The 288,358-nt window shown below is 40.6% G+C and overlaps 2 protein-coding genes and 1 long non-coding RNA gene across 5 annotated transcripts; 2 read left to right on the top strand and 1 right to left on the bottom strand.

Moving 5' to 3' along the window:
* Positions 1 to 86,752: 86,752 nt before the first annotated feature.
* RRP15 (ribosomal RNA processing 15 homolog) lies at positions 86,753 to 126,885 on the top strand. Its single transcript, XM_025892250.2, has 5 exons — positions 86,753 to 86,927; positions 98,585 to 98,859; positions 101,326 to 101,423; positions 104,013 to 104,214; positions 125,408 to 126,885. Exons 1-5 carry the CDS (start codon positions 86,786 to 86,788, stop codon positions 125,558 to 125,560), a joined length of 870 nt encoding a protein of 289 aa, XP_025748035.1. The 5' UTR covers positions 86,753 to 86,785; the 3' UTR covers positions 125,561 to 126,885.
* A 3,642-nt stretch (positions 126,886 to 130,527) lies between these two features.
* Positions 130,528 to 136,495, bottom strand: LOC141371052 (uncharacterized). The gene is made up of 2 exons (XR_012375668.1): positions 136,430 to 136,495; positions 130,528 to 130,923 (listed from the first exon to the last, which is right to left on the bottom strand). It is a non-coding gene; the product is annotated as an uncharacterized lncRNA (long non-coding RNA).
* A 3,143-nt stretch (positions 136,496 to 139,638) lies between these two features.
* On the top strand, positions 139,639 to 221,055 carry TGFB2 (transforming growth factor beta 2). 3 transcript variants are annotated; one of them, XM_073884114.1, is made up of 8 exons: positions 139,639 to 141,402; positions 154,938 to 155,021; positions 190,888 to 191,051; positions 211,824 to 211,956; positions 212,079 to 212,189; positions 213,829 to 213,891; positions 215,085 to 215,238; positions 218,239 to 221,055. In XM_073884114.1, exons 1-8 carry the CDS (start codon positions 141,057 to 141,059, stop codon positions 218,261 to 218,263), a joined length of 1,080 nt encoding a protein of 359 aa, XP_073740215.1. In that variant the 5' UTR covers positions 139,639 to 141,056; the 3' UTR covers positions 218,264 to 221,055. The 3 variants fall into 3 exon arrangements, with proteins under 3 accessions (XP_073740215.1, XP_025748058.1, XP_025748059.1); XM_025892273.2 differs by having other exon boundaries at positions 139,640 to 141,402; positions 213,714 to 213,891; XM_025892274.2 differs by lacking the exon at positions 154,938 to 155,021 and having other exon boundaries at positions 139,642 to 141,402; positions 213,714 to 213,891.
* The last annotated feature ends 67,303 nt before the right edge of the window (positions 221,056 to 288,358 follow it).

Raw genomic sequence — 288,358 nt, 5'->3', positions numbered from 1 at the left:
GACACAAACATTCAGTCCTTAGCAGACATCAAAAGAATATCAAGTCAATAATTATTTCTGTTATTCATTCTTTCTTCCTCATATGCCTTTGTTCTGAGTTAAATTTCTGCTCTTCACTTAACAGTCCAATGTTCAGATGTGTGAATTTATCCATGCTTTTGTAAAAATATTACCAATTGCATACAGTAACCTATGCACCCATGTTAATCTCCTCCTGAGTATGATTAATACATTAATTGAACCTGTAGGTGCCAGATACCATACCATGATTGCCTGCTTGCCTAAGACTGTACCCGAACTTTAGTCTGTGATCGACACATATAAAATGTCTCAGTATAACTTCAAAATCTTTTTTAAAAATGTGCTTGTGTACAACAGAAGATGGCTTAGGAGGACAGATATCTGGGCATCTTGAAAATGATCTCTTCTCCACTTATTGCCTGAGACTCTGGACTCATTAGCATGCCAACTGACTCATTAATGGTTTGGCTGCTCTTACCACAAGGTAGTGATACCATCACTTCGTTTACTTCCATGCAACCACCATCTTTAACAAGGTCCATTTGGGGGACCGCAGTAAAAGTTTATGAATAACTGGGAAAATATTGTAGATCGCGCCTGCTGGAGGTAAGGACATACCTATTTGGAGGCTTGAACTCAAAGCTCTTAGAACCCTGAAAAATGAGAAAAGAAACTACACCAGGTTCTAGGTGAGCATGTTCTTACACCCTCCACCCCGTGTTTCAGACTCCTCTAACTTGTGGCTCACAAAGACAAAAATACTGATTTGAGAGCCTGGTGAGTACTTTCTTCCCATGTTAGGTGGCTGGATTGCTGGGACTATCCAGTGAGCATCCTGATGTGGGGAAGGGCAATAAACACTAATATTCAAGTCCCTCAATGTCTTTCCTAAATCTCCTAACATCAGAAGAATCAGTTTACAGGTTTTGTATTTAAAACTTGGACACTCAGATGTGTCTGGTATCTTGCTCTTCCCTTAATAATCCCTCCTCATTGGTTGCATGAGCAGAGGCTGGACCATTACCTGCCCCTCCTCCTCCCCCCAAATTCCTTTCCTGTGTGGCTCGCAGATTCAACTTTTGTGATTAAAGAGAGTCAAACCAAATAACAGAAGCAAAGGGTTCAGCCTAGAGGGTTGAGTTAGCCATTTAAATGATCTGTCTGTGATAGAGCAGGCAATGGAAAGGAAAAAGCTCCACATTCTGAAGGCGGTTTTAATAAATATTTTATATGCTTCCATTGAAATATAGTAGGGTTTCACAGAGACATATATGCTCAAGTTTATCCATTTTATCTTGAAAAAGAAATTTTCATTTTTACCCAAAGTAAAACAGCAGATAGAAACAGAAACGTAACAGCAATCATTATAAATGTTTATAGACATAACTAAAGCCTTATCTAAAGTTCATCTTGTTTAAGGACATGTTTTATGTTGTACAATTCCTCTTAGAATATCAATCTAATAAGCACCAAGTGAGGCTGAAGACAATGCTGTTATAAAAAATGGAGAAAAATGATTAAAATATGATAATTATACTGACAGCTTATATGCTCAATCTAATCAACCAAGCTTCCAATTTGTCATAATGTACACTCACTCATACATTATTGCTTAATTATAGCAACACTTCTATTTGGAAAGGTTGTCAATCATGTGAATACCCATCATTTTTCTTTCTTTTTTTTTTCCTAAGAAGGGGCATATTTTAAGCAAGGATTTAAAGCCACTGTGCTGTTAATTTAACCCTTGGAGTACTTTTTATGCAAAAACCATAAGTCCTATTCAGTGTTTTTCTTTGGACACAGATTAATATAAATCTATATTATGTGATATTATTCTTTTAAGTAAGAATTGATATACCATATTCTAAAATAAAATTATATATTGGCAGAATTTGGTGATTTTAGGGTCATTAATATATCTATGGGTTTGCACTAAAAGAAGATGTAGGTTATTTTTTTTTAAGAAAGAGAAAATTTGACTTGAGTGTTTCCCAATATGCCTGTGATCCATATTGATCAAGAAGTGAAATGCTTGAGGGTGAAATCTAGATAGTTCTTTAAAAAGGACATGAATGCTTATGGCAACAGACTTTACCCATAGCAAATAAAGGTTTCTCTCACCCTTCACTCCATCCGCTATAGGGCTCCATTATTTTCCTTCCAATTGGTAAAGATGATGAACACATTACTGAAACAATCATGTGAGTGCATCTGCTAGGGACACCTGAGAGTTTAGCAACTTGACTGTATAACCAAGTCCACTCTAGCAAAATGAAGCAAAGTTAAAACAACTCTTCATAATATTTAAAAGACTGAAACTTTGTCTCAATCAATTATTTTGAATATAGTATTGACTTTATGAGACATATATGTATATAGACCCTATAGATAGATAAAGATTGTCTACATATATGTAGATACTACTTACATAGTGTATTCTCAATTTTTTTACTTTACTTAATGGACCATTTTGTCAAGATGGTCAGGTCAGATTATTAGCTAAGAATTTTTAAAATATTCTTATTGAGTGTGGGCATCTTGGGTCTTTGGGTATAACTGGATAATTGTTTCTATGAGTCCATTCAGCCACTAAGGTGGAAAAGTCCATGGGGCATACTTTTTATAGCTAGAAACAGGGAGGGAGAGAAAGAGGAGAAAGACTTTATTTCTCCTTCATTCCTCTAAATATTCTCTTCTGTAAGCATAAAATAAAGAAACAGATGTTCACATTTGCAAGCCTCCATTATTCCTTAAAAGCTAGTTTTGTGATGATGAGATATACCCATATATACAATTGCAAATGTGACATCTGAGCCCATATGTCAGTGAGACCACTTTCATGAATTACTAACTCTTAAGCAATTACGTCAAGTGTTTTATTCTTTAAGGCCTTAGATATAATATAAGCTGCATCCAAGGACTTAAGGACATTTAGCACACACCTCAGTGCTTTCAAGGAATTTATTTAAAAATTCATTACAAGTGTGAAAATATAAAAACCTAAAAGCACAATTAAAAGTGAGTCATAGCTTCCTATCACTTGGAACTTTAATACTGTTTGCAAACCTCAGCCAAGTTCTTGATGCTGGAATGTAACAGAGGTTTGCATCAAGGTCATTGCTTCATAACCAGCTGGTTCTATTTCTTAATTTTTTTTTTTTGTTGAAGTATCAATGTTATTTATTTATTTTGCTTAAACATACATAATAGTTTATAATAAACATTTATTTGCCAACTTTTGCTGTAGGTTGAAGGGGCAAGGCCATTTAATTGCATACATGTTTACTGACTGATCTTTCTGGTATTAAGCCACCATCTTTTTTTCAAGAGCTATAGTAATGAGTTTTCTTTTTTTAATTGTTATGTTAATCACCATACATTACATCATTAGTTTTTGATGTAGTGTTCCATGATTCATTGTTTGTGCATAACACCCAGTGCTCCACGCAGAACGTGCCCTCTTTAGTACCCATCACCAGGCTAACCCATCCCCCCACCCCCCTCCCCTCTAGAACCCTCAGTTTGTTTTTCAGAGTCCATCGTCTCTCATGGTTCGTCTCCCCCTCTGACTTACTCCCCTTCATTCTTCCCCTCCTGCTATCTTCTTCTTCTTTTTTTTTTCTTAACATATATTGCATTATTTGTTTCAGAAGTACAGATCTATGATTCAACAGTCTTGCACAATTCACAGCGCTCACCATAGCACATACCCTTCCCAATGTCTATCACCCAGCCACCCCATCCCTCCCACCATTTCTTAATTTTTAACATTTTTTTTTACTATTATCCTTCCTAAACTAGAAATTCTTAACTAATAATTACAGATCATTGGAAATTGAAACAAGTGACTGTATCAGATCGATGTGGATATTACCATTAACTTGAACTAAAAAATGATGGTGTAACTTCTTAATGTAAATTATTTTTTGATGCTCTGTCAGATACAAAGAGAACATGGGTATTGTATTCGAAAACTGGAAGGGATAATGTTTCACCTTGAAAGGTATCAGCCAGCAAAATCTGAAACCTCCTTTGGGTTGCAGTCAGTTCTGGAAATAATGTTTTTATAGTTTGCTCCTGCACTGAGACGTGCATTTAAAATAAGTCCAAGAATCAGGTCATGATCTCAGGTTCCTGGGATCGAGCCCCCCATCACATTTGGCTCCTTGCTTGGTGAGATTGCTCCCTCTCTCTGCTCCTCTCCACCGCTCGTGCGATCTCTCAAATAAATAAAATCTTTAAAAAAATTTTTTTAAAGAATTTCTTAAAATTTTTTTAATTAGGGGCACCTAGGTGGCTCAGTTGGTTAAGCAACTGCCTTCGGCTCAGGTCATGGTCCTGGAATCCCAGGATCAAGTCCCACATTGGGGGGGGGGGTCCCTGCTCAGCAGGGAGTCTGCTTCTCCCTCTGACCCTCCCCCCTCTCATGCTCTCTCTCTCTCTATTTCATTCTCTCTCTCAAGTAAATAAATAAAATCTTTAAAAAAATTTTTTTAATTAAAAAAATAAAATAAAATAAGCCCAAGAAGGCAACATGTATCAACATTAACAACTTACTTTGAAATGCATCTAAAGAAAAAGGTAAGTATGGTAAAATATTACTTGTAGAAGGTAAGAAGTAGGTACGTGTATCTAACTACCTATTTTTTACTATATAATTCTTTAAACTTATCTGTATGTTTGAATATGTGCAAATTATGCTTGTAATAATATTTTGAAAAAATAAAGTCAAGAATATGTCATTGATTTCTTTCTTTCCTAAGTAGCAAAAAGCAATGTTGGAAAATAGCTAAATGTTGGTATTGGACCTGTTTTCTCTATAAAAACTGTAAGAGTGCAGCCCTCAAGTAATAAGTTCAGGCAATTCAAGACACCAAACATATTAGGGTAACAGGCCATTTGAAATCACAGGACAAACTCTGATGGTACCAATGATGTCATGAAGAAAACTTTTTCTCTGTTACTATATCGCAAAGTGTCCATAGGCCCTTCCCCTACAGAGTCCACATATATTTATATGGAAAAGGTGAGATGTTTTCTTCCCTTCTACTCATTTGGTGACTGCAATCTAACTATAGTTTCAGTTTGCACTATTTTGTTCACTTTAAATTAAGATCAAGGGATATATTGTTTCCTTCTATCTCTGTTCTTTGTAAATAAAATGGCGGGTAGATTCGTGTGAAATTACCACTTCCCTCATATTCCCCGCATTGCCCTTTCATGTTCACAGAAGTTTTAAAAAGTGGCCACTGGTTCATTAACAGCTTTCCCTTCCAGAGCTGAGGTCTAATTTCCCACTTCTTGAATCTGGGCTGAACTTGGAACTTCCTCGTAACCAATGCAAAGTGTGGATGTGAAACCATACGATTCTGAAGGCTACATCAGAAGGGCTAGGCAGTTTGTCCTGGTTCTCTCGGGACACTTGCCCTGGGAGAATCCAATTGTCTTGTCTTGTCTCACTACCTCGGACTGTCATGCTATGGACGCCACGTGGGGTACTCTGGTTGATAGTCACCCAGCTGTGCCAGTCTCCCAACCACCCCACCAAGGCACCAGGTATGGGAACGAAGCTGGGTGGACCCTCCAGGTGAGCCCATCTCCCAGCTCAGTTTCATTACATGATCTTTGTCAATAAGATAAGGACCAGAAGAACTTCCCAGCTGAAACTTGCCTAAATTCCTTTTTTTTTTAAAGATTTTATTTATTTATCAGAGAGAGAGAGACAGAGGCAGGCAGAGGGAGAAGCAGGCTCCCCACTGAGCAAGGAGCCCAATGCGGGACTCCATCCCAGGACCCCGGGATCATGACCTGAGCCGAAGGCAGACACTTAACTGACTGAGCCACCCAGGCATCCCTGAAACTTGCCTAAATTCCTAACCTATGCTGCATGGATTGAATGGCTGATGTTAGAAGCCTCTAAGTTCTGGGATAGGTCGTAATGCAGCAATAGTAACCAAAACACTAGAGAGAAGATGTGTTAGCTCTGAGGCCAACTCACCTTTTTCTAGGAAACGTGACAGCTCACAAATAACCAACGAAAGGCAAAAATCTCCAATAGGAGCTTTCACTAATAATCACAGAAAAAAAAATCTCTTTTCAGCCATTCTGTACATCATATGTGCCAAGAACTGATGGGCTCTGCTTGTGAGGAGTTTTATTCAACCATAAACTGAAATATCTGACAGCATTAATGAATACTAGCAAAGTGTGGCATTGATATTAAGTGATCTTTAACAGCTTAATTTGATAAAGGAATTTTTACCAAAGAATTCATTCAGGTTTCTCTCTGAATGTATTTATCACTAACACTGTGGCTGGCTTTACAGAATTATCTGGAAAAGTTCAATTTATTTACCAGAGAAATATTGGACTTGTTTTTTGGGGGGATGGGGGGATGGGGTGGAAAATTGTTATAACTTTTCATTTCTTTCCTACAACAACACAGCTGAAGCAATCTTTGTTTACTATGAAAGAAAGCAGGAAAGGGAGCCTTGGCCTTCGGTGCGTGTCCAACAGCGACCAAAAAATACAAGGATCTTTTAGTAGTCAAGAAGAGTATTATAAGGAATGTAGGTTAGCTAAGGAAGAACTACCTGACATGGAGACTATTCCAACATGACGCTAGAATCCCTAATAAATTTAGATCAAATTTCAGCCAATTAGATTAAGAAGAAAAAAATCCAACCAGGCTATTGATGGAGTGGTATTAGATCTAGAAAGCCTATTAATGATTTCCTGAATTCTTTATTGACCTGATTAAATTTACCACACAGTTTGATATCAACATGGGTGTCATTAGGTACTAAAGAGAATCTATAATCTCATTCCATTGAAATGTTGAAACACCTCCTTCTTGTCTCAAAGAAAGAGGCTAACTCTTTCAAAAGAGAAAAGAATAAACAAGTTTATGCATTCAAATTTTTTCTAGATCTTCTAATCAGTAACTAAACACATATGTAAAAACTGTAACTATATGTGTATATATATTTTTTCCAGGTTCACAGAAGCAGATATATTAAACTCTTTTCTCCTTAACTAGTATAATGATTAAAAAATTCAACACACATTTACTGTAAGCCTACTGTGTGCCTGGTATTGTAAATAGTGACGTCTATGTTCTCTATCTTATCTAACACTGTTATGAAATATTCATTTTCATTTTCCTTGTAAAAAATAAAATCTAGTCCCTCTGTAGCCTGAGGGAAAGCACTTAACCTTTATTCTTCAATTTGATTTAAAATTAAGATGATAATATTTACCTCCCAAGGTACTGTGAATACTAATTAATGTTGGCAAAAGATCTTGATCAAAAAATATGGAAGTCCTAAACCTAATATTATTATGTTTTTCTTCTTCACAGTGCTCTCAATATTACTTTTCTTTTTTATTCCCTTTTCAATCAGTCAGTTAAAATTTAACTTGAGGGCGCCTGGGTGGCTCAGTTGGTTAAGCGACTGCCTTCGGCTCAGGTCATGATCCTGGAGTCCCGGAATCGAGTCCCACATCGGGCTCCCTGCTCAGCAGGGAGTCTGCTTCTCCCACTGACCCTCTTCCCTCTTGTGCTCTCTATCTCTCATTCTCTCTCTCTCAAATAAATAAATAAAATCTTTAAAAAAAAATTTAACTTGAAACAATTTGAGTTGACTCCATCTGCCAATTGTTATCAAGTTCACTAGGCTAGAGATGATATTTATGCTCATGTTTATATATACATCCCAAAATATATGTACTTGTTTATAAAACATAGGCATATTTAAGCAAAAATGATATATGGTGAAATTCTTATAATATTTAGGATAGCCCCATATCACTGCATATGTTTTGGAAAAGTCAGAATAGTATTCTTACTTTTTTTGAGATTTACCTCATAATAATTAAGCAACAATGTTATATTCTTAATCCAAGAGCAAAGCTCTTTAAAAAGTATAATTGAATTGCATTCTTATTAAACTTTTCTGAAAATTATTTCTGAAAATATTAAAGTTTTCAAATCCAGCTTATTTTATATGGAATTCATTTGAGTCATGCTACTGTTTATGTCCTAATACCTGTAGCAATGAAAGGATCTCAAAAATCCTGAAATACAAAGAATGCATTTGTAAGTAAGCAGAATGGACGTATCCATGAACTTTTCATGTGTTTTTCCTTAGGCATTGTTATATGTTATATTTTAAAAGAAAAAGAGGGGCTCCTAGGTGGCTCGGTCAGTTAAGCGTCTGCCTTTAAGTCAGGTCATGATCTCAGCATCCTGGGATGGAGTTCCACATCGGGCTCCATGCTCAATGGAGAACCTGCTTGTCGCTCTCCCTCTGCCCCTCCCCCTGGCTTGAGCTCGCTCACTCTCTCTCTCTCAAATAAATAAATAAAATCTAGGGCGCCTGGGTGGCTCAGTTGGTTAAGCGACTGCCTTCGGCTCAGGTCATGATCCTAGAGTCCCAGGATCGAGTCCCACATCGGGTTCCCTGCTCAGCAGGGAGTCTACTTCTCCCTCTGACCCTCTTCCCTCTCGTGCTCTCTATCTCTCATTCTCTCTCTCTCAAATAAATAAATAAAATCTTTTAAAAAAATAAATAAAATCTAAAAGAGAAAAAAGAAAAGAAAGGAAAAAAAGGCGCACCTGGGTGGCTCAAGTGGTTGAGCCCTGACTCTTGATTTTGGCTCAGGTTATGATTAAGGGATGAGATGGAGCCTCATATCAGCTCACACTAGGTATGGGGCCTGCTTAAGATTCTCTCTCCCCCTCCTCCTCACCCCTTCCCCCCGTCTGCGCAAGTGCACTCTCTCTCTCTCTCTCTCAAAAACAAATAAAAAAGAAAAAAACTCTCCTTCAATTTCAATGTCAATGTCAATTTCAGTCTCTTCCCTTCCCTTTGTTTTCTATTTCCCAGCCTAAATTTAGATCTATGAACTGTGAAGCGATTCTGAAAAAGCAGTATCTTTTTTAATATAAAGCAACACATATGCCTTGATTTCTTCCACATTCTGAGATTTAAATAATTAATTTGGAAAAATTTTTGTAATCAATAAATGATTCATTTAGGGCTTGCCTTATCATACTCAAAGTAATTCTTTCACTACTTTTAATATCACACAATATTGTAAAAATCCTTATAACTTGTCCAAGATACAATATAAAACTAACACAACAGACAAAAATCTGTGAGGAGCTTGGAATCTATATTAAAGCTATATGGAATACATAGAAATTAAATACTATTAGGACAAAAATACGTTGATGTATTAAAGCATAAGATTAAAATTAGGACAAAACAGGGATATTTATATGACCTTGGACAGTTGATTAAGCCATCTTAAATCAAGGCAGTGATACTATATTAGAACTAGAAAATGAAACAACAGAAGTGAAATTGTTTTAAACTTCTACACAAATGGCAGATGTTATTGTAATTATATAAATCAACATGAACACAGTTTAAGATAGTTTAACACATACGTTAAACTACTCCATGTTTCAAAAGGATGGGATATGGAGAAATGATACAACTCTCTATTCCAGATGGAAAAGTTTTCGTAGAGTGACATTACAATGCTTGAGACCTAGCAATATTGCATACTTAATGTCCGTGCTTAACGTGCAGGCGTAGGAATATCTTATGCTTTCAGGGCAACGTCCCCAGAATGGGAATAGAAGGACCTACCACAGAGGAAGCTCTTGGGATCTTGTGACTGTAGGAAGCCACATTTATGAATGAGAGTGGTGATTTGTAACCCAAGGGTTTGCTGCCTTATCCCTCCAATGTTGGGGACCACCCTGGTCTATGCCTTTAGAACAAACATTTCCGCACAATGATATTTAGTCAATTAAGAAATGTGGAATCTAAAATAGTCAAACTCATAGAAGCTGAGAGTAAAATGGTGGCTGCCAGGGGCATAGAGGAGGGAGAAATAAGGAGGTGATGGTCAGAGGGTACAAAGTTTCAGTTATGCGAGGTAAGTAAGTTTCAGAGCTCTACTATATAGCATAGTACATATGGCTAACAATACTGTATTGTATATTTAAAATTTGCTAAGAGGGTAGATCTTGGGGTAAGTGTTCTTACCACACACACGCACATGAATGATAATAATAATAAAGAGGGTAGGAGGAAACTTTAGGAAGTGATGGATATGTTTATAGCCTTGATAGTAGTGATGGTTTCAGGGGAAAATTACACTATCAGGTTGTATACATATATGTCAGTCATACCTCTATAAAGTGATTTCTTTAAATTTTATTTTACCATGTTATGTTAATCACCATACATTACATCATTAGTTTTTGATGTAGTGTTCCATGATTCATTGCTTGCGTATAACACCCAGTGCTCCATTCAATATGTGCCCCCTTTAATACCCATCACCAGGCAAAAGAAATGTATACTTGCATAGGGTTGTCTGGAATGATGATCACTTAATATAATATTATCATATCTGAATGGTGAGATATTTTTAGCAACAATTATTTTTATCTTTGTAATGGGATTTCTTATAATAGGCATGTATATTATATAAAAAATACTAATTTTGCAAAACAATTTGGGAAACTAAGCACATAGTAAAATAAAAACTTCACCAATAATAAAATGAGTGAAAACTTTCAAAATGGGCTGTCATTCCTCACTTCCATAATTTAAAAATAGTAAAATCTGATAATATTATTAAATACTAGAAGGGTTCAATGAGACAGGGATCTTCATACACTGCCAGGAAGAGTGCACTCTTTTTGAGAGAGAGAGAGAAAAAGAGAGTGTGTAGGGGGGGGCCAGGGGGAAGGGGCAGAGTGAGAAAGAGAATCCCAAGCAGGCTCCACACTCAACACAGAGCCTGCCACGGGCTCCATCTCATGACCCCCACATCATGACCCCAGCCGAAATCAAGAGTCAGCCTCTTAACGGACTGAGCCACCCAGGCACCCCAGGAACAGTGTATTTTGATATGCCTGATCTGGAAAGCAAATAGGCAATATGAATTTGTATAAGGGCACAGCCTTAAACCCAGTCAAATGGCTTCTGGAACTCTATCCTAAAGAGAAAGAATCAGAGATATTTTATAACAACAGCAAAATTTGGGAAACAGCCTAAAATTCAGCAACAAGGAGATGACTAATGAATAATAGTATGTCCACTAAAAATCATACTTAGAAATTAATAACCTAAGAAAATTCTTATTACTCAGTGTGAAATTTAAAGAAAAGCAGAACTCGAATCTGTATATACAACAAGGTTTCAATTTAAAAAAATCATATATTGAGTGTGTGTGTGTGTGTATGTGTGTGTGTGTGTGTATGCATAGGAAAAAAATCATTGGAGAAAACATTTCAGTGATTATTTTTTTTATTTTGTAAGATTGTGCATAATTATTATTTTCATCTTCATGAGCCTGCTTCTCCCACTCCACCTCCCTCCTCCACTCATGTTCTCACTCACTCTGCTCTCTCTCTCTCAAATTAAAAAAAAAATCTAAAAAATTAAAAAATTTAAAAAAATCATTTATAACAACACCTCATATATGTTAACACGATGAGATACAGAGTCGATATTTTGTGAGATAATTTTATTCTATGGATAGGTTCTCATTTAAGTTATCAAATGATTAGCCTTCACAATAAATGTATATGTATGTACTAACCATCTTTCTCTGCTGTAGAGTTCAGGGTCTCTTGAATAAGCAAAGCTATCATCTTATTGAAAGGAGACTTTATCTAACACTTGGCTTTACTTCTTCACTTGAGATAATGAAATTGTTTTGAAATTGTTCCATTGGTTGGAGTGGCAGGGAAAGAGAAAAAAAATAAAAGACAGCAACACATACCATGGGAATTTTCCTAAATGGAGTAAACAAAAAGTCCACGGGATGAGTGAGTTTTGCTAGTAAGTCTTTGGATCATGTCCTTTTTACCAGTATCATATACATTCTCCGTTTCACATCACTATTGCCAAAAAAAAAAAAAAAATGGGAGAAGGAAATAAGAGACCACGAGAGTGACAAATTGAAGATGAAATATACATTATATATGATCTCATTGGATGAAATATATATAAATAGTTGGAAACGTCATTTTAATTACTACCTTGTGAATACGAAAGTATTTGACTCAACACTAATGATCTTGATACTGGCACTGAACCATAACTAATGTCAAAAATTTGCAAAATTTCAAAGGAGAATATCACCTATAATATCAATGTGTCCTAACATCAAGGTCATTCCCTAATGATGAGGATTTTATCCACTTGCATAATTTATGTGTAAATGAAGAATATGGATGTTTTATGTTTCTGCAGGAAACAAACACTTCTACCAGTTCCAAGTTTCTGATCCCAGGCAGTGCTCCCATGAATAGAATTCCAAATGATATCACATTTCCAAAAACATCTCTTGGGAGTGACTTAAGAGCTGCACCACTCTCTCTAAGAATTACCAAGTACTGTCTTTTGCACTTCCTCCTGAGCTGGATAAAAATTATCCATCTCCAATTTATCAGCAGATACATTAGAGTTCTGTGGCCGAGAGCAAAAGAAGCTTTTCCTTAAATCGCTAGCTCAGGAGACTGGCCTTTTCTACCGGTTAGAAAATGTAACCCCCATCACCTTTGCCTTCACCGGTTTGAAGACTTTATCTGAGGAAGCAGTCTATCCACTGTCCTCTTTACCTTGGCTCATAGGGTCAGTTTCCCGTTTCTGGTCCAGGGAAAATTCGAGTCCTTCCAACCCATGTCAAGATGCACAAATGGAATCATGGGAGAGTGTAAACGGGATTTGCCCAGATTGGTGCCACAGAGCGTCAGAAGCCTGTTGAGTGAGGATTACTGTAAACTTTACAGCTGACTTCCAGACTCATGAATTGAGTGAGCAAGTCTACTCATCTTCTGCTTTTATTCTATCTGGTGTTTTTCTAGGATCCCCTGCAAAGTTGTCCGAGCCCTAACAGCTAATTGACAATAACAGCAAGTGCAAGGCAGCAGAGCCCACTTGTTAATTTACCCAGGTAAAGGCAGCATAAGTTCCATGTGCTGAGGTGCCTATGATATGGTAGGTACAAATTAAGCTCAGAGAGGTTGAACAGCTAACCCCAGGTCACAAAGTTTCCAAATGGCAGAGACAGGATTAAAACCCTAGTCGGTTTGTTACCAGGGTCCTTGCTTTTTTAATCACGTACCTTAAGAAGGAATGATATTCCAGCATGTGAAATTGTATGTTCTCACTGGGAGGTTAGAGAATAAAGAAATCACTGAACCCCTGAATTCAAAAGCTCAAACAGGGTCATTATTCTGAAGAGCGAAGGAAGTTATATCCTGCAATGAACAGTTCTGTGCATTGTGGTTTTCTAAATGGGAGGCACACAGGCAGAGCCGAGGTGAAATACGGGGCGTGGGGGGGGCGGTGGGGGAGAGGCTGTTGGAAATAAAGATCAGAGTCCAAAAGAAGCAGAAGATAAGTAATACAGTAACACGGCGGAGGAAGGACAGCTTAGAATGTACTATAAACAGATAAATGCAGACAAGCTCAGAACGGTGCTTTCAGCCCCTGTGTAAGGCAGCTGGTTTCAGGCTGCAGGGAGTAATAGCCAAGTTTTCACCTTCACATTTACACCCAGCTCTTCCCCCAGAAGATCATTCTTTGAGCTGAAAGAAATAGGAGTCAGGAGCTGTGCAGTGGTGCATGCCTGCTCAGCTTATTAAAACATGGGAAGAAGGCAATATTTCACCCCCCAGAAATAAAAAAAGATAGACAAGTGAGAGCAGCTAATCCATCGGAAGAAATTAGCAGGCAGAGTATGTAGCTGTTTGAAATGATGAACGAGGCTGAAATAGCTACACAGGCTAACATCCAGTGGGATAATTACTCCAAGCTCTCAGGCTAAAATCTGTCTTGGAGGAACTGGGAGGCTTTGATGACTCAATTTCAATGGGCATGCTTATGAAATACATAGTAAAACCTATTAAAATTGAAATTGTTCTTGGTAGGTATTCTGTGACTAGGCTGCTGACCCTGTCAGGCGGCTTTTAATAAGGTACACACTATTTTTATTCCCAAAAGTGGCAGGTACTTTAGCTGCCCACATACTCAGTTTTAACCCTGTAGTAACTTGCTCTCTGGTTTTTTTGCACCTATGTGTGTAGAGCATAATTGTATTCTTCTTATAGAAAACAGTGACTTTCCCAGTGGATGCAGACATTGTTGGCTCCTGCTGTAACAAAAGCTGCTCCTTTATTTGTCTCTCAACCAGTTTTCCAGCTTTGGGGACAAGGATTTGTTAACTGGACTGATCATACTTCATATCCATGGAGCAAATGTTTCCGTAATACGTACCTGCTGATTTAAAACAACTTCGTTTTCCCATTAGTGTTTATTATATGATGCTGTGACCATCATTAGGCAATTCATGTGGAATATACCCAACTATAATCCAAAATAATCCCCACATTCTAAAATAAATTGAAATGAGTAGATCCCACAACCTACATGCTTAATTGTTTTAAGAAAATCCTCCAAGGTAAGAAAGAAGCTAGAAGCTAGAGAATTGTTAGGGCCACACTACTAGAAGTGTGATCTCCAGCGTAGAAAGGTGGACATCTGGGCGCTTGATAGAAATGCAGAGTCTCAGGCTCCACCTCAGATCAACTAAATTGGGAATCTGCATTTTAACAGGATTCCTCAGGTCATATGCATATACGTTAAAGTTTGAGAAGCGCTATTCTCCTGCACAATTGGTCTTAGATTTTTATCACCTTTCATCAGCGAAGCAACTCTGTACTCAGCCACACCTTTCTCAAATAAGTTCTATTTGGAGGGGAAACAACTACAAAGAATCAGAGGAAATCCACTCTCGCTCCCTGTATTTACGAAAGCTTCCTCCTTTCGCAAATATATGAAAAGACGGTCAAAACCTCTGTGTGATTGGAGAAAAATCAAAGGACATGGACAGATGCTGGAGAAAATATGCAATTTAGGGGATGGAAGAGAAGGCTTACGAATTTCCAATTAGTATCTTCAGAGAGATCCGAGGCAATATTGCAATTCATAAAGGAACAAAGGACAAGTGAAAGAAAATGAATGCGCTCTTGTGAATGAAAAATAGGATTACTGAAATCAGAATACAATTAAAAATGGAAGTTAAGGCTAAAAAAAAAAATTTCCAGAATGTGAGCATAAAGACAAGGGACAGAAACATGCACTTATTCACTCCTTCACTGAACAAGTATTTATTCTGTGACTAGTCTGAGTCAGGCAAGGGCTGGAGGTATTGCAGTGAACACAAATATCTCTGTGTTCTTGGAGCTGATGGGGTGAAAGTGAAAGTGATGTAGATAAAAGTTAAGAGCTATGGAGCTATGGAGAAGCAACGAAGGAAGTCTGATACTCATTCAAAATGAATTTCAAGAAAGAAAACAGAAAACAGGACAGATAGAAAAAGCTACACAACAAACAAAAATGAATAAGTAAAATTTTCCAGCTAAAGGAGCTAAAGGAAAGCATGATTTTCACATTGAAAGAGCTCATTAAATTCCCAACAGGAGATATATAGGTATATTGATAGATCTACCTATATCTAAAACTATCTATATAGTTACATGCCCATATGAAATGTCCTAATACTTACCAAAAAGTGGTCTATCTACAAAGGAACAAGATTAAGATAGCAAAGGAGTTTTTATTAGCAATATTGTATTCAGATAGAAAATACTTTTTAAAAAAGACATCAAATTCCAAGGGAAAATCATTTTGAATCTAGAGTTCTATTCCCAGCCCAAATTGGTCAAGGGTAAGGACAAAACAGATTTTAAAGCACACGTCTGTAAAATAAACTTTGGCAATGTGAAATCAGGTCATAGCTGAGAGATGCTGGGAGCTGGGAAGCGGACAACATGAGGGGTAGCTTGGGAGCAGGGCTTTCATCACCTTCTCTTGTGGGAATTCAAAAGATACTGCCTAAATGAAGGAAGTCAGTCATGGAAAGACAAATACCACAGGATCTCATTCATATGTGGAATTTAAAAAACAAATCAACAGAGCAAAAAAGAGATAAACCAAAAAAGTAGACTCTTAACTACGTAAAACAAGCCGGTGGTTGCCTGAGGGGAGGGGAGGGGAGTGGGGGGTCGGGTGAAAGAGATAAAAAGGGGATTAAGAGTCCACTTTTCTTGATGAGCATGGAATGGTTGAATCATTATATCGTACACCTGAAGCTAATAGAACACTGTTTGTTAATTAAACTTCAATAATTAAAAAAAAAAAAAAAGAGGAGCGCCTGGGTGGCTTCAGTCCATTAAGCCTCCGACTCTTGATTTCGGCTCAGGTCATGATCTCAGGGTTTTGGGATTGAGCCCCGCGTCAGTCTCCACACTTGGTGAGGAGTCCGCTTGAGATTCTTTGTCTCCCTCTCCTCAGCCCCTCCCCTCCCTTTTGTCTCCCTCTCTAAATAATAATGATAATAATAAATTTTTTAAAAAGATACTGCCTGAAGTCAGCAGAATAAAAAATAGAAGTTTAAGTAGATCATTTTTAAAGCGGTAAGATAACACTGTATGTCAATTATACTTCGATAATAAAAAACAAATAAAAAATAAAGTGGTAAGAATCACTCATAGAAATATCAAAAACAATAACTGTCTGAAATCAGAGGAAGGGAGGAAAGATGAAAGTTATCAGAAAATTAAATTCCTTATCTGCGATGATGGGGCATTTTAACCAGTTGTTAAAAATGAAGGCATGAAGAACTCACACAGAAACTGGTAAAAACGGTTGCCTTTGGAGAATCAGGGGGTGGGTAAGGCAAGGGAAGAATTTATATTCAAAGGATTATTACGGAGTTCACAACCGAAGCTGGCTGATCCAGCTCTCTCCTTCCTCCTCACTCCCTGTTCTTGGCCCCTCCTTCCTTCCAGAATCTGCTGCCCTCCCCCCTCCGCCAGCAGTGATATTTCAGCTTCCCCAAGGTCTTGCTCTTCTGTCTCTCACCTAGCTTGGAGTTTACATTCTGAACCATAAACTTATTGAGGACACTGACTTGTTCCTACCGGTGTATCAGCAAACAGGATCTTTTTACTCAAAAGTAAAGACAAAATCATTAGATGAAGAACCTTGAGTCGTTGCTGACAAAGGAAGTTTGCTATGGCTACCTGAGAAACATCCATACTTTGGGTTAGCGAGACGTGGGGTCACATCAGGTCACAATGCGAAGGTAATCTATTACACACTATTAACACTAATCTATTATATACTATTAACACATGCAACACGAAGGTAATCTATTCCAACTCAAACCCTCCCTTGAAGTGCAGTTCCGGCCAGGACGTGGCAGTTCTAGGTCATTTGGGTTTGCGCTGATCCCTATGAGGGACAAAAGACAGTTAGGGACCCTCCGCCCGAAAAATGCACATAGACAAATTTGCATACAACTTCATGGGATCCTAGAGCTCTTCTATGAACCCCAGGTTAAGAAGCTCTAGATGAGAGAATTACAGAGAGAACTAACCTACCGTTAGAGATGCTAGTCCTGGCCTAATGGAAAACCCGCAGCCAGCATTTTGCAGCAGAGCATCCCCTCACATTCTACGCCATTAAAAAGCCCAAGAGCTAAAACCCTGAAAAAGATGAGCCACGGTCTCAGTTTAAACAACACTGCACAAAGAGAACAAGAATTCCTGATGCCTTTGGTGAAATTCCTGATACGAGAAAGCAGATGTCCAAGCACAGGGCACCAAGGAGAAAGACCAATAGGAAATACAGAATCAAGATGATGAGGGGGAGGGGGGAAGAAGGAGGAGGAACTGGAGAAGAGGAAGAGGAAGAAAAAGAAGATTCATGTAAGGTCAGACCAGACACGTTTTCCCTCATTCACTTCTAGGTTAGGATTACACCAGTTTAGTAATGTAAGGGCACTAGGAGTTATTTGTTGGTCTATTATTTACATTGTGCTTGTCATTCTGGGGGTGAGGCACAGATCCAGTCATATTTAGTGCTGCTTGCTATCACTGTTATGAAGCCCATGGTCATAGAATCCCTTCGGGTACCCTTAAGGATATAGGGTTGCCTATCCTACTTTGATCTTCTGTCATCCTGTATATTTCACACTAAAACTGATCATCCCTCCACCTACCTCCACGTCACTCGCCCCTCACTCTACAGACTGGTTCTTCTATCACTACCTCTAATCGTCAATGCCCTTCACCCAGCCCCCTCTTTAACTATAAATCCCTATGGTCACACCATGGAGCTGTTTTTTGGTTTTGTCTTGTTTTTCTTCCAGTAGGTCCAGAATCCTGGAAGTCTTAAATGGCCTGACCATAACCATGCAGAGTGCCGGCCCTCCCCCTGCCTCCCACTCTACCCCACAGAGACCTCCAAAGCAGCAAGTCCTTCCTGGTCTCTCTTCCTGTTGAACCCAACTTGGACTCTGATGTTAATCACACGAACTTCTATTCCTTTCCTATTTGCCTCTCCTGCATCCACCACCCAACCCCATTACTGGATCCAGGTACCTGCCATAATGTTAGAGAAAAATCAAGCCATCATGAAACTCTTGCACATGTATCATTTCAGATCTCTGCTGACTTTCAATACCACCTTTATCCAGTCCTTTCCTTGTCCTTTGTCAACCAACTCTCACGGCCCTTAACATAGTGCCAAACCTTCATCATTATCCTCAAATGCTCTTTTCAACCCCTGCCTCCTCCCAGTCTTCAAGACATCATTAAGCCTCCTATTTCATACATAGAAATAAGGCATTATCTCTCAGCTGCTCCTGCTGGTTTAATGGTTTCTTTCCATTCATGCTCATTCCTAACTTCCTTCCTTTTTTTTTTTTTTTAAGATTTTATTTATTTATTTGAGAGAGAGAGAGAGACCAGAGAGGGAAAAGCAGACTCCTCGCCGAGCAGAGAGCCCAACACAAGGTTCAATCCTAGGACCCTGAGATCATGTCCTGAGCAGGAGGCAGAAGCTCAACGCACCGAGCCACCCAGGCACCTAGGTTCCTTTCTCTCAGTCTTAGAGAAAAGGCGATCTGTGTGGACTCAAACCTGGTCTGTGTCCTTAATTCTTCTTCCTGCCAACACCGTGACTTTGTTCCTCGATCATCTCCTCTCTTGGTCCCTGTTGAATCCTCAATGCCTCTGCCTCTCCTCTCTGTGCTAGTTCATTGTCCCCAACTTGTAAGCGGAGTCAAGCCTCTCCCAGACAAAAAAGAAAGAAATGGCTTTCACCTCAAAGCTCTCTGAGAGCTTTAGGCCCGTTCTTCTGTATCGACATCTGTCAAAAGTGTAGTTTTATTTAATTTCATGTTCTCAATGCACATCGACCCACTGCATATCGGACTTCTATTCCCTGGCTGTACTTGTTAAAATGCCAGTCCCCTTCTGATTGCCGAATCCAAATTGACACTTTAACATTTTTCTCTATGGTATTTGATACCTAATTCTATCTTTTTAGCATCCAAACTCTCCATTCTGCTGGCCATCCCCCCATCTCTGGCAATTTCTTCACTCTTACTCATGAACTCCTCTGCTTTCTCCTGCCTTTAAATGTTGGCATTTCTACGTTTACCCCAAGACTTCACTGACTTGTTAGAGATTTTTTCATGAGAGGTTAGATGGAACACTTAGGGTTTCAGCAACTATTTGTATGCAGATGACTAACAGATTCATAACTTTAGATCGTACCTCTCTTCAGGTTCAGGCTCATCTAGTCAAACCCTCTGTTGGATATCTCAGTCTAGATTTTACTCAAGCACCTAAAACTCAATATGTCCAATGTGGACCCATCCTTCCCCCAACCTGCTCCTTTTCTCGTATTCCTAGTCTTTGTGGTAACACCATCTACAAAGACCCCAAAGTTAGAGCTTACCCTTGATTCCTCCCCCCAACAACTGATTATAAAGGCCCAGTGATAGAAACTTCCTAAACACTTCTGGGCTCTAATTCTTATTTGCTCTGCCTATTAGTTCAGGCCTTTATTTTGTCTCACGAGGATTATTACACAACCTCCTGCTTCTAGTATTGACCTCTCAAATTCAACTACCACACAGGCAGCGGAGGTCTACCTTCATTTATTCATTTCACAAATATTTATTGACCTCAAATTACGTATTTACAGTATAGAGGGAAAAACTATTATTTTAATGACTAGATAAGGATGGTAGCAATATAAAATTAGATGCTATATGGCAGGGGTCAGCCACCTGTTTTTGTATGGTCCATGAGCTAGGAATGAGTTTTACATTTTTATGTGGTTGGAAAAAGAAAACCAAAGGAATATTTCATGGCACATGAAAATTGCATGAAATTCAAACTTCATATGCCAAAATAAAGTTTTATTGGAACACAGCCTTGCTCATTAATTTACATTTTTTCTATGGCTGCTTTTATGCTACAAAAGCAGGGTTGAGTAGTTATGATAGAGACTGTCCAGACCATATAAAAATTTGGACATCTGAAAATATTTACTATCTGGTCCCTCATAGAAAAAAATTTCCAACACCTGCAATATGGTATTTTAAAAATTTAATCACACATTACCAAAAAATTTACAGGGAAAATGGGTTAGAGGTGCTTATATTTTATAGACTCTAAAAAGCTTATCTAATCTTATACATCTTCAAACAACATTAATTTAATAGACATTAAATATAAAAACTATCCCTCTGGTTAGTTTATTAAATAGTTGTTAAGTACCTATGGGTCAAGCATTTTTCTAGACACTGAACATACAAAGACAATAAAAACAGTCCACTGAATAAAAAAAAATAAATTATTTCCATTGCTTCTCGGCCTTTTGGCTAAGATCAAGTGTGAAAAAAATAGATATCTCCATAAAATTAATCAGAACTGTGAAAAGGTTTACAAAGGGTTATAGGTTATGAAAGACAGAGGAAGGGCCATCAGCCAAGCAGGAATGTTCAGGAAAGTCTTTCTGGTAGGAAGCACCACTCAGCTAGAACTAGAAATGGTATTTTTTTTTTTTTAAGATTTTACTTATTTTTTTGACAGAGAGAGAGGGAACACACGCAGGGGGGTGGTCGAGGGAGAAGCAGGCTTCCCGCTGAGCAAGGAGCCCGATGTGGGGCTCCATGTGGGGCTCCATGTGGGGCTCGATCCCAGGACCCTGGGATCACGACCTGAGCCAAAGGCCTACGCTTAATGACTGAGCCACCCAGGTGCCCCCAAATGGTATGTTCTTAACCCAACCTAGTTCCCTGATAAAAGTAATTCGTCTGTTACATTCATTTATTCCTATAAGAATAAGAATTATTCTGTTTTTTAATTTAAGCATTATTTATTTATTTTTAAAATTTTTATTATTGAAGTATCATGACACACCACATGTATTTTTTAAAGTAACAATATTTTAAATTCTCCATTACTATTTTGAAACCAGATGTATCAGGAACCTTTCATTAGCACAAGACTGCTTGCACACCAATATCTTCTCCAGTTAAATGGCCATTGCCTTTTGAGCCTGCAATCATAATGAACGTGGAAAATAGCATAAATCTGATGGATGGCGCACAATGCAAATATTTTATACTTGTTAGCTGTGTATGTGTGTCAGATAATTGTACATTTACTACTCTTGGATCTCAATTAATTCATTCAGGATGATTGGATATTAGTGAAAATAAAAAAATGCAAACACCATAATAATGTTACCTGAAAGGGTATTTCATTACCTGTAGAATGTAGGAGACATTTCTCTCATTAGCATCTTCTACTAAATTAGGGTTTTATGCTGTTAGAGTATTTGTGGCTTAGTCAAAACTCATAAAATAGACAGTAGCCAATAATGGAAAGGAATGATTTACTGGCAAAGAGCCAAGTCTCTAAGTCCCCCCCCCCTTTTTTTTTTTACATTTGTGTAGTCAGAAATTACTTAGACTCATCTTTTCACATTTCCTTCAGGAAAAAATAGAGAATAAATATATTTTTTAACATCACTGATTTTTTAAAAAGAATAGATATACATTTAAAGACATTTAACCTTTTATACCGCACACTAAAATTTCATTTGTACAATTCCAAGGACCAACTGGTGATACATATGTAACATGAATTTTCAAAAAAATCATTTTTCATTTGTTCCTCCTGCTACATCTTCCAATCTACCATCTAGATAAGGAAATAATTTAAGATGGGCTGCACTATTGACTTGGGTGTATGTAAGCAAACAAGATCAGAAACAGGAGTTAATTTTAATGAATCATCCAGGATATTGTGCTATTACCCACCTATTATCACAGACAATAGCTGCACACACGTCTGAGAATTGAGGTATTTCTCAAGGTTTCATTGACTTTCAGCTCATCAACCTCTAACACTGCAGATCTGCGTACGCAATACAGACATTCTGGACAAATGGACAGAGTGACTAGCCGAGAAACCAATATAATTTGAGTTTCGAATAGATATAAAGGTTGAGAAGGAAGTGACCAAGAATGACTGATGATTTGATTTCTTATAGTATAGTTTCAGAGGATTTGTCTAAAGCCAAAATATCTTAGGGTTGCATAGCTCTTTTTCCTGGGGCTTTCTATATTTTTACAGACTAGTTTATTTACATTTCATCACAAAATTATAGTCTTATTTTAAGTACAAGGTAGGATACAATGAGGTTTAAAGCATTCTCATTCAAAAATACGTTTTAAAGCACTTTCCTGTCTTAGAAATAATATTAAGTAGCATATGCTTTAGCCATAATCGTAGTTAGCATACGTTTCATTTAGTAAAAAATCTTAAAATGCTATGACATTTATAACAAACTATTTCTAATTACATATTTTTAATGTACATGGACAATTTTGGCCTCAACTCGTGTAATTTAATTCGAAAACTAGTTTTTTAATTTTAAAATGTTGGGGATCTTGCAAGTATTCAAAGGAAGTATCATGCTTTGAATCAAAAATATTTATTCAGTGGTTATTATACATAAAACACTGTAACGAGTAATTGATATAAGAAGCGTCCTTAAGGGGCGCCTGGGTGGCTCAGTTGGTTAAGCATCTGCCTTTGGCTCAGGTCATGATCCCAGGATCCTGGGACTGAGCCCCGCATGGGGCTCCCTGCTCAGCTCCCCGCTTTTCCCTCTCCCTCTGCTCCTCCCCCTTGCTTGTGCGTGCTCTCTTGTTCTCTCTCTGTCAAATAATTAAATAAATATTTAAAAAAAAAAAAGAAGCGTCCTCAAGCTATATATCATCAATGATGGAAACAACAAAACAAGTAGGATATATCAGACTAAATAAAACAATGAGCTAGGATTTTTTCTCTGCTGGAATAACAGAACTTATTGTATGATTACTTAATCATGCATTGTCTTAAAAATTAATTTCTTATGTAATACATTATCAAACATATTTTTAACCTGACAAATACTCTTTCACTTCACATAAGAATGCGCTATGTTGATATTCTATGATGTTACAGTTTCAAAGGTTTAGGAAATATAAAAACCCAGAACATACCTTTCTAAATAAAATTTAGTTACTACAGCTGTTTTAATTCACAAGTGTGTTTTTATGCTTTAATGACAAGATGACTTTCTGATAGCATCAATATCAGAAATCCTTTCTGACATCTTCTTCAGTTTTTAATCTATTTCTTTAGTTTGCCTTTCATTGCTTCATAGCAGGTTTGGTATTCAAGATCTTTCCTGCTTTTGCCTTTTTTCGCATAGTGAAAATTTACTCAGTTCTTTGGAACCTCTTAGCAGAAATAAAATAGCCCCTCTCCTTATATGTATATAAATAAAAATTGCATGGCTCATCCACTTGTGTATACAATCCCAAATCTTAAAATTTTAGCACTTAGATATTCAGTGGATGCTTCACTGATATCTTTCTAGTCAAAGCCTAGGAGGATAAACATTATTTGTATTTTCTTAATGTTCAGTCATAATTTAGCTTAACAAAATTCCGAAGTAAAAAACAGTTTTCCAAAGAGAACTGTCACAAAGTCCAATTTAATTTGCTAGCAAAGTAATACTTAGATCGAATGTATTGATAATATAGAAATAGGATGTTCAATTTTTTTCTTAGCTAATGAAAATGTTATATTTTCAGTTTAAATGAATTTTCTCCTCTACTTACAAATGTTGTTTTTCAAACTGCTTGTGGAACAAGCTTAATATTCCTGCCATTCACCTGTTTCCTCGATCAGTATTATTTCTTTACACAAATAAGCAGTGCCATTAAAAGAATCCTGTTTTCAGATTTCAAAGCAATCAGATTTGACAGGTAGTGTGGCTCCTGACAGTCCATAGCTAACCCTATAATAGCAGGTGGTAATGAGTACCATTTAGTGGACTTTTAATTTCCCTGTAATTTAGGGAGTTAAAAGGAGCAAAACATGGTGGATAGGTATTCCAGAATTTAGAAAAAAAGTGCATTATTAAGTGTGAAACATTCAATTATAAGAAAGAGCGGAATTACATTTTCTACTGAGTATGTTAAATATAAATTTTCTCATTTCAATACTTTAATATAAATTCCTGAAGATTTTGTGGAATACGGTATTTTTTGTTTTTTATTTTTTTAACCTGTATACATTGGAGGAATTTTACTACATTTTTAAGCAATAATCCACAGACATTGGAGCAATTTTACTACATTTTTAAGCAATAATCCACAGTATCATATCAGTTCAATGGTTCTTAGGAAGTTCTAGTGCAAAATGCAGTTATTAGTCAGATCTCCTCCACCAAAAAGCTATTAGATATAACAAGATAATTCAGAAAGGTGACCAGTTGCAGAATAAATATCCAAATCTGTAACATTTCCATAGAAAAGCACTAATCAAAAAAACAATGGAAAAATTATTATTCCATTCACATTAACAACAAATACACGTAAAAGAGTAAGAAATAAACACAACAAGCAAGATACAGGCTTTTGCAAAGCAAATCACAATTGTTCCTATGGGATATGGAAGAAGACTTGAAACCAACTGAGTTATTTCTAGCTGGAAAGATCTAATAGCCAGGTTCTCCTGAATTAATTTGTGAGTTAATATAAATTCTATCAAAATTCAATGGGATTTTATGGTTTGCCTTTACAAAATGATTCTATGTTGACCATAAAGAACTATAAGCTAGCAAAACCTCTGTATATGCATATAGGTGCATGCATGTGTGTGTATACGTTTGGCCCTTGAACCGTATGGGAGTGAAGGATGCTCCCCCCCTTGCAATCAAAAATCGTGTATAACTATGGACTCCCCCAAAACTTAACTACTAATAGCCTACTGTTGACCAGGAGCCTCACCAATAACATAGTTGATGAACACCTATTCTGTATATGTATTATATACATATATTCTTACAGTACAGTAAACTAGAGAAAAGAAAATGTTATTAAGAAAACCATAAGGAGGAGAAAATACATTTATAGTACCGTACTGTAAAATTTTCATGAATAAGTGTACCCATGCAGTTCAGAGTTAGTTGTTCAAAGATCAGCTGTATAGAGAGGATAATGAGAGGAGAGTTGAATTTTTATATATTTCCGGTTATGTTTCATAAAGCTAAGACACTTAACAAAGTATCATGTCAGTTCAATGGTAAAGAGACAAAACAATGAATACGTTAGAAAGTCCCAAATCTATCCACTTCATGTTAGAATTTAATATATGATAAAGGTGGTATTTTGAATCAGTGAAGAAATGGCAAACTATTCATTAAATTGTTCTGGCACTCCTGAGGCAAATTATCACTATCCTCATTTTACCAGTGAGGAACTGGAGCACAGAGAGGTTCGGTAACTTGCCCATAGTCACACAGCTAGTAGGCAATAGATCAAGGACTAAACTCAAGCAGGTTTACTCCAGAGTCTGAGCCTTTATCATTACACTGTCTCTTCCTCATACTTAATATTTACAACAATCTTATTTTACAAATAAAAAAACTGAACAGCAGAACAACTTCCTAAGTTTACATATCAAGTAATTCAGGCCCTCAGAGTAGTTATCTGATTTTTCAAAAATATTGTTTGCTCCTTAAATCTAAATATACAAAAATCTAGATCTTTTGAAGTGGTCAGATTATTTTTATAAAATAGTCTCATCAATTCTTATTAACTAACTAATATGGTGTTATTTCTAGTATTTGGCTAAACTGTGAGAAACAGAAGATGTCTAACAGCATCAGCTATGATCCTCCAATTTAGTAAAAACATGGATAAAAATTATTTTTATATTGCATAAAATTCTCCAAAATAGGCCTGGTTCAGATTTCATCCCCTTTGAGAATATTTTGGGGACTTTATTTCATTTTCATCTCCAACCTAATGATAAAATAAATTGTTCCCTCTTCATTATGCTGTTTTTCTTTCTTTCTTTTTTTCTTCTATCTCTAGTTGAGCACCGACCCCACTGGATTGTAGTTATCTACAAAAATGTTTTTGTGTCAAGCAAGAATTATTTGTATTTTCAGGGCATATTACAGAGCCTGTCGTATAGTAGAAGTTCAATAAATAGTTTGCATTGTCCTGAAACTGGTCATCTATATTAACAGAATATCTTTCTATATGGTACAAAACTGGAGGCTAGGGCGCCTGGGTGGCTCAGTTGGTTAAGCGACTGCCTTCGGCTCAGGTCATGATCCTGGAGTCCCGGGATCGAGTCCTGCATCGGGCTCCCTGCTCAGCAGGGAGTCTGCTTCTCCCTCTGACCCTCCCCCCCCATGTGCTTTCTCTCTCTCTTATTCTGTCTCTCTCAAATAAATAAATAAAATCTTAAAAAAAAAACAAAAAACTGGAGGCTTTGGAAATAGACAAGAACATTTGTCATAATCTCCCATGATCTCCAGAAGTCAGGAGCTAATAAAGCATCAGAAATAAAAATTTTTAAATCTGGTTTCAAATCCTGGGTCTACAACTATTTATTGATAACCAAGCTTCATTTCTCTTTTCATAATATGGGATGATCCCAGGGGTTTTGTGAGCAATAAATGAGAAAAATTTAGTAGAAACACCAATTATAATGCCTACTATGTATTCCAGTCAACGTCGTTCATCCTTTTAGCATTAATATAGCCATTTATTAAGCTACTATAACACGTCATCTCCTCTGCCAACCATTTTATCTACTATGTCATCTAATCTTCATGACAACACTTCAATTCAGCTCATGATACCCTCACTTTACAGGTAAGGAAACTGGAATTCAGAAGGGGTCAAATGGGTTGCCAAGGTCACACAGCTAGAAATTAAGAAAGTTGGCATTCCAACCCAGAAGTGCCTGATTACAATTGCTGATCTTAGCTACTATAATTTTTTCTATAAAACAGTATCTTTAAAAATTGCAAATCTCTATATTCTAAGAAAGCTATGTTCTTTTTTTTTTTAAGATTTTATTTATTTATTTGAGAGAGAGAGAAACAGCATGAGAGGGGAGAAGGTCAGAGGGAGACACTGAGCCGGGAGCCTGATGTGGGACTCGATCCCAGGACTCTGGGATCATGACCTGAGCCGAAGGCAGTCGCTTAACCAGCTGAGCCACCCAGGCACCCAGAAAGCTATGTTCTAAAACCTAGAAAACTAAGAGAAACAGATTTGGGGAAGGGGGCAATAAAAAAAAAATAAGACTTCTTAGATGACTTAAGTTTCACAGAACATTCTGGAGCTGAAAAAGAGCCCGTACTACCAGAGTCAGGGTTCAGAGAATGCCCAATGACTCCCAATTTCTTTCTCTATTCCAAATTGTGTTTCTAATCTATAAACTACTGAATATTTTCACTTGAATATCTCAGAGATTCCTCAAACTCAACAGATATGTGCTTTTTGTCTTTGGAGTTCTTTCTGACTGGATTGAACCACCCCACCCACCCCCCAGCTCACTCCTCCCTCATCTACCTGACCTGAATAAAATAATATTTACTGTTTGTTTCCAGACTAAGAAGATTGTGAATAAACTGAGAGCAGAAAATTTGTCTTCTTCAAATTCTATGCTATACTTTGTAGGACCTAGCCTGGTGCCTGGCTCCTAATAAAAAAATACAATTTCTGTGTATGCACATATGTACCGACCCACCTATCTAATTGGTCAATTGTACACAAAACTAACATCTAACCAATTTACAGACAGTTAATTATTTGACCCTGGGTAAAGTGTTCTATTTTTCATCATCTATTAGCTCACCTCAAAGAAATACCCCAAACCTTCTACCTAACTGCTGATTAATTTTTATACTGAATCACATTTTAATACAAATGTAATCTTTAGGCAAATTGTATTCTTCTCATCTCAGTCCCTCCCCTATTTAAAAGTAACATTTGTTTCTAAAACACTATAGAAATTTGGTGTAACCACATGGGGAAAAAAATTCTGTTGTTTATCCTTTTGTTTTTGCCTTCTCCAAAGAAGTAAATTCCTTGAATTCAAATTCTCAGCCCAGAAGTTAATTTTTATTTTTTTAAGAAGTTAATTTTTTAAAAAGCTAACTATATGTATTTATTACTTACCTAACAACGATTTTGAAAACCTATTATAGGTAAAGCACTTTGCTAGGTCCTAAGGATAGATTTATAAAACAAGATCTATGATCTCTAGAAGCCCACAGCATATGGAGGCTGATAATGTTCACATTCAGGGAGGCAACATATGAGAGTGTGTAGTTCAGGGTGTGCTACATAGAAAGTACTCAATCAATTTGTTAAAAGAAATAATCAGAATATATAAAGTAATTACTACCTCATCGGTTTATACAGAAATCACATTCAGCATCATCTTTGCAGCTGAAATTATTTTACAGAACACAAAATTCCAGTAGATTAACTGAAGATGTCTTGATTTAAAAAAAAAAGTTTACATGCATCTGACATACATATCAATTTTAACAAAGCAGAACACATTTGGAGGGGGAAACAATTAAATAATGCCAAATTAAATAAAAGGTAACTGGTTGATAGAAGCAAATTCACAACCTGAGCAACTGCAATTATTTTAGGTACTTCATTTTTATCCAATGCTAACGTCCCTGAATTGTTTTAAATGGCTTTAAAGTAGCGAGGTGATTGTTTTGCCACAGATTAGGGAAATCATGGTTTATTGGCCAAATCACTGACCTTCCTAGATCCTGAGCGAAAATCCCGTTAGCACAAGTTGTCTTAATGTGAACTTGATACAGAAACTCAGAGCCTGAGAAAGGAGATCTGAAAGGCACCTTTCTAAAAAACAATTGATTTGCTTCATTTCATTGAAATGGCTGATGCTTTGATGGTTCATATTTACAAGGGCTTGTCCTGCTCTTCAGTGAAGTTGATATGTTGGAGTCTTTAACACCATAAACTTGATCAGAACTTCCTCAGTAATAAACAGACTGGATTTAAGGGGTGTGCCCCTCCTCATCAGGCCTCTGGAGCCCATTTGCTTACCAATTTGTAGCTAAAGACATCGAGAATGGTGTTCTTCATGCTCAACTGCTCCGGGTGGTTGAAAATAGTTCTGGGAAGCTCAATATGCAAACTGGTTTGGGAGCCTGAAAGACTTCAAAGAAAATTTGACCTTCCTTAGCGAAAGGCTGTTGCTCAGTTAAATTCACTTTTAAGTATGGAATTTCCATAGCATTCATAAAACACACAAAGGATGTCTATATTCCTTGTAAGTGACTCCCTAAATGACTTAGAAAATTAAAAGCTGTGATTCTAGTTTGTACATTTTTTTGCTAAATGCCAAAGATATTTCAAATTTTTACAGTGATTCATGTTGAATCCCATGGTTGAAACACGTGGCCTGTTAAGGAGCAAGGTACATGCTGCTGTCCTCCACATTGATGCACATAATGCTGAGGCTGAAACTTCGCAGCTACTAAAGGGCCAGGGGTCCAGAGGTTTGTTTTTCCTTTTCAACTTCACTCCTTCGGAGGTGTTCTGGTATATTTTCTTTCTTTACCTTTGAACAGCAGATCCAGTTTAATCATGAGCAGGTTAAAACCAAGCACAAAATGCCGATTCTTTCTGCCCCCCACCTTTTTCTTTTTTTAATGTTGGAAGGTCTTCACTGAACAAGTATGTTCTATAACAAGGTGCAGAATCTCACCCAGGTTACTTGCCTATCAGTTTGCTAAGTGACTTGGCCATAGTGGCACTTGGGGCTGCTATGGTGAGTTCAGTGTTAACCTAATAGTCACCAACTAAAATTCTAAAAGATAAAAGAAAACCCATGGGGGGGGGTCACACCTCAGTAATCAGGAAAAGAAAATTATCCTCTGCAGCCCTGTTGAAAATCCTTGACAACTAATACCATCCCAACCTCTCTATACATGTATCCTGCCTACAAAAAGAATTCCATGAATTCCTTATGGAGAAATCGCAGGCCAAAAATTAAAGGATCTCTTAGTGGACTCTAACTCAGCTTCTTACCCAGATTTCAATACAATCCCCCCATAATTCCCAGCCCTAGTTTTAGTGTACGTCTCTTGCACTTAACCCATTTCTCTTCATGGTAAAAAAAATACCTGGCTCATAGGTTCTTCATGAATATGATGGCAATCATGGTAACAGCATGATTACTAGTAAAAGTCATTTGTGCAGGAAACAAAAGACAAGATCAAATGATTTTATGTCAGGATTTCTCAACTAACTTTAATCTGAATAAAAAATAAGCAGTTTGGGAATTAAGTCCTCTCTGAAAACAAATCCAAACCTGAAAGATGGATCAGAAAGTTTTTGGGTGAAGGTGTTCATTAGCAAGGGAACATTACCAAAGGAGGGCTGTGCCAATTAAAAAGCAAAATCACATTTTAAATCAAATTAAAACACAAAATTGTAAATTTGTTTTATTATTTTTAATGTATATTGGGTATGTATACATGTGTATGTATGTGTGAGAGTAGCATAAGCTACTTTTATTTTTTAAGATTTTATTTATTTATTTATTTGATAGAGAGAGAGCACAAGCAGGGGGAGCTGCAGAGGGGAGGGAGAAACGGGCTCCCCACCTAGTGGGGGATCCCAGGACCCAGGGATCATGATCTGAGCCAAAGGCAGACACTTAACAAACTGAGCCACCCAGGTGCTCCCCCCTTTTTTTTATATGCTGCCTTCTTATGTTTTAGTTATCTAAATTACCCAGCAATTGATAAAATCAAAAAATTAAAAATCCCTTTATTTCCAAATATTTTAATATTTATTGTTATAATAATAAAACATGCAAATCATTTTTTCTCAGTTTTTTTTCTTTTGGAGCTTAGTGGCCAGTTGAATGGACGAGTATCTACATAAAGTGAAAATTAGGAGGATGATTAATTAAGCTAAAGTATCCATACTGATTTAATAATCTGAGTATTTCAGGCTCTATATTACACAAATATTATCAACAAAGATGAAAAATTAACTTAATGTCTCCAAATGTTTATATATGTATGCATATGTGCTTTTATCTATTTATAGAGTATTTCAATTCAATCAATCAATAATGGTCCGGCAAAAAAAAAAAAAAAACAGGAAACCCTTTTGCATTTCAACAATGGTTCCTAATCTCAGCAAAATTACTCAAGAAAATTTTAAATTCCCTCCTATCTCCCTGGATTGCTAGTTTACATTTCAGAAGTCACTTATCTTTCCAGTGTCTGTCTCAGCTACAAAACTGGGCTAAAATCTTTCCTTTCCTGTAGATCATTTATATAAACTGCTCAAAGTAAAAATCATATATCAGGCACAAAACAATGTTGTCAATTCCCATATTCCTTGGAAGAAGACTCAACGTGAACTACAATTTGCACAGTTACAAATGAAAGATGGAAGTTAAAAGAAAGCAATAATCGATAGCTGTGAAATCCTAAAAGCTCTCGAATCCAATCAGACGAGGGAAGAGTTAAAATATGAGAACTCCCAAAAGCTTAGATGACTTTGGAAACACAGATCAAAAACAAAGAGACGGAAAGTATAATTAACTCCATTACTGCTCAGTCAAATGAAAACAGCCATGACATCCTTTCTTATTTATGACACCAGCAAATAGCTCAATTCCACTCCTGGATATTGCTGTAGGACAGCACTGGTTCCAAAGCAGGTGAAACAGAAACAAGCTGCTAAAATTTATGTCACTAGATCACATTAGAGATGTAAGATTTATGCAGAAGTCCCATAAAAAATAAGTAGCTTTTATATCTTATAACAATTTTTGTTCTCTAGTGAACAGAAGTCTGGATGTGGGAATATCCATAGAGACCTAGAATTTTCTGAAGTACACTTAGAATAATTAAAAGTGTATTTACTTAAATATATATTTTATCTCAGGTATTGGAATTTACCAATAACCATAAAAACATTTAAGCAACCAAGATGTTTATTACCATTTATAAAATATTTTTATTTATGAGTTGTCCTTAGGAATGGGAAAATTCATCAATGTGGTACATATTCACCATTGTATAGAAGGTATAAAAGAAATAGCAAAGGGACTATTTAGGTCACATAGGATATTTTCTAATTATTTTCCACCTCTGTTCTCATCTTTCTGGTCAAATCTTGCTTTCTTAGCCACTTTGGTAGTCTCACTTCCTAGAACATTACTTAACATGTAGTAGTTACTCAGTTAATGTATTTATCTGTAAAGAATTCCATTGTGCATATATATTCTATTGTTCCAGCTCAGATGGCAGAGACTCCCTTATATTTCTTTCAATCTATTATCAATGCCTAGAACAGGTACCTTATTTACTATAAATGCTCAATAAATATTAGTTGTTTGCCTGATTTTCTGAGTTACAGAAATAGTTTTACAATGATATAAAATCTCTTCTTCATTGCAGGTGGAAGTATGAATTGGTACACCATTTGAATGGCAATCTGTTTTTCACACTTATGGTCAAGAATGTTCATAGCAACATAGTTTCTAAGAACAAAAAGAGAAGAATGGATAAATAGTGGTATACTCTTATAAAGCAATGTTGCAGAATAGTGAAAAAGTATCAACTCTCCCTACACAGGTTATCACGAATGATTCTCCCAAATAAGATGCTGAGAAAACACCAAATTGCACATCATTTATAGAAAGTTTTTGAAGCATGAAAGCAATACTATATTATATACTACATGTTATGACTATTTTACATGCATGGAAGTAAAAAGCACTACATTCAGCAGAGTGGTTGCTTTGGGACATGGAAGGATATTGCAGTCATGGAGAACATACAGGAACCCAGCTCACTGGGGAGCACAACTGTATTTGTAACGTTTTACTTTTTAAGCTGGGTTGTGAGAAAATGAGATTTTTAATTATTATTATTCCCTTTCTGCAACTCTGTAAGAGTTTTTACTTTTTTAAAGATTTTATTTATTCATTTGAGAGAAAGAGCAAGAATGGGGGAGGGAGGGGCAGAGAGAGAAGCAGACTCTGCACTGAGCAGGGAGCCCAACCCTGAGATCATGACGTGAGCTGAAGGCAGACGCTTAACTGACTGAGCCACCCAGGCGGCACTCTGTAAGGTTTTTTTTTTTAAGTATTTTTTTTTAAAGACTCTATTTATTTGAGAGAGAGAATGAGATAGAGAGAGAGAGAGCACGAGGCGGGGGAGTCAGAGGGAGGAGCAGACTCCCTGCTGAGCAGGGAGCCCGATGTGGGACTTGATCCCGGGACTCCAGGATCATGACCTGAGCCGAAGGCAGTTGCTTAACCAACTGAGCCACCCAGACTCCCTCTGTAAGGGTTTTTAAAGGAATAAGAACATAATATTAACATTAACAAGGAATAATAAAATAGCTAATCTTCCATGGGATAAATATTCTAATTCCATTCTTCCTACAATCTCAAAATTATTAAGGATAATTCTACCTTGAATAGAATGGGGTGCTGGCGTGAGGGGCACCCTTTAGCTCAAGCATGGCAAAGAGACTCAAACCCCAAATATGGAACCCAGGAGAAGAGAGATGAAACCTCAGAAAGCAAAAGAAACTGCTCTTTAGTCAGGCCATAATAATATGAATAGAGACCAAGATGGCCAAGAAGCCATGAGATGCCTCCTCAACCAGCGATCTCAGTCTTGCTCACATTCTCTCTATAAATTGGGCGAACATGTAACATCATCCAGATAACATAGTTCTGAGAGTAACAAGGGGCACTATTAAAAAATACCCTGGGATGGGGCGCCTGGGTGGCTCAGTCAGTTAAGCGACTGCTTTCGGCTCAGGTCATGATCCCGGGGTCCTGGGATTGAGCCCCGCATCGGGCTCCTTGCTCTGCAGGGAGCCTGCTTCTCCCTCTCCTCCCCACTTGTGCTGTCTCTCACTATCTCTGTCTCTCTCTCTCTCTCTCTCTCTCTCTCTCTCAAGTAAATAAATAAAATCTAAAAAGAAAAAAAAATTAAAAAAAAAATACCCTGGGACAAAAAATGTAGACCAGAACTGCCCCAGGCAACCGGGCTGAAGAAGCACACCATGACCATAACCACAATCGCAAGAAGCCCCATGGCAGAAACAAGTATACCCACCCACATTAGTGAATTCTACGGAGGCCAACATGCAAAAAGAGTGAGTGTTGTTAGCCGAGGTTGCTAGCAACAGAGACACTTGATTTGAAGTGCTATTTTTAGATGAGCTGGAAAATAAAGGAAAAAATCTGTGGACCTAGGGAGAAGGGAAGAGAAATTGCTCTCTTTCATGGCGGCCTGGCTGGAGACTTTGTCTAAAATTGACATTTGGGAACAGCACGTGAAGACATTTAATTTAGAGTTACAGTGACAGTTTTAAAAGTCTAAGTGGTAATCTCCGGGGAGTGGAAGAGCAGACAAAGGAGGACTAGTCATGTCACTATCCCTCTGACATAGTTTGAGACTTTCCTTACCATACATGTGCATTATTTTTATACTAAAAATATTAAAAATTTAGAAAAATGATAATACCCAGTACTGACAAGTGGATGGCGTAAATAATAATAATACCTAATATTTACTGAGCATTTAATAAATGCCATGTGGTTCCATGCTTAATATAGGTTATGTCAGTCAATCTTCACACCAAGCTCATAAATTATCATGCCTACATTCTAGATGAGGTAACAGACATTGGGAGGTAACGTAACTTGTCCAAAGTCACACAGCTCACGAGTGCTGGATCTGAGATTTGTCAGGCAACCAAACTCCAAAGCTCACCCTCCGAAATTATACTTCTATTCTGCCTCACGGTTGAACTTGATGCTGCAGAGAGTATATATGGGTACAAACTTCCATATGGTATTTTGAAACATGTACCAAAATGCTTAGCATACTCTTTCACTTAGAAATTACATTTCTATATATTTATGCTAAGGAAGAATGGTAAACATGCTCCATGGGATATATCAAAGGAAGTCCAGTTCAGCAATGCATATGAAAGAAAAAAAGTCAAATCCATCAATAGGAGATTGAGTTTTTTTAAATTATGATATATTCATACAATACAATATTCTCAATCTGTATTTATTTACCTGGAAGATTTACACTAACAGGCAAGTTGCAAAACAATGTGCATCTATATTTTTGCAAAAAATAAAAATGTCCAAACGTAAACATGCAAAAACAGTTTGGAAGGCTCTCCTTTGCAATGCTGCTTCTTGAGAAGGACTGTCTCTAAGAGCCTGACCTAAGGAGTACCTCTCCTGTTGATTTTCCATCATGATTCTCTGTTCTCAGCCTTTATAAAAGTGTAATATATACTCATGTGTTTGCTTTCTTGTTTATTATTCGTGTCTTTTACCAATCTTATGCTAACCAAGTGCAAGAACTACATCTGTATTGCTCACCACTATTCACCCAGACCCGAGTGGTACAGAATATGTGCTCCAAAAATCATGCCCAACAAATTCATTTCCAGGTGATTTTCACGTTCTACTCTATGCCTTTATCCATTGCTTCAGCTCTTACAAGGAGAATGGTGAGTACTGCTTTTATAATTGGAGGGGGGAATAGTAAAGCTATTTTTAGTGTGGTTAACCAATCAATAAATTAATCAATTAGCAATGCAGAGGCAGTGAAAACCCCCACCAGATTTGCAGGCACAAGACTTTTTCCTGCAGCCTTTCTTCCTGCTCTGGCCCTTTCTAGGTAGGACCAACATCTCCCCACGTGTTCTTTTCTGTAAACCTTTTCCCTTTTTTTTTTTTTAAGTTTTAAAGCAGAGGTCTGTTATTCTCATTGAAAAATGTATGTCGATATTCATTTGTAGGGCAAAAAGCAGCTACCTGCCCCTCGGGGAAGCAAGAGAATCTTCCAATCCTCATGGCCCTAGGTGGACCAGAGAGAGCCAGGGGGCAAAGGTTACTGAGACAGGACTACTGTGGGTTTGTGTTGGGGTGTTGTTTGTTGTTGTTGTTCTTGTGTTTTGCTTTAGGAGTGCCATCAGGAGGTGGGAGCCCAGGCTGAAAAGGTTGCTTTCCTTTTCATCTCCGGAGAGAATAGGCTGACCTTGCCCCAGCCCCCCACTGTCAAAGGAATAGTCATTCCATAAATATTTGTTGCAAAAAAAGAATGAAATAGTGATCATGTAAGACATTCTTTTCATTGGGCTTGCTGTGGCAGTAAAAACCATAAAAACCATAACTGAAAAATGTAAGATTTGATAAATATTGAGTTTGGGGAAGGAAAAAATGTATTTATAAATTAATTTGTTTCCAATATAAGACCTTGTATGTAAGGTTCCAACACAGTGAATTTTTACAGTGAAGCTATAAACTCTAAAATGGGGATTATGAGTGTGGACAATATAATTTATAATACTTGCATAGCTTTCAATTATTCAGGTGCTCAAAGCCCAACAAATTGAATAATGAACAGGGGTAATGAATTGAACCCTGAGAAGGTGATAACAGAAAACACGGGGTAGTCACCATGAGGAATTCACATACAGAAGTAGCCCAGAAAGAAATAAACTTGTTTGAAGGACACATTTTCTCTTTCAAGCCAAAACATTTACAGAACCGTGATGCAAGTAGGAATTGCTTTTAAGAAATACCTGCAAAAGGCATAAAGCTGCTAAAATAGTATATTTCAGGTGACCAAACAGAGAATTAGAATCATAAATTGGCTTGTTACATTCTCTGAGAACGTCGGTCCACTATTTCATTATTTTTAACAACGCCGGGGCGGGGGGCGGGGTGGGGGGGGGATGTGGTTATATAAATTCTTAAGCACCATCACTTTAGATTTAGCCTTGGAAGTATGTTGCTATTCCACAGATACTAAAGCACAGAGTTCCTAACAGTATTTCATACAACACTGCAAATCAGAAATTTAAATAATGAAATGGCTTCTGAACTAGCTGTTCAGACCTGGGTTGGATGATACATATTCGTGTCTGCCAGTGAAGGTTCTGAAGGAAGGGTGCAGCATAAACCTCGCACCAACTCTTCTGCTTCCAGTGATACTGCAGGCCCCCAAAATGTGCCTTCGGCAAAAATCCTGGAAACATTCAAATTAAATACAATTAGCTAAAGTCAGTAAAAATTGATGATTCCCCTCACCCCCAACCCCACCGCCATTACACACACCACTTAAACTGCACCCATATCAGCTTCCTACATAAAGTATATTTCTCAAAGCCAGTTAAAAATAATCTGTCTTCAGGAATATTGCAAGCCAGAAGGCAATACTGTATAGCAATTAATGTATTGCCCATGAGGTCAAATTAACTGGTTTCAAATCTCAGCTATACTGTTTTCTAGATGTGTCCTAGGCACACCTTCTAATCTTCAGTTTCTTTATCTGAATAATGGAGATAATAACAATACCTACCCCACAAGATTATTGGGAGTATTAAATGAGATGATATATGCAAGATATTTAGGGTGGTTCCTGGTCCATAGGTGGCATTCAGACAGTTTGAGCTATTATCACTGGGCCAAAGCTGCATTGGCCAAGGTTGTTTAAAAGTATTTGAAACGGGACACCTGGGTGGCTCAGTCGGTTAAGTGTCTGGGATCAAGTCCCACATTGGGCTGAGATCAAGTCCCACATTGGGCTCCCTGCTCAGTGAGAAGCCTGCTTCTCCCTCTGCCAGCCGCTCCCCCTGCTTGTGCGCTCCTGCTCTCTCTCTCTGACAAATAAATAAAATCGTTTTTAAAAAAGTATTTGAGACGCTGGTGGTATCTGGCACCTGTAAATATGAGTTCTAGCATTCACAAGAACTATTTAAATGCTTACTGTTGGCTTGAGGCTATCAGAGGTGACTAATGATGCCGTGCCCTTAGAAACAATTTTGTGGCAGCAAACACAGAACAGTTCATATGGACACTGAGTGCTTATTTACCTTTGACAATCATGTCGAGGGGCAGACAAAAGGGACTCACCAGTTTGGTAAGAATCGTCAGATGTGTGTTACATCTGTTAAACTGTTATGCCTGTGTAACTTGAGTCTGATGGCTCTGATCCTAAAATATGGTTCTGTGGACTTCATGATAATTCACCCAAATCTGTCCTGGAAAGACAAGGTCGACCGTGCACGGCTCCAAAAGCAGTTATCCCAGTGGGAGAATTTCATAGAAAATTCTCAGTGATGTCACCACTCAGACAATAATTTAAAACGATTGACGTGCATCAGGACTTTCCTCAGATCAACAGGTAAATCTGCTAGAACATCTGGAGTGTTTTGCATTTTGCTTTTGGTCACTCATTAAGCAAGGAAGCATAGAAGGTGAAAATTTGTACGGACCTTAAAGATCATCTGATCTGACCACTTTATATTAAAGACAAGGGAACCGGGATCAAGAGAGGAAGCTGGGCTTCAAAGAGCTGAGATTCAAATGGATTTTGTTCGTGGGTCATAAGAATATTCTCAATAATGTGAATGGCCACTGAAATGTCTAGAAAACTTCAGTGGTATATGTAGAGACGATAGATCATAAGGTATAAATTCTTATTTAGCTCTTTTACTTCACAATACTTAATAAGTTAATGGCCCTCTGTATATTAATACAGATCCATGGCTGTCAATTTCTTCAAGATAAAGCTTAAGACACCTGCTCAATAGAATTCTCTTTACATACAGCATTTACATACATACTTCAGGCATTTCATTTCTCCTGTTGATGCTGATATTTCTTCAATCCCCAATTAAGTTTAAGATATTTAAGTGTGGGAACCTTTTTTAAACCACCTACAATATGTGGACACATTCATTGTTAGGTTCCCATTCTATCCTGGCAAATAAATGAGTCCTAAAGGGAAGCATTTCAAACTATTATAACTGATGGGCTATGAACTCTGAACTCTTAGAAACCTCGAAAAAACATTTTGTTTAAGGGTGACCTGGAACAACAAAAGGACAATAATTCACAACATGACCTTGGATAAGTCAATTAACCTCTTTGGACCTGGGGTTTTTCACCTGGAAAGTGAAGGGGTTGGCCAGGATGATGCTTAAGGAACCTCCCGCGTCTACCACCCGACGATTCAGCGTTACTTCATTACCATGGCTTCTCAGTACAGTGTTAGTTTATACCCGTCACCCCTTTTAATAGCTATTCAATCTTACTTCTAAAAGCCAGGTCCCCCTGGTGTCAGGAGGGTTTACTTCTTGTTTTTAGTGCACGGTGGAGAATTCAGTGGTGGGGAACAGATGAGGATCGATGCCCCTGTTATGCCACAGCTGGGAAGCAATTTCAACCTGCACAACCCTGTGCAGGGGGGCACTTTGCTCCCGGGCTGGGAGCGTTTGAGATTGGAAGGGAATGACCACTGGTAGGACAATCTCAACACAAGAGCTTTGTGTTTGGGGATGTTTTTGCCGGGATGTCACTCTCCTCTAATGAGTATGTGACCTGAAGAAAAAAAAATGTGTATCTCCTGATCTGCTAGTATTTGGAGGCTTCCTTCCTGTTCAGCAAAGTACAGAAATGGGTCCTATAAAATCATGAAAAAGTAGAAAATCTCCCCTTTGCACTCTATCCCTAGCTTTTCACTCAAACTGAGATTCATGGGCAGCATCTGGAGTCTTTGCCCCTCCCCCCAGAGCCCCTCAGAGTGTACAGAAATTTATAAAGAACTAAAACCCCTCCCCAAATCATACAGAGGGGAAGTAAAAAGAAGGAAAGAAAATTGGTTTGGGTAAGAGTACTGTGAATATTCTACTCGAATAAATCTTATTAGATAAGAATGTAGCAAAAGAGACAGCTGGAGGCAAGAAAAATAGGACAACTTTATAGCAATATTAAAGGATTGAAATGTTGCTCGTGTTTTCAGTTGAAGATAAGTCTGAAGGTTTTAATGCAACAGGTTTCATTGACAAAGTAGGGTTTCAAATAGCTGTTGCCTCCTTGGACAAAGCTGTGACTCATCCAAAAGTCTAGAGAAAGAAGAACACACAGGATATTCCCTGAAGTGACCATGCCCTCCTCACCACCACAAATCCCTCTGATACGTTGTTTCCTAAATTGCCCAAAGGGTCCCCATTAATACCTTGTTGAGAAATGAGCTGCAAGAATAAGCAAGCCCTTAGAAAAGTCAGCCTATTTGAGAGAGAAGGATGGAACGCAATCTCTTAGTGAAAGCGATTTCAAAACTGAACACTTCCAAATTGTACCATTCATTCCCTCAATAAAAACTTGAGGAGATGGGGCACCTGGGTGGCTCAGGTGGTTAAGCGTCTGACTTTTGGTTTCGGCTCAGGTCATGATCTCAGGGTGGTGAGATGGAGCCCCCTGAGTCAGGCTCCACGTTCAGCGTGGAGTCTGTTTGTCTTTCTCCCTCTCCCCGCTTGCTCTCTCTCTTCTTTCTCTCAAATAAATAAATAAATAAAATCTTTAAAAAAAAACAAAAAAAACTTGAGGAGACAACAATAATAATGAATGTAAAATTCCCATCTTTAACTAGATTTTCAAGTCTATGTCTGACTGAGGGAACAGAAAGCTGGAATCCTGGCTTTTCTTACAAGCTGACTGTGGCCAAGGACATTCACCTCTCCAAATCTCAGTATCCTCCGCTGTAAAATGAAAATAGTAGCATATTTTTAATAGGCTGATGTAGGGCTGAAGCTAGATACTATACATAAATTCCTGGTACAGTGAGAATTATTATCATCATTACCATCATTATTTCCCTGGCACACCCTATGTCCTGTTAGCTACCTCCCAATTGTGTACAGATAGTTCTACTTTGATGCAGATTTCAAGTACACGGGTAACTCAAGAGTAAATCCTCTTCTTTTCTTATCGGTTTCAACACTGCAAAAATCATAGGAACAGGAACTGCCATATTTAGGCCAAACTATAGCCCATCCATTCAAGTAGTCCATCACCAACATAGACACTATTAGTAACAAATTGTTAGTAACAACGGTAATTGTTACCATTTATTGAGCCCTTAGCATATGCAAGGCTTGCTAAGGACTATTTATGGATTGTTTCATTTAATTCTTACCAAAATCCCTATGAAGCTGGTTATTTTTATCCACATTTTCCAGATGAAGGATGGGGATACAGTGAGAAGTTGTTTGAGAAAAATGCATTATCTTGCCCAAATTTTACACAAGCAGTACCTCTTATGAGAAAGTTTTATGCTTTAAAAAAATATTGAAGGTTTAGTTCTCTTCTGAAAAATCATAGCACTTTAGAAATTTAGGGAAGGGTGGAATTTGGGGGTTAGTACAAAATTTGAGGAAGTAGGGACCTGACGTGTTCCATCCACTTAAAGAGTAAAATCTCTGGTTTTGGAGCCCCAGATATACAGGCTTCAAAGTTCCTCAAAATGATTTTGATGATTTTTGGAAACCATCACTTATCCTAAATCCTATTTATAGTCCTAACATACATGAATTTTTTACATTCTTTCTTGAACAATTTGTATTTCATTCCAGGGCTTCTTCATAGAATCCTGAATCCCCCAAATTAATTATTAGACAACTGAAGTTATAAATAATTTTAAAAATTTGTTTGAAATTTATTTAGACTTAGCTTCAAATGGTAGCTTCTCTTTACAGTATTTCTGGCTTTATAAAGATGCTCAGATTTATTTACCCACATTATTGTCTTCATGTTCCTTTTCAGAGTTGAAATTTTAACAATCTTATTACACATAATTTTCTCCCATCTCATGTCCTCAACCATTTTAGTTACTTTTCTCTGACACTTCCTTAGTTTTGTAGATTGTATACTAATGACCCCCCCAAGGAATCGCACCTCCCAATATCCAGGACTGTGTTAGTTTCTTCCTATGTTGCCTCTGGATGTGGCCATGACTGGCTTTGGCCAATAGGACATCAGCAAACATGAAGACAGAGCAGTGTAGCAGAGGAAGCTTGGGCTTTGGGGTCAGCAAGACCCAGGTTTAGTTCATAGATCTGCAACATGTTAGCTGAGACAGTGAAAAAATGATTTGATTCCTCTGGTCCTCATTTGGAGAAATAAGTTGCAGTGGTAGAATGAGACCGAGGTTTGAGTCCTTGTTCTGTTATTGTGGACTTGTGCAAGTCCTTTAATTTCTCTGAATTCAGGTTCCTTATCAGTAAAATGGACATAATAATACTTATCCTGTAAAGGTTAATATTACACAATTAGCACCTCACAAGCACTAGGCACTCAGAAAATTCCAATACTTGTTGAATGATTCATTCATACTAATTTTTGTTCTATTTTTTGAAGAAAACAAAATGTTCACAAATAAATATAATCAACTAAAATTGTCAATGGTTCGCTACAGTATTCATTGTATTTGTGTAGTATAGCTTGATTCAACATGTATTTCATAAATCATAGACATGTTACTCTCACTGCATAAGAAGGAGAACAGTTTTAAAAACACACAAAATAAAAATTTCCCATTTCCTGCTATCTTAAATTAATAATCATTAATACTTTGTTGCCTAGATATTCAGATGGTTTTCTGAAAACTTGAAAGTGTACTGTTTTGTAATTTGCCTTTTTTCAGTTAAGAACATAGGGTGAACAACTTTACATTTCTATAAATACATTCCCAAGACTGCCTCATCAATGGCTGTAGCATATTCCATTGTATGGATATATTATCATTTATTTAACCAATCCTGATGTTCACATTAAAAAGTAGCCGCCTTTTGTTTATTTGCCATATACAAATCCAGTCAATCATCAGACTTCAACAGAAAAAGGTTTCATATTGACTTTAATAAACCTTTTTAGTTTATAGATGCCATACTGGAAACTAAAATTATGGACCCAGTCATTAAATATACATTTGGCTTGTATCTTACCAGGAGCCACGTCCCTGGCTGGGAATGTTTGTTGACTAGAGGAGTATATCAATGCACTTGCCCTAATAGCCCTCCTATTGCTCTGGAAAACAAATAACCTAGCTTTATCTCACAGAGAGGCACTGCTGCGACTGTGAAGAAACTAAGTCTATTTTTTCCCCTTCCTATGGACCTGTAGAAAAACATATTTTCCAAAGCCAGTTTATAGCTTGGAGGCAAGTAGAGCTGGATGGAAAGGGAGAGATGCTCGTATACTGAAGCAACTTGATCCAAGCCAAGGGAAAGTTGGAGGAAATGCTGCTTGGCCTTCTGGACAACCCCTGCCTTGAGAAAAAAGCAAGTGACCTGCAGAGCCAACCTGATGAGGAGCATCTGTTTTTATAATAAACCACTTCTTCAAGGCTGACTAAATCATGAGGGCTCCTTAACAATTCTTTAGAGAGAAAACCAAAAAAGAAGGGGACAGTATAACACAATAAAGAGCTCTCAGAAGTATATAGAACTGAGACTGAGAGCCACAGCACCAACAACACGCCAGACACTCACTTACTTGCTGTGGGTCAGGCACGATGCTTACTGTTTCACCCACATCTATCTCTATGTTGGTTCTCACAACAACCTAGGAAGTAAGGACTAATATTATTATTATTTTTTGAAGAAGAAACTGAAGCTCAAAAAGGTTAGTGGCTTGCCTTAGGTGTCATAGGGGAGAGAGCTAGAAGTCTGGTGCCTGAATCAATGTGCATACTCTCTACTGTCCTGACTCTCCAAAGCATGAACCATTCTTCTCCAAGATATGGCTTCCATTTCACTGCACCTTGGTGCCTGGTTTGGATTACTATGTATTTCAGCCTCACCCTTTCCTAGAGACATGGTGAATGTTGTCCAAGATTGCCTATGTATGCTAAACAAATACCAGATGCCTATTTGTTCTAGCATATCCCAAAATTGGTTCAAATTGTTCCCCCAGGGAGATCTCTGGTTCCTGAAGATCAGTATCTTTATTTGAAGGAAGATTTAATGATAATAATGTGATGGCAAATCCTGGCAAAGGTGATGGCAAATCCTGTCCTGCATAATGAGCATGTATTCATCCATTCATTCATTTAGAAGATATTTATTGCAGTATAGTTTAGTGATCAAGAGTGCAGGCTCCAAACCACACTGCTCGTGTTGCAATATTGGTGTTACCATTCTCTAATTGGATGATCTTATATAGTTGGCAGTGTCTACACACACAAGGGGACAATTATATGAAGGCCTCAAGTCAATTGCCTAATCTGAATTATTCAATCATTTATCTATCAGTGGTTGTTATTTGTTCTTTTTGCAGAAGGTTTTATACCTTAATGCTCTACTGCGTTCTGAAGTTACAGACCATACCTCCACAAATTCCATGTGTCTAGTTGCCTCACTTCATGTCTCTAGTTGCCTCAGGGTAGCCTGAGTTCTTTACTTGAAGTCACTCCTGTCTTTTGTGTTGAGACTGCATGAGGATAAATGTGAAGTTATGAGTATGTGAAATGATGATCATCAAGATTGGAAACAGAGAGAATCTAGAACAGAATGCTATTCACTTTATCCATTTACCTTGTGAAAACTGGTGTCACCAGCCCTTTCAACAATTCAGAACTTCTGCAGGGAGAGTAATGTTACTAGGAAGAATTGGTCTGCCATGCGTAGAGCCCAGATGCTCCAGGCAGGTATGAGATTTCTCCTCGCGGGATTTCCTAGCTTATCAGACACCAAGTTGAAGGGACCTTTATAGACCTACTGGAATCCCCATCCATTAATCATGGTTTCCATAACCACGAAAACATAATTTACATGTAGAGACACTTGTTTTATATTTTCTGTATCAGGGAACTATACATGTAGATGAACTCTGTCCAACAGAAATAAAATGGGAGCCACATATGGTGATTTAAAATTTTCTAATAACCATGTCAAAAAAAAGTAAGAAGAAACAGGTAAAAGTCACTTTAATTCACTTTAATATTATGGTTTATTTAACTCCATATATCCCCAATATTATCATTTCATTATGTAATCAATATAAAAATTACTAATGTAGCATTTTACATTTTTTTATAAAAAGTCTCAATTCTGACTAGCCATCTTTCAGGTGGCTAGCCACATGTGGCTAATGGCTACCTTGTTGGGCGGTACAACTCTGGATCTTCAGAATGGGGGTGAAAGTTATTAAGAGTAAAGTTAAAATAAAGTGCTTTCTGAAGACAGACCAATTTCATTTGACTCAAAATTGATGTTTCTACTGAAAGATCTTAACTCTACACTTACACTAAAGATAAAAGTCCCATGTAAACAAAAATCTACCCTCAGTTGATGGAGCCAAACTATAATGACATTTTTTTCACAAGGTCAAAGGTCAAGGATATTTCTATAGATCACAAAACTACTCAAGATTTTTGTACTGTAATTAACAAATGCTCCATAAAAGGTTAAAAGTGAGTAACAAGGATTGGTGGTAGAATAGTTATGTTCAAGTCTGTTTGCTCCTTTTATAAAAATAATTTGCCAAGCAAAAACCTTTATTATGAATATCTATTAATTGTACAATTCTATTTATAGAAACTTATCCCAAGGGAAAAATTTAAGATGTATAAAATTATTTGTCTACATGGAAGTTTACTTCATCACTGTGTATAAGAAAATAAAGTTATAAACAACACAAATGTCCAACAGTTTGAGATTGGTTATGTAAACTATGATATAATAGGGTATTATTCAAATTTTTAAAATTATTTTGTAAGTAATATTGACTACAGAGATATTTTTATATTTTGGTAATAAAATAGGTTATTTTGTAAATAATTACTATTTTTAAAAAGTATATATATGTATATATATGCATAAAAAACTGAAAGAATATTCACTGTGATATTAATGGCTGTGTATGGCAGAATTACAACTAGTTTTTTTGCATATTTGCATTTTCTAATTTTTCTGCAACAAATACCTATTCTCTGATAAAACAAAATCATAATTTTTAAACACAAAAATGTACATTTATTTATTGAATATCTTTATAAAAACTTGATCTTCCTTGCCCTGAGAAACCCAAATGTACAATTTATCAAGAGGGAAACTAGCACAGAATTTAGAGGAAATAACTACAAAATACTACCAAGTCAGTCATTTGAAGTACTCTCCTTAGATTCAAGGATGTCGGGAATCTACATCCACAAGTCAGAGGAAGTTTACAATAACAAATCTAGTATGGGGGAAAAATCTTTTCATGGGACCTCACTTAATTTCAATCAACTACACCGAAGAAGTTACAGGAAGATGGAGATTTTCATAATTTTAGCCAGCTGTCTTGGATTATAAGGCAAGAAGAAACAAGATTTTCTAATGTTATTTGGTAACTTATTGCTGACTACAGATCCTAATGGCCAAAATTATTGCCGTCTACAACATATATGTTTCCTTAATGTACAAAGTTACAGGGGCCTCTTCTAAAATACTCATCTTAATTTGATTGACAGTTTGTGTGTTTGTGAGTTTTCCCCTTATTTTCTCTAACAAACCAAATCCCAAAGAACAAGATCCACATTTACCTAATTGTGAAATAAAAGCAATAATCTGTTGATATTGATAATCTATCAAATCACCAAAAAGAGAAGTTCTACATCTACAGACAAAAGAAAATCACCATTGAGATTCTAAACACCCTTGCATCATTCATTGCACTGGATATTATTCACTGAATACTTTTATCTTTCCAAGATAAAAGAAGTGGTTGCAAGCTTATTGACAACTACATCAAAAGTGAAGGAAGGTATTGACAATTTCTCCTCCAGTTAAACATGCAAGTAATATAATGACCCAATGATGCCACTCTTAGATATTTACTCAATAGTAGTAAGAGCATATATTCAAAAAAGAATTATAAAAGAACATTTATAGCTTTAGTAATAGTAGTAACTAACTAGAAACAACCCAAACCTCCATCAACAGGTGAATGGATATTCACACAATGAAATACTACAGCAGTAAAAAGCAACAAACTGTCAATATGCACAAAAACTTGAATAAATCTCAAAAATAATGTGATAAGCAAGAGAAGCTATATGGTTACATCTACATAATGTTGTAAAACAAGCAAAACTAAGTTATGGAGAGAGAATTCAAAATTGTTCAGCAGCAGTGAGAAGTGGATTAGAAAGAATGCCTGGGGAAGTCTTCTGGAAAATTGCTTGATTGAGATGGTGGTGATATGGGTGTACACTTTTGCCAAAGCTCACTGAAGTGAGCACAAAAAGCCACGGCATATACAGAAAATAAAATGCATAGACAAAAAATAAAATTCAAAATTAAATAAAAACTTTTATTTTTTTTAAAGATTTTATTTATTTATTTGAGAGAGAGAATGAGAGAGAGAGAGAGCACGAGAGGGAAGAGGGTCAGAGGGAGAAGAAGACTCCCCACTGAGCAGGGAGCCCGATGTGGGACTCGATCCCGGGACTCCAGGATCATGACCTGAGCCAAAGGCAGTCGCTTAACCAACTGAGCCACTCAGGCGCCCAAATAAAAACTTTTAAAAAGAGTAAAGCTAAAGTGCTCACTTCTATTCAGGCTGGAGTTACTCCATGTTCTTGTGTGACAGCATTCTGTCTCTTTAATCTATTTTACAGATATTTTAACTACCCCCCTCACCCAAGGCATGCTGAGGACGAACAAGGAATGGTCTCTTGATGACTGCTTTCACTAAACAGCTAGTATTAACTGAAAATCTGGATGAGGATTTGCAGTCCACTCACACTTCTCCGTCATTTCTACAATAGTTTTTTTTTTTTGCAGGTATTCAATGATGACAAATGATTTTTCAAAGGGTAAACAATTAGTATATAAGATTCAGCACATTAAGCAGACTTCATGGCCTCTTTATTCATCTCAAACTGGACAATTTCTGAAAATTTTGAATCAATGAGTTTTTGGTTACTTTCCAATGACATTTAACAGTTAGACTTAAAAATACAGAAGAAAACATTATAAGTTTTATCCAAAATGATTATGGCCATCATTTGAATAAAATACAGATTTTGCAAGCTGTAAAGCATATCATTACTACACACTGGTCTATGTAAGGTTTGGTTCACAAACTACAGAGCTCGAACCAAGTCATTAAATCTATCTAAAAGGGCCTCATTTGAGAAGCAATAAAATTTTTAATCATTTTATTATTAAAAGAGTGTTTAATATGTAGCTAATTAAATGCCAAAGGCAGGTTATCTGAGTTTAACCTTCAAAAAGAAAATGATGTATCAAAGTCTGCCTCTGGCATCATGGGATAGAAATGTCATCCTCATAATCATTGCGTGACAACTAGCTGGTGGCCTTTTCTAGAGCTATAGTTAAATTACCTGATTAAATTAATAGCCATTTAGATGTTTTAGGAACTGCACAGACCTATACTAAATGAAAATTAGGTCCATTACATTTTCTGAGTGGGCTAGATAGACCCTAAAATAAAACACGTATGCCATTGCCCACATTACTTAGATTAAGCAATTAAAAGCTCTTTCTAAAAAGCGACTAATTCCCTGTAATGTACAGACAACCGGATTTACACTAATGATCAGAGGTAAGTTTTTTTCTTCTTGTTTCTCCCTATCCTTGGACCTGGACCAATTCTCTGTGTTTGTTTATCCTAAAATAAAAGATTAAAACTTCAACATATCACCTAAATATGTACCTAGATAAAACTATTTGCTGTTCTATTTCTAGAAGACAATGAACAGTGATTCTAGGAAAGTTAAATAGTAAATCAGAAGGTAGAGTAGAAAATCATCCTAATTGGGAATTCACTAGACCATCACTGGAATCTTCCTAGGAAACGCCTTTGAAACTAATCAGTCTCAACTATTTGGAATGAATACAAAAAGGAACTCATGCACTCTTCCTTTCATATGAAATCCAGATGATCACGTAAATGTATTAGAAAAATGCAAACAGTATATTATAGTATTAACTTATTTAGAATGCAAACTACTATTTGGTTCATATTTCTCCAGGGGCAGATGAATATAGATTTAGTGTAAGTTTTAAGAACAGAAGGTTTGGTCACTGCTATGTCCCAAGTACCTAGAAGAGTGTCTAATACATAGTAAGTATTCAACAAATATTTGTTGAATTGAAGACAAGCCTGAAATTTTTTCTGAGCTTTAATTAATAACATTTATTTAAAAACCATATTGAAATGTCAAAATCCTGCGTTTTTACAGCATGTTATAAAATTCAATATTTGGCAAGGAATTTTTAGCCCAGTGCCATTTTGTATATAACTATGTAATAAAGGAACTGCCTGCTATCAGTGTGGAGGCTTCCTTCATTGATAATTAAGATTCTGCTTAACTTCGTTTCATCTTTCATTTCATACTTAACAAGGATATAAAGTTGTATCGTATTCATGAACATTCAGGGGTTCAAGATAAATACACACTCTTAAGAATACTTATTCTCAGAATCCTCCCTGTGGCCCCAAAACTTAGATCTACTCTAAGATCTGGTACTATTTACAGATTAAATTCCATCTATGACATGTCCATGATGTTTCTAATAGTAAACAGAAAGAACCAAGGCAGCATTGATAAGAATGTGTAAACAAACCACTCTTTGGAAATCCACAATACTTATGACATACCCTGGTTGAATGTGTGTCGATCTTTATTCATTGAATCAACATTTACTGGGAGTTTGCGGTATGTCTGCATTGCACTAGACTCTTTGTAAAAATACAAAGATGAATAAAACAATCACTGTCTTCACTCTAGTACAAATAAATAACCAACATTAATTATGAGAGAATATACATGAGCAATATTAGAAATGTGTACAAAACACAGTGGCTACGGTGAGGCAGAAATGATGAATTGAACTGTCTTATGGAGGCAAGTTGGGGAGGAAGTTATAAAAGAGAAGATTTTCAGAATTGTCATAGGACAAAATAATCAAGAAGTAAGGTTTTACATGAAGATCTCAAATCTAAAAAACACCATAAAAAATGATGAGTAAGAAACGAGATGAAATTTAATACAGATCCTTCTTAGAACATGTCAGAATCTGATTTAATGGATTGAGTTTTTTAAAAAGTTGTTTACTGGCACATCAAAAAATATTCCAATTGTAATGCGTTCCAAGCACTTTGTGATTTTTCAAAGTTACCATGGAAAAAATTCCTGCAGAGGAACATCATGAGACAATTTCACAACAGAGAAGACAGAGGAATGTTATTATGTTTATAGGAATGCACAAAAATAAAAATTTAAGACTTTCACAAGCCCATGGGCTTCAGAATACATTTTATTGACAGCGTGCAATGCCCCACTGACCCCAAAGCCGAAGTGTCCTGGGAAAGAAGCTGTAATAAAGGAGGAGACTCAAAGTTTGTGAGGATCTCAGTTCGTGGTAATATAAAGAGGAAAAAGGGAATGAAATATCCAAGTAACCATAACAGAGCTCCAAAACAGAACATATTGGAAAGTCAACCTCAGCAAAATATTTTAAATTTTATTTTCAGTTTATGCCTTTCTTGTCCCAGTTGTCTCGCACATCAAGAGGTTTTCTGTTTGACATACAACAATATTGACGGAAAATTCCTTTATGCATTCTCAGAGGTCTGTTTCAGCCTAAAACCATTTTGAATGTCACTGGAGCAACTGAGAATAGTCTTTAAGATGTGTCATTGATTATGTACATCTCTAAGGAAATCTTGGAGTTAATTCATTATAAGGGCTAGAGAAATATTTAGTCTTTCACCCCCCCACACACACATTGTTCCTGTTTTACATAAGATCTAGTATTGAAACATTGCAGGTAATAGTAATAACCATTACTTCCTTTCCACCTGCTATGTGCTCTGCACACCCTCCACACCGTCGAAACACTGTTAGGCTAGATAATTGTTTTATGCATAATAGGATGTCTAGCAGCATCCTTGACCTGTACTCACTCGATACTACTAACACCTCTCCTCTAGTTGTATAAACCAAAAATGGCACTAACCTTGCCAAATGTCGCTTCGTGGAAGGGGGTTCAAAACCTATATATTCTCATAATAATCCTGCATGGTAGGCATTGTTATGCCTATTTTAAAAATGAGAAGACTAAGATTTATAGAAGGATATATTCCTGGGTCTTTTAACCACATTTATTCTGCTCCCTAGACTATTTATCTCCACTTTTAAAGACTTTGTTCTCTGAATTTTCTAAAAGATTTAACATTCATTCCAGAAGGATCCTTGTGATATAACTCTAGAATTGTAGTAGATCATACAACCACATTGAGTATGTGACGGACAGTGGGTCAAGATTTTCTTCTGGAGTTGCTCTGCCCTACTGAGCCTGCTCCTAATCTACTGTTCTATTCTGGTCCAGCCTCATGATTATATTTGGATGGCAAGGAAAGACATCAAAATTTTGGGGTGTCTTTGATTGTTGGCCGATTTTTAGGAGAAAGAGTGTTTTGGGTGTGTTATATGAGGGAGAGAGGAGAAATTCAAATAAATCTTTATAATTTATAAAAACACTGGTTTATGTTCAGACTGAAGAATAAGCTTATAATTGTGAATGAGTTTGCATATTTGTGAATCTGTCAAAAGATTTAGGGATTCTCAATAATTTAACAAATGGATTGACATGGGAAATCATGAAAGAATTGTGTTATCTCTTTTTCCTTTCATGGTCTGCTTCAGGAATTACTTCATATCATGCTCTAAATTGCCTTTGGAAAGTCCTGGCTGCCTGCCTAATAGAAGAGTTTCTTCCCTCAATTCACCAAAGGCAACTGTTTGGTTTTAAATCATGCACTTTTTTACCTGATTTCCTAGCACAGGAATTGAGGCCCAAAAATGTCTGTTGAATAAATGAATAAATAAGAAAATAGAACTCATGTCAGATGAATAAGTAATTGGCATATTCTTAAATTCTGGCTACATATAAAAGATGTTTCACTGAATTTAGTTGCAATGATTCATCTGCAGAATGGAATAGAGTATTAAAGATGGTTATTTCTTCAGTTTCTAAAACTACAGCTCCCTCCTCCCCCAACACTTCCAATTTATGTGGGGGAAGTGGGGGAGGAAGAAGATAGTATCAATTCTTTTTATTTTTATTTAATTTTTTAAAAGATTATTTATTTATTTATTTGACAGAGAGAGCGCAAGCACAAGCAGGGGGAGTTGTTTACTGGCATGTCAAAATTATCAAAATGAATACAAATTAACAGAATGAGTAGTAAATTAAATAGAAAAAATCAGTTATTTGATATGATTTTACAATCATGCTATTTGCAAAATAAATAAAACTTCACTTTGCAACTGGTTGCGTTGACCAAGAATTTTGAATTTTTTATAATTATGAAAAGTTACCATTAGTGTTAGAATTTAACTTACTGGCATTCTTCTTCTTCTTTCTATAAGTATATTATGATTTTAAAATTATGGAATGCCATATTTTGGGAACTGAAAGTAATCCAGTATTATCCATTCCAAACCATATCCCCTCTTAAAAAAAAAAAAAAAAAGCAGTTGAAGAAACAAGCAATGAAACCAAGTGAAACAGTTAGGTTATACCTGGCCCTGCCTTCCTTTTTCAACTAAATAGAAACTTAATTGAAATTTTAAAGTTTTAATTTGTGAAATGCTTTTTATTCTGATGCTTGGGATCCAGGGAGCACTCCTAACAAAGAACTGCTAGCAAAATTCTTCCTCTAAATGTGTTGTTTAGATGACATAAGTTGAGATTTCTGCCAATTAAGGCAGGAGGCCTTAGGTTAGCTTCTTAGCCATCCTTTGCCTCAGTTTACTCTCCTAGCAAATAAGTGCTTCAGCTATGATCCTCTGAAATTCTTTCTAGTATGACTTCTCTAATTCCAGATCCTATTAGTTTTTCCTTCTACAAACAGCTGGCTTCTTTCTTTAACCTCAAGATGAGTAAGGGTTAAAATGTGTTTTAAGTCTTTATGTTGGGAGGGGATTTTTTGTCCATTGAACTGCTATTTGATTTTCTGAAAGTTTCTATGAATACCTCTCTTTAAAAATAACTTTTGAGGTGGGAAGTTCGAATCCATAATGAACAACAGGAATAAAAGAACTTCACAGCCTAAAAGGAGCGGGTCACGACCATCATAAGAGACACACTGGTAATAAATTTCCCAGGGAAGACATCACCAACAGCAAATATTGATTGGGCACCCACTCTGCGGCCAGTTCTTGTTTCCTTTTACTTGACCTCTTTAGTGATCACATCTGCATCTGGACTTTGAATTACCATGTGTAATCATTATTTCATCACACAAAATCTCTCTTCCAAGACCTAGAGCTACACCAACAATTGTGTTTTGGAAATTATTTCCACACGCTTGTCCTACTGGCACCTCAAATACAGAAAGTCCCAGACTCTGCTTTCTGTCCACCTTCTAACTGCAATCTCTTCCAACACTTCCCACCCATGTGGAGAGCGCCTTCAGTCTTCTCATTTGATACACCTGCAAGACCCTGAGGGCAGATGAAGGACAACGGGATTCAAAAAGAAGAGATGAACACAGAAGATGGAGAAACAGAAGGTAAGAAAACAAGCAAAAGATTGTTATAATGGGCCAGGCATGAGAGAAATGGGAAATGGGCATGACCATGCTGTGAATGAATGAATGAATAAATAAATGTGTGTGTGTGTATGTGTGTGTGTAATTTGTGTGTGGGGTTTATCAAGAAAAATAACAGGGCAAAGAAGAGACATTGAAAGGAATAACATTGACCCAGTAGCTCTTAACTCATTTAAAACACATAGTATCATTTTTTTTATTTTTTGTTAACAAGCTCGTAGAAAGAGCATGCTCACTTTTGTTAAAAGCATGGAGGGAATGCAAAATCTGAAAACTGCAACCATTTTCAAACAAAGTGTAACTTGGCTCAATGTGGTTTGGACCAAGGAAAGACAATGAGACATCTGCTGTTTCAGTGTGGACTCCGCTCTGAGCCTTGCTTTGGAAAAGTTTAGCAAACTTATTCTTCACTTTGTGGCTCATGAGAATGTCATTTAAAGGCTTGGCCCATCATACTCAGTTCCTTTTCCTATATCAAAACATGTGGTGACACGTCCAAAGAGGGAATGTCAACACATTGATAATTTTCTAGAGAATTAAATATATTTCTGTGCTAGTCGATCAGCATACATGAATTTTAAATTGAATTTTATACTTAGCTATCAAAATATGTCAGAAATATAAATTCCCTTTTGAAACTGGGCTCCTATTGCTTTGAAAATAAAATTTTAAGATGTTAATGCAGAAGAAAGATAAGGTTCTCAGAAGAGTGTCTTGTTCAGGATCATAATAACATAGTTAAGAAACAACTGTCACAATGCCTTAAATCTTCCTATGTGATAAATAAATTCTGAGATCTTTCAACATAATCTCCCAAATATCGTATTCCACAAAAACTCAGCAGTGGTGGGACTCAACTTCAGTACTCCTGACCCAACTTTTCTCCATCTTTTCGGCTTCCCAAATGAGGTTTCCCAGACCTGGTAAAATCACCGAAAGGTGTCCTGCCCTGGTGCCTACCATGTAAAATAACTGTTCAGATTAAGAAGAGTTCTGTGTCTACAGCAATCTCAGAGATTGCTTATCAGTTTTATCCCATCAGGAAAAACAATAGAAGAAATACAGTACACTAATCTGATTTTAGTTCCTTTGTTTTACTTTTAGAGGAAAAAATGAGTATAGAAATATATGTTCTTTCTGTGATTTTTCTCCCAGGCATTTCCCTTTGTATTTCTCAGGCAAAGTTGGCTGCCTTCTGAATGGGAGGATGAACCTCCATGGCCTTTTTCACTCACCCGTTATGCAGAGTCAGATTGCCACGATTTAGAATTTAGTGCATCTTTGGTGAAGCCTGACAGGTACACGGAGGGTCGGTGCAGGAGGCTGGAGGAGGGTAAGAAGGCTCAGAAAGCAGCTGCATAATTTACAATCTTCATGCCATTAACAGCACAGCAAGCCGGTGAGGTCGAGCGTTCTGTCACCGGGGCACCAGCCAGGCCTCCAAAAGTGACAGGATCTCATTTCATTATCCCATGACCTGCATGGCCGCGCCCAAACATCCCACTCTAGGACCCTAGTTCATCTACTGTGACAGAACGGGAAAACAACAGCACAGCTCTGCAGTTTCCCTTCCCAATCACCGGGGGGCCAAATGCAAACCACAGAGCTAGCATTGCCTGGTGGCCAACATTCTTTTGGAAAACAGCCATGACGAGTTAGAATATCCAGAACTTAGGACCAGATTCTGGTTCTGGGACCTCACAGCTGTGACCTCAGTGCTGCATCACCATCAAGGGCATGGGCTCTGGGTTCAAATGCTGCCCTCTGTGAGCTGCATAACCTTGACTTCACATGTCTAATTTTAGCTTCCTTAACTACAAAATGGTGATTGGAATAGAGCCAAACACTTTGGGATGTTAAGAGAAATGAAAAACTCATCCATGAAAAATGCATCATACAGGGTGTGGCTATAAGAAGCAGGCACTAAATACTGACCTTTAGGATTATGATAGATGCTTTGCCATTGTGCTTTTGATATGTCCACTTAATTTCTTTAGGTCAAGCTATATCTTTTTTTTTTTTTTTTGGTTGTTCATCTCCTCAATTCTTCAAAGAGATTCTCCTAAATTTCTAGAGATCAGCCTGATCAACCGGGCAAGTCACAATTAAATCTCACATCTTGACCACACCATCGCAATTATGAGAATAATTGAGAAGATAGTTACAAGTGTGTTCTGAAAAGGGGAGATTCACAAAATGTTCCTAGCATGTTCCACACAGGCTGCCATCATTGCTTATAATCAGTTCTTACCCCGCTCACCTCGGGACAGCATAAAATCCCAATAAAGATACAACTAGAGGAAAATAACCTCATGTGCCATTTTGCCACCTATAAAACACAATATCACAGCAGATCACAAATAGTATCTCACAGTAAGGAGTTCCATTAACAATAACGAATGCTGTCCACAGATGCTGAACGCAACTCTTCACTCAGCCTGGGCTTTGTATCAGTGATTCCTTTCGTTACCGGACAGGGAAATAAAGAAGGTAGCCGTCAAGGTTCACTTTTTACTGTTTAGATTTGAAAAGAAAATGATCCACAGGGATATTTTTGATCTACAGTGAAATGTAATACTCTTTTCAGAAGATGACATAAGTATCACTATCTTGGGGGGGGGCAGGTGGGGACAGAGGGGACCCTGCAATATTTTTTCCTTGTTTCCTCTCTCATCAACTGGCAACATGACAGTGTTAGCAACAAACCTTCTATCCGGTGTATAAAAACCCAGCACTTAGGCATTTTTGAGTGATAATTCAATAGGATTAAATTACTCTCATGTGACAGCTCAACCTCACTAATGAGGTACTTTTCAGTAAACTGTTGACAGAACTGTCTGGAAGGTTTCTTTAATTTACCAACATGTAAGAACATGGGAAAAGCATTAGTCAAGTAGATGAAGATGAATAAGTAGTGAGGTCTAGGGGTATTTTACATTAATATCTGACAACCTGAAAGGGTTTTTGTCACCTGCTCTATTTAGCCCAAGGCAAGCAGAAAATAACTGGTACCTGTTAGCGTGAACGACTTACCAAAGCAATGAAAGGAATTATCTTAAAGAAGCCTGAGTGGAAAATATGTCAGAGAAATTTCTTCTCCTTCTAGTTAACAGGAAATGTGCTCCTTGCAAAGTAGGTGATAGTTGCAATAAAGTTAAAAGAATGTTTCAAATCTTTTCAGACAGCTACACCTACACTTTCATTTTTCAAATTCTTCAAGTTTGTCCTTACAGATGAAGCCATCTGTATATATTTCTAGCTAGGTATTGATTGGGAATAATGTAAGGTTATTCTTGCCCAACTAAGTAACTTATCCCAAGCCAAGGAAAGAAAGAAAATATAGGAAACATAGAAGAATAAGAATGAGACAAGGAAATCTGCTCATCAAGGCCTCAAATGCTTGTAGAAAAGCTTTTCTAGCTCAGATTACACTGGCCCATAAGAAGAGGGCCATGTAATCATTTGCATCCTGTGAAAAATATTCTGAAACTATTGGTTCTTTAGTGTTTGGCAAGCAATATGGCAGAAGAGAAAAAAGCAGATTAACCTTAACTACATGGATGAACATAGTAACCGGTAGGGGGCGCTACAGAATCCAAACTAGATATTTGGGCTCCAAGATCTGTCTGTTAGAATAGTTATTCAAGGGTTAATAATCATACTAAAAAATCTTAATTTACAGATGTGTTCTCAGGAGAAGGTGCAGCCACAAAGGAAAGGTGGGCACAAAGATGGAAATACTATCTGACTGCATCTATTAGTCAGAACTCTCTCTAAACAATTGGAGCATTTTAGGATTAAGAGAAAAAAATTAAGTCAGTAGTGACACCTTGAACTCTCGAGTATCACACCTATTAGAGGAGATCATGAGTTTAATCCAAGCCATCAGCCAATCCAGAAAGCACACCTATTTCGCTTTGAAAGCAGAATAAACTTTGTAGCATTTCCTCGTAGCAAGTTATGTATCTCATTTCACCTTGATATGGCTATTGTTCTAAGGATTTAGCATTCCCAGAATACACAGTGAGATGTTGGAGGTCCCTAGGAGACAGGCTAAGAGAGACAAGATGGAAAGATTTAAAGATTAGAAACCAAACTTCTACAGTTTTAGCTCTGCCAGCTTGAGAGGTAACAAAGGTAAGGGAATCAGTGTTATCGTCAACGTGCACACACGTTAAGTTTCAAACTGGACCTTGGAGTAAGAGAGAAATTCTGCTGACAGAAAAGCTCTAGGAGGTCTGAAAACACTGATAAGCTGTTTGCCAAACAGAAGGCAAGTATCACAGAAGGGATAGTGCACCAATGGATAAGACTTCTTTTGCTGGTCTCAGACACTATCTCTGACTCTGAGCATTATTTTCAGTATCAATAATGATTATAATGACAATAATTACTAACATTTGCCCCATCCTCTGTTATTCACCAAGACCTTTCATCTCCTCATCTGTTGCTGGGGGGTAAGTAGGGTTAGTTTTTTGTTTTATTTTGGTTTTTGTTTTTAGATTTATTTATTTATTTGAGAGAGAGAGGAAGGAGGGGCAGAGGGATAGAGAGAGAGAGACCATCAAGCAGACTCCCCGCTGAGCATAGAGCCTGACATGGGTCTCAATCTCACAACCTTGAAATCATGACCTGAGCTGAAATCAAGAGTCAGACGCCTAACTGACTGAGCCACCCAGGTGCCCCATGGTCAGTTTTTTTATATAACACTTGACTGATGAAGAAGTTGACTTCAGCGATTATCCATTTGGTACAAAAGCTGCCAAGTAAGACAGAAATTCAGGTCCTCTGACTCCAAATCCAAGTACTTTTTTCACTGTGCTAAACAATCCCAAAATATCAATGGTGGACCATCCAGAGGCAAATTTGCAGGCTCTGATGATGGCTGATACAACCCAAATGGAAATCAAATATCCTGGAACAGTTCTCATAGAGCAGTCCTCATAGAGAATTCTAGAGAAAGGATTTTAGCTCTCTACACCCAGGCAACTTGATTCTATCTTTCTTTTATTTTTCCCCGACTATATAAAAAAATGGAGAAAGTGTGATTTCCAATGTAACAAAGGCCATTCTTTTTGAGTTCTTTCATTTTACAGCACAATATGAAATTAAAATAAAGACAGACTAGCAACAGAGAAAGAAAATAATTTAGAATTCAAACCTATAAAATATTATAGTAAAAGGTTTTAGTTGAAAACACTGACTTAAATAATAATACTTTTCTCACCCAAAAATGTGTACATAGTAGTTGCTAAATCTTGGGCCATATCTACTTATACTATGGTTCTAAATAGTTTTAGGCTAAAAAGGCTATTCTGGCTGTTACTCTGACCAAGTGAGACTCTACTGTCAAATAATAGTTTAATGTAAATAGTTTTAAAATTAAAAGTAAACAACCAAATTTCATGCAGCATTGACTTAGCTATCTAATCAATTATTTTGGAAAGTTTCAATAACACTAATAGCTGATCATAGCTGAGATTTTTTGACTACTTACTATGAGCTAAAAATTGTGATGTAATTTCATCCTCCCAAATGGTCAGTGTTGTTATCAGCCCCACAGAGAAGATGCAAAGTGCAGACTGAAAGCCTAGGTACATTGTCCACATTGCACAGCTAGAAATCAGGAGAACCACCACTTGAATCCACGTCTGATTACTCCTGAGTCCAGACCCTTCACTATGCTGGCTTGACTTTACTTTGGCCAGGTCCTGTTTCTCAATTAACTTCATAATATTTTGCTCTATTACTAATTCTGGTTATCTAACCCAAAGATAGCTTAGTTTGGAAAGATGGAATGAAGTTGAATCAACTGGGAGCAAAATGGAATATCTATTAATTAAAAAAGTCTACTTTCTTATCAATGGGGAAGGTTGGTGCCAAGCTGAGTAACCAGTGCAGAGCCAAGAATAGCACCAGAAGTGGTCCTCTTCAAATAAATTAATCCTCTAGATATACTTGAATTTGTACACCAAGATATATTACAAAGATTTTATTTTTTATTTTTTTATTTTTTTTAAGATTTTATTTATTTACTTGAGAGAGAGAATGAGATAGAGAGAGAGAGCATGAGGGGGGGAGGGTCAGAGGGAGAAGCAGGCTCCCCGCTGAGCAGGGAGCCCGATGCAGGACTTGATCCCGGGACTCCAGTATCATGACCTGAGCCAAAGGCAGGCCAACTGAGCCACCCAGGTGCCCCACAAAGATTTTAATATTGTAATTATTATTAAATATTAAATAAAATTAAATATTAAAGATATTTAATATTTAAAATTATAATAGCAAAAGAAAAAATAGATGGAACCAAAGGAATAAATAAATTCTGACAAACACATAAAATAGAGTATATACAACCATTAAAATAAATTAAATAGATTCATATGTGTTAATACAGATCAATTACTAACATGTATTGTTAAGTAAAAAATCAAGGTGTTGACTTGTAATGTCTGGTATGTTACCAAATATTTTTTTAAAGACAGATGTACAAATTTACACATAATATAATATCACTAGAAGGATCTACAAGATTCTGACATTAATTGTCTCTGGAGGGGGTAACTGATTCAGAGAAAAGAGAAAGCCTATTTTTTACTGTATAATTATTTGTATTGTTCCAATTATTTTTTATAGTGTGCACGAATCACTTAAAAATATTTTAGCATTAATAAAAAATAGCAGGTGCTCAATCAATGTTTATTGACCTGAAAAATGATTAGAACACATGGGCCAGTTAATCCAGAAACACTGGCCTTGAAAACAGACAAAAATTTTAAATTTGGCTGTGTCATAAACTGGCAAGGCAGAGGTTCTTTGTACCTTTGTAAGTACCTTTGTAAAGGTCCTTAACCTCTTAGCCACAATTTCATTTATGAGAAATTGGTATAACAGTATCTACTCTATATCTATAGTTTCATGAGGATCAGAGGAGATAATACACAGTACAGCATTCTCCAAAGTATAAAAATGTCATTATTATGGTTGTTGCTGCCATTGTGGTTATGTGCTGGTTATATGCAGGCTCTGGTCCCTGTTAGGAAGCCATGCAGTCAGAAAGATGAGACCTACCATGGGTAGTTTGACTTGCTACATCGAGGAATCAACCAAAGACTTGCCCAAATACCCACTTCTCTTAGTAACATATTCCTATTGTTTTGCAACCAGATATAAAAATATTTATGATTTCCCTTTAGACAGAGGAAAGTATTTGTTTGGAGAAATAGTTGAATGATTCTTCGGAGTAGGAGCAAACCTGAGAGGGACCTTGGTGAGACAGAGAGAAACAGTCTTGCTCCTTTCAAGAAGAAGTTGAAGAGGAGAGAGAGAGAGGGCTGAAGGCTGAGACTAACAAACGGTCAGCTCGGCAATGTGACACCACACCCCATGGAGTGTCACTGAAACCACAGAATGGCGAAGGTGAGCAGAGTTTGGGGGAAGCCAGTAAAAAGGCTATGTACAACATTCACAGGTACTCTCGAGACAACAGAGACAGGGAGAATTAGAGAAAGATTCAGAGGGAGAAGCACAAGGAAGTAAAAACCCCAGGCCTCTCATGGACAGATCCAGCCCAGGTTCATCTTAGAAGACAAAGGGGCGGGGACCCCAGCCGACTTCAGGCTGACATGCTATTTCCCCAAATATGTACTTGGCGAGTAAGGTGCAATACATCCCAATGTTAGACTGAATTTACAGAACACAGCTCCAAGAGAGTCAGCCCAGAGGACTGATTATCCACAATCAGCAGCAACCTTCCTAGGTGAAGTGCAAATTGCTTTCCCTGGTGCTTGACCCTTCCAAACCATAATGATAATTGCTGCTATGTTGCAAGCCGGGCTTATGAAAACTCAGGGGTGAGTGCCCTCCCCTCAGGAAGGCTACCAAGTTGTAGGGACCGCACACATCTGATTGGGACAAATTGCTAGTTTACCTGCTAATCAGTGCGTGGTAGTAGGTATTTTGTAATATCACCAAAGCGGGAAACACCACACCTCTCACCTCAATAAAATAAAAAATAAATAAATAAAATAAAATCGACTGCTTCTATCTATTTCTGGTAAGAAATGAAATAGGCTCAATTTTAATCACACAAGTAGTAAATCAAATATCAAATTTAAAACAATGAACTACAAAGAGCCTCCTCAAAGTCACTTAGCATTGATAAATTAGTAATGTATTATTAAATTATTCATATCTTTTTTTTCCTTTGGACTGTAATGATATACTGTACACAGCACTGATAATTTACTTAGGCTCAGTCCATTCATTTAATTATGCTGCTAAACTTGGTAGGCCAATTGGTCATCATGAGAGTTTCCAGGCAAGCTAATCACAAATATATAGAACATGTCCCTTATTGTCCCCAGCGGCTAAGTGCTAAAATGCTATTTAGTGCTCAGAAGGTTAATGTCCTGCTTATGTAAATTGTCCAATTTAACATTCAGCAGCAGTATCATAAATTCTGGCTGCAGGATTTCATTAAACGTATGTTCAAACTAGTTGACCTTAAAGGTTAACAAGCACAAGTTAAACAGGACAATTATTTAACTCACTTCTTATCAAGAGACTGAAGCGTACTCGCTGTTTAATAGCTCTGCATACTTCACAATTAGAATTCTTATAAGGTCTCTGATAAAACTGCAGGTCATGAATTTTCATAAGGATGTCAGATAATAACTATTTATCTGCACTTGTTTTTCTTTCTTATAAACTTAAACTTTGATCTTAACATTCAATTAGAAATGATTCCACAGAGAAGGACTAGGTGACTCGAGCAGCTAGTATTCGCTTTCAGTCCGGTCTGCTCAGATTTAAAACACTGTATCTGCATTGTCATTCATGGAAATGGATGGAAAAGTCAGAGCCTCCCTGCGAAGTGTGCAGAGCTCAAACGAGGCATTTGGCCCAACATGGAGTTACAATATCGCCTACTGTTTTGAGACATCAGACTGAACGTTATTCTTTTCTTAAAAGACCCTCAAATGCCTATTAATCTACTGGAGAAATTGCATTGTCCTTTGCATTTATATTATGATGGGTCTTAATATGATAGAACAAGAAGTTAGATCATTCGAGGCATCCTTTTTCTTGAGTCTTGTTTTCTCTCCTTGCTCTCCTTGGGCATTTTGAAATAGGAGCAAAGCTATGGGACACTGCTGCCTCTGGCCATGGGCTGACACTTCCGTGCGCGTCTCTCTGTGGCAGGATGAGACGATGACTTCAGGGACACATTACGCTGGTAAACACATGCCAGTATTCTCAACAGCCGACAGCCACCATACCAGGAAAGGCACAGGAAACACTCTCTCCTTGCAGGTTCAACTCTTCCTACTACACACTATTTGGGAGATAAAGCAGCAGATAAGAGCAAACGGGATTTATTTTTTTTTTTAAGATTTTATTTATTTATTTGAGAGAGAGAGAATGAGAGAGAGAGCACATCAGAGGGGATAGGGTCAGAGGGAGAAGCAGACTCCCTGCCAAGCAGGGAGCCCGATGCGGGACTCGATCCCGGGACTCCAGGATCATGACCTGAGCCGAAGGCAGTCGCTTAACCAACTGAGCCACCCAGGCGCCCCGCAAACGGGATTTTTATTAATAAATCACACGCGGAATCTCTGTTAGGAGCTGAAACGGAGCAAAATATGCCAAAATTGCCTATGGGTACATTTACTGGGGGCATAATAAATAATTTTTTTTCATTTGGTAATGTTCGTAAAAATATAATTAAATGTAATGCTAGGAAAGGGCCTGATGGGTGGGTAAGTGGATAGATATTAAATAATACCTATGCTTGGCCCAGTTCTTCTCTTTGCACTTCTTATTCTCAGAGGTTACTTATTGTGAAGAGTATTTAAAGAAATAATATAAGGAAGAAATATTTTCTAGCATGAAAAAATGTGACAGTGTTTTATACCCTCTTGTGTTGCTCTTCATCCAAACTTCATCTTGTGAATATTGGCTTCAAATCCTGCCTGAAAGGGGACATAAATAAAGTGAAATGGCTAATGGACTAAAAACACTTATGATCAGGTTTTCATAACTAACATTATTGATAGCTTCTTTGGCACATGCACTCACACATAGCGCAATATCCATTCCTAAAGTAAGATTTAGAGCCCTATTTGCAATAAAAAGGCTAGCACATGCAAATAAAGAATGCGAAAGTGAGGCCTGCAGATGGCATTCCCCCAGAGAGGGAGATAAGGCTTCCTCCCAAAGCAGAGCTGACCACAGGGAAACAGAACATTTTTCCAGATTTCAGATGTGCCTGGGCTCTTCTGCGTCCCGGAATGGTCTTCAGGCGCAGAGAGTGGTTTAGTGCTCACTTTGGAAATGACCACTCCTTTCTACTTAATGGCCTTAGTATTTGAACTTGGTCAGGTAAATAGGTGTTTGTGTCTGTATGTTAAAACAGGAACAAGATTGTCGTGCGGGAAATGTCACACAGTACAGATAAGGAAGCTGGACTTATTTTCACAGAATCTGGTGTTTTCCATGTCAATGGTAAGGTGGTCTTTCTGGATTTTTTTTCCTCATTTAAGTTCTCCATTTTAGCAAAAAGAGTTGATGAACGAATTTTCCAATGCCTAGAAATTCACTTTGTATTAAAAAATGTCTTACCGATAACTTTGAAAATATTGTAGCTATAGTTACAATGAGAAGGTGCTAACAAAGCTGAAAGGATTTTATCTGCTTCTTGCTATTTAGATACAGTTTGGGGGTATAATTTTTTGCTATTTTAGTTCACATTATTCCTATGTCAACAGAAAAAAAAGTTTCCTAAAAATATGGACTTTATTATTCTATTAAAAATGAAGTCTAGATTACATAGTAAACCGTAAACTATGGCTTTATTAAATTAAATCAGTTAGAAAGAGCATTTGATTTAAGGGACTGGTATAGTTACTCATGTGTACAGTTTCTATTACAGTAGAGTCCCCTCCTTCAATTATATTGAAAATATGAAAACACCGGAATCTTGGTGTACTGTCCCCCTTGGCAGGAACTGTGCATTAATATTGAAGTTTGTCAAATATAAGGTACAGCATCGGGAATGGAGTTAACATTTTGTGTCAACCACACTTTTATATATATGCATATATATATAAATACATATAAATAGAAATATCTATATTTGAGGGACGCCTGGGTGGCTCAGTCAGTTAAGCATCTGCCTTCAGCTCAGGTCATGATCCTGGGGTCCTGGGTCGAGTCCCACATCGGGCTCCTTGCTCAGCGGGGAGCCTGCTTCTCCCTCTGCCTGCCACTCCCCCTGCTTGTGCTCTCTCTCTCTCTCTGACAAATACATAAATAAAATCTTAACAAATATATAAATATCTATATTTGAATTCATCATCTCTGTACTCTAAAGAATAGTGTTAAGTTCAATGTTAGATAGCAATCAAGACCAAAACCTTTCTCCCTTCTTTCAGAACTCCATGGTCCCCAAATGATTATTACTGAGAGGGAAAAAAAAATGTTTTATACAGGGAATTGCAACAGGGACTTCAAGCAGGATGGTATCTGTGTTTAGTTGCAAGTACTTAGTTTTGTTCTTTCTTTTGTCTGAATGTGAGTGTGATAGAGAACAAAGAAAGATGTGTAAACGGGGGTGCAATATGACTCCAGATTTTTCAGAAATGGCAGAGTCATTACTCAGAGCCACGCTCAGGCCTCACTGCTGGTAGCAGACACAGCACAGATGTCATCAGCGATGTCGGTGAGGAAGCTGGGAATCCTTACACCAGTGGGGCCCTGCAGCCACGTCCCCTCATTCCATCCACTCTCCCCTCCCGCACGAAGAAAGGGCTGGCAGTCCAAATCACAAATCCAACCTGCTGCAGGCTAGCATCGATCCGCCCAGTGTCCACTACAGGAGAGACAGGTCAGATGTATGCCGAGTCATGCAACATCTAGGCTTGTGAGCCCCGGTTGACACCAGGAATGGCTGCCAGCTGGTAGAGAAAGATGGAAGACACACTGGCACAAGAGAGGGGAGGAGGTCGTTGGGAGTTGACTTGTCTCTCCCAGACATGTAATGTTGAAATCTTCATCTCTGGTACCTGTGAATGTGATCTTACTTGGAAATAGGGTCTTTTTGCAGATGTAAACACGTTAACATGAGGACACACTAGAATAGAGTGGGCCCTAACGCCAATAACTGGTGTCCTTATATAAAGAAAGATAGATTCTGGGACACAGAGAGACTGTCATGTATGATGGAGGCAGAGACTGGAGTGATGTATCTACAAGCCAAAGATTGCTGGCACCTGCCAGAACCTAGCAGAGAGCCATAGACCACGTGTCTCCCTCAGAATGTCGTAAGGAACAAATTCTGCTGACACCTTGATTTTAGAAACTTCGCGTCTCCACTATGATGAAAGAATAAACTCCTTGATTGGAAGAATGAGTGTGAATTTTGAAGACAGAGAGTCATAGCTCATCACTTTATAAGCTATGACCTTGGGGAAGGAAATTTGCTCATTCATTCCACAAATATATATTGACCACCCACCCCATGTTGGATATTGGAGTTACAAGTCAGACATAGAAATAACCCTCAAGAACTTTCATCGTCCTTCTCCAAAGCTCAGTTTCCTCCTCTGTTAATTTGCGGCTAATTCATGGGGCAGAGTATAAGGAATGGGTGAGAGAATACATGTGAAGGAACGACAAAGCCCAGTATATTAGCTATTATTTCCACTGGATTGGAAATTCCGTAAGAATAATAACAGTTTGCAATTTACCTTTGTATAGGGATAAAAAGGTATCTTGCACAATGCTTGGCACTTAGCAGATACTTAATAAATATTTATTGTATGATTATGAACACCAATACAGATCAAATTAGTCACATCTTGGCCTGTTCTTCTTCATTCAATTGGTATAGTACTTTGAACATTAAACCGTAAAATGGGAGAGTGTATCATAGAATCTTTGTATTCCTCTGCCCCTTACCTGACATGATCCCTGGAACATAGACCGTACTTCGTATTTATTTGAGTAAAAAGTCTGTCAGTTAATAATCATTCCAAACAGGAAACTTACGGTAGGAAGAACAGCACTTAGACATGTCTGCTTTGACCCTTCCAGAGCTCACGTCCATCCCATTGGCTAGCTGCCAACACTGATGATTTTAAATTTGTAGACTCTGTTCTGCACAGGTTTTGAAATAATTCTAACCATGCTTGCTAGAAGAGGCTGGATGAACATCAAGCAAGATTTCCATGAAAAAGGGATTTTCCCAGGAACATTTGGACAATGAGTAGGAGTTATAAGGTAAGGGAGAGTATACAAAGGGCTAGAAATGGGTGATAAGACAGCATATTTGTAAAACTAGTAGAAATCAAGCATGCCTGAAGCATAATAAGTGAGAGGAAGCGTAGTCCAAGATGAGGATGAGAGGTAGGCATGGGCTAAGGCCAAGATTTTCAACCAGAGCACTATTGACATTTGGCGCCAGATAATTTTTTGTTGTGGAGGTCTGTCCTGTGTCTTGCAGGATGTTTAGCAGCATAATCACTAGATGCCAATAGTATACCTCAGTGTAACAACCGAAAACGTCTCCAGGTACTGCCAAAAGGCCCCTTAGGGAACATACTCCCTGGGATTGAGAACCATGGGCCACTAGGACATTGCAGGGCCTTATGGGCCACATAAGCAAATAGAGGAGATCATTATGATTGACTTGCACTTTGAAAAAAAAAAATTACTCTGCTTAGTGTGTGCAGGGAGACCAACTGGGAGGCCATTATGAGAAGTCCACAAGAAGGATAATAGAGGTTTTGACCAGATTGCGGCAGTAGGATGGAAAGAAGCTGATAGATTCAAGAGGAGTTAGGCAGTAGAATGCGAGTAGTATTGATAATCTTGCCATGCATTTTTTTTAATGACCATCACACCGTTTTATTTGACCCTGTTCAAGGCCTATGGAAGAACCAGCAGAGCAGTTTCCTGTTGTCCATCTGGTTTCAATTGGTTACATCCCTTTTCAGATTCAGGATACTTTTTTGCCTATTACTTACTGTTTGTCACTATAATTTCTAACTCTACACTATCTTTATCAAGGTTGATCTTCGACCTGGCTGTGATCTGAAGAACACTTTTGATTTCCTCTGGAAGAGAAACACATGCCCTTTTTGATTATCTATCTGTTTGTCCTGGAAGTAGGATTACTAGAAGCTTATCAAAGTAGTTTCCATCCTTACATTGATCTCCATTTTACAAGGAGAACTCAGGAAGAATCTCATGTTTAAAGGAAAAATATAATTGTTAAGTCTACCATGGTCTGAACACCTGCTGAAGGCCACAGAATAATCTTCTAGCTATCTCGCAGAAAAATCAACAGTTGTCAGAATATATTTATTACCCCATTTAGTAGATTTCATTAACAATCTCATTATGCCCACCCTCACACAGTACAAGCCTTTTTCCATCAGTAAAAGAAGGAACAAAAGGTCATAGCTTTCCTGCAACTTCTATACACTAATTAGAGAGACCCTTTACAAGGTAAGGCTGAACATAATTGGGTTATTACTGAATCCCCCTATAAAATAAAAAATATACAATTTTATTCTTGGTTTTCCTGTGAGACACAGACCATCAGTGGATAGTCAAAGGGTAGTGAGAGTATTATTGATGGGCTTTCCAAATGTGAGATTCCAGCTCCAGGGGTTCCATTAATATTCTTCATATTAAAGAACCTATTGGACAGGTGGCCATTTGGGACCTGCTCCTGATCCAAAACAATTCTAATATCTACTTTAACAGTCGTGAACCTTATTCAATGGCAAGTTCAGGATATAATATTGATGCTCAGAGGAAAACTCTTCCGTTCAGAAAGTCATCAAAGTGTTGTTAAAGCCAGCAAGCAATGTTCCATGAACAACTTAATAAGACCCTTTCAAAAAAGTCTGTGTGAAAATAAAAAACAAAACCAGTGGTACCAATTCAACCTAGAGCTATATGTGAATGTTTGGATTAAGACACCTGAGTGTGGTCTCAAGTCACTGAGAGAACCACTTGCTTCATGGAGACACTTCCACTCTGGAGGTAAAGCTAGGTGCTAAGTTCTATTACAGATCTTAACATTTTTCACCCATTTATCTTTTCTCCTGTGCAATGACAAGGCACTAGTGCAATGAGTTTGGTGAAGTGAAAGCCCAATATTGTCTAGTTTCCTTCTTAAGAAAATTAAATTTCATGTTTTCCACATTGATATGAGTAAGTCCATTTGAAATGACAGAATGAAAAAAGCTTGAAAGAAAATTTAGAAAAGCAAGTAGGCAATATGCTGTAGCTTACTTCGAAAAGTATTTGTTATAATAATGGCCATTTTTTCATTTCTGGTGATAATGACTATAACTGGGTTTGATCAAACACATGACCATACCCATTTTTTTAAAAGAAAAGTTCTATCAATACCACAACAACTCCCCAAGGTAGTGGAGTACAAGGAACTGGAAAGTTAACATTTAGAGACTGAAAAAGGCAACCTTGTTAGCCATGGGGAAGCAACAGGGCACAGAAGGAAAAACACAGAGCTAGAAGTCAGTCAAGCACATGAGTGCTGGACAGTTCCTCCTCCTGAGTGGCCTTGGGAGTATCTCAACCAACATGAGTCTCTTTTATCGAAGGCCTTGTCAAGCATTAAAATTCTATGACTGTGGTGAGCGCTGTGAACTGTGTAAGACTGTTGAATCACAGACCTGTACCTCTGAAACAAATAATACGTTATATGTTAAAAAAAAAAAAAAGAAGATAATAGGAACGGAAAAATGAAGGGGGTGATCAGAGGGAGAGACGAACCATGAGAGACTATGGACTCTGAGAAACAAACTGAGGGTTCTAGAGGGGAGGGGGGTGGGGGGATGGGTTAGCCTGGTGATGGGTATTAAAGAGGGCACATATTGAATGGAGCACTGGGTGTTATACGCAAACAATGAATCATGGAACACTACATCAAAAACTAATGATGTAAAGTACGGTGATTCACATAACATAATAAAATTAAAAAAAGAAAAAAATTCTATGATTAAAAAGAAATAGAATCCCAAGATTGTCTGTGGTTTTTTTAATCCCCTATGACTTCATATGGTTGTGAGAGGCAACAAAAAAATAAACTCTTTTGCCACGAATGATCCATTTGTCTTCTGATTGATTTGTTCCTTAATCTCTTTCTCAGCTTGGGAGCTCCCTCACCTGACTCACTACATATGGTGATCATTTCTTTTCTTTCTTTATTTTTTTTAAGATTTTTATTTTTTGACAGAGAGAGACACAGCAAGAAGAAGGAACACAAGCAGGGGGAGTGGGAGAGGGAGAAGCAGGCTTCCCACTGAACGAGGAGCCCGATGCGGGGCTCAGTCCCAGGACCCTGGGATCATGACCTGAGCCGAAGGCAGACACTTAACTACTGAGCCACCCAGGTGCCCCTAGTGATCATTTTCTATCCAGATCCAGGATCATTCTGAAAATGGAAATGTTTTTCTCACACCACTAGGCACCAAGTATTCAGACCAAGGCTAGACAAATCTCTCCACTGTCTAAACTTCAAGCTTCCTGTTATTACCCATCTGTGAAGCAGAGATTCAGAAAACAGAATCTCTGTTTTCTTAGACAAAGAAGCCTGAGGGTGGAACGGTGCATTGGGCTGCATGCTGAGCCCATGTTTTGATCCCAGCAAGCATAAACAATACCCGTAAATTCAATAAGAAATAAATCACTGAAAACTCTGTAGGGTAACAGCTTTGGTGTTCAGTGCTTAGCATCCCCAGGTGCTGAGGGGAAAGAAGGTTTCAGTGCTAGCGGAGTGCAGTGAAACGGCAGAAAATCTCATGACCAAAATCCTCATGTCATGATGTTTAGTAGAGAAGAGTACACACAGCTATGATCCAAATTATATTTAAATACAAATAAATGTATATTTTTTAAAGATTTTATTTATTTAAGAAAGAGAGAGCATGAGCATGGGCGGGGGTGCAGAGGGAGAGGGAGAAGCAGGCTCCCCGCTGAGCAGGGAGCCTGATGCAGGACTCAATTCCAGGACCCAGAGATCCTGACCTGAGCTGAAGACAGAGGCTTAACTGATTGAGTCACCCAGGAACCTCTGTATTTTTTCTTTAAATGTATCTTTTTCAAAATTCTTACAGTGAAAATTTATTAATTCATTGAAAAGAATACAACAAATTTGATTCTGAAAAACAGAAATATTTAGCAAATCTGGATAAGTTGAGAAGTGATTCTTAAGTTTTAATTTGTATTTTTATTTTATTTATTTATTTATTTTAACATTTTATCCATATATTGATGACTTTATCTTGTTGTGCCAAAAATTTACATACTTTAAGCACAGAAGAAGAGATGGGTATTATTGTATTCAAATGCTCTCTCTCTTCATTTTGGTCGGAGAGAGGGATTTTGTGACACAATAGGGCTAATTAGAAGCAAGAACCTCAGTATCCCTACCATCAGTTTCATAGTACTTAGCATTATTTGAGCGTTCATCTACAGTGCTTTATTGTGCAATTAACAAAAATGGGGGCGTGGCTTTGAAATAACTAGTTTACAAACATTATGTCTTTGCAGATAAAGCTGAACATGGTTATCATTCCTGAATCAATGGGATGGTGTTAATGACATGACAACTACAGAGTCAATAAAAACAGAACAAATATAAAAGTCTATGTACAGTACAATTCTATTGATAAGAAATTCTAGAAAAGGCAACACTCTGTGTCAGTGTATCAGTTGTTGCCCGGGGCTGGTGGTGGGCTGAGGGAGTCTAATACAAAGGGACACAAAGGAGCTTTAGGGTGAGGAGATTATTCTATATCCTGATGATTGTGGTGGTAACACAGGTTTATAAAATTACAAGCATTCAAAAACTAGAATGGGTGCATCTAGAATTGGTCATAGTTTAGTGTATGTAAATAATACCTTAATAAACATAAAAGAGGGAGAGAATGGGCAAGACTTGCCTAGACCTATTCATTTGAGGCAAGACCTTAGTAAGGTTCTAGAAAGAAGGCAAATGGCAGCATTTACTATACATGGTAAGAGTTCCATAAGAGGACACCTAAGAGGATCATTACCTGACATTTTTCTGGTTTATTTCTTGGTTGGTCAATAGGATTTTTTGTCTATCCATTCCCACAAAAATATAATCTCTATAAGAAGAATGCCTTCATTTGTCTTGTTCTTAGTTGTATCTTAAATATCTTAAATATATAGAATACTGTCTGGCATAAAAAAGGTAGCCCAAAGTATTTTCTGACTGAATAAAATAAATGAATATATAAGATAATTTCAGGTCCCAGTTGGGCTATGGAGATTCTTTATGATAACTACGGTTTTCAGTTAACATTTGTCTGAACTAAGTATTTCTTGTAAGGTGAGTATGGAGAATAATTTTGAGACATTAATTTGTGTTTTGCTCTCTACTCCCTCCTTCTTTTCCAGTTGCAGGCAGACAAATAGGCTTTTGTATTTATATTCACCCTGGGACTCTTGCAGGATGGTAAACAAGATGTTTAAAATCTGTCGCTTCTCAAGTCTTTGTAAAATCATGCGTTTATTCTAAGAGATTGTGTGTCCCAAGGCTGTTGGGAAAAGTTGGGAATACTTTTAAGAATAACAAAGGAGGGAAGAGGAGTATCCTGGGAACTGGGAGCAGGGGAGGTGGGTTACTCCAAGGCGGCAGCACAGGAAGGCCATACCGTGTGGAAAACAGTCACCATCAGACCATCAGACCAAATTTCCCAGGTGGGATCATCCCTCCTCGACTGCCATGGGATGTCATACTTGTACAGTGACCTCAGATCTACCAAAACAGTCTTTGTACAGATACAACTTTGGGTTGTATCTGACTTTTGCTCACCTTCCATAACTGATGATCAGATGAATTCCATCATTATTCATCTCCTTGTTTCCCTCAGTTAACACCTCCAGATCATCCATTTTTACCCAGACACTTGTCCAGTGCTTCTTGGAAGACCCCTTAACTGATCCAGTCTCTCTATTCCTTGTCCTTTCAAACCCTTTTACTCTGCTCTATATCAACCAGAAGCTGTCATCAGCAAACTCTCTACATCTTTAACTTCTCTCAGGATTCTTTCCACATCGTTGTTTAACTGGAACTTGGCTGACCTTAGAATTTTCTCAGGAATGCTGCTTTTTCTTTCTCCATCTATACCTAAAGTAGCCCAAGAGTTCTTCACATTCCTCTTTGCCACTCTTGCTACTCCTGTTTTAAAAATACATCTTCCTGAAATGTCTGCTCCCTACTCACCTTACTGTGTCAACCCCAATCCCCAATATTAGCACCTTATTGGTTACTTTAGCCTCCACATCAAACTGTGGCTCTCACTCTCACTGTGCATCAGAATCAGTGGGGGCAGGGGGGGCACATTGGGCTTTTAAAAAATACCAGTGCTGACACCCTATCCCCAGAGATTTGGATGTAGTTACTCTGTAATAGGATTTGACTCTTAGTAGCAAGTAGATCTTCCATCTCAGTCCACTCCTATCCACCCCACAGAAGGAGGCAAAAGTGCTCCAGCTCCCCTGCCCAAAGAGATGGAAAACAGATTTAACTCTAGACCTGAGGTTTAATGAAATCATGAGGGTTGCCAAAAAGGAACTGGAACATTAGATGGTGTGTTTATTTGGAGACATTGGGGGAGACTGGAGTCATTCATTTATTCACTTAATAAGTAGTTATGAAGCATCTAAAAAAAAACTTATGCAATTATTTTTAGATGCTCCATACTGGGAGACATTTATCTGCACATATGGTCTGCCATACTGCTGGAAACTGGAGTCTTTGTTTATTTGCTAGCCCTTCCTCTGCCAGGGCTTTTTTCCTAGTCATTCCACTGACCTCTTGACAAATTCCCTCGTAATCACCTCTTTGAAAATATCTAATGGACACATTCCTGACCTCACCTAGCTTGACCTCACAACAATATCTAACAAAGATGACGCTTGCTTTCTTTTTGAAATACTTTCTTCTCTTACTTTCCTAATTTCCTAATTCTTTCTACTTTCTGGCTATTCATTTTCGTGCATTCCCTACTTACCTCTAAATACTAGAGTTTCTGCCAAGTGGAGTGGGCCTCCTTTTTCTCCTCTTCCTGAAAAACCTTATTCATTCCTGAGCATTAAAAACCACCAAGATGATGCTGTCAAATTTTATTTCCCCAAATCTCGAGCCCTGGCTTCTCTTGAGATCCAGCTATTTAGTCAACATTTTTACCTTGATGTCAAGATCTTAAACCTAACAAGTCCAAATAGAAACCATCTTTCCCACAAAGCTGGTCTTCCCCAGCCTTCCCCATATCAGCAAATGGCATCATCATCCACCTAGCTGTTAAATAAAAAAATCTAGGCATAATATTTTATTCCCTTACTTCATGTGTTCATCCAATCCATCAACAACTGTTTGTTTCCACATCTAAAATATACTCTTAATATGTCCATTTAAATTTATCTCCACCCCATTCTAAGCCACCATGATCTCTCACACAGAATTTACAGTAACCTCCTAACTGGTCTGAGCATTTATACTCTGACCCTGACAGTTTCCAACAGAACTAAAACGGTTATTGAGAAATGAGCTCTGATCCTGTTATCACAGTGTCAAAATGGTACCCTGATGGGGCACCTTGATGGCTCCATTGGTTAAGTGTCTGCCTTTGGCTTAGGTCATTATCTCAGGGTCCTGGGATTGAGCCCCATGTGGGGCTCCCTGCTTACTGGGAAGTCTGCTTATCCCTCTGCCTTTGCCATTCCCCCTGCTCCTGCTCTCTCTCTCTCTCAAATAAATAAATAAAATCTTTTAAAAAATGGTACCACAGAGATGTATCTTGAAAGAAGTTGCTGTGGCCAATGTCAAAGATGTTACTGCCTGTGTTCTCCTCTAGGATTTTAATGGATTCCTGTCTCACATTGAAGTCTTTCATCCATTTTGAGTTTATCTTTGTGTATGGTGTTAGAGAATGGTCAAGTTTCATTCTTCTGCATGTGGCTGTCCAATTTTCCCAGCACCATCTATTGAAGAGACTGTCTTTTTTTCATTGCATATTTTTTCCTGCTTTGTCGAAGACTATTTGACCATAGAGTTGAGGGTCCGTATCTGGGCTCTCTATTCTGTTCCATTGGTCTATATGTCTGTTTTTGCATCAGTACCATGCTGTCTTGGTGATCACTGCTTTGCAATATAGCTTGAAACCGGGCAACGTGATGCCCCCAGCTTTGTTTTTCCTTTTCAACATTTCCTTGGTGATTCAGGGTCTTTTCTGATTCCATACAAATTTTAGGATTGTTTGTTCCAGCACTTTGAAACATGTCATTGGAATTTTGATCAAGATGGCATTGAAGGTGTAGATTGCTCTGGGTAGCATAGACATTTTAACAATGTTTATTCTTCTGATCCATGAGCATGGAATGTTTTCCCATCTTTTTGTGTCTCCAAAGGCTAGTGAAACAAAAGCAAAACTGAACTTTTGGGACTTCATCAAGATAAAAAGCTTTTGCACAGCAAAGGAAATAGTCAACAAAACAAAGAGGCAACCCACAGAATGGGAGAACATATTTGCAAATGACACTACAGATAAAGGGCTGGTATCCAAGATCTGTAAAGAACTTCTCAAACTCAACACCCAAAAAAACAAATAATCAAGTCAAAAAATGGGCAGAAGACATGAAAAGATACTTCTCCAAAGAATACATACAAATGGCTAACAGACACATGAAAAAATGTTCATCATCATTAGCCATCAGGGAAATTCAAATCAAAACCACACTGAGGTACCACCTTACACCAGTTAGAATGGCAAAAATTGACAAGGCAAGAAACAACAAATGTTGGAGAGGTTGTGGAGAAAGGGAACCTTCTTACACTGTTGGTGGGAATGCAAGTTGGTACAGCCACTTTGGAAAACAGTGTGGAGGTGCCTCAGAAAATTAAAAATAAAGCTACCCTATGACCCAGCAATTGCACTCCTGGGTATTTACCCCAAAGCCACAGATGTAAAGGCCCATATGCACCCCAATGTTCATACCAGCAATGTCCGCAATAGCCAAACTGTGGAAAGAGCCGAGATGCCCTTCAACAGAGGAATGGATAAAGAAGATGTGGTCCGTATATGCAATGGAATATTACCCAGCCATCAGAAAGGATGAATACCCAACTTTTACATCAACATGGATGGGACTGGAAGAGACTCTGCTAAGTGAAGTAAGTCACGCAGAGAAAGTCAATTATCAGATGGTTTCACTTATTTGTAGAACATAAGGAATAGCATGGAAGACATTAGGAGAAGGAAGGGAAACATGAAGGGGGGGAATCGGAGGGGGAGACGAACCATGAGAGACGATGGACTCTGAGAAACAAACTGAGGGTTCTAGAGGGAAGGGAGTGGGGGGATGGGTTAGCCAGGTGATGGGTATTAAGGAGGGCACATACTGCATGGAGCACTGGGTGTTATAAGAAAACAATGAATTGTGGAACACTACATCAAAAGCTAATGATATTGTATGGTGACTAACATAACATAATAAAATAAAATTTTAAAAAATGCTACCATGGCTCCTCGTTTCTCTTGGGATAAAGTTGAATGTTTGCCATCACCTACATGGATATGCTTGATCTGGCCCCTTCTTACCGCTGTTACGTTAGTATATGCTACACCGCTCTGGTTCACTATGCTTTACTCCTGCTGGCTTTGTTTCTCAAAGGAGCTTGTTGCCTTCTTCTGAAAATATTTCCCCCAGATTGTCACCATCTCAATCACAGCATTCATATCCCAGCTCAAATGTCATCTTCTGAGAGTTTCTCTGACCTCTCTCCAAAGTACCTCACTTTAGCCATCCCCTTATTCCAAACCATTCTCTATTACCACATTTTATTATCTTCCTGATACGTATCAATAGCTGCAGCTATTTGTTTTATTTTTCATTTACCTGTTACTTATGTTTCATTTACACAGAAGGTAAGCATCATAAGAACAAGGATCTTGTCCATCTCATTAGGAATCCCTAGTGCCTAATGCAGAACATGGCACATAGTAAGTCCTCATTAAATATTTGGTGAATAAATAATATGTCTAGGAAGCCTTAACCCTAGGACTTTACCATTGCACAAATAATCACCTATCTTGGATGAAAGAAAAAGGCCCAGCTTTTAAGGCCTCCTTCAGCTGTGTCACTGGTATACTAGGGACACAGGCCAAGTTCAACCATCATAATGGGAAAGAAGTTCCTTGTATACAATTAGGATGCACTTTCTTAGCAGAAATGAGAATCCAAAAGTCTGGAAAGATCAAAGTAGTCCACTTTTCACTTCTGTTTGCTTGATCATTCAGAAATGCTGGGCAGATCTTGTCACTGTTGATGAATACTGCCGAAGAGACTGTTAACTCCCATAGTGAGGTGAATTTTTAATGGAAAGGTTTTATGCAAGGTGGAATATGTCTCCTTGATGCATGATAGTACCTGTCTCACTAATGCAGGCTCTGAGACCAAGAGTCCAAGAGCAATTTGTTCAAATGAAATAAAGCGTATTACTCTTGCCAGTACTCACCTGTTCTGTTGTTTAACACCAACCACATGATGTAATCTGTCCCTTTCTTGTTTACAGGGATGTTTCTAAAAAGGCAATCAAACATTGCCTCAGTCTGGTTAGAAATAAAAAGGTTACTGCCTGGGTCTTAATTATATCATAAGCAGAGGTTCAGTGCTAGAGGAGAGTAAAGATAAAGAGGAAAGCTGTCCTCCTTTGAAGGATGTTCCAAAGAATTCAAAAACATGTATCCTTAAAAATATAGATTATGAGATTCAGAAGCAGCTATAGGAACAAAAGGAGTCTAGAATACTTGAACTTTGGAGGTAGTTCCACATTTCCTTAAGAGAGCAAAATTCCCTGGTCTGTGAGAATATGGAGTTCTAGTTACTTACTCTCTAATGAATTTCAAAAGTCTTAAGACACACATGAAAGATTATTACTAGTAATTTCTTCTGTCCTGAGGGTCAATTTCTAGAGGAGACGCAGATGCCATGCACTCACAAGCATCTAAAATCTCTGAGTCCTCATTTCCCACAAAGGAAGGTTATCAACCTTGCTGTGTTCATAACCTGTCGACACATAAAAATTTATGTTCATCTTTATATTCTCCCCACTCTGTTACTACTTTAAAAAAATAGCAGAGTTAAGAAAAAAAAACACATGATATTATTAGCATTAGTATTATTAATTTTAGATTATTAATGCTATCAGATAGCTTTGCATTTTAATCTTGAATCATGGATTTCAGATCAAGGGGGTAATGATTTGGAAAAACAAAGTCTACTTGGAAATTGATTCCACAATAGCCTAGAAATGTAGGCTGAAAAGATTTTTTAAGTTTATTTAGTCCAGCCCCCTCACCTTTAAGTATGAGAAAACGGAAACACCTTTACCTTTTTAAAAGTAAAGCAAGTTGGCAAAAGTCACATAATGTATTGTGTGCAAAGATTTTTGGATGCAAGGAAAGAAAACCTGACTTATTACAAACTGACCGAAATGACGATCTAAGTTATGTTACTAATAGTGATAGGAAGGGCAGATATAGGATGGGAGTACTAGTTTTCTAAGTCTGTCATGACACAATTCCACAGATTGGGTGGCTTAGACAACATAAATTTATGTTCTCACCGTTCTGGAGGCTGCAAGGTGCCAGCAGGGTGAGTTTCTCCTGAGGCTTCTCTTTGGCTCATGGATGGCCACCTTCTCATGTGTCCTCATGGGGTCTTTTCTCCATGTACTTGCCTCTCTGGTGTCTCTTCCTCTTCTTTTAAAAACACCAGTCCTATTGGATTGAGACCCACCCATAAGATCTCATTTAACTTTAAATATCTCTTTTAAGGCCCTATCTCCAAATGGAGTCACATTGCAGTTAGGGCTTCAACATAAGAACTTAGAGGAGCACAATTCAGTCCATAACATGGTTTTTAGCCTCTGGTTATTTGGCAGCTCAATGATATTATTAAAGTTTAAGAAACTGCCAACTTGTTGGGGGCATCTGGGTGGCTCAGTTGGTTAAGCGTCTGCCTTCGGCTCAGGTCATGATCCCAGGGTCCTGGGATCGAGCCCCACATCGAGCCCCATGTTGAGCCCTGCATCTAGCTCCCTGCTCAGCGGGAAGCCTGCTTCTCCTTCTCCCACTCCCCCTGCTTGTGTTTGCTCTGTCGCTGTGTCTCTCTCTGTCAAATAAATAAATAAAATCTTAAAAAGAAAAAAGTTTAAGAAATTGCCAAGTGGTTTGATCATTTTACATTCTCCTAAGCACTGTATGAGAGTTCCAGTTGCTCCACATTTTCACCAATATTTGGTATGGTCAGTCTTCTTAATGTTTTCTCTGAAAGGTGTGTGCTCATTGGGGCTTTAATTTATATTTCTTTAGTGACTAATGATGCTGAACACCTCATGTGTTTATTTGTTATTGGTATATCTTCTTTGATGAAGTGTCAGTTTAAATCTTATCTCATTTTAAAAATTGGTGGTGGTTGTTTTTTAAGATGGAGTTTTGAGAATTCTTTATATATTCTGGGCACAATCCTTTATCAGATATATGCTTTTTAAATATTTTCTCCAAGTGGCTTGCCTCTTCCTCCCTTCCTTCCTTTCATCCTCCCCCATTTCTTTCTTTTCTTTCTTTTTTCTTCTCTTCCCTTTTCTTTTCTTTCTTTCTTTCTTTCTTTCTTTCTTTCTTTCTTTCTTTCTTTCTTTCTTTCTTTCTCTTTCTTTCTTTCTTCCTTTCTTCCTTCCTTCCTTCCTTCCTTCCTTCCTTCCTTCCTTCCTTCCTTCCTTCCTTCCTTCCTTCCTTTCCTATCAAATTAACTTTATTTTTAGAGCAGTTCTGGGTTCACAGCAAACCTGAGGAGAAGGTACAGAGAGTCCCCTTTCCCACACATGTATAGCCTCCCCTATCATCAACTAGCTGGCAACAGAGTGCTACATTTGTTGCAATTGATGAACTACATTGACACATCAAAATCACCCAAAGGCCATAGTTCATATTATGGTTCTTCATTTTTGGTGTTATACAGTGTATGGATTTGGATACATGTATAATGACATGTATACATCTTTACCGCATCAGACAGAGTATTCACACTACCCTAAAAATCTCCCCTGTGTTCTATTCATCTTCCTCTACCATGCCCATCCCCCAAACCCTGGCGACCACTGTCTTCATAGTCTTGCCTTTTCCAGAAAATCATTAAGTTAGAATCATACAGTATGTAGCTTTTTCACAATGGTTTGCTCTTCTGCTTTCTGATAGAAACTTTATGGTTGTATGTTCTATGTTTAGGTCTATTTCATTTTAAGTCTGTTTTTATATACGGTGTGAGGTATGAACTGAATTACAGTTTTTTGCATATGGATATCCAATTGATCTAAAAACATTGGCTGGAAATACTATTCTTTCTCTGCCGAATTGACTTTGTATCTTTGTTGAAAATCAGTTTTCCATATATGTGTGAGTCTATTTCTTGACTTTCTGTCCTGTTCATTTCTTCTATTTGTCTACCTTGACGGCAATACTATACTGTTTTGATTATTATAGGCTTATGGTAATAAGTTTTGAAATCAGATAGTGCTAGTCCTTCAACTTTGCTCTGCTTTTCATAGTTTTTTATTTTCCTATTCTAGGTACTTTGAATTTTCATATGAATTTTAAGATCAACTTGTCGATTTCTACGTAAGAGCTCACTAGAATTTTGATTGGGATTGCACTGAATCTGTATACCAATTTGGGAAGAATTGATAACAATATTGAGTCTTCTGACCCATGAATGTGGTATAAGTTTCCAATTTGGGGGTCTTCTTTAAATTTCTCGGCAATGCTCAGTAGTCTTCAGCACACAGGTCTTCCACATCTTTTACCCCTAAATATTTAATATTTCTTGATGTCATTGCAAATAGCTTAAGTTCCTCTCCTGTAAGGCAGCCCGCTGTATGTGCAAGTGTCCTGTAGTCTTCTTTGAGTCACCGTGTGGGACCTGGGGCTCAGAGAATTGTCAGGAAAAATAGCAGATACTCTTGCTACTGTGATTGTTCTGGATAATCAATACACTGTCCTTCCTCTTGTACTCAGGAGTCTTGTGTCTTTCACCAGCATTCATGAAACTTTGGCAGGCTACTTGTTAGCTTGCAAATAAAATAAAATCTCATATCCACAGATTTTGGCATGTACTGCAACAAACGCTCTGTGAACCATGAGGTTTTTCGAATCTGGTTGGTGGAAATATGCACTATTTCTGTCCTTTGTGTGCACAGGTAACTGTTGCCTCCACTACTTTGGGGTGGTTCTTCCCCTGGTTGTGGGTAGTTTATCACATGCATGCATTGATCAGTAGTCACCCGTATTCTTGAGGGAGGCTCTTCTCAGATCTCCTGAGTTCTCTCTTCTTTCTGGTACCCTGCCCTGCCAACTTCAGTTGCCTTGACTCCCTGACTCTTAGCTACATCTTTTCAACTTGGAAAGTCTTCCAGGCTGAGCTTAAATTTTCCCTCCTGGTGGCGTGGTTTGGGAACTTTCTCAAAGCAGTATGCTGGGGTCATCATGGGGCTCACTTAAGTTGTTTCCCATCTCTCGGTGATCATTACCTTTCATTATCCGATGTCTAGTTCTTGCAAACCATTGCTCTCTTTATTTTGTCTCTTGTTTGGTTGTTTCAAATGGGAGGATAAATTTGATTCCTGTTACTCCATCTTCACCAGACGCAGAAAGCATATGAATTCTTTTATGTAATCGCCTTAAAATTGATTTTCTCTCTCATTCACGTTCTATTTACTTTTAAATTTTGGCTATTTGTTAAGATATATAGTTTTTGGTTTTTATGTATTAGATCTTTTGTTTTTGTTTTCAGAACTCATCCTCACTGATTTTTAAATTTGGACAGTTGTTTCTACAATCCCAATAAATCAGATATTTTTCTCTTTTTTTTACATTTTGTTTCATATTTAATTATGGAATTAATTTTAGTGTAAGATCTGAGCCTCTTATTTTTCTCTGCAAATTGTTAATTTTGCTGAAATAGTGTTGCATTATACCCCTTTTTTATTCTTGATACTTCCTGTATAATATTTTGCATTTTTATATATTCTAGAATTTGTTTCATTTATACTTACTTTTTCTTTTGATTTGTAAATTTTAATTACTGTAACTTTATAATATATTCTAATATCTGAACAGGGAAACTTTGCCTCAAGATTTCTCTTTTTAAAAAAATATTCTCATTTACTTATTCTGAACCTTAGAATTATTTTATCTGGGGCACCTGGGTGGCTCAGTTGGTTAAGCGTCCAACTCTTGGTTTCTGCTCAGGTGGTGATCTCAGGGTCATGGGATTGAGCACGCCCCCACCTGCCCCAGGGCTCTGTGCTCAGTGGGAAGTCTGCTTGAGATTTTCTCCCTCTGCCCCTCCCCCACTCTCTCTCGCTCTCAAATAAATAAATAAATCTTTAAAAACAGAATTATTTTATCTAGATTTCACTCTCTGCCTCTCCTCTCCCAAAGTTAATTCCAATGGGATTTTGGTTGGCATAAATAAATAACTTCAGAATACTTGATTGCTCTTTTAGGAGTATGGTCTATCATTTCAGTTTTTAAAGTTTTCCTTTATATCTCTCATTAAAGTGACACATCAATTAAATGTTTGTGATTTCTTTTCCTCTGAGACCACAACAGAATTTGACATCGGTGACACTCTCATCTTTGGGGAAATTTATCCCACCACTGCTCTTCTCATAACTCTATCCTGATCCCTCTTTTTTTTTAAAGATTTTATTTATTTTTTTTTGATAGAGAGAGAGCACAAGTAGGCAGAGAGGCAGGCAGAGGTTGAGAGAGAGAGAGAGAGAGAGCGAGAGAAGCAGGGAGCCTGACATGGGGCTCAATCCCAGGACCCTGGGATCATGACCTGAGCCGAAGGCAGCCACTTAACTGACTGAGCCACCCAGGTGCCCCCTGATCCCTCTTTCTTACGCCTTCTCAAGTAGCAACTCTGATATCCATTAAGATATCTTCTTTCTCTTTATGGACTCCCTTCATAGATTTTTCCCTATGCAGAGAAACATGAACTATCAACCAGAATCTCTTTCCAGAGCCCCTGTCCAAACATTTTTGCATTCAGACCTTGCCAAACAGCAGCATCCCTGCTCTGGATGCACTGTGCAATTACCCTTTCCTCTTATCTGTTCCATGTCCATTATTTTAGAGCTCTTCAATGTACTCACATCAGCCAGGCTGCAACAAACCATCCAGAAGAAATTATTTTATTTGTTATCTTCCTATAAATATTGGTGTTTTAATAAGGAATCCTTGTTTTACTTCCCCTGACTCTTCCAAAATTGAGTAAACCTCCATGGAACTTTCTAATAGTGCTGTAGGTAGGCAGGGACAGGATGTGGGTGCTGATAATATTTTCATCACATCACTCATTCTAGCTCTGTATCAGTCCGGGCCAATCAGGAGATGGAAACTACTTAATATTTGGAATATTTGGAAAGTTTAATATAAAGAATGGTTAACTATAACAGAGCATTGCAGTAACAAGGGATTGGCTCGTCAGAAATGAAGAGAACTCTAGGGAATATAGTGACAGCAGATAAAAGGAACAGAGAATACCCCCGGAGCTGAAATAAAGTGCCCAAGGAAGGAGTCCCTCACCAATCTCACACACATAACTGAGGTCCAGACCTTGTTGGAAAGGGCATAGCAATGGCTCACTGCTGCTGAGCCAGCAAAACTTGCTGGAAATCTACCCTCCAGAACTTTCTGGAAATTGATGGCCTTTAAGGTGCCAGAAAAAGCTGCTCGTGGGCAGGTGTCCTGCTTGCAGTCCTCTGCTATGACACTGCATAAGGGGGTTGGCCAGGGAAAGCTGTTGGCCGCTGGGTGCTACTGACCACTGTGCATGGCAGATAGTGGAGGCTGGAGAAGCTACCTGTACTAGAGGAGTTGGGGGCTGGAGAAGCTACCTGTACTAGAGCAGTTGGGGGCTGGAGAAGCTATGGCAGGAGTCTGTAGGGAGATGCACCAGGAAGACAGCTCCTCCTTCTTACAATGTCATTCGAGTGCCCTCTACTGACAAAGCTTAACAACCCGTTGGTAGGCAAAGGATAAGTATTTAAAGGATCCGCCTGTTTTTTCACAGAGCAGCCAAAAAGGGTGAAGGTGGAACTGAGAGGTAATAAGCTGACAGCTATCATGGGTATGTTTCCACACATGCTCAAATCGGGGCGCCTGGTTGGCTCAGTCAGTTAAGCATCTGACTCTTGATTTCAGCTCAGGTCATGATCTCAGGGTCATGACATCAAACCCCATATCGGGTTCCATGGTGGCTGTGGAGCCTGCTTAAGATTCTCTCTCTCTGTCTCTCTCTCCCCCTCCCACTCCCTCTCTTAAAAAAATACTCATATAAATATCTAGATGACTTTGGTTATTTCCACCATGCCCAGACATTCTACTTGCAAACCTTTCAATTATCTTAGTTCATTGTAAGGGCAGAGATTTTTTTCCCCCTAATTTATGTATTCCAGTGCTTGCCAGAAATTTCTATTGTCTGTTCTCAGCACATACATGTTAAATGCTCAAGGGCAACGGTCTGAGTAGGCAACATAGCTCAGTGGTTGAACAGACCCTGGAGCAGACTACTTAGGTTTGCCTAAGAATCAGAACATGATTCTGCCACTTACTAGCTATGACTTTGAGCAAGTATTCCATCTCTTGTGTGCCTCAGCTTCCTCATCTTCATAATAGGAACAATAGTACCTAACTCATTGGCTTATTGGGAAGCTTAAATGCGTTAATACAGGAATCTCCCACTTAATAGTAGCAATCCCTTTAGGAAAATCAGATTTCTGCAGGAAAATCTGGAGTCTATTTTCTGTTACTTTAAAAAAGAAAAATTTGAGGGGCGCCCGGGTGGCTCAGTTGGTTAAGCGACTGCCTTCGGCTCGGGTCATGATCCTGGAGTCCCTGGATCGAGTCCCATATCGGGCTCCCTGCTCAGCAGGGAGTCTGCTTCTCCCTCTGAACCTCTTCCCTCTTGTGCTCTCTGTCTCTCATTCTCTCTCTCTCAAATAAATACATAAAATCTTTAAAAAAAAAAAGAAAGAAAAATTTGAATGAATAATAATCAACCAATTCTACCCCTCCAGCAATTTCTTAAATTGCAGCTAAACATAGTAAATCTCTACTTATAAATAAACCATCATATTTTTTTTTAAGGGGGGGTGTACTGAGGGAGAGACAGAGGGAGAGAGAGTATCTTAAGCAGGCTCCAATGCCCAGGGCAGAGCCTGAGGCTGGGCTGGCTCTCACCACCCTGGGTCAAGATCTGAGCCGCTATCAAGAGTCCTATGCTTAACCGACGGAGCCACCCAGACTCTCCAAAATAAACCATCGTATTAAGATGTAAAATGCTCAGAACACCGCTTCTGATCTTCAATAATCTTAACAAATGGTACCTCCTATGCCAGAAGGCCTCCTTATACTGTCATATTTCTCTCTCACTTTTGCTTCCTTCTCTACAATTTTCTTCAATGCTTTCCCAACTTTGTTTTGAACTCAGTGTATAACCCTAGGCCAAAACAAGGGTTAAGTATGAAAGTCAGCAGGGCGCAGGTTCAACACTACGTGGCAGGGGAGGATGAACACTGAGCAGGATTGTGAGACCTTCTAACCCCGCCCCCCCAATATCCTAAGGGGCATCTTTAGACACACTTCTTGTGTTGATAATAACTGTACTTTTCAAAAGATTTATGCTGGCATTTGATCTTTACCAATTGTATTTGGAATGTAACTTTTCCTGAACTGTTAAAAAACAAAACAGTTGTTTTGTTTTAAAATGTATTGAGTTTGGTTTATGTAAATATAATCCACCCCCCCACCAGCAGCTGGAACGTGTGGGATTGAGAAATCCATACTCCTTTACAGATTTTAGATATTGAAAACCGAGAAACATTCTACCAGGAAAACACCAAGCTTAGAGCCTTTAGAATACTTCTGGCCGACAGAATATGATATAAAGGTTTGCTGAGTCTGACTTACTAAGTTTGTCAATAGTTGTATTGTCATTCCTTAATTCACTCCTTGCAAAAATATTTTTTGATCTCCTACTCTGGGCCAACTTTGCCAGCCTTACGGGTAGAATGGTGAATGAGATCTGGTCCCTACTTTCAAAGAGTCAACAACTCAGGGGGAAAATGGAAAAGGCAGATGGCTGTAGCTGCCTGGAGGGCCTGCCCCGGAGGGAGGCAGGAGCACCGCGTGGAAGCCAGAGATCCGCCCACCAGGTCGGCGCTGCGCGGCTGGGGCCAGAGCTAGGTCCGCGATAGAAGCAGCGGGGCCGGACCCGTTCCACCCTGAACCCAGCGGAAGAAAGCGACGTTCTATTCGTTTTGCGATTGGAAGCCACGGAAAGGGTTAATCAGAGGAAGATTATGTGATAAAGTTTTTGAGAAAGATCTTGTATGTTACGTTTTGAATCTTTGATGCTTTGGTACTTGGGGACAGAGGATGACATTCTCGTATTCTCGTTAGAGACGCCACACTCGCTTTCCTGGCCTCCCAGCTGTAGGTGCGACTGTGGGTCAGTAAGGGATCTTGGAGGAACAACCTAAACCCACATTCAATAAGGCAGCACAGAAGGGAATCGGCCCTACGTAGGGAGGAAATCAAAGTGGACCGCTCCGGGTTGCGGCAGCGGTCCAGCGGCAAGAGTGAGCGGGCCGAGGAGTCGGCTGAGAACGTAAATTCACTAATTCCCACCCCCCGCACTGGAGCGGACTTCAGGGAGAGACATCGACCTTTTCAACCTCCCTCCAATTCACAATCTGAGGCTCCGGGCCCGGAACTCCGGGCTAGATGGCCCCGCCCCGGAACCTTGTGTTGCCGGAACTAAATGCCGAAGTTCCTCTTGTTACCACGGGTCGCAACTCTTACGGGTCGCTTCCGGTGAGGAAACATGGCCGCGGCCGTTCGAGACTCACGTGTGGGTGCAGGGAAAAAGCTGAAAAATTCACTGAAGAAGAAGAAGATGAAAATGGTAGCCAGAGCAGTAGCTTCGGAGTTGGAAGATGAGAGCAAAGACGCTGCCAACAGTGGAGGTAACGTACTAGGGTTGAGCTGAAAAGAAAGGCCGGGTTGAATTCGCGGGAAGCAGGTAACGCGATTGGCTTTGCTGCAAGTTTTATCTCGGGTGGCGTCGAAGGGGCGACTTTGGCCCAGTGAGAAGGCTTGGAGGTGGTGTTTAGGGAAGGGACGCTGTGAACTTCCACATTCTTTTACTAGACATTGTCATCGTCACTGTTACTTATTAAAAGGGATGAAAGCAGCAAAAAGGTTACAATGATAGAAGGCAAAATGAGAGGGGATATTTAAAATTACAAAAGTGGGAAAAGTTTCTTAGGGAATGAGGAGCAAAAGGCCAAAAGAGCTAAGAGGAAGATGAATGGTATACTTGACTTTTCTTGTGTGGTACGTGCGTGACTCTGGGAGTCAGAGACCTGATAGCAGTGAATGAAAGAAGAGGACGTGGTTAAAGTAGAATAAATAAAAGTATCAGTTGATCTCTCAGAGACGCTTGTTGAAGGACGGAAAGATATTTTGAGGCCTTCAGCCATGATGTGACCATGCTGCTCCTCTTTACCATCATTCTTGGCATTAGCTTCTTAGGTTACAAGGAATTTGAGATGACCCCTGACCTTCTAATGTTCCAGTTATTGCTCCTTGATACTAGCTAGAGCTTTGTAACAGCCAGAACTATTCTTTTATAATGGACCTCAGATCATGAGAGTTATCTGCTCAAGATGGTCCAGTGGCTTCCCATCTCAGATTAACATCCAGAATCCTTAGATTGTATGATGTAGCTCAGGTCGTTTTTTCTCCCATAGTTTTCTACTCTGCCCGCTACTAACTACTAACTGTAATCTAACCACATTGATATCCTTGGGGTTTAACACATCAAACAGGCTCCTACACCGGGGTTTCATCACTTGCTGGCTTCACTGCCTAGAGTATTTTTCAAATACTTGAATGGCTCTCTCTCCCCAACTTCCTTCAATCTCGGATCTAGTGCTTTATCTGCAAGACTTGACCCTCATCACCCTATCTGATGTACCATCACTACTCTTCTTGCCTCCCTACCTTCACTTTTTGACTAATCCTGCTATATTTTTCTCAGTGTTTCCGAAATCATCTGGCATGTTATATAATTGCTGTGTGTTTCTCCCAGCTGAAATATAAGTTCCGTAAGAGTAGAGATGGCTGTCTCCCAGTATCTAAAACAGTTCCTGCTGCATAGTGGATTTTTCACAGAAATTTAAGTAAATGAATGGGTAAATCTGGACTTCCAGATCCAAGAAGAAACTGTCATGTGCTAGCTACTGCAGTCCCTAGGTAATTACAGTCCTCATCCCCTTCCAGAGTAATTAAGAAACACAGTCAATTTGTTGAGCAGGAATTAGAATTTCTGATTCTGCTATTTCTTGAACTCAATAGACTAGTTCATGTGGGGTTGTCAGGGAAAGAAACAGCACTACATTTGAAGCAAAATACCAGTACTGCTTACAGATTTAAGTGGAAATTAGATTTCTCTCTTTAAGTACTGAGTAATTCCAAGTTGGAGCTGTCCTGACTTTTCAGTGCAGTATTGTCAATGCTGACCAGGTTCTAAGGTTCTCTTGCTATTATAGATCAGTTACATTGTGGATTAAGGGTTTTGGGTAATATGGAAACCTAATTATCCTTTAGGTGGATAACTTACCCTGTGTTGAGGAACAAAGGATAAATAAATTTCCACCCTAGAATTATAGTCTTAGGGAAGATAGATGTTCAGCACAGGACTGTAAAAGTAGTTATTACAATCATGGTCCAGTTAAAATGGTACAAATGGAAACAGAGAAACCCATATCCTGTAGAACCCAGCTTAGGCATTGCTTTTTTCTGTCTTATACATATTACTCATAGTATGCTATGTTATTATTTTATTTTAACATACCTTTCTCCTTATAGATATAGATTCCCCAAATGCTGGAACTATGTCTTATTTATTTCCATAGGGCCTTCCTTGCACATTTTAGTATTAAGTACATTTTCCTGCTGAATAAATAAATGAGGTGGCATTTCATCTAGGCCTTAGAAGGGTGAATAATTTTCTAAGTCTGCGGGTTCAAGAAGACAGTTTTCTCAGACATACAGAGAAAAGCACCTACAGCGGCATGCAGTCTCTTAAAATGCATGGGCTATTTAGGACACAGTGAATTATCTGCTGTGGCTCTAGCTTCCAGAGAAGTTATTGACGTGAAACCAGGAACAGAGGGTAAAGCCAGATTGTAAAGAATCTTGTGTGCCAAATGAAGGAGATTGGCGTCTCCATTTGTGGACAGTAGGGAACAGCTGAGAACTTTTAAGGAAGAGAGAGACACGTGTTTATAAATACCACTGGCGGCTGTATGGTGGCTGACGCGCAGTGCCAGAACCGTTGGTGGGCCGTGGCAAAACTGTGTTGGAACTGGCACTGGTGCAGGACTGCGGGGAGACACAAGGGCTCCACTTGAAATGTTTTTCAGAAGAAAAACATTGAGTTTTCCAAATAACCGACTTAGAAAAAAACTCATAGCACCATAAATTTTGGGTGTGCTCTACTGTTAGAGTATTGGATAATAAGAGCTATATTTTTTTGAGCTTTTAAGTATGTACTGTGTGCCATTTCAATTCTGACAACAACCCTATGAGATAGATTCTATTATTCTCATTTTACTTATGGGAAGCTGAGGTCCAAAAAGGTGATAACTTGCTCACCCCAATACGTAAGCTGCTCAGTAGGTTGATAAATGACACAGCCATTATTGAAGTTTGGCTGTAGCACCTGTACTCTTGACCACTACCCTTTTTCTGTTCACTTTCTTGTCTGTATCCTTTAGGTTCTCACTTAGTTGTCTCCATCCACTTTTTCCTTCAGGATTTAGACTGTAGCTCTGTGACAGATAATTATAAAGGGCCTTTTATTTAATAAATTCAATAATGTAGGTCCGTTGGTTCTAAGATGGGACATCCTCCTTTTGTTTAATTCAGAATTTGTTATTTAATATAAGAATCTGCTGTTTTCCTCTTATGAAATCAGTTATTTCTGGAAAGGTGACCAGTGGAAACAGCTTTTGTAGTTCAGAATTTGTGTATATGTGGCCTTGACAGAACTAATAAATTTTCAGAAAATTTCAGAGAATGGATGCTGAGAAACTATAAAGAGAGAAGATTAAATCTGGTTCAGACACATCAATGAATCAGTGGGCAAATTACAGGCTTATTATTAAAGTGAAGTGTACTGGCTCGTTTTATCAGGAAATTGAATCAGAGGCTTCTCTTTGAATTTCAGTTGGATCCTAAAACTTGATAGGGATGTGCCTTATCATATGATCATTTGAAAGCAAATTCTTTTAACAAAATACTACTTAAATTTCATAGAAAACACACAGGTTAAACCCATGCATTGTTTGAACTTTTCCTCTTGGCTTTAATTTATTTTGATACATTATGTAAGAAAGGTGTAAAAAACGATGCTTTTACGAGTGTAAAGCTCTCAAGTACTGTTTGTCAGACTTTGCAGAAATTTCCTAGTTCTTAGGACGTCCGGGTGGCTCAGTCAGTTAAGTGTCTGCCTTCGGCTTAGGTCATGGTCCCAGGGTCCTGGGATCCAGTCCTGCATCTGGCTCCTTGCTCAGCGGGGGGCCTGCTCCTCCCTCTGCCTTCCACTCCCCCTGCTTGTGCATGAGCTCTCTCTGTCTCTCTGACAAATAAATAAAATCTTTAAAAAAAAAGAAATTTCCTAGTTCTTTTAAGAAAGACTTTGTCAGCTTTGCTAATAGCTGTATCAGAATTTGGCATAGAACCTGAAACATGGTATAGTACTTGATATCCATGTAGTCATTGAATAAATTGGAAATTGCTCTTAATGTGATTTTTACACTTTTCTCATGTACTAGGTATTGTTGAGGGTAAAATTAACAGAACTTGTATATAATGTAAACTTACATGATAGTGAAATTGTTCAGACTGAATTTTAGTAAATTGTAATACTCTTCAGTAGGATTTGAAATTTGGTCATAGTAATATCACAAGTGATCACAGATCAGAGATATGTGGAAGGTAAAATGCTACAGTTAGCATTTTGTTTTTTTCTTTAAAGATTTTATTTATTTATTTGATAGAGACACAGCGAGAGAAGGAACACAAGCAGGGGGAGTGGGAGAGGGAGAAGCAGGCTTCCCGTGGAGCAGGGAGCCGGATGCGGGGCTCTATCCTAGGACCCTGAGACCATGACCTGAGCCGGAACTTAACCGACTGAGCCACCCAGCTGCCCCTTAAGTTTGTATTCTTAAAGCATACACAGGCACTCATAGCCTCCCTAGTCAGTGAATCAACTCAGGTGAGGAAGTAAACTGGTTGATGGTATCAGGTATTATGAAGGAGAGGCTGATAACCTCTACCTCTGAGTTAACCTTGAACTACTCAGATTTATTGAATTGATGCAGTGTTGAAGGTTTAGACACAATGCTGACTTTATTCTTAAGCTTGTAGTCTTAAAAAAAAAAAAAAAACAAAAACCTGTAGTCAGTAAATCAACCCAGATGGAAAAAGCCTTGGTCATCATCCAGTGCCATGATATGACCAACCCCTTCCTCATAGCTTGTGCCCATATGACTATAAACTGGTAGAGAAGAATGGTAATTTCATGTTTTCTGAGTCGTTCTTTTCACATACATGAAAAATGGCCATATGCTTCTAACATAAGACTTGATAACAATCCAGTTTAGAAGGTCCTAGGAGCTATCACTTCATTTTTGATAAACTACAAAGCTGTGTTTTAGATATAATAATGCAGTAGATAAATGTGCTTTTCATCAAACTGTACCTTATAGCCTCTTTCATCATTTAAGTTACTTAAAATAGCAAAGGAACATGTCTAAGAAATGAAATATATCACAGTCCTACTTGAGTGGTTTAGCAATTTATAGGACAGACTCAGGAAACAGACTACTTTCAGGCTCTATTCTTTGGCTTGCCTAGATGGCACATGTAGTCACATCTTTTAATTTGTCTCATAGTAGCACTTTAATTTTTATTGTGAGTATTTTTATGGAAAGCTGGGATAACTTCATTTTTTTTCTAAAGGTAAGTGCTTTTAAATAAAATTTAGAACATCAATTTTGATTATTCTAAATTTTTTTTATTTTTATTTTTTTAAAGATGTATTTATTTAGGGGCACCTGGGTGGCTCAATCGGTTAAGCATCTGCCTTCGGCTCAGGTTGTGATCCCAGGGTTCTGAGATTGAGCCTCACGTCAGGCTCTCTGCTCAGTGGGGAGTCTGCTTCTCCCTCTCCCTCTGCCTGCTGCTCCCCCTGCTTGTGTGTGCACACGCTTTTTCTCTGTCAAATAAAATCTTAAAGAAAAAGATACCTTTATTTAAGAGAGAGAGAGAGGGAGCACAAGCAGGAGGGGCAGAGGGAGAGGGAGAGAGAATCTCAAGCAGGCTCTGCATTGAGTGTGGAGCGTGACATGGGGCTTGATCTTACAACCCTGAAATCACAACCTTGGCTGAAACTAAGAGTGGGACGTTCAACCTACTGTGACACTCAAGACACCCCAGAATATTCTAAATTTAGTAGTAATGGGCAAGAAAGATCATGTGGCTTGAGCAGAACAAATGATTTATAACTGGAATGGGGAACAGTAGTTACAGAGCTCTTGATAACTAGGGCAATGTGCATTCTTAGGCAAAATCAGAATGGGGGTGAGGAATGGGCTCTTCTGGTTAACTGAGGCTTACATAGAAATTTCTTTTTAATTCAAGCTTTCTTAAACCATTTAATGAATATTTTCTGCATTCAGTACATGTTAGTCTTAGTTGAATCCTTGATTCAAAGCTTTCTAGTGCCTCAGAGGTCAGACAGCATTATTGCTCTGCTCTGTTAACTTTGTGACTTTGGGCATATTTCTTTAACTTTTTTTAAGCTTCAGAATTGTTACCTGTGTAAATAAATAAGAGCAACTCATAGAGTGTTGTGAGGATTAAATGATAATGCGTAAAAAGTGTTTTATATATAACTACATGTTAGCTAGTTAGTATTGTCAATATTTTAGTGTACTTTGAAAAGTTGAGGGACATGGAGCACCTCGCTGGCTCAGTTGGTAGAGCATGTGACTCTTGATCTTGGCGTCATGAGTTCAGGCCCCACGTTGGGTGAGGAGCTTACTTAAAAAAAAAAAATTATGGTATAGTAACATTGATCACTTCTAAAATAAAGTCAAAGGTAGCCTACCTGCACTTGATGATTCCCTGGACATGCGTTATAGGCTATAACCAAAACTGTAGATAGAATTACAATGGAAGTGAAATTCCTTTTACCCCCTTTATTTTGGCATCCTTTTTTAGTCTTTTGTGATCTCCCATCCCTGGTCTGTCATCTGGGTTCTCAGCATCATTGTCTGTCATTTATTTCATGTCTAATATGTACCAGGTCTGTGTTAAGTTCTTTTCATGTATTATCTGATTTAATCATCAGAACAACCCAGTGAGGTAGATAACTATTTTCATGCCTATTTTGCTACAAAGAAACAGACAAAGCAGAATTAGGTAACTCACCCAAGCTAATACTGTTGGAAAGTAGTGGAATCAGGACGTAATGCCAAGTCTGTCTGATTTTATAATCTGAGCTCTTTACCCTTCTGCTCTAACTAGCTGGTCAACTAAAGCTTCCCATTCAGCACCTCACACTTCTTGCAGATTCCAGCTACCAGAGGTATTCCTTCTTGTTACTTCCCCTCCACAATGACATTAAAATTCTTATCGTGTGTGTCTCTGTGTGTGGTATGTAATCAGCACTTAAATGTTCACTATGGGCTAGGCACTCTTTTAAGAACTTTAATATATATTAACTCATTTAATTATCACAAAACCCCAGTGAAGTCAATACTATTTTATTGCCATTTTTACAGATGGGGATTTTGTATCTGGAGGTGAGATTGGATTCAGGCAGCCTGATTTCTGTGTTCATACTCTTTACTACTAGCTGATCTCTACCAAGTTTTTATGAGGAATTCTGTTTGATTTAGAGTTATTCTAAAGGTGTGAAATAAGTTAAATGTTAACCAATAACCTTAATGCTCCCAGATGGTATTTGTATTTTAAAAGAACAACCTTCTTATCCAATAGAGAAACTTTTTAAAAGTAAGGGCCTAAGGTAAGAGAAAAGCACTAGCAGTTTGGCCTCTTACTGGAAACACACACCTATAATGCTGTAATTTTAAACCGCTTGGTTTTAATTTGGGGGTTAATGTGCATATTTTATTTCTTGGATCGTAAATCAGACCAGCATTTTTATAAACCAGCCAGCTTTTAAAACTCAGGTCTTACTATCCAGTTTCCAGATCCGGTTTCAGCCAGTCTGAACGTCTTGTCATTTCATAAACATCTCACCTTCTTTCATATTCCCATGCCTATGGACATACTGGTTTATTCTGCCTGGAATTCCATTATGATGGAATGCCCATCATAATGATGATTATCATAATTTTAATTTTTAGACAGGGCACTGACTCAGTCAGATCTAGGGCGTTTCTGGTTGTAGATTTAGTGACCATCCCCACCTGCATCTTTGACTGCACTTGGGTTGTGCAGTCTTACTTCTTTGGCCTCCTCCCTTCTCTTGTCATTCAAACCCCTGCTTTACCTAAGAAACAACTTTAATATCATCTTTGTAAAAGACACCCCCAAACAGTCACTCTTTCTTCGTTGCCTTTTTTTTTTTTTTTTTCAGAAGAGCACTGACAAATTTTGCATATTGTAAAACCAAATTTTGTGGTTGGTTAACTGATTTATCTACCCTACTAAACGTAGGACCATCTTCAAGGAGAGAAACCTGGACTTAAATTTTTTGTTTTCCCCTTCCCCATCATTCATGAGTGCTCAGTAAATATTGAAGGACTGTGAGTCTTCTTAAAACTTTATCCTACTTTCTAGCCAACTAACCATATCTGGGACAGATAAATTTGAAAGGGAGCTGGAAGTTTGGGGAAAAGGCAGCGGGAGATGGGAAATGCCTACGTCTACCACAGAATCTTGGAAGTCTAACCATTCCCTGCCAGTATGGTAGCTGGTAGCACTAGCCACATGTGGCTTTTTTTTTTGTTTTTTTTAAGTAGGCTCCACAACCAGCATGAAGTCCAATGTGGGGCTTGAACTCAAGACCCTGAGATCAACAGTCAGACTCTTAATCGACTGAGCCATCCACGTGCCCCCACATGGAGCTTTTTAAATTTAAAGTAATTAAAATGAAAAATTCAGTTCCTTGGTTGTACTGGCTGCATTTGAAGTATTCAGTAGGCTCTGATGCCCAATGGCTAGTGGGCAGCTTTGATAATAGAACATTTCCATGAATGCGGAAAGTTATATTGGAACCATTAGTTATTGCTTCCAGTAAGTGTTCTTTGTAGCCCTTCCTTAATTTCCAGATTCCAAAAATAGAATGCAAACTTAGAGTTAATGTTTAAAATAACACAGAAGGCTTCAAAGGAATTTTACTTACCTGGTGCCCTGGATATATGCACTTAGCTTCTGTTGTTAAAGATCAGTTAGTAGAAAATTTTTAAAAAAATCTCATTTCATAGGATACAGTAAAATTTTAAGAACCAGTTCTGCTGATTTGTTTTATCTTTAGTATCCTAGAAGTAAATCCTGGTTTTTAGTATGCTGGAGGACCTCATTTCATTGGCATTTTTTATTTATATAAAATGTGATCATTTCCATTTGCAGTGAACGCCAGACACCTCTCAGCTAGAACTTCTTTAAAAAAATCAAATAAAAATTATGAATTTAGTGGATTCTTTTAGAATTTGTTGAATTGGTTTATGCAGATTGTATAAAATGGTATTCTAAGACTTTTCACAGATGTATTATGTGCCTGTAATATGCATATTGTGGTAGTCAATCTGGGTAAGAAACATACTAAGAAAAAGAGCCAAAGTCTGGAAGTGGAGAATCGGAGTAGCTCATACAGTTGTAAAGTCTCGTGGCTGTCTCTACAGTGCAACTGAGAAAGTGAAATTGTTGCCATTTGTGTGCGAATGCATTAGGACAGAACACTAGATGTCAGTATTGTAGTTCTGACATTTTACCAGGGGCTGGTGAAACCTATTTTTGATCACCCAGGTAGTCTTCAGTCACACAAACATTTAAGACATTATGTCTCTTTACATTTAGAGAAATTCGTACTAGAAGAAGCACTTGTCAAATAATTGTTTATTTTGTTACTAATACGTGTGCAATGCTGCTGACTCTGAGAAATAAGACGTATAGTATTAACATCTTTATTTTTCAGGTAATTACATTCTCCAAACTTTGCTTCTCAGTGTACTTTCCAGAAACGCTGGTCTGAGGAGGTGCTTCTGAGGGAAAAATTGTGTGACTCTGAAATCTGGTATATAGTAGACACTCAGATTCACTGAATTGAATGATAGTGCTAATAGCTTTTGTTTGGCAAAATCTAGATTTTTTTTTTTTTTTAAGATTTTACTTATTTATTTGACAGAGACACAGCAAGAGAGGGAACACAGACAGGGGGAGTGGGAGAGGGAGAAGCAGGCTTCCCGTGGAGCAGGGAGCCTGATGTGGGGCTTGATCCCAGGACCCTGGGATTATGACCTGAGCCGAAGGCAGACGCTTAACGACTGAGCCACCCAGGCACCCCAAAATCTAGATACTTTTAAAAATACTTTATAAATAGTAAAGTTCTTAAATCACCTATATTCACATGTCAAAGCCTAGAATCACATGTCCACAGATTTCTTAAATTTCCCCAGCATGCAGGATATATAGAAGACTTCAAATTAAATATGTGGCAAATGAGTTTCTATTTAAAACTTTTTTCTCTTTACTGAGAAATGTGCAGCACATTAAGCAGTGGAATTGTTAGCAGTTTCCTTTATTATTTCCGTTACTTTTTGATAACACTGACACACTTTTATCACGCTTTGAAGATACTTTATTTTTACTTGTTTGCTTGAGGCTCATTTTTTCTATACCTATAAAATGTTTTATATGTTTTTATTTGCTGTTTTCTAAGGTTATAAATTTTTATCTTAATGTACTAAATATTAAGTTTTACATATTTTTCATTTCATGAATTTCCAACACTTAAAGGTATTGTGCAAAAGTAATAGCAAAATTGCAGGTATTATAATGATTAGCTAAGTCAGATCTTTCTGGCAGTTCTCTCTTACTTCATGGTTTACAGTCGAGAGACTAGAGAGGATCACTCAGACATTAATAGCCGACTGTACTTTCAGCTCCTATCATTTTGGTCATGGCAGGAAGCTGAATTAAGGGGAAAAAAAAGGCTGAAATGTTACTTGAAAGCAGAATATGTACATTTCGTTGAAATTATTTAAAGAAGAAAGGGGGTCTTAGAGCTGACAAGCAGGTACATTATTTTGAAGTAACAACAAAAAACCATGAGACTTCTCAGAGGTAGAAGCAGAGGTTGTGGTTATAATGCTTAGCTTTGGTATGCGCAGCTGGACCCACGCAGGCTCCCTGAAGGGAAGTGCTTTGTTAGCTCCTCTGCTCCTCACTAAGAAACATTCCAAGTTACTAAGCTATTGGACGATTTTCTCCTTTGAAGTAGTTCCTAATAAGTTCCATCGGCTTCTGAAGAACAAAACAGAAGCTGTCCAAAAGGCTCTGGACCGTATAGATGTATGCGGACTGTGCTGGCTGGTTGTGGTCTTGTTGGTAAAGTACAGTGAACTTCAGAAGTTGAGAAAGGCCACAAAACTTAAACTACAAAAGCTTCTCAATGAGTTGATTTTCAAGCAAGGCCACCGACTAGACTCATATCTGCCAAGCTGCTGACCCCAGTTATTTGAAACTTATAAGATGAACTAGCTGAAATAACCTGTATATGCTTTTTTCGGAGGTTGTGCAGGATACAATTCCAAAAGTACACTTTTGTATCTGCAACTCAGAACTTGATAGTGTCATTCAGTCACCCAGTTGTGCAATTGAATCTTTAGTTTCTTGGGCAGATATTACTTTATTATTTTTCAAGAATGGTAAATACCTAATTTTATAATGTTATATGCAAATTCTATAAAAGGAGGCTGGGTTTTTTGTTTGTTTTGTTTTTTAGACTTTTCTGTACACAAATTCAGAGTTTTAAATATCTGGGTCAAATCCCCAGAGAGGTTATTCTGACTTCTCTGTACCATGGAAACATTTTCTTGATGGATTAAAGTTTTTTGTTTATGAACAAAAAACTTTTTTTTGTTAATGAAAACAAAACTTTCATTTTGTTAATGAAAATTAAAAATAATTTTCATTAGTCTCTTTAAGTAGTTTAATGGCACAAGTAAGGCCCATGGACTTGAACACACCACACCCTACACTGCTCCCATGTCGGCATCTGCCGGCCCCTTGACGATAGGAGGTGGTGTGGGCTGTTGGATTTGTTTCTGTTGCCTGGGTCCTGGGTCCTGGGTGCTGAAGCCCAGCATGGCTGGGCCAGGTCTCTGGGGGCTGATGGCAGTAGGATGGAGGGCCCTTTTGCTCTCTGCTATTACTGTAGCTGTGGAATTCACAAAGTTCCCCTCTTGTGAAAATGAAGACAGATGGAGAACTGTTAGCTTTTTGACGGGTCCTGGGGGTCTGGCATGGCCTTGACAACCTCTTCCTCCAGTGTTAAAGTTTAATTTGTTTCTACTCTTAGGTTCTGTAAGAAGCTGTGGATCAGAAAAGGATGACTTTTCTTCAGATAATGAAGCAGTGGAAGCTGACAATGAAGATGAAGTTGAACTGTGTGGCAATGGAAATGAACATGCAGCTGAAGCTAGTGTTGGAACTAACGTGGGCTGGGCGGATGCCATGGCTAAAATTCTTAACAAAAAAACTCCTAAAAGTAAACCCACTATTCTGGTCAAAAACAGAGAGCTGGAAAAGGAAAAAGAAAAATTAAAGCAAGAGAGACTAGAGAAGAGAAAACAGGTGTGTCTTACCAGTTGTTTTGTAGATTAGATTGTTTGCCTAGTCTAGTCTAGTTCCTATCTGTACCAAATTGTTCCTGGCAGTGTTTGTCCAATTAACATTCCAGTTTTTAACTTGCTTTTTTATGTAGGGTGAATAACCAAGCTTTTGTACAGAGGCCTAGTCTAAATTACTCCATTGAGCATGCTCACTTTTTAATCATCTAAGCAAAGAAATAGAAATTAAACTACTGAGAAATTTAACCTTTTAAACTCAAGTAGATTAGACATGTGGCCATGACTCCTGGGTCTAAATATTCAATTTAGCTGTCCATATGCTAACATTATTAGATTCTGAACCAGTAGAATCATGTTAGTTACTTTTTACTAACAACCTATTTTGTAATACAAATCTGTGAAGATGTCCTTGTCAGGGATTGGTTGCAGTTCTGAAAACGGACTGTTTCACTGCTGAATAAACTCGAATTCATTATACCTTTTAAATCACGGCTAGAAGTTAGACTAGGACAGTCTGCTGATTCAAGGCCAAAGTTGGACTTCAGTTTGCTGTTGTGTTTTATAAGAATAAAGAAACAATAATAAGGTTTTTAAATCCCTTATACTTGATGAAGTATTTCTGTGTCTAAAAAAATAAATATAAAATAAAATACTTGGTTAGTGAAATAAGTACCATTTTTTAATGAAAGAAAAATAACTTTCTATGATCATACTGACAATATAAAAGTAGCTATTTCCAAGAGGTACTTTATAGGTAAAATGAAAGGAAAATAGATTTAGATTGACATATATTTCCTTTTTTTTTTTTAAAGATTTTATTTATTTATTTGAGAGAGAGAGAATGAGAGATAGAGAGCACGAGAGGGAAGAGGGTCAGAGGGAGAAGCGGGCTCCCTGCTCAGCAGGGAGCCCGATGTGGGACTCGATCCCTGGACTCCAGGATCATGACCTGAGCCGAAGGCAGTCGCTTAACCAACTGAGCCACCCAGGCGCCCACATATATTTCCTTTTAATTTCATCATCCCCTTATCTTGTTTCAAGGTGAATTATTTTCTTTGTTCCAAATACTAGTATTCTGTGCAAAAGGCTGTATGGAGATGGAACTTTTTAAGTGTTGCTTTTAGAAATAGAACATACCGTGCTACTCAATATTCTCATTTTACTTTAAGATAACTGATAGCTTTTCAACTGAAAATTTGAATCTTTGTCATCTGGCAAAAGCTGACGGAAGCTTTAAAAATATCAGAATCTTTAATTACCTCTAGTCCCAGTGTTCTAGTCAAAGTAAGAACATTTTGAAGCCAAGAAAAATGAGTCTGTAACTCTAGGCCAGTCCTTTGAGTGCTGGAGATGATACTGTTCACATAATGCATGAAAACACACATGTTGATACCAGAAACAGGACACAGCTGCTACAAATGCTATCATGTATTCCTGCGTGAGTCTGTGTCAATTATCATTGTTTTTTTACTGTTAGATATTATCAGTTTCCAGAATATCAAGTACTTATTTCTGATCATAAGTATAAAAATATACTTCAGAGTTAAAAAATATTTCGGGATTGTGCATACCTTGGGTACTACAGATAATGAAGAATCAACTGTTTTAAACCTAAAAGTAAGATTTCTAAATTTCTGGCATAATCTGATAGTGAATTTCATGACAAAGTAAATTATCTGATTTGGGAGGAATCTATTCTTTTTAGAAAGGAATCAGGCTAATCTTTATAGTGAGCAGGAATTTGATTTTACTATGCTAGACATTTTCATTAATACAAAAATAAGAGATTAGATGGATGCAGAAAAGGAATAGGTAAAAGGTGATTTTTTTTTTTCTTCCCACTGATTCTTATTACTACTGCCTTTGATGCTCACTAGCTTCCTGGTGATCAGTTCATCATATTCAGTATATTTGATCTTAGGTGATATTTTGGCCTGAGACAGCAGTATATACTGATGCAGTGTATTGGTGTGGCAAGTCAGGTGCCTAGGACCAGAGTACTCCTGGATACAATGCTATTATTTTAAAAGCTGATACAAATTTTTTTAATTATTCTGACTGCTGAGAAAGACAGTTTCTGAAAAATAAACACTGTTTAAACTTGTGGTTATCAAAGCCAGTAGTTTGGGATCTTCCTGATGCTTACCTCTGATCTGGTGGTGGCAGGCCAGCATGTGGCTCTCTCACACCTTACCTTGTCCTGCCTGCCTCAGTATCCTGGCAGCTCTCCAGGCCCCTGCTGTCAGAGAGCATGACGGAAACTCACTTTGTGCTTCTCACATGACATGCTGAGTGCTAACCACAGGCCTCCTGAGCTGAACCCCTAAAAGTGTGGGGTTTTTTCAGTCCCTGTGACAAACTAAGCCAGAATGATTTATTACCTTTGTCCTTTCACAGAGTATCATATCAAAGTATGCTGCACTTTCAAAAATGCCTAATATTCTTTCACATAACAATATTTATAACACAGCTTGATAAGAAGCGGGAATGGGAAATGATGTGCAGAGTAAAGCCAGATGTTGTCAAAGACAAAGAAACAGAGAGAAATCTTCAGAGAATTGCAACAAGGTAAGATTGTTTTTGCCCTTTAAGAAATAAGTATATTAAAGCTTTGATAGTGATCCATTTCTGACTTAACCTGATTCTTAAACTCTGCCTTCCCAGAGCCAAGTGATTTATATCAAAACCTGCCTATTTAATCCTGAATTCAACCAAAGATTTTACAGGTCTCAGGAGGCAAGAATATAACGTCCTCAGTGTATATTTGGTTTGAACCTATTGCAAATCATATTGTTTTTGTAGTCAGGAGAACAGTGTAATTAGACATGCATTTCTCTTACCATGGTTGTCTGAGTTTATGGCAATAGATTATTTTTGTTATCTTACATTGTACTTAGGGCATAACCAGTTTTGCATTACAGTAGCTTTATGCCGTCCTTTCACTCTGAATTTTTTTTTATCATTGGCACCAAATGTTTATTTGATGCCCTCTGTGTCCAGAGATAAATAGAATCTGGTGGCTGCCAGGTGGTCCTTGCCTGCTCACCGGTAGGAATTACAGTCTCTTTGAGATTAGAGGTACGTCCTGTGTGTTGGGAACTTAAAGCAGGAGATTGTCAGGGGAGTTGGGGAAGATTTCACAGAGGAGAGAACATTTGAGCAGCTACTTGAAGAATATAGCAGTTCTGCTTAGTGGAATTATTTTTTATTTTCTAGTTACCTACATTATTTGGGTCATTTTTTAATCCATATGAGTGTTCTATAGTGAGATACATAGAGCCAGACTGCTAGGTTCAAATCCCAGCACTGACTTATTACCCCTCCTTGGGCTTGCTACCTAATTTTTCCTTTTCAGTATATTTACATAAAAAAACAGCAGAATATTATATCTACCCTGCAGGATTTCTCTGAGAATTAAATAAATTAAAAACATATAAAGAATTTAGAAAAGTACATGGTTGGTGCATGAGAGTAAGTGCCTCCTTAAATTTTATACCTGAGACACCTCACTTGATGGTCCCAGCCCTGCTCCTAAAGGGTATGGAATTTTACCCTCCATATAAACTAATAAGTTAGTCTGTTAGTTTCCTGGATACTGCCAGAAGACAAGAGACTTTGGGTCAGAGACTTGATTACTCTTGGCAAAGCAGTAGCGATAGCGTCACATTTCCACTGGTTCCCTTTATCCCTCAGTGGTAACACAGGTGCCCCCGTATGGACGCTTGAGCATGCAGTGGGTTGCGTTACAGAAGAACACTCTGCTTTTTTGGTGAATGGTAACAAGCCTGCTCTTTGCCTTGGGGGGGAGACGTTACCTCATCTCTCAAGGTTGCATCCTACAAACTCAACACTCAGAAATGACCTGTGTAACGAACAGTCAGGACCTTGCATCCTTGAAAACCCTAGCAAGAGTGTGCAGGGATACTCAGGTTCCATGGCAGAGTGCCTCTCCCAGTGATAGAATTTTAGAGCTGGGAAGGATGGTAATGGTTTAAGTCAGTATTGTCCAGTAGAAATATAATGGGAGCTACATATATAATGTAAAACTTTTTTGTAGCCACATTGAATACAGTAAAAAAAAAAAAGATTAATTGTACTAATGTGTTTTATTGAACCTAAAATATTCAAATTATTTTTTATTTTATCATATAATCAGTATAAAACAATTACCAATGAGATTTTAAAATTCTCTTTTTTCATATTAAATCTTCAATATATTCAGTCTGTATTTTAAACTTGGAACATATTGCAATTTGGACTAGCCAGCCACATTTCATGGCTCACTAGCTACATGTGGCTCATGGCTGCTGTGATGGACACTGCAGGTCTTAATCCTCAGAATTCTTCTTGGAATGAACTTAACTATAGACCAAAGTATTTAAATAAGTATTTCATTTTAAAATAGGATTTTAAAATTCGTTTTATATCGGGGCACCCGGGTGGCTTAGTCAGGCGTCTGCCTTTGGCTTGGGTCGTGACCCCAGGGTCCTGGGATTGAGAGCCCCATATCGGGCTCCCTGCTCAGTGGGGAGCCTGCTTTGCCCTCTGTCTGCTGCTTCCCCTGGTTGTGCTTGCACATGCTCTCTCTGTCAAAGGAATAATTTTTTTTAAAAAATTAGTTTTATATCATAGGAGTTGCAGATAACATAACAATACTTTTTAAGCCACTTGAGTATTATTATTTCCATTTAGAGATGAAACTGAAATCTAGAAAACCTTTCCTAGGGTCAGATGGTTAGACAGCTAATTCTCTTTCCATTGCATTGTGATGTCTTCAATTACTGTGGGAAGCCTGCTGCTCCCTCTCCCACTCCCCCTGCTTGTGTTCCCTCTCTTGCTGTGTCTCTCTCTGTCAAATAAATAAAAGCTTTAAAAAAAAAAGGTAATTTTTAGTTCTAATTGCACAAAAGTTGATTTAGAAAGATGAAAACTGAAAAATCACATATCAGTCCACATATATTTATTTTCTATTCAGAAATTTGTACTCATTCATTGAAATGTATGTTCATTTTTTTAGATTCAGCTCTTCATTTGAGTGCCTATTAAATGCTTGCCTCTTTCCTAAGCAGTAAAAACACATTGTTCTTATCCTCACAGTTTGTATCCTAGTGTAACTGTTACTTAACTGTGTTACCCTGGTCATTTTATATTCTATAGAGGTGTGGTACAGTTATTTAATGCTGTTCAAAAGCACCAAAAGAATGTTGATGAAAAGGTTAAAGAAGCTGGAAGCTCTATTAGAAAACGTGCTAAGTTGATATCGACTGTTTCCAAGAAAGATTTCATCAGTGTTCTGAGAGGGATGGATGCAAGTACAAGTGAGAAAAGTTCGACTGGAAGGAACTTGAAAGCCAAACAGGTGAGACTTTTATATAGGATTCAGTGCATCAGACTTTTAGTTCTTAAAATAAAGTTTTGGGGTGAAAAAGCACACTATAAATTTAAAAGTTTGTGTTCTTAAGTTTCATGATGATTTATTCAGTATGGAAGTTGCCAGTTATAGGTGACATACATACCCCTGCTGTTAGAACTCAGGAACCAATGGATTTGGGTAAATCTTTTAGAGATACTAGGTCTCTCCCATCTGAAATCCTGCCTTTTGTGCATTTTGGAGACTAGAAACCTAAGTGAGGGATACAGCTTCAGTTTGCGACTTTGACCCACAGAGGTAATTGTGATGGCATATAACTTCTAAAATTTGAAGGATCAGAGCTTTGGGGAACATAACGGAAGGTCATTCTTGCATGAGGTTGCTTGGTGATATTTGACTAGTTGGAAGATGAAGAGTATAAATACTCTTCTGTACTTCGGCATGGTAACCTTGCTCCTTTTGACCTGTGGACTCCAAAGGTTGCCTTTCTAAAAGGTACCAGGTGAAAGGTTTTGAAATGTGCTTTATTCTGAAAAGGGCTGTTTTGTTTTGTTTTGTTTCTTAATTAAAGTAAAGTACTGGTGTGTTTGATGGCTTAATTTCTATTGCCAACAAAAAGTACTTTAATCAGGAGTCTCTGTTGTAAGTTTTTTGTTTGTCTTTTGGTTTGCCAGTTGAAACTCTGGCAAGAAGAGCATTTAGGAATTTCATGCTAACCTAGAGCTGAAGTATTTTTCAAGTCCTTTGATTGAGTTGCCATTTTACCTAAATTAGACAAAAGGTTTCTAAGCTATTTAACTTTGTCTATCTCTTGCATGTTAAAGGACCCAAATTGTTATTTATTTATTTATTTACTTATTTATTTATTCAAAGATTTTATTTATTTATTTGAAAGATAGAAATGGCGACAGAGATAGCGAGAGAGAGCACGAGCAGGGAGGTGAGGGAGAGCGGGCTCCCCACCTGATGGGAGCCCGATGTGGGGCTCGATCCCAGGACTCTGGGATCATGACCTGAGCCAAAAGCAGACACTTAACGACTGAGCCACCCAGGTGCCCCCTCAAATTATTTTTTAATTATCTACGTAATACTGCTGCTCACTGCTGTAGCTATTTTAAAGTGTCAGAATTAATTACAAACACATGAATACTATGTTTGGGGGTCGTTACTTTTTAGTTAAAAAATCTAACCTGCTGGGGCGCCTGGGTGGCTCAGTTGGTTAAGCGACTGCCTTCAGCTCAGGTCATGATCCTGGAGTCCTGGGATCGAGTCCCGCATCGGGCTCCCTGCTCAGCGGGGAGTCTGCTTCTCCCTCGGACCCTCCCCCCTCTCATGCTGTCTCTCTCTATCTCATTCTCTCTCTCAAATAAATAAATAAAATCTTAAAAAAAAAAAATTAAAAAAAATAAAATAAAAAATAAAAAAAAAAATCTAACCTGCTGTGTTCTCATGAGGGACATTTTATTCTAAAAACTGGAGAAAGATCTAGCAGCATTAAATGAGAGAGTTAGTAGGAAGATGGAAAAAGAAGACTTATTTTTTTCTTTTTTCTATTCATTTCAGAACGACTTTAATAGAAGCATTTGTTTTTGCTTTGGTATTATTTTTTTCATGAGTTACGGAAATATATGAAGGGTTCTTTCCAATACCATTGTTGCGTTTTTTTCTTACCATTTGCACTTTTGCCCTTGACTTTGTTTTTTTCTACTTCACTGTCAAACTGAAGTGGTTTTGCTCTAAAAGTAATTTGTTTCTAGAACTTCTTACCCCATACTAACAACATCTTGCTACATTTCTTTTAAAAATGTTGCTTTCACTTTGATTTCATATTTATAGAACAACCATCAGACTCTCTTTATTGGACTTGATTTTGCATCTGAATAATATAAAAGTACTATAATATTTGTAATTGGATCAGTTATTAATATCAAAAATATCTGCCTAGTTGTACCTGGTGTTATCCTTGTATCTTTTAAAAAAGTCTTGCAATTCAGATAGATGACTTCAATTAAATAAGTAGATTAAAAACTTCTAAATTAGTATGTCTAGACTGCATGTGATCATCAGTTACATTAGGTACTGTAAGAAGTAAATTAAGAGGCTGCCCTATTCGTGGGGGGGATTGTGATGTGACTGTCATATTCAGTTAGGACATAGATTAGTGAACCGGTGTAAGTTACCGGGAATAGGTGGACTTTTAAAGCAGTTGAAGAGAAGGAGGGAAGGGAAGGTTGGGAGTAGTATGCCAAAACATGATTCAAAATGAGACATGGATTAACGAAATGGATAAAGAAGGATACTAATTAAGTAGAAAAATAAAATTTTCTTTTTTTCTCATATTTTACCTTTTCCTAGCACCATTGCTACTGCACCTTTTCTATGCTCCTTCCCTTCTCAGACAGTCCGAGAGAAGAGCTTTAGGGAAATTCTTGTCCCTTTCCTGGGCATAAAGGGTCAGAACACAGCCTTTTTATCCTGTGTTCCTAATATTATGAAATCTTTACCATTAGAGTCCATCCACGTATAAACTGGATTCACTGGCAACTATCAGGATACCAATCTGGAGATACCTTCATTATGTCTTCAGCTCCTTTACCCTATTACACCTGTTATTTGTAGTTGTGACATTAATGTCTATGTTCAAAAACAAAAAAGAGCCATTAGTTTTATATTAAGAAAGCTGGATAAAATTGTAGTAATATAAACTAGAGGTTGGATCCATTCTGTGAACATACATTAGGGGTGCTTTTGGTTGTGTCTGGTTTTTGTTTTTGTTTTCTTATTCCTTAGGAACACTCAGAACTTGGAAATTTATTTTTAAGAGCCCCTTTTCAAGAATTTCTATACTCCTGCAAGATACAAGAAGTTTTAAGGCATTGTGACAGATGTTTCTTAACTATGTTATGATTCTGAACAAGATACTTTTCTGAGTACCTTTTTTTTTTTTTTTTTTTTTTTGGCATTAAATGCATTTTATTTTGAAAGCAATAGGAGCATGGTTCCAGAAGGGAACTTGTGACTAAAAAAATTGCCAGTACTCTTCCCCATCCCTCTCTGCCCCTTGCTATGCTCCCTTCCAAGGTAAAGATTTTCAATTCTTAGATCTTTGTTGTGGTATTTACCTCTGTATCTTAAATAATATTTAGACTATTTTTTAAATCAATATTAGATACCTTTTATGGAAGACAAAGAATTGTCATTCTTTCCTTTGCTGCCATACCTCCCACACTGTGTCCTTCTAATGTAAGCATATTAATGCTTTTAGCTAAATCAGTATTCAATGTAAACATCATTTACTCCTGAACAAAGTAATGTAAGATAATACTTCTTTATTCTTCAACTTAGCTTCCTTACAGTTTTTGTTTTCCTAGAGCTAACAGTTGCCTCTTTTTTTTTCTTTAAACCCTTCTCAGTACTATTTTCTCCGTGGTCATGGTGCTGCAATGTGGACGGGCGGTTCTTTACCCTGGTCCGCACTTGGACTTTGCTCTGTCACTGTCCTGGGAATTCCCTTTGCTTCTTCCCTTTGCAGTAGCCTCTGTTTCTTGGACTGTCTTCTTATTTCTTGTCTTTCACTCTCATTTTGATAAGGTCACATTTACCAGTTGCTGTCTGGAAAAGGGTATAGGATATCTTCATTTTTAGTTGGATTATATGTAGTAGATGGAACAGTGGCCCCTTTAATGCTGAGTTTGTGTTCTAATTCCTAGAACCTATAAAATGTACCTTAGTTAGAGAAGGGGTCTTTGCAGATATAGTTAATTTAAGGATCTTGAGGTGAAGAGATTATCCCGGATTATCTGGGTGGGTTCTGAATCCAGTGTTCAGTATCCTCACAAGAGATGCACAGGGGAGATTCGACAGAAGTGGAAAGGCAAAGTAGCCACAGACGCAGAGGTTGGGGTGATGTGGCCGCAAGTCAAACAGCGTTCAGTATGTAGGCTTACTCAATACGGTCTCTTTGTATTAATCAGTGTTCCTGAGTTCAAGACTTTTCTGGTTTAAAGTCTTCAGAGACTAAACTACGTGTCCATGGTAATGTCTGTCACCTGCCTCCATAAACCAGGAAGGGAAATTAAAAGTCTGTGTGCTTCTTACACAGACTGTCAGCCAATCCTGTATTTTTATCCCACCCTCCCATCCACCTCCCCGCTTGCCTCCAGTTCCTGAGCATGGATCCAGTTTCTCACATAAACATTCGCTTTCCTTCTCTCCAGTTGGTTATCACTGCCCTACCCAGTTTTCATTTATGTCCCCAAACTTGTTGGCATATTGTATCTGTAGTTATTTTCCCATCTGATTTTTTCCTTGTTTGTTTATAACTTTTGATACTTTTAATTTTAGTGGGCTTTCCATAAGAATTAGAGATAAATGCATGTCTGCTGTTTAATTGGAAGACTTCCTTTTTATTTTAAAAGCAAAAAGGTTAATCTTATTGTAACTTCTTATTGCTTCAATGGAATTATTGGGAGTCTTAAATTAATTATAAGGTATTTCACAAGCAGTAAATCTTTCAGTATTTGAAAGTGGGCATTTTTAGTGTTTTGAAGTGGATTATTTTAAAAAATACTTGTTTATAGACATTTTTTTCTAAAATTTTAGCCTTATGAAGAGGAAGATGTCCACTGAAAGCAGATATGTGCCCCTCCTGTATTTATCTGGATTTGTGTTTTCTTGGAAACCAGCTTTGTGATCATCTCTATCCTTTAAGGATCTTCAGATATTTGGATTCATGTTCTGGCATATCTGTGGTTAACATTGTTTCTTAGGAAGTAAAGAAGAAAAGAGAGTGCATGATCTTTTAAAAATTTGTCTAGTATGTTTATTTTTAATCTCATAGATAAGCAGAATTACTAAATCATTTCTTTACACAACATGTAGCTATGATTTCTAAATCTGTTTTAAGCGTCACATATATTGTGCCCTACATATCTACATTTGATTCATTTCATTTTATATTTCTGTATTTACTATTTTTGTGAGCTACAATTTCAGCTGTTCAAAGTCTGCTTGTTCCATTTAAAAACCATAATCTTCTTCAAAGGCTTTTGGTGCCTGGATTGGAGCAAAGTTTTTGTATGTTCCAGAGACTGCCTTTCACATCATTAGCTGTTTATCAGAGTATTTTTAACTTTCTGATTCTGCTGACTTGGATAATATTGTTGCCCTTAGAATTTTTTTAATCTGTTTTGTCTTAATTTTATTGTATGCAATCATTATTTCTGGAATAAAGTAGTTGGGAAGGCCTTCCTTAGAGGCAAAAAAGGTATAATCGCTTTTTAAAGATCATTTTTAGGGCAAGAGATTTTTGAAAAGACATAAGTATTTGTCGGACTGATACATTAAATTACATTTGAATCATTAATTACTATATTTTTTGGAGCTGAACCCAAATACTGTAAAGTAAAACAAAAACAAAAAAGTACTTGATGGGCTCATTTCAGAAGAGATAACAGCTAATATTTGTAAATCAAAAAGCCTTCACTAGAACTTAGGGGGAGAGGTATTCTAAGTATTTTTGTCTATTAAAAAAATGAGCTGTTTCCTCTGTTACATAGGTAAGGGTTAACTTTTTTTCTTAATAGCAGTTGCACATCTCTTTCATCATGGGAAATCAGGTCATTTGTATAGTGGATGTACATCACGTTAATAACTGTACAGATTATACCTCTGTCATTCACAAATTTAACGATCTGTTTTTTTCTTTTAAATTCCTTATATTGCAAAGCTTATGTGCAGAAGTAAGTCACTTATTTGTGAGTTCACTGCCCAATATCTACTTCTCAATAATGCCCATTGTTTTCTCAATTCACTAACATGTCATGTCACAATAAATCTTGTTATATCAGTATTAGAGACTTAGTTAATTTTTGTTTTTTTATTTTATGTATATTTTTGTGAAATAGGGCCGTGACAAAGAATGCTGTTAGTGGACGTGAGAAAGCCTAAGAAAAGAGTGATTCTTATCCAAAAAATAGAAATTTGGGGTAAAGTATTAAATGTTAAATTCAGTAGAAGTTTGGTTCTTGGGAATAAAGCAGTCCACTAAATATTTCATATGGAAACAAGAAGAGAAACCACTTGACAATTGCTTAAGCAAGTGTTCCAGGTAGTATAGATGGTATGTTGCTTATGAAATTAGAAGGTAGTGAAGCTGGAAAAATTATGATGGGAGGATGTTCATAGAAAACATGACTCTCAAGAGGAATGTGCTTCAGGAGAATACAAGACACTTAGCTTTAGTTTTAAAAAGTCATGAAGCAAACATAGTGAAGGCACTTGTTCATTCACTGGACTAACCCAGTCTGTGGGTAAAGGTGCTTTGAGTATCTAAAGAAGCATTTTCATTTTATAATATGAATTCTGATGATAAACAGGAAAAGAAGGACCCTTTCTGAGTGGCATTTCTGTTGAAATGTTTACCTTCAAGCTAAAGAATTTCATGAAGAAAGTCATAAATTAGAAAAAGTGTTCAGTGCTATTGAAACTAGCCTATTTTGAAATAGAATCTTTGAAAACACTTAAAAAAATGAAATAAGTGTCAGAGAATGAAGTCATAATGAGTAGGTATTTTCACAAGTAGTAGTCCAAGGAAAAGCAACGGGCAATCATTGTGCTGCTGTAGGGGAGGAAAGCCTACCAGTTCTCAGTTTTTCACATCCTTTATAATTTCCTTTCCTTTTTCTTCTTTCGTAGAGGTTGGGATATCTGGTGTTTGCTGTTAGGTGGGGGGCTGGCAAAAGGGATCCTGAGGAAGTAGGTTGGCCTCACATTTTTAAGTCTTCAGTCTTCTGTTAAGGCACTTGGACCTTACTCCTTAGGCATTTGGGAGCCAGTTGTAATTTTCATCAGGTAAGTGACATGATCAGATTTGATTATTTTTAAGGAAAAGAAGACTGAAGGATGGAAGGGTATCAGAAGACCAACCAGTGGGAGACAGTTGCCATAAAGCAAGAGGGGAAAACCTGAACTAGGGTGTGGTGGTGTGGGGGTTGATGGAAAAGGAAAACTAGGTTGGAGAGGTAGTTTTAAGGTATAGATTGATTTGATTTGGAACTAAAATGATTCAGAGGGGTCGGGGAGGGGGGACTTGTGATGACTGCGAGGTTTACAGTTTGGGAGATCCAGAAATGGTGACAGCTTTCACAAAATTGAAACTATAAAAGGTGGAACGTGTTTGGGGGATAAAGGCTTATTTTATTTTATATCCCAGTATAGTTAACCTACAGTATGATACTAGCTTCAGGTGTACAATATGGTGATTCCACACATCTATACATCACCCAGTGCTCATCACAAGTGCACTTCCTAATCCCCATCTCCTATTTCATCTACCTCCCCTCGAGAGATGAAGACTTGTATAAGATGAAGTTGTAATCAGGAATGAGAATGACCATAAAGAGCAGGTTAAACATGGCAGGTGTGGGGTGAGGCACTTGGTCAGTGCAGGAGACATGACACAGAGGAGCGGGCTCCCAGAATAGCAGTGTGTATGAAGCCCCTTGTTGCCGAAGCTCATGAGTCCTGTATGTCTTTGTAGGGCCCTAAAACAATTTACCTGTTTACCTAGTCAGGGAAGGTGCATAATGTATTTTAGAGTTTTTTTCACATAATTAAATTTAAATGTTTCTAAGTTTAAAGAATTTGTTTTCAATTATTTGGAGAGAATTCTATAATCCAGAACCTGTAAATAACCACTCCTGGACCAAATAAATGGAAGGCCGCATATCGACTACATACCATCATGTAAGAAGGCACATTGACGTATTCTGTGATGTTGACCCTGAGTGGTTTTTAAAAAGATTAAATTGTGTTTAGGACACTCTGTTTAAGGAAGCAACAACAATTTATATTTTGTATAAGAAAGGTTCTCATAAAAAATTTCAGTTTTAATCCCTCAGGAATAGTTCTTTCCTTACCCCATTCAGAACATGTAGAGAGAGATGTTTTCCCGATATGTTGAATAATCAGGATTTAATGTAGAGCCATTATTTTTTCCCCTTACTTTCCAAAGTTGTGGTTATTCCTTTTACTCTTTTCTTGAAAAGTTGACTAAATCCATTCAAATTTCTTGGAATTTAAGAGTCTGTTTCCTTAAAGGCGGGACTGAAGCAAATATGCATATGATGCATTTTAAATCTGAATCTCAAAAGAGAATATATGAGCTGCTGTTAGGAAAGCATTGACTATATGTTACGCAAACTCTTGAATTACAGACTTGCACGGTTTTCATTTATTTGAAATTGCCAATGTATCACATTCACCTTTGGTTATAATGAAGCCAAAATAATAATTGCGTAGTAAGCGAAAATGTTAGCTAGTTTCTGTTAGAAAGTAATTTTCTTAGTGATTGCTGGACAACAAATTTCAGTGAAAAATCCCCAGGAGAACAAGTTATTGGGGGAGAAAGGTGTATTTTTTTTCCTGATTTTTGTGATAATGAGCAGTTACTTGAAATGTCAAACATAGAGGTAAGTTTAGGGGGCTTTGTTTCTCATACATTTTTCATTAATGGCCATCACACAATTCCTTTATAGCTGGGTATTTAGTGGTGGAAATACTTTTGAAATACCTGGCTTCTTTGGTATGTTAGTAACATAGACCTAGACTCTGCACTGCTGTCTTCTGTTAAAACTGTACGTTCCGTAGGGTTCAGAAACCTACTGAATTCCTGCTCCCAAAGAAGGAAACCTAGGAATGGAGGGACTCTGCACACAGCTCCCTAGGTGGTCCCCTGGCAGTTGTCAGGATTTAGTTTTTAGCTGGTGTTGGGGAAATGGAAGGCAGGCAACGGGGTAGAGAACGATACTGTCCTTAAATTGCCCCTGCATTGCACGCCAACAGTGTTTTACTCTCACATAAAAGCAGCTCTGGCTGGAATGTGTGGAATTCTAACTTTGTAAATAATTCAGCTTAATGTTTGTTTACTGAAAAGGCCTAAATAGATTAGAGTTTAGACAAAAGAGAGACTCCAAAGTTTGAAATGAGAATGAGCATGATTCTACACATTGCTATTGATGGGAACAGCTTAAAGTCCGTTTCTCAACTCCTTTCAAAATAGGCTGTTTAGCTTTAATGTCGCGTGGTTTCGGATTTGGACAGCAGTTGTAATCAAAGCAAACTTACGTTTGGCACTGTGGTGCATACACCATTTTGACATGGGGGAAATATGGGTATGAGAGAAGCATAAGAACTAATTACGGAGCTTCTGTAGAAATCTTAGTTACTGTTAAAATAATTACTAATGGTGCCATAGGTCTCCTGGCTCTATTTGAAGATATGTGCTATTTGAAGTTGCTGAAATGGATGTGTGTATCGGATTTTCATCAGTGAGGCTCAGGCTTTTTTTTGTTTTTTTTTGTCCTGCGCAGAGTGAGTCTTATACCGCATGCTTACACTTAGATGGTGCATTTTTAAAAATTGAAAGAGTATGAGTTAGTTGGTCTTTCTTGTTTGAGTTGTGGGCAGATGAGAATGTTGATGGGGAATGTATGAAATATTATATAGTTAGCAAAGACCACAAACTCTGGAACCAGACTGCCTAGTAGGTTGAAAACACTTGGTCTGCCATTTACTGCATTTGGGTTACTTACCCACACCATGCCTCAAGTTTTTTAATGTTTAAGATAATCATTCTGGTAGCAATAACCACCTCACAGAGATAACTGTAAGAGTCAAGGGGGTTAAGTACTTAGAACAGTGCTTGGCACAGTGCTCTATAAATGTTTGCAGTTATTTTTATTTTGTGTTCCTTGTATTTAGTTCTATTTTTCCTAACAGATAGTAGTCAAAGATGAATCTAAAGCTGGAAACCAGTTTGAAAAGAACCTGTTACTATTTATGAATTACAAAAATATCCAATAATTGAATAAAAATTATGCTTAGATTTGGAAAATTCTCATTTTAGGTGCATCTAGTCTAGTGACGCAAATTGTCACACAATAATGAACCTAGATTTTGAGGACCTAGAAATTTGTCCACTTTCTCTTCCCATTTTAAGCTATGCTTAAGCTAACTCTGTTACTTACAAGATTTTACTTACCAAGGAAAGTTTGGTTTCTAAATGGTTGCTTTCATACTACAATATTTGAATGTTCTCATCTTTGTGATAGTATGTAGAAACATCTTTAGAAGATTCCAGATGTCGCTAGTTGGGGATTCTATGCATATACGTGATGACTCGGGGCATTAGTAAGTAGGAATGGTGGTAGAGGGACTGGGAGGGGGCTTGCTAGTGTTTGCTTTGTGCCAGGTACTCTGAGAGGTGTTTTTATGTAGTTAACATTTTAAGAAATACTAAAATTCTCATTTTAGAGGTGAGAAACCCCAAATCATAAATATTAAGTGACTTGCCCCAGGTCACATTGATAGTAGTTGATGGAATCTGGGTTAAAACCCAACCCACATTGCTCCAGAATCACTATCAGCCATTTGGACCTGCTACTTAAAAAGATTCTTCATGAGAAGCAGAACTGAAAACTGGGTTTCCCTTCTCTCACCTGTGAGCTAGAAGAGGTGGGGCTGGCTAATGAGCCACAGTGTCACCCTCTGAGGCTCGAAGGAGAATGATGAGAGAGCTGGCTTGCAGTCTGAGTTTCCCTGGGTCTCACAGCCCCTTCATTGGAGGCATAGCGGTGTGTGGAGACTGATAAATTTTTGAATCTCATTTCTCAGAACTGTTAAGGAAGATAAAATATTACCATAGTCAAACATTTCAGAATCATGAAACAAACTCATTAAATTCATTTAAGGGATTCTTTGTAAGTTCACTGTTAGAATTGTCTTTCTATTCTTTTATCAAGGACTTAATTAAAATTTATTGTATATCAAATGCATCCTGTATTTAATCATGCTTGCCTAATAAAAACTTTAGAATCCTTGTTTTTTTTTTCCCCAGTTACTTTACAGGAATTTTGGAACAGGAAGAAAGTACAAAAGACCAGTATTTCTATCACCTAGGTTCTAAAATTGTTGACACTTGTCCATGTGTTTGTTTTACAGAGCAGTCTGCGTGTCTTCATCTCCATCTAGTTTTTGTTTGTTTGGGGGTGATGATTTGAAGGTGCTAATACCCATACTGTCCAGGAAATTCTTTTTTTTAAAACAGCTTTATTGAGATAAAATTCACATATCATACAATTCCGAAGATTCGTTTATAACTAAACCAGTTGTCTTGAAGAATGAGTCCAGTTCTGAATCTGTCTGATTGTTTCATCATGACTTTCAACTTGCTCCTCTGTGCCCTTTTACTGTAAGTGGAAAGTTAGAACGAAAGGTTAGGATTTAGGTTAAACTTTTTTTGGCATAAACTGTTTCATAGGTATAATACTTGTATGCTATCACATCAGGAGACACATTATCAGAAGGTCCCATGTTAGTGGTGGAGGTTTTTCATTTGATTAAAGTGGTAGTAAATGTTTCCTTAGTAAAGGTGCATTTTCCCCTCTACAGTTAGAAAGTAATTTCCTGGGATGAATAATGTGAAAGGAGCAAATAGACCTTTCCTCATCTATCTTTTGCCTCTTATCATCAATTGATGATCCTTGCCTAAACCAGTTAAATGTTATTGGAATTTACAGAATGGTGGTTTTCTCGTTTATTTTCCATTTTTCTAGGGTTAAATTTAAGTTCCAAAAGATGGGGGTTAATGTACCTTTCCTTTTAATTACTACTTTCCAGAGTAAGGAGTTGGCTTAACAGTCATCCCCAGTGCTGGCAAGTGAACATTCCCCCCGCCCACCCCCACCTTTTTGTCTTTGTCTTTGTTTAATATCGTGGATGTAGGAATGTCTAGTTGTTCAATATTTTAGAGTCATTGTGCTTTTTTTTGATGTTAAATTCACAAACGTGATGACAGGAACCAATGCAAAGTAGCTTCTTGTGCCCTTTTGACATGACCTCATTTTCCCTGGGGTATTTTCTAGCTTTCTGGGATACAAGCTTTCAGACTGAACCTTGTACTTTCTGTGGCCCAGACTTGGATTCACCCATTTTTCCAGGGAGCTCTAGTGAGGGCAATCCATTTATTTTTAAATCTTTTGTTGATTTTCATAGGTAGATTGATGGTATGCATATTTTTACTAGATATAACAATTTTGTTTATATAACATTTCATAGTTTTACAGAGAACTTTTACATATGTTTTCTCACTTAAGCTTTTTAACAAATTTATATTAAAACATCAGTGTCTATTTTCTAGATGAATTCGCAGCTCTACTAATTTGTCTATAAGTCTGAAATTCTCATCTGTGTAGTATATAACGAGGTTGATAAAAGAACAAAGATACGCTTTAAGAGTCCAACTGGCAGAGTGTATTCTCAATGTTTCAAGCCTAATTGAGCCTAAAAATATGTAGAGCATTTGTGTCAAAAGGCTCCTTGAGGTGTTACATTTGTCTTTTAGGCAGTTTAGTCAACTTTAACTTATTAACAATTCGTAAGAGATTATAAACAATGAGGAATATCTGGATTGCTTGAATGTTTCCTCAAACTTAACTTTGTGACTTTAGATGTATAGATAGCAAGTTAGAATGGAAGCCACCAGATAGATCCACATTGAGCAAAGGCATAAGTATTAGGTACATGGTAAAATCCAGGGCAGCATTGAAATTAAAACAAAAAATAGTGCAGCAGATGAAAAAAAAAACCATCAAAGAAGCATATTTTTTAGGAATGTTAGGCCTGAATTCTTGGAAAGCTACACAGAATTAGGTTTTCTTAGAGAACTCTCTACATTTAACATGTGCTTGGACTATAACTAAAGGTGACAGAATTTCAGCATCTTGATCTTTTTTCCTTGGATACTAAATGCTTTTCTAGCTTGTTTGGATCTTACAAGTTACCCTTAATTTAAGTTTGTAAACTGTACAGGAATCTGGATACTATACAATAGTTAACAAAAACAAAGCCCAAATGGGCTTGTTGCCTGGAATACTGTCCTAGTAAAACAGTTACAACGAACTAAAACAAGTGTGTGAAGAAATGAAGAAGGCACACATTGATCGAGACAATTAGGAATTGCTTATTAAGAATCCTTTGAGAATCAGAGAAAAGTTGAATTTGTACTGATAGGGGATCTTCCATATAACCTTGAATCTGTACGTTCTTCATTAGTACTCTTGTACATTCCAGATTGAAAATTTCAACCCTTTCTGAATAAATTTTCAATCCATGGGGTGCCTGGTGGGTCAACTGGTTAAGTGTCTGCTTTTGGCTCAGGTCATGATCCCAGCATCCTGGGATGGAGTCCCGCATCAGGCTCCCTGCTCAGTGGGGGGTCTGCCTCTGCCTGCCACTCCCCCTGCTCCTGCTCTCTCTCTTGCTCTCTCTCAAATGAATAAGTAAAATCTTTAAAAAATAAATAAGTATAAAAACTCCTACAGAGTTACAGAAAGGTGAAAAGGATAAACATCTACCACCCCCCATGTGGTCTCGCTCTCTCTGCTTTCTCTTTCAAACAAACAAACAAAAATAAATAAAAAAATTTCAATCCATTATGGTTAGTGGGATGCTTTAATGTCTGGCATGATGAGAAAATCATGGATGTTCTTATTCAAATTCTAAAAATATGGGGCTGTAGTTCAGTTCTGTTGCTTTCTACCAGAATAAATCTTTTTATAAAGGGATTTCCCATACGTCCTTCATTTCTCCAGCAGAACTTTCAGATAGGCTTTAATCAGTTGGAGGGGAGATTACTAACTACAACTATAAATAGCTTTATAAAAAATTTGCAACAATAAAGGTATTAAGATGAATTTAGCCAGTGTGTTAAGAACCTTTTTTAATTTAGGTGAAACTAAATTAAAATGAAAACTGGAACGTTCTTAGGGAAAGCAATGAAATCACAACTATTGCTGATCGCTAAATATAGATGTGATTATACTGTTTATTGTTTTAGGATTTGACTTTAATTTTCCCCTTCAGAATTGAAATGAGGTTAAGCTCTTAATTATTTGGTATTAGACTAATGAATAATTCCAAAACTCTGTTTTCAGTTTTCTTTTCAATAGCTGCCAGTGTATGTTTGAACCTTGAAATGGAAGCTGATTAACATTTTTAAGGGTTGTCTTCATCTTCAGAATTGACACAGACTGCTTCTGTATGATCTTGATTAAATATTTATATAAAACCAGGCCAGTGAGGGTAGGGACTATATTATTTCCTTGCATCATGTGGTTTTCATTAAGTTTTTGCATTTAATCAGTTCTACTTTTCAGTTGATGTAGGCCCAGAGAGTTATCTTGTAGGTTGCTTTAGGTCATTGAATTAGTACTGCTTTGCAACAACACTGACAGGCTTCACAAGCTGCTCAATTTTGATCATTCCAGTCTATACTTAACGTTAATACAACTTCCATCTGATGATGGTAAATATCTGTGCCTAACCTGTACAGTATGGTTAACTGTATCTTGCAGTATATCTATACCAGGGTTAAGGGAAGTATCTTTAATTTCTTTCAAAACCTGGACCTCGGAACTTTCTGATTTTCAGTGTTGTAATCAATAGTTAACTGTGATTCAAATCCAGAACTCTGTTGGTTTTCATTCCTTTTATAAAAGTAATGCATCAAATTACCACTACCTCCATTTTACAAGCAAAACAAAAAATCGTAATTCTCACGATGTTTTAACACGTAATGAAATCTATTTAGGAATCACCCTAGGCAAGTGTTTCCATTGAATGACACATTTGGAATTTCCCTCAGCCTTCTTCTTTTCTTATATTAATTTCTGATCCACCTTTTCTTATATTAATTTCTGATCCACTTGGATGGCCCAAGTATTCAGAAAATTTTTATACTTAATGATAAATCATCTTTATGGAAAAGATACAGTAAATTGATATTATGTAAGTCTGTTGTTTAATATACTTTTCCCAAGTTCTGACATTTATTTATTTTTAAGATTTATTTATTTGAGAGAAAGAGAGAGAGCATGAGCAGAAGGAGAGGGAGAAGCAGACTCCCTGCTGAGCAGGGAGCCCAATATGGGAGCCCAGGACCCTAGAATCATGACCTGAGCCGAAGGCAGACACTTAACCGACTGAGCCACCCAGGCCCCCCCCCCAAGTTCTGACTTTTATAGAAATTATCTTAAACATAATCAGGCATTTTCAGTGTATTTTAGTACTCATTCTGTGTAATTTATAGGTTATAACAGGTGATGTAGTAGTATATAGTATTCTTCCTAAGTTTTAGAGCAGTATCATATTATGGAAAGAACTTAGACGTTGGGATCCTGGATTTGGGTTTGAGTATTGACTTAGCCCTTTATTAATTGAAGTTGAGTAAGTTGCTTCACTTCTTTGAGCCTTAGTTTCCTTCTATAAGATGAGAAAGACAGTTGCTTTCTGGCTAGGAATCTTGAGAGAATTAGAAATAAGGCAGTATTATGTAAACTCTGGTACCTAATAGTTTCATAGTATAATTCATGTTTTTAACATTTTTTTCATCTGAATAAACTGGAAAGGGAAATAGTCATAGTTAATAAAACCAGAAGGGTATCTTGGGGGAGATTTTTTTGGGAAGATCTTAGAGGAGGCTTACAAAACTTAGAATTTGTGGAAACGATCAAGGAATAGTTTGTTTTCTCATTACTTGCTGTCCTCTTTTTCCCTATTTAAATTAGTTTTTATTTATCCATGTGGTTTAAAAGGCCAGATTTTGCCAAAAGGATTATTAATAAACAGTTTTCTGCCTTATTCTGCCTATTCTTCATGGCTCCTACCCCAGAATAACCACTTTTTACTCCTTTAGCTGGTTATATTGGCATTTATGCATCTCTGTATTCTTAACTTGTTTCCTTTCTATTTGTTTTTCCCTGAGTTAATAATTGCCTTGATTTTCATATGTAACTTCCTTAGTTTATTTAGTTTTTCAAAATCAAATGACCTCAGGTACTATATTTTTTAGATGTTCTCTCCTAGAGTCCCCCATTCTCCTTTTTCTGGGCTGATTGCTCTCTTGGGCTGCTTCACGGTTGTCATCCTGGGACTTCTATTTTTTTGTGATCCTTGGAATTTCTCCTGGATTGGATTTCATATTTACTGGATCTCATTTCTTCTTTCTTGGTTTACTCCCACTGTTTTGGTAAAGCATATCTTCCAGTGTTTTTCTCAGGTTAAAACGATGGTGCTATGTTCCAGAATGTCTATATGCCTGATGCTCAGTTACCATGCTGGAGTCTCCATTTACTCTCGCCCTGAAAGTCCCCTTCTCTTTCCTGTGTTGGATTGCCTACTCTGTCTATCCTGTGTCTTTCTCTTCTTGGTTTATTCTTCGTTTTTGTGGAGGACATTCTTAGCAGTTTCCCAAGATAGGCTTAATTAGAAGTAAACTTTTGGGTACCTTATATGTATGAAAGTACCTCTGTTCTGTCCTCAGACGTGAATAATGGCGTATCTGAGTATTGAATTTTAAACTGGAAATTATTTTTCTTCAGCATTTTGAAAGAATGGGTCTCATGCTTTCTTGCTTCTAGGGTTGCTCATAGGAAAATCTGTATCTATTTTGATTCCTGATCATCTCTAAGTATGTGACTTGTTTGTTCTATTTCTGAAAGCTTATAGGATATTCTTTTAGTACCTGTTATTCCGAAATTTTACACAATGTCCTTCATGTGACTCGGTTTTTCTTTTGTGTTTTGGACATTCAAGAGGGCTCTTTTTATTCTGGATGTGTGTATCCTTTACTTTTGGGAAATTTTCTTGAAGTATTTCATTGCTTTTCCTCCCCTCCATATTTGCATTCTCTCTGCATAATTGTTATTGTATGTTGAACCTCCTGGACTGGTCCTCCAGTTATCTTACTTCTATTTTCCATCACTTGTTTCTTTTTACTCTATTTTCTGGGTGATTTCCTCAGCTTTACCTTCTCACCCTTGTATTGATGTTTTCTTTCTGCCATCATGTTTTTAATTTCAAGCTCCTTGTTATTCTCTTAATGTTTCTTTTTAAATAGCAACTGCTTTTGTTTTGTGGATGCACTATAATCTCCTAACTCTTTGAGAATATTAATGGTATTTTCCCCTAAATTTTCTTCCCTTTGAACAGTTTGGTTTTCCTACAAGGTGCTTTCTAATATATAATTTCTAATATAATTTTGTGTTTGTTATTCTCTCTTTTCTTTCTGATAGTCCTTAGTTGTCTGTTCATGATTTAGAACAAATAATCCCAAAGAGACGGTGAAGTTGTGAGCATGTGGATGTTGTCCATGTGACAGGAGCTTTAGTGTAGCCTTCTCTCCGTGGGTTATTTATTAGCAACTGGCCAGATTTTCTCTAGAGGATTCCTGATCTCCTGCCTGAAGGAAAAGGTCTGCCTCCCAGCATTTTGGGAGCCCAAAGTGAGAAGAGGGTGGGGACTCATTATCGGGGCGGGGGGATGGAGGGGGTATAACTTAATCTTCTGTTTCTGGTACTATACCGGTGCCTTCATCGGTGCTTAGCCCATTACCTCTCCAGAGCTTAAGCCTTCACAGTCTTCCACCCAGCTAGTGTGGAATGGGGAAGGGGATCCAGAGATCTGATTGTTTCTCAACATAAGGTTCACCCATTTCTCTTTATTTTGATCCTTCTATTCCTACCCTCACTTCCAAAAGTACCCAGTGAATGCTAGTTCCTGGGGGTTTGGTTTGTTGGTTGGTTTCTTGAAGATTCTGCCATGTAAATTGGGTTGGTTACAGCTTGACAGTTGCAGTCTTAGGAGTCAGCTTTCTCGGGTTTGCCAAGACAATCTCTTCTAGTGACTGTTGCTGTTGGATCTTTTCCTTGTGGATTATATCTTTAAAATAATAAGTCACTTTTCTGTTGTTTTATTGAGTTTTGCAGTTGAGCAAGACTAGTTGTTTGTGTTCAAACTGCCATCTTACGTGGACTCTCCCCCTTCCCCCCAACCTTTTTTCTTGGCTGTGTATTTCTTTAGCAAGTGTAGGCATAGAAAGTAAAGGGTCATCCTGTTGCCTTTAAAACAGAGTTTTTCTTGAGCTGCCATCAGGACAAATATTATAAAAAAATACCTGTTTTTAAAGTACATTAACCCATACTTGTTTATACTAAGTTTTCTATTGTTTGTTTTTTTTATCTCCATATTGTTCCTTCACAGTATAAAAATCCCACCGTATCTTAATCTCAGGAAACAAACTGAGGGTTGCTGGAGTGGTGGGGGGTGGGAGGGATGGGGTGCCTGGGTGACAGACATTGGGGAGGGTATGTGCTATGGTGAGCACTGTGAATTGTGCAAGACTGATGAATCACAGACCTGTACCTCTGAGACAAATAATACATTTTATGTTTAAAAAAAAAAGAAGATAGTAGGAAGGAAGAAATGAAGGGGGGGAATTCGGAGAGGGAGATGAACCATGAGAGACGATGGACTCCGAGAAACAAACTGAGGGTTCTAGAGGGGAGGGGGGTAGGGGGATGGGTTAGCCTGGTGATGGGTATGAAAGAGGGCACGTTCTGCATGGAGCACTGGGTGTTATGCACAAACAATGAATCATGGAACGCTACATCCAAAACTAATGATGTAATGTATGGTGATTAACATGACATAATAAAATTTTAAAAAATTAAAAAAAATACCACTGTAATGTGAGAGCTTGGATGATGGCAATTTATAAAACATCCCGTGAGGTGTCTTAACATTGGATTTCCAGAATCTAAAATCTTTCCTCTCTCAGCCATAATGTGTACTTGGTCTTGTAGCGGTGAATGAAACTCACTAAGAAATATTTGTTCTTTTATAGACTGGTGGTTCTCAGACGGCGGCCAGTATCAGAAGCACTGGAAGGCTTATTAAAAGAGATTGTTGGCCTCTAGCCCCCAGCGTTTCTGATTTAGGCGGTCTGGAATGGGGCCTGAGATTTTCATTTTCTAACAAGTGATACTGACGCTAGCGCTGCTGGTCTGGGGACCACACTTGGAAAATTACTGATACAGTCGATTGCTGAAAAAACAAAAATGGTACCACCAAAATCCCCCAACAAAGCTTTACTTCATTGTTATTCTTCAAATCAGACTGTTGAGAGATGCTTCTCTTTGCCTGAAATACTAAACATGTAAACATCGTAATTATCTTTCAAGACAAGCGTGCCGGGCAGTTGGTCTCAACATTTTAATTAATGAGTCATTTCCTTTGGTCCACTATGGATCTTTTCTTTCTTTCTGCACTATCTGTTGAAGGCTTTGTCCCTATTCTGCCCTTCCTCCCTCCCTCCTTTCTTTTGGTACTAACAGCTTTTATGGTGCTGCCTAGTAGAGGAGTAACTGAGAGTCCCGCAGAAGCGTGCTGTCAGGATGTGCTCTCATGTGGAAACCGTCTGCATTGAGCTCAGGCATGAGAGATCTGCCTTCTCGCGGTTGGCGGCACGTTGATAGCGCGTTGGGTGCAGCTGTCTGAACATGGAAGCTTACCACTGAGATTGTGCATATTCATTTGTAAACACAAACGTTAATGTCAGGGTTAAGGCTTTACTAGTCAGTAACTTGCATATGGCTATACCAGGAAGCATACACTTTTTAGAATTTACTTGAAAACTTTGATTAATTTGGCAGGAGAGGTGTTTTGATTGTTGCATCTAAGTGGTTCTCTTCAAGGGAACAGCTCTTTCTCTTAAGATGAGGAGACTGGCAAAGAAAACTTGAGTTGAATCAAAGAAAATAGCCTTTTATCAAGTTATGTAACTAAATCTAACAGAAGCAAGAATAGTTTTAGGAAGGTAGGTTTGATATTGTAGAAATGAGGGATGAGAAGGTGTTAGCATACTCCATGAGGAGAGTTATAAATTGCCTTCTTACTTGCTTACTCCCGTATCAGTGTGGCTGATGAGAAGCTTTGCAATTGTTTTACTTTTGGTTTTTAACTAACACAGATATTTTTTCTTTCTTCACGTTGGTTAAATTATAGTACAAAGCGTGCTGTTTGACTTAAGTCAATTCTGAAATCTTTGCTCACATTTATATACTCTCCAATCTTTAGATTCTATTTAGGTACATGCTTTGCTTGATTCTTTGATCCCAGGAAGACAGGGATAATCCAATAGGATATTTTTTTCTGTTTTGTACTAGTGTCCTTTTTTTTCTAAATGGAGTGACTGTTTCAGGGCTATGTTTTTTTTTTTTTTTTAAATAAAAGGTACCGTCAGCAGAATTAGATAAATAATCTCTTGTAACCTAGAAAATGTCTTTAATATCTTTTCTCTTTAAAATTGCTTTTTATATGGTTAATAGTTCCCATAAAGATAACACTTTTCTAGCCAAATATCATGGGTTCTTGTATAATTAGGGAGAGTTTTCCAACATTGTATTTTATGAATGATATAAATAGGAAGGCATAGACTGTTAGCTCCAGGAAGACAGGGACTTTGTTTTGTTCATGAATGCATTTCCAACACGAAGAACAGTGCTTGATGCACAGTTCTCCTATTTGTGGAATGAAGGAAAGAAATCCTGGAGCTTAGGAGTTCTGCATATACTGTAATACTTCATACCACAAGGTGGTGCTGTTGTACCATGAAATGCAAGGCTGTAATTCTTAGGCCGTCATATAGTTTTATGTAAATCCAATAGATAAGCAAAATGAATTGACTACCTGGTATGTTTATTGCCTCCTTCAGTTATTTATCATTTTAGCATGTGATTAGTCTTTTGATTACATGATTAGGTCAGGCAGTGAGATCATAACCTAAATAACATTTGGTTCACATTTTTATCAAATGTTAAATGAGATAACATCTATAAAAACCTAGCGCAGTACCAAGTTAGTTTCCTTTTCTCTTTTTTGTGTGATAAGCCTTTGTTAAATATTTATTTGTTTTAAAATAATTTGCCAGAATTTTTCTAATAAATCATCACTAAACGTTATATTTAAGTCTGTATTGATTTCCAGATTTTAAAAATTGATAGCAAACCTAGATTTTACTATATTCCCTCCCCCTGCCAAAAAAAAATTTTTTTTTTTTTTTTTTGCTTCCATGATTCTTTCATGGGGTTAAAAGTAGTTTATTAACATATAGCCCTAATACATATTTGTGCCTATATCATAGTGTATAAATTAAACTGTGACTTGCCTTGTTTTCATTCCTTTTATGAAACTAAGTGTTGATAAGTTTGTTTTGTAGCTTGGGCTTTTTTATTTCCTTATGATTAAATTGCCTTTTGATGTTTCTTTCTGTAATTGTCCTCAGACTGAAATGAAGTCAGAAGAGGGCCCTGGATGGACAGTCTTACGTGATGATTTCATGATGGGAGCGTCCATGAAAGACTGGGACAGAGAAAGTGATGGTGCGGGTAACGGGGAGCCAGGGTCTGGGAGCGACTCGGATGCGCAAAGACTGTAGAGGAGACAGCACACAATCATTCTGTTTTTCCTAGAAAAATACTTTGTGCTTTCAAAGTTCTGTGGCTGTGAAGCTATCATTTTGTAAGAAAGCCAAAAGCCTTTTACTATTACCAACTTTGGTTTTTTCTCTTCTCATGAAAACTTTGTTAATTTAGGTTTCTCAAACCTTGTATAATTTTAAGCATTGTTTCTCAAACATTTGTAAAAAGAAGTATTTCTGCTTAACCAGCGAGATGCATATTTTGCCTGGATCATTATAAGTTTACATATTGGTCATGGATATTGGTATTTTGTTTCGGTATCACCAGTTTCTAGAAATGCAGTGCTTTTCATAATTAAAGTGAACTCCTTGAAGTTAATATTTTTCAGCTTTCCAACTTACTGGTCCTGTGTGTTTGTGCTTTTGTGAGGGGAATTTTTGGTATTTGTTTTGGTGAGCTATTGGGAAACCTATGTAGTGAAATTTAAAGTGATAGTATTTCTGATTCAGGGTGATAATTTCATTTTTAGAACTCCTGGTAAATAAGATTTGAGAAACACACCAAATCTCTACTTTTCTATTATGTCCTTTTATATGCTAAAACATATATAAGTGTTAGGTTATTTTTGTATGAGAAATATACTGAGGTGGAAATTTTCATGTTTAACTTATGCAGTGAGGCATAATTTCTTAGAAAGCATATTTGACATGTTTTCGGCTCTCCCCCTCCCCCAGCTTTTCCTTAATATTTGAGTTAGCTTCAATTCTCTTTTATGGTTTGACTGGCCAGTGAAATGGTAGTTAGACTGCAGGTAGTCTGCATCAGAATACTCCTATCTGTTTGTAGCTTTGGTTCCTTATTGTTCCCTTAAAGATGATTAAATTGGGTGACTTAGGATCTAGATGTTAAACAAAAAGAAATAAGACTGTTGAATATAATTCCAAAATTTCTTTGCGACTAGGTCTAAGATCTAAAGTTTATAAAGGAATTGTTTAATAAATGTGATCTGTTCCTTTTAAAAAAGGGATCCATTCCTTTTCCCACCTTTCCATAATAAAAGTCATTCCCTTCTACTAATTTGCACATACTTGCATCCTCCCCTCAAACTTAGGCTGAAGCAGAGATGTTTATATTTTCAAACCCATTTGAGTGTTACAAGTATTACATATCCAAGGTTAAATTAATCCATGACCTGGTATTTGTTATCATAAAGGAAGATGTACACCTAAGATATCAAGTGATGCATTTTTGTATTTATCCCAACTTTTGAACTTTGGTGTTTTATTATAGAACTACCATTTTGTCAGGGTAATATAAATAAATGTGAACAAGTACTCCTTCAGTTAATAAGAGTGCTAACTCTCATGATATAACTTAACACAGGTGAATATTTCATTATAACTGAACACATACATAATTTTGAAAAAAAGTTCTTTGAGCAGTTAAAAACTTTTTTCTCCCCAGAATTAAAGATTATACTTCTTTTTTGCTCTTAATCTTATTCTGGATCATGTTAAAGCTTTGTAGAATTCTTCTGAATAGTACATTTGGATGATAGAAATGGGTAAATAACTTTTTATTTACTAAAATGTTTTTGAAACATAAACTCACATAGTTTTTGGTTTAATTTAGAAAAATTGGGCAAAAATTTTCAACTGAAAATAAGAGAACTTAAGCAGATTTTCTTCTTTCAGAAATTATTTTATTCCAAAATAAAGATGTGTTGGTAGTATAAGAAAAACTTTTATCCTTTATGTTAGAACACTATAAAGCATATTCAAAGTACATGAAATAATTTCTATCATAAAAGTGGGATGTTTTATATGTATTACTATTGCATCTTAGCTATATACTGTGTAGGCAAAATGCCATCACATATTAATATAAATCCAAGGATGAGCCTATTATTTTAGAAACTAAATATATATCTTGAGATGAATGTTTTAAATATTCTAGCTCTGTCACCTCTGCCCTAAGTATTTTACCTACAGCATTTAAATTCTTCTCACATCAGTCAGGTAAATCTGCATCTATTCTGTCTTCCTACATTGTCTTTGAGTTAAGGAGAGACAAGAAAAAGAACCACATTTCTAGATCCTCCCTGCTTTATCTCAATATAACAATATTTGGTTTTTATTTTTGTTAACTAGTTAGAGTAATATAATAATAAAAAGGTTATTTTTATTTGTTTAGAAAGATTATGGGAAACGGTAACTCGTAACTAGGTATTATTCTGTCCCCTTATCTGGATATTTAGATGGCTGTGGTGAGTGTTCTCAGTAGTTAGCATAGTTTAGGATTGGTTATTAATTGTTTCTAGGCATTGATCTCTCAGAGTCAAATTTAATATCTGTTTTAGGCTAAAAACACTTAGAATCATCTTAGTAGTTTAGCACTTTAGCTTGGAGCTGGAGTACTGAATTTATTTTCAAGTTACTTAGAATTCTACATAGATCAAGTATTATCCTACTCATTGAAAAGCATACCGTGGAAGCCCTTTAGATGGAATGGTCTGAAGGCTCACCTTCAGTACTCAGAGCTGAAAATGACTCAGGAGGAGGTTCCGGAAGGTTTATTTGAGGGTAAGTCCCAAGTTCTTTAAAATATTTTGTGTGTTTTACAAGGGAGTGAAAAGGGAATGTTTATATTCTGGGAAACCTCTTAGGGCTCTTGATCATTGTGTTTTGCATCTATGAATAGACTTAATATTCAGTGGCCACCAACTATTCCTGCCTCCTGTACTGGTCTTCTGGCAGTGAGAATACAGTACTTCATTGCAAAGCCATTTGATTGCAGTCCATAGATGCCTGAAGGTATCCTACCTAAACATATAATAGCCGAGACTTCCCAAGTTCGAAGTGTGAACAGAAACATAGACAAACTGAAGATATAAATCGTGCTGCTAAGGAGTTAAAGAATTTGTAAGGCCTAAGAAAATTCCTGTAACGGAATCCCCAAAGAGTGTAAGTATTTCTATGGAAGAGAAAGGAGGTCAAATAAATAAGGCAATACTTTGGCAAACTTTGGATAATTTTTTTTGCTCCCTATTTATCTTTACTTATTTTTTGTTATTTTTGTCATAGATTTTAATAAATTTATGTGCTGAAAAGAGTCATAAGTGAAATGAGATGGAAGTTTTATTTCTTCAGGCTTTTTAATGACTATTGTGTTTAGTATGTTGATGTGTTTGTGCAACATGAATTTCACTTTTAAAATAAACATCTGAGAGGCACCTGGGTGGTGTAGTTGGTGGAGTGTCTGACTCTTGGTTTTGGCTCAGGTTGTGATCTTAGTGTTGTGGGATCGAGCCCCGTGTTGGGCTCCACGCTCAGTGCAGGGCCTGCTCGGGAGACTCTCTGTTTCCCTCTCAAATAAATAAATCTTTAAAAAATAATAAAATAAACATTTAAAAAATTAGTAGATATATTTTTGGACCTTTGTAATTTCTTAAGAAAAGCATGTATGTATCTGTGTCTACAATCTGTCCGCCTTAGCCTAGGTTGCTATACCAGAATATCGTAGACTGGGTGGCTAAAACAACAAACTTTTCTCGTAGTTCTGTAGGATGATAAGTCCCACCATTGAGGTGCCAGCAGATTTGATGTCTGGTGAGAGCCTTCTGTCTGGTTTGCAGACAGCTGACTTCTTCGCTGTGTCTCCGCTTGGGGAGGAGAGAGATCATCTTTCCTCGGTCTCTCTCATAAGGGCACTAATCCCGTTCATGAGGGCTCCACCCTCGTGACCTAATTACCTTCCAGAGGGCTCCACTTGCAGATTCCATCACATTGGGGATTAGGGCTTTAAGGTATGAATTAGGGAAGACACATACTCAGTCTATAGCAGTGTGTAAAATAGCACGTTGTACATTTTCAACTTAGAGATGAAATAACTACCATTGTTTCTTTAATTAAAATTAGTGAAGTGAAGGAAGCAGAATTCATTCTGCTCTTTCCTTAAATTCATCTCTTAGGATTAATGTGCCGGTTGTGTCTGTTCGGTATGTTAGTGACGGGTAGAGACTGTTAAGCCCTGCAGATATTTGCAGGGCAAGGAAACAGGGGTCTGAATTTTGGCCAGCTGGATAGCTGAATCTTAGGGACTATTGCAGCAAAGCTAGGCCTGGTGAACTTTTTCACCAGGGCAACTTTTCTGAAACTTGACTAAATGTATTAATCAGGAAGACCTGTGAACAGATTTGGAAGTAAGATGGTCTTTGAAGTCCATGATAAGACATTTAGAACCATGATTGACGTTTAACAAAATACTAAATTGTAATGAATCCAATCAGAATTTAATAGATGGAAGGTATCTTCTAATGCTTTTTAAATAATTTTAGATTTTCTGAAGAGTGCTTTCTAGCTTAGAGAACCACATGAATGTTTTTCATCCAGGCTACTAAGCATAATTTCAGGGAGTTACAGTTTCAGGCTTTTTATCTAGATGTATGATGAACCTTTTGTGCTCAGAAGAGGTATCCTCAGAGACAGTTACAGAACATGTGTTATTTTGTCAAGAATAACTAGTCCAGCACTGCTCACCTCTTCCCTCTTTTTTCCCCCTCCCTCCAATTGCTGGGGTACGTATTGAGCTTTCTGTTAAATGCTCTTTGTGAGCAGCATTTACAACCAAGGATGTAAGCAAAGATGTGTGTTAAAGGAGTGAGCATAATTCCTTATAATTTCAGTGTCCAAGTCAGTACTGTCCAATAGGATTGTGTTGCTGGATACATTGTATCTCCACTGTCCAATGTGGTAGCACAAGTGGCTCCCGAATATTTCAAATGTGGCTAGTGATACAAAGGAACAGAGTTTTAAATTTTATTTAATTTTATACTTTAAATTTTAAAAGCTACACGTGGCCAGTGGTGGTCTGTCTAACTGTGAAGAGAATAAAGTTAGCATATATTTAGTCTGATAATATATCAGTAAACTTTGAAATCATGTCTGTGAGTTCTTGTGATAAGCTTTTATGGATACAATTTAAGTATGTACAAATATTGGTGTAATTTTATTGATTAAGTCATTGTCAATTTCTCTTTTTCACTATTTGTATTTTGAAGAAGATACATTAAGTTGCTTTGTAATTACATTATTTCCTCAGGTAATTATGGTCCTTAAATGTGAGGCCAGAATAACAAATAGCATTTCATTTTTTTAGTGTAATCATCTGCAGCTTTCAGAACAAATACATCCAACTTTAAGTCTTATTGATTCCCTGAAAGAATAGATTTATGGTACGTGAGCAAGGACACCTGGAGAACTGCCAGACCCACAGACACCAGACACCATGTACGCTAGAAGGTTCCCTGAAGAAGTGCCTTCAGTCGCAGGCCTCTAGAGTTGTCCAGCGTTCCAGTCTATTCCAACACACACTCGACATCCTGCCAGAGCAAATGTAGATTGCAGATTTGGGCAAAAAGAAAAAAAAAAACAAAGAGCACAATGAGCATTATTAGCACAGCCAGTTTAAAATGATGAGGTGTTAACCACATTTGTATAAATAACAGTTTCTCTAACCCCTGAATCATTATCCTGCATTTGAATGCAATCGGTTCATAAACATCAAAGCAAGAACACCAAATTTGTATGGGGTCAGGACCAACTGGGGCTCTGAGTGGAGAGACAGCTGAGAGCCGTGTCCTTAACGCGTGGGTGGCCTTGCAGCTGTCGATTCACCCTCAGGCTACTAGACAGTTGCCTTTTTGCGCTTGCAGAACCAGACTTCAATCTGAGGTAAAAATGTATCCCCTCCCATGGAATGGACATAAACAATAGATTGACATCAGCTCTCAAAACATCAGCAAGGCATCCAGACGCAGCAGTCACCCTGAAATACTGCGAATTACCAAGCAGAACATCAGGGGTGTTTCTACATAGTATTTGTCTTTGTACAATAACACTGGGCTCTCTTAAATGTATTATAAATATGAAAGCTCATAGTTAAAAAGATTCAAGGTGATATTATCCTTCTCTATAAACACTAGGAATAACTCGATTGTGGGACCCACAACTGCCATATTTTGGTTCTTCCACGGACTCCCAAATACACTTGGTGATAGGTGAAATTGTTTATCACTGGCATATAAATCTGGCATAGGCATACACTTGTTCAAATAATAAGAATTTGAATAATATATCCACAAGGTCTACCTAGCACAGTGCCTCCCCACAAAAGTTTACAGTCTGCAGATAGTAGATACATATTGAGACGCAGTAACCCTACTTCTGGAAACCCTCCTCAGGAAAAGACTGATTACAAAAATGCTGGGTGAACGGTATTATATTATAGCATTGTTTTTAATGGCAAGAGATTTTGGACAACCTACAACTTCAGTGATAAGAGAACATTTACATAAACTTTGGTACTCCTACTTTGCTGCTGCCGTTTAGAAATGATGGCTGTGAAGACCCATGAAAACACGTGTCAATAATGTTAAGTTAAAAGGTAAGATTATAACCATGGATAGGATAAGTTTTTTAAATGCCAAAAATTCATTAGATGAATATAAGAACACATTCTTTATTAAAGAAGGTAATTTTGACAGTTTGCAAGACTAGTCTCACACTGAGTAAAAAGATCCTGACATTTAATGAGATATTAAAACATTTTTTGCCTACGTAGACTGTTCCAGAACTCAGACTCTAAATACTGTCTTACCTAGGACACTCTTAAGGGTTGATATGGAGAAGTGCAGAGGTAACTATATCAAGAGTCCTGTTTGCTAGAATCCTACTTTTAACTTACTTTTTAAAATATTTTATTTATTTATTTGACAGAGGGCACAAGTGGAGCCATAGGCAGAGGCAGAGGGAGAGGGAGAAGCAGGCTCCCCGCTGAGCAGAGAGCCTGACGCGGGGCTCCATGATCCCAGGCTGGGGTTGTGACCTGAGCCAAAGGCAGACGCTTAACCGACTGAGCCACCCAGGTGCGCCCCACTTTTTCCTTTTTAAATTTTAATAGTTACCTTGCTTTGAACATTGAACATGAAAAATTGGATTCTTTCCCCCTTGTGTCACTTTGTGTCTCTTGATTAATAGAAATTTATTTTGAAATGAGTATCTCTATTTCCTTGATTTATTTTTAAAATATTACCTTTTCATGCTCAACCATCTTATTTTGATAGGTCCCATCCATCATTCAAGTTTAGATTGAAACAGAACAAGTAATAATAACAACAAACATTTATACAGTAATTATTATATGCCAGGTACTATTTGTTTTTATAATGCCCTTAGCTCACACAGTCTTCCTATAACCCCATAAAGTAGGTGCTGTTATTGTCCCCAATAAACAGTTGGGGGAACAGGTAGTAGATTCAATAACTTGCCGAGGTCACACAGCTAATACAGTCAGGTCCAAGCTTGAATCAACAGAGCTGCTATACACAACAGTAATTCCCTAAGTTTAGGTGGTATTAATGTCTTACAAAAATGAGATTCTAAAAAAAAAAAAAAAAAAGAAAATGAGATTCTAGAAATTGAACTTTGCTCTGGAAAAATAAATGGACATGTTCTATTTTTCAGTTTCATTTACTTAGGACATAAACCTAGGGCCAGGGGAAGGTAGAGGAGACAATGTGTAACAAAAAGTGAAAACCTTGGCAATGGCAAGTTAGAGTTTCAAGCAGCATGTCTTCCCAGGCTTCATTTTGGTTGCCTCTGTCTGTTTATAATACCATGTACCGTTGGAGAGTTTATTTTAGGTCTTGAATAGGTCTGGTAATGAAAATGTTTTAATTATCTGGATTCTGCAGAAATGGAACTGTGTTACTACTGGAGTGGGATCCCATAGTTTTGTCTCTTAGAACACAACTCTGTTGCTCCTTTCATGACCAGGATACGATATATTGCCCATATGCTTCTGTTTATTATTTAATGACATTTTGATGATTCATAAAAATGTAAGTGCTGACATTTTTGCTATTAATTTAGATATTTAAATTATGCTTTACACAGGAAGACGAGATTTTAGCTTAGGATGTTATTGGCTAGGAGATAACTAGAATTATGGAAGTTTCATTGTTACTGACGTAGGATCTTTCCTGAAAAATATACATTTTCAATACATCAAATTGTAGCTTTCATTTTCTTGTGCAGTAGTTTCTGTTATATAGTGCTTTTCCTCTGGAAATTAAACAACAGATCAATGGGAAAGAAATACTCTTGAGGTGACACTTGATTAGTTTTTAAAAAGATTTTTACACCAAAATGATAATTGTATGATTGTTTATTAAGCTGTGATGAAAATAGAGAAAATTGAGCCTGTTGGTTTTCTCCAAATAGGAAGTTGTGCGAAATACCACTGCTCTCCTCTAGGTGGCATGACTTAGGCTATCATTGAATTAGCTGACTGGTAGAATTTTTTTTTTCCCTTCAACCAGATGAGTGCCTAGTCTGAATCAATACAACGTGGCATTGATTAGATTTAATTTTTACAACTGTTCAAATAACTAGGTTGACTTTGTCATTGTCTGTTGTTTAATAACCTTAATTAACATAAAAAGACAAAGATCTCAAAAAAAAAAAAAAGACAAAGATCTCTAAAAGAAGCAAAACCCCAAATCTTATCTGTACTGACCAAACAACCAAAGTCCTGTTTGTGTATTGTTGAAGTCCTTCTTGGGTCATAGCACACACCCATTTTTAAAATTTATTTCATTGGTTTATGGTAAATAGCCTGCCATTGATAGAAACTGTAAAGATACTGCCTTTGTAAAGGGGCACATGTGTATAACTGAAATAATCTAAGGATAAAGCAGAAATTGTAGGAATTTGGATCACAACAACTTTCAAGTTAACAGGAAAACAACCTTTCAATTGAGTTAAGTTCTAGTTTTGTGAAGCCATTACTGTTTATTAAGCAGGGAAGGTCAACATGTAAAAAATGTCAGTGTTAGGTAACCCATAAGCACCAGATGACATTCTTTTTTTCTGTATACTAAAATGAGAAGACAGAATTTATCTTTACTTTTGAAATTCTCTTATCAATTGTTCATTTTCCAAAATTTAAAAACGAATTTGTGCACAGAATATATGAAATGCTTGTTAATCCCTATTATTAATATATTTTGTCTTCTTCCTTTCCGTGTGAGAGACTGGCTTTCATGGAGCTCAAAAGAATCTTGACCAAGTGCCTCTTAAAGGCTTCAGTTTTCGGGTGATGCATGTTTATATCAATGCTAAAGCTGTATAAGGAAGCATTTTCAAATTTTAGCTCTGATGGTGATTATTAGAATCTGAAGCACAAAGGGAAAAAAAGGCTTGGAAATATGCAAAATATATCACTATGGTAACCAAGAACAGGTGAATGTCTGACATTAACCAATTCAGATTTTAAAGTTGTTTCATTTCAAAATAGGGTGACTATCTGGGACAGTCCCAGTTTACCCCTTCTGTCTTATAATGTATTTACGAATATCATCCTCTTCAGTCTTGAAAGTGCTCAGGTTGGTGTGATAAATTATACAGTCACCCTAGTTGTAAGAGCTTACTTTTCTAAGACTCAAACATCAGGAAAAGTTTGTAGCTGTGAGTCTCCAGTTGTATAGGTTATAAACCACCCATATTAACTTTGCTTTTTAAAATATTAAGTATACTTTGCTTTTTAAAATATTTTTTTACTAGTTTTTCCTTCTAACATAAAAAGCTACATTCAGCTCTTCTTTTAATGTGCAATTACTATCCTCTTTTGGTTTTGTTTCATTTTCATTCTTTAATTGCAGGATAATTGAGGCCACAGAAAGGCAAGAAGGTTTGAAATAGAGGTTGGTAACTTTGCTAATGAAAATGTGCACATTCAGATTCTCCCACAATGATACTCACCAAGATGATGACAAATTCATTCAAAGAATACATATCTTAAAAAATGAAAATTTCACCTTACATTGTGATAGTCATTTTTTTAAATTATGGGCACATAATCATGTCTTTATCATTTGCCTTCTCTTTTTCCCTACTCATCTTTTATTTGTATTTTTACTTTGTTGAAATATTTCTCTCTCTGCTTTTCTCCCCAGCAGCCTAATTCTGGCTTCTTGCTTTGTGCAGTGTGTCTGGACTGCTGAGGTGCTGGGGTAAGGGGAGGTGGTAGAGACGCTGTCAGGGCCAGGACTGAGGAAGATGCTGCTGGCTTCTCTTTATCAACATGAGCGTTTGATGAAGCATGTATCCATTTTATACTCTATGACAACTGTCCCCATATGTTCATTTATTTATATCAGTCACTAAATGCTATTTTAGTGGATGACTTTCACCAGAGGCAAGAAACCAGATTTCAGTAGACCCTGGGGCTGACAAAGCCCAGGCCACGGAGAGACTGCCTCCCAAAGAAAGACTTCCTCCCGTTGGAACTCTCAGAGCAGAAAAGTAGTGATGGGTAGAGATGTAAGTGCCCAAAAGCCACAAGCAGTAATCCATCCGCTAATCATAATTCCAAAGGGTAAGACAAATGTTCCTGCGGAGTACCATTAAAGTGTGAGTTTATCTCTGCCGTGCTGTTTTTCTCTAGTCCTTATCTCTTGAGTTGATCCCTTTATCTCTTACCACCCCTGATCTTCTCTTTAAGCTTTCTCCTTCCTGCCTATTGTCCCCTCCTTATCACTTCTGTCTTAGATTAACCTACAGATACAAAGTGGAGTTAGTAATTGGATTATTTTTCATGGGGAAATCACTAACCTTTCCATTTCATTATTCTGAGAGCAGAAGTTTGTTTAGCTACAGAAATACATAACAGAACATGAGACAAATTTTTTTATAGACCAAAGAGTGTTTTTGAATTGCATCAAATATAAAATTAGAAGAACCTAAAAGGCTTTGATATATTTTCACATTAAAGCGTTATTTTGTATTTAGCAAGTGTCACTAGTTCTATAGATTTCTTTTCCCTACCTCCTGGTTTTCTGATGCCTGAAGCCCTTGCAGGAAGCTTTCAAGGTTGTTGCAAATGAAGTTATTCTTTCTTTAGTCAGGAAGGACCTACTACATCATAAACTCTTGCCTAGGATCCACAGGGTAAAACCCTGGACAGGGATGAGTAGTTTCGGTATCAGACATTTGTTTAACATCTTGTAGGAATTCCACATTACTTAAGTGAATAGACCCACTAATCAGCAGAGCAGGGCTAGTGGTTGAAACGGCCGCACCCTCTGCCTCTCTGATCTGGAAAACAAAGAAGTCCGTTTTAGGGTGTTAAATAATAAGAGACCTTAATAATTCTTTCTACTTAACTGGGCTTCTGTCGTTTAGAGTTCTGTTCACCAGAAGGATATATTCTTGTCCTGTCTTCCTACAATTCATGGGAGCAAAATACCAGACTGTTTAAAATAACTGAATGGGAATGTACTTACCAAAACTGCTAGGAGGCATAACCATGAAGCAAAGTCTTATTAGCATCTTCCCTAGCTTTTTCATTCTATTTATATCTGAGAAAGAGTAGAGACCACATGTGTTTTATTACACAGTCTCTGACAAAAATGAAGAAATGAGAGGATATAAAAAGGGTGGGTAACATTTAATGAGCACATACTAAATGCCAGGTGTGTTGAAAGTGTTTTGTGTGACTTGTGTAATTCCGTACTCAGTAATCTTGTTGGTACTATGTGTTGTCCCCTTTTCACAGATGAAGAAACTAACATAGTATCTGAGTGTTGGCCAGGATCACAAAACCAGAAAGTGACCGAAATTTGAACCCAAGAAAACTTGACTCTGGAGCCTGTTCTTTAACCACTATGCTCTCTCTGCCTCCTTGAGGTAATCCAGATGGTTTATATAGGTTAAATACCTTTTCAAGGTAATCAAGATGATCTATATGAGTTAAATACCCTTTTACCATGAAGACTGTCTGAAGTCCTTCCCACATAAGATCTCAATAAATTTAGTGAATATTTACTTCTTGAATATAGAGATGAAAAGGCTCCAAAAGTCTCCAGGAGAGTTTAATAGAAGAAAGGATCCATTTGTGGAAGCATCTCTTATAGTCTTCACCTGTTTACATCTTCAGAGGGTTCCTACCTGAGAGGTAGAAAGGGACTCCACTTCTGCTGGCCCTGAGTTACTATACTTGCCCATGCCACATTTCACCACCCACTCCCTTGCCCTAGTTTCCTGGGCTTTGGGGAAATTAGAAGTAGTCTCTTATGAATAGGCCAGGGGGTCTAAGGGGTTGTTAAGTTAGCAGTAAGTGCTCAACAAACTAAGTATTACGGACGTAAGTGTGTATGTTTATGTTGGGAAGGGTTATCAGAAGAATTTATTGCTTACATTGTTTTCCTCAAAGTGATGTAGGTGGACTTTGGCTAATCTATACATACTCTAACCTCCCAGGTAAATTGGTGTCTATACCAGGAAGGTAATCTCCCTGGTTTGCGGGGAGGCTGAACCTATGACCTCAGCAGAGTATCATGATGGAGGTAACCAGCCATACTCCAAGGCAGCATCTTCAGTCACTAGCTCTAGTTTGCAAGTCCTCTACATTTTAGAATTGCCTCAGGTATACGAATATTCACTTTGCCCCCTTGGTGTAGAGCTGGTTTTTTGCAGTTGTCAAACTGAACTAAAAGGATAGCAGCTCGATGAGTCTGGAGGAAAGCTAGCCCCACAGGAGCTCCTCTTTGATTATATTTTGCATTGGCCGTTAGCATGGCAGCTGGTTATCCAACTCTTTTCAAGCCACTTCAATTTGAAAGTGGCCTCAAGGAAAGGAAACTGCTAATGCTGATTTATACATAACTTTCAGAAGTGGATTGGATCAATCTCTTTATTTCAGAGCTTTCCAATGTGCCCTAATAGGTAAAGAACTCCATGTTCAAGGGGAGTTCAGAATATGCTAGGTTAAAAGAGCTGAACAGTTTGTTTTTTTTCCTGCAAGATTTTCAGAGCTTTTAACATGATGATGGGAATTGTAGATCTATAAGAAGCAATAGGGACCCATTATCTCCCAAATTTACTTCACTATGGAATCCATATTTATCAGACATGTTCTCGTACCAGTTTACACACGGCATCTTAGAAGTCCACAGGCAATGGATCCTGACTATAAAATGCAGCTCTACCACATACTATGGAAAAGAAACATCTGAACTAGGGAATAACAGAGAGGCTTTGAGTTTTGGGGGAAACTCAACAGAATTTCCACTTTAAATCATCTTTCTAGTCAGTATGGCCATAGTCATGATGAAATGAAAATGTTGACTTTGAGTAACAGAAGGTAAAATAAAAGACAAAGGGAAAAGTGAACAGTGGCAAGAATCATTCTTGGACTCATCTAATTGAGACTAGGTTGAAATAGAAAATGTCAAGTAATGTGTAGTGCATAACAGTAGACATCACTTTAAAATTCCAGCTTCCTGGATGTATGCTATGGAAAGAATGAAGTTGGTTGCTAATGTCTAACTAGGGAAGAAGCTGAGGAAGAGAAAGCCATATGAAGAAGTGGCATATGCAGCAAATTAAGAAGGTATTCATTCATTCAAACAGTGAAACAAGTAAATGTACTTCATTCTCTAGATAAAAAAGATTGAGCCCTGTTTTCATGTTTTCATCTGTTCACAGTCAAATGGGGGACTAGACTGTAAACAACAAACCGTAGTAAGATAAGCTTCAGGATAGAGGTATAGCATAGTGTTATGGGATCTCAGAAAATGATTCCACTAAAAAGGTGGGAAGTGAATCTTAGATTGGAAGCATGTGTCAGGGCTGGGGGTATCCTCAGTAAACTGTGTGATGCCCATTCACATGAGTGTGTGTGTGTGTGTGTGTGTGTGTGTGTACAATACAGAAGGAAGACTTTCTAAAGCAAGTGATTCAGTTTGGGAGGCTGTGAGTGAGCCACACTAAGTAAAAACGGGAGGCTTGATAGCTTGTCCTTCAACAGACAGGTCCAAAATGACTATATAAAGTAAATATCATAAATCACTGTTGTCAGGGCGCACACTCCACCTCGTCCCTCCCTTCCCCACAGCCGTCCTCATTTCCACACCCCCTCAACGGTTCAGGGAGAGCTCGTGGTCTAAGTAAACGAGAGGACTTCTGACTGTAATCCTAGCACGTCACTTTGTTGAAGGCAAACACGTGGTTCAGAGAGAACTTATAAATCTCTCCTCCCAGGCAAGATCGTGATGTTATCTGCTGGCAGCAGAAGGTTCGCTCCGAGGGGAGCTCCAGAAGCTCCTGACGAGAGAGAGAAAAGAAAGAGAGAGGGAGAGAGAGGAGAGAGAGAAGAGAGAAAGGCGGACAGGAGAGGTAGCGCGCGAGAGAGGCAGAGAAAGGAATACAGAGAAGAGCAGGAGCGCAAGTGACGAGGACACGGGGAAGGGGATGGAGAACGTAGTATAACGGTCTAGGGAGCCACGGGAGCAAAGTGAGGGGGTGCCCGGCGGCAGAAAGGCGAAGGAGAGGGTCTGTTGCAGGGTGCCAAGTGCCCACCTACTCGCCGCGAGAAATCCGAGTGGGAGAGAAACCAGGAAAGGGTGGGAAAGGGTGGGAGTCCAAGGGACCCCCTCGCAGCCCCCTCAGGAATAACACTCCCTAGGCAGCGCGTCCCCGGGGCTGAAGGCAACGGCGGCAGCCGGTCGTCTGTTGCCGGGTTGGCGTCTGGAGCGAGAGCAGAAGGAGGAGCAGGAGAAGGAGGGAGGTGGAGGCTGGACGCGTCTGCTAGCGGCGGCACGACGTGGAGTAGCCGGGCGGGTTGGCGCGCGCCGGCCGGGGTGTTGGCCACCGCGCGCAGCAGCTCCGGGAGCAGGATCGTCGCCGCCTCTGCCGCCGCCGCCGCGGCCCGCGCAGGACCCGACCGAGTCCCGAGCGCCGTGCGGAGCGCACCCGCCTCCCCGCGGCGCGCCGGGCTCGCCCCCAGAGCGCGCACACGCGCGCGCGCGCTCACACACCCGCTCACACACTCACACACTCACACACTCACACACGTGTGCGCTCTCCGCTCCGGAGCCGCGGCTGCTCCCGCTCTCAGCGCCGCAGTGGAAGGCAGGGCCGAACCGCTCCTTCTTTAAATACCTAAATTACCGCCCGGCCAGCCTCGGCGGCCCCCCGCACAGCGCTCCCGGCGCCCCTCCCGCCAGCTCGCCAGCTGCCAGCCCCGGGACCTTTTCATCTCTTCCCTTTTGGCCGGAGGAGCCGAGTTCAGATCCGCCACTCCGCACCCGAAACTGACACACTGAACTCCGTTTCCTCTTAAATTTATTCCTGCCTAATAGCCACTCGCCTCTTTTTTTCCCCCCATCTCGTCGCTCCAAGAAAACTTTTTCTTACTCCTCAAAGTTAGGGTTCCCCCTGCCCATCGTGTATTAATATTTCCACTTTTGGAAAGACTTGCATTTTCTTTTTAAAGGAATTCAAGCAAGATAGCTTTTTCTATTGGACGTTGACTCTCGATTGTTTGCAAAAGTTTCGCATTAAAAAAAAAAAAATCTACCTGATCTGTACTTGAGAGTTGTTGGTTTCTTTTTTTTTCTTAGTTTTTTTTTTTTCTTTTTTTTTTTTTTAACTTTTTCCACCTTTAAAAAAAATGCACTACTGTGTGCTGAGCGCTTTTCTGATCCTGCATCTGGTCACGGCCGCGCTCAGCCTGTCTACCTGCAGCACGCTCGATATGGACCAGTTCATGCGCAAGAGGATCGAGGCGATCCGCGGGCAGATCCTGAGCAAGCTGAAGCTCACCAGCCCCCCAGAAGACTATCCCGAGCCCGAGGAAGTCCCCCCGGAGGTGATTTCCATCTACAACAGCACCAGGGACTTGCTCCAGGAGAAGGCGAGCCGGAGGGCGGCCGCCTGCGAGCGCGAGAGGAGCGACGAGGAGTACTACGCCAAGGAGGTTTACAAAATAGACATGCCGCCCTTCTTCCCCTCGGAAAGTAAGTACTGTTTTTTCGCTCCCATTCCCTGAGGCTTAGCGCTGCCCGAGGCTCTCGGGGCCGCCACGACTCCAGGGACGGCCCTTCCCGCTCCGGGTCCCGGTCTGCGCTCCCCCTCTCCGGTCCTCCGTCCCACCCACCTCCTTGCTGGTTGTGTGCCTGAGAACGTTAGGCTTGCAGTCCGCGACTTTCGACTTGATTTTCTCCATGTCTCCCTTCCCCCAAGGCCTCGGTCCCGTACGAGGCGTTATGCTCTCCTTCTGGCCCCTGAAAATATCTTCCCGGCCACCAGCCAGGACTCAGCCCCCCTCCTCTGTCAAAGGAGAGGCGCTCCCCAGGGCCGAGTTAGCCCGGGACGTCTCGGTGGGCTTGTTTTCTTTGGTGCGGGCAGAGTGGAGCCTGCTGAACTGGCGCACGAAGCGTTAAAAAAAAAAGTGGCTCCAAACCTAGCCTCTCCGGAAGGCGCCCCTTTCGGGGCCGACCTATCAGCGGGTTCTCCAAGCCTTCCCTATTGTCTCTAACGCCCCTGAAAATGTCAGCATCGCCAAGGCAAAACCCGATTTGGAGACCCCTCGAAAAATACTTCCGAACCCTCAATTCTTGCATCTCTTGCCACAGCTGGGTGCTTACACCCCGCAAAGGCGAGATCTTGTCACCACGTCCCCCTTTGATGTCACCTGGAGTGGCAGGAAGGACAACTTCGTTTCTGACGATGTTAAAAAAGTGTTTTACTTCGCGTTATTTTTCAGTATTCCCTCAGACCTGTCTTCTTAAGATCGCTGGTGGAGCAGATCATTTTCCTTACGGGTTTACCGTTTATCTTTCTCACTCTTGAGCCGCCCTCGGCTCCCTGGGCTCTCTTAGGCTTCCTTGCAGTTACTTCGGTGCATTCCTAAATCTCACAGAGGGTAGAAGACAGCCGATTTTTCTTTCTTTCTTTTTTTTTTTTTTTTTTTCAACTGGCTTCTCCGAGGGCAGCGTCCTCAAAACCAGTTGGCATACAGTAGCAGCGGGAGTGACGTGATTTATCGCAGTTCCTCTGGGGGGAAGGGAAGAGGGCAGTTAGCTGAGAATGATTTCCAAGTTCTTAGGGAAAAAAAAAAAGAAAGAAAAGAAAAGGAGAAGCAGCATCCAGTGATACCTGAGAGGGTTAAATACCAGGAAGAAGAAGAAGAAGGAAAAAAAAAAAAGCTTCAACATTTGCGTATTCCAAATCCCAAGTCATAAACTTTTTCATTGGTTGCCCATTTCTCTCCTCCCCTTTCCATGCCCTATATACTTGCTGGCTGCCTTCACAAAGTCTCTGTGTCTTGCCTAAATAGATAATATGGCCATCTTGATAGTTTTCTCCTAGAGGTTCTAATTGCAGGGTGGTACTTCTCTTTTTTAATATTTATTTTTAGTTTGACAAGTCCTAGTTCTGTGACTTGCCATGTCTTGTACTTGACAGTCTTAGAATGTCAGCCCATGGATCTCCCGCCGGTCTTCCTGGCCACCTTTCTTTTTGCTGCACCTCCTCTTCTTGTCCACAAGCAGAGTAGATACGGGAGATCCTGGCAAGCAGGATGATTTTATTATTGTAATTAGGCACCATCCACAACAGTGGTGATAAATACACAGCGCCCTGGTTATTCCCCTCAGGAAGTAAAGCTTTCTACCTGGGGTGGAGCCAAGGAGATATTAGGAAAACAAGTTCACTGTAATTGGTCCAGAATGATTGAGACCAAACAGAGAGTTTGAGTCAGTTTGCTTTCTCAAGCACGTGTATCCGGTCTACTGGTATTTGGGCAGGCGGGCAAGTAAAGTGGGTTATATAGAATCTGAACCGGGTTTACCAGCAGTAGTTCAAATGAATTGCCAGCACTTTTATAACAGACAGGAGGTCTGATTTCTTCCTCATCATTAGACAGGTGTGGGGAGAACCAGTTACCTAAGAAGAGTGTTGATTCTTTGTTCCTTCCGGCACACCTCAGTCCAAAGAGCCGAGGTGATCCAACCTGGGAAAATGATCATCCCCAAACTGGAAAAATTCTCAGAACATTAGGATTTCAGAGGATGACAGCTCAGATCAGTGTGGGGATTCTCTACTCCATCCCACCTCCAGCCACCAAGTAGATAAAAGGTCTGCTAGGTGCAGTATAAAAAAAGTATACTATCAGTTTTCATACAGAGAATACCAGCTTCTATGGAAGTTTAGGGGCAGAGAAGCATATTAAGAGTAGATTGGATACTACTGTGCAAGAACTGTGGATAATTTTATAGAAAGTAGGTTAACTGATTTTCCAGCACTTTCTAGTTATACTGGAATATAGTGAACCCTTCCAAAAAAAAGGAAGAAAAGAAGAAATCACTCCACCGTATTTTTAAAGAGCAAATTGAAAGTACAGCATTGGCTTATATACTATAGCTTTCCTTCTTCAGGACTTTTCTGCCCAACTCTCAACTCAGGCGTCACTGAAGTGGCTGAAGGGAGGGAGTGTGCCTGTCATTTCTTGCAGTGAATCCGGCAAGGGTCATAAGCCCCAGAGATGAAGGCATGGGAAAGATCACTGGTTCATTTTTTACCATCAACTTATTAGCGTTCAGGGAGTGACTTCAGCTCAAATATTACAAATATGCTCTAATTATACTCAATGAGCTATATATCATTACAGATCGCTGATAGCCCTTTGTGGGACATTTTATACAATTCAGACTACATATTTTTAGCAATGTGGAGATTTAAAAGTAAAAATATAAGAGATATTGTATATACCCTCAGGCATATTTTGTTTTAAATATTATCCTTGGCCCGGTATACTGTATAAATACAGTAAATATGAATAGAACTGGCCAGGTGCCAATCTCCTAGGATGAATTTTAGTCAAGAAGGTATTTATGGGATATAAATAATACTGTGTCAACATTTAAAGAAAGGGTCTGATTAGTTTTGAATTTATTCATATTGATCTTTTCACATGCTGTTAGTTTAAGGCTCAAAGTGGAGTTATGCTAAGGTTTACCGATAGTTTACCCAGTGGGAATTCGTGGACTCCCCAGTCCTTTTGACAAGCCATCTGCAGTTCAAGCCATATCTGTTGGAAAGACACTGCACAAAGCTTTAGAAATCTCGAGAGTGATTCCGTTCACTAGACTGAGAATCCAGATGATTGACAGTTAAAATCTGTAGAGGCTTGGGCAGTCAAAAAAAGAAAGAGACAGTAAGTTTCATTTTCTATCTTTCCTCTCACTTGTTTTAATTGTAACAAACCAGGCAGTGTTGGGGTTCTAAAAGGTGGTGATTTTGCCCTGGCCCCCACCTCCCAGGGAACCTGGGGTGAAGTCTGGAGTTTTGGCTGTCATGACCCTTAGGGAAGGCATGCCACGAGCATATCATGGGTAGAGGCCAGGGACGGTCGCTAACCATCCTCTAATGTACAGGACAGGTTCCCTCCACCCACCACCACCAGCACATACATCAAAGAATCGCCAGTAATGCGCATGTTGAGAAGCCCTCGTAACCCTGCTATTGATTTTGGGTTACCGAATTTTGCAAGGAGTCCCATTTTAAAAGTAATAACCCTAAAAATCAAATATCTGTATGATCAAAAGGAGATTAAAATGAGAGCATTGAATGGAAAGATAATCAGAAAATTATCGTCATGAGATGGGAGCTTGAACTGGACCATTTTGTGTGGTGGATACTTTATTATTATGATCCTAAAGCACCTAAATTGGAGACCTCAAAACTTCCCATTCATTTAGCCTAAATAATGATGTTGCCCCACCCATCAGTAATTTCAGTAAGCAGCAATGTGATGTTAGTCAGAACAGAGAAAAAAGAAATGAGGAATTGTCGTGGATTTTCCTTGCAAGGAGAATAAGCAGTTCATGTTAATGAGGAGTGGGATCTCCAGCCTAGACAACCAAAGAAAGTAAATAATTGTGTTGGTTTATTCTATCATATTGAGTTAGATAAACCAAAATATACAGCCTGAGACATCACAATGAAGTTTCCTTTGTAATTGTTTCACACGAATGTTAAATCTTTAATAGCAAACAATCTCCTTTTCTATTTCCCCTGTAATTTTCCAAGTGAAATCGTGGAATGTAGAATGAATACTAATAGCACTACGGTTTTGGGGAATTCGACTTAAGATTCTATTCATGGACATGTCCTTCTGTATACAGATTGCTGGACTATTGGCCAGTTGCCCAATGAAGGAAAATATTAGCAGTTGCTGGAACATAGTAGTATTTTTGCTTTATATCCAGGGATTTTATTTTTTAAGATTCTCTGTGTGAGGATGTCTGAGAAAGAAAAAGAGAAAGATCAGAGACAATCGGATTTGACCCCTTGACTTCTAGAATGATTGAGTTATTAATACACAACAGACCAAACTTCAATTTCTGCATTTTTATTGTGTCATTGCTTGTACTAACCCTAGTGCCTAACTGTGGTTCCAGTAAACTTGGGTCACATTCTTCTTTCAGGATTTCCTCTCCTTTCCTTCTTTTACTTTTCAAAGACTAGGAGAAGTAAATACTGTTTGTAACTGAAGCAGTTGGGCAGGCTTTGTTGCCAAGTGAGAACAGCCCGCCGCGAGCCTCCCCTGAGGAGTCCCCGTCCCGTGGAGGCTGGGCTTTGCAGAGGGGCAGGTGGGGACCCCTTGACCTGGCAGAGGGACCTGGCACCCTCTGTGTCTCCACAGCGACCCCTGGGGTCCACTTACGGAGCTGCACTTTGTAAATTCCGACTTTCCCCTGGTGAGAACACGCTGATGTAACCTAGTCGCAGCATCTTTCATATAAAGATATGAAAGAATGACAGATCATTTTTCCTAGAGGAAACGGAGACGCGAAAAAAAAGGCTAATGACTCACTGTTGATTCCACATCAAATCTGGGTTAGCACTGAGGAGGTCACTGACTCTTAGGCCTTCGCCCAGAGATTACAACACACTCCAGGCTGCATTTTTAGAAGGTTAGGGACACCGAGTGGAGAAGCCCGGCCCTGAGAGAGCGTGCTGGCGACCACCGGATGGGAGTCGGTCAGCCTCCCCCCCCCCCCGTGGCCCCCCCCCCCCCCCCCCCCGCCTCCCGCCTCTCTGCTCCCGGCCGAAAGGTGAGCAGCCTTAGGGCAGAGCGACTGCGTGAAGGAGCTCGGAAAACAGCCCTTTCAGCTGTCTTGATGTAGCATTTCCGGTCCTGACGGATCCTGGAGAGAGGCTCTGGATTTGCCAGATGTGCTCGCTCTACGCAGGCAGCCCTTCTGCTGCAGGGTGTATTCCACTTTGCAGGCTCGGAACAGCTTGATGAAATGTGCCTCTGGCCCAGATAAACAAACGTTTCCATTGTCATTTTGAAACCATATGGCGTGCTTTTGTTTTTTAATATTCTTTAAACAAAGATCGTTTCAAACCTAGGAATTCACTGTTCTCCAGGTACTTTAAATTTAATACAGGCTAAGGACTCTTTGATGGGTTTGTTTAGACTGAAAGCTTGCCTCCGTCATTTGTTTAGGAGAAACTCTCCTCGCGCAGCAACCGCGGAGGGGTTTTGCTTGTCATTTGTTTTGTTTCTTTTCTAACCTCTGATACCGGAAGTGGGTATGGAGCTGCTCTGCACCGTGAACACCTCCACCTCTTTAAGTCCTGGGGTGGGTTTGATGGCCTTGGCTCTGCATCAGACTCCCCCTTGACCTCTAGCCCACAGTCTCCGAATTGCCTTCGTCTTCACTGTTCTGGAATATCTGCATGCGTGGCAGTTCGCCTCACTTAACCAGGCTTCACTTGCTTCACTTCTCAAGATGAGGAAGGTAGCTGTTTCCTAGGGTTGTAAAGGACCCAGGATGAGAGGCTTAAAGAAGCACCTGGCTCTGTGCGTGGCACTCAGTAGGCGATCTTGGCAGCTATCGTTCACTGAATCTCAAACATCATTGATTTTCAGACGGCGCCATTATTTTGTGTGCCACTAAGCAAAGAATAACACTATTATAACATGCCATCGATTGCAAGACACACTAAAGAGAGGTATTTGAGAGATAGTAAAAATGTGATTAAAAGTGATGCTCTGGGAACCACTCCCACTGGCCTGGAATCTCATGGCGCTTCATTCTTTTCTTTGTAAGTTCTACTCAGTGGATCTATTTCCCTTGCTCTCTTGGATTGGTCTTTAGGTGACCTTTGCCCCTTCAGGGACTGGGAGCAGAGACTGGAAGGGCTGGTCATCCACCATGTCTATTAGTACTCTCTGTGCTCATATAAGAAGTCCTTGACAATTTAGACTTCTTTGGTAAGATTTCAGACTTCTTAAGAAAACATCCAAGACCTTTCAGGTTCCAGTCCCTCCTTGTTCAGGCCCACCTCTTGCTAAATTCCATTCTTGCTACAAGCTACACTCCAGCCACATCACCTTCTTCGCCTTTATCCAAATGGGTCATTTATTTTCGTGCCTCCAGGCCTTTGTCTATGCTGTTTCTTCCATTGGAGATCCATCTTTTAACACCTCTAAACATCCTCTGAGGTTTCTTCAGATGCCAAAACCTTTGGTTTTCCCAGTCATGTGAATCAGTTCATCCTCTGCATTCCCACAAGACTGATACTCATCTCTAAAGCAGCCTCTTTTCTTTTGCTGTTGATAAAATCTAGTTGTGGTCCAGCTGTCTTCTTCGCTGGTTTGTAAATTGCCTCAGAACAGGAGCTAACTCTTACAGAACCAGTGCATTGTATTTGCTCAATACATGCCTCATAAATGGATGAGCATTTCCCTTTAGAGAATAAGATGGAACCACCAGATGAAGGCTCTATGTTTCCTAAGTATCAGGACCAGGAGATGTAGAGAGATGAAATCTACTCACCTTCATTATCAGGGAGAATGTGCTTGATGGATCATAACACTGTGGTTACAGCAACACTGGGTTTCTCATACCCATACATTTCCCATTTCCAGTTTTACAATGAAGAAAATCATGGTGAGAATAGTGATGGCAGCTAACCTTCACTGAGTACTGACTGTGTCAAGTATAGTCTTAAATATTTTACCTGTATGTCCTTACTTGATCCTTACAAGCAACCCTTTAGAGTCCGTCCTAGTATTTACTAGCATTTTCCCTGTGACGGATGAGGACATGGGCATAGCTACTTCTGTCAGGGATGGCTTATTGAAAGTAAGGCTCTTAGTTACCACAAATAAAAGAGGCCCTAAAATAGAGACCAGGAAATGGAGAGCATGACTCTCCTTGCCCCCTGGAGAAATGATGTAGGGCACCCAAGCAAGAGTAGTGTCTTGTCCTCTCCTCCCAGCCATTACAGCCTTAAGCTCTGAATTCTTTCCCTACAAAAGGCTATATACCCCGGGAGCCTTGGATACGACCCTGGGTCTTTTTCCCTGCCTTTAACACATTCGACTTTTCTCACTACATTTTGGTTGATAAAAAATTATGATTTATCAGGTCCCTGGGTTTGGTCATTAACTGCAACCATTTCTTCACAAGAGTTCTGATCAGTTTGATTGATGGGGGATTCCTCTTGTCTCTTTCAGAGAATTAATTTATTTGGGAAGGCAATTAATTTATTTGGGAAGGGTAGTGGTGCAATGAGCTCGGGCTTTGGAGCCACACAGACCCAATAAGGAAAAGAAGGAGTATAAATAAAACGGAATTGCACCAAAAGAGTCTCAGAGACAGAAGGGGAAGAAGTAGCACCAAAGACAAGAAGCCCAGCTCCAGGCCTATGGCAATTGTTAAAAACTGGTCTTGTTTTAGTTGGTAGAGAGGCTCTATATTTCAGTGGTATTAAAACATGCATATGACTCACACAGCATTCACCTCTTTCTCTTGCTCGGTTATAAGGTTTGAAGTCCAGTGAAGGAAGGAGGGGATGTTGTTCCTAAGATGCTAACATCCAGAGGGTGTTTCTGGGTAATGTGCTTCTGGGCCTGGCTCAGCCTTTCCTCACGGGTTTTCTGTCTCTCTGCCCCCCGCCCCCAGTGAGGGTCTGTGGAGAAGGAAGCCAGGCCATTTGGAGTTAAGGCTGAGCCAGGTCAGGCAGCCAAAGTTAGACTGTGGTGGACCTCATTTCACTTCCATAATCAAACACTGGTCACAACAGTTTCTTGGCTGTCAGGTGATTCATTTTTTTTAAAAAAAAAAAGCCTTAGCAACAAAATGACATGAGGGAGTAGAAGTCTCAAAGAGGAAGACGGATGTGACAGGAAGAGGAGAGCGTGGTCAAGTGTCATGGCAAAGGGTTTGAGGAGGAAATGAAAACGTGGGAGGTGATAGCAGAGAGGAGAGGCCGCACCAGGCCCTGGGTGGTTGTTAACAGTGCAAGGCGTTCTCCGTGTGAGGTAGCATCCAGCTTTCCTGGGGCAGCCGAGTGAGGCCATTCACTGGTGTGAGAAAACATTGCTGTCCAAGAGGAGTTGAGTTTACCGGATTTAGCATCTGTTAGAAGGAGGGGAAGCCTCCTGGTGCTGAGAAAGCTATTCTTTGTGGGCCAGGACCATCCCTTCATTCTCTCAAATGAGCCCTTCCAAACGTTACCACCTGATAAGCTGGAAATGTGGGGCTTAGATAGTCCTTTAACCACAAGGATTTGAGGAACTCAAGGCAAATGGAAAATGCTTTCTGCAGGTTGTGAAGCTCGAACCTTCTGAAAATAGCCCGAATGTGTTTCTGAGCTCCTCAGGCAGCTGTTTGCCCATCTGCTGGCACGTTCCCCGCGTTTCACGGGGAGGGTGCCACTCTACCTTCAGGCCCTCCTGGCTGCCTACGTGTTGGTGATCGGGAAGCAGGCTATTCCTGAAGCGGACACACTGGGTTCTCGCCATTTGAGACTCCGACTGCTTTTTTTGGAAATGTTGTTTGTTTCAGGAAATCCTGTAGCATCTTTCCAGTCTCCTGAAAGAAAAAGAAAAATGTGACTTAGACCTTGGCTCTGTTCATTTGGCTTTCCCTATCTAACCCACACCACACTGACAAATACCACATCTGTCTTGACAAAGCTAGTTCACAAATAACTGCTCATTCATAACTTGAAGCTGTTGTAAGAGTCCTTACTTGTTACTTGATCTTGTGAACAGGAATGCAAAGTTTGGTTTTGAGAAAGACCCTGAAATGACTGCAGGTCCGGTGACCTTTGCAAATCTATACGGAATCACCATCTAGAAGAGAACACTGCACATTTTGTGTGTGTGTCTTTTGAGAGCACGAAAATATTGATGGTTGTCCAAACACAAATGGGAATTTCCGGGAAAATATTTAATTTTTAAGTTTTGGATTCATCTCAGCATTGGCAATTCAATGCTTTTTTAGACCAAATTCATCAGTGATTATTCTCTCTGTACCAGAGGCAGCAGGGACTTTGTCATTCCTTCCATTTGGGGGTTTGGTTCTTCTTTGGTCATTTATTTTCCTATCCATTGGCTTAATCTCATTTTCACTTCTGCTTTGATATCTTAATGACAATACCATTGAAGTTGTTGCTACTTGCTTTATAATAAACCCTTATAAGTAAGTTGCTGGCTGACCAAGCAGCCAAAAGAATGGATGACTTATTCAGATACCACTTTAGAAGGAGAAATAAAAAAATCACAGATGGAGGACTTTTTTTTTTTTTTCCCCCCAGAAGATAGGTGATTTGGTAAGGGAACTGAGGTCTGTTTGGGCTTTCTGCGGGGAAATGTTTCCACATCCAGCTCATACCTGGGCATTTGGGGCTCTGGATGTTAATGAGAAAGGAACAGAGGTGGGAGCGGGCTAGAGTTCCTGGCTTTAACCAGAAGTAGCTGAGTAGAACCAAAGCTGAATTTTGGCCAGCTCCTTGGGTTCTGAAGCACCTGTCCTCACCTTTAGAGATGTCTGCTAAAAAATCATGTTGATTTGAATAATAATTTAGTCATTCATTTGTACCTCTTCATAGTAGAAAGCCTTAGCTTGGTAAGTGTGTTAATGGAAGTTACTGGTCAGACCTATGAACTAAATCCTGAACTGATGCTGTTTCACCCACTAAACTTGTGCTTTTTCTCCCCCATACAATGAGGTGACTGGTGCTAGTTTGTCTTGGAGAGAGCTGTGTTTCAGAGGAAGCCCACGGTCACAAAATATCACCATCAACAATGAAACTATGTGTAGAGAGTCATGTCTAATTTCATTAATTCTTTGGCACTAGTGTCCAGATTCTAGAAAGAGGGTCCTGAGCCAAACTGACCCCGAGTCATTATATATTTGGGATCAGCAGCTTGCCCTTTCTCAGTAACATTTGTTGGGAATTCTCTAAGTAAAGTAGAAACTCCCTGGAGTTTGTGTTAGGAGGAAATGATAGTACCCACTGATGGACCTGCTACAATCCTGAGAGGAATGTTTGTAGGGAAGGTTTGGAGGGATGGAGGAGGAGACTAATCAGAGTTTACTGGAGCATTTGTAATGGCATTTAATTATGTTTGTGATATCACTGCAGGGAGAAAGTCTTTATCATATAGACACTTTCACACTACACAAAACCCCTACTTACTCAGAACGATCCACCTGGTTGGATAGTCTCGAGGCCAAGTGAGATTTTGTAAAAGGCCTTTTTAAAAAAAATTTTATTTCATTTTACTTAAATTAGATTAATTAGCATATAGTGTCTTATTAGTTTCTGGGGTAGAGTTCAGTGATTCATCAGGAGCGTATAACACCCAGTGCTCATTCCATCAAGTGCTCTCCTTCATGCCCATCACCCTGTTACCCCATCCCCCCACCACCTCCCCTCCAGCTACCCTCTGTTTGTTTCCTATAGCTGAGTCTCTTATGGTTTGTCTCCCTCTCTGATTTTGTCTTAATAAAAGGCCTTCTTGAAACTGTAGCCTATACCAAACAAAAGCCTATACCAAAGTTTCTCAAATTTTACCATGCAAAAGAATTCCCTATATCACCAGTAGTGCTTATTATAAATGCAGATTCCCAAATCTTCATCTTGTAGCCTCCATCCAGATTATGATTCAGTAGTTTTCAGGTGGGCCCCAGAAACCTGCACCTTGATGAGGAGGCCAGGTGATTCTTAGGCAGGAGTTCAGAAAGACGCTCTGGAAACACTGTGCATTTTTGTTTTGTTTTGTTGCTTTATTTCTTAGCTGGGTCATCCCAGGCAAAATGAAGTTTTATGGTTAATATTGTAGTCTTTTAGAAATTTTGTAAGTTACCCAGGCAAAATTTTAATTCCAGGACCATTTCTATCTTACAACTTATGTGAGTGGTCGTCCTCCACGATCGGTTAGTGAATGCCCAGGTACTTCTAAAAAGGATTATTTCTCTAAAACTAATTGTCTTGGATTTTTATAGGTTTTCACATTTTATCAAGCATTTCACATCTGCCAAAGCCTCACTGCTCTACAAAAGTGTATTCCTACCCCTATGCCACTTGACTCCTACAGACTGTTGAAATTGATTTTTGAAAAAACTAAGCATTGCTTTCTTTGACCTAAATGATCACTGGAAGCATCACTTATATCTCCACCCAATTCATGGTCTCTACTTCTGGGGCCCTGGGTCAGCACCAGAGTGCCTGTCTTTTTTGACCCTGCTTAAAAACAAACAAACAAAACAGAACAAAAAAGGAAAGAAAGGATTTTAATACTGCAGCTTTATGGCATAGTAAAAGTAAACCAAAGGGGCATACTTGAGGACTGCTTGCTGGAAGTTGCAAATGACAGTAGTGACCTCTCCCTGGTCCCATCCAGACTTCCTTTGACCTGGGTGACCTGGAGCAATTTCAGGGATCTGGATTCTGTTACTAGAACTGTCCCTCCTCTGCACCACAACATCCACTGGCCTGAAGAAGGTGCTGTTTCCCAGGAAAAGGAGTGAAATCCCCCCAAGAACCCGCACAGGGCCATAGTTGGAAGAAAAAGTATTGCTAACCAAGCAACTTCCTCTGCATATTCTGCCTTTCCCTGGTTACATTCTTGGAGATTTTTATTTAAGATAACTTTCAGCATCTCTTGTTAGAGGTCAGATATGAATGAGAAGATTTTGTTTGACTTGCTAATCTTGTGACAAACAGTTTATACCCAGTGTAGCTTCTTGTCTTTGCTGACTGGTTCTTTGAGGGAATTTGCTCCGGGTTAAGGCTGTGGAGAGCCTCTAAAAATAAACAACATGGTTGCTTCTTGGTGAGAACATATGTGAGCAGATGGCAACTGGTAACAGCATATGGTGGCAACATGAAAACAGTATGTTGCAGAAAGCTCTGAGGGGACCTTCCTCGTCCATGCCTCTGCGGGTCCTCCAGTGCCCCATAATCCCAGTGACTCAGAGTTCTGACTGGGAGGTGTGTCCCACGGAAGCGTGAAAGCATGTCACGGGGGGCTTGTTAGTGGGCTGAATGTTGGAGACGGTAAGTTACAGGGGATGGAAAAAGGCTTCCTTGTCCATTTTCAAATTGAGAGATAAAAGGCACAAATCTGACCAAAAAAAAAAAGGGGGGGGGAGAGGACTCCACAAGGCCTTTTGTCTTTTGTCAAAAGAAGTTTTCAAGTCCGGTTTGCAGAGTGACAGGCTACTTCTGGAAGACATGCCCTAGACGAATGGCAGGGACATGGATGTTAAATCCACGTGAGGAGCTAGGAAAGAAATATCTTCACCCCAGGCCTGGAAGTCAGTCAGGGATTCATCTGTCAAATAAGTTATATAACTAATATTATTACGTCCCTTGATCACTTCTTATTTGCCAGTCTCTTAAATATATCATCTCTTCGTGAGCTTCTAAAACCCTCAGGGGTAGCATGATGTATGCTTCATGTATAGAAACTGAGGCTTGGGTGAATCCAGCCACTTGTTCAAAGATTCACAGGAAACCAGTGACAGGGCAGGGGTTTCAACCTACGTCTTCTTACGCAAAAATCCTGTATTTGTCATTGATTCGACCCCAGATAGAACACTTAGCAGTGTTTTCTCTTCCATTGAGGGTATTTTTTGGTATATTTTCTTTTATAAGAATATGGCGGGTGGTATACAAGATGTCGTTGCTGTTACTTTAAAGAAATGAAAGTTTAAAATTTCATGATGTAATAACTATCATGGAAGAGAATGTTTAATCCATCCCGAGCAGCCCTAGATTTTTAAACTGCAGCGGAGCAGCACCAAACCAAGATACACTTATATTTAGGGAACCTGAAGTCTAGGCCAACCAAATGAAACATTGATTTTTATTCATAACGCATAGGCTGTCTTTTGTCAAAGGAGGTCAAGGCCTTTCCTGTTCATCTTTGACATGAGTCACGGTATTTATTTTACCATTTCCATGTATAAACTGTACATTGTGATTTGGACGCTAGAGCGTGTTAAAGGGAAAACGGAACTCAGGAGCCTGACTGGTGGTTAAGGGATGCCAGTAGATCTGGGAATAGAATCCAGAATCCCTTCTAGAGCCTTGGTCCCCGAGTAGCGGTGACCTTATATGTGTGGGGGAATAAGTACATTCAGAGAGCCCGCTTCGACTTTGAATCTTTGTATAGCTCTGTGCAAGGCATCGCCTCAGTAAAATAGCTAATGACTGTGCTTTTTAAAACTCCTAGCTGTCTGCCCAGTTGTTACAACACCCTCTGGCTCAGTGGGCAGCTTGTGCTCCAGACAGTCCCAGGTGCTCTGTGGGTACCTTGGTGAGTACACTTGTCTGCTTTATACCTCATTTGACATAGTGTTATCAAGTCCATCTTTAGTGTCTGTCTCCTGTGGGGGAACTTGTCAGAGGCCAGAGAGAATTCTGGCATGCAGCCTTGTAGCTGAACAGCCACAAAGGTGCGCCCAATTTTTAGTCCATAAATGATTTGATGGCCGTATGTGCAAGAATGGGTTGTGGGTACATGAGATCTGTGCTCTAGTGGTGACACAGTGGTCTGAAATCCGGATCTGCTAACCCCCGTGGATGATGCCCTCTGGAGGGTTGAGCCATATGGCCAGAATATCAGGGGTCCTTTTGGGGTGTCTTTTTTTTTTATATCTCTGTTCTCATGCCTGGCATACAGTAGTCGCTCAATTAATGTTTCTTGTATTGACCTGAAGGGGACGAAGGAGCTTTTCTTTCCTTTGAAGTTCTGGAGGGAGGCCTGTGGGAGAGTTGCCACTATTTGTGACCTTCCTATTGTCATTCCTGGGTTGCATGAGAATGGGAATGGGTTGTCATGGGTCAAATCTTGGCTGACTGGCCCTGGGAGCTTGCCACTGAGCCCTGACCCTCAGCACAAGTGCAAACCCCTCGGAGCTAGCCCTGCATGTCAGGCTGAGGAGCACTGAGGTCTCAGTGCTTTCTGATTTGGAACACTAATCAATTCAATCAGCTTTTATTGAGAGCCTACTGTATGCTGAGCAGTGAGGTCACAGCAAAGAATAGGACTTAGGTGATCCTGATATTTAAGAACACAGGGGCCCAGTTGTCCCTGATCCATGTTCAGGAAGAAATGAAATAGACTCACAGTTCTGGCATTGGTTCACTCACATTTTTAAGACCCCAAGAAGGTTTACATTATACTGATAATAAGTGTGGGCAGGGGTCCCAGATACAGACAACAGAAATGTTTTTATTACCTTAGTAGATAATCTGGTTCACTGGTATAGCCTACTCTGCAATTTACCATGCCTAACCTTGCTTCTTAGGAATCAAGGAATGAAGGATTGAAGTAGTTTATTTACAGTGGTTTAAGCTGGGTTTCCTCGAAAAAGAACTGATTCTATTGAGAATATACATTTATTTTCATGTATGAAAGTGGCTAGAAGCTGCCATGTGAATAAAGAGTAAAAGGTTTAATCCATGCTTTTCAATTTCCCTTTTGTGAGACAGAATATATTTTGTTTTCAACCTCTACATTTGTATTTTATTTCACTATCTAAACCAAGGATTTAATTGTCTGATGTTTTTCCCACTAGCTCTTTGGAAAAGAAAAGGGAAGGGAATAAGAGAAGGAAAGCATTTGTTGAGTCCCTCCTCTGCCCTGGCATAGGAGGCACGTAGACACACAGCGTCCTGGTCCTCCCATGGTGGTAGGTTGGGGACGGCCAGGGCGACCATCCCCACGTGTCAGGAAGCTGTGGCTTGGAGAGGGAAATACCTTGTCCTTGGTCATAGCACACTCGCGGGGGGGAGAGAGGCAGGGGCAGAGCCAGAATCTGAATTCAGGTCTGGCCTCGACGCCCTCCACCAGACCACAGAGCCCCCAGATTTTCTGGCCTTCCTTTTGCTTTTCCTTGGCAGTCCTGCCCCATTAATTTTTATAATTGTCTCAGTGACTACTTTGGGTTAATTTCCTTTTCATCTTTTCTTCCCATAGTAAACAAGTTGAGAGGGCTACCCTGGTTCTCTGTGTGGTTTTTCCTCTCAGACACTCCTCGCTTGGGGTTATTTTCGATCATTTCATTGCTGCAAGCCTCCTTCTTTCTTTGGTGAAAACACACTGGAAACCCACCCTGCTCTTTAGTGAGTCTGGGAAAATCAGGAGTGTCTCTGAGGGTGTGGAAGGGAGGGAGGGTGCAAGCTCCATGGAGATTCCTGGACAGTGCGGGGCTCCTCCACCCACCCAGCCTCCAGGCCCATGGGAAGACTCTGCGGACCCCTCTCAGACCTTCCACGGAAGACTGCTAAGCAGTGGGGCTCTGCATTTTTTTTTTTTTTTTTTTTTGTCTCTGTTCTTAGAAATAGTAATTGAGTAAAAATGTAAGTGAGTGGATGCCAGGGGGCAAGTGTCCAGGGTCAGGGTGAATTTCTCCATGCTGAGTGTGATTCTGAGCACTCGTTAAGTGGAGGCCGGCCTGTGCCAAGCAGCTCGAGGGCCATCCCTGTCACCTTGTGTGAACCGCCTCTCCATTCCAAGGAGATGTTGGGAGCGGCTGGAGGGAGCCCAGGGCCCGTGGCGCCTCTTGCTGTTCTCACTCTCTAACCTGGGTGTAGTTGATAACTCTGTGTTCTGACACCCATGATTTCACTGAAATCCCCTGGAGGACGAAATGGTCCTTGCTCCGCACAGCCCATGTGGTTGCTGAATCATTTTTCTTTTTTTCAATTCATTAGCCCCCACATTCTTGGTTAAGATAACATTAGCCTGCCTGAAGCTTTTCCTACCGAGACCTAAGAATCTAGAAGATCAGCAACTGAGACAGTCTCTGTGAGTACATGGATTAAAAGTTGTGAAGGCAAATTCAGGTGGTTCTGGGGTTTGGGTTTTGTCTTTTTTCACATCTTTACTGAGTGAGAGGCTTTGAAGGAACTCTGTGGTGGTTGCAAGACATTGTTGCTCCAAGCATGGCCTGCATGTGCGTCTCCCGAGGTGTCCTGAAGGGCAGATTCCCCAGCCCTGGCCCAGAGCTGCAGAGTCCGAATGGCCGGGGTGGGTGGAGCTGATGCTTGTGTACCTGTAAGCGGGCTCTACATGGTAATTCTGACCTTATTGTAGTCTGCGGCTGCTCAAGGCAGTGGATGCTGTGATGATGCAGGTCTGTTTACCCACAGTCCTCCAGCATGGAAGGATTCAGATGGAGCAGGGCCTCTGTGTGATCAACTGGTTCTGCGAGTGTGGGACCCTTCACCCAAAGCACAACAGAGTCTTGGCCCCATGCTTTCCCTTCTCCCAAGTGCATACAGAGATCGAGGTAGACCGGTTGTCTGCAGGATCACACATCTCCCCTGGCCGCTGTTCACCACAGAGGGGGCAGTGAGTGTGTAAGCCAATGAGAATCCACCCAGGTGCCTTGAGCTGGGCCACTGTGAGTGGGAAGGGGATTTTGAAAACTAAGGTACGATGTGTAAGTGACACAATGTATAAGTCGATGTATAAGGTTTAATTCCCTGAGGTTGTGTTTGGTCGAAGCACTGCCGACCTCTTCATGGCCTGAATCCTGTTCTCAGACATTCCATGGGGTAAGGATCTGGCCGACAATGGAATGTAAACTCTACTCTCTCAGCCAGACTCAGCTTTGAGTAACAGCGGTTTTCTGCTTCCAAGTGAGGTTTCTCTCAACCGGAGGTATTAGAGCAGGTGCAAATCTGATCAGCTTTTAAAAAGAAAAGTTAAGGATAAATTACTTGGCATTTGTGCAATCCTATGCCACCTGCTATTCTGATGTTATTTTGGTTATTTTGGAACCATGAGAATTTTGAATCCAGCCCCACAGTATGGATATTCTATACCTACTGTAGGATTTTTGGGCTGTCAAACTATTTAGAGAAATATCCAATTCTTCGTGGTCTGTATCACTAACCATCCCGCTTGGCTATTGAACTATGAAAAGAAGGATGGGTAATGTCAATTCTACTTTCCAAAGAGCCTTTAATGACAAGATCTCTACATTAATTACAAATACAGATACAGTTTTAAGATAAATGTCAAATGCATGCAGAGATTGTGGGAGGATGCAGATAAAAACAGGATGTTCTTAGGATACATTAGTTCATTCAGCGGCATTTACTGGGTGTCTAGGCACTGTGTGAGGCCATCAGTGAATAAAACAGCAAAACACTTGGTCCTTAGAGAGGTCCATGCGTTGGAGGAAGATAAATCATTCATTTAAAAAATTAAATAAGGATGGCAGAAGTTGAAAATATTAGAGGGGAAAACATAGAGCAGGGTTAGGGATGGAGAGGTGAGTTGCAATTTCAAAGAAGTTGGGTGTGGGAGGGCACAGGAATAGGGTGGCATCAAAGCAGAGGCTTGAAGGAGGTCAGAGAGGAGCCTGGGGCTCTCTGGGAAAGGACATTTTTGGCCCAGGGTACAGCTGGAGCTGCTCTTGACATGTTCAAGGATTATCAGAAATGTCCTAGGAGATGAGATTGGAGAGAGATCATGTCAGACGCATCAGGTAGCGCCTTGTGGGCCAACATAAAGTCTGTCTGTGGCTTTTCCTCTGAATAAAATAGGGAGAAGGGTGGGTTTAGTCAAGGTTGTTCTGGTGGCTGTTAAGGTGAGAATAGTACACAGGGTGACTAACGTAGAGCGTGAAGTCCGGTGAGGAGGTCTTTGTAATGCGTTTTGCAGCTGCCTTTCCAGGTGAAACTTCACTCTATCAAGAATTTCCAATAGTGCTGAGTTCTTTCTTTGTAAATAATCTGATAGGAAAGCTCCAGTGGGTTCTGTATGTAGAATATGGTTTTTGAAATTTTTTTTAAATTAATATTCCTGAGTTATTGTCAACTCACCCCCTTTCCTTTCTAGAAAGGAGCTATCTGTGTTTTGTGTGACAGGTGTCCTTCCTGTAAGGCCTCCTCACAGCATCTGTGACTTGGTGGGCAGGGACATGTGCCCCTAAGCTCATTGGTGACCATGTGTTGGCCTAGGAGAATGACAGACTACCTTTCCCTGTGGAAACTAAAAAGTCGGGCTTCAAAGAGTATTTGGATCTGTCCAGATGTGCCTAGTGCCTTTGCCTAAGCTTTGAAATGAGGTCAGAAGCCAGGGAATTTGTAAAACTATGTCTCTTATTCGTCGAGAAGCATTTCTGTCGGACCAGAGTTTGCTTTCTAACTTTGAAGTTTGGAACAGGAAGACTGGAATGTGGATTTTAGTCCTTCCTTCATCTGTACAAGAAGTATCTATCGAGTCTACTGTGCGCCGGGTGTTGTGCTAGGTCGTCTGACAGATGGAGGAATATAGTGCAGACCCTGTCTTCAGGGAGCCTGGAGCTGAGTGAGGAAGTCGGGCAGACCAAACCAACCAACCAAAACCAAAAAAGCCAACACTGTGTGGTTGATTCTAAGTAAGAGTCCTGACAGGTTGGAAGAATTGCTGTACTTGTCCCGGAGAGGTGAAGGAGGCCTTCCTGGGGGAGGTGATATCTGCTGCTTGAAAAACAACCTTTGCAATTGCAGTTTGGCAACCCTCAAGCAGCCAGAGGAAGCTGCTTATGCTTTCTGAAAGGAGAAGATTTATCCTTCGCGTTGTTTCCTTCCTCTCTGAGCTTGCATGACTACCATCTTGACGAATCATGAAAAGCAGAAGCACTTGGTGTGGTCTTTGAAAAAATTGATGTGTTCCTTCAGGAGACCCAGTCTGAAATACTGAGGTTGGAGGGTAAGATCTTTACATAGAGTATTTGTTATTCAGAGTTGATACATTCAGAAGATATAATTTGTCTGTTGCATGTAAAATCCATTATTCTCTGTGGTGCTGTGGTGTAATGGGACTCTGTGGAATATGGCATTATTTTACAAGCTCAAGGTCACTATCTAAAGCTTTTTTCTTCCTCTCGATGACATGCCACAAAAATTAATCTCTCACTCATATCATATGGGTTTGTGGGTTGGCTGTGGCTTTGTTCCATGACATCCTCATTTTGGGACCCAGGTAAAGGAGCAGCCTCTAACCCAGGCATGCTGATCTCATGGCCAGACCATGAGATGGGACAGTTTTCCCTGCCCACATTCCATTGGCCACACCTGGTTTCAGTAGGACAAGAAGGGAGAACAAAGGTGGGGGTTCAGGTGGCAATGGGCCCAGGAGAGAGGGACAGACATTTTGAACAGATGATATAGTTTACCACTGCATAGGTGACAGAGTTGGGGAAGGGAGAAAGATTTCATTCATGTTAAAAACTTTCTATATTGTGTGTTTGACATGCTTGGATCCACTCTGTTTCTTTGTCTATGGAATTATGGGGAGCTTTATAATGGATATTTACTAAATAATTAGTGGGTTGACTTTATAACAGACATAAATGTCATTCTCCATTTTTATATTTGACGGATTCCTCCGACGGAGACAAATGTATCTGGTGTAAATGGAACGGTTGGTGGTACGGGGTTTCTGAAGGAAGTCCTGATGTGGTATGTGAAATTTATGTATGTCAGGGACACTCTGAAACTCAGGCTTACCCCCCAGACATGTAGTGACATCCCTTAGCCTTAGGTGGGTCTCAGATTGTCCCCACAGTCCTGACATGCCCAGCCCTATCTGATAGATGTTGTCCCCAGGAAGGCTAAGTTCCAGGAGAGTAGACATCTGCAGATGCTTCACCGTTTGCTGGAGGGAGCATGACTTTCCCATTTCTTCTCTCTCTTGTGTGAGTTCGATGCCAGTTTAACAATCTAAACATCACGTGCCACGTGGTTCCCTAGAATCCTGTCTAACCTGAACCTTGGTCTCCTGACAATGACCTACCCCATAGGCTGTGTAGACTCATGCTCCTTCCTGCTGTGTTCAGTTGAGCAAATGGAGAGAAACCCTGCTGGTGTGGGACATCTCCGGTGGGACTGTCAACGCAGTGACGGCCACCCATCTGTGCCCATGGCTCCTGACTGGGCTCGGTGGTTTGGGCTCGCGAGCTCCCAGTCATTTCCATGGCCTCCTTAGTATCCTTCCTAGCTGCCGATGCTGAGCTTTTCCATCCTGCCCTTGAGGTCAGTGGTGGGAAAGAGCAGCAAAAATGAAAGCATTGTTTTGCACATGGCCGAACATCTGTGTTTCTGAATCGCCCTGCTGTGTGCATGATGCAACTGCTGGAGCTGTTTTGCTGAATGTGAACTTTGTCCACCGACTGGAGTCAAAATTGGTTTTGGATCCTCTGAAATCTAAATGGTCAGACCACGTTTTTCTAATATGCAGTTGGATCGGACCTTTGCTCTGAAGTGGAGCTGACTCTGTGTTCATGCGGCAGCACGGCTGGCCTCTCTGTTTTCCTGGTGTTGCTTGTTTTCCCAAGGCTGCTACTTACCTTGTCCACTGCCCACATTCAGGAGAGCAGGAGAGCAGCTCCCTGTGGGACTGCGGCCACGGAGGCTTCAGGGCTTGTTGACTTGAGTGTAAGTGTTAGGGAGAGAGACTTTTCAGAAACGAATCAGGGGAAGCACCTGCGCGGCGGCAGGGACCTGGACTTGGGCTGCAGAAACCGCCGCGCTCAGACCCCTTACCGGAAGCACGGGACCACCCGCGACATGGTCCGTCGGCTCTAGTGCTGGGATTCTTAACCTCACCGTGCATCAAGCTGCCTTGCGGGGGGGCGGGGGGGGAGGGGCATTTAATGTGCTAGGGGATTTTCGACTTAGTTGATAGGGGGCGGTGGGGGGTGGGGTGGCGTGGCATCTTTGGTTTTCAAAAAAGCCCCAGGTGATTCTAATGTTCGGCTTGAGTTGAGCAGCTCTATTTTGGGGGTTTCCATAGCTTTTGTTAAAACTATGATTTTCTGTCCGGCTATCCTTGTTATAATATGAGTGAACTTCTGTATGAAGAAAAGGTATATATTTGAGTGGGGGTGTTGGGAGAGAGGGAGAGGATGGATTCTGTCTTCAGTAATAATCAATTAAAGAGACAGATAATGCTAGCTGTCAGTTATTGAATAGTTACATTAGACACTGTTTTTTGTTTGTTTGTTTGTTTGACAGAGGGAGACACAGCGAGAGAGGGAACACAAGCAGGGGGCGAGGGAGAGGGAGAAGCAGGCTTCCTGCGGAGTGGGGAGTCCGATGCAGGGCTCGATCCCAGGACCCCGGGATCACGACCTGAGCTGAAGGCAGACGCTTAACTGACTGAGCCACCCAGGCGCCCCTAGACACTGTGTTAATCTCTATATTAACCTTATAAGATAAATGTAATTATTAATCACTGTTTCATAGATAAGGAAACCGAGGCTTACAGACATCATGTAATTTCCCCATGGTCATGTAGCTCATAAGTAGCAGAGCCAGAACTTGAACTTGAAGTCTCTCTGACTTCAGAGCTCATCCTACCAGTCGGACCCCTAAGGTGATAAACTTTATGAAATTTTGGATGAAGGGATGAGATATCGGGAAAGGAGAAGTCACTGAGAACACTGTGTATGTGTATTATTAGGAAATCATCCTGTTATGAAAAAGGAGAAGTTGATATGTCTGGATGGCTTTCTCTTTTTTCCCTTAAATACAGTATTTCGCTTCCCAAAACCTAGGAAAGTTCAAGGCAGGCAGCAGAACCCAAGGGCTTGCACGCGGATGTGGGAATGAGGCAGCGACTTCTGAGTTTAGCTCGTCTGTGTTCTGTGTTCCCCATTTGAGGAATAGAAATGGGTTCTTCTGACGTGAACTGATACGAAGCGTGGTGCCTCCTTGCAGTTTATTCTCTTGTTCAGACTGTAATCACTGGAGCATGTAATACAAAATCCGGGTGTTTCTCATTTTGTTCCCTGGATAGGAACAACCTTTTTGTTGTTTGTTGTTTGTTTTTCTGCAGGCTGGGAAATCTGAGTACTTACTCCAACTACTGCATTAATCCTTTAATGCCTGTTAAAAGTCCAGAATGGTCCCAGGCTAAGGCCCTAAAAATCCCACCCGCCCGTCCCTGGCGGTTCTATCTATCCCCATAGATATGAAAGAATGTTGCAGATCAAGGCACCCGGTAAATATTTGTTAAGTGAGGGAGTGAATGGATTTTGCAAATATGGGCCATGATCGAAATAGTGCCTTGCATGTTGCTAAGGATTTCTTGGGAACTGAGAAAGGTCTTAGTTAATTGGTAAGCTCCCAGTTTCTGCCTGGGGCCGCCTTGTCTGTTCGCCAACTCCTAATTGCCTACCTGGGAGACCTTTCTGTACACGAAACATAGCAATATTAATAGGCTTTCAAAAAACCCCACGTCACCAGCCTCTGCTTATCTCTCTTAGCCTTGATGAAAGGATCCTGACTTTTTCTTTGCTCGAAGTAGCATTTTTCATATTATAAGTTAGAAAAAGTGCAGAGTCCCCGGGGCACATGAGGAGCAGGAAGGGAAGCTACTTGCCAGCCCGTGGGAAAGAGGAGAAGCTCCACTTTGATGCAGTCTGGCCACGGAGAGTCCTACAGGGACACCTGGATTGCTCCCTGCTCCGTCTGAGTTCCGCAGTTAGAAGGGAACAGTTAGGCGTGTGTTCTTAGGTCTTCAGCCAGACTGCACAAGTATTTTTGGGCTCTTCTTGTCTCAATCTGATTTCTGCTTGAGACTTTAACACATGCAGGCTGCACTGGAACGACTTTGAAACTACTCTCGGGGTACTGTAGGAGGGTTGCATCAGCGTTAAAGCCTTTAAGCAGGGTTGTTTTGTTTTGTTTTTTTTGCTTTCTTTCTTTTTTTTTTTTTTTTCTTTTATTGCTAAATATCCAACAGGCCGAACGGAGGAAATTCAAGTCTAACCCTGGAGGGACCCCTGTTTAGTCATCTGTCTAGACAGACGGGTTCATATAATGGGACTCTCTGTTTCTTTTGCTTTGTTATAACTGACGGTGGTCCCTTCCTTTAAAGTTGTGAAGATGTCAGCCTTTGGTTTTTTGATCCTAACCTACTGTTGATAAGCCAAGAAAGTGACTCACACATGAGCCAAAGATGACTCTGGAGTGTGACACTCAGTCTATGATATAATAGAAAGAAAATACAGGCTTTGCCTAAAGGAGCCCAGGATAAAATCCTGACTGTAATACGGGGCAAGTCAGCTACCTTCCCTGAACCTCATCTTTCTTGTCTCTAAATTGAGAACTAATTAGGGGCGCCTGGGTGGCTCAGTTGGTTAAGTATCTGCCTTCTGCTCAGGCCACAGATCTCAGGGTCCTGGGATGGAGCCCCACCTCCTTGCTCAGCGGGGAGTCTGCTTCTCCCTCTCCCTCTGCCCCTCCCCCCGCCCCCCCTCATGCTCGCACTCTATCGCTCTCTGTCAAGTAAATAAATAAAATCTTTAAAACAAAAATGAGAACTAATTAAAAAAAAAATCTCCTGCTTAATAGTCCTTTCCAAAAAAGAAATTAGTACGTACAAATGCTTGGCACATGGTAGGGGCTAAATAAACCATCATCCATCCATCCATCCATCCATTCATTCATTTCAGGGTGATCGGTGAAGTCTTTAACTTTCTAGCTTTTATATAGGAGAATTACAGGGAAACCAGAAAATCTGGCCCATGTTTTTAATATCAAATTTCCATACATTGAGAAAATCAAGTGACATTTTTTTTTTAAGTGTAGGAAAACATTTAAAAAGTGCTACCAATTTTTGTAAGAGGAAATAATACTGGAGATACTGTTTAAAAATCGATGGAAGAGTGTAAGGCAGAATGACATTTTTTGTCTTCTCTGGAGGGCTTGAAACTCTGAGAACTGGCCTAAAAAGGACTACGTGTGTTAGTAGCTATTACTGCAACTAAGTGGGTCTCTCTGCCTCCCCTGTTTTGTCTCTTCGATCCCTGCCTGGCTTGTCCCTGGAAATACTGATGTGGAAAATTTTATTTTATTCAGTTTAATTCAGTAAATATTTACTGAACATATATTGCCTCCGGGGTGTGGTGTCTGAACCACACAGGTGGATAAGAAATGAGCTCAGTAGGGATGGGGGGTCCCTGCCTGGAAGAGGCAGTGCAGACGGCCCAGAGAAAGGCGTTGGGATCACACAACCCGGGTATAGTCGAGGTGGCGTGATTTCTAGTTCCATTTGTGGGGTTGGCCATGCTTCCTCTTTAAGCCTTAGTTTTTTATCTTCCACCAAAATGGGATAATACTGGTGGGTACAGGACGGATGCTACACCCCTCAAAACAGGTACATATTGCTTTTGTTGTTGTAATTGTTTTATTGTTACGGTTATATAATGCCTGCCCTCAAGTAGCTTACAGCCTACTTGTGGAGACAAATTTGTAAACTAACAACCATGTACAAAAGAGAAGCATAGAAAATTGCCGAGTGATATTTATAAGCAAAGGACAATGGGAGCACCAAGGCAAGGTGGTTGGTTAACAAAACCACGTTACAAGAGAAGCGCTCCATAATGTACACAGAACAATGTGTGTACCTAAGCCGTGAATGACCATGGCCTTCCAGTGAAGAGGGAAATAGAAAAATCAGCCTATTCTTGAGCTGCTAAAGGACGGAAGTCTATGTTGATAGCAAAGCTTTTTACGTTTCATAGTACAGTTCGTGACATTCTCCTACACTGAAATTCCATTAGGACCCAGTGCTATACGTGGCTTGGGGATATGGTATGTCTGAGTCATGTCTCTTTCAATACAACTGCAATCAATAAAAACCCCAGTAAAATGTGGTTAACCACAAGGACATCCCTCCCCACCAACCCCACCCCCAAATCAGCACTGTGATTCATTCAATTCAGGGCTCCTCCCCTTCATATACTTTATATTGAGAGAGACTTATGCTTCTCAAGTACAGAGAACAGAAGTCCTGTTCGGGTGCTGGCTGCCTGCCCCTTTGTGGCATAGCTTGCCTGTGCCGACCCCCGGGAAGGCCCCCCAGTCCTGTCTTGTACCTTGAGTGGCCATGGCCAGGGAAAAATTCTGCCCCAGGTTCTGGGGGATGCAAAGTAGATGCCTCCAAAGGATGCAGTCTGAGGCCCCAGAGGGTCTTACTTTATAAAAATTCTTTCTGTCTCTCTCACTGCTATGACTGGCTTCTTCCTGTACCTTCTGTAAAGGGAATCCTGAGATGAGCACCCCCACCCCCGCTAGCCACCATCTCCTTAATTCTAATTCATTATGTATGTTATAGTGCTTTTTCCTTCTTTTTCTGACCCAGACGGGACCTGAGGGAACAGTGAGAGTTGTGGGTGCTCAGGGAGGGGTGGAGGGGGCCGTGGGGGCAGGGGCAGAAGGGTAAGAGAGAAACAAGTGTACAAAGGGCACCAAGGTAGCCCTCACCTGCGTGCTGTCTGGGCCTGTGGCCATCACCGACTGAAGCGACACCGTCCAGGGCCCGCGAGCCAGAGGGGTGTCTAGCAGCCAGCTCTAGCTGTCATCCCTGCTGTCCTTGAAACACGATCTCCTGTCACCCACAGGGGAAGTCAGGCCTCGCTATTACCGTTAATTGTAAAAGCAGCCAAGAGAGTGTGCTGCATTTCCTTGATTCTTACGAAAATGTGGCCCCTTTCTTTGTTCCTTCCGGCCCCTCAAAGTCCGCTCTCCAGTGCTCTCTCAAGGTGGCAGTCTGGGAGGGGGTTTCTTTCTTTTTTTTTTTTTTTAAGATTTTATTTATTTATTTGAGAGAGCGAGAATGAGGGAGAGAGAGTGCACACATGAAAGGGGGGAGGGTCAGAGGGAGAAGCAGACTCCCTGCTGAGCAGGGAGCCGGGATTCTGGACTCCATCCCGGGACTCCAGGATCATGACCTGAGCTCAAGGAGGTCGCTTAACCAACTGAGCCACCCAGGTGCTCATGGGAGGGGGTTTCATTGAAAAGGTCTGAGGTTAGCTCTCTGGAAGATAAGAGGAAGCCAATTGAAAATGGTATTTTTTTTCCTGTTCTTACAACCGAAAGTTCAGTCCTGACATCTGAACTGGTGAAGTCCACATTTAAATCACTGGCTGCGAGATAATTTAATTTCACCACGTTCCTCTCTCCTTGCTGTGAGTTCATGGAGAAAGGTGGGCCTAAGTAAGTCCAATTGCATTTAGCTTCTTCTACCAAAGGAACAAGTTACCCTTTGCTAAGGAGCTGCATCTACTGTCTTTTATTTACACTTGGTATTTGGTCCATAACAACAATAATATTTATTACTTATACTTGTGTGGTGCTTCTTAGATTCCAGGGACTTTTCTTAGCACTTCAGAGATACTGGTTCATTTGATCCTGGCAATAATGGATAGGTATTACTATTGTCTTTATTTCACATATGAGGAAATCAAGGCACAGAGAGAGATTAAATAGCTTGCCCAAGATCCATAGCTATTAAGAGGTGGAGCCAGGACATATACCCACCATAGCTGTCACCCCCCTTCATTGGAAGCTCAGGTCAGTCACCGGTTCTGGTGACATAAAAGCAGCATTGAGACAGACACAGACTCCGGAATGAAAATTGCTTAGGTCTGTTTGTTTGGGAAAAGGCAGTCCACTCTGCAAGGAGAGTCCACCTGGCCTAAAACATATAAATCATTCACATAGATTAGAAACCTATGTGGTACCGCATATATATGCAGCACTCCTTAGGTTCCAAACAGAAAAGAGCCAAGTTCTCTTCAGATGGCTTTAGAAAAAAAAAAAAAAAAGATCCCCTTTGATTAGCAAACAGTACAAATGTTTATAGACTTGGAGGATTTTTAATATCTTTATTTGAATTGCACAAAGCAGCCAAATGTAGTTTGGCCCTGGGCTGTAGCCTATATGTGTCTGGGTGCCAAGAAGCAATCGCACTCCGCCTGAGATGCCAAGCATTCCAGACCTGTTACCTTGTAAGTGTAATATTTACCAGATTTTTGCTTCATCTGGAGATGAAGAGCAGAGCTGAGCAGAGTGGGGGCGGGGCGGGCCGCCGGGAAGGGAGCTCAGTGTTCAGAGGAATCTCTGAATGAGTAGGTAGCTGGGAAGGTGAACAAACATTTGCCAGAAACAGCCCTTTAGCTGGCAACTTGGGATCCAGGAGGAAGTAACGGTGGCCAACATGTTGGGGTGCTTGGCCTGTGCCAGGCGCGGTGCTCAAAGCTCTCTCGTTCACCACCCTCTGCTACCCTCCTGCCTCTCGGAGGGAGACGCTGTGTCATCTCCACTTTACAGTTGGGGAAAGCGTGGTTCCAAGGCTCAAGTGGATTTCCCCAGGTTCTGTTCCAAGGTCTGTCTGTAGTTTTACTTGAGTGAGACTGGTCTAGGGCGAGCGAGGGGAGCGGCTGAGTGGGGTCACGCAGCCAGAGTGCTCCCCATCTCCTCTGTTGACTCTCACTTCCTCTGACCCTTGCAACCACCCTGCCCTGCGGGTGCTAGTCACATCTTAGGAACGAGGAAACTGAGGGCTCACCAGGGGAAGAGCTTTTCCCCAAGGCTGGCTTTCCAGTGGCAGAGCTGGGAGCCGACTGCGGGCCCGCTGAATCCCAGCCCTGACATCGCTCTGTGCTAAAGTAGGAGGCTTCATTCGATTCCAAACAAAACCAAACCCTAAAGCTCTGGGCAAGCACAGCTCTCTGGAATGTTCCTGAAAGAGAAGGGGCTTGAGGCAGAGCTCCAGACAGCCCGTACTGCACAGAGCTAATCGATATGTCAGTTAGCAGAGCTAGTAAATGAGATACTGTTATTAGGCGTGCCTGTGCGTGTGCGTGTGTGTGGGTTCATGTGTGCACCAGTGGGGAGTTGCAGGCTGGAGCAGGGGAGCATTATTCTCAAACTGAAGACAGCAGCAGTTGCCAGAGAAGTACATGGATAATGTCCTGGGCTTTAGTTTCGTTATCGCTTCATCTGATGAGTAAATGGTGACAAGATCCCCTAGGTCGGCAAAAGGAGATGGAGAAAGCTGACTCTAGTTCTTTCTGCCTTTACCAGATGGGGGCTGTCATTAGAGCCCCCATCAGAGCTGTAATTTGGCAGGGGAGTGGGGGGCGGTCAATGTTTGTGTGTAAATTAAGCCATCACATGGGGAACAGCCCCCCCCCACCAAGACCCCCCACTCGGAGGTGCTCAGCGCTGTCTTCCAATGAGGCTGGAAATATAAACCTTCTTGCCCCGAGGCCTCTTGCAGCAGCCTTTATTCCGCCACCGCACCTGTTGCTCTAGGGGATTATGCTTTGGTTGAATCTCACTCAAAAAGAAATATTTTTAGCTGAGGATGGAAAATTATAAAAGCAAAGGTATGAACTAAAGCTCTCTGGTGAGTGTTGTCGGTGGAAGAACCATCACCCCCGGCACAGAGAAAGGGTGCTCAGAGACACACACTGAGTGAGATTTAAGAAGGGGCACCGATTTCTCAAGGTGCTTTGCTGATGCAGGGCTCATACGGGGCCTGGCTGGAAGCACCTGGTTTCACTTCCAAATTCAAGTAGGGAGTCAGGTTCTTTTCTCTGCGGAAATTCAGATTTTTTTTTTTCCTTTACTGGCGTCCCATAGCACTGTGTCCTGCTGAACATCTGGATACAGGAAAGTGAATCCATCATTTGAAAATCGAAAAGCAGAAGAGGGTAGAGTAACTTGTCTGTAGTGAAACAGCCAGTGGTAAAGGAGTCAGGATTAGGGAAGCAAGGACTAGAGTTACCTAGCCCTGCTCCCCAGATGGGCTGAGACCATTTGCAAAGGCTACCTCTAGTCCCCTGGGGAGCTCGTATGGTTATGGGTTTCTCTTTTGGTCACTCACTCAGTTTTTGAAAAGAAATGTTTATGGGGCTGAGGAGGTGGTTCTATGACACAAACCTACTGCAAACTGCTTTTCGAGTCTTGGAAATAAGTGGGTTTTTAAATTAAACATTAGATGATAAAGAAGGGTTACAGGGAAGCATGAAAAGCAAAAGGAAAGGCAAGTCTCAACCAGGAGAAAAGAAAACTATGACAGTCTTAAACTTTTGGGTTCTGCCCTTGGATATTATAGGAAAGCTGCAGAACTGGATTTATGGTGTAAACAGAGGTTTAATTGGAACACCATGAGCACAAATGAACCCACACTTAGCATCTGAAATCCCTGTTTTTTCAATGTATAATCCTCCTGGGATTTGTAAGTGAACTTTAGGAGGTTCCAAAATGCAAGGCTGTAAAGCATGTGTCTTTTTGAAAAATGTATCATTTATTGTAAATATAAATCTACATTAAGAAAAACACAAGAACAGGGCACCTGGGTGACTCAGTTGGTTAAGCGACTGCCTTCGGCTCAGGTCATGATCCTGGAGTCCCGGGATCAACTCCCACATCGGGCTCCCTGCTCAGCAGGGAGTCTGCTTCTCCCTCTGACCCTCCCCCCTGTCATGCTGTCTCTCTATCTCATTCTATCTCTCAAATAAAATCTTTAAAAAAAAAAAAAGGAAAACACAAGAACATTTTGACATGCACTAACAAGAGTGTTAATTTTGTCCTTTGGAGGGCCCTTTTCTTTTTGATGGGAAAGCAGGTGGGCTTGTGGAAAGGGGAGTCACTGGCTCCTATAGGCCTTGTAGGCAACTCGGGAGTTCCTTGCATAAACCGCTCATCCCTTTAGCTATGATGCTTGAGAGTTTTTTTACTGAAGAATTTTAACAAAACGACATTGTTGGAGGACTCACAAAATTTGATGATCTGTTCCATGAGTCAGATTTCAAAGAGTTAGAAATTGCAACAAAATTAACCACAAGCTTCTGAAGAACCTTCCATTAAAGGCATTTTCAAGTAAGAAATGTTGCCTTTGGATTTCCCCACCTAAAAAGGTAGAGAGTCAACACATACTGATGAAAAAGTACCACATTCTGGAGCCTCCCGAACATTGTGAGATGACCAAGAATGCCTACCCTCCACCCTTTCCTTCATTTTGGCATCACAGAGTTTTTGTCACACATGGTGGATTTTGTGGTGGTGCGACAGTTCTGTAGAGATGAGATCTAGAGAAAGTTTATTTAAATAATATAAAGTAATTCACTGGAGTTCCCCCCCCCACTTCCAGAACATATTATATTTTTAAAAAAAAAAAAAAAAAAAGAAAAAAGGAATTAAATATCACTGGGTACTTTTCTTATTTTTAATGACTGTATCTTGTCATTCATTAGTTTATAGGATTCAAAGTTACAGTCTTTCTCGTGTAGATAATCAACATCGCTGTGTGTGTTAGAATAACCTGAGATGGAAAAGCATTGCAGGTATGTGGGATGTTTGAGAAGCTGAGAAAAAGCAAGTACGTTAGATACTCCGTTATGCATTATGAACAGGATTGTGTGTCGTCTGGGCTGATGTTGCATTCTGAAGTGATGCACTACACACAGTCCTTCGTAAGACACTTCTCCTCTGGTTCCATCCCTGATTACCTGTGCGACCAGTGATACAGTATGTAATCTGCCTAAGCCTTAGTCTCCTCATCTGCAAAATGGAATTGAAAATAGGATCTACCTCGTAGATGCCTGGAGAGGCACAGAGGACAGAATCCAGAGAAGGCTCTTGGCTGCTGGTATTATTATTTGTGCCTTCCATTTTGAGAGGCTGACTTTCTGGGTAGTGGATTTACCATGTGTTTGCTTCACCTTCTTCTTCTTCCTCTGTAAGCTCAGGGGCCATGGATAGTCCATTCACATCCCTAGGGTCTGGTCAAAAAGGGACAGAAGGAAACATTCAGATCTGTTGAGAATGATGGTTACATTGACCTGTGACCTGCGAGGGTGACCTGTGAGGCTGCTCACCGAAACTGGGAGAACAAACCAGACTTGGATACAGGTGTGTGGGGCTGCCTAGGTGCATGCCGAGGCCCGTGCAAGTATCATTCATGGGACTGATGTCATAGGGATCGGCTGTAACCATCCTGAGGGTGCCTTGAAATCTGCCACAAACCCTTCCCAGGTTTGAGGTGATGTGGTAATGGGAAGAGCACCTGTCAGGAGTCAGGATTTGGGTTTGATAATCCCTTATTAGTACTCTCTGTTTCCAAGCCCTGAGCCTCAGTTTCCTTTTCTGCAAAGTGAGGGATCTACCTCCCAAGTTATTTCCAGGGGATTAGATAAAGTAATGTGAACAAATGCTTGTTATCCTTGAATGACTTCCCGGGGTGTGTGGATAGCCTGTTCTTCAAGGACAGTTGAGGGTAAGTTTAAGTACAGCTGTACCACCTGATGCTTGTTTATTATTGCTTTGCATCAAACAAAGTGCTTTCACAGACATCATCACATTTGAGCCTGACTAGGGCCCCATGAAGCAGTCACAAGTTGACAAGGCACAGAGAGGTTAAGGGGTCTTCCCCAAGGCAACACAGTTTCAGGGACAAATGGGAATTCTTACTAAGAAGTGATAGTCCTTGGCATAAACCGTCCATCCCCTTACCCATAAGGCTTGGGAGTTTTTACCGAAGTGTTTTAATAAAATCACATGTCAAGAGTAAGATCAAAGTCTCCTCACTTAATCACAATGGATAGCATTGAATGACGGGCTAGCAAATCACACACCAAATGTGTCATCGGCTGGTGGGAAGGAGCTGTATGTAGCTCAGACCTCACAGCGACTCCTTCAAAACCTAAATGAGGCTTTTTATAAGTTCAGTCTCTGATCTTGATGTGTCTGACTCCTTCCCCTCTGTCCTCTTTAGGAAAATGGAAGATTCAAACTGCTAGAACCAGACTCATTTGATAAGCTTCAGCACGGTGTCTAGGTCATCGGGGTGGTGGCATTTTAAAGGACATCTGGTTCTGTCCTCTCTCCTTGAATCTGTCATAAGACTGTTCCCAAATTACCAGCTTCTGCTGTGGATAGCTCTGACCCAGAGAAGGCTATACTGAGCTTGGGCTGTTCTGGGACTTTCCATCCCCTGGTCCTTAAAGTGCTACAGAACAAACCTCTATCAGAAGGGGACGTGGGGCCATGGAGTGTGGACTTGGGAACAGAGAGACTTGGATTGCAATTTCCAGCCCTCTCCTCTGTTGTCTGCACAAGTGACCTGCGTGCTGTAAGTCTGTCCTTCCATGTATGTACTGGGAGCTGTGGGGAGAGGGGGCTGAGCTGGCACAGAGTGGACACTGTCAATAAGACAGCACTTATACGAACTGCCACTGGGTTCAACAATGAGATTATGTTCAAGAACGTGCTTTGTGAGTTGTAGGTAAGTGTGGGTACTTTCAATAATAAAATCACTTGAAATCTGCTTTTGCACCTGGTTTATATGTGAGTAATGCAGTGGGTCAGCAAATCCGGTGGATCCAAGACTGGTTTTCTAAGACATGTCCTACTGAGTCAGGCTCACGTGTGCCCACTGGTTTCGGATTCTAGTAGTTGTAAATGGAGTAACAGAGGTAGATCCAAGGACTGTGCTCTGTGTGTGTGTGTGTGTGTGTGTGTGTGTTTGATTCTGTAAGGTAGAGGAAAGTGTGCTCCCATCCCCAGGGTTTCAGGCACTCTGCAGCTTTGACATATGGGACCTCTTCTTTGTTCCTGGGTAGAAGAGTCTTATTGACATCAGTCTCCATGAGTGGGTGCAGCTTTCCCCATTCTGCTCCCAGCGGTCATTTATAATACAACCTTACACTTGTTGGTGCTCATTATGTTCATATTCATTATTTTATCTAACCCTTAATAGCAATTCTTAGAGGCGAGAGTTGGCATTATCACATCTTATTTTTTTTATTTTTTAAAAAGATTTAAGTTTTATTTATTTATTTGAGAAAGAGAGCATGAGCGGTGGGGAGGGGCAGAAGGAGAAGGAGAAGAAGCAGACTCGCCGCTGAGCAGGGAGCCTGACTCGGGGCCCGATCCCAGGACCCCGAGACCATGACCTAAGCTGAAGGCAGACGTTTAACTGACTGAGCCACCCAGGTGTCCCAGCATTACCACAGTTTAAACACAGAAATGAGTCTGAGTCCTTGCCCTGGTGCTGCCCACATCAATCAGGTAAACATGTAGAGAGGTGACTATAATACCTATATAATACATAAGTGCCATTGGGGCACAAAGAAGGGAGAAATTGATTCTCCTGGAAATTCTTCTGAAAACAGGAGGCACTAAGGCTGGGCTTCCCAGGATGAGTAGAAGTTTGCCAGATGTGGCAGGGGCATGGGTGTGGTGGTGTGTCGGTGCCTGGCGAGTCTGGAAATGACAGGGTGCCCTTAGGGCAGAGTCCACTGTGGCAAGACTGGGAGGGAGGGGACATGGCAGAGTGCCCACGAAGCTGGGAAGGTAGGTTGGGGTCACAGCACACAACGTTCTGAGGTTGTTTCTTTGAGGTGATTGCAAGTGATTGTGGAGACTTCACTGGTTGGAGGTTAAGAGAGAGGAAAGGATGGTTGAGAATGGAAGTGGGCATAGGGGAAGGGAAGGAAAAATAGAAGAAGATAAAATCAGAGAGGGAGACAAACCATAAGAGACTCAGCGGGAGGGAACAAACGGGGTTGCTGGAGGGGAGGTGGGTGGGGGACTTGGGCAACTGGGTGATGGGCATTAAGGTGGGCACTTGATGGAATGAGCACTGGGTGTTATATGCAACTGATGAATCACTAAATTCTACCCCTGAAACTAATAATACACTATGTATAGGTGAACTAAATTGAATTTAAATCAAAAATTTTTTAAAGTAGTAGATTAAAAAATAAATAAATAAAAGAATGGAAGGGGGCTTGCTTAGCACCCATGGCGCCTAAACCTGCTAGAAAAGGACACCAAGCTATAGTGGAGTCCGTACTTTCTAACCTGAAGCCCCGGAACCTCAGCAGGAGCCCGGAGCTCTCCCGGCCTTAGATGGACGCGTGGAGTCCAAGCCCAATGTTGTCTTGGGCGTGAGGGTACTGAGGCCTGGAGAGTTTGCTGACCCGCCCCAGTGAGGACTCTGCGGGGAAACTGTTCCGTCCGCCCTCCTCAGGCAACTTCTGAAAAGCCCCTCCTGCATCGTCCGCCTTAAACCCCTTCATGGCCCGAGTGGCCACGGCCCAAGACCCATTCCCAATGTGACCTTTTCACCTCCCTTCGCTGCCCCGGACTTCCGAGAAAAGGTGGTGTTGCGGAAGGCTGTGAGAATAGCACCGACTCCGTGCAGGCTGTCTCTCTCGCTCTCTCTCTCTCTCTCTCTCTCTCTCTCTCTGTCTCTCTCTGAAGCGCTTTCACAGTTCTGGTGTCCTGCTCCGAGATATCTGAGGGCGCCGAACATGCCATGGAGTTCACGTCTCTGTCCGTGTTACCCCACCCCCCGATGACCCGCCTGATGAGTGTGACTCTTCCTAGAAATGGATGGAGCCTGCAAGGCCCGCTGAGAGCAGAACCATGCCTCTCTGTCTTCGGCAAGATTGGACTCTTAGGGGCGCCTGGGTGGCTCAGTCAGTGAAGCGTCTGCCTTTGGCTCAGGTCTAGATCCCGGGGTCCTGGGATCGAGTCCCCACATCGGGCTCCCTGCTCAGCGGGAAGCCTGCTTCTCCCTCTGCCTTCCACTCCCCCTGCTTGTGCTCGCTCCCTCTCTCTGACAAATAGATAAAATCTTAAAAAAAAAAAAAAAAAGATTAGACTCTATAGTTAGAGGACCCAGTGCACCCACAGAACAGTGGGTGTGGGATTAAACACAGGGTATAATTATAGTAGAGCCCTGGAGAAGCCATGTTTGCCTCTTTGAGCCCCCCCCCCCCCCCCTTCCTTCCTAAAAACATAATTATTTAATGTCAGTTGGTTAAAAAAAAAAAAAAGCAAAGGGATCAGCTGGAATTTGTAAAAGTCCATCTGTGTTTGGGCTGTACCGATTGCCTGTCCGAGCAGAATGACCTCAGTGAGGCCGTCTTGGGGGGAAGAGAGGTCCCAGCTACAGCTGGTTCTCCACATCCTGAGGGAAAATTTAAAAGTGCTGTAAAGTCCCAGGCCATTGTGGACTGTCCTTGAACACCGCAAAACGATCTCGTCATTGAGGCTGATGGTCAAAAAGCGCCTCTGACTCTTTGTTATGCCCACCGAGGCAGGTGCTGTGGCCCAGTCTCTCCCTCCCCCACCACGGAAGAAAGCAGAAGGTTCTAAAGACATCGTACCTCTCCTGCTGAAACTGGGGAACCCGTCTCTCTCCCTGCTTCTCTCTCTCTCATTTCTAGGCCATTCCTAAAGTACACAGTCATGGTAGATCATGGTCCCCGAGGTGGCTGCCTGAAAGGACCATCAGTCCCTTTCTCCATCTTGGTCCCGTCTCTGCATTGTCACCCTCAGCTTGCTGTGCTTTTAGGGGAAGGTGTTTCTGCTCTTGGCATGAGAATAGCTATTCCCAATAACAGTGAAGACAAACCCCTCGCACGGGACATCAGAGCAGCTGAAAGGACAGCGTGTTTATTTCCATGCTGCTGTATCTCGTCAAGTGGGAATATCACGGAGGTCTCAAAATCAGTCTTCTCAGCCTGCTGACCCTTCTCTTTAGTATCCATGGCTGCTTTACATCATACAGGGGAGGCAGTTCCTGAGCCCGGTGTCAGGAGATGAGCATTAGATTGGCACTAAGAAGTCCGGAGAACCCTTTAAAGAAAACCATTCGGCCTCTCCATTGTGGTTTCCTCAACAGTACAATGGGAATAATGTTACCTTGTTTGTAGGTTATTCGGCTCCCATGATGTAATAGATGCGAAAGTGTATCGTGAAACACCAAATCCTGTGCTGATGTGATTAGCATTCACTGGCATCACGGGACTTAGCTTTTTCAGAAAAGAGTGCTCTTCCTTCTGCCTTATGATGCTGAACACCTATTACGTGCTGGGTGGCCCTGTCCTGGGTCTGGAGCTAGGACACAGGAGTGGGAAGGCAACAGGTTTAGGCCCTGTGCTCGTGGAAGTTACAAAGGCCCCTCCCCCGATATAGAGCCCATCCTCCCAGTGTCTGTGCTCCCAGGACTAGTGTGCCCAGTATCTGTCCTCCTAGTGCAGGTGCTCCCAGGGCTGGTTCAATGTGCATCCTGGTCAGGAAGGTCTAAAAGGGAACTCACCAAGGAGCTCATTGGAGAGACCAGATGTCAGCAGAGCTCTTGCTGCCTCTCAGCCTTCTCTGATCTAGGGCTGCCGAATGCAAAGACACAGCTCACTCCCTGCTAAAAGAGAATTCTCAAGGTGTTTAAGAGCTCTTGAAAAGAATTACCAAGTCCCCTTGTCCAAGCTCCTCTGGCAGTGACTGAACTCAAGCCAGTACCCCGTGGGTGCTCCGCTGCACAATGTGTATGTTCTTCATTGATGACCTTTCATTCACTTGTACACACAAAAGCTAAATTGATGTATTCAGATGAGATTATGGAAGTGGCTATTTTCTCACTTTTCTGACACAGGGAAGCCTCTCAGATATGTTGTCTAGCCTTTTAAAATGGTCTGATGAAACAGCTGAAACGAATAGAATATTATATGTCAATTATATCTCAATTAAAAAAAACAAACAGGGGCGCCTGGGTGGCTTAGTCATTAAGCGTCTGCCTTCGGTTCGGGTCATGATCCCAGGGTCCTGGGATGGAGCCCTCCATCGGGCTCCCTGCTTGGTAGGAAGCCTGCTTCTCCCTCTCCCACTCCCCCCTGCTTGTGTTCCCTCTCTCGCTGTCTCTCTCTCTGTCAAATAAATCAAATCTTTAAACATAAAACATTTAAAAAAATGTAACATGAGATGGTCCTCCGTATCATTTAAAAAAGAAAAAAAACCAAAAACAGTCTAATGAGATCAATGCAAAATGGCAAGAAAGAGGCATCTAAAAAGGCATAACTCAGTCACCGTAACCTGGCAAAAGTAATTCCGCTGACTTTAAGGTGCACCAGGCTGTTCTTTACCTTTGTCTGCTGCTTATTTGATTCTGCTTATGTACCTGGGTAGACACCACTCTGGTTCTCCGGGTCTTCTGTTTGCTTCTATCCTAACACATTTAAAAAGCACTGGCTTTCTTCAAAGAGCTCTTCTTGAAAGAGCACTTAGGAAATGCTTTTGAGGAAGTACAGAAGAGCCACTGCCTGGGACTAAGTAAAAGCATCTGTCGTGTGTCATCTGCATGCTGGCCCGTGAGAAAATGGAGCTTCTGAAGTCAAAGCTTCAGAAACCACCTGAGTTTTGACCCCTTGTCCGAAACACTTCTGAAGGTGTCTGAGAAAAAACTAGAGAGAGCCGTAAGACAGAGCTTACACTTTCCCAAAGAAGGGAAACTCTTTTTTTCTTAAGAATTCTGTCTAGCCTCAAAATCTCAGCGCCTTCGGTCTTTGCAGGGGTACAGGAGAAAGGGGGACAGGTTGGAATCACTCTTTGGGATGTCCTGGCTGCTGTCTATCCCAGTGTCCCTAAGAGCAGATCAAGTTGCACACATTTTATAGCCTCTCTACACCCAACTCATGAGACTGATGCTAAGCCATGGGGCTTGCTCTCGGATACTTAAATAAAGCTAACCATATTCGCACATTTTAAAGGACTCAGCTGTGGTCTAGTTCTGCCATGAAGATTCTTACTTTAAAGACTGTTTTTTCTCCTCTCACAAATGGTGGCCCCACCTTGAATGAAATTTGCTTAGCACCCAAATGAACATGATTTCTTAAAACAGGCATAACACCCACGGCTCCATTCCAGAACACGTTCACACCACAGTTAATCTGGATTCCTATAATTCCTGTATGGTCCCATATCTTGATTGCCCATAGTTGTGTTGCCAGTACAAACAGGATGGGGGAAGAGTACACACCCTTACTGAATACATCTACCAACCCCAGGAAAGCACCATCCTTTGAAACTCGAATATTCTTTGTGAGGAACTGAATGACCATCTACTGAAATGCTAATAAGAATATCTGCTGGGGCGCCCAGGTGGCTCTGTCTTTAAGCGTCTGCCTTCGGCTCAGGTCATGGTCCCAGGGTCCTGGGATCGAGCCCCGCATCGGGCTCCCTGCTCCGCGGGGAGTCTGCTTCTCCCTCTGCCACTCTCCCTGCTTGCGTTCCCTCTCTCGCTGTGTCTCTGTCAAATAAATAAATAAAATCTTAAAAAAAAAACAAAAAACATCTGCGAACTAAAAACTCCTTCAAAGCAGTTCTTCCTTCCTGCCATCTTTACATTTGAGATTCAGGGCTAGCAGTCATCACAAAGAACAATTCAGACCTTCCATTCAGGTTTTCAAGGAAGCGTATTTGGAAACTAACCCTCAGAGTGTCGATTCATAGAGGACAGGCATTTTGAGGTGAGGTGGGTTCCGGACACTTCCTCAGCCTTGTCCTGTTGGCCATTTTCCTTGATGTCTGGCAGTAGGATGCCGCTGGCCTGCTGATCTGTCTTAGAAAGCGTGCCGCTGGGCAAAGAGCAGCCTCACTGGGGAACCAGTGTGTAACTGCGCGGCGCTAGGGGCCCCTTCCCATGGACCTGTCTGTCCCCACGGAGATGAGCGGTGCGCGCTGGTGCCTGCCAGAGTGGAAACAGCTCAGAGGAAGAAGTTGTAGTATGGATTCAGTTCTGTAGTCACCCAAACACAATTTAGAAACTTGGTTCATGATCTGGGAGTCTAGGGGATTGAATGAAATATGTACTAAGTGGCTTTCTGATTTTCAGATTCTGTCCTCTGCAATATCATTTAACAAATGAATGTCCGCGCTTACCAAATCAGATTGCAAATCCATCTCGGCGTATCTGAAATGAGGAATGAAGTCACATAAGTAGAGGCATTTGAATAGGGGTTGATCATTATAAAATCTGCACCCAAAAAAGCCTCGGGGTATAAGACATAGGCTAGTGGCATCTGTAAAATAGTTTGCATGGAAAAGACCTCAGACTTGAAATGTATTATGCATTCAAAAGACGTAGAAAATATGAGTGCAAAGGTGAAAAAAAGAGAGAGTGAGAATAACTTACTGTTGGTTTGCATTAATAAAAAAAAGCATAAGTTGCACAGGCAGGGAGGTCATAGTGCCATCTCTTCTGCCTTGAGAATTACGTTCCGACTTGAGGGTCTGATTTTAAGACTGGAGCAAAGAGGATAACGTGAAAGTAAAAGGCTTTCCTGAAAAATAATGAAAGGAAGTAAGGATGTTTGCTTAGGAAAAAAATAGGGGTGGGGAGACATAGGAACTGGTTTCCAAATTTCCGAGCAGGGTCAAGCAGAAGGAGAGTAAATCATCCCGTGCTGCAGAACTAGACCCAGCGGGAAGGGCTGCAAGCAGGCCGATCTCAGCGCAACATAGGGAAGAGCTTGGCCCATCTCAGCGCAGCGTAGGGAAGAGCTTGGCCCATCTCAGCTCAGCGTTAGGGAAGAGCTTGGCCCATCTCAGCGCAGCGTAGGGAAGAGCTTGGCCCATCTCAGCGCAGCGTAGGGAAGAGCTTTTGTGCAACCCCGAGCTGTCAGACATTGTAGGAGGCCCGCTACCTGCATTTTGAGTTCTCTGTCACTGAGGAGTTCTGGAAGAGACAATTATCGGGTCTTCTCTTGTTGTAGAGAAAACTGCAGTAAGAGGAATTAGTTGCCAACAACCCTGAGAAGAGCACCTGTTAGGTGCCAGGCAATGCCTTGATGTGCTCTCAGTTCTAAGTGCAGCGTAGAGTTTCAGAGAGACCGAATGTGGGCTGTATTTGCTCTCCTTCTCTCAAACTGGATAATCCAGACCATCCATTCCTCTTCGTCTTTACTCACTCCCAAGTCATGAATTTAATACGTTCATAATAATAGCCCCTGCCACTTGGTTAAGTTGGTAAATAGCTTGCAGTCCTAGCAGGGTGTGCCTTGCTGCTTAGTAGCTTAGCTTTAGGGCAGAGCTATAGATCAGCCCAGTACCTCCAAGTGATTAGGCAATTGCCTGACAAAGAAGTTAGGCCACAAGCAAGAAGCTTACAGCAAACAAAGGGAGAAGCTCACAGTACCTGGCACGCATTGGCCATTATATGCATCACTGCCATAATTTCAGAAAGATTAGAGGAAGATTTTCAGCCCAGTAAAGAGCCACTATGCCCATTAAGCATGTTGAAAATCCACACCAGTCATTCTAGAGCTGCAGGGAAAGTGCAGTCGGTTCTGGAAAGGGGGATTGTTGGAAGTTGAGGGATAAGAATGTGTTCTTTGCAGGGATGAGCAAGAAATGTCTCAGACTGTGCATTTGAAGCCTTATTTTGGCAATGTTTGGTGTAATCCTGGGAAGATTTTGCTCCTCAGTTTCTCAACCTGTAAAAAGAGATTAAAAATGAAGTGTGCTTCTAGTCCATTACTCCATTAAGAGATTAAGGATGACATCCTAAGTTTTCAAGTTTAGCTTGTCAGCGAAATCAACACATATTGCCTTTTTTTCTACTGACCTTGTTGGGAGCCGTTCTGAATTCTAGAATAGTTGTATGGATAGCTATGTCATGGGGTCAGTGGCCTCTTTAAATGCTCTCAGTGGACCCGAATCATGACTATTTTGCCCCATTAGATGTCATAGAGAGACTAAAGCACAAATTGGAGAGAAGAGAGTAGAGACAGAGAGAGAAAATGGAGCAAAGGAAGGAGAGAAGATAAGAATGGGGAGAGAGAGAGAAAGAAACCCAAGCCAAGAGAGCTTTTATGTGCTTCAGAGAATGAGACAGAGACAGGGAAGAGTGCCTTCAGCTGCCTGTTCCAATCATGAGAAGACCCCTCTGCTGGGAGGGCATTGGAAAGGGAGATGCCACCCTCACGGGACACCTGCCCACAGAGGAGGGTCCGGGAACCCTCACCACGCTCACCGCCTGTGACCCTCTCTCAGTTAACCACTGGTCTCTCAGCAGCAGGGCTTGGCCTGTCCCTTTCCACAACCACAGATTGTGCTGCTAAAACCCAGCACACCCTACACACATCGCCGACCTAGCCCTGAGCGTGATGAGGGAGACACGTTAGAGGAATTGAGCCAGAAGAGGTGTTTCCATGTAGGTGGGGTTTTATGAGCCCGATGGAAACTTGGGAACAGACACTAGAAACCACGTGTCTGTCACAATTCAAGAAAGCCAACTGCCAGGGGCCGGCCCCACTGTTATTTGACTGCATTTTCTCTGTGCGGGAAGGGGCCCAGAAACTCCTGCGGACAGCATGCACAGTCTCAAATAGCAGTGAGCTGAAGACCAAGTCACATAAGCTGATGCTGACACAATTAGCCTTGCAGATGCCAACAGCATGTCAAGTTCAACACTGTCCCCGACTTGGAGACGCCCCACCCCACCCCCCTTCAATGGCAGATGCTCCGGTGCAGTGTTACATTTAATAGGAGGGATGGCCCGAGAGAACATCAGAAACCACTGCTGATGCGCTGTTTATTTCTCAGTCATTTTGGGTTAAATTGCTGTGACTTGAATGTCAGCAGTGTTTGGGATGTGGTAGTGAAATAAAATCCATAGCCCGTGTGCCAAGACAAATTTCAGAAAACCCCAAAACACAATTGTCTTGGTTTCTTGCTGGCTGTGTCTCTGCACACACAAATAGAGCCTAGTTTATTGCCCTCCAACCGTTCAGTGGGTTGCTTGTCTTGCCGCACTCTGGGGGATGTCTAATGAACCCCAAACTATTTCCCTCAAAGCTGGGGATGGCAGGAACAAGGGGCGGCTACATTCATTAGGCATGTCAAAAGTCCATGCCAATTACTGGAGAGCTGCACGAAAAGTGGTCATTTCTGGAGTGGGAGCTGAGAAGTTAGCTCTGTTCATTCTAGGAGCCAATGGATGCCACTGGGCCGAGGGCGACCAGGCACATCTGTGAGGGGGGCCATAGCGTTCTGGACCATACTGATGTTGGCAAAGTGCGTCTCATGGGGAAACATTCACACTGAACGAGCCCCAGATGTCCAAATCGGGGTCATTCTTTCCAAGAGTATCAGTGCAGGGCGCCTGGGTGGCTCAAATGGTTGAGCGTCTGCCTTCAGCTCGGGTCGTGATCCCAGGGTCCTGGGATCAAGTCCTGCATCGGGCTCCCTGCTAGGCGGGGAGCCTGCTTCTTCCTCTGCCTCTGCCTCTCTCTCTGTCTTTCTACCTCTCATGAATAAATAAATGAAACATTTAAGAAAAAAAAAAAGAGTATCGGTGAAAATACTTGATCTTGCATTGAACTCTGTTGAGCTTTAAGGCGAGGTCAAGCTGATCCCTAGTTGAGAAGAAGCCACTTCGTGTTGGGTTTTGCAACAGTGTTCCAATGCCTGGGTCAGTATTTCTGCCCGGGATAATATTCACGCCTTCTGTTCAAGGGGCTCCTTTGCACAGAAGGCAGGCATTATAGTAAAAAGCCAGAGCTTTTGATTGAAGGGCCAGTCTTGCCTTGACCTTAGCCAAGAGCTAGTTCACTCTCCTTGCTCTTAATATCTTTATCTGTGAAATGGGGTTGAAAAACACCCTCTGAGCAGAAATGAAGTATATGAAGCTAGTATAAAATGGGAGGGGGTCATGAAGTAGAATTCTGAAGCTGCAGTGACACGAGGCCATTCTTTTTCAGGGTGTGGGTGGTGGATGGACATTTTTAATTCATCCTTGGCTAGTTCATGACACTGAGTAATGGAAAGGGAAGCCTGCCAATGTTGTTGTGGTTGGACCATAGTCTAGGGCACATGCTATCAGGCCTGAGTGTAAAACAGAATCATCTGAAATTCACCCAGTAGGTCTGGGATGGGGCCAGGTGATAAGCATATTAGTAAGCTCCCCTGCCCAGGTAATTCCCATGCAGGTGGTGAATGACAATCATCTAATGTGGGATTTAGGGGAGAAAACCATTTTTTGGGGGTTTCATGAATGGAGAACATCAAAACGAGAAAGATGAGCTCCAAGTGAGCCACCTAGTTCAACCCGATTCAGGACACCCCGCTGCATCTTTCATCTCAAAACTACATGAATTCTTCAGTGAGGGGAGCACTCCCAACCTTGAAGGACAGTGCATTTTTTTAAACTCTTCTAAATTAATAGAAAAATTATTGCTATATTGAGCCAAAATATGACTCTCTGGCCCATTTAGAAAGTAAGAACTTCCCATATGCAAGCTCCTGGAATATTTGGAGTCTCCCTGGTGTCTCTAAGTTGTCTCTTCTTCAAGCTAAGTGTTATCAGTTCCTTCTTAAGGAACTGTCTCTATGCTCTCTGCTTGAGAATCAGCTGAGGAGCTTAGAAAAGGCACTCTCAGTCCAATTAATTAAACAATCTCTGGGGCTGGGACCCAGACATTCATATTTTCAAAGGTCTTTAGTTTGAAATGTGGAGTCAAGGGAGACAATTAGTGCAAATCATGGGGGAATTCTATTTTTCCTCTATCAGAGTCTCGTGTTGCTGTAATTTCGTCTTTTCTCGGTCCTACTCTTTTTTCTATGTGTAATGCCTGATCACAATTTTAGATGCTTCCAATAAATAACTTTCTTTCTTAAAAAAAAAGTTTAGATACTCCTTTGTCTTTAAAAAAAAAAAATCATTCAAAACTACTTATCGAATGACTACTATGTTCTATGTACTTTCCTAGATACTTTGGATACTTAATTGAACAAAACAAAGATCCCTCCGTGGAGTTTCTATTCTAGCAGCAGGAGATGGACAATAAAAAAGCAATAGACTAATTAAATAATTAGTATTGTCAAACTTCAGTAGTCCATTGGAAGACGATCAGTGCTTTCAAAAAATAAAAAAAAAAAAAGTCTGTCATAGGGGGTTGGACCATAGTCTGGGGCAGATGCTATCAGACCTGATTGTAAAAAAAATCATCCGAAATTCACCCAGTAGGTCTGGGATGGAGCCAGGTGATAAGCATATTAATAAGCGCCTTTGTCTGTCTGTCTTTGTGGATTTCTTTTCTTCTGTCTTTTATTTCAGTGGTTCTTGAGGTTTAGGGAACATACGAGTCACCCAAGGAGTTCGATGAAATGCAGACCAGCCCTAGCCCACACCCACGCTTTGGGAACCCCTGCTATGGAGGGTCCACACATCCACTAATCACCAGGAGCCCAAGAAGGGATATACTAACTTGTATTTAAGGTTCAGGTGAACGGTGAGTGCCTCAGGCAAGAAGACAAACCTAGTAGGAAGTAAGCAACAGATGGATGAGTGAAGCATTGCCTTCCTAAAGGCTGAGCTCTGCACATTCTTGGGGGTATTTCTTTCAGTCCCCCAGTCCACATTCTTTGTCAGAGCTCATCACATACTGGTGATGTTGTCAGACTTTCCTCAGGTTTTGGTTTTTGCTGCCTTTTTTGGTAAGTAGTCCTTCTATGAGCATCGTAGTGGGAGGCGGAATAGCTTGACACAGAGAAGTCTGGTGAGAAGAAAGAATTCTCGTGGCCCCTTTCTGAGGCAGATTGCTGAAGGCCGGTGATGGGGAACCTGAGAGAACTTTGGTTGACTCATAGAGTCGTTTATAAACTGCCCCAGTACACTTAGCTGCTTCTGCTCCTTCCCGTCTCCTCCTCTAATTTAAGTTTGTCAGGCGGTAGGAGAGTTGTCTCTCCCTGAGGATATTCAAGGAAGGCCCGAGGACCACTTGGCGGCTTTGCTGCAGAATGGGAAGGGGGACAGGAAGGGACCTTTCTGAGGGGAAATCTGTGCTAAACCAGTGCTCCAATGTTCCATCTGCTTAGGTATGCCATCCTGACCACATGATTCAGTGCGTATTATATAGGGAATTATTTAAATCATTGCATAGATGGAGAAACTGTTGCCATTAGCTAGCGCCGGATGATTTGGAATTAAAATTCAGATGGCCTTGCAGGTCCCGCGTGGCATTAAGCTCCTATAGATTTCACTGGGGTGGGGCTAGCTGTAAAATGTGTGGGATGCTTTTCCAAATGAAAACGTGGGGCCTCTTGTTTAAAAAGCAGGGAACATAGACTGTCAAAGATTCTAAAATACAAAATGCTTTCCTTTGGTTCCACGATCCCTTTCCCTCTCCTCTGTCTTGACCTGGTGCGGTGTTTTCATGTGCGCTCTGATGTCGTGTTCCCTTGGGTATGGGGACCCTCCCAGAGTAGGAGCAGACTCACAGGCCCCGGGGGCCCTGCCCTCTAGCCTGGGACTGTGTAGCTGGGTGCCCCCTGCCTCCAGCCACCAGACTGATGCCACCTTGAGCCTGGTATCTCCCTTCCCATGGGACTGCCACAACAACCCATAAAATTGCAAACTCTGCAGCGTGCTTGGTACCTGGATCAAGAGTGGCCAAGAGTTGCCCTCCAAATGCATTCTGACACACTTCACTGGTGTGTGCCTGACCCTGACTCTCCCAGGTGAGGCTGGGGGCACCAGAGGGGCAGGGCTAGGGGGCTGAGGACCAATCTTCGGAAGGCCCGCGGGTAACAAGAGATTCAATAGCTCACGAGCCAAGGGTTTGTGCCCCCTGCACACGTCTCATTTGTCCCATCAGACTTCCCTTCTACAGCCTAAATTCAAAGATGAAATTATTAAGGATTTCAAGATGGTGACTGTAGAGCATTAATCTCAAATATGAGGCTTTGCTGAGCACAGGGACTCTGTGTAACTGCCCTGGGCACACGTCCCTGCAGCGGGCCCCGGGCTCTGGAGAACCAAAGAACTGGACGGAAAGATTCCTGGACAGGAGGTGTTTACTTTGGGAGAAGATAATATACAATGAGCTATTATTACATTATTGGAACAGATAACAAGTCAGTATACAATGCTTATAAAAGTAGCTTGTGATTAACTGCTATAATTAGGCTTTCTGTTCACTGACTTTGTAAGGTGATAACTACTTAGATTTCCTCTTTTTTTTTTTTCCCCTCTTGTCCGTTCCCCCAAATCTGATTCAGCCGGGAGGTGTAGCCAGGATTGAGGAGAGGGGGACACCACTCACTTGATGTCATTCTGGAATCTCCCATGTGCAAGATTTTCCCTGAGAGGCAGGCCCACAGGAGAGAGCACGGGACGAGGCACGGAATCAGCCTGATGGTCTGATCCAAAGCGTTGCAGGAAAATCGATTTGAATAAACCAAAAAAAAAAAAAAAAAAGTGGGTCAGAAATGGAGAGGCAGGAGCCAATGAGGATGTGAGTGTGGATAAGTTGGCAAAGGTTGAGCCCAAGTACCTGACCACCTGGCGATGGAGTAGGAGCTGGGATTGGAATTACAGAGGACTTGAGGGAGAACTCCCATTCCAACGGGGGAAATGAGTTCTTGGAGAAGGCAGAGGAAAAAGCTCCATCCCTCCAAGGCTAAGGGGGTGGATCAGGGCTGCACAAGCCATTAAATACCTACCCTGCTGCTTTGGCGCCCTGTGCCCGGGGAGCTAGCCGGCCGCATCCCCGGCTGGGTGTCGATGGGCTGCGGTCAGCTCTCCCCGCACCGTGCCTCCCAAAGCTTTGATGAGGTAAGGGTAAGGTCACAGCCCAGGCCAGAGCAATTTGCTGTGACGCTTCCCCCCCCCCCCCCCCCCCCCCCCCCGCGCCAAATGCAGAAACATTTGCCGAGTCGCTCAAGTTCCTCCGCCAGGCAGGGGGCTGGTGACCCAAAGCAGATGACAGCAGGGGATAGCTGCAACCAGCCCTTGGAAGCGGTCGTCAGCTCTTTTTGGTCAACAGCCTTTATGGAGGGCTCTGCTGCTCGGGTGTGCTGGAGCAGAGGTGTGGGGGGAGGCTGCGGCTTCCTCTTGGCCGGATCCCTGCACTGTGGTGACGAGACCGAAGCAGAGTTGCTGGTAGGGGCTGCTCCGTGGGCTTTTCCCTTCGTGCCTGAACTCCTTGTGCTTCTAAAGCAAGAAGCTCCCAGACGCGGGTCTGTGTTATCAGACCCTGACATGGAGCTCGCCGATGGGTTCGAGGCGCCAGAGGGGAGGAGGGCTGCTGGCCAGTGTGTAGGGAGCACAGCCCAGTGGCACTTGAGCGTCAAGCTCCTCCTGTAAATATTTGCAGACGCCCCTTCCAAGCTCAAAAGCCTGGGACAGGATCATTGGACGATTTGCTTAGAAGAGGAGGAAACAAAATTGACCTCGTGGTCAGAAGCAGCCATAAAAAGAAAGAGTGAGTTTGGGCAGAAGACCAGAAAAGGGGAAAAAAAAAAAATCACTCAAAGTTTCATAAACACAAAAGAGAATAAAAATAAATCTCAAGAGCACTTATTTACAAACTCGAGGGAAGGATGAGATTGGGTGGGTGGGTGTGAAAGATGGGTGTTTGGGGAAGGAGAACCGGCCTGTGGGGGTTCTGCTGGATGAAGAGCGGCAAACAGCTCACGAGATGTTTACTCGGCCTAATGACAGGAAATGCACTGAATCAGCTTTGCTCTTGCAGGATGCTCTCTCAGAGCATGTCTGAAGCTTCTGCTGTCTAATGGGGAGGCCGTGTGAAGATGAATGCAGCCACTAGGCCTTGTGGAAGGTTCTGGCCAAACTCTAGGATGTAGGAAGCCAGAGAGCCTGGCTCGAGTCTTGCCCCAGCTTCTCTGCCTGGGCATCTGGCCTGTTGGCCGCTGAGCTGGTCAGGCCAGGACCAGCGTGTCCAATCACCTGGGCTGGGCATGTTCCCGAGGAGAGAAAGATCAATTTCTTCCCAGCAGCGACCTTTTTCGATCACAGTGCTCAGGGGGCTCTGGGAAACCTGGCTACTTGTAGGCATGTTTGTCTGCCTGAAAACCGTCCACCGGCTCATGCACAGTCGTAATGCACTGGGCCATCACTGTGTCTGCATGAATACTTTCTTTTCTCTGACACCTGGATGCTTTAGATTTTTGGGGGTTTTTATTTTGTTTGTTTGTTTCGGAGACGCCTGGCTCACGAGCTACAAAGCTTCCATTCACACAGTCGGTCGGTCGGTCGTTTGCAAGGCGGTCACCCTGGGTGCGGAGCGTGGCTGGGAGGAACTCACCGCTTCCTCAGAAGCAGCCTTCTGAGAGTCACAGGACAAAGGGGTGGGATGGGGGTAAGCCCCCTTGAGGGAAAAGACTGCCGAGCTCTTAAGATCAGCAAATGGTGTGTTCCTAGCATTTTTTTTTTTTTCAGTCTCATTGTCAGGGCACGGGCTTCCCCAAAAATCACGAAAGGTATTTATTTCTATTTTAAGATCGGCAACATGGCTTGTTTATTTAATAAGAAGTTAGTCTTGCCAATAGCCAGATGGCCGAGTCTTTCAAGCCTCCCGTTGATGACCAACTATGCAAACAGTGGATCCTTGGTGAATTCCATGTGTGCAGGGCCCTGTCCTAGGGATGGGGGGGTGGGGGGCAGGGCGAAGGAAGACCTGGCAAATCTGGTCTCTGCCCTCAAGATTCTTAAAATTTCACGGGGGAAAACAAAATAAACAAACATAATGCAGAAGTAATAAAAACACTTGTAAAAAGCCATAAACAACTGTGAATGATTATGTTGTAATGAAGCTACATAGCTGAGAAGAGGGTAGAAAGTACTGGAGCTACCCGATTTGGACAGAGCATTCCAGAATAATGAAAGAAGGTCTGCAGAAGATGTGGGAGGAGAATTGTAGAAACATCTGGAACAAGTGGCCTGCCCAGTGTACATGCTCAATAAACGGGTGCCGCATATGAAGCATGTGGCTGGGATTAGGACCTGCTTTGGTTTTGTTGGTGCTCAGGTGTTTATTCAAAGGTGGTGGCATATTACTGCAAAATAACAGCAAACCTCTAGCAACCCATGACCTTGAAATTGTTGTGTACTATCTGTCTCTTTGTGTTTTCCGGGGCTTCGAACTGAGGGAGTTGGGGCTGACTCTTTCTCGTCATTAGCCAGGATAACCAGTATGTGGGTATAGTTTTTTGTTTTTTTTTTTAATCCAGATTTTCTCACCCCAACTTCACTAGAGGGTGTATTTGGTCATAGGTGTATGAAAAACCAAACTATTGAAGCCAAAAAAGATGCAATACATGAACCTGGATAGAGTAGAGTATTCTGATGCCAAAACTTCAAGGAAAAAAAGTACATGGGCAAACTGCTTGCCATTAGGAGCTATTTTCTTGGCACATCTGATTAAAGTGTATGCAAGCCTGACAGCTCTCTCTAGGCATCAACTGTCACGAACTTGTTCCAATTCATAACCGTCTAGGATTTTCCACTGCTTTGTCAACTTTCAAAGGATAGGGTTAACTGCATGCCCTCAAATGGAGTTGGAAGTGGTTTGTTAATCTCTATTAATCTGCGACTCCTGTAACCAAATGCACATGTTTATTTATTGTCCCCCCCCTCTGGTTAAATTGTTAATGGTATTAAATTGGCCCTTGGAAACGAAATCATTCTGTAGATATTTCCCTGATGTTTTCTTGAGACGATCTCATGCCTCACGGTCTTTTTTGAGAGAACAATGGGTTTTATCATTTTCAATGATTACCCTAACTTTTTACAGATGCCATCCCGCCCACTTTCTACAGACCGTACTTCAGAATTGTCCGATTTGACGTCTCGGCGATGGAGAAGAATGCATCCAATTTGGTGAAAGCAGAGTTCAGAGTCTTTCGTTTGCAGAACCCAAAAGCCAGAGTGCCCGAACAGCGGATCGAACTGTATCAGGTAACTTTTGTGTGGTTGTTTTGGTGGACAGTCAGTTTGAAGTCTAAGAGTAAAATACTTTCTGCCATTATCAATTTTCTGAGCTGATAGAAACCATGCTGTCCGTTCACAATCGTGAGAGGGGCTCTCATTTGTCATTACTCTGCCCTCGGTAGCTCATTCCTCAATCAGGAAGGAAGGAAGAAGCTTTAGAAGGAAGTGGGGAAGCTCTGAGCACATTTCTCCGGTGGCGTAAATGGCTGGAGTACCCACCCTTGGGAGGGATGGCACCCAGAAGTCCTCCCCCTCAATCTGGAAAGTCAGACAATGTGGGCTTTCCTATTGTCTTCTCTCGCCCCGTAGTTTTCACTCCTTTTTCGTCCTCTCTTTGCTATCTCCTGCCTCTTCGCTAACCTCATTCTCTCTCCTTTCCTTTTTCTGGTTCTACCTGCTCTGTCCAGCTTCCCTCACCCCCATTCCCTGTCTGCCCCCGCCCTGCATTACTTCAGGCAGCCTTGACGTCTCTTTCATCTTCCTAAGTACAGTTGCTGGCAGCCTGGTTAAAAGATGATGATGATGATGATGATGATGATGAAGTGCCAAGTCACTGACATTTCAGAAAGGTTCTTAAAAGCTTCTCAAGTGGATTACAGGGCAGTAGATCCACATTATCGAGAAGCTTCAGGAGCTGCAGCATCTCAGGCTCCATCCCAGACTCACTGAATCAGAACTCACAAAGTGTAGAGCAGAATCTACATTTTTCAAAAGACCTTTGGGCGATTCGTACACACTTTGAGGCACTGCTCTGAAAGCCCTGAGTCTGAGGAGGGAGGCAGAACTGTGCATGAGTGACTTACGTGTGTCTTCGCGTCATAGGAACGGTGCGTGTAGAGAGCAGAGTTGAAGAGATTTCACCAGGGAGTTGACATCTGAGCAAGGCCTTAAGAAGCGTCTGTTAAAACAGGATGAGGGATGATCATTCTTGACAGAGGAGCAACCCTTGCAAAAACAGAGCCTTGGGGTGCCTGGGTGGCTCAGTGGGTTAAGCCTCTGCCTTCAGCTCAGGTCATGATCCCAGGGTCCTGGGATCAAATCCCACATCAGACTCCCTGTGGGGCAGGGAGGCTGCTTCTTCCTCTGCCCCTCCCCCTGGCTCATGCTCTCTCTCCTCTCTCTTTCTCTCTCTCTCTCTCTCACAAAAATAAATAAATAAAATCTTAAAAACAAAAACAAAAAACCAGAACCTTGAAGGGGCTTGTTGAGGGCACCACATAGATGGTGCTCAGGAGACACTGGCGGTGAGGGGAGACTGGGAGAAGCTTGCCCTCCAGGGAGAGTGTATGGAGGGAAACTAAAAAGTGTCAAGAAAACACCAAGAGAACCACAATGCTAAGGAGGAGGCATGGGCGACTATATGAATAAAAAGGGGGCTTACTTGAGGAAAAGAAAGGAATTGACATCTGTTTGCAGAAACTTCTGGTTGTTCTGGATTCTAAACATTTGGAAACGTTGACAATTTGGATGAGAATTTTCTTTGTATTTTTTATGAGAATGGGGGATTACCATACTCATAGATGTTGTATATGAGATTACAGAGAATAAGTTTTAAAAGTTATAAAAAGAGAAAAGAGTCTTCCAGTTTACTTGTGTGTTCATGAAAAAATAATTCTTACTTATTAAAATGAATCCCCAAGGACCTCTTCTTGGAGGACCTCAGATCCCAATGCATGTTCCGAGAGCACCGTGAGGGCATCCATTGCTCTCGGCCACCTAGAGTAGCGCCTGCGTCAGCTTCCTGGGTACCAGAGACTTCGTTAGGCATGTTATAAGTATTGTCTCCATTAATACTCACAACTATCCTGTGAGGCTGGCATGATGAGGTATTCTTTTCTTTTCCAAAAATGACTGAAATATAATTGCAATATGACATGATATTAGTTTAAGGTGTACAACATAGTGATTTGAGGTATGTAGATATTGCAAAATGTTTACCATGATAAGTTCAGTTAACATCCATCACTTCACATACTTAGGCATCCCCCCCCCACCCCCCGCCGGGGTGAGAACTTTTAAGATGTACTCTCTGAGCAACTTTCAAATATACGCTACAGCATTGTTATAGCTACGGTCCCCATGCTGTACATCATACCCCCAGGACTTATCTGTCTCACTACTGGAAGTTTGTACCTTTTTGACCGCATTCACCCATTGAAGGTATTCTTTCTACTACTGTGTTCTTCCTCCTTTTCACAGAGCAAGACGCTGCGTCAAAGAGAAAGTAAGTCACTGGGCCAGGATCACACAGCTAGGAAGTGGCAGGGTGGTCATACCAATCCAGTTGTGACTCCCAGGTGCTCGCTCCTCACCACATCCTGTGCTTTCCCTTCCTCTTTGCCTCAGTACCAGCCAGAATGGAAGAAAAATAAGAGGAACTAGGCCAGTCAGAGGGTGGTTTGATATCTGGAGGGAAAGCAAAAACTGGGTTCTCTGAAAAAGAAGCTAGATCAAAGGTAGCCAGATATATAATTCAAGGTAATTAAAAAAAAAAGAATAAAAACAAAAACATCATTCCGTGGGCGCCTGGGTGGCTCAGTTGGTTAAGCCACTGCCTTCGGCTCAGGTCATGATCCTGGAGTCCTGGGATCGAGTCCCACATCGGGCTCCCTCCTCCCTCTTATGCCTTCTGTCTCTCATTCTCTCACGCACGAATAAGTAAAATCTTAAAAAACAAACAAAACGAACAAACAAAAAAAAACATGATTCCGTGTTCTCTCTTTTCTTCTTTTTCAATTAAGTTGCTTTTATATGTCTCTGTATATGGATGATAGGAGCATCATGGATTGTTCTCCCTGGCTCCTTTTCAACTGCCTGACTTCAGTAAATTGAAGACAAGATTTCTTATGTCTCGTTGCCTCTAAGATAAGCTGCCAAGTCACTGTTATTCTTAGGCCCCTGACCCCGTGCTCCAAGGGGTGGAATTACTGATCACTTGCCTTACTCTCGGAGACCCTCTCATCGCCCGGAAAGGATGTGTCCCTCGAGGCTGGTAATTTAGAGGACCTTTAGTGACTTCTTCCTTACTGACTTCTTAGTGGCTGTGTACCTTCTCCGAGGTTATTGCCGCACCGGCTCTCCCATCACTGGGGCAGCCAGATCCTCACAGATTTGGAGTCTCCAGTTGGAAAAGGTACAGCCTATGATGGAAGCATATTGTATGAGGAGGGTGAGCGTGGGCTGATTCACTGTCACTGAACACAGGAACCTGGAGGAAGATACTTTTAGAGGGAAAGTAAGGAAGGCAACAACTCCTTATCAATCTGGAGCTCAGTGAGGCAACAGTCTCACCTTCTGAAACACGACTAGGAAGGAAGTCAGAGACCCCTGACCACCCTCACAGAAGACACAAAGCGCACCCCCAGCTGAGTTAGCAGAAAAGCAGCCTTTGGCCCTTTATTCACGTGTGACCAGGTTGGTCATCTCTAGGACCACGAGAAATTAGAAGCGCTGAATTAGAAGGGGAGGGCTGGAGGTAGACGCTTTGACAGAAGCAGATGATGCGTTAGACTCGAGGTTTTTGCCCATGCACCTTGGTGATGCTAGCCAGGAAAATCAGGTCACAGAGTGAACACAATGCTTGTTGTAGATGCTTTTTCTAAATCTTACCCTATTTATAGCTAACCCAGCCCTGATAGCTATGGCATCCCACCTGGTTCCTGACGTCTGCCATGGTGTCTTTATTTGGAGTCCCATTTTTGGCTTGTTCTCTGACTTTCCACTTGCCTTCAGCAGCCATTTGGTGGTCTTTGCAGCCTTCAGGAATCAACTCCTTCTTCTAGCCCCAGTACGGAAATTGGTGCTTATGATAAGAGCCTTGAATTATGAAGGTGAGGTTGAATTATATTCAGGAAACTGAATACATGCAATAAAATTTCAGAGAGTTTCATGTCCAAAATTGCTGAAATCTTATTTTGGGGGAAAAAAAGGCCTGGTGCTTCAGTGGGGAGATCTTTAGCTATTTGGAGAGCTCCGCTATTCAGAAGAACAGAAGAACAAAGCCTCTGAAGTTTCTAGATGCTCTTTGATTACTGTATCACTTGACACGCCATTGACATTCTACTCCCTAGAAGAACGGTAGGATGACTATGAATAGGTTCTCAGGCTGTTCAGATGGCTGAATGGGTAACTTATCAGAATTCCTCAGGGCATTTGTTTTAAGCAGGGGGAGAATGTGTGTGTGTATATGTGAGTGCACACGCAAGTTCATATGTGGGTACCAGGGCTCCCCCAAGTATGAAAGCCCCGTGGGAACTTTTATAAGGACTGCCCCCAGTACCTCTCTCTAGATTCCGATTCTCCCTAGAGAAAAAAAGAACTGCTTCTGGACAGGTGTAGTTTGCAGAGGCTCTCAGATCTTTGGATATGATCATTCTTCATTCTCCATTGGGAATCACCGATTTCAGGCAGAGTTTGGGGGTCATTCTGTCCCATAGGATGTATATAGGTACTCTTTCTTGAGTCAGAATACCAGGCTGGAAGGGCCTAAGATAGCTTTTCTGTGAGTGAGTTCAAAGTTTATCTTGTCCAGGGCTGTGCATCTGTTGATTCTCCTTGCCTGGGCGCATTAAAATGCCCAGGCTTCCATGGAAGTCACATTTAGCTTGGCGAGGAAACTCGGGAGTTCTCCCTGCTCTCCCCTTTCTCCAGAATAGTCTGTCAGAACTTCAATGAATGGTGGTAAAATAAAGCCTTACTGTCCTTTTGTGATGTTGACAGACTCTAAATAACGTATACTAATGTGATCATGGAATGACTTCAAATATACACCAATACTGGAGGGAATATGAGAGGGATAAAGCCCTTTGATATGTGAGAAAAAAGAAGAGGGGAAAAAAAAAAGGATAAAAACTGAACTTTTTCCAAATGGGAATGACCCTTACCATGTTTTTAAAGCCTTATGCCAAAGGCAGCCTTTATTGGAATATGATCAGATAAAGTGCCAGTCCTCTGGGAATGCCTTCGAACCTACAATATTTAGAATAGCTCTCAGCTCATTTGGAAATTTGAACACATCTTTCTTTGATTAACTTGCTCCTATATTTATGATTAAGATCACGCCCAGAGTTATGAGAGAGAGAGAATAGGGAAGAGAAATATTCTTCAAAATGAATATCACCAACATGAGCAAAGGCACCTGCCATCTTGGGCTGGGGTAATTTCCCAATTTTACAAGTGAAGAAATGAGGCTCCAAGAAATTAATAACATATTTAAGGGGAGTCATGACTTCATGGCCCCATGAGACCACCAACCCATACTTACATTAGCTACCCTGACTTCAGAGGACCTTGGAGCTTTCAGATATTGCTAGCTTCCTCTCGTTAACTCACACCCTTTTCACACTAACTGCTCATTTCAAACTTTACCACCTCTAGGATAATAAGACTTGTACCTTTGTGACTGTTTTGACAATCTATTCACTGAATAACAAGCTACCCCAAAATGTCATGGCCTCAAATAACAATCCGCTATTTGACACCATGTCTCAAAGGTACAGTCTTTCCACTAGTAGACATATACGCGAAGTACTCTTAAAGCAAAAGTTGGAGGATCCAGAGAAATGTCTCAGAATTCATTTCTTCTAGAAAGGGAGCTGTGAGAATTTAGGGGCAGGGGGAAGCCTGCCATCTTGGTTGGTCTCCTTGGGTAGAGCCATCTGTCTGACTCAAGAGATTCCCTTGAGCCCAACAATATTTACAGGAGGGCTATCTTAATAAATCGGATTGAGATCGGAGCAGGTTTGGTTAATTAATATGCACAGCCTTTTATTTAATCATGTTGGAACTATTTTTATTGTGTTTCAATGTGTGCACGAACATCCTCGGATTTGATGACTCCGTCTGTGCTCTCTGTTCACCCTTTATGAGGCAACATGGTGGAGGGTTCAAGGGCATGAGCATCGTGACCTGAGTTTCCTTAATAATTCCCGATTAGCTTGATGTTTACTGTAAAGGTGAAATGAAACAATGTCTCTAACTGCCAGATGGAGAGTGGGCATTCAACATACCCTAGTTCACTTCCTTCCATGTCATCTCCTAGATTTTGGCTTCAAAGGCTTTGATTCCTCAAAGAGGAAGAGCCCCCGACAGAATTACCTGCCAAAGTCAGTTGCCAGATTATTTTTAAGATCAATTTGTTAGCTTCAGACCACTAATAAAATCATGCAGAATAACTCCTTGAGAGACAGTGTGATGTCATGGGTTCATACATCATAAAACATCAGAGGAAAAATGTCATCTTCTTGCACAGCACTGGTATGAGGTCATTAGTGTTGTGCCCGACAGCTTGGTAGAATACTTAATCTGCTGATGGGCCCCTGTTGGTCAGTAGAAGATAAATGCACTAAAATGAAATAAGCTCAGGTGGATTTCAGAGGAATTCTGAATCCTATAGATAGAATATATATATATATAGATGTAGATAGATATCACACGTATATGTTATAATCTCTGCAGAAGATTTTAAACTATGCACACCCCTGAGGCTTTAGAGTGAAAATTCAAGGTTGATGGCCTAGGCCTGCTTTTGAAGGGACTCTAATGCTGTAACATGAAGGGTGAGGTTCCTGTCACTATAGGGAGCATGGCACTAACAGGGTTAATAAAAATTGCCCCCTTTCCGAACCCCAAACACATGCACGTGCATGTGTGCATACGCGCACACACATGCACACACACACACAGAGTTCAGTTTTCTCTTCTCATATTGCCCAAGGGTGTGTAAAAGAAAAAGAGGTCAGCCAAAAAAACTGTCTGTTAAATGAGACTTGCAAAAAGTGCTACTGAAAAAAAAGTTATACTGTGCTCTTGTTGTGCAGAATTTTACAGCATACAATCCCCTTAATGCTGATCCTCTCTCCAGTGCCACATTGGAGACACCCAGTAGAGTAACCCACTTAAAAAAAAAAAAAAAAAAAGCCATGAGGTATATGTAATAAACACTTTGTTTACACAAGGCTACTAATATCTCAGGTTTTTTCAAAATGATCGAATGACAGGCTTCCCTCATAAGGAAACTGGATCGTTATCATTTGCATTGTCATGACGTTACTAAGTGTCAACCCTGTGAGCAGACAGGACCCCAAAAGTCGTGCGAACAGTAGTCCTTCCCCACTGTATTCAAAGAAATGTTGATAGTCATACAATAGTAACTAATTCCATGTTCTTTTTGTGTGATATGATTGTGTAACAATATTGATAATTGTCACTAACACACAGTGTGCACTGTATCCTAGGCACTATTTTAAGTTTTATATAGATTGATTCATTCAATCCTTATAATAACCATCTGAGGTGGGTTCTTATCTTCATTTTACAAAGGAGGAGACTGAGGCACAGAGCAGTTAAGCAACTTGCCCAGGCCCATGGCAAAGGCAGAATTTGAACCCAGGCAGTCTGGCCCCAGGGGCCATGCTGCGGATCACTTGCCCACACTAGCAGGAAGAACGCAGGCTCTGGAGTGGGGCCGGTGGCAGTTCAAGGTGTGGTTTTACCCCTCTGGAGAGTCTGAGGAAGTCACGTCACGGAGCCAATTTCCACATCAGTAAAATGTGGGTAAGAACACCTACTTGGCCCGGACTTTGTAAAGCAAGGAGAGAATGCATGGAAACGCCTAGCACAATGTACTTCTACTCAGTGGTTACTCTCATTATTTTTACTATAGTTGCCAAAGCATTGAGTCTGAATTTTGTAAGAAACAGTCTCTTCAATTTATGATATGCTCACAATCTCTTAAAAATGAGAACTCACCCCATCTCCATTGCTGCGGAGTCAGGCTCTTGGTGGCTGCCCCAGGACGTTGCTTCAGAGCCTCCTGAAATACTATTTTCAACCTAGTTCTGCTCTTGGCCGTCTCACTCAGTTGCTGATGAGCAGCTCCAGGCAGGAAAGAAGAGAATCTTTGCAGGGGTGGGGAAGGGGGTTGTTTGGGGTCATCTTCCACCTCTTCTTATTTATAAGCGTTTTGGTCTTACAAATCACTCATGTCTCGGAGCCTCAGTTTTTCATCATTTAATGGAGGTAATGGTTCTTGTCTAATGAGTCACGGGGAGGAGAATGCATGTGAAGGGTCTGGCGCACATTGGATGCATAGGGAGTGCATTATTATTGGGGTTTTTTCTTATCATCCAGAACATGGTATATATTTCCCCTAGAGATGGCTTGTGATTATAAAACCACTCTGATTTTGTCAGTCATCTCTGGTTGGACGAGGACTCACTGGGCTGATTTCCTGGTACCAGTGGGGCAGAGCGGGGTTGTGAGGAGCAGCTGTGGTTTTGGCACTCTGTGTATTTGCTTTATCAAAACTCTCAGGGCACCAGGGGCGGGCTGGGGGCCGTGATGTGTCTTGCTTTTCTTCTCAAATGATTATAGAGTGACTGACCGTAGTGGGGTGTCTTTTTCCCTCGTCCCCGGCCCCTGTGACTACCTCTCCCTGCTTCACCACCACATGAATAGGCGTGAAATATATGCTTCCTGGATTGATTTTCATAAGGCTCCATTTTAAAAAATACCATTGGGGCGCCTGGGTGGCTTAGTCGTTAAGGTCTGCCTTTGGCTCAGGTCATGATCCCAGGGTCCTGGGATGGAGTCCCACATCAGGCTCCCTGCTCAGCGGGAAGCCTGCTTCTCCCTCCCCCACTCCCCCTGCTTGTGTTCCCTCTCTCGCTGTCTCTCTCTGTCAAATAAATAAATAAAAATCTTAAAAAAATAAAAATAAAAAATACTATTAATGTTTGCCAACTCTTCAACAACCTCCACCAGGGCAAAAAATGGTTCCGAGGGAGGATGTGTGTTTATTTCTTGATATCAACAGTGCTCAGATTTTTTTTGGAACTTCTCTTCTAGAACTGTGTTCAGAGCCTACAAATACATAACTTCGAATTCCTTCAATGGAAACAAATCCAAACTTCTGAAAGGCGGTGTTAATTTTCGAAAGCTGCCAAAGTTCTGGTGAAGAGGAAATTGAAAAGTAATTAATTTTCCTACGTGATCGCTGTTGTTAAAAGATAGATCTGAAATCCAGCCGCTTCTCATCTCTGCTGCTAACACCTTCGTCCAAGGGATTTTTGCCTCTCGCTTTTGCAGTGGCGTCCTGGCTGGTCTGGCTGTTACACCACCGCCCCCCCACCCCACCCCCAGTTCCCTTAGAGAGTGTGTGTAGTTAAGCGTGATTCCTGCTAAGAGATATTGGTCAGATCTAAATCCCCTGTTCAAAGCCTTGTGATGGCTTCTCACCTCACTTCGCCAAGAGGCCAAAGTCCTTACTGTGCCTGGACCTGTTTCTCACTAGCCCTCCCAACACCCCAGCCCCAGGCCTGACTGCCCTCACTCAGGTGCCTCCCCTGCACTGACCTCCTGGCTACACCTCAGACACCTGCGTTCACTCCCACCTAAACTGAGGCCCCTGTACCCTCCTCCCACATTGTCCTTCCCACTCTCTTCATTCGCTCAGGCACTTCCTCAGATATCACCCACTTAGAGAGGCCTTCGTGGTTACCCTAACATCTCAGGGCCCCTCTTCCCAACATTTCCTACCCCTACTCTCCACTGCACACTTCCTCTCCTCACCCCTCATCATTTTGCTGTACTTGATCTCCTGCCCCATCTCTATCTGGTTTATAGTCTCACCTCCACCCCTAGGGACAGATTCCCCGAACGGTGCATGGTGCATAGTGGGCGTTCAACAGATATTTTCCAGGGAATTGAAGAAACATTTCAAAATGAGATTCAAGTACGAGGAACTGTTGTGAAATAAGTGTGCAATATCACGAGAGGACTCTTTTGAGAAATATTTTTCCTTTATTTGGATTTGGAAATTCTGCTATATTTGTTTTAAAGGTATCTGTCTAACTATTGAGAAAGAAAGAAACATATATCTACCCATTTTTTGTGATTTATTCAGAGCTAGCACTGGTTAAGTGGATAATAATGATGTAGGTAAAAAAAAAAAAAAATTACATAAGAGATTCGTGAAACTGATATCCTTAGGTAATCCATAAACTTTGTTTGCAGAAAAACCAGGCTCATTACTTTATTTTTCGACTCATTGCTTTATAATCTCACCCCCTAAATTAAAGTTCTCAGCTGAATATAAGAAGGGCCTTCAATTGTATTGTCGGCCGTATGTGTTATTGGTAGTCAGGAAGCAGGAAAGGGGCTTGGAAGTGTGGTTTTCAAGTATGAGTGTGTTGGTGTCAGGCCAGAGTGGAACTGGAAAGGGAGATCAATTAAGAAAATCAGAAGATACGGCCCCAGAGAGCTTGCAGCAGTCCTGTTGGGGAGACTCCTTCCCCCCATAGCAGGAAACAACAGGAATTATCAAAATTCATAGGACTAGGCTGTGTGGACCAGCCTCAAGGACCGACGTGACTTGAGGTCTTGACTTAGTTTCCCTTCAGATGTTGTCACTGAATGTTGTATTGCACACATCTTTTCTTGCCTGTACTGATGAGACTTTTGCCCAGTTGAATCTTTTTCTCTGCTGTGTGATTTATAGATGATGGTCTTCTGACTGCCCTTGAGCTGTGACATCTGACATCACCGAGGAAAAGCTTTCGTGTGTGTGTGTGTGTGTGTGTGTGTGTGTGTGTGTGTGTGTTTGTAGCTTGAAGATATATCTGGTGACATTTCCATAAAGGTCATTAAAGATCTATATGTGCCATGCTTTATCCTAACTGCACACAGATACGTTTAATACAGGAACTCTGTACCATAAAGAGAAAGACTTAATATAATGACATAATAATGTAGATCTCTGAGCTCCAGAGAGACTGTATTTTTATGTGTGTCTTTCTTTTGAAGCTGATCCGTACTCCATGGGAGTCTACTCTGCAGGCTCTCTCAAAGCTCTCGTGAGGGATACATTACTACAGCCTCTTAGAGGGATGCAATTTCAAAGGAGCCAGGGCAATTACAACACAGGCCAATGGGAGAAGCAAGATAAGTATTGGGTCTGTTAAGTCACTTCTGAAGGACAATCAGGCAGTGTGTCGGTGTGTTAAGCTCACCCAGAGTGACCCAGCATTGTTGGAGGAGGCTGCAGTTGAGCAGGAACAGAGAGCTACATTTATGCCTCAGGGGAAGAAAAGCCATTTCGCCTACTTCTGATTCTCCGTAAAGCCCTGCTTTCTGTTCCTTGAAAATTCCCCTTCTTGCTTTTTCTCCCTTATTTTCATTCCACAGTGAAATATTTTAAATAGAAAGGGTAAAATCCAGTATAAAGTTGCTTACACTAATAATTCTTTCTGTCCTCCTTGTCATATACATGTCTATGATATATATATACACACACACACACAAACATATACATACAACACACACGCATACATAATCTCTGTGATGTGTGTGCATAAAATACCAAATTAATAGTATAAAAGATGGATTGTTTAAGGGCTTCTTTGTCACTTTATTGTGTGTGTCTTTCTAATGAAGTCTGTTAGTCAACAAGCATTTACCAAGAACGGACTGTGCAAAGACTTTGTGGAAGAATAAGAAAGAGCCAGAACATCCTTTGTTTTGAAGGACTTCATGGTCAGAGCATTTAGAACATACTCAACCCAGTGTAACCTACGAACGCCTATTTTGATAGTATGAATTGTGTTCCCTCAAAAAAAGATATGTTGAAATCCTAATCCCTAGGACCTCAGAATGTGACCTTTCTTGGAAATGGAGTTATTGTAGATACAATCTGTTAAGTCAAAATGAGGTCCTACTGCAGTAGGGGGTAGACCCTTCATTCTGTATGATCAGTGTCCTTATAGGAAGATGACCATGTAAAGACAGAGACACGCAGGGAGAATGCCGTAGCTTCCAGCCAACGAATGCCAAAGATTACCAGCAAAACACCAGGTGCTGGGAGAGGCAAGGAAGGATCCCCCATGGGAGGCTTCCCAGGAACATGGCCCAGCCAACACCTTGATTTCTGACTTCTTGCCCCCAGAACCATGTACCCCAGAGAGTACATTCTGCTCTTTTAAGCCACCCAATTTGTGGTGCTCTGTTCAGGCAGCCCCTGGGAGTCTAACACACTTACCAAGCAAACTCTAAGTTCAAGCTTCCGGTGCTTAGGACGGATGAAGGAGCCCTGCAGAGAAAGGAAGATTCCATTTATTTGTTCCCTTTTGTAATGACCCAGCACATCTCTATGATCTGGACTGTGTTCTCACAGTGCCCACTATTCTTGCCAACCTTTCAGACGTTAGTAGTTACCTTTTCACTTTGTTGATAGTTATCTCCTTGCTCCCAGTCAAGCTGCATCGGTGGCCTCATTGTGGCCTGTGAATACATGGCTTTCAATCGTTGGGAGACCTCGTTCCCTTACTAGAGTGTGCGCTGTTTTAAGAACAGGGACCCTCTTCTTGTCCTGGACAGAAGGGCAAAGCCTTGCTCACAGCAAGTGCTTAATAGCTGTTGAACTAAACTGGAGGAAGTGAGCTATAAAATAAATTGGAACAGATGAATAAATGAGGACTCAGGCACATATAAGATGCCCAGCAATTATTCAACAAATGAATGAGTAACCAAACCAATGAACTGATCATATAAAATATTTCAGAACCTATAGGTTGGTTCTGCAAGTGATATTTTGGAGAACCACCTGTTCCTCCTGCAGAGAAGCCAAGAAACACCTTCAGGAGTGTGCTCTGTTTGTTTGTGTGAGAGGAAATGTTGATAGTAGCAAGATTTCAACCCGGAGAGTCAACTCTCTAAAATTAAATCAATGAAGCCTCCAGTGTCTGCAAACTAGAGTACAGGGATTATGGAGATGTAAATAAGTACATGTTTCCCTCTCTCTTTTAGGAGCTGGCTATTCCCTTGGAAGAAATGGACATTTATGCACAGGCAGGATTACCCGTGAGGCCACTATGTGCAAGGGGCTGAATGCTTGGCACACACAGTAATTGCTGGGAGACTGGGACAAGAAAAGGGATTTCAGAGTGAAAGTAACCATTTCATTGAAAAGTGGGGCTGAAGAATAGAAAGGTTTTTGCTATTGTTAAGTTTGTTTTTGTTTTTAAGTAAAAACTGGGCGAGTGGGGAAGACATTCTGATAGGGATACTAGTCTAAACACAGAGTTGGGACACGGAATATGTTTTAGGGATAGTGTTTAGATTAGTTTTCTCGGGATGAGAGGCGAGTCTAAGATGGTAGATTGGTGGCAGGTTGTGTCTTAAATACTAAACTGCAGGATCTGGAGTTTATTCACTAGACAGTAGAAGCCTCTGGAAGATTTTGACTAGATAAGGAACGTAATTATAATAATAATTCACGTTCACCTGAATACCAGCAATGTGATAGATGCTTTCCCTACTCGTGTGTTATTTAATTCTCTTAACCATGGAAGGTGGGTTTTATTAGCCCATTTCATAGATAAGAAAATCACAGATCCAGTAAGTGCTAGTTTTTGTTGTTTGCCTGACCTCCAAGCCTATGAGACTTTTTGCTACACTAACGATTTCCAGAGGCACTTGGCAAGCCCTGTGGGGTTCTTCAAAGAAACCTAAGGGACCACAGGATTGAATTGTCACTTGACGAAAATGGACAAGACTCCTGGACTAAACTGGGCCTCACACCTCACGCTAGGGAAGTTCTATATTGTTTCTGCTGTATATAACATAACCATGGAGTGTTGACTAAAGAACCAGGGCCACCCAGGAAAGAAGGACCCAAGGATCCAGCTAGAGGGTATGGTTTTGGCCCTAGGTGATTTAACGCTGGTACCGTCACCCTGACGAAGCACACGGTTGCTGGTACTATGTGGCTAAGAAGAATAGCATATGTGTTGATAGCAAACAGGATTCGGAGAGCTCCCAAAAGGCTAAAATCCAAGGTCAGGGTCAAATAAGAAGTTCAAAATTAACAAAGATCATGCGTAATTTGCATTTAGGTTCGAGAATGAATTACATAAACATAGACTGGAGCAGTGGTTCTCAGAGTCGACCAGCAGTTTGTGCATCACCTAGGAATATGTCAGAAGTGCAGATTCTTGGGCCCCAGTCTCATCCCTATCAGATCAGAAAGTCTGGGGGGTTAGGGCTCAGCAGTCTGTGTCTTATGTAATAAGCCCTCCAGATGTTTCTAACGCAGGCTGAATTTAGAGAACCACGCAGCTAGATAAACCACCTTCCCTTCCCTTTTTGCCTCCCTTCATTTCTTTCTCTTTATTCCATGTCATTCCAGAAAGGATTTGGGATGGAAAATCTGACTTAATGGTTTGTGTCAGGACAAAGGTTTTATTTTATAAAAAGTTTACTATGACTCAATGGTGTGATGTGGTTACTGCCAAAAGTAAATAGTTTGCATTAAAAATAGTGACCAGAACAAGGGAAGCCACAGCCCCTCTTTTCCACATGTGGCACATTCTGTAATGTTCTCCACATCCTGCTAGACTGCATCTGAGTATGTTGAAGAAGTAATTACAAGAGGAGCATCGAAGGGGGGCTTGACAAGGATGGTGAAGCTCCTCAAACCTTGTTCTGAAAGAAGCAGGTGAGAGAAGGCGCCTCCTATGATTGGGGCCTGACAGAGAAAAGAAAGAGAATTTTATATCTTGTTCCAGAGAACAAAACACAATATGAGGAAGCCCTCTCCTCTGGAATGAAGAGGGCAGGATGTTAGTCCAGACCTTTCCTACAGGGCTGTGGTCACGCAGGTACGTATTTCAGGCTTCTTTCCCTTTGGCTGCAAACTGCAGATGATAAGGGCCATGATGTCCACTCCACAGGGTTTTTGTGAAGACCAAAAAAAAACATGAACATGTGCAAATATTTGAAAAACTGGAAATGATAGTATGGATATGAAGCAATGATATTATTATTAAGTAGAACTAGTTGGAGATTTTACATCCAAGAGAAGGAAGGATTACAACATACAAATTATTCAGAAGTGAGAGGGCCTTTCTCAAGAAGTCCTGAGTCCGCTGTTACGAGAAGTCTTCAGACAAAGACCGAGATGTCAATGAATGAATCGTATGGGTTGAAGCCGATGGCCTTCTGGTCCCTTTCTGACACTGATATTTCATGATAGGGAAGTTAAAGCACATCTGAGACAAAGTGCTCAGGGAGGGCCCACAGAGTAGGTGCTTAATTCAGCATTTACTAATCACTCTGTGCCAGTAACCGCAAACATTTAAATGCATTTAAATGTTAAGTACAATAAAAACATTAAATGCATTTAAAAACAACTAGTTAACCTGGTGTTGGGTTTTTCTCTACAGCCCTATTGTTAAATTTACCTTCGCATTAGAAGTCTGGGTTGAATTGGCCCCCTGGTTCTCCTTTAGGTCCGTTGATGTCTTAATATGCAAAGTAAAATGGAATTCTTAATGCTTTCTTATACCTCTTTCTAGTATCTCATGGGAGAGGAATACGTATCGCCCTTGGGGTCTAAGCCAAACCTGAGTTGATTTACAACGTTATTCCTCTAAGCCTAAGATTTCCTCTGGCTGTAATTTTGCATCTAGTCTTCTATTTCTTTCTTTTTTTCTTTCTTTTTGCCCTGAACTATTGGGTAACATCAGTGACTTTTGCCTCAATCCACTCCTGATTGGCTGCTTTCCAGTGGCAGAGAGATGAATGGATCCTTCTGTGTAGGGAGTTTTGTAATTCAGTGAAGAGTTTAGAGCCTTGCCAAAGGCGGTATGTGGGTATTTTGCACATATTATAGATAATGTGTGTATATCAATAATGTAATGAAGGTAACATTCATACCACTGTGGGTGGTAGCTAAGCGAGGGGCAGCTAAATTTCATTTTCAATATATTAGAAGCTCTCCTTTCCAATTCAATCAGAAACAGTTGTTCATCTGTTAAAGAAAAAAGTCAAAACGGGATTATAGAAACAGGAGAGAGTGAGTGAGTGAGAGAGGGGAATAAATATTTTAACAAAACATATATATGTATATGCGTATGCATACGCAAAGACACACACACACACACCCACACACACTCTTTACATGCTGAGTGTTTTATAAAAGGCCAAGGACTTTTCTATGGCTCTGACTACTGCCAATCCATGTTGTATTTTTTGCATGAACCACATCCATTATGCATCATCTAAAATTTCTAGTTTTTCATTTCTTTGAAGAAGAAATTTCAGGATAATTGTTGAGCAGCCCGAGTGGAGGATCCTTCTAGGGATGTTTGTTTGTTTTTTAAGTTATTTATTTATTTATTTAGAGAGTGAGCAGGGGGAGGAGCAGAGGGAGAGGGAGAGAGAGAACCCCAAGCAGACTCCATGCTGAGTGTGGAACCTGATGTGGGGCTCGATCTCATGACCCTGAGATCACAACCTGAGCCAAAATCAAGAGTTGCATGCTTAAATCACCTGAGCCACCGAGGCACCCCGGGATCCTTCTAGGTTGTTATCATATTATTCCTGTTGTTATTTCTTCTATAGCTGTCTCTCTGACATCTGAAATTAGAAAAAGGGTTTGTTGTGGTAAAATATACATAAATTTAACCTTTTAACCACTTTTTAGGTATATAATTCTGTGGCGTTAAGTACATTTACAATGTCATACAACCACTACCACTCACTATTTCCAGAAATTTCCCATCATCCCAAACAGAAACTCTGCACCCATTAAATAGCAACTCCTCGTTTTCCTTCCCTACCACCCCTAGTGACTTCTATTCTGCTTTCTATCTCTATGAATTTGCCTATTCTAGGGGCCTCATGGAAGTGAAATCATATATTATTTGTCCTTTGGTGTCTGGCTTAGTTCACTTAGCATAATGTTTTCAAGATTCATCCACATTGTAATGTGTCAGAATTTCATTCATTTTTATGGCTAAATAATAATCTGTTATGTGTATACAGTACATTTTATTTATATTGTTTGTGTATCTATTGATGAACACTTGGGTTGTTTTCACTTTTCAGCTATTGTGAGTAATGTTGCTATGAACATTGGGGTGCAAGTATCTGTTTGAGCCCTGCTTTCAGTTCTTTTGGTTATATACCTAGGAGTGGAATCACTGAATCAAATGGTAATTCTATGTTTACCTTTTTGAGGAACCACCAAACTGTTTTTTTTTTTTAAGTGTTTTTAAAGCAATTTGTACTGAAGACTTTACAAAGCATTCAACTTGGTTTTCACAAAAGCAACAACACTCTTAAATATCGGGCCTGCATTTTATAATTTCTAGACCATTTGATTCCCCTGGATAATTACAATATCAAGTCCAACTAGCATACACAGGTTGAGAAACATATACAGTTGATATTTGCTAAGCATACAACTCAACGGATAAGACCAGAAGTTCTCGAAACATACTAGAGAGTAGTTTTCCAGCAATGAACCCCAGCATAAACCAATATATATTACAGAACAAATGGAGAATACCGATTAATCTGGCTAGTTAAGTGGAAGCCAGTTAAGAGAGCTTCTAGTTTCAACTAAACTATCTTTGTCATGATACGATGTGTAGAGGAATTTAGAAGCAACTCTGACTCTGGAAAAAAACAGCTGCATATCCACGACTGTTCATGTTCAATACACTTGTTGGGAGACTGGAGAAAGTTGACAGCAAAGGCTAAAATGGAGTGGGAAGTTGACTGACTGTATAAACTCTTGAATTGGAGGAAGTCCTAATCGATAATAGCAGGGGGTTGATTTTCTTCCCTTCCAGTTTAATTTTGTGTGGGTGATAAATGGAAGATAAACAGGGAATAGGGAGGTTGTGCCTATTCTTAGAAAGAAGTTACCTTTCAAGTTAAGATTTCAGGCTTTGAGATATGATTAGAAGGTTTTCTAGGCAGTTCTGAGACAACACCACGAAGCTGTAGGAGGAGTACTTTTATAGAGCATCATTCATCCTAGTTAGTGACCCAAGTGATTAAAGGTTTGGGAAATTGCCCCTCTAAATGTGGGCTAAAGGAACAGGGTTTATTTAGCTTAGAGAGAGAGAGTGGGCATGCTGAGGGGGACTTAATAATAGTCTCCAAGAATATGAAGGATAGTCTTTGAGTGATGGAAAGCAGCTGTTTCCTGTTTCCACTGAGGACTTGGTAAGAAAGAATGGAGTTCAATTGCAACAAGTGAGTTTAAGAACTCCTTGGCCATAAAGTTTGAGACAGCAAACCCACAAGACCAAAGCCACCTCTCTGTTTCAGAATTGTGCAACTAACTAGCTGTCGTTCTTGGGTGGTTTAAATGGGCTTGTTCTTGAACTAGCAAAAAGACATAGAGAATCAATCAGTCAGGTGAGAATATGAAGTTGTCCACTGTTAGAACCTACTGGTGTTTTGTGGCCGAGGAAGCACTTATTAGAAGATGAGATTTAAGAAATAAAAAAGTTTCAGAATCTTTTTGCTCCCTTTTGGTCTGCTTTTAAAGCAAGATCATCTAAATTTACCCCTTCTCTCTGAGGTGAAAAATTTCCATAGATTTGCTGGTATGTGCTTTTTCTGCCCATTTGGTCAATACAGTCATTAAAAAAATTCTGTGTCTTCAGTGATATTTATATCAGAGATAGATATCATAGATATTTGATGTATTATATATACATATATATAATATGTAATTAATACCACAACGAAAGCAATGTTTTGTTCTAGACATTGTGTCTAAGTGTTAGGGATAAGAAGATAAATAAGACATACACTGTGCTGATTAGGAGCAAAGCAAATATAAAAGCATTATGAAATAATGCATCAATATAGGAGGTACACTAGGGGAAAAAATTTAAAATCAGAAAAATGCATTCTGGATTTGCTACCAATTTTTAAGCAGCGAGGCAGAGGGAACTGCCTGTGAAAACTTCGCAACCATTGTTTTATAATTTTTATCCTAGGTTAGGTTAATTATACCATTTATTATGAATTGGATACATGGTGTCTTATTTGTCCAACTGGGAGTGTTTTCAAGGCAAGGTTTTATTTCCAGAGGATTGGGCTGCTGTGAAGCTGTATCTTTAAAGTTACAGGTTTATGAGCATTAACTGTGTATACATTCCACAAGTTATATTTCCATCTTGTACCAACATTTATTTTATTCTTATTTAAAAATCTTTACTTCTATCACTGAATGGTTTTTGGTTACCTGGAAGGGGGTAAGGATGAACTGTGATTCAAATCTGACCCCCATAACTCTTTGGCTTCAAAATCCAGCACTGAAATGGGGAAATTAGGGGTTTGCCTTGAATCCTCTCGCCCTATGTGTTCACCACGAGGCACTGAGTGAGTTACTGAACCTCCCCGAGACTCAAGTTTCATTAATCTACTTTACAGGAATGTTTTGAGGATGAAATGAAATGAAATAATGTGTGCCAAGCCCAGAGTCCAGTGCGCCCAGCCCTCAAGCCATGTTTACCTGCTTCCTTTAATTCACCAAGAACATCTCTCCCCTGTGGTAGAATCATGATTGCCTCTAGCTTGCCTTCACTTAGTGGGGTGTGTTGACCCTCAGGGGCAAGACCTGGAGAGTAGGTTTTGTCTAAAATTCATTGAGGGCCCCCCAAAGTTCCATTGTGAGAATCTCTTTCCTTTCTTAAACTTACTTCATCCAGAAAAAACGTCTATCCTAATGCCAAATATTTTAGGAAGCATTTGTTGCTGAATTATCTGAACGAGTCATGTATGCACATGGAAGAAAAGTCCTTTTAAAATCAGCAGGAAGATTATGCATTTTTGTTTTGCAGGGTTGAAAGAAGAGTACGTAAGGCTTCTAGATATTCAGTCATTAACCGACACTGATTAAATTGAGTGCTGTGCCTGGGAATGGCGTCAAATTGAAGAGACGTGGTCACTGCCCTGGGGAAGCGTAGGAACTTGTTGGAAAGACCAGCCCACTTGTATGAAACGAGCCCAGAATAGTTAGACTCAATGTCGGGAAGGGCAGTATAAGCCCCTGAGTACTGAGGGAAGGCAAGATACAGGTTTGGGTAGGGATTTAATAGAGCTCTAGGAGACTTGAGATCTTGGTTTGACTGGCTCATAAAACACTCTCATTTAAAGACAGACAGAATTTTTAAAAACCACCTGAAGTGTTCACTTCCTATAGAAACCCAAGAACCTACTGCAGTTGCTCTTCACATATTTGAACTAAATGAATCCTTCTAAAGTCTCAGTGTTCAGGCTGATTGGCTTTCAGAGTCTCACTCACACTATGCCAGACTGCTCCTGCCCCAATTCATTCTTTGTCTGTGGGATATGGAATATCTCTATCAATCATAACAAGTCACATGGAGACTAAAAACCCCAGCTAGACACTTACCTCAAAAGCTGAGGCATGCCACATATTGTAATGTGGGTGGATTTAGGAACCAGGGTTGGGACATTTTTCTCTATATTAGAAGGAGATTTATAGGTCAGGACCTTTAGAGGGTGAGCATGGGTCCTCTGGACCTCTCATCCTGTCCCTCCCCACCTCCCAGCTCCCCAGATTAAAAAGCAGAACAACAAAACCGTTAACTTAATAGCATAGAATTTATGGCTGAAATCTTACAAAGCTTATGTCAGCAAAGTAAAATAATTACTGTCACTTTCTCTTAGACACTTGGCTTTATGGTTCCTGTCACCTTTATCATAACACACAGCTGACTTAGTAGCTCTGTTTTTTATGGCATGTGGCCTGGTGTTATGCTTTTATGCACACGTGCTATGGGATGACAATACATGGGTGTACCAGAGTGGAGCTAAGTTTAGATAATGAATTGGAATACTGTTAATGGTTTTGGGTTAGTCATGCTGACCTTATGCCAGCTGAGCTTGTTCCCTCTCTCTCTCCTTCTCCAGATTCTCAAATCCAAAGATTTAACGTCTCCAACCCAGCGCTACATTGACAGCAAAGTCGTCAAGACGAGAGCAGAAGGCGAATGGCTTTCCTTTGACGTGACTGACGCCGTCCATGAATGGCTCCACCATAAAGGTTACAGCTGCCCTCTGTCCTCCTCCCTAGATGCTCAGTGACCCCACGTTACTGTAAGTTGATTGCAGATTTAAGGGTATTGTCACACCTCCAAATGACCTCCTTGACTTAATGTTTTCCAGACAGAAACCTGGGATTTAAAATAAGTTTACACTGTCCCTGCTGCACCTTTGTACCATCTAATAATTACATCATTCCCAATAAAAGTGAAGAGCTAGAAGCAAGATTTGCAGGTAACTGAAACTTGGTCATACGAGATGGGGCAGGGAAGGGTCTATATTCATGATCTCATGGGGGATGAAGTCCGTTTGCATGTGAGGAGGGGATTATTGGGTGAGGCTGGGGAGTTGTAATCGTCTGGGTAAAGATAAGGTTGGAGAAAGATATATGAAGGCAGAAGGGATTGGGACCAAGCAATTGGTTCCCTGTTTACGCTGCTCCTTGCCCAGTGATGACTTGGCAGTACTAACTGACTGATTCATCAACTTTCCAAACTATTAGTCAGGTAAGCCCTTTATTCTTCATTCAAGCAAGCCAACTTTCCAGCTATGCTGATATTACAGCAGAAGATAGCATACATTCAAGGACACCCATTGATAATGCCCCAGGTGCAATGTCGGGAGACCTACAACCATATTTCACTTGGGAAGCCCCTCATACCATAGCCTCCTTACCTCACCTCCCATGTATCAGAACACTCCACCATTTCTAGCTGGTGCCCAGTATTTCCGGTGGCTGCCTGATCAGACTTTTGGAATAATTTATAAAGACATAACGAGGCTTTAGTTGTTCCCTGTTCCTGCTCACCTCTTAGTGATTAGCCAAAGGTCAAGGAGAATGAAGAGATGCCAAGGGTTGGAGTTGCTTCTCTTATTAGCTAACCAGTTCGATTGATGAGAGGTAAAGAGGGATGGCTGCCATGTGCTCGTGCCACAGCGGCTCCACACCAGCATGCCAGGGAGCTGATTTCCCCTCCCCAGCTACCACCACCCAGGACTTCCGTCCACTTGCAGAAGGCTACGGTGGGCCCTTGCTCATGGAAAAATACTCCCGGAGGTCTAGAGATTTTTTTCAGTCTCTAACCTAGCCATGATTCTCTAGAGTGTGGAGATTAAGTGCTTAAACTGGCAGTCTCTTGAGCATGCTTTGGGGAGCTCGAGTTTCTAAATCTCAGATGGAATCAGGAAAGTGTTGAGGATGCCATAAAATAAATGAAAAAGCCCTTTCTTCACAGCTTCCCCAAATAGCATTAAGTAAGGGTGACTTCTGTTTCCCTTGAACCTAATTCACTGCAATTTCGTGTAAGTCTCAGGTTGTGTTCATGAGGAAAGTCTTTTGAGTTTAGGAGTCTGAGGAAGAGAGTGAACTGGCAGGGACAAGACATGTTCTTTTGCTGTGCCTTCCGTCACTGAGGGGCTGAACACAGCCTGAACTGAGGGTTGACTAAAATAAACTACCTAGGTTGCCCTTGGACTATGGTCAGAGTCTTCTTCTGTAGTGACCTTCATAACCAACAAGGCCTGCCTTGGACACTGAACTGCCTCCTGCCAAGAGCCTCAGTGAGAAGTGTCCATTGTCACCTGTGATTGTCTCCTCGTGCCATATCTATTTCCGTGGGGAATGGCGGTAGCCAGCTGATGATGCTCTTGTGAGGTCATCACGGCTGTTTGTGACAAGATACAAAGGAAAAAAGAATGGCTGGTTATATTTGATGAAGGTAAAGCTAAATGTTTGTTACCCAAATGCATTTTTTCAAGGTATTGATGGCACCTCCACATATACCAGTGGTGATCAGAAAACTATAAAGTCCACTAGGAAAAAAAACAGTGGGAAGACCCCACATCTCCTGCTAATGTTGTTGCCCTCCTACAGACTTGAGTCACAACAGTCCAACCGGCGGAAGAAGCGTGCTTTGGATGCAGCCTATTGTTTTAGGTAAAGGAAATAAAAATAAAACAAAGTAATTACATCTGTTAACTCTTAACACTGCCTTTGTCTTTTCTTACAAATTGACCTAAATTCCACTTGTTGCTTAAGGCCAGGTGTAGTACAGGAGAGCCATCATACCTCCTAAGAGCATTCTTCCCAGAGGCTTTAAACAGTTTTTCTGTGTGGTAGTCCTCAACCCCTTGCAATGCACCAAGTGTGAAGTCAGAAAATTTTTTCCCAAATCCCTCTGAAGTGCTTTGGGGTTGAAGAAGAAAATGAGCTCCCTGCTCCCCAGAGCAATTATAAGGTTACTTGAAGCGTATGATGGCGGACCCTTAATTGGAAAGACTCACCATCTGTATGAAGCCCTCACCCCCCCGCCCCACGGTAGAGTGCCCATGGCCATGCCCTTTTTCACAGAGATGAGAGAAATAGAAGAAGAATGCTATTTATTGTGTCATTAGCTACAGAATCTGAGAGAAGTGAGGGCAACACAAATTTATTTCCCACTCCTGAAAGAGTTCATGGAGGGGAGAGTACGAGTGTTCTCCTGGGGTTTCTTATCAAGCCTCATAAGAGGAAAGTTCTTTCTTTATTTTGAGAGCTATGGGGCAGTAAGGGGTTCTCACTGATAAAGTGCTCAAAGAGCTCATGAGTAAAAGGGCTTTTTTTGCTCGCCAGAGTCAGTGGTTGCACGAAGTGAAGTTCCACGTGTCTTGATCTCTGGCTCATTCCCAGGTCTAGGGACAGGAGATGAAATAATGGATTCGTTCTCAAAGGCAAATGCCTTAGATGGTTCTTTGAAAATGGCTGTTGTATTCCATTCATTTTGTATTTGAAAGGGCAATCGAGGCTGACTGGCAAAACTGTCCAGTGTTAGTTGGAAAGGGGGGATTGGTCTCTTCAGCCACCTCTCTGCTTCTATCTAGTCATTCAAGAGAAAGGTTTGACTTTCAAGGTCACAGCCAAGGGACACGGGGTATAGAATTCATAATGGAAAGTAGCACAGCAGGTCACCATGACATTCCATCGTGAAAGTCATTTGAGATTACTATAAAACCATTCAAACCTGGCCCATGATACTTGTTCATTGGATGCTGTTTGCATGAGTGAAGGAGTCATTTTTCTGACTTGGAATGAGGCATGGGGGGTGGGTGGGAAATCAGCTGTAAAAGCTCCACCACTCTTTCTTCTAACAGAAATGTGCAGGATAATTGCTGCCTACGTCCACTTTACATTGATTTCAAGAGGGATCTTGGGTGGAAATGGATACATGAACCTAAAGGGTACAATGCCAACTTCTGTGCCGGAGCGTGCCCATATTTATGGAGTTCAGACACTCAGCATAGTAGGGTAAGTATTTGGCTCCATCTCTTCTATTTTGGGATCTCTAACGTGTACCTGCTGATAACATGTCCAGTGGATTCTAATTAGCCTGGTGCCCGTTCATCATCACACATGAATGGGTACTGGAGAAATCCTTTTGAATGGGGGGTCAAGAATGTAGGGGGTAGGTGAAATCAGAAGTAACACTGATCAGTTTGAAAAGTAGATTTTACCTTCCCAATTCAATGATAAGCAACCAGAAGACCGTTTTGTTCATTTTTTCCTTTATTTTATATTGTAAGGGATTAGTAGCTGTAAAAAATCTTTTGGAATCAAAATATCACTTGGGGTCATGTACAGCTTGGATGTGAAGGGACCCAGGTCCCCATCTAAAAAAAGGAGCCGTCATCATCTGCATCAACGACTGTCATAGAGGAAAGAACTTTGAGGACCTCAGTTGATGCTTTGGCATAGTAACTCAGTAGTGTATGGCAATTAAAAAGTCATTTGACTTCTCTAAACCTCAATACCTCAATTTTTTGTCAGTAGAAAGAATGTTTATGTTAAAAAATGATCTTTAAAATAACAATGCCAAGCTCAAGAGTAGATATAAAGAGCAAACAGATGAAATAAGAGAAAATGATTTGAAAATTAGTATATCCACATCTTTTTTAATATACCCAAAGTACACAAGAATCTAAATATTTTGTCAAATTACTTCAGTGAGGTTAGAAGGCTAATTCAGAGGGCCAGTCCTAGGTGGGAGGCCATGGGTTAGTAGCCCAGATCAGCAAAGACTTTTTCTATGTAATAATGATGCTTGTCCTAATGCTTTTTCCTGGTACCTCATAATATAGGATTTTAGAGATGGAAAGGACTCCATAAATTATCTTGTCCAAACATTTAACTTTACTTAAAGAAATTGGGGTCTAGATCATGTAGGTGACTTGCCCAGGATCAAACAGTTGGTGACAAACCAAAACTTGGAACGCAGGCTTCCTTGTTTTATAACCAAGGCCTCCGTTTGCTCTGTCTTACTGAGTCTAATTCCTGAAATGTGGCTACACATTGAGGTTATGCCTCTGTAAATCTCCTTATTAAAGAGGCATTAGAAAAATTGCCTTCACTGCAGGGTAGGAAAATGGATCTGCTGCCAAAAGGATCACATAATGCACTCGGCTCAAGTCAAGAGTTTGGGGGTTATCAATTATTTTAGACAATCTGTAGTATAAAATTCCTCTTTAATTCATATGAAAAATCACGTGTTAGTAGAACATGAAGTCTATTTATTTATAAATGCCTACATATGCTAGGCTTTAAGTTGACAAATAGGATTCTCCTTCCTTCAGCTGTTTTCCCAACTCCCCTGTAGATTTTGGCACTCCCAGCTGACCATGTGCTTGGCCATGTGAGGAAAACTTGCTCATGCCTGTCCCTTTGTCTGAGCTCTCTGGCCAGGCTGTTTCAACTGGTCTGTGGCAACAGTAGCTATAATGTGGGCAAGGCCCCAGTGCCAAGTAGAAATATAATTCCCCTCCCTGATACACAGAGGGAGTGTGTGAAGGCTGAGACCATGCTTGTTTTTCAAGGAGAGAGGAAGAATAACTGTCATGGTCACAAATATGTGGTTTGGACAGTTACCCAAGAAGCCAGAGGTAGCTTAATAAAGTAGTCAGTGTTGCTGCACTGAACAGATCTTCTGTCTTCGGCTGAAAAAATCGCAGTGAATCTCGAGGAAAAGGTCACTTGCTGTTTGACTAACACATTAATGGCATCCTTGGAAATGTCTCTTTATCATCACTGGAGAACCTACATACTTCCATTGGTAAAAGTCCCATCCCCCTTGGATATAAAACGGAGTTAAGGATATGGGACTAACTCTAAAACTTTCTCTTCATTCCACTGTGGGACTGGCTAAAGCCCTCCAACTTAGACACTACCATTTACCACATGGAATCTAATGGAGGGTTGATTATTATTACCCTCGTGGTCTTAAGCGAAATGTAAGAAAGTGAATAGTTAAAAAGAGAGCTTGCTTTTAGTGTCATTCTTTTTTTTTTAAGATTTTTATTTATTTAATTTTGAGAGAGAGTGTGTGGTTGTGTGAGAGAGCACGAGCAGGGGGCTGGGGCAGAGGGAGAAGCAGACTCCCCAGGAGCCGATGCGGGACTCGATCCTAGGACGCTGGGATCATGACCTGAGCCGAAGGCGGACGCTTAACCCACTGAGCCACCCAGGCACCCTAGTGTCATTCTTAATTAACTCTTAACTGCTTAATGTTTTATCGTATTTATGAAACAATAAGAAATGAAAAGACTCATGTCTTTTTTCTTTTAAGCGAAAATGTAGGTGACATTAATTTGGCCCACAAAGACACAGCACAGAGAGGTTTCACATGCAGACAGGTGTTTTTTTTCTATACCTAAGGGTAGATTAAAGCTCTGATGGGAGTTGGAGAAGTGATTCTTCTACTCCTCCGTGTATTCGCTTCTTCACGGAGCACAACCGTCTCATATTGCCTTGTTCGGGCTATGAGGTCGAAACAAAGTCCATAGAGTCTCTGAGCTTAATGGAACTCTAACCTAGGTGGGAATTGGAAATAGACCCTCGGTTACAAGGAAGTGTAGACACCAGAGCAAATACTAAGAGGACCAAGTTTTTCGAGGGCCTGGCAAGCGTGTGCAGCAAGGCAGTGATCAAAGTCCAGAATTATTGGGGAAACTGTAAACTTTGTTGAATGAGCGATTTTGTGCAATCTGAGCCTTTACAAAATCATTTGTTTACGATGCAGGAGGAAAGGATTCTGTAGGAAAATGATGAATTCAGTGATTACTAGGAACACATATCAAGTTGACCATAATTGGGGGTTAAGAGAAGGAAATTGTAAACCAAAACTCGTTTAAATTGTCTCCTGAGTGCTGACGGATAAGGTAACACTATGGCTCTATGGAATGGTTCTTTTTAAAGTAATTGCCCTCCCCCCCCTTTTTCCCCCTATGTTCTCTTTCCTCTCCTATGTCCTTTCAGGTTCTCAGCCTGTATAATACCATAAACCCAGAAGCATCTGCCTCTCCTTGCTGTGTGTCCCAGGATTTGGAACCGCTAACCATTCTCTACTACATCGGCAAAACACCCAAGATTGAACAACTGTCTAATATGATTGTAAAGTCTTGCAAATGCAGCTAAGATTCTTGGAAAAGTGGCAAGATGATAACCCCGTGGTGCAGGATCAGGAGGAGAACAACGGCAAGAACAATGACGATGTTTGTAACAAGAAAACATAAGAGAGCCTTGCTTCAACAGTGTTAAAAATTTTTGAAAAAAGCGGTACTAGTTCAAACACTTTGGAAGTCTGTGTTCTGTTTGTTAAAACTGGCATCTGAAACAAAACAAAACAAAACAAATTGAAGGCTTTATTCTACATTTCACCTGCTCTGTAAGTGAGAGAGACAAGAAGCGAAACCTTTTTTTTTTTAAGAAAAAAATAAACACTGGAAGAATTTGTTAGTGTTAATTATGTGAAAGGAAAAAACAAACAAACAGGAAAATCCCATTAAGTGGAGTTGCTGTACATACCGTTCCTATCCCATGCCTCACTTGATTTTTCTGTATTGCTATGCAATAGGCACCCTTCCCATTCTTACCTTTAGAGTTAACAGTGAGTTATTTATTGTGTGTTACTATATAATGAACATTTCATTGCCCTTGGAAAATAAAACAGGTGTATAAAGTGGAGACCAAATACTTTGCCAGGAACTCATGGATGGCTTAAGGAACTTGAACTCAAACGAGCCAGAGAAAGAAGAGGTCATATTAACGGGATGAAAAACCAAGCGAGTTATTATATGACCAAGCAAGTCTGCAGTAAGATAAAGACCCCGAAAACACATGCTATGTGCCGACTGCCCAAGGAAGCTTCTTGTAAGGTTCAAAACTGAAAAGCCTGTTAATAAAGGAAACTTTCAGTCAGAATAAGTCTGTAAGATTTTTTTTTCTTTTTAATTGTAAATGGCTCTTTGTCAGTTTAGTAAACCAGTGACATGTTGAAATGTTTTGATACGTACCGGTCCAACTTCAGACCTTAAAGTATTGCCGGGTAGCTATGCTATAGGTTTTTCTTCGTTTCCGTATATGTAACCACACCTACATTCTTATAATAGATGAGGAGAGAAGCCAGTATAATTGGAAACACACCTGCAGATCTCTTTTGCAAACTATTAAATCAGAACGTTAACTACTTTACATGTAATGTGTAAATTTTTACCATATTTTTAATGTTCTGTAATAATGTCAACTATGATTATTTCGATTGGACTTAAATTGGGGCTCTTTTTAATGATCACTCAGACCTGTGTGTTTCCTTTAGCTGGCTAGGACTTTGAGGAAGGCCGCTGTAGTTTGACTTGCAGTACAAATACGTGTTTTAGAGTATTTGCTCCACGTGTGCTTTGTGCATTGTCCAATATTATGACATAAGCTACCTGAGTCCACTTGTCCTTTTGTTTTCCTTTTATAAAAAGGATCGACTCAAGTTCACTAGTCTTCCTTCATCTTCTAAGCATCATTACTAATCCATTCAGATGTTAACCATCTTCTATGTTAGGAAAATGGGACTATGATAGATGTATAGATCACTGAGCTGAAATATTGTCATTTTAGCAAGGGCCTCAGGATCTGACTGAGACTCAGAATCTTCGTGGCTGGGTGAAGACAGCTTTCTCCAACTTGGTTTCATCGGTATGTTCACAGAATTTTATGGTTTGTAGAGATCAGACAGTTCATAGGATATATCTTCTCCTTTAATCAGGTTTTTAGTGTTTCGGGGGGAAATGGAAAGATTGACATTTTAGTTGATTTTTTTTTTTAAGGGAGAAAAAAAAGCCCCGCTCAGCGTAAGTCACTTAGTTGATTTCACTAAAGTTAAGGTTTTCATAGATGTTCTTTGACGGTTGTTAGAAGTACAAGCCAAATATGCCCATGATCAAAAAATTCTGTTTTTCCCTCTGAATGAGAGTTCTCTAGATCTGAGGCTAGAATTTACCTTGCTTTAATAAATGAATGATTGGCCGTATCGTTGCAGAGAAGGTAACGTTCCGTCAAGGTTGATAGGAGATGTCAGTTTACCGGTTGTCTCTTCCTTAGCTTGAAGAGAAAAATTAATAGGCAAAACAATGGAATATTTACAGTGTCACCTAAAGGGCAGCATGGCGAGGTGTGAATCCAAGTGAAGTTATTTGATCTAGTAGACTTCTTGTCTGACATTTCCTGGCCGTTAATGAAATGACAAATTGGATTCACAGGTTTGAAAACTGGAAAAGCAAGAGAGGGGATGCCACGGTAGTAAACGACCCTCGTGTTGGGTGTGACCCGATCCCAGAAATTGAGTGTGTTGATTTTTTTCCTTCCATTTTCTATTAATTCTATGTAAATCACTTTTATTTCTGCAGGTATTTTCCTCTCAGATAGAATGACGTTTTGTTTTGTATTATTTTGTCTTTCCTCATGAATGCACTGATAATATTTTAAATGCTTTATTTTAAGATCTCTTGAATCTTTTTTTTTAGTTTGGGGGTTCTGTAAGGTCTTTGTTTCCCATAAGTAAATATTGCCGTGGGCAGGGAGGGAGGTGGGAGGGAATGGGAAGATGTTAGTGTACGGGTTGGGGGGTGGGGCGGCGGTTTTTATATGTTAAGCAGCAGTACAATTTCATGGTTGGCATGGTTTAAAAAAAATGGAATATAAGAATAGCTGTTTTGTATTTTGATGACTGATTACGCTGTATTTTAAACATGATGTATGTCTGTTTTGTGGTGCTCTAGTGGTAAATAAATTATTTCAATTGTATGTTGATGTGTTTTTCCTATCACGGGATTATCACTGAGACTAGAGAACACCTCTACTGCCCTGAGAATCATCTCGAGCTGGAAAAGTCCTACATCTTTAAGGTTGTGCTTTTATTCTCAAGGATACTCACTACAGAAATGTCATATTTTATAGCTCATGAGCCAGGACGTATCTACCAAGGACTGAAGAAAGCCCTGTGCAGTCTTTTTATTCTCTTGTTTATTGCCATTTGGTAATTGTTTGAGATTTAGTTTCCATCCAGCTTGACTGTCTACCAGAAAAAATGCAGAGAGTTGTTTGAACCATGCCTTGGCTTTCTGGTTCTATGTTCTGCCAACCCCAGGGCCAAAAGAACTGGTCTAGACAGTATCCCCTGTAGCCCCATAACTTGGATAGTTGCTGAGCCAGCCAGATATAACAAGAGCCACGTGCTCCTTGGGATTGGTGTTGGGAACAGCTACTCCTCTCCGTTTCCCCGGCCCACTGCACCGAAAAACCCTTATTCCCGCAAAGTGTTTTGGCCGTTTCCTTCAAGACCAGGCTTTGCAAGTGAGTTGCCAGTCTCGTAATAAATGGAACTAATAAAAAAGTAGCTGTGGCTCGAACTGGTTGTCTTGCTTTATCTGACGAAAAAAAAAAAAACCAGTTTGTGCCCATTGTCAAAACCTCACATAGGAACAAACCATCGATGCAAGTGTTTAGGTGGAATAGAAAATGGTCCCTTTTCTATGATCATCTGTGTTTCATCTCTTCTATCCTCAACTCACAGTTAAAGGAAGTGTTTTCACTTGAACACAGTTATTTTCTGCTTCTCTGCAGAGTGGCCAGTACCAGGCCTATCACCCCAGCCCGCATCACCTTCATGTGATGAGTAAGAGATGGAGGGTAGCAGGGTAATGAAGAGAGTCACCTAACATCAACTTCAGCAAGTTTGTCAACCACCCTGAGCCTTGTTTCTTTGTGTTTTAAGTGAGGAAGAGACTACCTGCTTTACAGGGGTTTGCACGTTTGTTTCTGTGTTCCTGTGGTTAAGTGAATCTACATATGAAAAGTATTTCCCTTGGCGTTTGGCCTATAGTTGATGATCAGTAAACTGTAGTCTTAATATATTTCTCAACTTGTTCTGTTTTTGGCTTCTTGGCAATTCTATTGTAATGAGGTGTTTATATTCAGACTGTAACCTGGGCCCATACTTCCCCGTCTTGAGAGTTAATGTGTAAACCCTCCAGACTCTCTCATAAATGGATCAAGCCATCAGTTATTTCTGAGAATATTCTGTAATTCTATCTGTTAAACTTTTGGTTACATGTCTGACCAGAAGTTGTTTAAAACAGTGGGGGAGATGGTCATGTAAATCTTTGCTCATGTCTACCAACTAAAAGTAAAAGAGACAAAGTGGCTAGCTGAATGACCTACTTCCTAAGATGATGACAGAACTGTGTGGTTTGCTGAGCACCTACCGGCTCCTGTTCTCTGTTAACCTATTTAACCTCACATATTACCTTGTGATGTAGGGGTTTTGTTTTTTGTTTTTTTATATAGCTCCATTTTGCAGGGAAGTGAGCAGATGCAGAATGGTTAAATCATGTGTCCAAGATCCCTCAGTTTGTAAGGGAAGGTTCTAGAATTTCATTGTCCAGTAAGTACACTAGCTTCTAGGTGTAGGCTTTCAAGCAGTTGAAATATGTCTAATCTGAACTGAGATATAACAAAGTGTAAAATACCCATCAGATTTCAAAGACAGTACCAAAACAAGAATGTAAAATGTCTCATTAATTTTTGATCTTGATTACATGTCTGAATAATACTATTTTGGATATATGGGATTAAATAAAGTATATTATTAAAATTAATTTCACCTGTTTCTTTTACTTTTGTGATACCATTACCATAAAATTTAAAATTACATATGTGGCTTCCATTTGTTACTTTGTGTTCTGTTTTTCTAGCATTGCTTTTTGGTTCTTTCTTAGGATTTCTGTCTCTCTGCTTACATTGCCCATCTATCTGTTCTTGCATGCTGTCTACTTTATCCTTTAGAGCCCTTAGCATATTAATCAAAATTGTTTTAAATTCTCGATCTGGTCATTTCAATATCCCTGCCAGATCTGATTCTGATGCTTGCTGCATCTCTTCAAATTGTGTTTTTGCCTTTTAGTATGCCTTGTAATTTTTTTCTTGGTAGATGACATACTGGGTAAAAGGAACCGCTACAAATAGGCCTTACTAGCTTAGTGTTGAGGTGGGAGGGGAAGCACTCTAGAGTCTCCTGGTGAGGTCTCAGTCTCAGTACGCCTCTGCCTCTGGACTATGAACTTCACAAGAGCCTCTCAGTTTTTTTTCTCCATCACCATTAGGTGGCACAGGATGGCTAGAGTGGGCTGGAGTTGGTATTTCCCTTCCCTCGGTCAGTTAGGCTCTGATACTCCAGCTAGTTAGCCTTTGGTTAATGAGTGTCCACTGAGAGGGGACCATGCTAAGAACAGAGCACTTGGGTATGTTTCAAAATGGCTCCTTGCCCCCTCCATGCTGGATGTACTACAAAATTGTTCTCCAATATTTACTCTGTGAATGTGGTAAAGCTCCTGGAGGTAAATATTAACCATATTGTGTCTCCCCGCGTGACTGGGTCCCCCCAGAGTTCTTAACTCTCAGAGTTGTTTGCACTGAGCTTTCCGCAATTCGTCAGTTATGCTTCAGGTTTTCCTAGCCCAGCAATGGTTCCTGCACTGGTTCCTGCTTGTGAGTCTCTGGTCTTGGAAGTTGTGATGGCCTGTATTTGCCTGTCTCTTTCTCCAGTTCTGGAGGCTGAAGTTTCTTCTCTTAGGGATCCAAGAAGACTTACTGATTTTTCGGTTTGTTCAGCTGACAGCGCTAGTTGTTAAGATGAAGTGGCCACTTCCCAGCTCTTTATATGCAGAACCAGAAACTGGAAGTTCTATTTCTTATTCTTATTCAACAGCTCTAGTGTAGAATTTGGAAGCAGCTCTCTTTAGAAACAAAGTCTAATCTCTTCCCCTCAGCTATCTGACCAGCTTTTGTTTTTGAAATTAACATGCGGTTGAATAATATTAGGCCAAACCCTCTGAAACTGGCTTTGTAGGTCATGATTTCTTGTATGTTGGCAGTTCCTTAGGGTTCAACCTAACAGTTGGCACTGATTGACTAATATGGTAATGACAATGCAAATATTACACAAGCCCCACCGACAAAACTCTTGATAAAAATCAATAGTTACGTACCAGCAAAGCCACTAAGTGGGACAGTACAACCCACTTCTAGGGTCGTTGGATTATTGTATTAAATGTTTTCAGTCCATAAAAATCTTCATCGATATACCTGTGACAACTTTTTCTGCTGTGTTTAAGGGGGAAAACAAATCAAAAAAACACTCATTGTGCTCATTTGAGTTCCTGGTCTTGGGAAGACATTGCTTTTTTTATCTGTAAGTAAGTTGTGCTGAGCTTCTTTTGCTTAGAGGCCTTAGATGGGTATGTCCAGGCTTTGGGTTCCAGAAACTCACAGAAGGGAGGAGTTGTGTTTTTGTAATATATATATATATATACACAGACACACACACGTATATATGTGTATATATACATGTGTATATATATATATATTTTTTTTTTTTACAGAATCAAAATTACAAATACAAAATTAGATTCAGAGCCTTAGAATGGGCCCATAAAATGGGAAAAGCCAGGACATTGTAAATTTTAAGAGCTTCACTGCAATCCTGCCTCTGAGCTTGAAGCTAACACATGCTTTTGTTTCTATCAAAGCCTGTTACCTTGTAATTCTAGCTACAACTGGATTTCATCTTTCATTGCTAATCTGCTAAAATCAGTTTTAAATCAGTTTAAATCAGTTGCTCTGTTCTCTCTCCTCCCCTTATCTCTGCAACTGCGTTTTACGTGCTGAACAGGAAAGTAAGACCCTGGTTTCACTAATATTCCAGGTCAGAGACAATAAAGGAAGTGTTATTTTTGTACCTCTTTTGAAACATCAAACTAGATCCTATGAGATTGGAGAAATTGTTAAGATACATATTTGATCATTGTCCCAGTAGATACGAGTAACTTATTGAAGTTATTACCTGAAATTATAAAAAGAATGCCTTCTTAATGGCCTTTTTTAAACGAAAGAATTGCTTTAGGTTTTTTCCTGATGGTGTCTTTATTTCCCTGAAATACTTTGAGTTGGTTTTTTTATTTCAAGCAAGTAATGGCTGTTTGGAGAAGAGATGAGTGTGTTCCTGTAATTGGGCAGAGACCTAGTGAAAGGAACAGAATGTACTGAGGGAGACTCTGTACTGTGTGATCAAAACTAGGGAAATCAGTCAGCCTGAGAGAACAGGCATAATTAAAGAACAAGGCAAGAAATTAGTGGTAAAGAAAAAGGCCCAATATAATCTCTCAGGCTTTTCCCCCAAAGTAGGATTTTTTTCTCCTATAGATGCCAACCCAACTGAAAGAACACAGATGTGTTACTCAGGTGACATCATAAAGGTCTGGCCAGCCCCAGAGATGGAAACCCTCTCCTTAGGCCCAAATCTCCATTCTGAATCATATAGAAAATTCCAAATCTCAGGATGTTGGGAGCAAACAAGCTAAGAAGTTGTGTAATCCAATACTGCTCTAAAGGCGATGTGAAGTCATGCAGTTTGGCTTGTCCTCAAATATGGGTGTAACACTAATTTCTTCATTTGAAGCAAAATTAAATTAAGCAGTACAGAAAACTGAGAACTTTAAATCAAGCGTTGGTGGTTCATTTTGCGAAGTATCAAATGTCACATCACCATGTGTGTGTACATCTTCCCGTCGCTCATATCCTGTGGTTCCGAGAAACCACTGGCCACGTTCAGATTCCTACGGAGGTGAAGTAGATAGAAACTGCTATGGGAGGCATAATGGAGCCCCAAGGAGGTCTGGCAATCCCCCTGAATACTGTCTACTTGTTACAGCCTCTGGTGGCCAACAATGAGGAATTATTCCCGTATGATTTTTCCCTAAGTGTGTGTGTGTGTGTGTGTGTGTGCGCGTGTGTGTATTTTAATATTGTCAGTGGTGTAACACAAGAACCAGTTGCAACCCAGAGGTGCTAGGATCGATTTTGATTTATTTACTCTTGTTCAGGGATCTGAAAGAGTGATACCACGGAACACTTCAAGGCGCAAGAGAAGGGGAAGGAAGAAAGGGACAGGAAGGGAAGGGGGGACACTGAGCCCTAACTTCATGTGCGGCTCACATTTAGTCCAAGAGCTTGATGTCTGTGTGTAATACCAAAGCAACCGAGCAAATGTGGTGAGAAATACAGAACAAATTGGTCAACTGGGCTTAACTTCAAGCAGAAGATTCAAAGGAGGAATCCCACGGTGCTCTTGCCTTTCAGTAGGAGCCTTTTAAAAGCCAACCTGCTGCTTGCCTGAATGATGTGACTGGAAGAAGTGGCTCTTTGTTCTCTGTCTTTGTCCTGCTGTGCTGGGTTTGGAGAATGGTCACATCCCACCCACAGGGGTCTCCCTCAGAACAGTGAGCCATCCCAATTTTGTGTTTCCTACCTCTGACCAGTCCTTATTTATCTTGTGTTCCAGCACTTAGTACAAATTTAGCTCATGGAAATGTAATGAACGTTTGTTAAATTGAGGAAAAGCCTGGGACAGGGTTAGAGCCCCAACTCTGCTACTGAGGCACTGTCTGGGGCCCCAGGAAATCAGCATTCTCAGTATGTCCTTCTTCAATAAACAAAAGCTTTGATCTACAAAGTACTTTGTAATTTTTTTTTCTTCTGATTTGTAGGTTGCCCTCATGTGTTCTTCTGTGATTGGTACCCGTGGGCAGGAAGCATCATTCATTTGACAAATAATTACTGAGCTTATCCTACATACCAGATTTTGTTTTAGGTTTTAGGTTCACATAAGTGAACAAAACAGGCCAAATAAGTAAACTCTGCCCTCAGCAAATTCTGTTGGAGCAGGGATTTCACTCCAGTGAAAACCTGAAAGAAGATGTTAGAATGTGCTCTCACGCTGCACCTTCCCTGTTGCTAGCACTGAGAGACACGGTTTCCATCTCTGATGGAGGCAGAATCAGCAGCCGCTTCTCTGGCTTGATTTGATAGGTGTAGGAGAAGGAAGAGCCTCGACTTCCCAAAATGCTTTCTCCATCAGAGCCTGTCAATGGACAAAATCTTTCATTTGCCAACCAGAGATAAGGCTGGGATATAAACCCTGGCGTGAGATAACCCAACTCTGCCAATTCACACAAAAGAATTGATAAACAACTTTTCGTAATGAAGGAAGATTGGAACAATGTTATCTCAGCAGGTGGAGGACCAGCAAACAGGGCTTCTGATGTTCATTCCACTACCTAGAATCCTTGGAAGTCCATAGTAACTAGTTCTGCACCCCAGGAGCTCACAGCTTAGAATGAACCAAATTATCATTATCTTTAGTTTTGTTACCCGCCATGCCATCATCTACAAAATCATCACTATGACTTACAAGTGTGTGTTTCTTGATTTATAGCCCCCATGGGTAACTTGTCCCATCTAATCCCAGTTCCAGGGATTCTGAGCCAGGAACACTTTTGTTCCCATGCCCCTGGGACATTTGACAAGATCTGGAGACACTTTTGGTTGTTACAATTCAGGAAGTCTTACTTGCGTCTGGTGGGTAAAGGCCAAGTATTCAACTAAACACGCTACGATGTGTGGGATGGCTCCCTCAATAAAGAATTAGATGGCCAAAGAATGTCAATATTGCTATAATTGAGAAATTCTGATTGTGACAAAAACTTCCTCAACATTTGTTAGTTATCATGGGTTTCATGAGGCAGTGAAGAATTATTAAATAGTGCGAATAACTGTGATGAGTTTCTAAAATGACCCTCTAGGTGCACGGTAGCAAAAGTGAGAATATTTCCAAAATTTACTTCAACCAGAGGGCCTCTTAAAGCAAATTCTGCATTAATTTGTGTCTATTATATAGGCCCCAATGACGACTGCATTTGGAATGTAATGTCATTCCCCATATGCTCAGAAGTCTTCGGTCTGTGGGAAAGCAGGGTTTAATGGCTTCTTTTCTGCATCCATATTTTTAGTATTTTCCTCCAAGTCTTTAAAGAAATTTGTTTTGGGATTTGTACTTGACAATGAAAGAAAGGGAATTGTACTGTCATCTTTATTAATAGGAACATTTATTGGAGGGTATATACAGTTGTCCTCCTCTATGACCAAATTGCTCAAATCCTTAAGGAAGGCCACATCTGGCCCCCTCAATTTATGCTGTTATAAAAAGACAAACAGGTCTGTCTGTCTCTTATCTTGTTCCCTCTGAAACATTCTTCACAGTTCAGCAAGAGGATCTTTCTCAAGCAATGATGAAATATGTCAGCCCCTGCTAAAGGCCCTTCAGAGCATTGCCATTGCACATAGGGCAAATCTAAAATCCTTAACATGGTAGATGTTCCTTTTTAAGACTATGTATTCAGACATGAAGAAAGGAATTTTATATTTCTATGACTGAATCCACTTAAAAGCCTCTCATTCTGTTCTAGTAGCGGAACAATTAAGCCTGCCAAGAGAAGAGAACTATGTCGCTTCAGTTTAAAAGCTGTTTCTTTTGGCTAATTCCTCAGCATTGGGTTTGCTCTGCCCACCCCTCCTTTTTCCCTGTTCTGAGTAGCGTGCGGGTCCCGGTGGAGACTTATGGGGCCTATAGGCGGTACGGAGTTGGTCCGTGGTACTCGTTTCTCTTCACTGATCCCCGGAGCATATCATAACGCATCTTGGACATGGCCTTCTACATCAGAGGAGGTTCAAAACAGGAAAATAGAAAGAAATACTGGTGTTTGAAATAAAAATGTGGTATGCAGGACTGGTTACCAGGGGATGGAAGGGATGAGGAACCACACAGGGGCCTTTAGGGCAACCCAAAGGCTAGCAACAGCAGAAAGCTAGTACCACCCCTAAGCCGGATGGACAAGCGAGGAAGCCATGTTACCGGAGCTCAGGGGCTGCGTCAAAGTGGCCTCCCTGTTGGGGGCTGGAGCTTTGACGTGCACACAAACCTTGCTGGAAATGTCTGAGGCAAAGTAGATGGAAGTTCCCTAGATTCTTTCTTCCCCTTGCCCTCTGTCCTGTCTCCAGCTCCCCTGGTCGCCCTCAGTAAGAAGTCAGGTGAGATAGGAATCAGAGAAGTGCAACCTATAAGGATTAGCCTCCCCGTGTCGGAGGACAGAGTAGGGGAACAGTGAAGAGTGAATCTCAGGGCAAACAGGCCCGGGCCCACCATACCCCCCGTGCCGGCCCCATGTGCTCCTGAGGTCAGACGACCTGCTGTGTGCTTCTTGTTTGTCGGGAAGACATGCTTTACATTGTCTCCAGCCCAATCCCCTGTCTCTTGTGGTTAGCTGACTCTCCCATTTCTGTGCCTTTTTCATAGGGATTGGAAGCTCTTGCCTGCTTTTCTTGACTCACGCTGAGTTCATAGAACCCACCGATGCTGCCTTAGGTAATCCCTTCAAACATCTCCTTCAGTCCTTATTTCTCCACAGTTCAGGTCCCATGTTTGCCACATGAGACTCACTGTCTGGGAAGGTGGGGGCATGGATGCTCCTCAAACCTGACCAAGGTATGGGATCACGGTCATCTTCTCATCTTCCCCACCCTAATCAAGTTGCCTCCAATCTCTTTCCTATTTCGTTGTGAAACTCTTATCTCCTTTGGGGAAAGAAAACATATTCTTCCTGTCTTACACTGAGCGCTGAGTTTACAGGTCTTCAGCTCAAGAGAAACAGTACTCAGGATGATGTACCTAAGGGTTTTCACCTGAGCTTCATCCCTATTTGGATTTTATTTAAATGACAAAATCCTAGACTTCATGCTTATGGCACAAGACATGGAAGTTTTGAAGGAGGGGGTTGAGTGTAAGTGGCATTTTGGGAGGGATGTGAATCATTGTAGTCAGAGGGCAGACTCTGGTGGATTATAGTTTTTGAAAATGGCTGCCACCAAAAATCCCATCCCACATGCCCATTCTACATCATGAAATGGATACTCTTCCCATTCCTTGTGGGGTACATGTCTTGTCCCCTTGGATCTGGCTGGACTTGGGAATGTAATGGAGATGATACTACATGATATCCAAGGCTTGATCATAAAAGGTAACATAGCTTTTATCTGGTTCTCTTCAGGAACTTGTTCTTGGAAATTGGTTACCACGCTGTAAGGAAATCCAAACCACACGGACAGACCATGTTTACATGTTCCAGCCAACAGCCTCAGCTGAGATCCTAGCCGATAGTCAACATCAACTGTCACACATGTGAGTGAAGAAGGCTTCAGATGGTTCCAGTCACAGTCACTGACCTTTTCTTCACAAAGAACCTCAGGCAAATATTGCTCAGCTGAGCTCGTCAATACCAGACCCGTGAAAGGTAAAAAAAAAAATAATTATTGCCATTTTAAGCCATCAATTAAGGTGATTGGTTACAGAACAATGATAACAGTAACAATTACTATTTTTGCCTTTGAAATTAAGAATCAGCTGTAGGACTTTCAAGTTATTGATACAACCAAGAGTGTAGGTTAAAAAAAAAAAATGAACTAGATGATTTGCATGGATCCATTTTATTAAAAAAAATTTTTTTTTTTTTTTAGTAAGTTCAGTCATTCAACAATGTCTTATATCACCAGGAACTATATAAATTGCTGGAAATTCAGAGATGATAAATTCACAATCTCTGGCCCCAAGGTTCTCCCGGCCTCCAGAAAGAGACAGATCTATAAATAATTAAAATACAAGCAGAAAGTCAAAAGGGATCAAATCATTAAATATTTATTGAACACCTATGGTGTGATAAAGCACTCTACAGGTGTTGGGAATATAGTGGTATTGGGAAGACAGGCACCTGGAAATTATATTAGTGGGTTATAATAATGCACGTGTGAGATGCATTAGAAGTGCACTGAGGTTCTTAGCAACAAACAACAGAAAATGACTCTGGCAAAATTATTAGGTTGAACCATATGAAACTGGCTTTTTTGTAGGTCAAAAAAAAAAAGACTAACAATTGATAATTTCATATGATGCTCAAAAAACAGGACTCAGGGGGCACCTAGGTGGCTCAGTTGGAAATGTCCAACTCTTGATTTCGGCTCAGGTCGTGATGTCAGGATTGTGAGATCGAGCCCTGAGTTGGGCTCCTCACTGGGCATGGAGCCTGCTTCAGAATCTCTCTCCCCCTCTCCCTCTGCCCCTCCCCCCCACCCTTCTCTAAATACAACAACTACAGCAAACCAAGATTCAGGGAGACCAGCCTTGGGGATTAGCAGGGACCAAGGAAGTTCTGGAAGGACCAGAAGCAGGAAGGAGAAACCAACTCTTTGTTACCAGAACAGCCAGTGGAGGTACTGCTGAGTTATCCACTGCTGCCACAGAGTCTGCAGAGCTCCCTCATGCTCTCTACATCCCTGCTTCCCTCCCTCAAGATGGAAAGTCCCAGAAGACAGCATCCGATTGGCTGAGCTTCGGTCATGGGCCAGTTCCTTTGCTAGAACATGGGAATTTAGAAGAACAGTCTGGTTCCCTTGGCTTCTATGGTGGGATAGCAAAAGGGAATTACCCTCCCAGCAAGACTCCTTATACTAGGAAAACAATTACACAGGAGAAATGTTAGGTTTATTAGGAAGGTAGATGGAGGCGGGGCCACCAAATATTGACTGACGTTTATGTGTTCGTTTCCTAAGGCTGCTAGAAGAAAGCACCACAAACTGGGCAGCTTAACAACATAAATTTATTCCCTCATAGTTCTGGAGGCTAGAAGGTCAAAATCAAAAGAGCGTTGGCAGGGTTGGTTCATTCTGAGGGCTGTAAGGGAAGGATCTATTCTTTTTTTTTTTTTTTCAAGATTTTATTTATTTATTTGACACAGAGACACAGCGAGAGAGGGAACACAAGCAGGGGGAAGTGGGAGAGGGAGAAGCAGACTCCCCGCTGAGCAGGGAGCCCGACGCAGGGCTGGAGCCTTGATGTGGGGCTGGAGCCTGAAGAGGGACTCCGATCCCAGGACTCTGGGATCATGACCTGAGCTGAAGGCAGATGCTTAACCGACTGAGCCACCCAGGCACCCTGGGAAGGATCTATTCTAAGCAGGCCTTTCTCCTTGGTTTACAGACAGCCACCTTTTTCCTGTGTCTCTTCACATCATCTTTCCTCTAGCATGTCTATCTCTGTGTCCAAATTTCCCCTTTTAACAAAGACACCAGTCATAATGGATTAGGGCCCACCCAAATGACCTCATTTTGACTTAATTAGTTCTGTAAAGACCTTGTCTCCAAATAAGGTCACATTCTGAGACACTGGGGATTGGGGTTCCCACAGATCTCTTTTGAGGGAACACAAGTCAACCTATAGCCATTTAACTAGACGTACAGAGGAAAAGACTACTTATTCCTGAGAACGTTCAAGGGATAATAAACTATATACAAAATGGGCTTCACCAATCTGCTCGTGGCTGGTTATTTCTGCCAAAAATAGAGAAAGATTTGGACCAATTAGACCAACCTCTCTTTATTCCATCCTCTTTGGAAGACAGTTTGAAAAATATACAATTGTGGGGTAGAGCAAAACTCTCACACTCCCCTGGGCACAGGCATTCCACCTGCCCCCAGTGGTCCCAAGCCAGGGTACACAACTGAAACACCCAGAGAGCTTTTCAAATGAAAGATTCCTAGGTGCATCCCTGACCTACTGACTCAGATCCCTTGGGGGAAGGGGATTTTATAGTTAAAAAAAAAAAAAATCTTCCAGGTAAATTTGATGCAGCATCTAACGCCGGCTTTTGCCAGTGACTGTCTAGCCCGGGAGATTCAATTTACACATAAAAGTGCATAAAAACAGAACCATTTCAGGGAGACACAGTTCCCAGGCACTGCGAATATTTGAATGACTATCAGTCCGAAGATAAGTATCAAGAATGCCAGGTGGTCACAGGCTCACACTCACTTCTCCAGGGATCTCGAATGTTTCGGCCCCATTCTCTGCTAGAAGATGCTTGCTTATCTCGCTAGCCCTCCCAAAGCAGCGTTGCCGTCTCTAAAAAAAGAAGCGTCTTTATCTCCATTCCATGGCACGGTGAGGGTAGGGTTGGGTCTCTTGGGAAAATGTCAAATATCAAACGTGAAATGTTTAGAAGACCATAGTTTGCCCTTTCCCAAAAAAGACGTATCCCAGGACGAAAAGGAGAATTGTTTCTTTGCATGATGGTGGCTGCAAGAGGTTGAAATGGAAGTTTGGCAAGTGGGGTGGTCTGCGATCCATCATCTCAACTAGACATTTCCTGTGGGTCTGAGTTTTTCTATGGGAACTTTCTGGAGAGTTTCTCTTGTAGAGAGTCTCTTGATTGTCTCTCTCCAACTGATACAGAGTTCTGGCTTTGCTACTAGGCTCCATTCAACTCACTCTCTCATGACAAAAAGAGCAACTCGATTTGGCTAATTTTTCAAAAACTTATGTCAGTCAACTAGTAGATTAGTTTTAGGTAGCCAAAATAGCTAGGTTCTTTATTTTCAACAATGCTTTGGTGTCTGCCTTAGGTGCCTTTAATGGGGTATATTTCTGAGGCAAGAGGAACAGTATCTGGGCTTATGACATGGGAAATGAATGTTTTCCTGACTATGTGGTAGTATTCGGTTCAAGCATCTGTTTTTCTCACCCAGCACCTGTCTGCCAGGTGCAGAGGGAAATAGAGTGAATAAGCACAGCACTGATTTGTCCGCGTGGCCCGATATTTACCGCTTAATTGGTTCACAGGAACCAGACTGCCACAGTTTATTTCTAAAGAAAACAGACCCTGCAAGAGAATGTGAGCGCTTGACCTTCAGAGCCCTCGGATAATATTGGCAAAATTGCCAACTCACAGTGCCTGGCACCTCATAGATGCTCCTTCGATGTCGGTGTTCTTTCTTCATCTCCCCAATCACATTATATCCTGAGCTCATGGCATCTCTCTTAGTGGCAAATCTCCCCCTGAAGACAGCTTCCGTGCTTTCTTCGAACTTGTTCCAGCGAGGTCTGCCCCACAGCTCTTACCTGCCCATCAGGCAACACTTGCGTAAGCCGCTGATCAATTAGGAGGCTCACCCCAAAGCAAAGCCCGGGTCCATAGGTGCCTCGTCTGTCTTCGCAGCTCTCCAATTACCCATTTCTTTTGGAAAAATGCCCTTGGCGGCAACTGCGCTGGAGCGCCCCCCCCCTCCCCAAGGGCAATTGGCCATTGCCTGATGTACTGAGAGGGAAGAGGAAGTCTGCTTTTTTAGGGGCCCGGGGAGGTAGCAGCGTCTTGACGTGTGTGGAGACTCCGGCCTCCTGGCAACTCACTCAGCTGGTTCTGTAAATGTTGTCTGCCCCTTACTATGGCAGAACACAATTGCTTTTAAGGAATGTTTGGATAAAACATTTTCCAGGCCACATTTCTTCCTCTGCAGGACTATGTTATATGTGACAACATTCCAATTTTGAGGCATGACTTGTGCCAATCCACACAGGCAATTAGAGCTGACACATTCCATGGGCTATTGGTCAAGTCCTCAATAGACCAGAAAGAAAACCCACAAAGAAAAACTTTACCAATAAAGGGAACCAATTGGAGTCATGCACGGAGCCTCAGAGCAGAAATTTCTGACTCAACTTGTACGCTGGGTTCTTTTCCTGGGTCACCATTTCTCCTGCCTAAATCCACACCCCCTCCCCAGGCTGGGTGTGTTGGGTGCTATGTGATGTGGCTGATACTTGGACATGGCCACCTGAAGTTGAACCTGCAAAGCTCGGGGACTGTTCCTGAAGAGCTGAGGAGTTTAGAACTTTAAGTCACCTCCGATACCGTCACAGTGAGCCCCAAAGCAGCCCTCACACCTTGGAAGTACGCTGCAGGTGGTGTGAAAAGCACCTCCCTGTTCCCACCCCGGTGACTAGACGATCGCTATCAGAAACACCAGTCAGTGCACAAATTACAAAGTAAATCCACACACACCGCCCCCCGCCTTGGAAAGTCGTGATGTCATTTCCTAACTATGGATCTTGTTAACTCTTACTCACAAGTCTCATATACAAAGAAAATGCTATCTTGAGCTTTCTGTGATCTTTTACAACATAAACCAGCTGTTCAAAAAGGAAGCCTGTTCCATGGATGGTTTTGGAACTTTCTGTAGTTCTAGGGGCCTGGTTCTGATCACTGAGCTGTTTTATCCTCTTGGTTATCTATGCAGCTTTAATTACAGAGATGCATTAATAGAGCCATTTGGAGTAATAGGAAATCTAAATGTGAGATGTCATTTAAAAATGCAACATTAATGTTTTCAAGTATTCAGGGCTGGGTGACTCTGGAAGAAGGCAAGTGTTATATAAAGAGACTTGGGGGACTTAATGCAAGGACAATACAGATAAGACACGGAAGAGCTATTTTTAGTCATTGTCAGTTTGAGGTACGGAGACAGCGCTTATGAAGAGTTTTCAACTATTCTTAAGCATGTTTAATATTTAATAAGCTCCGTGCAATCTCGTTTTCAATTCATTTTTTTCAAGTTTTGTAAAAAAATATTGGTTTCGATACCATAATCAACATACTATATTTGCCCTGTTTTTAAACTCATGTTCTCTTCTCAAAGGGAGTGAATCTCATGCATGATCTCTGTTAAAGGAACCAGACTGAGCCCAAGATGGAATCCCTCATGCTAAGCCCCATATCAGCAAACCAAAGCTTACCTACCTTTCTATGCTTGGCTTTCCCAGAAAAGGAAAGCTTGGGTCAATCAATCAGTGCTTGCCTGCACAAGTTACCTGACAGGGCTCTTTGCTTCATATAAGAAAAGTAATTTTACAATAATAACCTGTTTGTTTTTTCCCAGAATAACTTCCTTGTTCCTGCTCACTTTGCTCTATAAAACCCTCTCAAACTGTACAACTCTTTGGAGCTTTGTTCTGTCTGCTGCCCAGTTGGGTGCTGCCTGATTTGTGAATCACTGAATAAAGCCCATAAGATCTTTAAATCTCACTCAGTTGAATTTTGTTCTTTCCCATCTCTATCAAGAACCTATAAGTAGGAATAATTATAGATAGCAGTAAAATGAAATACTCTACTAAACCACACAGACTTATGATAAAGCAACGAAAAGCTGCAGTGGCAAGGATAATCTGTTGTATGGGGGGGGTGTGATTTAAGTTTGTTTTTATAGATATTATTCAATTTTAAAAGCAAGTAATTATGTACTTGGAGAGCACGAAGAGAAGACATAAGATGATTGCCAGAAACATCTGTGTTTTGGTAAATATTTAAAATATAATCCCTACTATGTCCTTTTTGGTCCCACAGGTAAAAGACCATACAGTAATTCCTCTTAGAGTCAACTGTTAATAGAATACAAGTCCTTCCTGATATAATGAGAAGCTTTCTTTAATAAGATGATGAGAGAATATGATGCATCAATGATTTATTCTTACTCTGTCTACCAGTGAGCTCAGAGCTCAACTTTATAATCAATCACAGGAGTTCGCACAGGTTGCCAGACAGAATTTCCCCTCCTTCTCCTCTGCTCTCGATTACTGAACCCCTATCTGTTTTCTCTCTTTTTGCTGCAGCACACCATTTCCGAGGATTAGTCTTTACGATGACTGTGATTGCTTCTGTTGTAGTCCCTGTTTTTCAGATGAGGAACGTGGGACGATGAGAAGTCAAATCGATTGGCCAAAGTCACCTAGGTCTCAAGTGGGGGAGCTAATATTAAAGCAGGCAACTGTTTCCAAGCCTATGCTCTTAAGCCCTGTGCAATTCAGCTGAGAAATGTACCCAGGTGCTCATCATTTTTATGCTTGAGGAGTGAGACAGTAGTTCTTATCTCTCTGTGTTGTTGTTGTTTTTACCTTATAATCTTTTTGTAGTAAACATATATTACTATTGTACTGACAAATAATTCTAACTCAAAAGGCAGACTCATTAAACAGCACCAAAAACCTAGGCCTAAGGAACACTGCCTATTTTGCAGTGTTTGGTAAGGATTCGCTGTAACGTGCAAGGCCCTCACTTTGTAAGGTAACGTAACAGTTCTGCTAGGATTGTTGTCTAGTTCAGGCCCTTGAATTTCTTGCTGACTTTCTGAGGAGCCATGAGGTGGAGAGGACGAAGTCTGAAAGGAAAGCGTGTGGAGCTTACTTAGGCAGTTGGCCAAAATGGCGGCTTGGCCAGCGCTGCAGCAATGACACAAGAGGAAAGTGGATCTAGGATGTTTGGGGATAGGGTCCAGTCTTTCTAAGTCCCTTGTGTTGAGCCATCGGTCTAGTTCCCGTTTGTCTGTTGCCTGTCACCCGAAAAGGATCTTATTCTGAAAACTTTTTTTATTCATTAAAATGAGCCCCTGTCTCGTCTTACTAAAAATCGGTCTCTGACTCTCTCCCCTTCTTCCCCTGGAAGCCCCCCCTGGGCCAGACAGGAGTGAAAGCAGTTTGTGATACCATGGCAGCCAAGGTGACCTTGTCTGTACGTTGCACAGGCCCTTCCTGGCCACGGAAATGGGATTTCAAACCAGACCCAGTAAAAGCCAGTTGAGGAGTTTCACAAAATCAGAGCAGGGTGTTCAGCTTCATACATAGTTTTGAGATGACTCACTACCAAATGCTTCCTAAAAGAGACTCATTAAGTTACGGTAACATTTTAGAATGGTATTTATAGTGCCAATAGAAAATGGGAGGGGCAAGTTATTTGGACATTGCCTCTTTCTGTGCACTACCACCCCAGCGATTTCTCTCTTTTTCAGTTTTCAAATCTTCTTTGTCCCCTGACCAAAGGCAGAGCCTGCCAAAGACTGCCTTCGGATGCCCAGGGGGCTCTGCCCCTGACAGCCTCTCTCGGACTCAAGTGACCCCATTGTATCTGCCCTCCCGAGCCCTCGCCCCAGCCCCTCAAGCTGGACCCTCCAATCTACTAACGTTCCTTCCAACAGTTCTGTTCTCTGTTTATGAACAATTCAGATGTACTGTCCTGAAATGAGTGGAAATGCCAGAGGTTATTTGTTCTGGTTTCCTTCCACTGTGTATGCTCCGTTTCCGTGGCTGTCTGTTGGTTACCTAGGATATGGACAGGGGAGGCAATAGATTGGCTGGGAGCTTGGATGGATGCCCTGGGAGGCTGTGGAGCAGGGCTTAGTGGTCAGTAGGATGCCCTAATTGAGTGCCTGATTAACCACTCGATGACCCCTTGTGGGCTGAGCCCACAGTGTCTTCTCCAGGGCTCCTGGAGTTCCGCATGCATACCCCTATTTTGACTTGCCTCCAAATGGTTATATAAATTTACATACCTGCCCATTACTAAGCTATGGAATCCTCTAAAGCTAGGATCCTACATTATTCTGTGTTGTGCCCAGCATAGTTCAAATCACACGAAAGATACTTAATATCTGTAGGCCAAATATATGCTAAAATGAACACTTGTTCTGTTTCTTTGGCGCTGGAAATAAATTCAGCATTTTATATTGCATGAATGGTTTTGTTGAAAAATAAAACTGACATTTATCAATCACCTGTCATGGCAGGACCCTTTGAGATGTATTAACCTCTTTAACCTTCACAGCAATTCTATGACAGTGTAGGTATCATTGTCTACAATTCAGACGTAATATTACCAAATTCAGGGAGAGTCAGTGATTTTTGCCTGAAATCTCTCTCCTGGTAAGTAGTGAAACAAGGCTTGGAGCTTCTGGGTGTCTTATTGTTTGCACGGCTTCACAATGCTCCAAACTAGGTTGCTAGCTGTATGGATGCTTTCACTGTGTAAATTAAACTGGGAAAATGTGCTGTTTATGCAAGCGTCACTCAAAGAGTTGATATTGAAAATAACTTTTTTAAAATAAGTAAAGATATTTATTAAAATAAAAATTTTAAATGCTTTTTATTATGGACAATTTCAGACATCAACAAAAGTAGCACAAATAGTCCCACAAGCCCTCACGTACAAAGGTTTTCTCTACCTCGTGCTGTCAGCGTTTTCTCTACATTTCCACTCACTTTCTTCTTCCCCTCTCTGGACTATTTTGAAACAAATCCCAGATACTGTATCAGTTGACTAAGATTATGAAAATCATTAGCATAATGATATTCCTTCCCTAGAACATAAACAGACTCAGACAATTTGGGTCAAGCCAACCAGAAAAGTTGATTCCGTCCAGGTGCCAGGACCCAGACAGCTGCTGTTCTTTCCCCAAGAATCAGGCAAACAGTTCCCATTATCCTCCGATCCCATTGTCCTTTAGGGAATGACATGTGTCCTAGATTAGTGGAAAACAAAAGATCCATTAAAGCGTGCTCTGTATTGTAGAGAGATTCACAGTTTGGGAATAAGAATGTGATTCTGCATGTTCCCTATGAAACCTCCACAGAGTGCTCTAGATCAGCACAAATGAGTGAGACTTTCAAGTGCTATTACTTTTTTTTCCATTGCGGATTTTATATGCCATATCACGTAAGGGAGCTTTTTCCATTCTTTTCAATGGCCCCTCTGTCCATTTCTCAGAGACTGGTTGTTGGTAGGAACAGCAGGAAGGATACCATCCACAGCGTTTTCCCATTACACTCTCAAGCATTCGAGACTAGTTTGTAGGAATAACTCACATTTAAATCATGATAGAAAAACTCGCAGCTACCCCAGCGTTTTGAAAAAAAGTTTTGGGAGGAAGCCTCAGTAAAAATGGTCTTTTGTCTGCAGGAAACAACAGTTCAATATTTCTACTCCTCATCACGGTTTGGGTTATGATCAAAACTAGAGATTGTGGCAGTGGGATTTTATGAAGAGGTCTGAGTTGTGTGTGTGTGTGTGTGCATGTGTGCATATAGTGCACCAGACCAAGGGGAGAGAGGACTGTGAGGTGACAGGAAGGGCGGGGGGCATGTCCACTAGGATGAGAACCATTTTGGTATCTGTAGCTTTATACACTTTGGAATCTCAGGTCTAAAAATAACCCCCATTTGGAACCCATGTTGTTTATCTGTATTCTGGGTTTTCCCATTCTTAAAAATACCATGACATGCATAAAAAGACTGTGTCCCAAAGGTTAATGCTCCTTAATCCTGAAGGGAGTGGTGAGTAAATTCCTTATATATCAATCTAAGAATAGGTCTTGGAGCTATTCTAGTGTATGTCATAATATGAGTGGTTTCTTCTCTTTCTAAAGGAAGCAAATAGTAATGGATGGAGAAGGAGAGGTTTAAAAGGAAGAGAAGAATTTCCTGGGGACAAAAGAAAAATCATCTTAAAAGAGCTTAAAAGAATCATTGCCTAGAAATGATTTTATCGGAGAGTAGAGGGGGAAAAAAGAAATTATATGAGAACACTTCCCTCACTGTGGCATTTCCAACTGAATCCTACCCAGAAACTCTGGAAATCAGAGGAAATTGAGTATTTCTTCTTCTTCTTCTTCTTCTTCTTCTTCTTCTTGTTCTTCTTCTTCTTCTTCTTCTTCTTCTTCTTCTTCTTCTTCTTCTTCTTCTTCTTCTTCTTCTTCTTCTTTCTTCTTCTTCTTCTTCTTCTTCTTTTTTTTAAATGAAGGCTGCTTTCCACTCTGATTTTCTTTGACCCAAGAGTTTCTGGTCGTTTCCTCTGCAGGCAGGGATCAGAGGCCTCACCATGTCCAGCCTGCCCTCTCTACACAGAATCCTCTCCGTCTTTCTGTTTCTGACAGAATGTCTGGCAACCAGACTTTCTGAATCAGCGTTGTTTCTCTCCCGCCGCTCCCGAGGTGCTAGCGTCCAGGCAAAGAGTGAAAGAGAAAGAATGGAAGCTGACTTAAGCAGGCTGGTGGAGGTTCCAGAGCGATCCCAGTTTCCTCTGCCCTCTGATCGCCCTTTTCCGCGCCCCTGGATGTGCTTGCCAGACGCGCGCATCACCCCTGCCCGACCCCTGACCCTCTTCCCTCATGGTAGCTGCTTTGGGGTGGGTTAAAAACAAGCGAAATTTTAAGACGGTGTACCTCTGCGCAAGTTGGAAAAGTCAACTGGGTTTTTGTTTTTGTTTTGTTTTGTTTTTTTAAAGGACGGATCCTGCACGACTCCCGGCGGCGCCTTCTCGCTTCCTGCTAGAATGATTACAAAACGAATCCAGGAGACAGTGAGCCTGCAGAAGCCTCCAAGGAATCATCACAGGCCTACAATAGTCTCAGGTGTCCCTTTGCCAGGGGTCCTTTCCCGGGTCCCCCCACTCCCCCCCCCCCCCCAGGGTCACCAGCACAGTCTCAGTTTCGTGCTCCAAGCTGGCTCCTTCCATGGGGCATTTCAGGAAAACTAGGAGCTGCCGATGATTGAGACTTTTGCTCCTTTATAGCCCTAATGGAAAGAAAGGGATTATAGAATGGTTTGTCATGACATTGCTTAGGGTGGTTGTTATTTCGAAATGTGTCCTGGAGTAATAATATATTTCAGCACTCAGTTTGGATTTCACATTCTCAAGCACAATCGTGTATGGTGAGGAGGGAGCTCTCTGCCCCTAAAATCTCTCCTGGTGACATGCCTGTCAGTTCTATCTGTTCCTAGAGGTTATTTAAATGTCTCCTGAGATAATTAGCTGCATGTAGCCAACGCTTCTTTTTATTTGAGGTTTTTTTTTTTTAAGATGAATCATATATCCACCCCCCCCCCAATTAACCAATTCAGAATAAAGGCAGGAACATTTTAAACATTTTTGAGACATCAGTTTAAGGGTAAAAAGGAAATTTCATGAATTCAGTTATGTATTATGCTACATCCAGTCCCAGGCCCACATCTATCCCTGCCTCCCCGATGTTATCTGCTCATATCCTTGTGTTGCTGGCTCTTGTTCTGGATCTGTAGGGTTAACTTCTCTCTCCCCTGGGCATTGGTCACCCAACTCTACGGGTCCGTTGAATAATTCACTTAGATGAGCGGTCACCTTAACCCCATGGTTCTCAACAGAGGGGATTTTGCGCTGCAAAGGCTATTTGATGATGCGCGGCGATTTCTGGTTGTCACACTTGGTGGGAGGATGCTATTGGCCATTTGGACAGAGGCCAGGGATGATGCCATATACCCTTACAATGCATGGCAAAGGTCCCCCCACAATGTCAGCAGTGCCTAGACTGAGAAACTCTGCCTTAACCTGTGATCAATGTACAGTTTCCCTCCTAAATTCCACTCTTCCCATGAAACTCTCTCTGAGCGACCCGATTTTCTCCCTTCTTTGAACTCCGCTATATACGTTTGGCACAAAGCCATGTACTGCACTGCATTGTTCTTTAGAATTTGTGTGTGGATAGCTCATCTCCCTAATTGGATGTGAGGTTTCCTGACAGCAGGGGCTCATCCCCTTTTCCTTTTTGCCTTTAACTGTACCCAACCCGGTGCTCTGCATTTAGCGTTTGTTTCCTCAGTGCATTCCAGATAAATGAGCATATCTTCAGTGGATGATTGAATCCTGAAGTTTGAGGTTGATACATTGGGATGATGGCAAGGATTTTCCAAGAAACTTAGAGAGAGGGTAAAAAAAGAACCAAAACCAAAAACAAAAAGATGCTCTTAGAGATTTAGAGAAATTAAATAACCATACAAAGGAAGTGGACAGCATACTCTCTGATGTCCACAGAAATTAGCCATTTGATAACTGGTTAATAATAATCTTAACACTTTTAAATAAAGACATGCAGCACAGAAAAAAGGAATAACAGAGAATGATTCATGTTAAGTCTTAGTTGGAGGATTGAAATGACTGAATTTGGGAGACATATATATCTGTATAGTGTTTCCTGTGAGTTTCATTAAACCTTATCTTTGCTTAGATGACATGATCCTCAAGACATTCCCCACCCATTTGTCTCAGGTCCACACCAACCAAGCAACATTCAGATTAATAATCCAGCGTCCTAGCTGCTTAGTACATGGAAAGGGAGGTCTTGGATGAAAGGGGCAAGCATTCAGGACACTGGACATAGATATCACCAGTAATAAATTAGTAAGTTGACCTTTGGTTTACGCATTAATCTCCTGTGAAATGAGTGTGTGAGTCTCTCCCCAAGATTCTGACTACGTCTGGGATTATTGATAAGGTCCAGTTGCTGACTAAAAAGGCAGGGGGCCAGACTCTGGTCTGTGACTCATTCACCAAAGCAGTGCCGTGTTGGAACCTACTTGACCAATAGCTAGTTGGCTTTTTCCCCTGTGGCATCCCTATTTTGCCTCAAGCCTTTCTTTCCAGCTCCACCATATCTTAACATTATAAGATTTCAAGTCCCATTCCTGATTCTGGAATTATTGTTTTTTTTTTTTTTTTTTTTTCTCCCCCCAAAAGCCCCTTAAAAATTCCATTTATACTTTATTTAGAAATATTCTGATTGGGAAAAAAAAAACCCCACATGCGGCTTCTTTTTAATAAAGGAAACTAAGTGGGAAAGTCAGATTGCTCTTAGAACTTTTTATAGGCCTGGCAGCACTGGAAACATTTCATCATTAAAGAACGTGTGACAAGTCACTGGGACCATTTACTGAGGGTTTCTCAGGGACAGACCAAGAATAGCAAAAGGGATCTTTTCTAAAAGACTCCATGATTTGACTCGGTTTTCCTGAGAACAGCTAGGACTAATTAGAAATAACTTGCAGCTTGTATTTTTACATTTGAGTATTTGTTAACAAGTTCTTGTGTGCAAAACAAAGATTGATTTCAAGTTGATTCATCCCTCCAATTCTCTTTCCATGCCTGCCTCCATCTTTTCACTGAAATGCAAGCATTTCTTGTTTAATGTCATTAATTAACAGAGGAAGTTGGGATGAAAATATCTTGAATGCTCCACCTAATTATAATCCCAGTCATGAATGCTGCAGAAAATGTGGCGTCTTAATAAAAAGAAAACAGTCTAGAACAATATTATGCAGTTTATAAATTCCACTGAACCACTGTACAAATAAACAATGCTACTGAATCACACAACAAATCATCTCACAATTAGGCCACACAAGACCAGCTGCTCTACAAAGGAGCTTGTGAGCCAAAGAGGAAAACTTTGAAGATAAATATTGCCATATGTGAAGAGAAAAAAAAAAAAAATCCCAACAAACCTTAATTGCATGGAGCATCGTTTTCCAATGCTATTTGCCGTGGGAATAAAGGATTTTGTGTTGTGACCCATGACTATTGTAAGCATCTTCTTCAGGATGGGGTGTAGAATTTCGGATCAGACTGGTGGCAACGTGAGCCCGGATACATGTGAAATGTGCCTCCTTCTTGTTCCATTCCTACTTCTTCCCTTCCCTCACCTTGCTGGCATCTCTTATCATTCCACATACAAAATCAATTCTCCACGAATCTATGTGGGGTATCCACTTTCTACCTCAGCTGAAGAAAAATGTTAAATGCAGGCTGGCCTCCCAGAACTCTGAGTTGGTGGATATCCCCAGGGCACAGACTCATTTTAGCATTTGTTAGAGTTCAGCAAGAAGGTTCCCTAAATTTGATGATCCATTCCCAAGCCAAGCATTAATGCTCATCGGCTTAACTGCAATTCTTAGATTATCCTTGCATTTGACAATAACTACAGGTCTTGGATTATGCTTGTCACCACTCACCACCCCCCTTTTTCTAAAGCCTTGACAGTGACTGCATTTTGAACCTCACTTCTCATTTATGTCAAATAGTAGCCAGGGTGGGACAATCACCCCAGGAAAAACGAGACAAATTCCCAGGGTACCGACATTCACAGTCCTCAGCCACTTAGGTGAAGCCCAGGGACTACAAGTCGCCCAAAAACTAGAAGGAAAATTCTTGTTCAAATTTCTAGGGGTGTTTCATTCTGCTTTTAATTGTAATCATTGGAAATGCAATACTTGGTTGAGCTCTTTGGAAGAAAATCACTCTATCTTATTATTATTTGTAAAATGTTGATAAATTAACAGCTTTCTATTCATAGATGCACCACCTTTCAGCTTACATGGAATCTTCCTTTGGTCCGTGATGGGTGAAGTAGTAGTATTGACAACAAAACTGCACTTTTACTATATCGTGTTTGCACTCTGCTTCCCAAGGTAAGATATTTCTCCCCCTCCTGCTTCACAAAGGAAGTGCTCATCTTTCCTTTTGCCTTCTCCCTCTTTGTGGAATCAGGAATCAAATCTGCCTGAATCAAATTAAAACCTCCCGAAGGGACAACCAAGCTTACGAGTCGGTTATGGTTTATAACATTTGTCCAAATGGGATGCAAAATGTTTCAAGTTTGACGGTGGAATAATGTTAACATTTTTGAGCAATTATCATAGTTTGTGTTATGTTTTATTTTAGAAAACCTGAGAAGAAAATTAAAGAGTTTAGAGGAGGCTGAATACTTTGTTCTTGGCACTGGGAGTGCATCATTAACAGCAACAACAAAAAATTGGAAGCCCCTATTTACTTAAAAAGATATTTAGAACTTAAATTATATAGGGGTGCCTAGGTGGCTCAGTTGGTTGAGCATCTGACTCTTGATTTGGGCTCAGGTCATGATCTCAGGGTCGTGAGATTAAGCCCCACGTAGGGTTCCATGCTCAGCACGAGGTCTGCTTGAGAGTCTTTTCCTCTGGCCCCCCTTACCCCACCGCCGCTCTCTTTCTCTGAACTAAAAATAAATAAATCTTAAAAGAAGACATAAAAAAAAGAACTTAAATTATATATAATTTGGGAGATCTTTTCTCCTGTATACTTACTGCTTACAGGTCATTATCTCCCAGAGTGTAAATCAAGCATCCTCCATTATCATTTCCCCAGGGGTTGCTTGGGGGTATAGCTCTTCCATTAAATCTGCTTTGTATTTGAAATCAGCAGGGTTAACACAAATAATGTCTGCAGTGATGTTGAAAAGAATGGTGGTTACCTGATGTCTCCTTCTATACCAAATATCATGGCTCCCGTTTGTTATGAATTCCAACAGCAGTATGACACAATAGTTAAGGTCACAAAACTGCATGTGCAGAGAAGTGCTCCATTATTAAATGGGAATATTATAAATGAGATCAGGTTAGAGTGGTTCCTGAAGGCGAAAGTAAGTTGCACTTGCAGAAGCAGAGGTGCTCATGGGACATTCTCTTGCTACAATGCTTCTTCCGTCTCAGCATAGGCATATGGCCTCATGGGGGTTCCCTATTATCAGTTGACTGAGGAAAGAATCATCTATGCCTGGTTTATGGATAGTTCTGGATGACATGCTGGCACTACGCCAAAGAAAATTGTTATAGTTCTATAGCTCCACTCAGGGGTGGCCCTAAAGACAGTGGTAAGAAAAAGTCTATCAGTGTGCAAAACTTTAAGCAGTGTAATGAAAAGTTATTCATTTTGCTTAGAAAGAGAGATTAAGAGATGTAGACGTACAATGATTCATGGGCTGTGGCTATTGGTTTCCCTAGATGGTCAGAGACTTAGAAGGAGCTCAACTGGGAAATTAGTGACAAAAAGGTCTGGAGAAGAAGTACGTGGATGGAGCTCTCTAAATGGGCATCCAAGAACAAACTAAGCAGAAGAGAACCTTAATGATCAGGTATACAAGATGACCTGTCTTATTGACAGCAGTCAGTTTCTCTCCCCATGCGTCCCTGTCCTTGCTCAATGGGTCCTTTGAAAAATATGGACGTAGAAGTGGGAATGGAGGCTATGCATGTGCACAGCAACATAGTCTTATACTCCCTAAGGCTGGTTTGGCTTCAGCTGAAGATCTGTCCTGCCAGCAGCAGAGAAAAGCACCGAGCCCCTAATATGGCACTACTCCCTGGGGGGTTTAGGCAAACATCTGGTGGCAAGTTGATTGCATTGGGTCATTTCCTTCATGTAAGAAGACAACACCAGCACCTTGTTCTCATTGGAATAGACATTTACTCTAGATGTAGATTTCGACTTACCTTCCTGTAGTTCTTCTGCTAACCCTACCATCTAGGGACTTATAGAATGCCATGATCCCCATACAACATTGCTTTTGACAAAGGACTTCATTTTACAGGAAATTAAATCCTGCAGTGGCCTCATACTCATGCAATTTGGTGGTCTTCCTGGGTTCCCCATCACTCTGAAGCATTTGGCCTGATGGAACAGTAGCATGGCTTTTTGAAGACTTGTTACAGTGCCAACTGGACATAAATAGCATGGATGACTGATGTCATAGCCTCCAAGATGCTTTATCTGCTCTAAACTAGGGAGCAATAGATAGTCCTCTTTCTCTCATAGATAGGATTTATCTGTCTCATAGATAGTGGTAGAAATGTTGAATGGTTTCTCTTATCTCACCCCTAGTGATAAATTAGTGGAATTTTTTCTTCATGTCCATGCTCTGTTGGTCTCGAGGTCTTAGTCCCCAAAAAGAGTGGAAACAACAATGGTTTCATTAAACCGGAAACTGAGAATGTGGTGAGGTTTGGTGCAGTATTGTGGCAGAGGGTACAGCTCTGTGGCAGATTACATGCATCATTGGAGTTGGAGACTGGAGGCAAAGAGAGGCTCACATTGTTTCTAGTTGATCTTCATAGATTCCAGCTTATCCTCATGGATTTAGCTTGTCCTTGCTTCCTCCTATTTTGTGTCCTTCTTTCCTTTCCTGAAACCCTGTCGTTCTGACTTCAGGCCCAGCAGGACCTAAACTGTTCAGCCTATGACCGTGCAAAGTCAAATATATATCCATTCCTGGTGATTTTGCTTCTCGGATTGAACTCTAGCTAACTGATTAAGTTGGAATCCAATATCTGCCTCTAGCTATCAATGTGATCTTAGGCAAAGCTCTCTGTGCAGGTTTTCTCACTTATAAAATGGGGATAATATTAACTATCATTTAGATTGTTGGGAAGATTTTATGAGCTAAGAGCTGAGCACTCTACAAGACATAGGAAGCACTCAGTAAATGGTCACTACTACCCACAAAACTTGACTTTAATTCCAGATGATTTTACACAGTTTCAGGGAGTTTAGAGGCTGGAAAAGATTTTGAGATGTCATGTGAGCCAGTAGTTTGCCTTAAAAAGATCAAACTTCCCAGTCTTTTTAGGGCAAAAATCTTACCCTTGCTAGTTTAGTGTCACTATACTCAGTGTTATTTACAAGCTGTATTCTGGAGAGAATTTCTTCAATGTTTATTATTGCTGAGAGAAGGGCTTTAAAACTAAATATTAGATTTTACAATCCAAATGAATGCTATTCTTCAAAATAGTCTTTCTGGGTCTGTTTTTTCTTTTTCTTCTGTAAATGGAGGAAGTTGGAAAAATCTATCTTCCCTAAAGTCCCTTCTAATTCTAGAACGTTATAAAGATTAGTGAACTGGGAGGCTCTTCATTTATCCTGGAGGATTTCTTTTCTTTTGGGGAACAGGAGTAGGTAGTTCTGCTTGGACAGTATCTTCACAATTGGTTTTTTGAGATCAGTCCAGAGAGAAAGTCTCATTACATTATAGCTAACCCTTGCTTGTGGCTCAAACTAAGCTCGTGTTATGAAACCCGGCATCAAAGGATTTGGGGCTCTTTCCAAAAGCCAAACCATTGTCTAAGGAAGATGTACAAGATACACAGTTCAAAAATGGGATTACAAGAATCTTTAGGGTAGTATCAATACCATCTTAGAATATTATTAACATTTGACTATTTACCTGAGCAAACCAAAGGAAGCAAAGACTTCCCCTATATGCCCCAAATTGGAGTGTGTGAGGAGTTAGGAATTTCGGGGTTAAGTCTTGGTCCCAGTATTTATTAGCTTTTCCCTCAGGAAGGCACTTTATTTGTGGAAGTCTTAGGAGCTTCATCTCTAATACGGGAATGATGTACCTATCTAGACTTCTCATAGAATTATTGTGAAGCGCAAATAAGATGGTAGGTGTGAGACTCCCTTGAAAGCACCCAAGACTATAAAGCAGAGGTTGGCAAACTCTGGCTCCTAGATCAAGTTTAGTCCATTGCCTGTTTTTGCATAGCCAGTGAGCCAGGAATGATACAGATGAACGTGTATCACTTTGCTGATAGGGAGCATCAACTCTGAACCCCAACTCTGAAAAATGTACCCCCAATAATTTCTTTCTTCTTATTAGCAGATCTATATTACAAAAAAATACTCAATTGTATTATTACATTTTGAACTTTATTAATAAAAATTTTGTGGAAAATTTGTCTTCTCTTTTGTTATATAAATACCTACACAATATCCTCTATTTTGCCTCCACAAAGCCTAAAATATTTACTATCTGAGTTTCCAGAAAAAGCTGGTCGATTCCTGCTATAAAATATCATGCAAAGGACTTTGTATTATTAATAATAAACAGAGTTACTGCTTACAAGCAAAGGTTGCCATAAACAATTCGTTTGCTTTTCTTCCTAGTTAGATTACATTTCTTTGTTTATACTTGAATGTGCATAACACAACGCTTTCTAACAAACAGTAAAGAGAGAGGGAGATCTGTTACCTAGCTGAATTGTAATCTTAATTTTAAAATCTGAACTGCAAAATTGCAAGCTTCCAAATTTGTGAAAATGTGGAGAAAAAAAAGAAAATTAAATCATAAAAAAGAATCTGAAGAACCAAACCAAGAGTGGAGATGTTGGCTTGTCTTATGTTCCCCCAAAGTCCTTGGAGGGCTTCTGTGATTGGTCAACTCAGGGGGGCCCTCAGAAGACATGGGTGTTGAGAAAATGCACCAGGGGGTGTTGAGAAAATGCAGGCAGGCAGGTATGAAAGTAGGAGGTTCCTTACCTGCGCGAGATGGAAAGCCTGGCAGTTCCAGTTATGACAGTAATAACAGGAAAAATCTTAAAAATGACAGTAATAACAGGAAAATCTTAAAAATGAAGCAAAGTTAGTTCTGCATGAGAATGATTTCAGATGTGGACGTCTTTATTAGAAATACAAGATACCAAAGTAATCCTCATGGGCCCCCGCCTTCCTTGTGTGTTTTCACAACACACGTCAGTATCTTCATTCCAGAAAAATTAATAAATAAATAAAAGAATAGGGTGAGGAAGGAAGGGCAAACGATTTTCAAACATATACTGCCCGTTCTTACTGTTGTTTCAAATGCTTGTCTCACATAAAGCCCAGAGTGCCTTTGTCAGAGATCAATTCGGCAACTTTGATTTTCTAAATGGTAATGAGCCAGGATTGCAAAGGTGGTGTTGCTCTCCTGTGAGGGGAAGTCAGGGGGCGATGAAAGAGAGAATAACCTTTACCTCATAATTTTCCTTCCCCTCCTCTCTGTGAAAGCCACATTCGTCTCTCAGTGAAGGTACTTGGAGAAACTTGCTAAAATTTTCCCTCATGCTTGAAATTTACTTACCCTGGGTAACAGGAAATGTGGAGTCTTGTGATGTAGATTGTTATACCAGATGGTAATCTTAGCACATGCTATTTATGTAGATCAGCCGTGTGTGTGAGTCATCCATTTGGGGCTGACCTCAGCCACTGGGAAATTGGGTTCCATACCACTGTTGTTAATAAATAATAATAATAATAATAACGGTACTGATTATGCATCATTTGGATGCACGTTTATGAGGCTATTACTTTCACATTACATTAAATATGGAACTGTTTTCTTTTTCTGAATAATAGTTTGTTACCACCTGGCCGTATTGCTAGATTGTTGTTTCTTAACTGGCAGAGGCAAACACAAAATTTAACTCTGTTAAATTAGGTGATTCAAATATCTGCCCCTGGTGTTGTACTGGTTATTTACTGCCCTGATTACATTGTTCTTCCTTTCCAGCAAGTTTCTGTACTTACTCAGACTGTCCTCTTTCAGGCTCTGTGGCTGGAGTTACCCATTACAGGCTGAAGATGAACTTGGGTGGAGGGATCTACACTCTTTTACCTTCCCTCCCTTTTAACCTTAACTGGCTACTTCAGCCGTGGAAAACATTTTCATATTCATTATAATTTTGAGGATTTGGTGGTTGCAAATAAGCCAGGCAGGAAAAGGCTGCGTGGAGATAAACACTTCAAGGTCCGGAATTACGTTTTTTCTTTGCTTCCAATCATCTGTCCACTCAGCCTTTCTGCCTTTAGTCCTCCCCTGCCCTCCCTTCCCTCCTGCCTCCTTTTCTGGCACTTGTCCCTTCCGAGGGCCTAGAACTGTGCTTTGCCCATAAAGGCCAACATCCTTTTGGCTTTGGAGCTGTCTGCAGGCATTTTCCAATGTGGCACTTGGCTGTCCCTTGCTTGAAGGCCCCCCTCCCCCATGCTCTGTCCTCTCCCGGACATCTGATGCCACTCTCTGGCACATCCGACTCCCCCTCACATTTCACAGCACCTGGATAAATGTGTCTCTTCTTTCTTTTCTTCTCCTTCCTTCCCAGCTGTTGTTTACTTCTAAATTTGTTCCGATACTGGGCCTCGGGGAAGTGCAAAGCTGAGATTCAAGCCCTTTGCCATTCCCTTCACCCAGCCTTGCTGTTCTTGGGCTCCTTTCGTTCTGCCACGTTCTTGCTCAAACTTTCTTCTGGCGGGAGGCAATCAGGAAGGCCCTCCTTCCTTCTTCCTGCCTCTTTTTCTCAGGATGACTTCAGAACCGGCTTTGGTACCAGCGCTGTCTACACAGGTAACTCTGTGGGGTAATCCAGCATTTCTGATTGTTTCCTGCTTGTCTCTTTGAGAGAGATGCCATCATCTCTTTTTTGCTTGGTTTCCTTTACTCCGAGATAACATTTCTTTTCTTTTCTTTTTATTTTCTTTTATTATGTTATGTTAGTCACCAAACAATACATCATTAGTTTTTGATGCAGTGATCCATGATTCGTTGTTTTCGTATAACACCCAGTGCTCCATGCAACACGTGCCCTCCTTAATACCCATCACCAGGCTCACCCATCTCCCCACCCCCCTCCCCTCTAGGACCCTCAGATTGTTTCTCAGAGTCCACGTGGTTCATCTCTCCCTCCGATTTCCGCCCCCTTCACTTTTCCCTTCCTTTTCCTAATGTCCTCCACGTTATTCCTTATGTTCCACAAATAAGTGAAACCATATGATAATTGACTTTCTCTGCTTGACTTATTTCACTCAGCATAATCTCCTCCAGTCCCATCCATGTTGAACACCCAATTTTTACACCAAGATCACATTTCTGACCCAGCATTGTTAGGATAAGAACTCTCAGGTCTAATGGTAATGAGTTTATATGCATTTTTTTTTCCCCTTGGCCTCTGATTGTGACCAGAATCCTTCATTTCTTTTTTTTTTTGACTAAATTTGGATCAGAAAACAGAGATAGCAAGTTCATAAGGGGTTTTAATCTGCACAGAGCTCTCTTGGAGCATCATAATGACTAAGGTACAAAAGAAGCAAGTCTCCATGGGAAATAGGAGGCATTGGTTTGCCTCTTTCTGGGGGCAGTTAGAGAATGAACTGTCACTGAAATTGTGCTGCCCTAATTTTAGGTAATTTGGGGGGTTTTTTTGGTTTGTTTGTTTCAGTTACCTTACTGCGTTGAGGCACAGAGCTACGAGGTCTCTGGCATTCTTTGGAGTGAGGTCCTTTATTATCAAGGACTCTCTAGGCATAGCCTCCCCCAAGGGTCTAAGTTGTATCTTGGCAATTTACCTGCCCTCTCTCCTGCTCTCAGGAGTTCCTCGTACCTCGGAGGAAGCAACTCTTCACAGACTGCTAAGGTCTCAGCAGGGACTCCTCTGAGACCCTCTCGGCTCCCAGCTGGGAGGGACTGTCTCCCCTGTCAGTAAGACAGTAGGCTTCAAATCAATGGAATGAGATCAATGTACGATGGAGCTCTGACCACAGTGACTGTAACATCTGACAAGTAGCAGAAGCTCTCCTTGCCTGAGATTCCTCATAGATTACATGGGGATATTATAGCACCCATCTCATAAAGTGGCTGCGTGGATAAAATGACAGAATCCTGTGAAGTACCTGGCACCAGTAGATGGCAGCTATTTTTATCTATGATCCAGGAGGTAGAACATTTCTGCGCTCTTCCCAGCCTGAAATGGAGATGCCTTTACATCATCCTTCATGGCTATTCTTAATTGCTCTTGTCATTTGACTTCTAAGTGCCCATCACAAGCTCTCTATCAAGCTAAATGCCTGTAAAACAATATGAATAGCAATTATATAAAGGGTCTCTGCAGAGCTCTGGGATCCTGAAATTTGGTCAGAATTTTTAGATCGTCATTGATCAAGGCCACTGAAAAGCAGAGTGTTTCGAGTCTAGGATGAGCCTTAATACTAACCACCAGCTCCTTCCTGCCATAAAAGGCTAAGTCCTTACAATCATACAAGATACCTAGGTAGTAGCATACAGGTGGAACGTAAGAGGTCAAGACCGGAGTTAGGAGATGTAGATTGCAGGGTTGATGCTTCTAGCTCTAACGTCCTATGATACATGACGGTGAGCTCCTTGGCTAGATTATAAACTCCTTGAACGCCTTATTGATTTCTGGAGGCAGCTAGGTGGGGGTTAAAATTGACAGTGACCTGAGATAGCATCAATTCCTATATTGCTTTCTGAGCTTATCTGAACGTTCCACTCCTCTCTGAGAAGTAACTAGTCTCCCCAAATCATGAGCCTTCCTGTAATCTGTCCATGCAGCAAGCATCTGTCTACACTTCACAGATCTCTCATCCGAAGCTCACACTTCAGATAATGGACTAGCATGCTCATTTCAAAGTGACATAATAATCTAGTCAAGAAGATAAATTTATGAACAATTTATGAACATACACTGTACTCGTTCCCCTCAGTTTCCTAACACACAGGGCAAAAACTCAAAGCTGAGCTGTTTTGCTCTTTTCTGAAGCTTTTTTCCCAATCACTTACTAAACTGCTAGACATTATCTCTATAAGATGCTGTAGGAAATAAGAACTAGAAAATTCTTGAATTAAAAGTGCCTATCATAAAGGATAATGAGCATTAGTTTAAGATTCTGTGACTAGAGATATCAACAGGATGGCTGATCAACATGATGGTTCTAATAGAAAATGCCAAGAATCCAGAGACACTTGTGTGATGAGTCATTGCCATTCAGTTTCTTCCACAAATGGTCTTAACCTAAGCAGGACTCTTTAACCAACAAATGGTAGTTGCTAGAAAGGCATTTTTCAAATTAGCAATGAAGTATTAATTATTTTTCAGTTTCTATTGGCAGTTTTTTAACCCATAGCATGAAATGTGGAGTCTGAAGGATGTAGAGATTGGGCCCAGTCCTCATCCAATATGTAAACTCACTCCACATTGTCCATCAACATCCAGCCTCTTCATATACCAGTGCCGTACACTAAAAATAGAACGTGAACCAAAAATGAAGCCATGTATGTAATTTTAAATTTTCTAATGATCTCGTTAAAAAAGTAAAAAGAAACAGGTGAAATTAATTTTAATAGTATGCTTCATTTAGCTAAATATGTCCCAAATACAATCAGTTGAGCATGTAATCGTACACACATTGCTGAGATAATTTACATTCAAGTTTTTCATGCCGAGTCTTCAAAACTTCAGTGTATTTGACAAAGCATGTCTTAACTTGGATGAGGCGCACCTTCAGTGTTCAATAGTCACATGCAATTAGTGGCTACCATACTGGACAGCATAGATCTATAGAGTCACAAAGGGAAAAAGAAATCACTTCAGTACCCTCCAACTCTCTTCCAGAAAGCCATTACATTTTTCAACAGTGTATGTATCAGAAATTTCTTCTTTGTTTTGCACTGAAATCTGCATGCTTTTGGTTTCTACCCTTAGTCTGTTCTATCTTCTCAATCATACTTTTAATACTACTGAAATGTCACATTGGCTTTCATTAGTAGCAGTATATCATGATGTAATTCTGGTTGTTTTCAAGTTTTCTCTTAAACCAGAGTTCCCCATTTTTTACTTCTGAAATTGGATTTTTTTAGATCAGTGACAGAATTTTCTATTTAAAGTCGTTACATTTCACCTTGCTAGTTGGCCTATTGTTCCCGACTGACAAAATCTCTTTTAGAACAGAGATCTATCAACTAACTAATCAGGTATTCCTTTCTGGTTCATGTGGTCCTTATAAGGAATCAGCATGTCAGCAGCATCCTCACTGAATTCAGTGATAAGTAAGTTAATTTAGGACATCCATGGCTTGCTGTGAGAATCTTCTTTCCAGGTTGGGTGCCCACCATGGCCACCTCACTTAGGTTATAGTCACTTCAAGTCATAAACTCACCAACCAGCTGGTCATTTGGGTTCACACATCTTCATCTTCCCCACCAGGATATCATGACTCACCTTGTCAAATGTCCTTCCCAGACGGTCAAAGTTCTCAGCTGTCAGAACAGGAAATAAGTTAGTACTTCTTGCCTAATTCAGTGAACCCAGAGTGAGCTTGGTCCAGAACCACATTTTTCTCTCCCCGGGCTTCTGTCATCTTTCAACATGAAAGAAGAACCTTCAGAGTTCTTCACATTAATTGACAATGGCTCCTGATTCTCATCTTTTGGTTTCCTCATCCCAGGGATCTTGTATAAAATAAGTAGTTGGTCTCTCTTCATTCTTTTTCAGCATTCACTCTTTCCTAAACTTTTAAACATTCTGCCATAGGTTACATGACAATTAATTTTTAAGGTTAACTTATTGAAATAAGCTAGAGAGAGAATTTTCCTATCAGGGCAATTTCTGAAGGCAGAAGTGTCTTATAATTCGGGTGATGAGAAGATATTTACTTCTTGGATCAGAGAAGAGGGAGAACAAGTTTTTGCCATAGAAAGCATGATTTCCAAGGGTCTACTGATATCACTTTATTTTTCCTTTATCTTTTCCCCCTACTGATTCACTTTTTTTGGCAGTACTGTTTGTTCTACTATTCTCTTCGTGTTATTCCAACTCGCTGCTTCTCTTTAAATTAAAGGGCTAGGCATTATTTTCTTTTCCAGTAATATAAATGATAGATCTGAAGGTTTTGTTTTGTTTTGGAAGCACAGAAAAGCAAACAATCAGAAGTCCGGTGGAAGAATATCTAATTCTCCAGCTCCTTATAAAGTCATGTTCTATGTATGGCCCAAAGTTGGGTCATGTTGTCAGCTCATCATTGACTATACTGTATTTTAATTCTCTGTTTCTAGATGTGGCTTATTGACTATTCTGTGAATTGTTGGATGTTAGGGGCTGTATCTTATTAGTCTCTGCATTATCGGCACCTTATGTTTAATAGTCTTTCCATGAATACCATGCCATGCATGAGTACATTAATGAATGAATCACTTATATGGTACTTAAATACAACTTCTACCTGAGTGCTTCCTGTTCTGAAATACTGTTTACACTTAATCCATTACTATTTTGGATAGTTTTAATGATAAAAAGTTTTCTTTTGTATTAAGCTTAAACACACCCTCAGAACTACCATTTTCCCACAGAAAACATCTTTCCCATGTATTTATCCTACATATTAAACTGAAGGCTTCAGGCCTGATGAAGATAGCAGTTTTGTTTTCAACAGGAAGTACTGTGCTTATTCCTTTGCTTGTTCAACCATCTTCATTCCAGGGGCATTCCAGTGGCAAGCTTCTGGCATGCCAACCACACAGGTCATTTAGGGAGAAATCCAAATTCCATTTAGACACATTTTGAACTCCTCTAAATATTGTACTTTCTCAGGCTTCCAGGGAGCCAGTGTTTATCACTGGATGAGTACAGTTACAGAGAGATCAAGGACTTAGTTTATTCTGGGTCACATCCATTATAATGGCCTAGTTTAGGCCAAAGAGTCCTCTTGTTCCCAACCATTTTCCTTAGGCTTAGACTGAAATTTTCAGCAACATTGTCCTCCTTTCCAGAATGAACCCATCCTGAAGCCCAGGCTGTGCCTGCTCTTTCTTTATTTCAGATAGGCAGTGCTTACTTACTCTCATAGCTCTTTGTCTCTCCTAGACCCATTGCCAGACAGTAGAGTATGAAGAACCCAGGATCTGACACTCATATTTGGCTCAGGGCTGGTTTGTGAATCACATGTCAGAATAGAACTTTAAATCGCATGTCCAACACAAAGAGAGATGATGCCAGTGCTTTGAAATGTCTTTTAACACAAAATATGTCAATTCAGTGACCCCCCCCCCCCCCCCCCCCACAGGGCCCCCCCCCCCCACCCCTGCTCCCTTCTTTCTTCCTCATTTTTTGGAGATGTTTAGAAGTCATGTCATCTTTGTTTGTGAAATACAATTTTAGGATAAAGGTATGTCAGTATTGTGAACCTGCAGTAAATCCTGCAAGAAACATGAGACCATGATTATGTAGGCTTTGATCACACCGATTCCCCTAATTAAAAATTCCACCGAGGAGAGTGCTGTGGAATCATGTAAACCCTGTGAATTACCTAATAATGATAGAAATATTCAAAGCATTAGTGATTAATGAACAGATGTGAAGAAGCAATGCAAACTTATGGGAAACCATTTCTAATGGTGATGTCAGCAAGGAACAATTTGCAGACATAATTACTAAAAAATTATCAGAGACTTCCTTGTCAAGTATTTTGTATGTTTATAAAGCTGTTGGTGACTCATTTTAGAAGTCTGGGAGACTTATTTGATTTGGAATCAGGATTTTATTATAGCTTAGCTGTTATGTAATAGTTTACTCAGACTGATGGGGAGATATTCTTCCATGTCAACATAACTTGTATGTGTGCAGTGAGATTTCCTTGTAGTTATTTCAGCAATTCATATCTGAATGCTTTCCCATATTTTCATGCCTGAGTATATTCTCAGTTCATAAAGTGGAGCTCTAGAATGGCCACGGGATTAATTATTCAATAGATTACCACTGGCTTGGGGCATTGGAACAAAGTTGCTTTAGATTGTGAAGTTGGTAATGCCATGCGAAGTGACTGTTTCTGGCATGCCATAAACTCTGTATATGGGGATTTTTTTTTTCTTACATATGTCATGCTACTTAGCACTGTAAGCCAAAGTCTTCTATGGCTTTTGCTAAGGTCGGTACCATAATTAATCAAGCCTTACCCACATGCCCTCAAAATTCCAATGTTTGAGTGCAAAGTCATCTGGGTACATCCAGTTTTTAGGTTGGCTGGGAAACTATTGTTTGATCAACACCTCTAGTTGCTAACTAGAAAGAAGCATTTCATTTGGAGTTTCCAAAACACTAATAGCAACCAGATAGACATTATGTCTGTCCTTGCCTCAAATTTTAATGATGTTGTTGTCTCCAGAACAACTCCAAAAGAAACATAGCCTGAAAAATGTGGTGCTTTCCAAGAAAGGTTGGGTGTTATCTTTGTTCTAAAGGGGACAGTGTGGAGAAATAATGAAATAGAATGAGCAGGGAGGGCTCCTGTATTCTGTTGCTGGCTCTTCAACTGCCTAGCTGCTACTGTACCATTGATAATTTTTCTGGTTTCTCTTTCTATAAGTTTCTTTATCTGTTGACTCAGGGAAGCAGAATTTAACCATGCAGCCACATAATTAGTCTGAATATTTGCCTACATGGGCTTATATGTAGACATGGGATCTTATTTAAACACTTGTAAATGGATTTATTTTATTAGTTGATATCCTATTTGATAGTCCTTTCTGCTTCTGCGATATATGTTAACATGGAGAGGAGCAAGGAAGGAAGAACAGGATGATGAAAAAGAAGAATCTGAAACAACAGCTGAAAAGGACTAGACTTGCTCCTTTGGGTAAATGAAGGCCAATAATATATTTTGGATGATAGCTGCATCATTCTTCAACACTAACAACAGAAATGCCGCTGTTTTGTGGTAATGAATAATGAAGAACATTTTATGATCCAGAAAAGTCACAGAAAGTCACTGTATAAAGGCATCACTTCCTTTTGGCCAGTATTTCATTTACAATAAACAAAGCTTCTATTTTAATTCCTGAAGCACACATTGTCACGCAACATGGTCCCAAGAGGAAGAAATGGCGCTTCCTTTTGGCATCTTTTGGAAGTTCTCTAAAGCAATGATGTGGCTCTGCCATTTCATGGGGAGAGTCCATACATCCATGTAATACCTTATGGGATAAGGCTGAATAAAAACAGGGACCTGCAAACACTTCCTCCTCTGGTTCAGTCTATTTTCAAGTCTTGTCTCTGGCTTCTTCCATAGTCTCACGTCCAGTCAGCCTGTGGCACTGGAAAAGCCATGCACACGGCTGTCTGCATAATTGCTGATGCTCTGCTCTCTACCTCTGTCAGTCAGACCCCGGTGCCCGGTTTAATCTTCACCTCACATTTCATCTGCTTGAATCTAACTCCCCTGCTAGCTTTCTTAACCGTACTCACTTGCCATGTTTCCTCCGTCCTCTGAATTGAAGAACATTCCCAGGCGGCCTGGAGCAGAGTGTCTGGCATTGTTAGTTTTGAGCTTGAAGAATTGTAGAGGAATGAATGACTGGTATGTACCTTGCATGTCCCTCTCATGTTTCCTGGGGACAAAGTCTATGATATGTTCATCTATGTCCCCTATAGTGTCCAGCAAGTTCCAGGCATACATAGGTGCTTAATCATCAAATGAATTGATCTGGGCCTTCTGGCTTTCCTTGAGTGCAGGAAGCTATGAGTTTGTTATAAATTAAGCTAAAATTACAATGACAGCTTTTTGGATCATTGAGTATCTAATGTTATTAAATTGATGCTTTATAGGATATCTGAAATGTTAGGATATAACCATGCTAATGTTGCAAGCTATCTAAAACCTTGTTATGACAGAGCTGCATGGGATTTCTGTAGTCTCTGGATTTGACCATTTAATTTTATGGATAAGAAAACAGGGTCGGGGAGGTGCCTACTATCATCAGTTACTACTGTTCGAACAGGCTCTGGGTAGCAAGTCTTCATACTCTGAGTCCAGGGCTCCTTTCCTATAACTTGCTGCCTTGACTTTCCTAGAACAGGAAGATCAGATTAAAAAATTATAATAGTAAGTCTCTGACCAAATTTAAGTACTTGTTTGCAACTGGCTTGGGAAAATTGGGTGCATATGTTCAGCAAAAGTGGTTTCCTTTTTATTTAGCAGCAACTCTTCAAGAGCTCTTCATTTGATGTCACTTGCGTTAAAGTGGATATTTGCATCTGAAAGCAGGTCCCTGATTCTTCAAGGTACTTCAAAGGTCACATTTCACTACTAAACTACACTTCCTTCAAAATATACTTTTAGGTGCCAGAGATTCCTTCTAGCTGAGTAATGAACATTTCTTTAGTATTAAATAATCACAGTCATTGGAGGTTAGAAAGGATCTTAAGACTATCGACTCCCCCAGTCTTATTTTATAATCAAGGGAACTGAGGTTTAGAGAGGTCTTAACTTTCTAGAGCTCCCTCTCCCCAGCCCCCACCCCCAACCCCACCCCACCCCCAGCAGTCAGGACCAGGAGTAGAAGTCTTTCTAAGACAGCATGTAGCTATCATCATCTGTGTATAAAGGCTGAAGAAAATTAAGGAACCCTGAGTCTTGTCCTCAGGAGGGCTATATGATAATGCTACAGCTATTGGGAAATTCATTTGTTAGTGATCATTGAAGAGATATTTCCAAAGTTAAACAAGCAGGATTCAGGCACTGACTTGACCTGGATGATTCAAGGATGAGTGTTAGAGACATCAAGGAGGGTGGTGATGGAGGAGTGGGCAGTTGTTAAAATAACCCCATGCTTTGTCATGGTCACAGCCTCTAGCCAGTGAGCTCACAGATGTCTGGCACCTTCTTTCCCTGAGTATCTCCAGCATTTTGGACACTGGTCTAGCTCATATTAGTGAATGTGTGTTGAATGAATAAATGGCCTGATAAGAGAGTGGTGGCTAGCCAAGTCTAGATCTTTGTTAAAAAAGAAAGAAAGAAAAGGAGCAAAACAATGAACAGCACAATAAAAAATACCCCAAATATATCTTTAGTACTGAGTTATAAACATTTAAGGCATCAGTAAAGGCTTTGTTAACTAAATCTGGCTTGAGAAATTGGACGTCAGTGACTTGGGTATGAAAAACAAGGCGAAGATAAATAAATCATGCAGTAGAAACCACAAAAGCAATGTGTGAGAGGTCAGAGATGGTGCAAAGTTGGCCTCTCAGTGTTTGCTCATCTATTTATTCACTCATCCATCAAACACCTTTCTAAGTGCCATTTAGTGGGATACAAAAACATCAATGCGATTGCCTTTAAGGAGCTCAGGAATCTACTCCGACTTTTCCTCTTCTTACCCCAAATTTCATGTTCTATAGTATAAAATAAAATGAGAATATGCTGAATGGGAAAAATTTTAAAGGAAGTTTAGCATTATTCTTCATGTGTTCTTAATAGGAGTTTGATGGGGCTACTTAATTTTTCATTTTGTCTCCGTACCTGGGAATTTGAAAATGATTCTGGAATTTCCTCCAAACAAAATACCTTTCCTTCAAAGGCATTTGTGCATCTCAGGAATGTAGCTAGAGTTGTGGCTGCCCTTCCAGCAGGTCTCATGTCATAAACCCTGCAGAAATCCTCGCTGTGGTTGGGCATGGTCCGGGCTTTCAGTCCACACACATTTGCTCTGTGCCTGCATCACTCACAGATTAGTGAAGAAACACCACCAGCACAATGTTTAGGGAATGAGATATCATTCTTCTTGGAGTGCCTTACTATTTCTAAAAATGTCCATATCAAGCCACTCTGAATGACTACCCAAAATGTAGACAGAGTAAGAGAGGAGTGTGTTTTATCTAAAATCAACCAATTATCAGAAAATTGCTACCCTGTCCTTAGTGTTCTAAATCTAATAATCTAATATATATATATTTAAATTTCATTGTTGGTGACCTCTACAGAAAAGCTAAGATTCTCAGGAAATTTTGATTATGTACACAATGACTATGTGTCAAAATTATGATTATAACGAAAGATCCTGAGCAGGGATGATCATCAAAGTGTTTAACACTGGAATTACATCAGTCAGAATAGTGATCACAGACAACTGCTATGTCTGCTCTGGTACAGATTGGTTAGATATTAGCTCTGCTTCTGTGCTGCATTCACTGAGCTGTCACATGGAAATGACAGCTGAAATGTACCTGTGTACCTTGCACAGGTAGAGATCAACATTACGTGAAACCACTGAAGTATACTAATGTTCGTTATATAGGTGGTTATCAACTGCAAATGCAAGTGTATCTCACTTCATCAATTTTTCCTTCTCTAGCAGATTATTTCTATTAGGATGAAAGCATACTGTATTTTATTTTCCTACTTAAAAATCCAAACACCCTTTCTTCATGCTATACTATCCTGTATCTACCCTGTTCTATTTATTTTCCTTTTAGCAAATTTCCTGGAAGGAGTTTTTCCACAGCCAAGAAACATCATCCCTTCCTTTCTTCACTTGCTCTTACATGCCCTTCAATTAAGCCTTCTTCCCTCTTCTGGAAAGGCCACTGTCAAAGTCACCAAGAACATGCTCATTGCCAAAACTGATGGGCATCTCTCAGACCTCTTCCCGGTGAATAGTAATAACATTTAGTGAACCTGGCCTCACTCTCTCTATTGAAATGCTTTCCTTACTTGGCTTGTGACATCACTGTCTCATGTGCCTTCTACCCCAGTGGCCAACCCCTCTTGGTATTTGCGGGATCCTGCACTTCTTAGCTTTGGAATGTTGGAAGACTGCAGGTTTTGGTCCTTGGGCTTCTTTTTTCAGACTGTATGTGCTCTCTCTGTGATCGTAGCACCCAGACTCCACAGGCTCCCCACCAGGGAGACTTTCCCTGACCATAATCTCAGCGGTAGAAGCCACAGTCAGTCTTTTTTTTTTTTTTTTTTTTTTAAAGATTTTATTTATTTATTTGAGAGAGAGAGAATGAGAGAGAGAGAGCACGAGAGGGAAGAGGGTCAGAGGGAGAAGCAGACTCCCTGCCGAGCAGGGAGCCCGATGCGGGACTCGATCCCGGGACTCCAGCACCATGACCCGAGCCGAAGGCAGTCGCTTAACCAACTGAGCCACCCAGGCGCCCCACAGTCAGTCTTTAGAGTCTTGTCCTCCTCTGATTCTCTTCCTTACACTTACTACCACGTGACATTCTGTAGACATTCAGCAAACCCTTATTGACTGTGTATTGTCTTCTCTCTTCCATTAGAATGTAGCTCCAGGAGGGGAGAAATGATCTGGCTCATGAATGTCTCTTTAAGGCTAAAAAAGGGCCTAGCCCAGAATACGTGCTCGATATATTTGGTTGAATAAATAAATGAATATGTACAAACTGAAACGAAAAAGACCAATAAGGGAAATCCATTTCATACTGTGTAATTTATGAAACATAATCCTTTTTTTATTTGCAATGACAGCTTATGTCAAGGGTTGGTCAGGCCTGCCATGGGTCAAATCCGGCCATTCTCATTTGTTTACATGTTGTCTGTGGTGCTGTCACATTGCAACAGTGAAGTAATAGAGACAGAGATGGTGTATGGCCTGCAAAGCTGAAAATATTTGCTATCTGGGCCTTTCTAGAAAATGTTTGCTGACTCCTGGTCTATGTACATTAGGGAGGTAGTTTCATGTAAACGGTAAGACTGTAGCTCTGGAGCCAGATGTCCTGGGTTCAAATCCCAATTCCCCTCCTGACCATCTACGGCCTTGGGTAAGTCACCTGTTCTGTCTGTGCCTCAGTTTTCTCAAATGTGAAATGGAGATTAATATCAGTACTAACAACATAGAGTAGCTGGGAAGATAAAATGAGTTAATACAGGTAGAGTACTTAAAATCTTCTGGAAACACACTTATTAACATGATTGTGTAGTGAGAAAGCAATTGCAACTGATTCGAAGGATAAACGCATCTAAGTGTAGGGATGTGTGCTTCATTTTTCCCTGGAGATACAGCACAAATGACTAAATACATTTCCGTTCTTCACTGGCTCATTCTCTTGAGTCTTGGGTGAGTTGGTAGGAACAGATACATTTTCTTTCTGTTGCAGATGGGAAACTTTACATGCAGACTGTGTCTTTGCTGAACTAATTTTTGTGGGATACGTACACAAAACAGATAAATTGGTGTGTGTCATCTACTCTCTGTTTTGATGGAATTCAGGGGAAAAAAACTCCATTGAAATCAGTCACACGGGCATTTGTGTGGGTGTTTATATGAAGATTTGTCTGATGATTTTACACTATCAGGTAGGTCACGTTGGAGGCATCTTAGGATCCTTGCAAATTTCCTGATCTGGTCTTCATTCTTGGAAAATTCCGTGTCATTTGTCTTGTTCTTCCATGTCCAGTCAAGTTCTTCCTCTTCTGGGTTGGCTTCCTGGCTCTCCTAGCTTCCCAAGTGCAGAGAGTTCTCCATTCTTTGAAGGTCTGCCACCCGTTCTCTTGGTCCCTAACAGAAGATACTTGTTAACTTCTTTCTTTACCATGTAAATAACATCTTATTTTCACAAACTAGAGTTCTATTCGATTGAGGCAAGGGATTGAGTCTTACCTTCTTGGTAAGAGTAGAAGAGTGTCCTATACACAGTATCTGCTCAGCAATGGTAATTCTTAACATGGCGGCTGAGGACCTGCAGGATGCCATACACCTTTCACGGAATGTGCTCCAGCTACCATAATCTTCTTTCAAAATCTCCTCCCACCTGCCATGCTCCCCTCCACCTCATGCTACTCCTTGTATCCAAATTGCTCTTTTTCTGTATTTGCCTGGTTGGCTACTACTCACCTTCCAGGTTTCAGTTCAACCGTCACTGGTGCAAGGAAGTTTCTGGAACAGCCTTCTCACCCTTGACCAGGACTGAGATGGGGCCTCTTTTCTCATTGCTCTACCTTTTCCTTCAGGGTCCGTATCATCATTTATATTCATACATGGCATTTTTATGTGGTTGTCTGGCTAATGTCTATCTCTTCTACTAGAGCAGGCTCTCTGTAAAGAGAAGGGATGTCTGCTTAGATCACGTCTTATCCCCAGCAACGAGTGCAAGAACCAGATTGATTCATAGTTCTTGAATGAATGAGTAGTGAATAACTGACAAAAATGAAGAAGATAAAGGGATGATTACACACCTGTTTAGTGTCCAAATGTATTCAGGAGATTTTGTTGAGTGTCAGCACTGTGCTAAGTACTAGGGATGCAGCAGAGAACAAGGCCGGTGTGGGAAGAGGTGAGATTCAAATGGGCAACTTTCCACTCTGTATCTATGCTTAGTCCAAAGGACACTAGGATGTCATTGTGAACCTGGACTGGCTTTCCAGATGGAGGGAAAGTGACTAATTGTGTCTCCAATTTCCTAACATGGTAGGGAGATACTGAATCCACAAAACTGAGATGCCAGACTCAGTACCCCTCAAAGTTACTGCAGCCAATTAGTAGCTTTGTAAGCAAGATTTTCTGTTACGTTTTCAAATTGGTTTATATCTTTCTTCCCTCCACTTTGCCAATAAATCCAATATCAAATGCCAGGCATCTTGTCACCCTCTTCCCTTTATCCACATTTTGCTAATTATTTGCCTTCATATACTATTAATTATGAGTTTTATTTGTTTAAGGTTCCTGTTTAATTTTGTGTATACAGTATTCTTAATTTTTCCCTCTCAAACTATTATTTTATTAAAACATGAACAATTCAGACTAACAGCTATTAACTAATGATAATTCATCTGATTGCCATTTCTGTTTTTTTGTTTAATTGCATTGACTATCATTACTGATGAAGGAGGGAAGCCTCATAGTATCTGGACCCACATCTGTTCATTCCAAGTGTGATGTCCAGAAGAGTTCCATTGCAGACAGGTGCCAGTATTTGATAACAAAGTCTCATAAGGCACAGGAGTCTTGGGGACCATCAGGTCTAATTGTCATACTTTGCAGTTGAGAAAACAGACCTGTTGAGATCACATGACGTTGTCTTCTGAGGCTGGGACAAGATTCCAGCTCTCCCAATTCCCATTCCAGGGGCTCCTTCCATTTTTTTCATGCTATCAGACTCCTTTTCAGAATCCTCAGGAAGCAACACATTGTCCCCTTTCTAGCAAGAGTAGAACGTTGACCAAAAAGAAAAAGGCCCGTGCAACCTCCCTCTGTGCTTTCAGCCAAAAGGCTCTATTCGCATCATTTGGAGAAAGAAGATCGTATTCAGTTGCTGCTTTGTGGCATTTAGGAATTATTTCTCTGTGAGAACCAGGCCCTCAGCGGAGCCATTGATAGCCTGGTATATTGTGATTGATGGATATCAATTTCCATTTCCATATCTCTGCTCTCAGATATCGTCCATTTGGAGATACGTCTCCGAACTCATAGGGTTGGCTGAGGGAGGGAAAGACATTTATCAGCCCAGCTCACTGACTAAATAGCCATTATATTCTCCAGACTTACGTGTTCTTGTTTCTCTGAGCTTTTTCTCAGGTTGCTACCCTCCACCCGGTCTGAAGGCACTGGGAGCTCATTGGCTTTACTACTTGAGCATGACCCATAGTAGGTTCAGAGTTTTGTTAGTGGCCTGTGGACTTCCTGGCACAGAGCAAATGAAACCTTCCTGAATGGGGCGTAGGGAAAGACTGGCACCTGCTCTGCCTTGCTATTGTCCTCTCCAGCACCCTGGGGATAACTGCTCTGCAAAACAGGAGCTGGTCTGTGCTCGTTGCCAAGTGGAAAACCCTGATTAGAATAATGCCCAGCAGGTTTCTGCTTTCTCTTCTCCTTTCCCTAGCCTTTCCCACCCTTACACAAAGTAGGGGATGGCTGTTGCTAAGGGCCAAAATAACAAGACCCGAGGGCTTTTAATTGTTATTTTTACAATTAAATTAACAGCTTTTAATTGTTATGCTGGGAGCCAGCATCTATGGGAAGGAGAACTCAAGACAATGAGAAAGCTATTGTAACCTTACAGAACGTAGTGGATGAGAAGGAATTTATTCAAAGGATGAATGAGCAAAGGATGAATGAAATGCATGGACAAATTTATATTCGGGATAAGACACTCTCTAATTAATGTTGGCCATATCAGGCAATGAGTGAGTGTGCTCAGAACCCCAGTCAAAGTGAATGGTTTAGAAGGCAGGTGGGGACCATTTCATATAGGATTTGAAGGTGGGACTAGGCAGGGCTTCAATTATTTTACTATCTTCAATTTTGCTTATTAACATAGATGGGAGAGCTCCTTCCTCCGCCCCAACCAACCTCTCCCTTCTCTTTCCCATTCCTTCCTCTTACAGTCTCCTCTTTCTTCTGAGGCTTGAGTGGATCCTGAATTGAGGATGAAGAACAATCATTGCAGTTCTCATGTGGAGTCCACTGATGGTAGTTCCTGAGCAAAACCTCTCCTCACCGATGAGAGACGATCCATACCAATTTGGGTATGTAATATGTGTTCAACTGAAATCAGTTCTTACCCCAAAATTCCAATGACAAAGCCTCTATGAATCCTGGCCAAAGAAGTAAAGGTATATTAGATGGAATGTTATGTTGTTCTGTCTATAGTTTCTGTTTTTCTACTTTTTATTGTGGTGGTGGTGTTGAAAAGAGAAAAACTCGTCCCTTAGAACACAGATTGATGGGGTCTGGTTAGACTAGAATGGAATGAAGAAATGGAGGCTTTAGGATGTTTGGAGATATTGCAGGACCCAGGGGCTGTAAAAGCATTTTAACTTTCCCTATCCCTAAAAAGAGAGAGAGAGAGAGAATCTCATCAATCCTTTGAAGGATCTCAGAAAGGAAGAAGTCCTGCTCAGTGTGAATCAGTTCTAGTCAACATAAGTGATGACTTACGCTCTGAGCATTTAGGGGAGGCTGGAGCTCCACACAGCCCAGCTGGTAGCCTTGGGAGGCTTTTGTTCACAGTGACTGTCTGTTGAGGTAGTTGCAGGCTGAGACTGTGGATGGAGTAATGGTGATGACACATATAAGTCATTAAAATTTGTCTTCTGAAATGAGCCTGGAGTGTTGCAGTACAGGAAGCTGTGAATTACTAAGTGGATTTTCCCTGTTGGAATCTTTAGAGAAGAGGAAAACAGTGGTATGTGTCCTCAGTAGATGTTCCAACTTGTGGAGCACTGATGATATTTGATTCAAGAGAAAGAAAAAAATGTGTATATATATATATATATATATATATATGCACATGTATATAATACCAATGTGTGTGTCGTACATGTATGTGCATGTGTATATCTATCTATCTATCTATCTATCTATCTATCTATCTATCTATATCTTCGTGTGTGTATAAATATCTTTGGTAAAACTTCTTAATGGAATTGATGTAACCATCTTTTGCACCCCCCAATCCATATATGTATACCACAATTAATAAGGGCATAATTTCTGACTTTGTAACACAATTGCTTTCCTTCACAAAATGATTGTTTATAAGGCTCTAAATGAATAAAGTAGGAAGTTCCCATCGTTTCTTTAAAATAGGATGTGCTATAGTAATAATAATAATAATAAGCATTTATTAACCTTGTGTCTTGTGCCAGGTGCTGAGCTAAGAGCTTTTTTTGAAATATCTCATTTAAATCTTCCAATCACCCTAAAAGGTGAGGTACTGTCATTATCTCCTGCTTTTTAGATATTGAGGCTTAGAAAGTTGAGTAGCTTGTCCGAAGTCACATCATTGATGAGAGGTGCAGCTGGAATTTGCTCCTAGACAGTCTAATCCTAGTGTCTGTAGTCACCTCTTCCCAGTTGCATATTTTGGGGTACCACAGCTCTTATGTGAAGCAACACATCTGCTTGGGACAAAGCAATGCACACAACTAAGGTGTGACTAGAAATAAAAATATTGACCCTTGGTCTGGATCCAATGTCATTCATTTTGACCCAATGTTTTCCTTTCTATCAGTAGGGATTTTTTTCTTTCTTTCTTCTTTTTCTTTTTAATTTGGGAAAATCTGATATCAAATAAATTCACTGAATCCTTCCTGTGTAACCATGTGGCAAATGCTAGTTCTGGGCATGGAAAGATAAGCAAAGTATTAAAAGATAGAATGTAGAGAAACTGCCAATCTAGATTTTTCTCTGTATAAGAAAGCACATTTCCCTTGATACAGAATGGACTATGCGGGGACCAAAGCATTTGACTATTGGGCAAGAAACTGTTGATTTTGAGGTGATGAATCACTCTTCATGCACAGATCTTATGGAAGCAAAGCCAATTCTGGCATTTCATGATGTTGCCCAGAGATAATCCAGTTGTACCCAAGTGCTTGGAAAATCCACTGGATCCCCGTCTCCTCCCACATCCTTTCCCTGCACACACATCTCAGTAGAGACAGCCATCCATGAGTGATGGAGTTGGAGAAATGACCAGTAGTTATTCAGTTAATAAAATACAGAATTGCTTTCCTAGAAACACCAGCGAAACAAAGGAAGATGGAAAGAGAAATCCTGGTCTTACCAGCAGGATGAATGGGTGTGAGAAAATGCAAGGGAGACTTCTTGTATAAACATGACAGAGGTTAAAGATCACTGCAGCTGAGCCAGGCTAAAATATGGACAAGATGAACGTGCCAAGGCTGGGCAAGCAGTGTGCTATCTATCAGAGGAAGTGAGGACTGGGTAGGAGAAGGGTCCATGGCCTGTGTTTATCTATTAGCTGAAGTTTTGATCTTGAGGCTGGGAAAGCCATGGCCAGAAATAAATGTTTAGGGCATGACATTCTTTCCATGTTAGGACATTGCATTCTTGCTATTTGGTGGCAAATGACTGAACAGCGAGCTTGGTCCCATTTATGATCTAATTCCGTAGAAATGAAACCCCGGGCATCTGGTTCAGAGCATTCCAGGAAAGAGTTAAAGCTGAATATCACTGCCTCACTCTTTTCTTCCTTTTTGGTGAATGACAAGCTGGGGCACTGGACTGGCTGCCTGGCGTGAAAGCCCTCTTCCTGAACGTACACCTTCTATCTGCAGGCTACAGAGGAGAGGATAAAAGAAATGGAAAATCATTCCCCTCCCCCTTGACAAAGCTGAGAGCGAGTGAGGGTGTGGGTGTGTCTGGGTGTGCATGTTCTGTGTAGGAAGTGTCTGAGAGGGGTCCGGCTAGGAGAACTTGGAGCAATAACTCTCTAACCGACTGAACAAAGCTTCTGATAATACATGGTGACATTTACACAAATATTTGTGGTTATCCTTTCCATTTCTTCTTATAGGAAACAAGTAAGGTTTTTAAATGCTTTGGCGATGTGATCAGTAGACAGTAGTGGGAAAGAATTTCCCTGAAACTTGACTTGCAATCAAAATAAGGAAGGAAGATCTGAAAGAACTGGGAATATTTCAGCTAATCAGGATATGGCACTTTCCGACATCTGGGTGTCCAAACAAGTGTTTTGAATTCAACACTATTAACATGTGTCACTTTAATGAATATTTTCCTTTGGAGTCGAATGGGTGGTTACATTTTTGGCAATGATCTCATGGTCTGTCGCCTACATTACCTGACCCACAGTCCATTTTCCTTGTGTTGGCTCTGGGAAAGTAAAAAAAAAGTGGAAAATATCTCAGAACCTGGAAAACAGTACTGAGAATGTGACTCATCTTTTAATTGAACCACTTCACATAGAAGCTCTCTAAGGATTGTCTTCTCACTGTCTGTGACATCATGTGTAACAAAAGAAGTAAGTTCTCTTTGTATCAAACAGATAGGGAAAAAATTCCACAGAATGAGATGGGACTTTTTTTTTTAAGCCTGACATAGAGGGTCAGGTCTCTACACACTCATCCTTTTGACTTTTAACAAAACCAACTAGAGACAAGCAACTTCTTTGGATCAAAACATGTTTTTAAGAGGTCACTATGAACTATCCTAATTGTTCATTTACAAAATCCCACACAGGAAGATTATTTCATGCTCTGAAAAGTCTTTTTAGGCCTCTGCTCTTTGCAGACCCTTTAAACACATGGTGTTTTCCGTAAGGGAGAGTTCTTGGCTAACTCAGAGGGCCTTTATGAGGAGTGAAGTGGAAGGAGATGGGCAGCCCTGGCTTGATGCTGTGTGTATGTATGAATATATGTTCATTTGTGTCTCTTTGTGTGTGTGTGTGTGTGTGTGTGTTGTATGAGCATGTAAGTATGTCAGTGGATGCAAGTACTTGTGTGTATATGTCTCTATCTCTATCCATGAGTGGATATGCATATGTGTGCGTGTGTGTTTCCCATTAGACACTAGGCTCTTTGAGATAGTTGTCAGAATGAGTAAGGCATATGCTTTGGAATCACAGACCAAGGGTTTGATCCAGAAGCCATAATTCTCTAGCTATACAACCTCCAACAGGTTGCTCCACCTTGTGGGCCTGAGCTTCTCCATCTGTGAATGGAGGTCACAGTAGCACCGATCCCACATGGTTGTGGTGAGAGAGCACATGTGAAGTGATGTGCACAGGGCCTGTTACAAAAAGCGCTCACTAGAAACCTTGGATACCAGTGACTGGATATCTCTCCCCTTCATAGTTCCTAGAGGAATTTTGTTCTTTGTTTTTAAATAAAGTGGGTGTTCCTGCTGTGTTGTGGATTCTCTGACTCATAGTGGCGTGTGGATTCTTGAGGCAAAGAAGTTGTCCACTCACTCCGTTGGGAGAGGCACGGCCACCTTCCCTGCTCCGTCTGCACCACTTCCCATCCAAAGGCCCCTGGTACACACGGTGCACAGCTCTGCGGACTTTCACACTGGAGTCGTGTGTGTGGAGAGCGGGATCACACCTCCCTACATGCAATCCAGTCTGGGGTGCCGAGAGTCCTCCACTGATGCGAAGGAAGGAAGCCAAGCCTACAGAATGCAATGGACTCCAAGTCCAGGGGATCATCTTGTTTCCAACTGACTTTGAATTCCACTGAGCAGCCCATGTACATTCCCACGTGTTGCACTGAACATAAGAGAGAGACTGAGAAAGCCTATTGCCTTTCCTTCGAGATGCTGTTACCATACTTTTTTGGTGAAAAACTTTCAGGTGGGATATTCCCCCTGGAGCTCCTGACAGTCACTTTCCAGCTACCATTCATATTTTCACACGCCACGTTTCCTAAACTCTCTTTGTAGAGAAATATCCTATTTGGAAAGCTGGTTGGTTAGTTATGGTTTCAGAATTGTTTACTTATGCATTCAACAAAAACTCACTGAATCTCCTCTGGGGGTAGGCACTGAGCTACGTACTAGGAAAAGAAAGTCATTGAAGACACTGTCTCTAATTTCAAAATGTTCACAGCACAGTTGAGGAAAAAGACAAGTACATTAGTGACTCCAGTGTGATGTGGTAAGTGCTGTGATGAATGTGGTAGCACAGGATTTATGGGATGGCAGGAAGCAAGAGGAGAGATTAAGTAATGTGTCCCGGGTCACAGAGTTTGTAAAGGATGGAGACAGGATTCAAGCCCAATTTCTATGGCTACGAAATGTGTGTGCTTACTTACCTACTAAGATATGCCTCTTTTTTTTTTTTAAGATTTTATTTATGCATTTGACAGAAGGAGGGAATGAGAGAACACAAGCAGGGGGAGCGGCAGGCAGGGGGAGAGGGAGAAGCAGGCTTCCTGCGGAGTAGGGAGCTGGATGCGGGGCTCAATCCCAGGACCCTGGATCATGACCTGAGCTGAAGGCAGACGCTTCACTGACTGAGCCACCCAGGTGCCGCTAAGCTATGTCTCTATTCAGTTGTCCACATCATAGATTTTACTAGATAACTGAAAAATGATACTTAGATTTTGGGAGATGACAGTAATTCTACAATCATATGAAGGTGGACTATGTCAGTGAAAGATGTTAAAGTATACATTATTGTTAAGACAAAATTTTATAGTTAGTAATATTGAATGTGAACCAGACTGAGAGAGTGGTAAAGGCTAAATCACAGATAGAAAACATAACATGGAAGAGAAAAATGTGTCTGAAATGTCTACATCAAACGACACATTCCTGGGGCCTTCAGAAGTTTCTTCTGTTAGGGGGCAGTAGGCTGCACGGACCCAGACTACGGTGGCTTCCACAAGGTCCAAAGTGGTTGTTCAAGGCTGGCAGAGAAAGCATTGGGAGTGTAGGCTTTTCCTAGCTTCCTGTCCCACCATTCTTACCATGTACTTTTCCTCCTCATGGGTGCAAGATGACTCTTTCAACCTCCAGACGTTGCATTTACCTTCAAGGCCGAAAAAGCGACAAGGTGTGAGGACAAAAGACGACTGGCAGTTGAGTTTGACCCATCCCATTAGAAAAATAGCCCTGCGACCTTCCACGTTACTCTCATTGTCCCGTGCTGGGTAATAGGACCACCTTGAGCTGCAAAGTTTCTGCAAAGGTGAATGCTTTTACTAGGCGAAACTGCTGCTGACACACACTCTGGGCTCCGGCCATTATGAGGGATGAAAGAATGCACACTGAGCAGGCGGTCGGCACGCTCCGCCACATTCCCTCGGGTAGGTTAACTCTTGGCGTAAACTTGTTTAAATCATCCGTTCTCTCACCAAACTCAAGGAAATATATCCAGGGCAAGAGCACAATGCAATTTAGGCTCCTTTGAATGATCACACAGTCTCATTTGCTTCTAAACGACAGAATTTGTTAAAGGACCAGGTACCTTCTTCCCTTACTTGTGCTGCTGCAGCCCCCAAAACGTTCTTTCTTTGGTGAAGGTGAGGCACGTTCTCAGTTCTGTTAGGCTTTCAAATGAACTATTGCTAGGCTTGTTATATTATCTGGTGTTTCTTTTATTCCTAATTTGTGCCATGAGTTATTTTCATTGGGTTGTAATAAAAGTTTTTTTTATAAAATATGCCTTGGATTTAGAAGAAAAATTAGCAGAAGAAGAACCGAGTAAGAGTGTGAATACAGAAACCAAAGAGTGCAATAATGAATCACTCAACACATATTTATTGAGTGTTTTCCATGGCCAAGGTAATTACTTTATAACACAAACCTTTATTATTTCCCTCAGCACCTGGCACTCTGTACCGTACATGATGGTCAATAAATGATCCTGACTGACAAAGCGGTGTCTACGCGCGGATGGAAACGGTCAGAGAAGTAATGTAATTTCACCGATCCTCATCATCAGCGTCATCACCGTTCCGGTCTTGATTGGTGGAGAACTGCAGAATGTTAGTTTTCAAGTGAAGTGGTCCTGAGCTGGGACGGCAGGCGGGACAATGTGTTCTGGGATGGTCAGGAGTCCGGGAAAAGGGGAGTAGAAAGGAGACTCTCACCACGAGGACCCAGAGGACCAGCTTCCAGACATTGGGGTGCCGTGGCTTTTATTGTTGATGACGCTGCGGATGTTTCTCGTAAAGCTGCGGAGCCTCGCTCCTGACAAAACAATGAGTAGACCCATGAACGTTGTGCGTTTAGACCTGCACAAAGGATCAGCTCTTTTTGTGAGAGCCCTGGACAGACTCCCGCCCATCCGCCGATGGAAGCACCTCACGGAGGGCTTTGTGAATCCAACCCAAAGGTAGAGGTGTGCTTGGAATCAGTCAAGGAGGACTGAAATGTCAGCATGTTTTGAAAGAAGACATTGTAATACAAATGTCAACTGATCCATTCATTCACTCGTTTATTCATTCAACAAATATTTATTGAAGACCTGACACTTGCCTGGTATTCCGTTTTTTTTTTTTTTTTTTTTTTTTTTTTTTTTTTTTGCTGTGAATACAGCAGTGAACAAAAACCAAGTCCTTGCTCTCACAGAACTTCAACTCTGGTGAGAGGAGCCAGACCATTAGCAATAAATAAATAAATAGACGCAGACAGACGGATACACACACACACACACACACACCACACACACACACACATATTAGATAGTGCTAAGTGCTCAGAAGTCAAATCAATCAGGTGGTGGGACAGAGTGCTGAGATGGTGGTGGGAGGCAGGTACAGGGTCAGATAGGCTAGTTAGGGATGGATCTGTCTGATAAGGGGGCATCTGAGTAGAGACCTGACGGTACTTAGGGTGGGGAATATGTGTCTCTCTGGGGAAAGACATTTCCGTAGAGGAAGATAAAAACACAGGAGCTACTTGGCTTGCTCGAAAAGCAGTGTGGGGAGCAGACCCAGCAGGAAGATGAGACGAGATGGGGTCCTCAGAGGGCTGCTGCAGAAGTCCAGCTAATGATGCATAGGATCATTTGGGAGAACAAAAGAAAACATCATACAATAAGCTGATTCTTGAACCATTTATAAATTCTGGAACACAAAGGACAATGTGCAGCATGTTATCAGGCAGACAGTGGCCCCACTCTGCAAGGCTTTGAGACTCTATCAGAGATTTTTCCCCCTAGTTCTGCTGAGATATCATTGGCCTACATCACTGTGTAAGGCTAAGGTGCGCAGCATAATGGTTTGAGTTACGTATATTGTGAAATGGTTACTGCAATGAGTTTTGTTGGCATCCATCATCTTGTAGAGCTACAATAAAAACACGTTTTTCCTAGTGATGAGAACTGAGGATTTACTCTCTGAACAACTTTTGTATCTCATACAGCAGTGTTAACTGTTGTCATCATGCTGTATATGATAGCACAGTACTTATTTATCTTATAACCGGGAGTTTGTAGCTTTTGACCACTTTCCTCCAATCAATTCCCTCTTCCCCACCACCTGCTTTTTATAACTATAAATATGAGTCTTTTTCATATATATATATACATATTCTACATTTAAGTGAGATCCTACAGTATCTGTCCTTCTCTGTCTGAATTATTTCACTTAGCATATACCCTCAAGGTCCATCCATGTTGTTACAAATGGCAGGATTTCCTTGCGTTTTTTTTTTTTTTATGGCTGAATGATATTCCATTGTATATATACCATGGATTATCGATTCATCCATTGATAGATGCTTAGGTTGTTTCCAAAAGAGCCTTTTAGGGATTTTGGTTTTTATCCTAAGAGCAATGGGAAATCCCTGAAGTGTTTTAAGCCAGAAGGTGACTTGATCTGATCTGTTTCAAAGGTTCACTTTAAAAACAAAGGTCATTTTTTTCATTTTTCCCTTCCTTCCCCTATGATCCTCTGTCTTGTTTCTCAAATTCCTCGTATCAGTGAGATCATATGATGATTGTCTTTACAAGATGAAACCAGAGAGGGAGACAAACAATAAGAGACTCTTAATCTCAGGAAACAAACGGAGGGTTGCTGGAGTGGAGGGGGGTGGGAGGAGGGATGGGGTGGCTGGGTGATGGACATTGGGGAGGGCATGTGCTATGGTGAGCGCTGTGAATTGTGTAAGACTGATGAATCACAGACCTGTACCCCTGAAACAAATAATACATTATATGTTAATAAAAATAATAATAATAAAAATAAACAAAGGTCATATCAGAAAGAGATGCCTGATGAAATCAACTAGAGAACTAAGCAATATACACTCATAAATGCAAATACTATACCATATAGGAAAGTGTTAAGTATCATCAGAAAATGAAATGTGTGGGTCTCTCAAGATAACAGTGAGAAGCAAGAGCGATCACAACATAAAAATGTTCGCTAATGAACTGACAACAGACCAACTGAACTAATTCTCAGCTCTCTCGAAATAACCCTGGGCTTCTATCTCTCCTGCTCCACGCCTGACCATCTCATGTTGTCTGTCTCTCACTGACTGTTGGTTGTTCCAATGCCATGCACATACAGAGTGACTTTGCAAACTTGGTGAAATATGACGGGTTTCAGGGAGTCAATGACCGTGATGTTGGGGAACTTCTTTGACAAGCATTGTGGACACGGATGGTGAAGATCTGCCAGAGTCTGACCAGCACAGTGATCACTGAGGTTGACTCATCAACTTTTTCTACCACCAATGATTAGTCTAAACCTATCGTGGTAATCTATTCCTCTTACCACTTATTTACCTAAGAATGGCTTGAGTTAAGCAACATTTAAAGGATGAATACATGAAGGAGTGTCTTCTTTTTTAAAGATTTTATTTATGTATTTATGTATTTATTTATTTGAGAGAAAGAGAGCACACACGGAGATGGGCAGAGGGGGAGGGAGAGAGAGAGGGAGAGAGAATCTGAAGCAGAATCCTCGATGAGCGCTGAATCTCGTGTGGGGCTTGATCCCAGGACAGTGAGATCATGACCTGAGCCAGAACCAAGAGTTGGACACAACTGAATGAGGCACCCAGGCACCCCAGGGAGTATCTTTTTGAGATTTTTAAGTTTTGAACATTTTGCTTGGATGCTTAGGGGCAGAAAAAAAATAGTGATATTAATTTATACTCAGGACAGGTCAGTGTTTTCAGCTTAGTTCAAAGAAAAACTAGTAACATTAGTGGGGATGAATTAACCTAGATGTTTGCAATACTTGAATCTATTATTATAGGTAAGCTATACCTGATGTATCCATACATTTAGGCACCGGCTAAATTTTAGGTGACATACAGCATGGAAGAGCATAGTCACTTAGGAAAATACCACTGGAATGCCAATTCCAAGTTAGAGGTCAGAGATGAGAAGGTAACCATCACTTGGAAAGACAGGTAAACTGGGATACCACTTGGTACTCCTCAATCCAACGGAAGGTGAGGGAAGGAAGCAAATAATGCAGAAATTCAGATTTCAGTATTGATAAGCAACCACTGAATTAGATATCATCCTTGAGGGTCTGCCTCTGCCTTTCATTCTCATTCACTGATCTCCCATATCTTTGAGCCCTAACACTCTCTTATTCTTATACATCATGGAGCAGTGGTCCACCAACGCCCACGTTGGCTTGTCTGTTCTGTCTATAGTCTCTTAGAAGTGTACCTGCTAACACAGCTTGAAGGATCCCTGCAATTTGTGCCTCCCATTTCCTTCTTTTGCCCTAAACCCCATCTTTCCTTCTCACCACACTTAATCTACTTTGAAAATTCTTGCAACCAACTAACTAAACATGTCAATCAGAGACTCTAATCTTAGCCAAGGTTGTGCTCCTTTATCCTTGTTCCTGGAACTGATATTTTAGGCTAGGGGCTTTTAACTCTGGCTGTGCAGTAGAAATGTTGGAAGAGCTTTTAAAATGTGCCAATATCTTGTCAGCTTGGAGGATTAGAACTTACATGGTCTGGGTTGGGTATTTGATGATTCTCTAGTGCAGCCAAGGTTGGGGAATCCTCACCACAACCTGGGTGCTGGAAACTTCTTCACTCAGTGTTTGCCCTTGTTCTCTGTGCTGTTTCTTCCATTTTCTCAACCTTGCCTCTAACTTCAGAACCACAGAGAGATACGGGAGCCCTCGCACTACTGTGGAAGTAGGAGGTCCTCTTGAGCCATAATTTCTATCATGGTATTATTCTTCCCAGAAGTCTGTATTGGTTTCTGGATATAGACTTTACTTTTATTTTTTCTTTAAACTTTTATTTAAATTCTAGTTAGTTAACATGCAGTGCATGTTTCAGGGGTAGAATTCACTGATTCATCACTTACATATAACACCCAGTGCTCATTACAAGGGCCCTCCTTAATGCCCATCCCCCATCTAGCCCATCCCCCCACCCACCTCCCTCCATCAACCCTTCGTTTCTTCTCTATCTTTAAGAGTCTCATGGTTTGTTTCCCTGTCTCTCTCTTTTTCCCCCTCCCCTATGTTCATCTGTATTATTTCTTAAATTCCACTTATGAGTGAAATCGTATGGTATTTGTCTTTCTCTGACTGACTTATTTAGCTTAGCATAATACAAGATTTCATTCTTTTTGATGGCTGAGTAATATTCCATTGTATATATAGACCACATCACCACATCTTCTTTATCCATTCATCAGTCGATGGACACTTGGGCTTTTTCCATAGTTTGGCTATGGTTTGATAATGTTGCTATAAACATCGAGGTGCACGTACCCCTTCAAATCTATATTTTTGTATCCTTTGGGTAAATACCTAATAGTGCAATTGCTGGATCATAGGGTAGTTGAATGTAGATTTTAAAGAAACAGAGTTAAGTTTCTAGACAACAGATCTCAAGGCCCCCCCTACTCACTGACCTTCCTAGGACCATCCTCCCTTCCAAGGTGGTCTATGTTTTTATTCTCAAAAAAAATCAATGCTTTTGATCTTCTTTATTTCCTTTGCCCCTGTTGCCTCCAACCATCATCCATTCCATTTTTCTCTCCTTAAAGTTCAGTCTTTACCCTCTGTTCCTCTTCCGTACTTGAGTTGCATTTTCCTTTGCTAACAGTATCTGGTTCTAGTCACTCCTTGGATAACCCTGCTCAGTAAAGACAGTTCAGTCTGTATTTACGTGATTCTGCTTTTGTGCTTTTCAATTGTTTATTTGTTGTTGGGTTTTTTTTTTTTTGGCATTCCTATGACATTTTTTTAACTTCTCAAAAGTGGGTACTGTTTTAACCACCTATATCCAATGTATCCTACATACAGAAGGCACTCTGTGAATGGTTAATTGACAGTCACTTCTCTGCTGACCAAGTGTGACACCTCAATCCTTTCTGGCTGGGCCAAATCCAAAATATAACTCTCTGATCTACTACACTGACTGGTCTGCACAGCCATCTGCCCAGACCCTGTGATTGGAATCCTTTAATGTGGAGATCACTATCTGTGGGCACAAGTATGGCTTGATGCATGAGCAAAAGTACTTCCCACGCTGAGCACGCAAGCCTTTGGTTTCCAGCCAGAGGCAATTATGTGTAGAATCTGGAACTGTTTGTGATTCTGTTTCGTGTCCTTTATGCTTTTCTCCAAGAGTCACCCCATTTCTAAGGGATTAGCGTCAGGCCAGCCGTTGGCTGTTACAGTTGTTTAGCAATCCACAGATCTTTTGCATTGTTTGAAGTGGTGTTTGAGTATGCATTTTCTCTGCTCACCTGAATTATAATTGGCTGATCTCTGCTAACCATATGTAACAGCCACATGGTTCTCTCTAGGCGTCTGAATTATACAGTGCAACATAATATTGTGTGCTAACTCAAATTGTTTGGCATTTGCTTCATGTCTGTATGTAACTCCTTGAGGGTGGAGAAGATTCTTTTATCGTTCTACCAAGTCTGGAACCACTGGGGATTGTTCAATCTTTGTTGCTTAGCTGATCAATTGGACCAATGAGAAATGGCATTCTCAAGGTACAGGAGGGAAGCTCGGTGGTTCTCAAACTCTGATGTGCCTTAGAATCACCTTTTTTTGTTAAAACACAGATTGCCCATCTCTACCCTTATTTTTTGATTCAGCACTTCTAGCATTGGCTGGCGAATTTGCATTTCTAACAAGTTCCCAGGGGCTGCTGCTGAGCTGAGTATCACACTTTAAGAATCACTGCCCAAGACTACCAGGAATCCAGCTTTTCCATTGGGAGGTTGGCAGGCAGAGTGGGATCTTGTCTAGCGTCAAGCTTCTGAGCACAGTTCATGCCTGGAGAGTGGTGGTCCAATCTTCCTTCCCTAAGTCTGTGGGAACGAACAGCCTGCTTGGTCTGTTTTGTGAGCACTTTTATTAGTTCACCTCTGAGTCATGCTAATTATACTTGATTACAGTGTTAGGATAGAAGCACCCAGCTTGGAGCTCCAGGAATGTTTCCAAATATGTCACTGCTGAAAAAGCACCAACCCAGGCAACTGGGCTAGGACTGTCCATCTAGCTGGAAATTTAATCTGTGAATCTTTGCAGGATATGAAGGAGAGGAGAATATGAATTTGGAGTCAGTAGTTGTATCATCAAGTTAAATACTTAAGTTTCCATTTTCTCTTCTTAAAACCATATACTAACACCTCACGAAGAAGATAGAAGAGTTGAATATGTATATGATCCCTCCTTTAGTGGGACACACAGTGCTCCTTGATGAGTGGTGACTAGGTTCCTGTCTTTATAACTTCACATTTCTCCAGTCTCCCTTTTGCCTGGTGCTTCTGTGGGGTCTCTCTCTGCTCTGCGGGGAGAGCTCTACTTGCACATCTGAGAAGGCAGGGTGGCTGCACCCTTTGGGTTTTGTCAGACCCACTTCGGAGTAGAAAGCCAGTGATTTGAACAATCAGGATAAAAGTAGTAATGAAGAGTCTCCATGGTTTATCAACTGTGCCCCAACCCTGCACTAGTACCACATAGAAGAGTTTTTGCTTTTGGCCATCCTTGGGCAGGATTATGAAGTCCTCCAAGTTTATCTTCAGTGCTCTTGACCTCCTCATTCTATGGCTCCTGTCCCCTCATGTCTATCCCTCTATCAAATCTTATTCTTTTGAAAAGGAATTGGTGTCATTTTTTTTTTTTTTTGAGAGAGAGAAAGAGAGAGCGCTCGTGAGTGGAGGGGAGGGGCAGAGGGAGAGAGAGAGAGAATCTTAAGTAGGCTCCATGCCCAGTGCGGAGCCAGACGTGGGGCTTGATCTCATGACCCTGAGATCATGACCTGAGCCCAAATCAAGAGTTGGATGCTTAACTGGCTGAGCTACCCAGGCACCCCGGTGTCACTGATTCTTAAAGCGTTCTGGGCCCCCAGTCTTGTGAGAGTGACTGCTGCTGAGGGCCACTGTTATATTGGTGTGTGGCATATCCTTCAGGTGTACCACTGTCAAGGTGTGGCTTTATTCAGTTGATTTTTCATGTTAATCTTGACCCCTAATTAGTGATAGAAAAGCTCTCTCCTTGGGGCACTGGGTGTCTCAGTTGGTTAAGCATCTGACTCTTGGTTTAGGCTCAGGTCATGATCTCAAGGTCATGATCTCAGGGTCATGAAATTGAGCCCCAAGTGAGGCTCTGCGCTAGGTGTGGAGCCTACTTTACTTTAGATTGTCTCTCTCCCTCTTCCTCTGCCCTCCGCCCCCTGCATGCTCACATGTGCATGTTCTCTCTCTCTCTCTCTGAAAAAAAGAAAGAAAGAAAATCTCTCTCTTTTACAGACATAGTATCAGGCTCCAACAAGCTGGTCAAGAAGTGTCTTTGGCAGCTCTCTAGTCCGTATGTAGACAAAATAAAAAAAAACTGGGTTCAAATTAATACCAAAACTGTTATTATTTTCTGTTGATATGTAGCAGCAGAAGAAGCAAAATGCACACACACACGACTTCCATTTGAAACCAAGTTTTCTCATTATAGAAAGCTACAAGGTAATCTCCCTTACCTTTAATAGGACATAGGGTTTTCAGGATAAAAATGCTCTTAGAGCTCTAATTAGAGGAAATAATTCCTTTGTTTTTACCTTTTGAACCTCAGAGAAGAGACAGCAAACACCCCGAGAAAGAAGAAGGACTACTTCAGCTCTCCTGGGATTCCATAGTGTGGCCCCAGCATGTCTAGGTATCTCAAACCTGATGCTAAGACCATTGAGCAAGGAAGGAACAAATATCAGTCCCATGATAAGGAGGATGCTTAAAATAGTCGGAACAAAGGAGAGCTTATACAGTCCATAGAATATGAAGTGATGACAAGTACAGCAAAATGAAGTTGAGAGTGAAAAGGAAATTGCACAAGAGGGTAGGATAAAGAAATCCGAAATACTCCTAGTTTCAGTTTCTAGGAGAGGAAAAAATTCAAAGAATACCCTTACTTTTCAAAGGTGTTTGTTCAAACACAATGGCCCCACTTAACCAACGTGAGCTCTTTATCTCAGCTATCTAAGCCACTTGGATTTGCTCAGGAGAGCTGGAAATCTCAGAGACTCTCCTGGTGAGGTTTGCAAAAAGACTCTGCTGCAGGCTGGAGGGGACCATCATAGCTCTCTGCTCCGTTACCATTGGCATGGGTGGCTGTGTGTTGTTTCTTTTAGCTTTACAGTAAATAGGAGCTTCTTATCACATTTTTCTCAGCAGTCTTATGGGGAGATACCCCCAGGAGGAAAGACAGGGACAGCTGAACCATATTTGGTGAATCTGAACCACCTAAGGTATTTACTTTAGATAATGCACTCTCTCTTCAGATAAATGGTGCATGCTTTATGCAGATAACATCCTCTATTCTCTGCTTAGTTTTATCTTTATGGGTACTCTGGAGAAACATCTTTACGTTTGAAATTGACAGAGCTGGGATGCAAACCAAGACCTATCTATGCCAGATACTGAGCTAGAAGCTGTAGATAATTAACTCATTACATTCTCATAAAAGCAGAATGCTTTGGGTTCCTGTTTTGAAGCGAGAGAATTGAGGCAAAAAGTAGTTAATTTGTTCAGCCCAAGGACACAAATCCTGTAAGCAGCAGGATCCATACTGTGGTATGTAAGTTTCCCGGTGGCAGAGCGATGTGGGCAATGTAGTCAGCCAAGGGCTCTGAGAGGAAACAGAAAATTAGACACTTGTTGAGATCTGGTAATTAATCAGAGCCCTGTCTTCCTCTGTATTCTAAGCCAGATAGACAGTGGGATGAGATAAATGGATATAGAATCGGGATTGGAGATAGAAGATTGGAAAACAGGACTTAAAATAGAGGCTGTAATCAGGTTTTTTCGTTGTTTCCCATAAGTTGGACCAATTTACAAGGTGAAAAGGCACAGTTTGAGTATTGCAGGCTGTGCCTGGCAGGGCGAATCCTGCCCGAGTTTGCTTGCCACATGGAGGAGCAGAGATGAAGAGAGCTCTTAAATCTGCTGGAAGGGACTAGGGTACACATGTGCACTTTCCTTTCCCATTCTTGCCAATCTGATAATTTTTCTCTCATTTTTCCCTTCCTGGGAATGAAATGGAATTTTCCTCCCTTCCAAGGAAATATGAAGAGCTAGGGCTTAAGTGTGCCCCTAAAAGTAATGAAACTATCTTTTCAGGAGTTTCTGTTTTGAATTTGAAAGAAAGATTCAAGATTGTTTCTGGTTGAGCTGAGTTGATTGAGAATCATAAGCAATGCTCTAGCTTCTGAATTGTGAAATTAATTTCAGCTCCTCTGCTCAAAGTGAGATAACTCTACACTTAGGGTAATCAAGTGAAACGACCAGTCATTTCGGTGGAGGAAAGCAGTGAAGATAATCAGTTGACTAGGTTGGTGAAAAAAGAAAGGGGAGGAATGGATTTCCAATGTAAGTCATTTGCTTTGGTTCCAAGGTGGAAAGAAATCAGTCAGGGACAGTTGGTTGAGAATGAGGTTTTGAATCCTAATTTAGGTGAATACAAAAGGATAGTAAATGAGAAAGATGTAAATAGCCAAAAGAGATGATGTAATGGCTGCAAACAGATACACAAGGTGAAGATGGCTTTGATGTTGGTGGAGAATGGAGACTAATTTGGTTGAGTCCTTGATGATGGGATGAGCTCATAAGTTCAGACTGCACAGAACATTGTGTATGAGCCAGCTGTATTGCCTTTGCATTTAACACAAAGCTTGCTTAAGCAAGGGAAGAAGAGATTATGGTAGAGTTCCAGGTTGATGCTTTTTTTTTAAAGCACATGATGGCTAATATTTAACATGATGTGTTTTTCATGATGAAGCTGTGGTTTCCACCAGGATAACATCAAGAGTGTGACTTTAACATACTCTCAACAGTTTGATGGTCTATCTCAGATCTGTCTAGTGAGTTTTCACATTTCGTGGATTAATATGTACTGAGTTCTTCGTGTACTCCTAGTTATTCAGAACATCCTCTGACCTGGTGGCTATTCTCTTTCATCTTGAAAACACAGACCTCCATCCCACCACGTGAATGACCAGTCTTTTACTGGAACCAGAGACCCAGATTCTAGTTCCAGGTCTGAACCTCTCTGTGATGCTAGGAAGTCACTTCATTCACTCTTTCAACAAATATTTGTTAGGCACCTCCATCAGGCCCTGTTTTCAGCACTGGGCATGATTTCCGCCTTCATGGAATTTAAAGCTTGAGTGGAGAGGACAGACCATTAAACAAGTCGTTATGATCAACTGCAGTAAGTGCTATTTGGGAGGACAGGCAGGAGCCTGTGGTGGAGCAGAGAAGGATGTGCCTCTGCCCTCAAGGGTCAGATAAAGCTTTCTCATGCTTTCAGCTGAGACTTCAAAGGTTAAGTGAATATTCGAGGAAAGAGTGTGTTGCAGAGAAGGAACTGCGTCTTATTAGTCAGGGAGATGAGAGAATTGCTAGCACAGCACTTTACTGGAGAGAGTTTCAGTTTGCTGGCAACATGGAGTGTGGGTGACACGGTGGGAGCCTGGGGGGATTGGGGGCAGTGGGGAGAGGGTGGGTGTGGTGGGAAATGAGTCTGGTAAGATCTTTGCTTTCTTCCAACACCAAACAGGAACAGTAGTGTTTACCTCACATACATATTCTGTGAATCCAAGGAGAAAATGGATACAAAGCAGTTCTGTCATCTATAGAAGAAACTCGTTACTGGTACTTTGGTGGTGGACTTGGGTTTACTCTTCCAGAAGCAGAACTCTTTCTCACAGATCTATGTCCTGGGGATCTTTTTGACCAAAGTTGCCATGTGGCAAGAATTTTGAAAGAAGACATAAACTGCCCCAGATATATTTGAAAATTTGTTTTCTACCTTTTATGCATGTTCATAGATGTCTTTATTCATTAATATTGGCAATATCAGGCACACAAGGCAGACCAACCTGAGAGATATTTCCCAGAACGCTCCAATCATATGGTATGGGTAATCACTGCTCATCGCCAGGGGCTTCAAACCTCCCAGACAATCTGCTCTGTCACCAGAAATCTTGGTCTGTTCGGTGGAGAGTTGAATCAAGCTTACATTTTTTTAAGTCCTAGCTCAGTTCACTCTTTCTGATTTTCTTTCCAAGAAGAATCAAGTTTAGGAATGTATTGTGAGCAGTTTTCTTCAGAATAACCAGTCAGTGTTCTCCACTGGATAAACCCAGAGCCTCGGTTTTTGCACCCAGCGTGTGACTTGTGTCACTGAGTAAGCCTATAATTCTCTATTTTCATGTTTTCTTCGACTTATAAGAGAGAATCAGGATAGGTAAGTGTTTAGAGCTTATGTAAACGCTGCAATCCATCTCACTTCAAATGGATTTTGTGTTTTCCAAAGAAAGGTATGTATAGTGGGTGGACGACTTCTCAGACTTTCAGTACCTGGTTTCCCAACTGTCAAGCTTCTTGAATAGAAAATGTCAGTGAAGTTCAAAGCCAGAGGGAGGATGTGAAATTACTGGCTTTTCAACTTTGTTACTTCCAATTCCCATACTTCTCTTAAGGATACAGAATGAGAAGTGCCTCAAAAATACAACGTTATGCTCAGGACTGATACTCTGGTATTTATTAAGATTTATCTGTGCTGTATCTTTTGGCATTGACTTGTCTTATTATTTTTGGAATCAAGAATGTCTTTTTAACTTTAAGTGTTTCCCTTTATACCTGAAGGAGTGGGGAGCTCAGTGAGGTGTAGGAGTTTATGGAGGTGTCTGGATTTGAAGGCAAGTTGGAAAGAGCAATGTAGAACATGGGTCAGCTACTTTGGGAAGGTATGGTGGGGGGCTGCAAGTGGTATATTTTCTGCTTTTGAAAAGCAGATTCTGATTAGCTTTGGCTTTTGAGAACGTCACTCTGGGAAGGAGTGTGTGTGTGTGTGTGTGTGTGTGTGTGTGTGTGTGTGTGTGTGTACAGCAAAAAAGGGGCCACGGGCAATGGGATTGAAAAGAGGTTTTGAAATGAGCCCCCACCGCCAGAATTGTTAGCACTTTAGTTCCCAAATATCTACTCCCCCTCCTTTGGCAGGATACCTGGGAGGCTCAAATGTCTTTCTTGGAAGCTGGTAAAATTCTTTCATCGTGGCTGCCGAGGCCAGTGTCTAATCAGCTGCTTTGTAGCCATATCTGTTGTTTCTGTCGCTCTGGCTGGTGGCCTTGGCACCTCCCTGGTTGCCAGTGACCTGGCCTGGTTGGCTGGTTTTGTCCCTACTGGGATTGGCTTATGTGGATCTGATGGTGATACAGTCACGTGTCCTGCCCATCCTCACGTGGTCCTCACTGCCTCACTGCTCTTTGCTGTGTGGCAGGGAGGAGAGGCCCTCCTTTTTTTTTTTTTTTTTTTAAACCAAGGATTACAGACCTTTACTTAACTCCCAGAAAGGCCTCCTGCTCAGTTTCTTTGAATGCCCCCTAGTGTTAGTACACTTTGATTTGATGATCTCTTCTTCTGGCTTTTTGAAGTTCCAAGTCTTACAGAGCAGGGAGAGAATCACCTAGAACTGTCAGATTTAGTAAATAAATATAAAGGACGCCCAGTTAAATTTGAGTTTCAGATAACCAAGGAAGAATGTTTATCATAAGTATGTCCCGTATCTCCCTCTCCCTCTGCCACTCCCCCTGCTTGTGCTCTCTTGCTCTCCCATGCAACATATGGGACATACTATGCTAAAACATTCTTCCTTGGTTATCTGAAATTCAAATTTAACTGGGTGTCCTGTATTTTACCTGGCAATCACATAAGTATGAAATCCAAATTACATATCTTCCAACCCCGGGGCCTCTTATCACACTTACAATGTAATTAGGTTACACAGGGGGAAGAAAGAAATCACTCCTTTTCTTAGGCACATTAGCGGCCACAATGGGCGCATTGCCAAGAGAATGGATTCAGGGCAGTGCAGGGATGGACCAGGGCTAAGTTAATATGCTTATGAAAAGTATGTTTTCTTTCAAATTTAACATCCCAAAGCTAGCTCTGTAGTATTACAGCATGGATTTCCAGAAGCACGGACTTGAGTTTGGCCTACAAATACATTTTTGGTTCTAATCACTTTTTACTTAAGTCAAATCGGCGATAAAATATAATGACTTAGACACCTAAATTTTGAAAAGTCAAAGTATTTATTATATATTGGTTGGGTCTGACAAGATCATTTTGTGGGAAATGCTGAGTAAGCAATTATTTCCCTTCCCCCCCACCTTCTGATACAAGACTATTATTTATTTCAGGGGAAGGAGACAATATGTCTACACGGTGACAACAGATTAGTAAACATCTTTGCAAGAATCTGCCAATATAAATAAACAGCTTCCCAAATGGATGAATGAATAAACAAAATGTAATTATCCATACAATGGAATATTATTCAACCTTAAAAAGGACGAAGATTCTGAAGTAGGTGGGTGGCTCAGTAGGTTAAGTGCTTGCCTTCGGCTCAGGTCATGATCCCAGGGTCCTGGGATGGAGGCTGGTGTCGGACTCCCTGCTTCTTCCTCTCCCTCTGCCACTCCCCCTGCTTGTGCTCTCACACTCTCTCTCTCTCTCTCTGTCAAATAAATAAGTAAAATCTTAAAAAAAAAAAAAGGAAGAAGATTCTGACACTTGCTATAATATGAAGGAATCTTGGGATTATGCTAAGTGAAATAAGCAAGTCACAATGGAAAATACTCTATAATTCCACTTAAAGGAGGCATCTAGAGTAGCCAAATTTATAGAAACAAGGAGTAGAATGGTGGTTGCCAGGCTAGGGTTAGGGGAATTGTTTAATGGGTATGAAAATGTTCTGGGAGTGCCTGGTGGCTCAGTTGATTAAGCATCTAACACTTGATTTCTGCTCAGATCACAATCTCAGCGTTGTGAGACTGAGCCCCA

This window comes from Callorhinus ursinus, unplaced genomic scaffold, assembly GCF_003265705.2.
Source record: "Callorhinus ursinus isolate GAN/ISIS: 27379988/994484 unplaced genomic scaffold, GSC_fseal_2.0 scaffold54, whole genome shotgun sequence".
Classification (NCBI taxonomy): domain Eukaryota; kingdom Metazoa; phylum Chordata; class Mammalia; order Carnivora; family Otariidae; genus Callorhinus; species Callorhinus ursinus.
The sequence above is the reverse complement of the archived record's forward strand: the minus strand, read 5'-3'. Positions and strand labels throughout refer to the sequence as shown.

Bases quoted from the DNA above. Each gene is read 5' to 3' on its own strand.
- TGFB2 (XM_025892273.2), top strand. From the start codon at position 141,057: ATGCACTACTGTGTGCTGAGCGCTTTTCTGATCCTGCATCTGGTCACG. The intron at 155,022-190,887 runs GTGAGTACACTT...AACTTTTTACAG, and splicing joins GGTGCTCTGTGGGTACCTTG to ATGCCATCCCGCCCACTTTC. The intron at 191,052-211,823 runs GTAACTTTTGTG...CTCCTTCTCCAG, and splicing joins AGCGGATCGAACTGTATCAG to ATTCTCAAATCCAAAGATTT.
- RRP15 (XM_025892250.2), top strand. From the start codon at position 86,786: ATGGCCGCGGCCGTTCGAGACTCACGTGTGGGTGCAGGGAAAAAGCTG. The intron at 98,860-101,325 runs GTGTGTCTTACC...TTTATAACACAG, and splicing joins GACTAGAGAAGAGAAAACAG to CTTGATAAGAAGCGGGAATG. The intron at 104,215-125,407 runs GTGAGACTTTTA...AATTGTCCTCAG, and splicing joins GGAACTTGAAAGCCAAACAG to ACTGAAATGAAGTCAGAAGA.